The 243793-nt window shown below is 54.4% G+C and overlaps 2 protein-coding genes across 4 annotated transcripts; one reads left to right on the top strand and one right to left on the bottom strand.

Moving 5' to 3' along the window:
* Window positions 1–2534: 2534 nt before the first annotated feature.
* Window positions 2535–141125, bottom strand: PLXNA2 (plexin A2). 3 transcript variants are annotated; one of them, XM_059867517.1, is made up of 32 exons: window positions 141006–141125; window positions 122095–123349; window positions 121498–121680; window positions 92755–92889; window positions 69542–69642; window positions 65852–65975; window positions 64831–64984; window positions 63365–63461; window positions 61358–61472; window positions 52598–52798; window positions 50852–50948; window positions 49555–49748; window positions 42200–42351; window positions 39024–39141; window positions 37795–37931; window positions 34644–34811; window positions 34063–34156; window positions 31694–31933; window positions 31380–31523; window positions 29834–30068; window positions 28515–28657; window positions 26062–26330; window positions 22294–22360; window positions 21608–21754; window positions 20594–20753; window positions 20030–20133; window positions 15814–15913; window positions 13561–13751; window positions 12276–12445; window positions 10484–10696; window positions 10042–10192; window positions 2535–9079 (listed from the first exon to the last, which is right to left on the bottom strand). In XM_059867517.1, the coding sequence occupies exons 2-32, from the start codon at window positions 123280–123282 to the stop codon at window positions 8984–8986; spliced, it is 5688 nt and encodes a 1895-aa protein (XP_059723500.1). In that variant the 5' UTR covers window positions 123283–123349; window positions 141006–141125; the 3' UTR covers window positions 2535–8983. The 3 variants fall into 3 exon arrangements, with proteins under 3 accessions (XP_059723500.1, XP_059723499.1, XP_059723498.1); XM_059867516.1 differs by lacking the exon at window positions 141006–141125 and adding an exon at window positions 140837–140974; XM_059867515.1 differs by lacking the exon at window positions 141006–141125 and adding an exon at window positions 140439–140563.
* Window positions 140100–141194, top strand: LOC132338440 (basic salivary proline-rich protein 2-like). Its single transcript, XM_059867930.1, has one exon. It carries the CDS (start codon window positions 140100–140102, stop codon window positions 141192–141194), a length of 1095 nt encoding a protein of 364 aa, XP_059723913.1.
* Window positions 141195–243793: the final 102599 nt, after the last annotated feature.

Here is a 243793-nt window from a genome sequence, read left to right as displayed (position 1 = left end):
CCACATCCACATGTTTCTTCTTTAATGCTTCCTTAAGGGTCTCCATTTTTCTGTCACTTATCATCATCCAGAGTAATTTGGGGCTGTTAGAGAAAGTTCATTGCTGTAATTGCGACCATATTGGTCATTAAAGTTGACAGACAGCTGCTGGAGAAGTCACTTGCTGATTCTGCTGCTCAGCAGATGCCTCTCAGCATTTGCTGAGATCTTGGCTTGAATTGATGAAATGGAAGCAAAAGTGTTTCACCTCAAGGGCTGAGCGTTTCAGGGAGGGAAAACACAAAGAACTCACCCAGGTCTTTTGTTTACAAACAGGGTTTGCTGCTCCTGCTCCAGCTGGAGTGCAAATAAATGGAATTCCATGCTGATCCTGCCTGCAAGTGTTGGGGACCCCCATGCCAGCTGCACCCCAGTTCCAGCACTCCGAGGTTATTTCCAGATTTCCCATCCCTGGGAGTGCCCAAGGCCAGGCTGGACAGGGCTGGAGCAGCCTGGGGTGGTGGGAGGTGTCCCTGCCCGTGCCAGGGGCTTAGGGCCCCTTCCAGCCCAAACCAGTCTGGGATTCCCACTGGGTTAAATGGCACTGGATGGGCTTAGGGCCCCTTCCAACCCAAACCAGTCTGGGATTCCCACTGGGTTAAATGGCACTGGATGGGCTCTAAGGCCCCTTCCAACCCAAACCAGTCTGGGATTTCCACTGGGTTAAATGGCACTGGATGGGCTTAGGGCCCCTTCCAGCCCAAACCAGTCTGGGATTCCCACTGGGTTAAATGGCACTGGATGGGCTTAGGGCCCCTTCCAACCCAAACCAGTCTGGGATTCCCACTGGGTTAAATGGCACTGGATGGGCTCTAAGGCCCCTTCCAGCCCAAACCAGTCTGAGATTTCCCCTGGATTAAATGGCACTGGATGGGCTGAGGGTCCCTTCCAGCCCAAACCAGTCTGGGATTCCCACTGGGTTAAATGGCACTGGATGGGCTTAGGGCCCCTTCCAACCCAAACCAGTCTGGGATTCCCACTGGATTAAATGGCACTGGATGGGCTCTGAGGTCCCTTCCAACCCAAACCAGTCTGGGATTCCCACTGGATTAAATGGCACTGGATGGGCTCTGAGGTCCTTTCCAACCCAAACCAGTCTGGGATTCCCACTGGGTTAAATGGCACTGGATGGGTTTAGGGTCCCTTCCAACCCAAACCAGTCTGGGATTCCCACTGGATTAAATGGCACTGGATGGGCTCTGAGGTCCTTTCCAACCCAAACCAGTCTGAGATTCCCACTGGGTTAAATGGCACTGGATGGGCTCTGAGGTCCTTTCCAACCCAAACCAGTCTGGGATTCCCACTGGGTTAAATGGCACTGGATGGGTTTAGGGTCCCTTCCAACCCAAACCAGTCTGGGATTCCCACTGGATTAAATGGCACTGGATGGGCTCTGAGGTCCTTTCCAACCCAAACCAGTCTGGGATTTCCCCTGGATTAAATGGCACTGGATGGGCTCTAAGGCCCCTTCCAACCCAAACCAGTCTGGGATTTCCCCTGGATTAAATGGCACTGGATGGGCTCTAAGGCCCCTTCCAACCCAAACCAGTCTGGGATTCCCACTGGGTTAAATGGCACTGGATGGGCTGAGGGCCCCTTCCAGCCCAAACCAGTCTGGGATTTCCACTGGATTGAATGGCACTGGATGGGCTGAGGGTCCCTTCCAACCCAAACCAGTCTGGGATTCCCACTGGGTTAAATGGCACTGGATGGGCTCTGAGGTCCTTTCCAACCCAAACCAGTCTGGGATTCCCACTGGGTTAAATGGCACTGGATGGGTTTAGGGTCCCTTCCAACCCAAACCAGTCTGGGATTCCCACTGGATTAAATGGCACTGGATGGGCTCTGAGGTCCTTTCCAACCCAAACCAGTCTGGGATTTCCCCTGGATTAAATGGCACTGGATGGGCTCTAAGGCCCCTTCCAACCCAAACCAGTCTGGGATTTCCCCTGGATTAAATGGCACTGGATGGGCTCTAAGGTCCCTTCCAACCCAAACCAGTCTGGGATTCCCACTGGGTTAAATGGCACTGGATGGGCTGAGGGCCCCTTCCAGCCCAAACCAGTCTGGGATTTCCACTGGATTGAATGGCACTGGATGGGCTGAGGGTCCCTTCCAACCCAAACCAGTCTGGGATTCCCACTCACCCATTTCCTGCTGCTGGGATTCAGTAAATAAATATTCCTCACACAATAAATGCCACACAGCACATACTGGAAAATAAGGAGCTACTCAGGAGGGGTTTTTTAACCAGTAAACTTTATTTATATATAACAACAGTACAAAGTGAGTCCTTGGCTTGCAAAATAGGAGTGTTTCATATTTACAATAGGTACACAATAATATATTAGAATAATAACAAAACCCCCTTTTATTTCCTTGGAACATTTTTAAATACTTAAACTTTCTTACTTTTTTTTTTCCACAACACTTGTAAAAACAACAAAAAACAGACAATCATCTTAAAAAAAAATATAATACAGAACTCCAGTGTGTCAAGTATAACGGGGAGGGGGGGAGCCAGAGAAGGACACGGTGGAATGGGCACAGATACAAATCAATTCCTTGTTCCTGCCAACACACAAATCCCCTAAAACTGCTGGGGGTTGGTCTGTAAGGAGAAGGGGAAGAAGAAAGATGAGAATCTGTTCCATGGCTGATACCTCTACATTCTGTGACGTTTTTGGGGGGACTCCAGAAGTTTTAGTACCTGTACATTCCCTTCCCCTTGCTGCTTCTCCCAGCGGCCCCCAAGGCGCCGTCAGCACCAAAACTCAGCAGTGAGAAGGACTTTTCTACTGCATCTTCAGAAGCCATGAAATAATGTGGCCAAATCAGCTTTTCTCCCTCCCCACAGCTCCTCGTGCACCTTTGTGTGCCCAGTCCTTGGGAGGGGAGCGCCGGCCGGAGAAGCTGCTGCACAAACTTCCAAGCTTATTCGAAAGAGAGGTATTAAAAATCCCAAAGGAAAGGCCATCCAGGAGATCTGGTGTTCCATTTGGCAGCCCTGGGAGGCCCTGGGAGGTTGGGATATTTGGGATATTGTCCGTGCAACTGGATGGACCCTGCGGGCCCTTGGGGCGTGTTCCTCCACGCTGCAGAAAGGGAATTTTTTCAGGATTATATTCCACGGTTACAAAGGAAGGAGAGGGATGGGAAACACAGGGACAAAGGGGGATCTGAAAGAACAAGCACAGAGACACTGCCATGCTCACAGCACGGCCATGACACCGCTGGTGCCACCTCAGCCAGGCGGGCACAGACACCCTGGAGGGACAGAGGGGCTTCTCCAGCACGGAGCAGTGGGGCTCTGCCAGCCCACACTGCCCCAGCCTTCCACCTCCCCTTCTCTGACCCCAGCACGGTCCCAGCACCCCAAAGAGCACCCTGGGGTGCAGGGCACACACCACAGAGCCTCAGTTTTCTTCCAGGAGCCAGGAAGGCACCAGGCACCACCCGCAGCTGGGGCTCTGGCCGCTGTTCCATTGCCTGCCCAGAAACAGGGCCAGCACCCAAATCTGGGGGTTTTCAGGGTGCCAGGGCTTTAACAAAGCCTTCCAGACAGCCTAAACTGGTCCAAAGGCTCCCATCCTCTTCCCCTGCAGAACTAACCTGACCAAAGTGCACTGAAGCTGCCCCCTTGGGGCTGCCCAGCTCAGCAGTTCCCCAGCAGCCCCTCGCAGTGCACACACCTCTCACTCTGATTGTTTCTCCACTGAATGTCTCATCAGTAAAACCAAACCACCCTGCCCTTGCAGGTGGCCTCAGAGCTGGCCCCAGTGCTTTGCCCTCAGCCTCTGACCCGCTGGTCTCTGGCTGTGGGTCCAGGCTGGGTGTTTGCACCGAGGACAGGGCTGTGCTCCGAGCTCTTCCTCACACACATCCCTGCACAATGCCACAGCTCCCTGCACGATTGCCTTGCAATTCCTGGTACAAATGTGGATCTGGAATAGGATGGCTGAAGCTCTGTGGCATTTCAATGCATCTTTGATGTCAGTTATTTACCCTCCTCGGAACATTTTTTCTTCTCTCCAGGGCACAGTCACTCGTGAGCTCTCCCTGATGGCCCAGCTTATTCAAGTCAGTCTCTTTTACTTTCATTTAGTTTGGGGAGCTGAGTCCCTGTGACAGGTGAGCTCTGACAGCACAGGAAACTGGATGGAGACCAGCCAGTGACAGGAGAACGTGGCTGGGCTGCTGCCAGGGAAGGGGCTCAAGGCTCTGGAGCAGCACGGGGGCCGTGCTGGGAGCTGCTCTGCCCTGTGCCAACCTGGCCTTCCTCATCCCTGCTGGCTCCTGGGGACCTCTGGGACTGAGACCCTGTTTGGAGGCTGTGCCCACTGCAGGAGGGGATGCTCTGACCCTTTCCCCACGCAGATTTAAACACCAAGACCCCCACAAGGAGCTCGGAGCCAGCAGTGTGCAGAATGCAACCCCAGAGCCTTAAACCCTCTCGCCTTTGCCCTCCACGAGCCCTCCCAAACTGTTTCCTACGTTGGGACATTTTTTGTGGAGTCCAGTGGAAGGTAGGAGGGAACACTGATGAGGGATGGGCCACCAGGAGTTTAAGACAGAGTGTGGAAGGCACTGCTGTGATGAAGGTCTCTGTTGGCACTGCACTCACCGTCCCCAGCGTGTCACAGCCCCAGTCCTGGGGAGGCACCTCTGTCCCCACGGCCATCCTTCAGGGAAAAACCTGAAATTCCACACCTAGGATCTTGCTGGCATGCAGCCAGGCCATGGCAGCAGTTTTGTTCCTCAGTGCTGGGTCCTCAGTGCTGCAGACAGGACATCCAGGGTTTCCAGGGATATCCATGCTGGATTTCACAGGGTGGGTCCTCACTGCTGCAGACAGGACATCCAGGGTTTCCAGGGATATCCATGCTGGATTTCACAGGGTGGGTCCTCACTGCTGCAGACAGGACATCCAGGGTTTCCAGGGATATCCATGCTGGATTTCACAAGGTGGGTCCTCACTGCTGCAGACAGGATATCCAGGGTTTCCAGGGATATCCATGCTGGATTTCACAGGGTGGGTCTTCACTGCTGCAGACAGGATATCCAGGGTTTCCAGGGATATCCATGCTGGATTTCACAGGGTGGGTCCTCACTGCTGCAGACAGGATATCCAGAGTTTCCAGGGATATCCATGCTGGATTTCACAAGGTGGGTCCTCACTGCTGCAGACAGGATATCCAGGGTTTCCAGGGATATCCATGCTGGATTTCACAGGGTTTCCAGCCGTGCTGATCCCTCCTGCCTCCCTTCAAATCCATCCTTCCTGGCAGGGCGTGGAGCCCTCGCTGCCCACACCCTCTGAGCTCTGGTGGCTGCGGGGCTCCGGCGGGGCCAGCCCTGCCTGCCAGCTCCCCTCTCCTGTGTGGGGCTTTCATAAAGGCTTTCAAGGTGGAGAAGCGTTTGATTAGCACCTCGCTCCCCCTCGGAGTGGGTGCTTTGATAGCTCGTGAGCAGGAGATTAAAGGGAATTATTCAAGCGGCGACACCAGGCAGAGAGATCCCGGCGAGTGACGTCTCCCACTTTGATGTTGGAATACCTGAAACGGAGCGAGCTGGAGACTCCAAACTCTGGGCAGCCTTGCAGGAGGAGGGGGGCAATGAGGGGGACATGAAATCGTTTCATCTAAGGCAAGTGCCCCCTCCTGACCAACCCTCGAGTCCAGTTTGCTGCCAGGGCGAAGAAAATGCCATTTTGAGATCTGAAGCTTCCTCCTCCCGAAGGAGGAATGGAAATGTTGGATGCAAACAGGGCAAGAGACTCCCAGCGCTCTGCCCCAGGGGGATATGTTGCTTCAATCCATATAATTGCCTGTAAAGATCCATAATTAATGTCAACCACCATGAGAAGACTCTTGGCAATGGATTTCTAGGCCACCCTCCAGCCAGGACTGTGCTGTTCTCTCTGCCATGCTCCCAAAGCTTTTCCAGGTGATGGAAGAGGAGTTTTTGCTGTTTCCCTCAGGATTCAGTCAGAAGTGTAAGAGCTTGCTGGTTTGCAAAGTGCTCCTGCTGCTTCCCCTTTTTTCTCCTCTCTGCTCAAATCGTCCCACAGCACAGAAGATGAACTCAGTTGTCCCCTTGTCTCCTGAATGTTCTCCCAGAGAATCCAGGGGGTGCGTGGGGACCTCCACTTCTGCTGAGAAAATACAGGGGAGGGGGAGTGACAAAGCCTTGGCTTGGGGGGTGCTCCTGGCCAGAGGGGAGGGAGCAGGAGAGGAAAGCAGGATGAAAAGCTACACAAGAGCCTCTCAAAGAGATGCAGAGAGGAGCACCATGAGGGCTGTGGGGCAGGGACACTGTCACCAGGCCCAGGTGATGCACAGCCAGGCCTTTGCTTTGGCTGTACTCATGTTTTGTGAGTCCTGCAGAGACAACTCCCCAGACTGGTATTTGGAAGCGTTTGGAAGTCCTTCAGGAACTTTTTGGAGTGCTCTCTTTGGGTTTCAGAGTACCTTGAGAACTTGGTGAACCCAAACCAACAACCACAGCTAGGACAGAGCTGGCAGTCCCTCCCTAAGCTGTGTGATGGATCACTGGGAACAGCAGGAACAGAACCAGCAGAAAACCTGCAGGATTTCAAAGCCTGACCCTCTGCCATGCCCTGGGGTACCTGCAGCAGAGAGCAGGCCAGGCTGGGCACTGCTCCAGGGACGCTCCTGCCACTGGGCTCTCCTGACTTTTAGTAGGACTTCTGCACATTTTTTGCCTCAGAAATGAGATTCACTGTGCAGGAGCAGGATCCCTGGGAAGGGAACTCTTGGATAACAGGCAGTACAAACACTGCTCTGCCTTTCAGTCTCTGTTTCTGCCACTCTCCCCTGTCTCAGTAAATCCAGTGCTCAGGCTGCTGTAAATGTCAAGAACTTATTGCACAAGGTTGATTATTATCATCATATTTTCTGCTTTTCAGAGAGACTCACAGAAGTGGATTACCAAAAGAAAGTGGACTTGGCATGGCTTTTACTGAATGGTAATTAAACCAAGTTTCCTGAGTATTTTCTCTACGTGCTTCTCCCCTCTCCTGGTGCTGGACTGCAGGACATGGAAAGCCAGCATCTCTCTGGGAGCCCTGCTGGGCTCCTCCAGGCAGGAATGGTGGAGGAGGGGGATGGAGATGGAGATGGATTTTCCTTCAACACACACTGGCTGCAAACGAAGGTCCCAGTCTGGTGACACTGCCTGGGCACACATGAGGAATTATTTTGCTGCCATTGCCAAGCTCCTGCAGCCAACACTTTTATTTCCATTAGGCCTCCTCTCCCTGCCCTCCCCACTGCAGCCTGCACACACATCAATATTTACTACAGAGAGAAATATTTACAGCACTCCTTCCCCTCCTGGCACTCTACAAAGGGACACACATAAGCTTTGGTGTCTTTGAAAGAAATAACACTCACAGACATTTGCCTGTCCCTGGCCACAGGAACGTGTGCCTTGGGGGCCAGCAAGGAACTGAGGAGAACAACGAGACACCGACAGAGACACAACAGCAGAGCTGGCTGGCCTGGGGCTGCTGGTTAAGGTTTGCTCTTGCCTGGAGCAGAGATTTCTCTCCCTTTCCCAGTGGAAATGCAAGTCCTGGCACTGGGTGAGGCAGCAAACGCTGGGGGAGACACCCAAAGGGAGCCTGTGCCCCAGGACTGCACGTCCAGCAGAAAAGCAACAAAGATGGGCTCTCCCAACATCCAGGCTCTTCAAGTATTGTCACCGTAAACATCAGGGTTTGGGGGCTTCTGCTGTGAGAAATCAGAGCTGGCTGCTGGAGACCCCCAAAACCCACCCTGGAGGTGTCAGCCCAGCTCTGCCTTGGCTCACGTGGCACCTGCAGGAACCAGCAGTGGACACTGAATGCTGGTCACTGTTGGATCCCGGTGGTCATGCTGGACACTGCTGGACACTGCTGCATCACCATGGCCAAGCTGGACACTGCTGGACACTGCTGGATCACCATGGCCACACTGGACACTGCTGGACACTGCTGGACACTGCTGGATCACTGTGGCCAAACTGGACACTTCTGGATCACCATGGCCACACTGGACACTGCTGGATCACTGTGGTCATGCTGGACACTGCTGGACACTGCTGGATCAGCCAGTGAGGTGGGATGGAGGTGGAAAAGGGAAAAGCAATGAAATTCAGATCTTCCCTCATTCGACAGAAAATGGGATTTAAAAAAAAATATATATATTGACACTATATAAATACATGGATAAAGCTGGATTCCAAGACAGGTCGGATGATCTGGTGGTTTTGCAATTCAGGTAAAGTTCCTGCTAGTGCCTCTAAGTTACTCAGCCACTGGACTATTTTTGGGCAAAACTGCTATTTAGCTTGTGTGAAAAGGTGTGGTGCAAACTTGTGCTCCTGTGTGTTGTAAGAATCCAAAACGAAGACATTTTGGTTTTCCAGACGTTCCAATTGGCGTCAGAGTCCGTTTGCAGAATGCCTGAGCCGTGTCCTCGGAAGGCTCTCAGGGACAGGATTCAGAGCTGATCCTTCTTGCCAGGATTATCTCTGTGGCCTCTGTGGTTTTTGCTCTATTTTTTTTTCCTTTTTCTCCCTTTTTTTTTTTTTCCTAAAAAACCCTTTAAATAAAGTTTTATTTTCCAATATACATTAAACAATTTTCATGCAAAGCAGCAGTCGTGGAGACATCCAGACTTTCCAGGTTCCTTCTTTCCGCGTACACTCGAAAAAATGATCCACCTTGTTTGGACTTTGATGGAGATGTTTCATCTTCTTCCCTTCCTGCCCTTTCAAACTGGATCCTGTATGATTTTTGAGTACAGCCAGTCCTTGAGCCAGGCTCTGCTCTCTCCAGAAGAGCCTTGGGGGGTGTGTCCAGTGCCTTCCTTGCTTGTTCTCCCTCCAAATTCCCGAGAATCCGTGCGATGCTCTGCCCTTTGCTGCCCCTGACCTTTCTTCAGCTCTCGAAGGACATGGCCCCAATGAGTTGCTCTACTTTGTAAGCCAAGCGCTGCCTGCGAGCCTGCTCATCCTGCTCCAGAGCTCCAATCAGCTGGGGGGGAGAACAGAAAAAGGGGGAAAAAATGAATCAGAGAGAGAAATCAGCGTGAGAGAGGAGGTGGGAGAGGTGGGTGGGCAGCGAGATGTGAGCAACTCCATGTGAGGAGCTGTGAAATCCCAATAAATAGCAAAGCAACTTGGCTGTCGTTGGTTTGTTGGACCCCTCCATACCCACCCAACAAAAACCACTCTGGTGCCTTGGAGTCCACATTTCTTGTCTCGTTTAGCAGGAAAGTGATGAGATTTTTCAAGCCTAATGGGAAAATAGCCGTGGCGTTGTATCACAAATGGCTACATGCAGTTCAATGACAAAACCCTTCCGTTTCACGGACATAATTACAAAATCAGTTCTTCTTGCAGCGAAATGAAGGGGTGGAACAGATGGCGAGAACTTGGTTTCAAGTGATGCATTCATTAGAGGAGCTCAGGCTGCCAGGAAGCCTTTGCAAACAGGAGCCTGAGCCACTGCAACGGGGATTTGGACCGTGCTGCTCCCAAAGGACACCGAGGCTTCTGGGGAGCTTTGGTCATGAATATTATCCACTGCACTGGGTGCATGCCGGAGCTGAGGTATCCAGGTGCTCCCACAATATTTTAGCTCTCAATCCTCCTGGGGAGGATGCTACAAGCGTGGCCAATCCCAAACCCCTCAGTGCGTGCAGAGAACAGCGGGGCAGGAGCGGCGCCAGCTACGGCCGGGCTGCATCCAGGGAAGGGAGGGCAAGGAGCTCTGGAGGCAGCAGAGGGATCCCTACACAGCCCAGCATGGCATCTGCTCTCCCACACACCTGCCATGGGGCCCTATCACCCCGGGGACACCATGGCCCGGGGGGACACTGCTGCCTAGAGCGCACCATCGCTCCAGGGGACACCCAGGGAACGCTGCTGCCCAGGGGATACCACCACCCCAGGGGACACCACCACGGCCCAGGGGACACTGCTGCCCACGCCCACCTCCTCGCTGTACTTGCTGACGTAGGAGTAGATCTCGTTGAGCGCGCTCAGCATGTTGAACTCCACGGCGTGCAGGCGCGACTGCTCGGCGAGGTAGGCGTTCATGTCCTGGTCGCTGATGGCCGGCAGCTTGGCGATGTCGGCGTAGTACCTGCAGGAACGAGGGGAAAAATGAGAAACAGAACGTCCCAAATGTCCCTGTTCCCCCTGGGATTTAAGCTAAGCTCTGCAGGGATAAGAACATCTTTTTGTTTTGTGTTTGCATCCAGCCACACGGGATTCTGGGCTGTAATGAGCTGAAAACAGGAGCAGCGGTGCTTGGCGGGGCTGAGAACCACCCCGCAGCATCACTGCTGGTCCTTGTGCTTCCCTCCCACTGGGGACGTTCTGTCCTGAGATCCATGGGGTTTCAGAGCACCCTGCACCCACGTGCTGCCCTCACCTCTCCACCCAGCTCTTGTAGCTGGGGATGTCCTTGGCGTACAGCAGCTTGTTGGAGGGGGAGTCCTTGCCCAGGCGGTGCTCGGAGGTGGAGCAGGAGTCCATGAAGGTCTGAGCCACCACGGACAGGCAGGCGTCCGTGATGCTGCCCTTGTGGATGTCGAACACGAACTGAGGGTTTTTGATCACGTTCACCCAGAAGCGGAGGGGGAGGCTGGGAGGCAAAGAGAGAATTGGAATGAAATGGAAGACAAAGGCAAGGAAAGGGCTCGTGCTGTGGATGGTGCTCCCAGGCAGAACACGAGTGGTGGGGAGAATAAGAGAGGAATTTAAACAGGAGCGGGGCCAAGGCCATCAAGCACCACCAGCCCAGTGCTGCTGGTGGATCCTGCCATGCCCAGGAGCTGCTCCAGGCTCAGATCCCACCCGGAGCAGTGGAGGGGATGAGGGGCAGGGCAGAGCTGGGCAGTTTGGGGGTACTGGGGGAGCATCTGCAGGAGGAGCCCATCAGGAGGAGCTCAGCAGAGCAGGGTCAGTGTGGGGTGAGCAGGGGCAGCCCTGGCACTAATCAGCTCTGCCCAGCACCCGCCAGCAGGCAGCAGGAACCACAGGCTTTGTCCCCAAATCCCAGGGCCTTTGCAATCAAAGGGGAATTATTATTCCTTTTTTTCTCTGGCTGTATAGCAGGATCAAAAAAGCAGCTGCTGCTTTCTATTACCTTTCAAGTCGCAGCTCTCTCTGTCTCTCCAGCTCGCTGAAGGCTGCAGCCTTAACTCTTGCAGTGCTGCAGGAGAGCAGCTCAGCCCCAGCTCCAGCCCCAGCCACCCCAGCTCCCTCTTGCCAACTTCCATTTGCTTCAGCCTGCTCCAGGGGCAGCCTTCTCCCACATGCCCACAAAAATTCCCTTTCTAGAAATGCTGCAGCTCAGCTGAGATGGGGAGAAGGAAGGTCCAGGCCAGTTGGCTCTGGCAGACCAAACTCTGGTGGTCATTGCTTTCTTTTTTTCTTGTAATTTCTTGTGATTCTACAGTTTTTACCCCAGTAACTCCTTCCAAGGCTTTAAATTAATCGTTTTGAGCTTCCCACTGCCTTAGCAGGGAAGCAGTTTTTGCAGCCATGATGATTAGAGGCCTTTTAAACCATGTGGGACTCAGGGGAAAATACAAGGTCTTCAGGGAACAACCATTTGTTGTGCTTTTTTATTCCTTTCTTGCAGAGGTAAATTTCCAACCCACGGAGGTTTTAATCCTAAAATAGCAGCAGAGGCAGAGATGTGGGAGCTCCCACTGTTTGGAGAGGCTGGACCTGGCTGCAGCCCATGCCTGAGGCATGCAGGGCTGGCTCCTCTCCTTGTGCCACCTCCTGCTGATGCCCAAATGCTCCAGGTGCTTCCCAAAGTGATGGGAAAGGTGCAGCCACTGGCTGAGCTCCCCCTCCCAGCCAGTGCTGGCATTTGTGGCACAGCAGGGCTGTGCAGGCAGCACGGGGCAGGCACTGGAACCTTGTTTCCCCTCTTTCCAAGGTCCAGATGTGCAGATTTACAGCCTGAGGGCAGTGTCCATCTCCCACCCTGGGCAGAGAGACAGCCAGGCTATCTCCCTTCCCTTCCAAATCAGGATATTTCAGGATTTGAGCATCCAGTGAACACTGGCAGCCCGCCAAAGCTCCCACCCCATGAGCAGCACAGCTTTGTGTCCCTCACTGGGGCTTGGCCCTTCCCAGCCCATCCCAAAACCATCCCCCACACCATTTTTTGCCCAGAACACGCAGGTCTGCCTCCCTGGCCCTGTTACCAGTTGCTCTTCCAGGTGTGCCGGACGTCGGTGTCGTGGATGCCGTGCTTGTCCGCCTGCTCGTCCAGGAAGTCAAACATGTACTTGATGGCCAGGGGCAGGGCGCTGCCGCGGTGCACCGTGCTGAACAGCGTCTCAAACAGGTCATCCACGAACTTCTGCAGCGTGCCCTGATGGCAGGAGGGCAAACAGACAGCGTCTAGCTTCTGTTTTTGATGTCATTTTATTCAGGGGTTTGTTCGCCCCTGCGCAGTTGGGGGATTGAGGTTTTCTCTTGGAAAGGCTCTGTTTCACTGAGGGTTTCAGAATTTCTGGCTTATGGGCTTCAGTCAACAAAAAGGAGATTCCCAGAGCCAGAAGATACAGAGGGGATAAATGAGCATTGGCAAACATCACCCCCGGTGTGATCACAGACACCTGGCCTGGGAAATGATTGATAAGAGAACCGGAGCATGAGGACCAAATTAGCACTGAAAGGATCAATAACCAATAGGAGATCAAGTACTGAGAAATGTGTAATTTAGAAGTGAATGTGAAGGTGTAATTATGAATGGGAATTTCTTTGGAGGTTTTATGTACAAATATGTGAAAAATGGGGTAAAACCCCTCATGTGATGGAATGATTTTCACTGCACAACCCAGGTGTGTGTGGATGAAATAATTTCTATTGCACATCCTGGCCAGAATAAAGTAATACCTAATTCTCTAATATTGAAAAGATGTGGTTGGAGAATTTCTGTTTTTCCTGCAGTTTTGGTGACAGAAGCAGCAATCCAGGGGGTGAGGGGAGGGACAGGCACTCCCCTGGCCAAGCAGTGGTGGCAGGAAGGGACACCAGATGTTACCAGCCCCAAAAAGTGGCACCACAGATCCATGGGAATAACCAAGGCCAGGGTCTTTCAAAAAGCTCCAGCCTGCAGCTACTCACTTATTTACTCTTTATTTCTAACCTGAAATAAATTTTTTTTTGCTTTCCAGAGCCCAGCTGTGTTATCCACACTGATGAGCACATGGGGAAAGGCAGGAAATTCACATCTGGTTGAGGAAATGGGTAAATATTTCCAGGCACTGCTTCATTCACCAATTTGTGAATTGGTGAACAGTTTTAACACCGTGCAAAAAAATGGAGAATTGCAGCAATTGCCTCGAGTGTGAGAAAATCTGGGCTGTGCTTCTGTTGCTGCTCCAGGACTTTCCCAATCCCAGGAAAACCGAGGCAGGCTGGGAGCTGAGCCTCACCAGGACCCCTCGCCGTGCGATCCCCAGGTGAATCCAGCCCAGTTACCTTTGTAGCCAGCAGCCTGGTCAGGTAGATCTCAGACACCATCTTGCTGCCCCTGTCCCCTTCCTTCTGGTCGCCGTGGTCGTGGTTCTTGACCAGGTGCCAGACCTTGACGCCGCTCTCCAGGTCGGGGGTGATCATGGGCGCGCGCGAGCGGAGGCTGTCGGGGCTGCCCGTGTAGCGGAACGTGGAGTCTGAGCCAGAGAGAGGCTGGTCATGCTCACAGCAAAACCCTTCTGCACCTCCTCAGTGCCCTCACCGGGGATGATGATGCCCAAATTGTTGGCACTGGGTTTTTTGGTTTTGGGTTTTTTGGTTTTTTTTTGGTGGGGAAATGAAATGGGAAACCACCGTGGTTTTATTTCGCACGCATTTTCGTTCTGCACCGTCAAAATTTGCCAAAAATCTCTGGTGGTCTCCATTCAACAAAAAACTCAGAATTGAGCTTTTTTGTTCCTGCTGTATATGGCCTTTCCTGCCCTGTTCACATCCTTTCCTGATGTGAACTCCTCATGCAGATCCACACTAAAATCCTCCCTGAGACACAGCTCACACATGACCCTGGGCACCGACTCCTGCAGAAGCAGAGCTCCAATTTCAGGATTTTGTAAATAATGAGGAGCTGCCCAGCACAGCCAGCACGAAGGGCAGGAGAAGCTGCTGAGCTTGTCCTTGAGGCTTTCAGGAGAGCAGTGAGGACTCAAGCTGAGCATCAGCAGCAGAGCCTGAGGCCAGTCCTGCACCCTGGGCCATCCCTGGGCTGAGCAGGCCCAGCCTGATGCTGTCCCTGCAGGGAAAAGGGAGCTCAAAGGGCACCAGAAAACTTTCCCTGAATTACTCAGAAACCATGGGGGCACGTGGCACATGTTTTTATATCATTAACTTCCCAAAGAACATCCCTCCCTGGATCCCCAGCATCTCCAGGACAAGACACGAGGCTGAGGAGCCCAGATGTGCCTTGCTGGATTTTTCCTCCTGCTCCATTTCTTTGTTCTCTGGGAATCTCGTGCATTTCCTCAAGTTTAGCCTTCAATTCACTGCTCACCCTCCTCAGCAGGAGTGTGGGGATCGATGGTAAATCAGCTGAGGGAAATACTCAAGTCATTACCAAAGTAGCTGGATTTTCATCCCTGATTAAGGCTTAGATAAATGAGTGCTCCAACTGATATAATTAAGGAGACAGACAGGGGGACAGCTCAGGAAGCATGCAGTAATTCTATTTTTAAACATATCTCTGTACTGATATATGACAGGGGAAGTAAATAAGTATCTAATTTAAATTCTGCCGGCACAATTAGAAATATTAATCTTAACATGAGCAATGATTGCTCGTATTGGTGCTTTGCAAAAGCTTTTCCAGCTGACAGAGATCAATGAGCACTGAGGGCTCAGGCTGTGAGACCCAGCCTTGGTTTTTCCTTCAGCTGCACTATGGGATGTGTGGGCCCACACCTGGCAGGCAGAAATGCTTTTTCTCCTGGTTTTTACCTCAAGACTCCCCTGGTTTTGGCTCCTCAGAACACTCACTCGAGCTAAAAACCAACATTATTTTGGGAGCTATAAACAAGAGGAGGAGATGGGTTTGTCAGGAGAATTTTTGCTGGTAAAACACTCTGTGAAATGAACGATAATGAAAGATCAGCACTCGAGAGACTTTGCCACTGCTGCCTTTTATGGAAGTCTATTATTACAATTATTGTGGATTTAGTGCTCCAAGCGAGCACCTGGCACCTTGCAGGCTCATTTTCTCAGGCTGCAGCATCTTCAGGGACCCTCTGGAATGTGCTGAGCCCTTCTATTATGCAAATCAGGAATTCCCAGGTGTGCACATCCCTGCACTCTGTGCTAAGATTGCCCTTCCCCATTTGTGACCCATTAGCTCAGAGCTCAGGATCCTGCCCTGGGGAGGAACAGGGGGAGGATCAGATAAATCAGGCTTATCTGTGGTGCTGCTCAGGGCCAAGGGGCTCCAAGATCCTCTCCTGCATCATCCATCCCCTCTGAGCCCTTCCCCAAACCCCATTTCCCAAAGGCTGCTCCTGTGCTTGGCAGTTCCTTTTCCCTCCCCTCACCTTTCCTGGTCCTTTTGCTGCTCTCACAGCTGGAAAAGCCTTTGCAAGCCAAACCAGCAGCCGAGGATGTTTTCCTGCCTGGATTTACATTTGTTTTGGGTGGTTTCTTTGGGGGGAGCTGCTGCTGTCTCCCCAGCTCCACCCCAGTGTGTGTCCATGCCATCCCTTCCCATGCCCTTCTCACCATATCTGCTGATGGATGTCCGGGAGATGCTGGCAGAGGCAGGAATGTTGTAGGAGGAGGTTTGCTTGGGAACCAGAGCCACCACCGAGCGGTCTGACACCTGGGGAGGCAAAGCAGCACCAGTCAGGGGCATTCCCTGCCCAGCCTGGGATCCCTGGCTGCTGATCCAGCAAATCCTGGGAGGGGCAGCCCAGGAGCTGCTCCCTGAGCCCTGTGCTGGGTCAGGATCCAGCAGGAGCCTGAAGGAAATGAGGGATAAATCAAAAGATGTGGTGAAGATGCTTTTGGTCGTTCTGATTTAAGATTATGCCTTACCCAATAAAAATGAGAATCTCAAGAATTGTTGTGATCCAATTAAAGTAACAATGCAGAGGGAATAAAAGGGCTGTAATAACGTTATGGGCCATAAAACATTCCTATTAAACCATTTTTTATTTTGGCAATTTTTACGAACTTTAAAAGTTTGATTTACAGCAGAGCAAGTCATGAAGCCATCTTTCAGGGTATTTAATTGTTATCCCTTTACTGCTCCGGAGAAGGAATTAAACACTGGGAAGTCAAACTATAAATGAACATTAGCACTAACAAGGTTTTGTTACAGCAGATTTTAGTAGCCATGTTTAATTTTATCCTCCCTATAAATCTGGTAGTCACTGGAAGTTTTCTAACTTATTCCCCTTAATTAAGGAGCTGCAGGTTTCCAGGGAATGGGCCTGAGGAGCTTTTAATTTTGAACTTGTGACCTGTGGTGCAGCACAGTGAGGGAGCACAGAGTCACCACGTCTTGCCAGGGCCCAGCAGATACTTTTTAGAGGCTCAGCACAAAAGAAATGCCTCTTCCTGCTGCGGGAATTGCTTTTTGGGGCAAAACCCTGCACTATCTGCCAGGAATGTGGTGATGGACTCAGCACTGACCCCATGAATGGAGGTTCTTGCTCCCCCAGCAGCTCCAGGGGTCTCTACCCTCTCTGCAGCACCAAGGTGAGCTGCACACAATGACCTGTGCTGCCTCCAAGGCTTTGGGCTCCACCCAGATAAAAGATTTCATGGAAATCTGAGTTATTATTATTGCTGGTGATAGTGGAAATAATAGTTACTTGTGTTTCACGGCACAAAAGTGAGATTTTTCTAAGCAAAACACTCCAAACACCTCCATAATTTCCTTTGCTGCTCCTGCCTCACTTCATCCAATTTGTGGAGTCAGTGGAAGGGGTGATCAGTGCTGATATCATTTTCTCAGGCTGTTATTAGCTGCCACTTCAGCTCCATCTCAGCAGGGAGAAACCCGAGCCCGGGGTGCTCCCGTGCCGGATCCATTTCCACCAGGGCTGTGCTGAACTGGGAGAGAGGCACTAAAAATTCCACACACACACAAAAGAGCCCTCTCACTCAGTAAATTTTGGGTGGAATGGCTGCTGTCAGCTCAGCCCCAGCAGCTGCAGAGCAGCCTCAGGTGGAGCAGGGCTCGCTCCCACAGCACCCCCGGGACGCGCTCCGAGCTGCCTGGCTGCTTTACAACTTTATAAATATTCTGATTATTCTGCAAGCTGGAAACAGGGGGCACAAAGCACCTTAAAGGCAGGGAAAAGAAAACCTGGGGAGGGGGAGGAGGGAGCCCAGGCCATGGAGCTGTGTCTGTCTGGGGCACGAGGGCGATTCCGGCTCCGCATCCGCTCCACCCTTGCCTCCTAAGCCTCCTTTTCCACCCAAACCTTCCCTTTCTCCTCCTAATTTTTCATTTAAAGCAGCTTCCTGGTCTCCTGGCCTCTCCAGACTCGAAGGGGCTGACAGGTATTCATGCTCTGCTGCCTCTGAGTTAACCCCGCGTGAGCCACTGTAAATCATTCCATGTGAAATTCAGGGTTTCATTTTTCCTGAGTGAAACCACACGGGGCAGGGCTCTCCCATGGAGCTTAATGGCCACGAAAGCAAAAGGATATGACACAAATGTAACACAACTCCCTGCCATGTGTAACAGCTCCAGAGAATTTAACAAAGAATTACACTTATTTAAGCTACACATCTATTTTTATAAATGAAGAAATAAGCAGGAGGTGCACAGTTCTCTCTGTAATTTCATAAAGTGGTTCAAAACTATTAGAAAGGTGAACATTTCTCTTTAATTCCAATTTGGGTTTTGAATGTGAAGGCTTCCCATGAAAAATGCATTTGATCAGTTATTGTAGTTTTGTGATTCTAATGTGGAAAACAAAAGCAACAAAATCCAGGTGTGGAGCTGGGAAACCCTTGGGATGAAATAACAGCGAGGAGGAGGAGGAGGAGGAGGAAGAGGAGGAGGAGGAGGGTGCTTTGGAGCCCTGGAGCTGCAGGAATGGGGCTGTGGGGAACGGATCCTGGGAATCAGGAGCAGGAATTGAGCACCAGGAGGGTCCTGCAGCCTCCCAGGTGCAGCACCTGTCCAAGGGACACACCTGGAGCCTGGGCTGAGCAGCCCCCAGCACCACCTGCAAACCCAGGGGTCTCCCTGCCTTCAGAGCAGGAGAAAGACAAAACAGCTCAATAAAAAATGGGCAGGGCTTTGCAAATCAGCTTTCACTTCTTTCCTAGAAATCTAGATGTCATCTTTAGTGCTCCTCTGGAAATCCAGGTTTATTTTAATGGTCTGAACCACACCTGGCTCGTGTGTCACACTGCTGTTAAACGGTGAGAGCACGTGGAACTCCAGTGGTTTTACACCCTCCTAAAGCTGGGCCTTTACCCAGGCAGCTGTTTTACTGTGCAGTCCTGGAACATCTGTATTTTTGATACCTAATAATAACTTCTACTCCAACAGAAAAAACCCCAAACTGGAAAGAGAAAAAAAAAAAAAAAAGTATATATATCTGTTAGTTTCTGGCAAGAGCCTCGCCTTGACAGGATTTCTGCTGCAGTGAAAAGAATTTGGCTTCTCTTTAAAGCCTGAGACAGCTCTGTTGGGCTGAGCAGAGCTGGGGCTCGTGTCCCTACCTGGCTGCAGGTTTGGCTGCCAACTCCTCCTTTCTTCCAGAGCAAACCTGACATTCAAATGGCAGCAAGAGCTGCAGCATCTCGAGTGCTGCGAGGATTTTTGTTGATTTTAAGGGGAAGCTTTTGGCTCAGGTTTTCCCACAGGCTCTGGAACAAAAGTGCTCCCTCCCCCAGCATCCAGCACACATCAGACAAGCACAGCTTTCACTTGTGACTTCCCCACGATGACTTTTAAAGATCAAGGCATAATAAAGTCTCGCTGCTTCCCTGCGTGTTGGTTAATCCCTTGCAACTGTCAGGTAAAACAGATTTTTAGGAACAATGGAATTAATCTAGCAACTCCTCTGACATTTTACGGTAATCTGTGTTTAAATCCTGGGGGCTGCTTGGAAGAGCTGACCCTGGAGGTGCTTTTTAACATGCACTGTGCATATTGATGGCCCTCTCCTGCCTGGCTCCCTGATTGCAGGGCTCCTGTCAATACTGGCTCCCATTCAAGTCCCCCAGCGTGAGTCAGGCTGATGGACTGGAGATGCTGGATAAACAGGGAGAGATGCCAGATTAAACACTAAACACTTCTGGGGAGGTGGTGATGGACAGGAGTAGGTTACAGTCCCAATTAATGCACTTATCCTGTGCTGCAGACAGGCTGGGAGGGAAAGCCTTTGATTCCCTGCAGCCAAACCTTCCTCAGCCCCCTCCTTGCCTCTCTTCCCATCTTTTTCTCTGGTTCCCTCTAACCAAACCTTCCCCAGCTCCCTCTCTTCCATCTTTCACACTGTGAGGAGCCCTTTCCAACACTCTGCCCTGTCCAGAAGATAAAGATGGCAGGAATTTCTTAGGCCTTCTCACCCCCCTGTCTGAGCATTTCACTGTTTCCACTTCCCCATGGCTTTGTGCCTCCCCTGCTGCACTCCAGGCTGTCCCAGACCCCAGGCAGAGCCCTGAGCCCCCCATGCTGCCCTCCCCAGGCCCCTCATCCCCAGCAGTGCCAGCTCAGCCCCTGCACTGCTCCCTCCCATGGCTGGCAGGTTTAATTTAGCCAATTTTCAACTCTGCTGCTTCCTTTGAGCTCCGTGTCAAGGTTGCTTTCCCCCCTAATGCTGAAGCACATGGAACCCTTCTGGTTTGTCACACAGACCTGCCCTCCCTGTCTGCCTGGGCACGCCAGGCTCTGGGAATTGGGCTCCTGCTGCTCTTTTCCCTGCTGGCAGCTGGCTGGGAGCTGTCAGGGGGGCTGCTCCCTCACCTGGTAGTGCACCAGGGTGTTCAGGCGCTTCCAGTCCCCCTCGATCTTGGTGGTGATGTCCTCATCCTGCAGCACCACGCGGGCAATGCGGCCCTGCCGCCACTCTGGGACAGGGAGAGCCACGGTCAGAGCTCTGCCAGCCCCAGCAGGAGTCACCCCCAGCCCCAGAGGAGTCACCCCCAACCCCTCTGGTCACCCCCAGCCCCAGCAGGAGTCACCCCCAGCCCCAGCAGGAGTCACCCCCAGCCCCTCTGGTCACCCCCAGCCCCAGCAGGAGTCACCCCCAGCCCCTCTGATCACCCCCAGCCCCTCTGATCACCCCCAGCCCCTCTGATCACCCCCAGCCCCTCTGGTCACCCCCAGCCCCAGTAGGAGTCACCCCCAGCCCCAGCAGGAGTCACCCCCAGCCCCTCTGATCACACCCAGCCCCTCTGGTCACCCCCAGCCCCTCTGGTCACCCCCAGCCCCTCTGATCACCCCCAGCCCCTCTGGTCACCCCCAGCCCCTCTGATCACCCCCAGCCCCTCTGGTCACCCCCCTCCCTCCAGGCAGGGCAGCTCCTACCCAAATCCATGTCCACAGCTCTCGGTCTCTGGGAGTAGGGGACGTTTTTGTACACAGCATCCAGGATCTTCTCCTTGACCTGGGTGATGGTGTCGCAGTTCAGCACCTTCACGGGGATCTCCGGGCTGTTCTCATTGTCTGGGTTCACACAGTTCAGGATCTGCAAGAGGAGAAGCAGCCCGTGCTCTGAGGGAGAGGTGTAGCCACGTGTCACGGCAGCCTCTTCCCATCAAACAGCCCACTGCAGCCCGGAATGCATCCCTGCTATTGCATCTGTGATAGTTACACAGGTACTGCTGAGAGAGGGGCCCTGGATGCCCAGATTCACTGGCTGCAGGAGCTGCCCAGAGCACAGGGAGATAAAGCACTCCCCTCACACCTGAGAGGAATGGCAGATCTGTCTTTCCAGACCAGCTGTGGGGCTGCTGGTAGGTAAAACCAGCACTGGGAGATAAAAGGAACAATGGGAAGGGTTCCACTGATTGACAAATGGAAAGAGATTTGCTCTTACAAATAAACTTTAGGTCTGCTGAGAAATGAAATTGGATATTGAAAGATGAAAGGAACAATGGGGGGGAAAGACCCCAAAATTCCATAAGAATTCAAAATGAAAAGGGAGGGTTGTACATTAGAGGGAAATCTCTGGGATCAGGTGTTCTGGGAAGTCTGAACCTCTCAAGTACCTCAGCAATGGGGAAAGAGAGAAGGGAAATGTGCAAAATTGGGATAAAAAGGAGGCTGTGTCCTCCAAACATGTGAGAGACCCCAGGGGATGCCCCATGGCCTCTCCCTTGATTGGAATAAAGCCAGAAAGGGCTCCTCTGTCTCCTCTTTGGACATAACCCTCTGGGGTTTGTGGGTTAATCTTCCTAACACACCTGTGACCTGGGGCCACACCTGGCTGGGACAGGCGTCCTCATTGCCCAGCCACACTCAGAGCCCAGGCAGGGCCCTGATGCCCCCAGGGCCAGCAGGGTGTGGCACTCACCAGGGCCAGCAGGGTGTGGCACTCACCAGGGTCTTGTACTCGATCTGCTGCCGGATGAGCTTGTCCTCGCTCAGGGAGTACCGTGCCTCCCCCGTGATGGCATCGATGGGGCCCTTCTCCATCTGCTGCTTGATGGCACAGTACAGCATGAACAGGGGCTCTCCAGCACATTCCTGCACCACAGGAGGACACAGAGCTCAGCAGGGTGAAGGTGCCTCTCCTCCTGGGCCAGCCCAGCTTGGATTCCCCCAGCACAGGCTCGGCCCCACTGGCTCAGTCCTGGGCACATGTGCAGCCCAGCAGCTCCTGGAGAGCTCAGCCACAGCTCTGAGCCCCACTGCTCCATGGCTGTGTTGTCTTTGGCAGGGGAAATCCCTCCTGAGCCCATGTGGCTGTAAAAAATGGAATTCGAGATCCCCATCTCACTGCTCACTCCCCTGGAGCAAACTCAGCGGGGCTTCCAAAGCCACAAATGAAGTTAAAACTATGGAAGCTGAGGCAGGAAGATGTGAGAATTTCCCTCAAGTACCAGAGAGGTGTAAGAACCTCCTTTAGTGGGAGTTACTCCGGGAGACCTGAGGCTTGGCAAGGCTGTGAGCATGGAGCAAATTTCCACCTCTCCTTCCTTGCTACTCCATCTCTTGGAGCTTCACCCCGGGGGTGGCTGGAGGGTGAGAGAGCAGAGCAGGGTCCCTGCTCCACCTCCCCTTACCTTGAGGAACCTGTGGAGCAGGAAGGCAAACCAGTTGGTCAGCATCTTCTCGGCCACAGACTCGGTCCTGGGGAGGCAGGAGGGCACACATCACACAGGGAGCCCCCAAAGCTGCACCCAGGGCAGCAGCACGGGGCCAGCGCTGTCCCTGTCCCTGTCCCTGTCCCTGTCCCTGTCCCTGTCCCTGCCCCTGTCCCTGTCCCTGCATGCTGCCAGCCCATCCCAGCCTGCTGGGGCTGGTGACAGCCAGCCTGGTGACACTCAGCTCCCCGCACGTGGTGCAAATTACAGCCTGGCTCAGTAAATCACTGGGATTTACAGCAGCTCCTGGCAATCAGGGACAGCCGAGTGACAATGGCAGGGAAATTGCAGCTTTCTCCCCAGTCCCACCCAGTGTCCTCTCCCCGCATTGTGCCCGAGATTATCTCTAATTTAAATACAATGGCTCCTAATGGCAGCTTTCAGCGCTGCTCTGCAGGGCCCGGAGGCTTTGCTTAAAGCTCCACAGCCCCTCTCCCTGGGATGGGATGGGATGGGATGGGGTGGGATGGGATGGGATGGGATGGGGGTGTTTCAAATTGGAGCCCCAGCCCCGTGCAGGGGAGAGCTGCTGTCACCAGGACCCTTGGCCAGCTGTGCCCATGACCCTGGCCAGCTGTGCCCATGGCTTGGCCTGGCTCAGCCTTCCCCTCATGGACACCAGGATCTGGTCCAAATTCCAGCAAGCAAAGAGGGATGAATGCAATTCCCTTCCCTCTGGGGACTGATCCCTCTGCCCTCGCCATGAACCAGGTCACCTCCTCCCTCACCTGGAGAGGGTCACATCTCACTCCAGCCCCATTTTCTCCATTATTCCCTTTAAATGAGGGACTGCCTCTCACTCTGACTCCCCACAGCATTCCAAGTGCTTGGAATCACAAGCACACACCAAGGAAGCACAGGGCTTGATTCCAAAGCCAGGCAGATCAAAAATAAACAGGAGGCAGAGATTTCAACAAACAAAAAGTGACACCAGTCGGCCAGCAGACCTGGGGTAACGTCATCCATCATCTCCTAGGATGGCAATATCTGTCAGGAATTCGTGAAAATGTCTGCAGATCCCCAAAGAATTTAAGGCTGAATTGATTAACTGCCTAAAAATTCATCCTACAAATTGACACTCACATCGTTCTCCTGTTTGAAATATTTCAGGCACCCAATTAAAGAGAAGAAGCACCAGCACCCTGCCAAACAGCCCTAGAAAATGGAGAGGCACTGACACAAGCCACAGAAGAGGTGAAAAACTCAGAAAATAATGCATTCAGGGCTTCAGGGGGAATATTAATTTAATAAACTACTTTGTTAATGGAATATTAAATGAAGAACTAGCAAGTCTCCCAGTTAGCCCTCCCTGGGAAGCTGCTGTGTCCTGTCCCTGTGGGCTGCTCAGGGCCTGACCCCAGCTCTGCAAGAAGCACTGAAATGTGGAGGGACAGAGAGGGTGGGGAATTGTGGAGGGGAGGATGGGATGGGATGGGATGGGATTTTGGGATTTTGGGATGGGATTTTGGGATGAGATGGGATGGGATGGGATGGGATGGGATGGGATTTTGGGATGGGATGGGATGGGGTGGGATGGGGTGGGATGGGGTGGGATGGGATTTTGGGATGGGATGGGATGGGATTTTGGGATGGGATGGGATGGGATGGGATGGGATGACCATGAGATTCTGCAGTGCCTCAGTCCTGAGGACAGCCAGCAATGGAGTCAGTGCTGGGTTCATCCTCACTGCCCTGTGCTGGTGGAGAGGGGCAGCTCTCACCCTCCCAGGTGCTGGGAATTCCTGCATGGAGCATCCCTGCCCTCCTCTGCCTTGAAAATGGGAAACTGCCTCACAGCCCAGGGCCTGGCCTTTCTCCTACACACAAAGGGCTCTGCTGAGCCCAAATCTGCTGAGCCCCAAATCTGCTGAGCCCCAAATCTGCTGAGCCCCAAGTCTGCTGAGCCCCAAATTTTCTGAGCCCAAATCTGCTGAGCCCAAATCTGCTGAGCCCCAAATTTTCTGAGCCCCAAATCTGCTGAGCCCCAAATCTGCTGTCAGGTTTTGAGCTGCCCCTACCAGCACTGCTCTGTGCCATCGCCAGCCTCTGAATGCTGTTAAAAATCTGCTCCAAAAATAAAAAATAAACTCCTGGAGATTGCCAGGGCAGAGGAGAATCCCTAGACTTGGAGCAAACCCTCCTCATGCTGACCACAGAAGGATCCAGAGATGATTTTCCAAAGGAGCCTGACAAGAGCGCCCAGCCTTGGCTGCTCCAGCAAGAAAACAAACCTAAACAAAACGAGCTGGGAGAACCTAAAAAATAAATATGTATTTTATTAATTCTCCCTGCTCTATGTAGGTCTCCAAACTGCTGTTGCCAGCAACCAGAGCAGCTGTTTGATTTAACGTCAACTTTCTTGCTGCCTCCCGCGAGGGGCAGTCGTGGAAGAAAAGAGAGAGGGGAAAGCCAGGAAGAAAGAGGGAAAGAACTGAGTGTCAGTTATCAACTGCTGCCACCAGAGAGCTCAAAACATTTTAAAAAACAGTGTTTCACTTCATGGCTGATCACTCCTTATTAAGTCAGAGCAAGGAGCTTCAGGCTGGGCACAGGGCTGGGACAGGTCCCCAGGCCAAGGCTTAACAAGACCTGGAGCATCAGGACGAGGAATAAAGCTTTTAAACTAATAGGGAGTAGATTCAGCCTCGATATAAAGCAGGAATTTTTATAGGGGTGGTGAAGCACTGGCCCAGATTGCCCAGACTGGTGGTAGATGCCCAATCCTGTGATTCCCTGTGCAATGGGTAAATCCTGGTGCAGGACAGACAGCCCAAAGGACAGACAGCCCAAAGGACAGACAGCCCCTGGCCCTGACTCCTTGCTGGCTGTGCAGGGAGGAGGGGGCACAGCTCTTATCACCATCCCTGGGTTTTTGGAGCGCCAGGAAAAGTCATTATTGATGGCTGAGGCAGAAGACGCCTTCCCAGTGACTCGTCAAACCACGGGGGAAATTAAGGCGGCTTCCTTTGCCAAGATGAGTTATTGCCTCCGCAAACACAGCCAGATTTAAAGCAATTTCCTGTCAAGTATATTCATTGTGGCTGCAGGGACCCCTGAAATTTTCCTGGAGCTGTGAAATCCTCGCCTCTCTCCAGTGTGATGGCAGCAGAGCCCCAGCACAGCCGAGGGGCAGCACTGGCCAAAGCCAGGCTCTGCAGGACCCCCAAGGACGTGGAGAACAGGGGGAGCCTTTTCCTTGTGCCCGCTGTTTTGCCCCACATTCATGCACATTTTTCCCTATTTTCTTGCTGGCTCTTCCCAGCTCTGCCTTGGGTGAGTTGCTCAATCCTTCCTGAGCTCCGGGCCCAGGTTTGGCACACAAATGCTGCTCCCAGCCAGGCAGAGCCAGAGGATGTGGTTTGAGACCCTGTGAACTCCCAGAGCAGGCCTAAGCCCCCAGCCTGGAGACAGGTGAGGAAATGGATGGAGAGCAGCAACTCCCTTCCAACACCAGCCCCTGCAGAGCCCTCAGATCGCAGAATCCTGGAATTATTCAGCTCAGAAAAGACCCCTGAGATCATCAAATCCAACCCCGTGTCCAATCCCCACCTTGACAACAAGACCAGCCCCTCCAGAGAGTGCACCACCTCCCTGGGCAGCCCCTCCCAGCCCTTTCCATGAAGGAACCCCCCCTGAACGCCCCCCCAGCCACCCGCAGGACCCACCCCTGCCCCTCCCCGGCCTCACCTGCGCAGGAGCAGCTTGGGGTGGTTCTTGTTCTCCAGGTTCTTCTCGATGAGGTCGGAGAGCAGCTGCTTGAGGACGTCGGTGGCGTACTCCAGCTTGCCCTGCAGCCCCGTCATGATCAGCGAGGCCACGTTGCCGCGGTCGCGCATGGAGAAGCTGCGCTGCAGCTCCAGCGTGCGGATGAAGGTCAGCAGGAACACCTTGTTGTTGATCAGCTGGGCAAAGAGCTTCAGGGCCTTCTCCACGCTCTGCTGCCCGTTGCCCTGCACCTGCAGGAGGGGATGGTGGCCCTCAGGGGATGGGGGGGACAAGGGACAGCGGGGCAGCGCTGTCAGCACCGGGGGAATCTCAGGAGCAGGGAATGGTTTGGGTGGGAAGGGACATCAAAAATCTTCTCATCCCACCCCTACCATGGCAGGGACACCTTCCACTGTCCCAGGTGCTCCAACCTGGCCTCGGACACTCCCAGGGATCCAGGGGCAGCCACAGGTTCTCTGTGCCAGGACCTTCCCACCCTCCCAGGGAATAATTTCTTCCCAAGATCCCATCTAACCCTGCCCTCTGGCAGTCTGAATCCATCCTCCCTGGTCCTGTCCCTGCAGTTCCTGATGAACAGTCCCAACTGTAGCTCTCTTGTCACCCCTTCAGACCCTGGAATGTCCCACACAACTTTCTCTTCTCCAGACTGAACATTTCCAACTCTCCCAGCCTGTCCCCTGAGCAACTTCCTGGCCTCCTCTGGACTTGCTCCAGCAGTTCCACGCCCTTCTCACGTTGGGGCCATCAGGATGGTTTAACCCTGGCTGCACCCTCAGGATCTCAGCATCCCTGGATGTGGTTTCTGGTCCATCTTGAGCAGACCTCCCTCTCTACAGCTGCCCTGGGCCCTGGCTGGGAGCTGCACTCTGTGCACGCCACAAAGCAGCAGCCTGGTGCCCAATGGCCCCAGAAATGACACCCAGTTCTGCTTATTCTGCACAAAAAGTGACACTCTTGTAAGTAAGTAAATTAAATACTAATTTAGACTATTGCTTTATTATGGGCCAAGTGTAAAAAATTAATTGAGGCTTTCAGCCAGTTGCGGATTCAAGTAATTCATTACGAGTGAAAATGATGAACTGCACAAAGCAACTCTTCACCAAACATCTTGGAGAGTTATGTATTGGTTTTACTAACGTTACATAATTAAGCAACTGTGTAATTGGCAACACATTTATCACTTCTGCAATTCTGTTTTTCATGAGTAAAAAAAAAAAAAGCATTCATATTTGTTTGCTGGAGTGTCAGCTTCTTTGGCAAATCCAACAGCAAACATAATGCATGGAGGTGGAGAACTCGGAGCAGGAATGGGCTGGGAGAGGCTGCTCCTCTTTTAGCAACACCACAGCAACTGCTGGGTGCTGGTGGCTGAGGAAAGGAACCCAAATTAATGCTTTAATGGTGGGGAGTGCCTGCCTGGAAAAGGAATCCAGCCCTAGAGCAACCAGGACTCCTCCCTCCTACATCCATCCCTGGTCCGTGAGGAGGAAACAGGATTTCAGGATTGACTGGGGCAATCCCAGGCCCTGAAAAGCTGAGCTGAGCCTCTGCACATCCCACAGGGAGGATGGCAGCTCTGCCCCAGGGTGGGCATCACAGCCCCATCCCAAGGGAAAGACAGCAGCCCCATCCCAGGGGAGAGGTGATGTTTCTGAACCCCATCCTTGTTTTGGCCCCCTCCCAGGTGAGCAGGGCCCGTCTGCCAGGTGCACTGATGGACCCCTGTGCATTCCCGATTTCCCCGTATTCCCAGTGAAAGCTTTTTGTACATTTTTACACATCCTGGTGGGAAAACCAGGGAGATGGAAGCGCTTGCTCGGAGGCTGGAATGCCTGGGCATTCTCCTTGCCCTCCTGTGGACACGCGAGGGAACAGCAGCAGGATGCTCCGGGCAGGATGCTCCGGGCTCTCACACATCCCCTGCCCCACGAGGTGACTTTGGAGGACTTTAAACACATCACAACTGCTCTGCCCTGCTCTGCCGCTGCCCTAGAGCGCTACAAACCCCCATGAAATAAAAATAAACCAACTCCAGGGAGGAGAAGCCAAAAGGAATCCAGAGATGTGGGAGGAGATAAAACTCCAGGCTGGGAGTTAAAATGAACCTGGGGCTCAGCCTGAGGACCCCAGGGCATCCAATAAGTGGTTCAGAGGATGGGCTGCATCTTTTGTCAGGGGCATTTTTCAGATTGTAATAAATTTTTTTTACACTCTTAGCCATGTTTCCCTGTCTGGTTAAGTGTATGCAGGAGCCCATAGCGGGGTAAGAAGGAAAAGGGCAGTTGTAGCATCCCCTGAATCCCATGAAACTGGTTCACACCTGTCTGGTGTGGAGCCCTCAGGGTGCTGCAGGGCTTCCTGCTGCCTTCCCCGAGGGCTGGGGGAGCCTGGGGAGCTGGGCAGGGCGGGGTTACCTCCAGCTCCCGCAGCACCGGGTGGTCCTCGATGCCCGGGAAGAGCACGCGCATGGCGTAGGTGCGGTAGTCCAGGTAGGGGATGCCCGAGCGGTCCAGGTCGCTGGTCAGCTCGTTGATGTCCGTCTGCAGCTCTGCAAAGGCTGTTCAGGAGAGAGGAAGGGGCAGAGCTCAGCTCCAGGGGGTTTGGGCAGGGCTGGCTGGCTGCTCTCGCCGTGGGCAGGGCAGGAGGGGCAGCTCAGGGAGGGGCTCCAGGGAGCTGAGCAGCCCCGGAGGCTCCGTCTCAGCAGCCCAGGGTGGGAGAGCAGGCTCTGCTCAGAGCAGACTGAGAACAAAGCTGTGGTTAATTTGTATGCAGTTCACACCTGTGCACACACACCTAAAACACCTTTAAAGGCTGCGCAGAGAAACAAGGATCTGTTTTCATAACTTGGTGCCTCCCCTGTTTCCCTTTCTTCTTGTTTTCCTCCTCTATCAACAGTTGGCAAGATAATAAAATCTGATGCAGATCAAATCTGAGCTGCTGCAGGGGTCGGGAAGGGATTTATTCTTCCTCTCCTAACACCGTGTTGTACAGCTGGATGTGTCTCCTCCTGTTCCCTCTCCAAAGTGTGACGTGCTGGCTCAGGAAGCCTCTGTACCCCAGCTGGGCTGTGCCAAGCTGAATCTGTGGCTTCTCCTGAATACATCTCAATTTTTGCCCTGTGCTTTCAAGGCTACCCTTGCAATCAGCTGAACAAATCCAATGCAATTCTCTCTCTCCACTATGAAATGGGCAGTTATTTATTTTGTTTTGATTAAGCCCCTTCCCAGGTGGGAGGAGCAGGAAACAACAGCAGCACCCCCCAAAAATCCACCTTCACCTGTGGGGTGAGGAGGGCTCAGCTGCCTCCTTGCAGGGGACAGGACTCGTTCATGTGCAAACTCTCAAGCAGCAGCTCTGGATACTCCAAATAACCCCCAAAATTTGGGCAGGCTGCCTAAGCAGCATCAAGCTCTAATCCCATTCTCTGCACATCAGAGCCGTGTCTGCTGCTCGCACACTGCAGGCTGCCACCCTCCCGCGGTGGGGCAGGCCTGGGAACCCCCAGAAATCCCACAAAAAAACCACAAAAAACCCACAGAAAACCCACAAAAAACCACAAACCCTAAGGAGCACCCACAAACCTCAAGGAGCACCTGCAAACCCCAAGGAGCACCCACAAACCCCAAGGAGCTCCCACCCAGCTCCCCGCTGCACGCCCCGGGGCACTGGGAGACCCGGGACCCCAGCCATGGAGCTGCAGCCCCCAGGGACACCCAGCCCCAGCAGCACTGACCCTCCTTGCACTCCAGGGCCACCCGGGACTCCAGGTTGTCCATCTGCATCTGCAGCCTCTTGAGGGTGAGGTCGTTCTCGCGGGACTTGCGCTTGTAGGCGATGAGGACGATGATGACGATGATGAGGAGCAGCGAGCCGCCGGCCGCGATGCTGACGATGGCGGGCAGGGTCAGCAGGCTGTCAGAGACGATGCTCACCGAGCCAGGGGAGAAGGCCACCCCCCCAACACGCACCTGCAGGGCACACAGCACGGCTGAGCGGGGCGTGCCCCTGGGCCAAAGCCCGTCCTGCCCACCCCGGGGCCCTGCAGTTCCCTGGGGAAGCACCGAGCCACCTCTGCTCAGGAACAGAAAACCCCAATTGCCTTCAAACACAGAGGGGGCTGCTTGTGTGAGCGCAGGGAGGCTTCAAGAGATGATAAATGTGCCAGCCCTTCACTATCTGGGCTTTGTTCTTATTATCTGATGGCTCCATTTGACTTTCATTTTATAAGCTTTCAAGTCCTTTTCGTAAACCACGGACGTTAACAAGCCCCTGATCATTCCACTGACAAGAAACCAGAGTGAGTGCAAGGGCAGAGCAGAGAAGGCAGCAGAAAGCCCCACGTGAGAGCTGTGGAGCAAACAGGCTGGAGTTTACACCAGGACAGGCTTTTCTTGGATGTGCCCTGGCCGCAGATGTGAGCAGCTCTCAGCCAGGTTGAGCTGCTGGGAGTCACACTGTGATAATCTGAATATGTTTTGGATGCTGAGCTTCAAGGGAAATAAATCACAATTACAATCTCATTTGGGCTCTGCTCAGGCAGTTCAGCAGCTGGGGCTTGGTCTGCAGGAGGAGCAGAGGAAGCAGCGATGCCCAAACCCCGAGCAGAGGGAGGCACTGGGGGCTCTCCTGGATGAGGGTGTTGATCCAGCCACTCCAGGGTTCAGATGTTCCTGGCTCCTGCCTCGGGAAACGGCAAAACCTTTCCATGCACTTGGCAGCTCAGGTCTGTCTCTGTGGGCTCATTAAAGCCTCCAGGAGGGAGAACACTGGGAATGCTCTCAACTTCATCCAGAGCAGGGATGGCACCCAGTGCCAAAGGCACTGCCAGAGAGATCTGTTCCTTCTGGAAGGCTCTGAGGGGCATTTTTCCTTCTAGAAGGGAGTGACTCTGAGGGAAGGACAAAGTCTCTCCATGCTAATCCACATCAATATTTTAAACTTCCAATCAGACACCGATAAAATGGAAAATCTGACTGGGGATTGCGTATCCAAGTGAGTCAGGGAGCTAAAGAAGGGGGATGAAGGGAGGGGAGGAGAAGGGAAGGGGATGCTGGAGAAGGAAGATGAAGGGTGGGGAGGGGAAGGGGATGCTGGAGAAGGAGGATGAAGGGTGGGGAGGGGAAGGGGATGCTGGAGAAGGAGGATGAAGGGTGGGGAGGGGTAGGGGATGCTGGAGAAGGAGGATGAAGGGTGGGGAGTGGAGGGGAAGGGGATGCTGGAGACGGAGGATGAAGGGTGGGGAGGGGAAGGGGATGCTGACAGGACATGCAGCCCCTCACCATCACTTTGTGTTGCCCGGTGAGGGTGGGGGGCTCGCACAGCAGCTGCGTCTCGGACACGGTGACGGCGCAGGGCGTCTCCCCGATCAGCACCGAGTAGTTGAGCTTGGCTCCTCCCGGGGCGGGCGGGCACAGGTTCCTGCCCTGGGGACACGGGGACACAACAGCGACGAAGATGCAGCACATTCCTCCAGCTCCCACCTCGTGCAAACAGCGGGGCTCTTTAAGGCACCCCAAACCCCACAGCAGGGAGAACCCCCCTCCCTCCCGGGGGTTTCGGGGGCTCCCCACGGGCCGAGCCAGGCTCTCCTTACCTTCAGGATGATGGGAGAGCCCGGCTTCTGCTCCAGCACCCCGGTGGAGCTCAGCATCTCAAAGGTGGGGTCGGGGTAGTAGATGAACTTGGTGTCGTTGTAGAGCAGCAGGGACTGGACGTTGTTGAAGATGAAGCCGAACTCGTCCGGGCGCTCCACGGCGTCCAGCCCCGGGCGGTACTCGGCGCTCAGCGGCGGCGCCAGGCACGCCAGGACCGTGGAGTTCAGCACCTTGCACACCTGGGGAGGGGGACACAGCAGGGAACACTGCCCTGAGCACCACCCTGCACACCTGGGGATGGGGACACAGCATGGAACACTGCCCTGAGCACCACCCTGCACACCTGGGGATGGGGACACAGCAGGGAACACTGCCCTGAGCACCACCCTGCACACCTGGGGATGGGGACACAGCAGGGAACACTGCCCTGAGCACCACCCTGCACACCTGGGGATGGGGACACAGCAGGGAACACTGCCCTGAGCACCACCCTGCACACCTGGGGATGGGGGAACAGCAGGGAACACTGCCCTGAGCACCACCCTGCACACCTGGGGATGGGGACACAGCAGGGAACACTGCCCTGAGCACCTGGGGAAAGGGGTTTCAGCAGGGAACACTCTGCCCTGAGCTGGGGCTGTGGTGTTCACCACCCTGCACATCTGGGGAGGGGGGAACAGCAGGGAACACTGCCCTGAGCACCACCCTGCACACCTGGGGAAGGGGACACAGCAGGGAACACTGCCCTGAGCACCACCCTGCACACCTGGGGATGGGGACACTGCAGGGAACACTGCCCTGCACCTGGGGACGGGGGAACAGCAGGGAACACTGCCCTGAGCACCACCCTGCACACCTGGGGATGGGGACACAGCAGGGAACACTGCCCTGAGCACCACCCTGCACACCTGGGGATGGGGACACAGCAGGGAACACTGCCCTGAGCACCACCCTGCACACCTGGGGACGGGGACACAGCAGGGAACACTGCCCTGAGCACCACCCTGCACACCTGGGGAGGGGGGACACAGCAGGGAACACTGCCCTGAGCACCACCCTGCACACCTGGGGAGGGGGAGTTTTAGCAGGGAACACTGCCCTGAGCTGGGGCTGTGGTGTTCAGCACCTTGCACACCTGGGGAAGGGGAGTTTTAGCAGGGAACACTCTGCCCTGAGCTGGACCCTGAGGCTCTGGTGGATGGGAAGCCCAGTGGGTTCATGCTTAGCTGGGAATGTTTAATCCAGGCTTGATGCTCCGTGGTCTCAGAGCTCTTTTCCAACCTTGCTGATTCCATGAGGCATTACTGCCATAATTTGGGTAATTTGCTTCTCCTCCAGCCAGCTTGAAGGCACTGGGGTAGATGGAGGGTGAGCCCAAAATGAGCCATGTTTCAGTGCAGCTAAAGGCTCACACGGCAGCTCTTACTTATTTTTCTTTATTTTTTTCCATTTCTTTCCACTTTCCTCCTCTCTAGCTCTGAAGCAGACCCATAGGGAATACCAGTTCCCTGCTGCAAATGGGTGATTAGAGACCATTCCCAAATGCCAGCCAGGGAAGGGAACAGATCATGTGACACTGGTGGGCAGGAGGGAACATGAAGGTCATCTCCTGCTGGGCTGAGGACACCCACAGCTCCTGCAGCCCTCAAAGCAGGGAAATCACTGATTTATGGGGCTCTTGCCTTGTAAAGCAGCAAGAGCCCAACCACTTGGCCTCCCTCCATAACTGAAAGATTTAATTTCACTCAATTTTGTGTCTTCAGAATTATTTTTGTAGCACTATAACTGCAAGTGCTAGCAACAAAATTAGATGTCTTTTTAAAAAGAGCTCAGATGAAAAAGGTCTTGAGGGGGAGAAAAGGAATTGGAAAAGACCTCTCAGTGATTTGCCCTTTCCAAGAGAGTACAGACTCAGTCACAAAGATCGCTGCATAGAAACAACATATTTCAGCTTTACTTGGCCAGAATAATTTCTGAAGTCCTGGAGGTTCAATTCTGACTTGTAGCACACACAAGAACCTCCCTTAGTCCCCATTCAGCTGGGGGTTCATCTCAGCTTCTCACTCATGGACTGAAAGAACACAGGCAGGGGGAGGAGATAATCTCACATTTTGTGTGTCAAATTCCCTCTTCCCAGTGCCCCCAGTTTGGGGGAGTGCAGGAAATACCCCCAGAGCAGCTTTGGCCGTGTCAGACCTGCCCAGGCAGGCAGCCCTGGCAGCAGTGCCCAGGCAGAGGTGCAGGAGGCAGCAGCAGTGCCAGGCAGGGTGCAGGAGGCAGCAGCAGTGCCCATGCAGGGGTGCAGGGTGCAGGAGGCAGCAGCAGTGCCCATGCAGGGGTGCAGGTGCTGCTCCCAGCCCCTACTCACGTTGATGAACTCCTTGCCGTTGTGCTTGACGCGGATCCGCGGCTCCTGGATCACGTCCAGGTTGGAGCCAGTGACAGTCAGGGGCGTGTGGCCGCTGTGGGAAGCCAGGAGAGGCTGATCAGGGCTGGGCTGGGCCCCAGGGACAAGGTGCCAGTAGGGTTTGGTTTAGGAGGATGAGTACAGCCCGGGGCTTTCAGCAGTGTCCCACCCTGTCCCTCACACTCCCTTTGGATCACCATCAGCTTTTTCCTTTCTAGGTGGCTGCTGGCTGCTGTGGTGCTCCAGGACCACAAGAAGGAGCCTTTAAGGAGCAGCTGTGCCCTTCTGCAGCAGAGGGGGTGTTCTGGGCTTTGGCTGAGCCCCCAGACTCCTGGTGCAGGGTCTGCTGTGGCTGCCTGGCCGAACACAACCTCCCTGGAACCCCAGGCCTGAGCTGTGCTAAATGCAAACCCCAGAAATGCCCAGCCCTGACCCGTTCAGGATGCTGGGTGGGATGTGCATTCCCAAACAGCTCCTTTTGTGGCCTGGGGGTGTGCTGAGGAGCCCCAGAGCAGGGGAGGGCCAAGCAGGTGCTGCTTTACCTGGCGATGCTCCACTCAGGCTCGATGTGCTGCACCTTGGGGTCATCGATGTACTCAAAGAGCAAAGTTCTCTCCAGCTGAGCCCTGTCCACGCTGACAGAGACCTGAACAGCCCCCAGGCCGTGGGCTGAGGGCGCTGACACACAAACAATCTCGTCCATGGATCGCCTGCACAGGAGGGAAGCGGGCAGTGTTAATGGGGTGGAGGGCAGGGACCAGCCTTGGTCCTGTCCTGGGGCAGCCCAGAAAGGGCTGAGCCTACAGCCAGCCCCACACTGGTACGGGGAAGCTGCAGAGGTGGGCAGGAGGGTGTGGCATGGAAGGAAAGGTGGGGGGCTGTGCCCCGAGCTCTGCCCGTGGTGAGAGCAGCGCAGCCCCCCTGAAATCCCTCTCTGTGCCAAGCTGCAGCTCCACATCCCCCGAACCCGCTGCCGTCTGCTGGGCGTGCGAGAGCAGATGGCTGCCTTTTCAACGGGATGCATGAGCTCAGGGGAAAGCCAAATTCCTCCCCTCCCCAGCCCAGTGCACACACGAGGCTCTTGTGAGCGGCACAATGAGCAGCCCCTGCCTGGGAAGGGCCGTGGCACCGGCGGCGCTGCCTCGGCTTTGTGTCCCCTCAGAGCGGGGTGACCCCGGCTCCGTGCTGCCTGGCTGGACACAACAGACCATCTGCTGCCACCAGAGCCCCGGAGCAGGGGGAGGCAGTGACACAGTGAGGCACTGCCACAGCACAAAGGCACCGGTGGGAGGAGGGATGGAGAAGGGGAATGAGATCTGAGCATCCAGAACAGAGCTGGGAGGAACCACCCGGCTCCGTGGACACTGATCCTACAACAAGTGCTGGAGGCACATTCCTGGCAGGCCAGTGCTCCTGCAGGGCCACCTGTGGCTGTCCTTGCTGCCCAAACCCACCCCAGCTCCCTGCAAAGTCAGTGCTCTTTCTGTGGCTCCTTTGGTTTTGGGTTCCCCCAGGGGAGAGGGCAGGAAGGTCTGCAGCACCTCACTGCCAGTCTGGTACTTCAAACCTGAATGGGCAACCTTCACCTCCCTCACCATCCTCAGGGGCTGTGGAGGTGCCTGGGTGGCTGAGGCTCAGGTACAGCCGTGTCCCTGCTCTGCTTCCAGCAAAGCTCTGGCCTGTGCCTGCCAGGGGCACAAGGTGTGCTCCCCTCTCGGGGTCCTTACACACCCCCTGCCCTCTCTCACGGGCATGCAGGAGGGCATGGAACAGCAGGCACCACAATGTTCCCAGCTCACACCTCAGCCCTTCCACCCCCCACATGCGAGGGGACAGAAACAGCCCCCTGAAACACCTCAAACAGAAACAGCCCCCTGCAACACCTCAAACAGAAACAGCCCCCTGAAACACCTGAAACCAGAAACAACCCCCTGAAACACCTCAAACAGAAACAGCCCCTGAAACACCTCACACAGAAACAGCCCCCTGAAACACCTCACACAGAAACAGCCCCCTACAACACCTCAAACCAGCTGCATTGACCAGTGCTGCTGATGCAATAACACATCCACCCCTGCCTGCCCTCCTCCTGCTCCTTTTCCTATCCTCACTTGGTTTTATCACATCCACCTTGGCTTAATTTAGCCACAAAGGCTTCCTCGTGTGAGGAGTGGGATTCTCCAGGCTCTGAGCTGCGTCTCAGAGTGACTCTGTGCAGCCTGATGGGTTCCTGCCCTGCTGCTGCCCACCCCGTGCCTGCCCAGCTCTGGCACGGGCTGGGAGTGATGCAGGGCTGCTGGCAGAGCAGCTCCCAGCTCCCTGGGATCAGCTAATTAGCTCTCTGTGCTATTATTGTGTCGTCATGGTGAATCTACCCATTCCTCCGATCAGAGAGGGGAGAACGGGGGAAGCTGTAATTAGAGGGAATCTCATTAGGAGCTGCTTCATCTCATCAGGCTCCCCCACGCCCTGGAGTACAATTGGAGTTCATTGCCTCAGAAGAGTGCATCCAGCCCCGGAGCACAGCGAGGATGGGGCACTCAGCCCCTGCTGCCTGGCCCAAGTTCCTGTCCTGCTGCCACCAGAACATCCAGGGAACCCAAACTCCCCCGGGTTTGCAGGTCAGTAGCTGCAGGTTGTCTGAGCAGGATCAGGTGTTTATTTAAGGGATGATATTCCAGGGCCCCACACCTCTGCTGTTCCCTGTCTCCAGCTGAGGCAGCAATTTGGCATCTTTGTTTGGGATGTGGGAGGAAATATTGATGGATTAGTTACACTGCTTAACACCTGCAGGGCTGAGCTGCACTGGAAGGTTCTGGAATGCCCTGGGCACCATCCCGGGATGGATCCAGAGCAAGCCCTGCTGATAACCCAATGTGCTTCCACACCCAAGAACCTCTCAGGCTTTTGGATGAGAAATTCACCTCCAGGGATCTTTGCTTTCCCAGAAACTTCCTCAGCTCCTCCTGGGCAGCCTGAGTGAGGATCTGGGAGGCAGAATCCCTTTGGATACCAGGCTGCCACCCAGGCTGTGCCCACTGCCAGCAGGGTGGGCAGGGCTGTGTACTGATACACACAGATGTAAACCACACACCTCTTTTTTAAGTAAGCCCCAGGAAAGCCCATTAAACCCTGCAAATGTCAACTGTGTGTTTACACTGCTGGGGAAAAAGCAAATTTGCCATGGAAATCCCAGCAGAGATTGATGGCTGTGCAAGTTCCTCAGCAGGAGGGGTGAGGAACCCTTGCCTTGCTCGGCCCTGAGGATCCCAGACCCTTTTTAGGAGGCTGAGGCACCTGCAGCAGTGGCTACAATAAAAGCAGTGCAGGTCTATGAAAAGAGAAAGGAGATATTTCATAGGAATGTTCCATTTTCTTCAGAGCAGCCAGGCTGGGGGCAGGTACTGGTGACCAATATAAGCATATTTCCATCCCAGAGGTGTTTCCCTGTGATTTTCAGAGCAGTTACCAATGGAACTGCATTAAAATGAAATAATGAACAGCACTGACACGATGAATCCCTCCCTTGCCATGCCAGCCTCCATCACAATAAAAGAGAAGATGGTTTCATGCAATAAAGGAGGGAATGGGAGCCTCAGGGGCTTCCCAGATGGATTTTTGCACGTTCAGCTCCAGCAGATCCGTGCTGGGCTGGGAGCAGGAGGTGCTGCAGGAGCCTGTGCTGTCTCTTACTCGAGGAATTCGCAGGTCTGGTTCCCCAGGAGCACGGAGACGTGGCTGCCAGCCCCCAGGTGGTGGCCAGAGATGGTCACCATGGTCCCTCCCGACTCCGGGCCACGGCTGGGGCTCAGGAAACTCACAGCTGGAGTCTGCAGGGAGGAAAGGACAGCTCAGTGCCCCTGCTGCAGCCAGGGAGCTGCTGCGGGGGCCTGTGACAGGGCAGGACATCCCTGAAGTGTCCAAGCCAGGCTGGACAGGGCTTGGAGCAGCCTGGGCTGGTGGAAGGTGTCCTGCCCATGGAAGGGGTGTCCTGCCCATGGTAGGGGTGTCCTGCCCATGCAGGGGTGTCCTGCCCATGGTAGGGGTGTCCTGCCCATGGCAGGGGTGTCCTGCCCATGGAAGGGGTGTCCTGCCCATGGCAGGGTTGTCCTGCCCATGGAAGGGGTGTCCTGCCCAAGGAAGTGGTGTCCTGCCCATGGTAGGGGTGTCCTGCCCATGGCAGGGTTGTCCTGCCCATGGAAGGGGTGTCCTGCCCATGGAAGGGGTGTCCTGCCCATGGAAGGGGTGTCCTGCCCATGGCAGGGGTGTCCTGCCCATGGAAGGGGTGTCCTGCCCAAGGAAGTGGTGTCCTGCCCATGGCAGGGTTGTCCTGCCCATGGAAGGGGTGTCCTGCCCATGGCAGGGGTGTCCTGCCCATGGAAAGGGTGTCCTGCCCATGGCAGGGGTGTCCTGCCCATGGAAAGGGTGTCCTGCCCGTGGCAGGGTTATCCTGCCCATGGAAGGGGTGTCCTGCCCATGCAGGGGTGTCCTGCCCATGGAAGGGGTGTCCTGCCCATGGTAGGGGTGTCCTGCCCATGGAAGGGGTGTCCTGCCCATGGAAGGGGTGTCCTGCCCATGCAGGGGTGTCCTGCCCATGGCAGGGGTGTCCTGCCCATGCAGGGGTGGCACAGGGTCTTTGAGGATCCCTTCCAACCCAACCCAATCTGTGATTCCATGATCACTGCTCTGGGGGTGCAAAGCTGGATCCAAGCACTGTGGGAGCCCTGGTTGATCCAGAGGGGGCTCTCAATCCTCCTGCAAGCTGTGCTTGCTGAGTGAGCCACCAAAAACCGAGCAACACCGGGGGAAAGCCCCAGGAAAAAACCCAGCAATTCCAGGACTGCCCTCCGGAGCTGAAGCCCCTCCGTGTGCCAGGCTCAGCTCCGGGGGGACACACGTGCTGTCCCCAGCAGGACACTCACCACGAACACGTAGTGCTGCGCCGACTTGGCCGTGAACTCGGGCTTGCACTCTCCGATGCACAGGAGCACTGGGCCGGAGCTGATCCCTGGAAGCGCCTGCCCCATTTCACAGACGATCCTGGAAGCACAAATGCCTCAGAGGAGCTTTGGCAGGAGGTGCCAGCAGTGCCCTGCACAGCTCCACGCTGCCTTTATTTCTCCTTTCTCCCCCCGCTCCTCTTTAACTTTGATATCTGCCTCTTTGGAAGGAGTTAATTACTGAGTCTATTTTTACCCCGTGTAGTAATTTAAAGGAAAAAAAATCAAAATTAGACATAATTATTACAAGCTGTAAACTCCAGAGCAAAGCAGAGCACTAATGGCAATATATTAGCCAGTAGCAAAGTGAGTGCGAAGTCCTCAGAGTAACAGATGAGTTCATTAAGGGAACAGCTCACACTGCAGACTCCCAGTTAATCACAACGGCAGAAACCTGCTGGGGGATGATAGAGACAGCCCTGGAGAGCAGCTTCTGCTGGGGGACAGGGCTGGCTGCCACTCACACACTCGTGGTGGTGGCAGGGGCTCCTGGCGTGCTCCAGCTCAGCCCCGTGGGCACATCCTGAGGCTGGGGAAGCTGCAGGGCCAGGGAGAGCAGCTGGGGTGAACCACAGCTGATGGATGAGTAACCCCAAAAGCGCAGGGCAAAGCTGCAGGGCCAGGGAGAGCTGCTGGGGCTGTCCATGGCTGCTCACTGAGGATGAATAACCCCCAAATCCCAGGGCACGGGGGATGTGTGACACCAGCTGGGCATGGGATCAAGCGGATGCCAGGCATGCCAGCAGGTTTGGGGGAGGTTTTCAGAGGGGCATCAGCTGGCAGGGCTCTCCAGATGGACCTGGATGCTGCTTGCTCCCACAGCAATGCTGGGAAGATAAATTCAAGAGCATCCCTGCAGGCTCTGGAAGCTGAGGGTGGGAGGAACCTGCCCCAGACTGGAAATCTGGGAGGGGAATTGGAGATGGGTGATTGGCCTCAGGGAGGAAGAGCTGAAGGCAGGAGTGACCTGCCTGAGGCAGGAGGTGCAGGTGAGGGGATCTGACCCTGGGAGTGGGGCCAGAGAAGAGCCAGAGCAGCCTCTGCCTGCTGAGGCTGAAGGAGAAGGAAGCTCTCACTCCTCTGCCCATCACACACTAAGACATAAAAGGCCACAGTTAGGGGAGGCAGTGTTTGAGCTGCCTTCAGCAGCTTTAAATTCACTGCAAATAAAAAATAAAATAAAATAAAATAAACCAGGAAGACTGAAGGAAAAAAGGAGCTGCTGTGCACAGGTGATGCCAGGAGGCCTGACGAAATACACACATGCTGGTAAAGAGCTGGAACGTGCACGTCCTCGCTGCTGCACTTCAAAAGGGGCTGCCTGGAGAGATGCTGCCTTTGGAGAGCAGGGATTGAAGCCTCTCAGCTCCCAGCCTTCCTCTGCCACGTGCTCCTCGCTCTGCCTTTCAACCAGACATCGCCCCTGCACCTCTCTGCCTGTTATTCCTTCACCTCCTCCTCCTCCTCCTCCTGCAGACTGGCAGCAGGGAGGGGAGGCTGAGCTTGGGGCCAAGCAAACAAAGCCTGCAGGGTGATTCCCGGCACCCCAAGGGCAGGAGAGGAGAGGGGAGGTTCTCTCTGCCCGAGGAAACACCAAGCACTCAACTCTGCCGGCAGAGCAGCAGCTGCAGCCCAGCCCGGGCAGGGCCGGGGGTGGGACAGGGCACGAGTGACCCTGGGCACACCTGGTCCGGTCCTGCTCAGAGCCAAATCCCCAGCAGGTACCTTGTTACAAAATGATGCATTCGGCAGAGCTGTAGGGTGCTGATTGCCGGGCTAAGTGGCCCTTTCACCAACATTAACCTAATTGCTGGCTGATAGATTGCGGGGCTGGAGCATATGGCAGAGTCATTACAGTCCTGGAATTCAGTCTGCCCACAGAACCCTTAAGAGGGTCCTTTTATCTGTATTCATCTTTAAAAGGCAGCTCTCATGCTAACGCTTGCTGTTATCTGCCCAGGGTAAATGTTTTAATGATGTTAACAAACTTTGAAAGCTCAAGAGCCATAATTAGAGTCATGATTATAAAATCAGGGTTTCATACCATCAAAGGGGGATAATTTCATAATCTTCCATCCTTTTTTTGAAAAATAAAGTATAACAACGTGCTGCTCAGCAGAACAGCCCCAACTGCTCACAGTGATGGGGCATTGGTGCCATTCCTGCAGCAGCCCCAAGCACCCTTCACCCTGTGATCCCAAATCCCCTGGCATCTGCACTGCCCCTCGCTGCTCCAGAGGGGTCAGCAACGCCCCTGCTGCCTCACAGATGGGCAAAGAAACACCAAGAAAGGACAAAACCCAACCACCATCACCACGTGCTGCTGGTGACACGTCCTGGGCCTGCTGGGGTCCGAGTGGGAGCCACCAAATGAAGTTCCCAGCAGAGGACAACTCCTCCCAGCTGCTCCCCCAGCTGGGGCAGATCTGTGCTGCTGGGAGCACCCACGGGACCTTGGCCAGCTCCACACTGCCCAGGACACCGTCCTGGTCCCCAGCAGGAGGTGACACACCCAAGAGCAGACATCACCTACTTCTCCTGTCCCACAGATGTCCCCAAACACGCCCGGAGCACCTCGGCTCCCCCAGCCCAGCCCCGAGGGGCAGCACAGGAGCGGGTGCCACGCCGTGGGGCGCGTTTGCCCGTCCCCTGTCACAGGCCTGCTCTGTAATTTTGGGCTGACGTTTTTCTTAGTGAAACAAATGGAGTGACTGCAGGGGAGCCCACTCGGAGCGCGGGGCTGTCACCGCCTCGCCCGCCTAACAAATGGCTGCTGCAGCCGGCGGCGCCGGCGGAATTCCAAGTGGGATGGGGAGGCAGCAGCAGCAAGGTGCTCATCAGCAGAGGTGCTTAGGCAAGCAGGAACGGCGGTGCAAGGAAACAGAACATTTAATGCAAGCTTAAAGGGCCGCTGAAGCCCTGCAGAGAGAGGCCAGCTGTGGGAAGTGAAGGAATGTGCGGGAATCCCCTCCCATGCCCACCTCCACAGCACGGGCCCGGCTCTGGGTGAGTTTTTGGCCTCCTGAGCGTTGGCCGGAGGTCAGGGAGGAGTGCCCAGCCCCGGGGACAGGTGAGGGGACAGGTGAGGGGACACTCACTGCTCGGCCACGACGTAGTGCTCGGGCAGGGGCGTGCACTGCACCCCGGCCACCTGCACGCCCTGCGCGATCTCCGAGAAGTCCAGGCCCAGGTTCACCCCACGGATGGTCACCCTGGTCCCTCCTTCTGGGGGCCCCGACACCGTCAGGATCTGCAGGGAGACAGGACAAGGTGAGGTGACGTGTGGTGGTGTTTGGATGAGATGAGAATCTTGACTCCATGTTTCAGAAGGCTGATTTATTATTTTATGATATTATATGAAAAGAAAATGATATATTGAAACTATACTGAAAGAAATAGAGGGAAAGGATTTCATCAGAAGGCTAGGAAGGAATGAATAATGAAATCTTGTGACTGACCAGAGAGTCTGACACAGCTGCACTGGGATTGGTCATTAATTAAAAACAATCTGCATGAGACCAATCAAAGATGCACCTGTTGGTTAACCATCTCCAGACCACATTCACAGCAATCAGATAATTATTGTTTACATTTCTTTTCTGAGACTTCTCAGCTTCTCAGGAGAAAAATCCTGGAGAAGGAATTTTCATAAAACATGTCAGTGACGGTGACATCCCCACCAGGCCCCTTCTTCAGCCCCATCCCCGGTTTGGAACCTCTCCTGCTGCCAGACCAGCCAGGGCTGCCCCTCATGGCTCTTCTGGATGTCCTGGAGGAGCCCAAGGATGCTGAACTCCATCCCTGCCCTGCTCCAAGAGAGGACTCCAAGCTCCCTGAGCTGGCCAAGAAGGGGGGGCAGTGCCATTCCCAGAAATCCTTGTCGGACACACCTGGCTCCTATCTCCATCCAGAACAGGGGAAGTCACCTTCCAGAAGCAGCCTGGTGCTTGGAGAACTTCACCTTCTGCCTTGGCTGTTCTCTGAATGTTAATGTCACATTTTATTAGTGACTTGGCACCTCAAATGACTTAAAAATGTTAAAGGGTGAGGTGTGTGCTTTCAGGCTGCCTGTTTATAGCCTGCCTCAGCCATAATCAGCCCTGCTTCCCTGGACCTGCATTAAGGACAATCTCCTCTTCAATTAGGAGTATAAATTTCAATAATGCATGGTCACAAAATTTGGACCCAGGACTCTCAGACAGTTATCCTGAATCTGCCACTGCTCTGTTGTTGCTCTTGGGTGAGTTTCTAATCTTCCCTGTGCTGCAGTTATTAATAAATAAACACAATCCATAATAATGCAATTTAATTAATTTAATGGATAAATCTTGTTTATGCTTCTTTGTTCCACCCTTGTCTTTGGCAAAAAACTTGAGCTCTTCAGAACCTTTTCCTTGCTGTTTCCAGATGGATGGGTGGTTTTTCCACCTCCTCAGGAGCGAGGAAGGTGGCCAAGCACCAGTGCCACCATCCCAGTGACCTGCCCCACAGCAGCCCTCGTGGGACACCCCTGTCCCCATCACTTCTGTGCTTCCCAGTTCCCCAGAGCCTCTCCAAAAAGACACCCAAGATCTTCAAGAAGGAATCCCACCATCCCCACTAAACCAAGGGCCACATCCCCTTGGTTTTGGAGCACTGCCAGGGTGACTCCAGCACTTCCCTGGGCATTCTGCCCCATTTCTGGCCACACGTGCTGAGGTTATTCCAGCTCCATGCACCCACCAGAGCCACCGAGCCACCCCTCCTTCCTCCAGATCCTTTAATTCCCACCTCCCTCTCCCCTCCACCGCCTGCTGGAGGTTTTTTATTTATTCACCATGCACTGCCTGTTGTGCTGCTGCTCCCTGTAACTCACACCACGGCCTGTCTTGTACCATTTCGCTCTGGGAAGCTCGACGTGCTCGTAAACCCACTACAAAACCAAGCTGGGTTGTGTTACACCGAGTCCTGGAGGCCTGGTGGTGTTTACATCGCTGCTGGGGAATCACCTGAACTTGGCTGACAGTTACAACTGTCCTTTGCAGCTCTGGATGATGTTAAAATGCATTTGCTGGGGCACTTACTGCGCCGTCTCGTTGTCTCATCACTGCTCAAAAAAAAAAGAAGTCACTGCTTGCCATTTCCTGAGCTGAGCAGAAGCAGCAGGGCTGAGAGGCCTCCCCGAACAAAGCCCAGCTGATGCTGTATTTTAAAAATGTCCTGACCTGGAAAATCCCCAATATGGAGCTCCACTCGACCTAGATTTTAGTGGCCACTAATTGAACAGTTTTGAAGTAACTGTGCCATAAAGCAGCCCCAGGGTTAGAACAGATGCATTCAATTAATTACAGCTGGAGAGATTCAGTCAAAATCACAGAGAGAAGATAAGTCTTAAAGGTCCCAGTGCACCCAGAGCTGGGCACCCTCCGAGCAGCATCCTGGGCTTCTGGTTGGGGTGAGGGTGAGGCACCTCCAGCACAGCCAGCCCTGCTCTGCCTGGATCCCAGTGGGAGCTGCAGGGCTGCCAGTCCCGATTTCTCATCTGAGACAGACAGGATTAGCAAGAAATGTTCGCCAATTTCAAGAAAATCACTTCACTAGACTGGCTTTTCACTTGGAGCTCTGTGGAGGATGAAAAGGACCTGCACAGGGCAGCTGAGAGAGAGCTAGGCCATTCCAGGAACTGGACCTTTGCTGTTTAGGAATCTGCACCTCTGCTGGAAGCTTTTTCAGGTTGTTTGCTAAACTGAAGCAGCTTGAAAGTCACTGAGATCTGAGCAGGGAGTGTGAGGCAGAATTATTCTGAGCAGGTCACCTCTCCCCACTGCAGAGACAAATCCCAGCCCAGCCCCTGCAGTAATGCTGGACAGGATCAGGTGTGCAGCCCTGCACTGGTCCTGAAACGGGCTGGTTGCAGGGATGAGGGGGTGCCAGGAGCTCAGCCACCCTCACACCCTGCCCTCGGCCAGGGAAGGGCTGCAGGTGCTCCAGAGCACTTCTCTTATTGCTGCTTTTTACCTGAAACCAAGGTAGGGACACCCAGGGCTGGAACCCAAAGGACTCCGAGGTTGGGATCCAAGGGACCCCCAGGTGGGATCCAAGGGACCCCCAAGGCTGGAACCCAAGGGACCCCCAGGTGGGATCCAAGGATCCCAGGGATCCAGGAGCCCCAGCCCAGTGCCAGAACCCTTCCCCTCGCAGCCTGCAGGAGACAGCTCCAGCAATGAGGATAAATGTTCTCAGTGTCATGTCTTGCTGCTCGAATCTTTCAGTGTTTCTGACATGAAGCAACATTTTGCCTGCAGAAGAAGTCAGTGAGGAGCTGGGGAGAGCTGGAGCTGGGGCTGCTGGGGCTTTCCCTGGAGCTGCAGGGAAGACACAGCCCTGCACAGCAAGCTCTTGGCATCTGCTCGGGGGCAGAGAGGGACCCCAATCAACGGCACAGCCCCTGCCCCCTCCCCAAACCCCATCACCTCCATCCTCTTTGTGCTTTTTTGCTGCTGCTCTGAGCCCTGGATCCCAGCTGATGAGCCCAGCGGGGAGGCAGCACATGAGCATTGTCATCCCGGCATGATCCCTCCTTGTCTCTGCCTCAGCTGATGGCACATTCAGAGCCTAATTGTTATCTCAGCAGAGCAACTCCATTATTCAGCCTGACACTGCCCCCCCTTCAGCTGTTTGTTGCGCTGATGTTATATTAATGAGGCCTGCAAATAAATGAATAGGAGATCAGAGTGCCGCTTGTTCGCCAGAAAACTGATTTTTATTTATTTATGGCTAAGGCCACGGGCTGGGTGGAAGTTTTAAGCTGCTGAGGGGACATTGCTGGGGAGGGCTGGACCTCTCACTCAGTGAGAGGACTGCAAATACCCCACTGCTCATTTACTTTTAGAACTATTAAGACACAATCTCTTTATTTATGCATCCCCCGAAGGCACTGGCGCCTGGGAGGCAGGCCCTTGACCTCAGCCTTGTCACAAAGAGTGAACCTGGCCAGATGAAGCAAAGGGAGTGGAAAGCAGCCCATATTAAAGGCTCTTTTACTCTGGGTAATCCAGGCTGCAATGTGAGCTCCAGTATGAGAGCAAACCCTGCTCCCCAGCCCTGTCACTGCTGGTGCCCAGGGGATGGGGGACGTGGCACCAGTGCCAGCTCTGGACCTGCCAGGGCCAGGTCAGTCCCAGCAGGGCAGGGTGTCCTCCCAGCTGCACAGCTCTGCAGCACGGGGCACTGCAAAATGGTACCCAAAATCCTGAGAAAACTCAGATATTGGGAAAGGACCCAGCAGCAACGAACGCTGGGAAGGTCTCATGGTGTCCTCCACAGTCTGACTCTGAGGGCTTAGACACAGACCTGGGGATGGAGTCAAGAAATCTGCAACAGCAGAGCTCTGCTCTTTTCTGCTTGGACAGAGCCCAAAAGTATTGCTTTCCAGTTGGACAGTGATAAAACACTTGGTGGCAGTGCCCTGCCTGCAGCCAGCTGCCAGAGCCAGCCTGGCACTGCTCACACACGAGTCACTTGGTGGCTGGAGCACAGAGCTTTTCCCCTTCTCTGCCCAGCTCAAGGAGGGGCAGATAAATGAGTCCAAGATTTCTTTGACTTGACAACTTTCTGCATGGTTTACGGGGAAGCAAAGCTCAGCAGAGGCTGTTTTGGTTCTTGTAGCACAACCTTGTGCAGCAGAACAGCACTTGGGCAAGAGAAATTTGGGTTCTGCCCAGTGGCAGAGCAAGGGGAAGATCCAAGGGAGCCTTTAAGGATCATTTTATCTCTTGGTAGCACAGCTGGGATTTGGAAATCAAAGAGACCAACCAAGCAGGGAAAGGACAGGCTTCCAGCCCCTTTTAGGGCTTTCCCATCCCTGCACAAGCAGCCCCAGCACTTCCCACCAGCTCCACTCTGCCCTGTACAAAACACTGCACAAGAGAAACACCTGCACAAGAGAAACACCTGCCCAGCAAAGGTGTACCACTGCTGGCAGAAGGCCGAAGGCAGAAATACCAAAATACCAAAACCAAATCTGATAACGTCCCTGAGGATGGATGGACCCTCCTCAGCAACATCGTTCTCCTGCCAGCCCCACCCAGCCCACACACAGCAGCAGCCTCTGTGCTTCCTCCTCTCCTCCATAAAAGGAGGTTGATGCCTCCCTCCCAGGGGATCTGAGCCAGTTTAGTTAAACCAGTGCAAAAACTAATTTAATTTAAGAGGAGACTGCCACGCTCACTTGGGCTCTGATGCAGATGGCAGATTTTGGGTGCTGAGCAGCGCTGCCAGCAGCATTGGTGTAACAGATTACTCTGATCCTGCTGTGTTACACCTTTTGCAGTGTGGATACACACCCAGGGCAAGGGAGGCTTTTTGGGGGGGGTTTAATTAACTGAGAAACCCAAACCTTCCTTCGTTCCCACCTGACAGGCGTGTCACTCCTCATAGCAGCGTTAACAGAGCGAGTGCAGTTTCACTGCTGAAAATGCTCCTGGGACACATTTTGCATCCCTCAGTGGGCTGAACAGAAATATCAGAACCACCAACTCCAGACTAATTAGCTCCCTGGTTTAATTAGCATTCCCGCCGCAGTCCGTGGCGGTCACCCCGGCCCGGGTGGGGCAGAGGCTGCACACCAAAACCATCCCAGAAAGTTCTGGAGTGTTTTACCCACATTTCTCAGGTCTGGGCAGATTTTGGGACAACACAGGGGGAGTGTGGCAATCACACATCCTCTGAACACAGAGAGACACAGCCTTCCCCAGGATTTTCCTGGGGAGGGCTGTGAGAAAGCTCAGAGAGAGAATTAAACCAACCCTCACCTTCATTTGCTGCGCCTGTTGTCGTGCACACATGGAATGTGTCATGGAGATTGTTTACCAGAGGGTGATTTCTTAATTGGACTCGGGTGGTGGTGTTTGGATTCACTGCCCAGTTGGATCCACCTGTGTGTTGGACTGGCTGGCAGGGGCTTTTCTTGGTAGTAGTAGTATAATAGTGTATAATAGTAGTAGTAGTAGAATAGTGTATAATAGTAGTAGTAAAATAGTGTATAGGACAGTAGTAAAATAGTGTATAGGACAGTAGTATAATAGTGTATAGGACAGTAGTAAAATAGTGTATAGGACAGTAGTATAATAGTGTATAGTACAGTAGTAAAATACTGTATAGGACAGTAGTAAAATAGTGTATAGGACAGTAGTCTCAAGCTACGTCAGGGAAGGCACAGGTTGGATATTAGGAAGAAATTTTTACCGAAAGAATAATAAAGTACTGGAATGCTCTTCCCAGGGAAGTGGTGGAATCACCATCTCTGGATGTGTTTAAAAAAAACTGGACATGGCACTGGGTGCTATAGTCTGGTTGAGGTGTTAGGGCACAGGTTGGACTCGATGATCTTAGAGGTTTCTTCCAACCTCATCATTCTGTGATTCTGTGTAGTATAAACCAGTGTAGAGCAGTGGTATAATCCAGTATCATATGATAGAAAAAAGCATTTGATCAGCCTTCTGCAATCATGGAGTCAATGCCAATCATTCCTCATTCAGGGGCTCGCTGCCACACCAGGGGAGGAGCGGGCTGGGGCAGGTGTTGTGTTGTGATTTCAGGGTTTACCTCAGAACCTCCCCCTGATGGTTCCCTCCCAGGTGTGTCAATCACTTCTCTTTTCTCTCCCTGACCCCTGCCAAGCACTGTCTGTCAATCTTGGAATTCCAGAAGGGCGTGGAGTGATTGGCAGATTCAAGGGATGCCCTCCACCCCTGGGGGGACATTGGGCCATCCAGGTGTCTCTTGTCCCTTGAGACCTCCTTCTATGTACCTGGTTGGTGGGATTCCTACCCTTTCCCTGCCCCTCTCCCCGGGGTTAAAAGGAGCAGCACCCACATGGGTCAGGAGTTCTGGTGGAGCTGGGGCTGGGTTCAGAGGCTGTGGGCCAAAACAAAGCTCTGATCCAAACCCTCCATCAGAACCGACTCCTTTCCTTCACCATCACATTAAACCTTCTCCACCAGAGGTAAACCTGAGGCCTACCAGAGCTCCTGCATGCCTGGACTTGCTTCTACATGCCCAGCTCCACCACACAACTAGTCTAAAGTGTCTCTGGGGTGAAACACCACAGTGCCACTGTTTGGTTCAGCAGCAAGGGCCAGACCAGCCCAGGCATGTCCTGTTGGGCTATATTGGTAATTATTCCAGTGGGCAGGGCTATAACTGGTAATTATGCCAGTGGGCAGGGCTATATTGGCAATTATTCCAATGGGCAGGGCTATATTGGTAATTATTCCAGTGGGCAGGGCTATGTTGGTAATTATTCCAGTGGGCAGGGCTATGTTGGTAATTATTCCAGCGGGCAGGGCTATAACTGGTAATTATTCCAGTGGGCAGGGCTATACTGGTAATTATGCCAGTGGGCAGGGCTATACTGGTAATTATTCCAGTGGGCAGGGCTATATTGGTAATTATTCCAGCGGGCAGGGCTCACCTCGGTGATGCGCGGGTTGGAGCACTTGACGTTGTGGCCGGACCAGTGGAGCCAGGGCAGGGCTGCAGGGGAGCTGCAGTGGGGCCGCAGGGTGCAGCGCGCCTCGCCGCTGCACCAGCCGCAGGCGAACTTGGGCTCGGCCTTGAGGCACAGCCCGCAGCTCTCGCGCTGCGCCGCGCACTTGTACAGGTGCACTGCGGGACAGGGAGGGCGGTCAGCCGGGGAGGGGAGGGGCTCCTGGGGGGCACCTGGGACTGGGGAGTGACTCGGGGTGCACCTGGGACTGGGGATTCACTGGGGGGCACCTGGGTCTGGGGGAATCACTCAGGGTGCACCCGGGACTGGGGAGTCACTCGGGGTGCACCCGGGACTGGGGAGTGACTCGGGGTGCACCTGGGACTGGGGGTGCAGCTGGGTCTGGGGAGCCACTTTAGGTGCAGCTGGGACTGGGGAGTCACTTGGGGTGCACCTGGGACTGGGGATTCACTGGGGGTGCAGCTGGGACTGGGGGAATCACTCGGGGTGCACCTGGGACTGGGGAGTCACTTGGGGTGCAGCTGGGACTGGGGGAATCACTCAGGGTGCACCTGGGACTGGGGAGTCACTTGGGGTGCACCTGGGACTGGGGGTGCACCTGGAACTGGGGATTCCCTTAGGGTGCAGCTGGGACTGGGGGTGCAGCTGGGACTGGGGATTCCCTTGGGGTGCAGCTGGGATTGGGGATTCCCTTGGGGTGCAGCTGGGACTGGGGGTGCAGCTGGGACTGGGGATTCCCTTGGGGTGCAGCTGGGACTGGGGGATTGCCTTGGGGTACACCTGGGACTGGGGGATTCCCTTGGGGTGCAGCTGGGACTGGGGGTGCAGCTGGGACTGGGGATTCCCTTGGGGTGCAGCTGGGATTGGAGATTCCCTTGGGGTACACCTGGGACTGGGGGGTGCCCTTGGGGTACAGATGGGATTGAGAGATTCCCTCAAGATACAGCTGGGATTGGGGGATTCCCTCAGGACACAGCTGGGATATACCCTTGGGGTATAGCTGGGATTGAGGGATTTCCATGGGACACAGTTGGGATGCACAGATTCAATTGGGATTGAGGGATTCCCTCGGGGTGCAGCTGGGATTGAAGGGATTCACTCAGGGTATAGGTGGGATTGGGGGGTTCCCTCAGGATACAGCTGGGATTGGGGGATTCCCTCGGGATACAACTGGGGTATACCCTTGGGGTTATAGCTGGGATTGAGGGATTTCCAAGGGACACAACTGGGATGGCCTGAAGCCAATTCAAGCAGATTTTACCTTTCAGGTTCTCTGGGTTGTCAATGACGAAGTTTCCGTTCCAAACCACGGCAAAGTCCACGGCCAGGTTGCTGATGTCCATCCCATCATAGAGGTACTGCAGGGTAAGATCCAGAGTGAAACGCCTGGGGAGACAGCACTCCCAGACAAAGAGGGTTTTTTGAGAGAAACCATCTTTATTCTCTGCTTAGAAACATCTGCTGGTGCCTCAGACACCACATTTTTACACTTCATCTCCAGGGTTCTGCTTTGAGTCCCTTCTCCTCATCAGGAGGAGATAATTAAATTGGATCTAGTCCTTGTGAGAGGTGACACATTAATTATTCCACTTGCAGTGGCTGCTCTCATCACTCAGTCTCTGGCTTACCAACACAGCCCCTCCAGTTAACCAGACTGGGACTGCTGCCCTCAGGCTGCTTCTTGCCCAGTTTGTGACTGGGAGCTCCAAAACCCCACTGCAGAGCTTTGCAGGTGGAACAGAAACAGCTGAGCAAAAACAGACGGTGCAGAGCCCCAGCCACTGCCTCAGCCTGATCCAGGATAGCACTGGCCTGAATTATTCCCCTTTTTGTGACATCCTGGGGGCTGTGGCTGAGTGAGTCTGGATGCTGCAGCTGAATTCCCAGTGAATGCTGAAATTCCCATTATCACAGCCAGCACTGGCCAGGCCCCACTCTGGAGCTCTCTTTAGGTCAACCAAGAGCTGCTAAAAAGACTTCAAAAGGTGAGTGAGCATTGCCATCCTCTCTGGGAGGAGGGAGTGGTGATTAAAGCAGGGCAGAGTGCTCTGCCTGTCCCTGGGCAGGAGCTGAGCAGTTTTAACTCATATTTGACTGTACTGGTTCACCCTCCCTGGGTTTTACTAAGCTGGTGTGGAACAAGAAGCTGTGAGTCCAGAATGGCCCTCACATCCTCCCCCTACCACCTTCTATCAGCCCAGCAGCAATAGAAGTGCTTCTCTAATGCTTATAAATCACTCTGGATGGGAAAAGTACTATGTACTATTAATACATTTATTATCCACCAAGCTGCAAGGCCCAAAGACGGCCAGCGATGTATAAATATCCAGTAAAACTTTTAAAAATTCAAAACTTCATTAACAATTTAAGACCATCTGCACTGAATATTCAAGTGGACCCTGTTGTGCTGCCTAAAACAAACTGACTGTGCCCTTTTTGCCCAGGGCCCTTTCTGAGCTCATGGTGAGCAGAGGAAGGGCCACGCTTGTCCCTGCTCGTGAAGGGACACAGCAGACCCAGATCTGGGCTGTGGATCAGGGTGGCAGTGCCTGCCTGTGCCATTTGTGTTTTGGCATGCCAGGGTACCCGGCAGGGTGATTTTGGGGTGCTCTGGTGAGGCTGAGCCCTGTCCTGTGGAGGGGATAACCCTGCCCTGCTCCTGGCAGCATCACCCGGTGATTCCCTGGCTCTCTCTCTCAGCAGTTTCCCTCTCCCCCTCCTTCCCTGCTCTCCAGCACCGCTCTATTCATCCAGCCACCGTGACCTGGGATGTGACAGCTCCCTGATAAGGGCTCGGTGATTCTCCTTATCTCCCCGTGTGTGAATTAGCCTGCCTCAACACCTCCTGCATTCCCTCCTCCTCCTCCCCTTCCCGGGGCTGACCCCCCAGCGGCAGCCAGGGCACTCCAGATCCAGCATCTCCTCCCCGCGGGCATTCTCCCAGCTGGGGCTCAGCATCAGGGAGATCTCCCACCCTGCCGGGCTCCCGGGGGCTGCTCTCACCCACCGAGCTGTTCTGGCACTGCACGCTGGAGCTGTTGAAGCGCAGGGCGGGCACCCTGTGCACGATGCCCTGGATGCTGAGCACGCACTCGTAGCCCCTCTGGCCCGACTGGGGCTGCGGCAGGTTCCTGGCCTTCAGCGTGATGGGCTTCACCTCTCCCACCGGGATCAGGATCTCCTCCGTGGGGAACAGCTGGGGGCAGTCCTGGGAGGGAAAGGGAGAAGGTGCGAGGTCACAGGGGGCTCTGCTGGCCGTGCGTTTTAGCTTTTATATTTATTATATATACAATATATATCTCTAATATATATTTATATTTCATATATTTTATATATTTTTATTTTTTATATTTTTTATATTTTTATATATTTTTATATAATTGCAATCCTGCAAATCCTGCAAAATTTGGAATGTATGACTCCAAACTCCATACTTATCTTTCTAATATTTTTCTTATCTATTTTTAAAAATATAATTGTAACCCTGCAAAATTTGGAGTGTATAACTCCAAACTTATATTTTTTACATTTTTCTTATCTATTTTTTAAAATATAATTGTAACCCTGCAAAATTTGGAGTGTATAACTCCAAACTCCGTACTTATATTTTTTACATTTTTCTTATCTATTTTTTTAAATATAATTGTAACCCTGCAAAATTTGGAGTGTATAACTCCAAACTCCATACTTATAATTTTTACATTTTTCTTATCTATTTTTTAAAATATAATTGTAACCCTGCAAAATTTGGAGTGTATAACTCCAAACTCCATACTTATATTTTTTACATTTTTCTTATCTATTTTTTAAAATATAATTGTAACCCTGCAAAATTTGGAGTGTATAACTCCAAACTCCATACTTATAATTTTTACATTTTTCTTATCTATTTTTTAAAATATAATTGTAACCCTGCAAAATTTGGAGTGTATAACTCCAAACTCCATACTTATATTTTTTATATTTTTCTTATCTATTTTTTAAAATATAATTGTAACCCTGCAAAATTTGGAGTGTATAACTCCAAACTCCATACTTATAATTTTTACATTTTTCTTATCTATTTTTTAAAATATAATTGTAACCCTGCAAAATTTGGAGTGTATAACTCCATACTTATATTTTTTACATTTTTCTTATCTATTTTTTAAAATATAATTGTAACCCTGCAAAATTTGGAGTGTATAACTCCAAACTCCATACTTATATTTTTTACATTTTTCTTATCTATTTTTAAAAATATAATTGTAACCCTGCAAAATTTGGAGTGTATAATTCCAAAGGCCATACTTATATTTTTAATATTTTTTAATATATATTTTTTAATATAATTGTAATCCTGCAATCCTGCAAAATTTGGAGTGTATAACTCCCAACTCCCTACACAGTGTGAGTTTGGAGTCATTTATATTATATATATATAGTTCTATATATATGATGCTGCTTTCCCATTATATATTATATCTATATAGTTACATCTATAATGCTGCTCTCCCATTTTGGTCAGACACCTCAATTCCTCTCCAGGCCTGGCAATCAAGGACACCTCAGTGTCTCAGGCCCCCAGAGATGTGAACAAAACCGTGACACCTTCCCATCCAAAGCACCTGTGACTCTGTGAACCACCATTGCACAGACATCCAGTTCACCCAAGCACAAACAGAATGTCTAAATGAAACCCTGAGATGGACCACAAAAAATGACTTATCAGCTCCTGGTGACTGTGTGACATCCCTCCCGTGAGATCTCAACATCCCAAACATTATCTCTGCACAGCACACTGGGAAATACAATTTTTCTCCAATTTCTACACCAGGAACTGCAACACCTCTGGCCACCAGCTGTATTTACATTCTGCTCAGCTCTGATTTGCTTTGATCTAAGGGAACAAGGTGCCTGAGTACCTGTAAGCACCTGACACCAAATGATTAATCCCCAGCCAAAGCAGGAGTTCAGAACAAACACGTCTGTCTCCATCCCTCCTGTCAAATCCCAGGCTGGCATCCCAAGCCCCTCCAGCCTGGGGATGGAAGGAAATGGTGCTGATGGCAATGCCATCCTGCCAGGATCCTGCGTGCCAGGGGGAAATCCCCCTCCCCAAGGCAGGCTCCCCCCTGCAGCTCCCAGCCAGGGCCACGGGAAGTGTTCCACCATGGCTCAAGCCAGCTGTAAATGAGAAACAGATGCTGTGCTCTGGAGCAGCCACTGACTTAAACTGCAGCCTCATAAACCTTTTTAGTGGCACTTTTCCATATATATATTTTATTTTATTTCTAACAGGGACTTTCACGGATTAACAGCCAAGAGTGATTTCAAACTCCATCAGCTGCGCTGGGGAAGGAAGGGAGGCCCTGTCCTGCAGAGGAGTGGGTTCACAGGCTGGAAGGGAATGGCATTCCCTGCTTCCCACTGGCCCTGGCACCGTGGATCCAGCCCCAGCTCACTGCCAGCAAACTCCCTGGATTGGTGGCATTTGCCATCCAGCTCTCCCAGGCTGACTCGGCACATTCCTTCCTCTCCTAAGCACCACTCACCTGTGCCACCTTCCACTCAACACCTGCCTGCATGCAAGGGTTGGGTTTCACCTCCAAGTCCCATCGAGCTCCAGCAGAGAGGGGCCCAGCCCCGTGGAACACCCGAGGGCTGGAAGGAAAAGCAACCCAGAGCTGCAGAATCCTTTACCCCATTACAACTGAAACCAAAAATCTCCACTTGCATCACCAGTGGGAGAACTTCAGTGCACAGTCCTGAAAATAATGAATATGTTCTGGACCATTATCCCTCCTGGCCAGCTCAGTCTGTGAGGAGACTGCTAAGGAAAGGCTCCTGCCTTCCCAGGCACGGGAGGGGACTCCATCCCCACATCTGCTCCCTGCTGCTGCAAATGCTGGCAGCAAAAACTGTTCTGCCATCATTAGAGACCAGTGGGGCAAAACAGATTTTTTCCCCCATTCCTTTGGTTGCAGTGGAAGGAAAATGTCACATTGGGGTTGTGGGGAAAGCGAGGCAGGCGCAGCCTGAGCAGGAGCCAGGCAGCCCCTCCGTGCTGGCTGACAGCTGCAGTGATCACACTAACAAGGGATCCACGTTTGGGGCTGCAGAGATCTGGAGGAGGATGCCAGACTCCAGCAAAGCCAGGATGCTCGTGGGCAGCCACACTGCTGCAGGCAGTGGCTGCTGAATTTCTCAGCTGAGCGAGAGGAGCTGCCAGGGCTGGGGAGGGATGGGGTCAGCTCAGACCCTGCAGGTCCTGTGCAGCCCCTGTGAGCATTTCCAGCCTCAGGGAAAGCTCAGCTTTCAGGGCTTTTCTTTTTCCAATTTTTTAAATTGCTGCCTCAGGGATGTGCACCCACAGCCCTGCAGAGCCACATCCCTGCACCCCAAATCCTGCACAGCCACATCCCTGCACCCCAAATCCTGCCCAGCCATGTCCCTGCACCCCAAATCCTGCACAGCCACATCCTGCACCCCAAATCCTACACAGACACATCCCTGCACCCCAAATCCTGCCCAGCCACATCCCTGCACCCCAAATCCTGCACAGCCACATCCCTGCACCCCAAATCCCTGCAGAGCCACATCCCTGCACCCCAAATCCTACACAGACACATCCCTGCACCCCAAATCCTGCCCAGCCACATCCCTGCACCCCAAATCCTGCACAGCCACATCCCTGCACCCCAAATCCCTGCACAGCCACATCCCTGCACCCCAAATCCTGCACAGCCACATCCCTGCACCCCAAATCCTGCACAGCCACATCCCTGCACCCAAATCCCTGAAAACCCAATTCCCTGCACCCAAATCCCTGCACAGCCACATCCCTGCACCCCAAATCCTGCAGAGCCACATCCCTGCACCCCAAATCCCTGCACAGCCACATCCCTGCACCCCAAATCCTGCAGAGCCACATCCCTGCACCCCAAACCCTGCAGAGCCACATCTCTGCACCCCAAATCCCTGCACAGCCACATCCCTGTACCCCAAATCCCTGAAAACCCAATTCCCTGCACCCAAATCCCTGCCCAGCCACATCCTGCACTCCCACATCCCTGCACACACAGCCCTTCCCACAGAGCCTGTGTGGTTTGTCCCTCCACCACCTGTCCCAGCTGCTCCCAGGTGGAACAGCCAGTGCTCAGGTAAATGATTTTGTCAGGGGTTTATCGTGGGTTGAGCAGGGCCTCTGTCCATGCAGATTCCCTCGGCAGGAATTTCCCAGGCCCTGGGAAGGGGCTGGCAGCACCAGCCCTGCTGCTGGGCTGGGCTGTGTGGCTGTGGCCAAGGTCCCTCCTCGTGTCCCTGCCGTGTCAGGCTCAGCCTGGCTGCCCCATCCTGGCTCCCTCCCCAGGAAGAGCCAGAACCACCCAGAAAACACCGGAAAAAGACTTGTTCCATCATCAGTTTACTTTGTTTTTTAATTCATGAGAGGTAAATCCTGCAGCGAGTTAGAAAGGCCATTACTGCCTCCTCTCTCTAAACAAACAGGCAGAATCCTCTCATTATCCTCCTTGACTTCCCTGTGCCAGAATAAACACGGATCAGATCTGCTGGAGGAAGACAAGGCTGGGGTGCCTGAGTGGCACAGACTCTCGGGGAATATTCTGCCTGTGAAGTATCAGCACACACAATTTACAAAGACATTTTATGCTTCTCCAACACTTTTTAGCCTCAAAGACTCCAGGGTCTATAAATACCTTAAAGACCCACGTTCTGCAGCTGTCTCTGGAGCAGAACAGAGCACCCATGGTTATTATTTGTGTTTAACCGAGCAGTTTTAGTAGGTCAAACCTCCTTGCTCTTATTTGGAAAAAAAAAAAAAAAATTGCCTAGAAATGGCAGGCAATTCTTCTGACGACAGGATTTAGCCCAAATGGCAGAAAATAGACTGTTTCTGTACTTTTCATCTTCAAAAAACCCCCACAAACTCTCCACAAATGTTAACTCGCCGCACGCTATTTTAAAGTTATAAACATAACCCAATCTGGCACGTGAATGTAAACCCCTGGTTCACAGTTGTGTTCCCAATGATATAAATTACAGTCCCTGTCACTCATGGAAACACATTATCCTTCATTTATGCCACGGGAAGGGAGAGCAGCCCCTGTTCCTTGGAAACCAGACATGAAAGGAAGGCAGCTGGAGCCCAGCCTGGTGAATTCCTTCCCCTCACCATCAGCCCTGAGCTGCACGTGCTGTAACCTGGGTCTCCTCCATCACTTGGGGAGGCAGGGGGATGTTTAGAACCTTTCCCTGCTGTGAACAACCCTTGGTGTGCCAGAGCTGAGCCAGGAGCAGCTCCCTGGCCCGGGGACAGGTCACAGGCAGGAACATCTCCCTCTGCTCCTCCTGCCTCCCTCCCTCTGAGCACCAAACACCCACAGCCTGGATGATAAAAGCACTGCCACGGCTCGGAGCTCAGGGAATTTTGCTGAAGCCAGGCTTTTTGCTCCTATTTCAGGCAAAGGCATCTCCCCAAAGTCAGGTGTGACCCTGCAAAGTCATTGGCTGCCTTTGGTGGCCTGAGCTGTGGCTCTGAGTCACCTCCAGCACATCTCAGCTCGGCTGGGGTGGGGATTGGCAGGACAGGCTCGAGGAGCACGGGCTGGTTTTGTTTTGTTTTGTTTCCCTCAAGGCACATCAAGCAGCACTCGGCACCCAAGGGCACAGCCAGGGGCAAGGGCGCTGCCATAAAATCAGTGGGAATTCAAAGGAGCCCCAAGGGCACTGAAATCCCCAAATCTGGAACTTTCTGTCCCCAGATCAGCGTCCCCCTGTGGAAATGGCATTATCAGCACACACTGGACATCAAAGAGGGACGGGCTCTCACATTCTGGGGAGCTAAGAGGATTTATTTGGCTCTAGCTCTCCTCTGGGATGGGGTGTAAGGATGTTTGTGAAGCCACATTCCTCATTTAGAGAGGGACATCATAAAGCCTCACACACACACAAGCCAAACCACATCAGGAACATTAAATTGCCATCCTTGGCTTGATCTGGGGTTTTGTAAAGTGGGACAATCAGTGCTCCACACCCACGAGAATCTCTGGGAGAAATCCTGATTTAGAGGGAGCAAGGTCTGAGCAGGCACCTTCTGCTGACAGTGAAGACTCTGACCAGGAAAAGGATGGGAAAATAATTATTCCCATGCTTCTCTAATAATTAACTCCTAAAGAACTGGCTACCTGGAAAAGGAGACCTCAGAGGAGTCGGGTTCTCCCATCTCAGAAATTCCCAGGAGAGGGAGAACATCAGGAGCAGCCAGCTCTGTCCTGCAGGATCCCTCTGCTGCAAAGGCTGTGAAATACCTGTATTCACTGACCAGGGACCCCAACCCACAGCTCCACTTTTCCTGAAGCACCCACCCACCTCTGGGGCTCCCTCTGCAGCCCCACATCTGTCCCTGAGCTCTGCCCTGGGATCTGAGCACACAGTTCCTGTTGGCAGGGCTGAGCAAAGCTCCTGGGCTGCATTTCAGGGCAGGCAGGGCAGAAGGGCAGCACTCAGCTGGGCAGTGGGGCAGAGGCTTGCAAGGAGCAAGAGCACAGCTCACAGAGAGGGAATTTCTCTCCCCCATCTCCTGGTGAAGTGGCTGAGGCTTTGGGCCCTTGTTCCTCCTCCAGACAGACAACTCCTGGGAGCATCAAAGGGAGCTCGTTCCACATCCAGTCCCACTGGGACTCCAGTTCTGATGGGCCAGGAGAAAAAGGGAATATTCACAATATTTTCCCTTAAATTAAAGACAGAGAAGCCAGCAGTGTGCAGGCCCGTGTGAACACGTGTGTAAACCTTACATAAGGAGAGGCTCAGGGGACTGAAAGTAGGGCACAGGCACGGAGATCACCACTCCAAACACCACTGGCTCTGCTGGGGAGGCAGCCAGGGGAAGCACAAACAATTTCCTAATACATCAGGCCGTGACACAATGAGAACATTGTGATCTGAATTGGTTCAGGAGAGGAAACTCTCCATGAGGCACTGACTTATTTGTGTGCTGGTGAAGAGCCCACAGCAAAGGCATCATCACCAGGCTGTGGGTGAAGGGGAAACTCATTGCTCTTAAATGAGCAAACACATTTATTTGGGGTGGTTTGGCCTGTGCTCAGAGCTCTGGAGGAGAAATGATGGAGAGCACTCGTACCATTATCATCAGCCCTTATCAAAGCTAATCACCAGGAAGGTGTGAGGTGTCCCAAAACAACCCTGGTGAGACACAACCCCTGCAAGATGAGGATGACAGAGGAAGTTCTTTGGAGACAGCCCTGTGACCCCAGCAGGAACTTCCAGGGATGCCAACTGCTCCTCTCTCCCTCTGTGTGACCCCAGGCAAGCCCTGGGTGCTCCCAGGAGGAAAACGGAGAGGATGGGGTTGTCCTGCTTTAGCAGGGGCTTGTCAGACACTCTGAGATCCCAGAGAAGGGGAGCTCCACCTGTGCAGCCTGGGAGAACAGGGATGCTTGGAGTGTGGAGGAGAACCCACCCCACCACTCCAGAGGAGGAGAGCCAAAGGGTTTTGCTTCCTCTTGACATGGTGAAAGGAAGTTTCTTGATTTGCACTGGATGGAGAAAGCTCTTGGTGTGTTCCTGGGGTGGAAGCTTCTCCCTGGGCACCCATTCCCATGCCAGGCACGCTGCCCATCCTTGGGTTGGCAGCTGCCCACCAGGTCCTTACACACACAGCTCAGAAACCACTCTGCCCTTTACCCCTGGAGCTCCTGGCAGCCCTGCAGCCAGGGAGACACAAGAGTGGAGTTTACTCCTAGTTTAGCATCAACCTGGCTAAACCTTCAGTCACTCCTTTTGACAGCTCCGTGTTTACACCCCTGACTGATCTCTCCTGCTTTTCTCCATCTCCATCACTCACTGACAAGGATTTCTCTGGATACTGGCTCACCTTCCTCTCCTTTCCCTTTCTCCCATTTGTAGATGTCCTCACTGCTGCCTTTCCCACTTTCCAGGACCCTCAGGATTTCCAGAGCATCTTTTGAACCATTTTTCCCTTGCAGCTTTAGGACCTGCACTCATTTCAGGTGCTTCAAAGCTGTTTGTAGGAACAGTGAGGGCAAAGAGCAGGACCCTGCCAGCACCAGGACCCCGTGGAGATGAAGCAGGCAGGGGATCAGGCAGGACAAGGAGTGCAGAAACCCCAGACCAAGGGCTCCTGGCCATGATCAATTTGTGCTAACAAACCCCTTTCCTCCATGGATCCCTCTGCCCTGGGACACACAGGAGAGCTGGCAGAGCCATTCACAGCCTGTGCCTTTCCAAGTGTTAAAAGCATTTTTGGATTGGAGCCCCACACCTTTTATGAGCTGCTAAGAGGGATGGCTCGGGGTCCACTGCTGGAACCCAGACCAGTTCCCTTTTCCAAATCTGGGGCTGTGCTCCTTGGTAATTCCCTCCTTCACCAGCCACAGTCAGGCCCTGCCATAAATCCCAACACGAGGCACTGCCCAGCCCAGCCAGAGCTGCTGCTCAGACCAAGCAAAGCAGAGCTGCTGAAAGTGCTGGAGACTCTGGGACCCCTGGGGGAAAGCACGGCAGCAATTACTGTAATTAATGAACCTGGGCATTCCCACACAGCAGGGGAAGCTCAGCTCTGGTGCTCAGGTCAAGAGCAGCACTTCAGTGACACCAGCACTGCCCTGCTTTAAAGCTGCTCCTGCACTGCTAGGCACCAGAGAGCCCCACAAACCTCACACCAACACGGAGATGCTGTTGTGGCATGGGAAAGCAGAGGGCAGAGGGAGGGATCCCAGGGTGGTACCTCGGAGACGTTGATCCTCCCCTCCTGGAAGGAGCAGGTGGTGGGGTCGTGGGTGCACAGGTTCCTGTACTTGCACCAGTGGCAGCGGAAGGCACTGTTCACACAGGACAGGCACCTGGGGGGAAAGCAGGGCTCAGCACAGGCCTCAGCACCCTGGCAGGGCTGCAGCCTTCTCCAGGCCTTGCCAGAAATCCAGCCTTCCTGTTGGTGGGGTGGTTTTGATAGAGCACAAAACAAGAAATGGGTCTGGGGAAACACACACGCTCCAAAGACAGACTTGGGGCAGGCTCAGCTTATCCCAGAGTAAAATGCAAGCTGGGATTTACTGCACATGGTGGGATTGGTGTGAAATAGAGCAGGGCACTGCACAGGCACCAGGCTTGGGCTGTAGCTTCTAGAAAAGAAGGCAAGCCTGGCAAAAATGGGATCAGTTGTTCTGCAAGTCAGGAATGCTTCAAGTCAACAGCAACACTTCTGCCTGGCCTTGGAGTGCAGGGGGAGCAGCAAGTGCTTTTGATTCATGTCAGGGTAAAAAAAATAACTGCTTATGAAATGTTTTTGAAAGAACACAGACCCTTTTCAGCCCCCGGGGACCCAGCTGCCAGCAGAGTGGCTGGGTGGGTTTTGCTCCCCTCTCGCAGAGAGGCAGGAGCTGTGACAGCTGCTAATCCTGGCAGTTGCCACCTCCTCCATCTCTGAGGCCACCCCTGGTGCCACGTGGCAGCTCTTGGTGGCACAGGGATCAGCTGTGCCCATGGATTCAGTCCCATGCCATGCCTGTGGCTCCAGGCACTGGAGCTGCCTGGAGAGGGAAGTGCCCAGGACGTGCTGGAGCAAGGCCAGCCCAGGCAGACAAATGTCACCAGGGAAGTGGCAGCGTGGCCTGAGGCAGCACGGAGCTCTGGAAGAGGAGCAGAGCAGCTCTGCAGGCAGGGCTCTCCCAGCTGGGCACAGGGAGCAGGGCAGTGTGCGAGCTGCTGCCACCAGAACAGCTCTGATGGCTCAGTCGTGCTCCTTCTGAGCTCCTGCTGACCTCCACAGCCAGGGGAGCTCATTCTGATCATCACAGGCAAATCTGGGGGAGGGCTGTGAGCTTCTTTCATTACTCATTTGTCTGACCCGTTTCTGTCCCTCTCTGGGTCTGTAGCACCTCCCCTCACCTGGTCTGGCCTCCAGCATTCCCAGCAGGGGCTCCCACAGCTAGCATCCCACCTCCCCCTGCCCACCTTCCCCTCCTGCGTCCCACCTTTCCCTGCCCACATCCCACCTCCTCCATCCCACCTCCCCAGCCCTTCTGTTCTCCCTTCCCTCTCCCTTCCCTCTCCCTTCCCTCTCCCTTCCCTTCCCTTCCCTTCCCTTCCCTTCCCTTCCCTTCCCTTCCCTTCCCTTCCCTTCCCTTCCCTTCCCTTCCCTTCCCTTCCCTTCCCTTCCCTTCCCTTCCCTTCCCTTCCCTTCCCTTCCCTTCCCTTCCCTTCCCTTCCCTTCCCTTCCCTTCCCTTCCCTTCCCCCCACTCCCCACTCCCCACTCCCCACTCCCCACTCCCCACTCCCCACTCCCCACTCCCCACTCCCCACTCCCCACTCCCCACTCCCCACTCCCCACTCCCCATTCCCCACTCCCCACTCCCCACTCCCCACTCCCCATTCCCCACTCCCCACTCCCCACTCCCCACTCCCCACTCCCCACTCCCCATTCCCCACTCCCCACTCCCCACTCCCCACTCCCCATTCCCCATTCCCCATTCCCCACTCCCCACTCCCCGTTCCCCACTCCCCACTCCCATCCCTCCCGGCTCCATCCTCGCTCTCAGTTGCGGGATCGCGCAGCTTGGGGGCACCAGCAGGTTGAGGTTGTTCCTGGCTCTGCCTCCTCCGCGGCTCCCGGAGCCCCCCGAGCCCGGCCAGGGCTGTCCCTGTGACCCGGGCACCGTGCCAGCCCCAACGCCCACTCCCCAAATCCTCGGGGCTGGTTTTTGGCTCTGCTGGGGGTAGGGAAGGGGCACTCACAGCTGGTGGGCGCTGCAGTTGTAGAACTTGAACTCGGTGCTGACGAAGGTCCTGCCCGTCTCCCGGGACTTCAGCTGGAGCACGACACCGAACCAGTCTGGGGACAGAGCAGAGCCTGTCACTGCTGTCACTGCTGCGGGGGGCGAGGGGAGCAGCAGCACAGCCGGGGGATCTGCTGCCCACCGCCCGCTGCTGAGCCCCCTGCTGCTGCTGGGGCAGCTCGGGTTTCACCTCCCAGCACCAGGACCCCACCCCACCCTGCCCTGGAGCCCCCCGTGCCCAACAGGACCCCACCCCACCCTGCCCTGGAGCCCCCCGTGCCCAACAGGACCCCGCCCCACCCTGCCCTGGAGCCCCCCGTGCCCAGCAGGGTCCCACCCCACCCTGCCCTGGAGCCCCCCGTGCCCAGCAATGCCCCCAAACACCAGCCCTGGTGGCAAAGGGCACCAGAGACAAGGGGTAAAGGTGCCTTGGGATAGTTTTGGAGCCTCGCCCTGTTCCCTGAGTCACTCTGCAGTGTAAACGTGAGACTGCTTTGAGAGCCAGCCCAGGAACAGAACTGTGGAATCACGGAAGGGTTTGGGTTGGAAGGGATCCTCAAAGAGCCAGTGCTGGCCCCTGCCATGGGCTGGGACACCTTCCACCATCCCAGGCTCCCCCAAACCCATCCAAGCCCATTCCTGAACACTTCCAGGGACTGGGCTCCACAGCTTCACCTCCCAGAGCAATCTCCTGGGGCAGGAGGCACTGCTGGAAACAAGAGGGGCAGCAGGGGAGCTCCTTGGGAGCCTGAGCTCTGGGTTAACTGAGAGCAGGTTGTTCTTCTGGGCTGCTGGGGAAGCCTGTCCTGGCCCTGCTCCCAGGGGCTCTGGGCCCTGCAGTGTTCCCCAAGGCTCAGGCTCCAGAAAATGCCTCAGAACCACAAAGACATCGCCAGGGAGGCACCCTGGACACCTGGAAGGATGCCAAGGGGAAAATGAGCTCCAAGCCAGGGGTGCTTCAGTTAGAGGAAGAGAAAATGTGACAGTGGTGACATTAATGAGGAGCCAGCCCAAAGAGCAGCACCGAAATGGAGCAACTGCAGCCACCTCCTCGTGGGTGCTGAGCCAGGCCCAGGGGACATTCCTGCTTCCCAGATTCAGCCAGCCTGGCATTGCTGAGAGCTCCTGGCCACCCGAGAGCCACCCTGGAGGGGACAGACGGCTCCTGTCCTGCCCTGGGAGCTGTCTGGCAGCTCAGGGAGGGAGTGAGGACAGGGCAGGCACTGCCTGCTGCCTGCTGCCAGCCCGTCCTGCCCTGTGTGGGATGCATTTCCTGGGGATGAAGCTCCCTGGGTTCAATAGGCTTTGACAGCAGCATGAATCTCTCTGGCAGCAGCCCCAAAGGCTCAGCCCTGCTCAGCTGATACTCCCAAAGCTGCCCTGAGCTGTCTGCCACCGTGTCACTGCCCAGGAGCCATCACTTACCCTGATCCACGGGGATGGCAGGGACATCTTTGGCTGCTGGTGACACACAGAGCACCTGGCTGCCCGACACCTGCCCCTCCACCTCGCTGAGGTTCCCGAAGAGGCAGCTGACCCCCGCACTCAGGTCTGGAGCGTCGCTCACCTGCAGCCTGAGCTGCAGCACGGACAGCAGGGAGCAAAGCAGAGCTGTGAGCAGGCAGAGCAGCCCCAATCTCCCTCACACCCCCAGCCCTGCCTGTTTTCCCGTTCGAAACAACCCCCTTAAATCCCCCACCTGCCACAGCTGGTGGCCAGCTGCCCTGTCATGGGGAAGGGAGGAGGAGAAAGGAAGGCAAGATGTTCTTTGTGGGTACAAGCCCTCCAAGCTGAGCCTTGGGGTGCTGCAGGTCAGCACTGGTGGCAGCAGCAGATTTTTGTCCCCTGGTCACTCTACAGAAGCTTTGCCACCCTCAGTGCCTGTGCCAGGCCCCGAGAGCAGCAGTGACCGTCCCCAAAGCCCTGAGCTCAGACCACCTCCCTCCCCACTGCACAAACAGGGGAGACCACCCTGCCCTGGCTGGGAGGAGAGTCCCCAGTGTCCCCAGCATGGCTGGGGAGTGTCCCCAGGGCAAACCAGTGCCTGGAGGGCTGAGTCCTCTGTCCCCACACCATTTTTACACAGGGGGCTGGGGGCAGCAGGACCAGCTGCCACAGGGGCTTGGGGCAGCAACAGCTGGGAAGCTTCAGAGAGCCAGGCCTGAGCCCAGCTCACAGAGGAGCTTTTTGGGAAACAAAGCCTTTCCTTTCACCAGCTTCAGAGAGCAGGGAAATGTGAGCTGGGGCACAGGGGAAGGGGAATTTGTTTCTGTCCCCCATTCCACCCTCTCCTGGCTCGGTTGGCCCCTTGGCTCCCCCATCCCTCTGTGAGTGTGACTTCATGAGAAAACATTTGTGCCAGAGGGAAGGAGGAAGGCCGGGGCGTGGAGTGCTCCCTGCTGGAGGTGGCTGTCCTGCAGGCCCCCTGTCCCCTGCCCCTGCTCACCGGGAGGCTGTGCTCTGACACCGAGATGCTGCTGGGCTGCACGGCCACGCTCAGGCACTGCCCGATGCTCCCTGCGAAGCGGAACGGCTCCTCTGCCCGCTCACAGCGGTCCCTCGGGGAGCACCTGCCACACAGGGGCACTCAGAGCACTGAAAACACACCCAGAGCACCAAACACACCCCCCAGGGCTGCGAAAACACCCCCCCGGGCACTGAAAACACCCCCCCCCGGGCACTGAAAACACCCCCCCATGGCACTGAAAACACCCCCCCAGGGCACTGAAAACATCCCCAGAGGACCAAAAACACCCCCCAGGGCACCAAAAACATCCCCGGAGCACTGAAAACATTCCCAGAGCACCAAAAACACCCCCCAGGGCACCGAAAACATCCCCAGAGCACCAAAAACACCCCCCAGGGCACCAAAAACATCCCCAGAGCACCAAAAACACCCCCCAGGGCACCAAAAACATCCCCAGAGCACTGAAATCATCCCCAGAGCACTGAAAACATCCCCAGAGCACTGAAAACATCCCCCAGGGCACCAAAAACATCCCCAGAGGACCAAAAACACCCCCCAGGGCACCAAAAACACCCCCCAGGGCACCGAAAACATCCCCAGAGCACCAAAAACATCCCCAGAGCACCAAAAACATCCTCCAGGGCATTGAAAACACCCCCCAGAGCACCAAAAACATCCCCAAGAGCACTGAAATCATCCCCAGACCACTGAAAACACCCCCCAGAGCAGCCAAAACACCCCAAACCCCTGGGAGATGTTCCACAGCAGGACCTGGTGATGCCCTGCACAGGGAGCAGGTGTTGGGCACCAGGTTAGGACCAGAGGGTGCTGGAAAATATTCTGTGATCAGCAAAAGCACAAAGCCTGAGTATCCCACGAGTAATTCCTGCGCTGGGACACAATCCAGAGCTGCCAATCCCCTGTGCTGGGGGTGTGGGGTGAGCCATGGACTCATCTGCACACCAGCTAAACCAGAAAGCAGTAACAGGCAGGGACAGGATGATGCCTCTGTCCTAATTAAAACCACACAGGCCACTAATCATCTCCTGCTGGAGCTGGGGGTGAGCCCCAGCCAGGAATGGGAGCTGCAGCTGCTGCCAGCAGGGCTTGGCTGCTGCCATCCTGGAGCTCCCAGCTCCTGCCCATGCCCAGCAGCAGGAACCCAGCATGCCAGGGGGCCTGGGAGTGCTCTGAGCATTCCACGTGCTCCAGCACAGCTCCTCGTCCCTGCTTTTGCTGCAGGTGTCCTTGGAGCAGGGAGAAATCCAGCAGGGCACCCACTGGGAACCAAGGGAGGACTGTCAGTGTTCCAGCCCTCCAGGATTTCCTGCTTTTTGTCATTTGGGGAAAATCCTTCCCTTCCAACCCCCCTTCCATGGGTGCAGAAGGTAAATTTGCCTTTAAGGTCCCTTTGAACCCGAGCATTGTGGGATTCTGTGGAGCAGTGGGAGGTTGCTTTAGATGAAGGTAAGTGAAGTTTCCACTTTCCCTTTCCAAACCACCCCCCTGATCCCCAACAAACGCTGAGGCTGCTCTCCTCACCCTCTCCCTTCTGTACCTTTTCCTTTGGAGCATAAAGGAGCTAAATATGAATGGTGCCAAAGGAAGAAATATCGAGGTTTAAGTGAATCTCTAAGATAGCCCTAAAGTGAGCTCTTGACTGGAGCCTTTATCTCACTGACTCGCTGGAATGGCTCTTTTTTATCATCCTATTTATGGCAACAGCCCCAACAGAGATAAATAGGCCTGGAGACAATAACACACTTGCAGAGAGCAGCACGGGGAAGTCTTGCAGGCTTCCCATCCCACTGGGCTGGAGAGATCCTGTAACAATCTCCTGGAGGCCTCTGACACTCCCAAAGAGCAAAGGATCCCTCTGCCCATGCAGAGGATGAACAAATCACCTCCTGCTCCACCCCTCGGCCTTTCAGCCACCCCCAAACACGGTGGGAGCATCACCCCTGACCCAGCACCTTCCACGGAGCAGCTGGAAGCAGGAACATGTGAGAATGAAAGGGGAGAGGTGACAAATTAAATACAAACACTCCAGCACTTGGGGCCTCCCAACAAAGATGACAGAGGCTTTGAGGAACAGCAAGATAAACTCAATTATTTACAGCTTAAAAAAATAAAGCTAAGAAATGATTCCCTGCTCCAAAGTGCAGATGCTTGAAGGGAGAGTTGAGAAATCCCATCAGGGGAAGAGCCCTTGTTGGGAATAGGTTGATGCTGAAATGTCATGGCCAAAAGGGCAGAGGAAATGACACTTTTCTCTCCTCTTGTCATCAAGGGTTTTGTCTCTGCAAAATGAAGATAACAACCTTTACCTGCCTCCCAGGTGGCTTGTGAAGATTCAGCTCATTAGCATGAGGGAAGTGCTCGCTGATCCTTGCAGAGGAGCTGCTGCAGGAGCAGCACAGAGCCCCCAGCCCTGCTCCTGCTGCAGGAGCCCCTGCCCACCCTGCTGCCCAGCCCGGGGGGCACAGGGGGCTGGCAGAGCCCAAGGGTGTGAACAATTCCCTTCTGACACAGGAGCTGGGACAGTGAAGCCTTTGGGACATGGCTGCACCAAGGTGGCTCAGCTCTAGGGCTGGACAGGCTCACTTGGAAAGGAAAAAAGCTAAAAACCCCCAAAGCACGCCCAGAGTGCCCAGGGCTGCCGCTGTGGGCTGCTCAGAGCTCTGCTGGTACCCCCAGCCCCTCCCTGAGAGGAGCCTGTGGGATGCTCAGGGGCTGAGCTGCCTCTCCTGCCCCTCCCCAGCAGCCAGACCCGCTGTTAGGTGGGGAGCTGCTGTGCCCCCCAGCCCCGGATCCAGGCCGGATTTGCGGAGGAGCCTGCAGCTCCCCAGCACCTGCTCCTCAGGCAAGGGGCCAAGAGCTGCTGTGTGGGTCCCTGAGCCCTGCCTCCCCCTGCCCAGGCACTCAGGGCTGCCCAGCAGCTGGCACGGGGCCGGGGGGATTTCTCTCCCCTCCTCCCCGAGCTCCTCTGCCCCGTGGGCTCCCTTCCGCCTTAGGAAGTGCTGGTTTTTATGGCAGGCCAGAGAAAGGAAGGGCACAGACACCTCCTGAATGCAGAGAGGGTTTCCTGGAGCTCCCCTGGAGAAAAGCACCCTCAGCCCTTTGTGCCAGCTCCCAGCCCCTCTGCTGGGTCCCCCTGGAGCAGCTGGAGCTGAGACCCCCTGACCTCCCCTGCAGGATGGAAATCTCCCTTTTGGGGCTTTTAAAGGGGCTCTGTGCTCTGCTCTGCTGCTGAAACCTCGCTGGGAGCAAAGCCCCACTCACAGGATCACATCTGCTGTTCCCTTAAAAGCTCCACATTATTGGGATTTGCAGCCTGGGCAAAGAGCAGGAGGGTGCAAACCAGCAGGAGGGGCGTGCAAACCAGCAGAAACTCCATTCCCACCAGTTCAAATTCTGGTTTTCCATCATTTTTCCATCTGGTTTTCCATCCCCATCGCCCTGCCCTGCCCCTGAAGCAGGAGTTGATTTCCCTTCACCTCTCCTGGGAGCTCAGGGATCTCCAACGGCATCCGAGCTGCAATGCAGGGAATGTCCAAAGGAGAGAAAAATGGACTTGAGGAACTTCAGCCCGATTTGTTTTGTGTGGGAGGCTCTGGGAAGCTCTGAGAGCTGCTCTTGTCACCAGGGAACGGCCAAGGCTGGACTTACATGTGGTGCAGGGAGCACCAGCCGCAGTGGGGGTCCCCCGAGCTCAGGCACTCCTGGCAGGTCGTGTACTGCTCACAGGACTCCACGGGCACCCGGGACACCTGCAAGGAACACACAAACACTCAGGGCTGCTGTGCCCAGCACAGCCAGGGCAGCCCCAGGGCCTGCTGAGCCCCTCGGGGCCACAGCAGCAAAGCCCAAAATGAAATGGATTCGTTCCGACATCCAAGAATAGTGAGGTCACCCATCCCCTGGGTGAGTCCTGGGCACAGACAGCCCCAGCTGGGCTCCCACAGTGGTGCCAGCTCCTCCGACCCCCCTGGCCAGAGCCTCCCCTGGGCTGGAGCTGAGCCCTCTCCTCCCTGATTTACGCTTTGCTGCCTCACCCTTCCCCAGGGCAGGAATCACTGGGATTGTGGCAGCTTGCTGCTCTGGATGGGGGGGGGGTTTCACTGCTCTGCTGGCTCTGGGGGGGGGTTTCACTGCTCAGTTGGTCTGGGGGGGTTTCACTGCTCTGCTGGCTCTGGGTGGGGGTTTCACTGCTCTGCTGATCTGGGTGGGGGTTTCACTGCTCTGCTGGCTCTGGGTGGGGGTTTCACTGCTCTGCTGGTCTGGGTGGGGGTTTCACTGCTCTGCTGGCTTCGGGGGGGGGGTTCACTGCTTGGGCCACTCAAGTCCTTCCAGCAGCAGCCCCCAGGCCTGACCCACCAGCGGTCCCTGTCCCTTCCATGCCACAGAGGGGAGTGCAGGTGGGAACAGCCCCAAAGGCTGCTGTAGACCCCTCTCCCACTCACAGCACACGGGGAATGATGGTGATGGTGAGGTGCAGCATGGTCCTGACCTATTTACCAGCACTGAAACCCCCAGAGGCTTCAAAACGACACCAGGCTTTAACCACAGGTCGCTGCTTGGCTCCAGAGAAGACATTTGTAACCTTTTTAACCACTTTAACCTTTCCAACACATCCTTTGCCACCTCCAGCATTTTTAACCACTTTAACCTTTCCAACCCATTCCTTGCCACCTCCAGCAGCAGGGTGGGTGTGCACATCGAGCTCCTGTAGTGTTCCCTGTGCAAAATATGGGAGAAATCCCTTCCTGTAAGGTTGGGGGGCACTGGAACAGGTTGCTCAAGAAGAAATCCCTTCGTGTAAGGTTGGGGGGCACTGGAACAGGTTGCTCAAGAAGAAATTCCTTCGTGTAAGGTTGGGGGGCACTGGAAAAGGTTGCTCAAGAGACTGTGGACTCCCTGCCCCTGGAGGTGTTCAAATCCAGGCTGGACAGACCTTGGCATGACCTGGGATAGCGGGAGGTGCCCAGATGATTTCTGAGCTCCCTTCCAGCCCAGGCAATTCCGTGATTCTGCAATTCGACTCCCATTTCCCCCACCAAACCCACAGATAATCCTCTCCCAGCCTCCCTGCAGCTCCTGGGCCCCAGGAGCGATGCCTGCAACTGGCTGGGAATTCAAACAAGTGCTGGATGGCTCTGGCTCTGTCCGTCACAACAGCACCCGGCTCCCAGCAGCCGCGCTGAAAGGAGCAGTGTCTCCCCACACAACGGCCACTGTCACGCCAAGTGCTGTTGACACAGTGAGAACCCAGTTCCTCTCTGAGTTGGACACCAATAGGGCTGCTATTCTTCTTGTTTCCTCAGCCCCACTCAACAGCTTTTCCCGAAACAGAGATGGCCCGGGGTTGGAGTTTTCTGGCTGAGGTGGAGCCCGTGGGGAGGGTGGAGGGCTCGGTTTGGGACCCTGGGAATCAGGGGTGGGAGGGGCAGGGCTGGGAGTGCCTGCAGCCCCTGCTGGATGGGAAGAGCTTCAGGAATGGAGAGGAGAAATTCCGAGGTGGAAGTGAGGGGCTGGGTTTGGGTGCTGGCTGCAGAGGGGTCTGCCCTCGCAGGGTCTGCACTCGGGTGGCTGCAGGGGATGGGCTTCTTGCTGCTCTGCTTCTCCCTTGTAAGGAGCAAAAAGTGCTTTACAGTGGGGTGGGAGCAAGCCCAGGGGCCTGGTGACACGAACAGCCCCCCAGGACGGCCCATCCAGGACCTGTTCCTGCAGACACTGCCCACCCCCAGTGCCCACCCAGCACCTCCCAGTGCAGACCAGTGCTGCAGCCATCGTGCTGCCCCTGGGTGGAGAACCAGCAGCAAACCCAGGTTTTCAAATAAAAAAACTCCCTGTGGGAGACCCCAGCTGGCACAGGATGCACCCAGAGAGGTCCCTGGGCTGCCCCTAAAATCAGCCCAGCACTCTGAGCCCTGAGCCAGCCTGGGGGTCAGGACAGCCCCAGAATCCCCCAGCACAGCAGATCCCCCGCTCACACCCACCCAGGGAGGCTTGGCAGGATCTGTCCCTGTGATTTAAATGCAGCTCAGGCCTTGTTTCATGTTTGTGAGGAGCTGGATGCTCTCGCTGCGCTCTATAAATAACGGAGAGTTGGAATTATGTGAATAAGAGTTCATTAGAGATGATTTGATGTTGAGCGTTTCGTTTCTTTTTCTGCTCAGAAGCTGCGGCTTCTGCACATGATAATTCTTTAAAAACCACACTGAGGGTTTGAACAATGTCTCTGGAGGAGCATCTGTGTGAAGGACAGCAGCCAAGAATCCAGCACTGCTGGGGGATCTCCTCGCTCCTGAGGGCACAGCCCTGCTCCCCCCAGCCCAACTGTGACCTCTGCTCCTGCTCTCCCTGCCAAAATGGACCTGCTGCTCAACAATTAAATGATAAAGCCTCATTATTACTGTCCCTGACTGCCTGACCCATAGCACCAGCAAAATAAAATTACAAAAAAAAAAAAAATCAAAAAAAAAAAAATCAATAGACTCTCCAAAACACACAAATCCCAACTCTGCCAGCCCCTGGAGCAAATAAGTACAAGAAACCAGTTCCAAACAAATAAATAAATAAATTAAAAAAAAAAATAAACAGCCAAAGCAAAGTTTCCACAGCTTTTGCGTGCTACCAGCCCAGTCCTGTGACCTGCCCTGGCTGGAGACAGCCCCTGGAGCATCTCACAGCCACAGCAGGCTGCCCACAGACCCCTCGGGGGGCTGGAGTTCAAACAGAAAATCTATTTTTAATGACTTTGGGGAGTGGAGTAGAGATGCCAACTAGTTCAGTGTAATTAAAGCCATCTATCACTCACTGAGCAGGAGCCCAAAGTTGATGAACTTTCCAATGAGATTTGATTCTTTCCTTTATTCATGAGAAAACTCTGCTTTGTGCTGGGGCAGGAGACGTGAAAAAGTGTGGGAAGGAGCAAGGAGGACGCCTCAGCTGCAGCCATTAATGTGTCAGGGTGACAGGGAAAATAAAGTCAGGCTTTCCCAGAGGCTGTAAAAAGTCTGGCAGACTCTTCCCACTGCTCCTCCTCCTGTGCCTCCAAGCAGGGCTCCAGGTGGAATATCCTGCTGGGCACCTTTGCCAGAAAAATTCCCAGCGTGGAGGGGTGGGAATGCTGTGGCTCTGCTGAGCAGGACACGTGGGTGCCATCTGCCTCGGGATGTGGAAATGCCTCCCTGGAAACTGCTGCTCCTGCCTCCTGGAGACCTGAGACACAGCCAGGGAGTGTGGGAGGAGCAGGAGTGAGTGGGGTGAGGGACATGCACCCATGGGGCAGAGCCAGGACCCAGAGGAGAGGGGAAAGGGGAGTTTTAACCACAAATAACTGAGGAGCATCCCCAGGGCGCCGTGGAGCTCCCAAGGGTGGGAACGGCTCCAGCATCCATCCCTGTGCCACAGGAGGGCCCCGAGCAGGTGAGGGGCAGTGCTCTGCCAGGTGCAGGTGACCTGCAGGAGCCTCTCTGCTGTCCCACGCCCCAGCACAGAGGGAGGGCTCTCAGAGCCCCCCCGGGCTGTCAGAACCAAATCAACGCCGGGAAGTTCTGGCAGAGAAGCAGCGAGTGGGAGAGGACAGGGAGACAACGTTGCCATGGCTACGAGGGGATTATTTAATTACAGCACTGCAGATGCACGGAGAGAGCCCCTTCAACTCTGATCCAGGCAACCTTTGCAGCGGGCTTGGCTTTGCTGCTCTAAGAACCTCATTAACATCTGAGGGGGACAAGCTGTGCTGGAGCACAGGGACTGGATCACTCTGGAGTGAGGGATCAGATCTTCTGCAAACATTCCCATCTCCTTGGCTCCTCCAGACCCTCCGTGCAGCCTGCCAGGCTCCTGAGGGAGGTGATGAAAGCAAGGACAGCCTCCTCTGGGAAGCAAGGAAGACTGAAAAAACAGCAAATATCCCGAAGTGAGGCTTGCTCGAGCAGGAAAATTGTCCTCAAGCCAGAGTTTCCTGCATCCATCCGGCCCAGCATCCCGGCAGGGCTCGGAGCAGCCTCATGTTCTGGCACACAGGCTCCTGCAGACAAACACTTTCCTGTGGTTTACCACGGCTCGAGTTAATCATCACATCAATATGGAACATCTGAGCGGGGTTTGTTGGAATAACAAAGTGCCAGGCAGAGATCCCAGCCCGCTCCCAGCTCCCAGGAGCAGCACAGCCTCGTCCAGGAGGGGAAACGAGTTTTCATCTCCAGCACGTGACTGTGCATGGGCTGCTGGCTCTGGCAGCTCCTCCTCTGCCCCCAGCAGGTGACAGTGACACTACGGGGCTCAGGGTGGGCACTGGGGCAGGGTGTCCCATCTCTGACCCTCCCTGGGCTCCCAGCTGTGGGTGGAGGCTCAGCCCAGCTTTTGGGATGCTGCTCTGGCACCCACCCCCTGCTCAGACTGGCACAGCAGTGCCAGCTCTGTGTGACAGCCACAGTGTGCCTTGGCAGCCCCAGCTCTGCCTCCTGCCTCGCACAGACCACCTGCACCTGGGACTTGGGGGGCCACCCTGTGCCCACCTCCCTGTGCCCACTGCCTCCAGAGCTTGTGCCCACACAGAGTCAGGAGGAAATTCTCTCATCTGCAGTGCTGAAGTGAGATCTGGAGTGCAGACCTGGCTGAGGTACTCACAGGAGCTTCTGGAATGGCAAATGCAGCGAAATTCATGGATTAAATAATGAGGTGCAGTCACACATTCATTCCTGCCTGGCTCCTCTCAGCTGCTCCTGCCCCCGGGGTGCTGGTGACAGCTCGGTGTCCCCACTCAGGGATGGCAGCTGGGGAGGACAGGACCCTCAGCAGATCCTTCTCTTTTGGGACTCTAAACCACTCAGCTTCTTGCAGAACTGACCCACAGAACCTCTCCCTGACAAGAATGGGGTGATGAGGGTGCCAAAAATGAGGAATGGGATGCTGGAGGTCTCCCCCACAAGGACAGGGCTCTGCTGTGATGGATCCACATCCCTGCATGCCTGGAAAGCCACCACACCTCAGGGGAGTGGCAACTTCATTCTTGACTGCACAAAAAGGTTCAAATGATCTCCTGGAAGCCAGGGTGGTGATCCAGGCAGGAGCTCCCCTGCTCCTCACCTGCCAGGGTGACACAGCCTCCCTGCTGCTGCAGGAGCTCCCTCTGGATTCCAGGATGATGCTCCTGGAGCAGCCAGGGGCCCCTCCCTGTGCTCCTGCCAGGGGACATCACTGCTGCCATCACAAGTGGCTCCCTGACGTGTTGGCACCGTCCTCTGATGCCACCCACCCTGCCACGGCCACCAGCTGATGAGCATTGCCCTTTGATTAGCCCAGGCCTCGGGGGAACTAATTAATCAGGATAAAAGGGGGCAGCCTTCCAAAATCTCTGGGCTCAGGTGGGGATCAGTCCAACACAGGAAACTTTCATCTCTCATCAGTTCACGGCCTCTGCTTTGCCTGGCTGCCATGGAACTCCTGGTGTGCTCCCTGCAGTCATTTAAAAGTTTTAACAGAAGCTCAGAAAATTAATTAAGGTGAATAATTATAAAGTGTTTCTCTCTGTTTGGTGAGAAAACAGCAGAAATGGAATTCGGAATAATTCTGGAGCGGTAACCAAAGTAATTAGGTGTTCAACAAGCACTCACAACTGGGCTGTGCTCAGAAAAATTACTGTTTTAGTCAGAGCACTGTGCCAGAGAGTGGTTAACAGCACAATGCTCCCCTTCCCCGCGACTCTAATTAGGCTTGGACGCCTCCAGCTCGGGGCTGCCCAGCCCTGGTGCCTGCCCAGCCCTGCAGGTGATGCTCCCTGGGCTCCTCCCAGCTCCAGGGGGAGGGCAGGGGCAGGGACAGGGACAGAGCCCCTGGCAGTGGGAGGAGATTCCGTTCTGGGAGGGTGGGCAGGTCCTGGCACAGGGGCCCAGAGCAGCTGTGGCTGCCCCTGGATCCCTGGCAGTGCCCAAGGCCAGGCTGGACAGGGCTGGGAGCACACTGGGATAGGGGAAGGTGTCCTTTGAGGTCCCTTCCAAGCCAAACCATTCAGGGATTCTGTGATACCCTGAAGGTGGGGGTGCCTTAGAGGGGAACACACCTTGTGAGGAGCCAGAGCACCCAGCTGGAAGCACCCTGAGCATTCATCAACCCCATCCCTGCTCCGAGCAGCCTCCTGGGCTGGCGTGGACACGCTGGAGCCTGCAGAGCTGGAGTCTCTGCAGGGATGGCCGTGCTGGGAGCTCAGACACCCAGCCCTGCTGTGGAACCCTGCATCTCCAGGCTGTGCATGCAGGCAGGCTCAGAGCCTGCTGCCTGTGAGTGCTGCAGTCTGTTTCTCCTGGCTCCCCAGGAAAAGCACACGCCAGACAGCAGAGCCCCTTCCCCCAGGCTGCCAGCCTGCAACTCACGGATTCACTTCAGTTGTTAAACAGGATTGTGGCAGGCTAAGATAAAACAGAAGAGTTTAAAATGACAAACAGACTCCTAAATGGGACTAGAGTCTTAATGAAAACAGTAATGAATGAATGAGGCAAGCAAATATTCCCCATTAATATTAGACAGATAGATTAGATCCCTGGGCGCTGCATTTAAAACCGACATGAAATTACTTCAATTACTCTGCATTGATAAATAACAAGGCCGTATTTACTGTTAAAACACATTTCCTCCACCCTCCCCCATGCTTGCTCTGGCTTCTTCTGCTTCTCAGGAAGGAGAGGAGATCAGTGAGGATGGAAATGCTCTGGGCTGGGAGCTTCCCTCCTGCCCCCGGGAGAGTTGGGCTGCTCAGCACCCAGCCAAGGTGTTCCAGGGCAGCTGCCCCAGGAGCAGCCCCATCAGCACCATCAGCCCCATCAGCTCTGCCATTCCAGCCCTGGCAGGGCTGTGCAAGAGGCAGAGCAATCACTGACAGCCACTTCAAACCTGGTGCTCACAGCATCCTCCCCTCTCAGAAATTCACTGCGCTTCCCTTGCTGGTGGGTACAGCTGCTCAGCATCCTCCTTTCCATGCTGGGAAAGTGAGATTAACCTGATCAGAGGCCTCTTCTGATGAAGAGATCATAGATGGATAATTCCTGGGTGTTTGCTGGCATTTACATGCTAATGATGAAAGGCACTCTGGTAAAGGTAATGTCAACACGAGTCCCTTGTCCTTGCATCTCAGCCTCCAGCCCAGCCATCTGTTCTCAGGGTTCAGAAAAGCTCTGGAGAACAGGTTGCTGCTGGAAAAGCTGCAAAAGCTCCTTCCCAGCTCTGCTGCCTCAGCCTGTGAAGCTCCATGCCTGGCTGGAGTGTCCTCGGTGCTGGGGGATGCTCAGAGCTGTGGGATAAGCAGAGCACTAAAGCACACCCGGGCTGTGCTGGCAAACCCCTGATGTCTTGCTGCTAGAGGATCTTAAATATCTCCAGAAAACCCTCACTCAGCCTTATCACATGTCAGTAAACAAGAAAGACACAAAATGTCTCCTTTCAGGGGTACAGGAGCAGTGAAGCATCCAGAGATCCTGAGCCCAGAGCCTGGGTCCCCGCTGCAGATCCAACATCCCAAATTTCCTGAGGGAGAGGAGGGGAAAAACTCCTGCTTCCCAAAGCTGGGATGCAACGCCCTGGGGAAAGGCCACCCAGCAGCTCCAGGGTGCTGCTGCTGGAGGATCCACTGAGGGTGGGAATGGGGCAGGAGGGCTGAGGGGGCTCTGGGTACCAGGCAGGATAAATTCACTTCCCAGAAGGCAAAAAACCCAGGCCTGGTGCTTTCCCAGCTGAAACCAGGGGTAAAACAGCCAAGTGGAGAGGGAGGAATGCTCAGAGCTCTTCCCACAGCTCAAGGGATGGATGACCTTTCCAACACTATACCTGTATAAATCTTACTTAATGAAATAATAAAAAAAAAAACCCGATGAAGGTTAAACCATTCCCTGCAGCAGATTTGCACTGAAAACAAGGCCTGCTCAGGCAGCGGTGGGTTTACACAACAGCCCTTTAACATTCCTTTCCTAACGACTGGGGTGACTCCTGACCAGCCCTAACCACAGGATGAGTGATCCCAGCCAAGGGCAGCGTGCCAAGACAGAGGCAAAGGAAACAGCTCCAGCCTGGGCTTTGCTAAACACACAATTAGGGTTTCGCTGGGTCACGAGTCACAACACGGCGGTTTTCCCCCATCAAACCCTCCCCACAACATCCCCATCCCTCGGGACATGACTTCATTTGCGGTGCCACCACAAGTGAGCTCTTTAAACACCCCCTGGCCCTCCCTCCCTCCCCCCAGAGCAAACACGGCTGCCTGCGGCTTGGAAGCGCCCCTGGGAAAGTGGGAGCACCAACCAAGGGCCTCCAGTTGTGGGAAATGAAAGCTGGGATGGTTTTTGTAGCCAGAGAAGGTCGGGTAAAGGGTTTAGCTTTGATCTTTACCTGCTTTTCCTTGGGCTGCTGTTTTGCTGCATGGGAGATGTGGAATCAAAGAGCAGCTCTGGGGCTGTGGCGCTGCTCTGACGGGAGGCAGGGCTGATACAAGCTCAGAGCCTCCAACAAACCCCAGAATTGCTGCATTAGTGCTCCCAGGGAGGCAGGGCTGATACAAGCTCCACACAAACCCCAGAACTGCTGCATTAAAGCTCCCAGGGCTGCCACACCGAGGCACTTGTCCCCGACAGCCACCTCAGCTCCTGCTGAAGGCAGCTGCTTTGACATCAGCCTCTCAGTGTCCAGATCCAGCACTCAGAACGGTGGCATTTTGGGCAAATAATGCCATGAAACTATTTCTGCTCCATCGGAGCCTGAGGAGCTTCTGCATGTATTTCCATAAATATCCCTGGCGTCAGTGCAGCAGCAGACCCAACAGACTGCGAGGGGGATCCTGCAGCCTGTGCTGAGCCTACCTACAGAGCAGCTCCAGGAAAAGCTCTGGGCTTGCAAGGGACTGGAGAGGACAAGATTAACCAGCTTCTGTGGGGACTGGGGGCCCTCAGCTCCCAGGGAGGCTGGGAACAAGGGGGAATCATTGCCCCAGAATGGGGCATTGAGCAGGCTTGCAGGGATCAGCACATTAAGGACAACGTGGGAATGCCAAAAACCATGAGAAGAGCTGGTGGATCCATGAGCTGCTCCGTCTTCTGCCTCTGGCAGGGAGCAGGGCACAGGGACCCACGAGGGTGGCTCTTTCTGCCACGTGACAGACATGAAACCACCACTTCTGGACCAAACTTGGTCCCTGGCATGGTGTGTGTCAGCTGCAAACCTCCCAGCGGGGGCCAATGCCCCTGGCAGGGGCTCTGCCCTGCCTCAGCTGCCTTCCTGCTGGGAGCCAGCGCTGCAGCAGCTGCTCCAAGGGCATTTCTCTGCAGGGTGGCTGGCAAGGGACAGGGTTAATAGTCCCACTCCACGTGTGACCTCTCTTCCCCCTCTCCAGAGCTCCTAATTACCCAGCTGAAGGAAGAGGAGCAGCCCTGGGGCTCTGCCAGCCCCCGGTGCTCAGGCTGTGCTGATGGCATCGATCTCTGCACCCCGGGAGAGAGCCCAGGGAAGGCAGCTCCTCCCATTCCACCCAGATAATCAGGGCCAAACTCTGATAAAAACCCGAGCAGCAGCAGGTCCCCTCCTCAAAAAGGAGAGCAGCTTGTGGGGGATGAATAAAGAACGCTGCTAATGAAAAGGTGCCCGCCCTGGCTCGGTCTCTGCTGCCCCGGCAGCCTGACAATTGGCAGATGAACCTCGGTGGTTTGTGTGCTCCCCCTCTTTATTCTCTGCTCATAAAACTGGCAGGAGCAGGGGTAGGATGGAGCTGCTGGCAGCAGCTGTGTTCAGGATGAAAAATGAGCAGCACATGGATGGAGGCAGCTGGAGCACAGCGAGGGACCCCAGGGTCCCTGGGGTTATTTCCCTCTCTCCAGAGGGGCCCTGAGCTTAACCCTTTCCTGAGCTGGAGCAAAGCAGCCACAGCCACAGGCCTGGGTCACCCTGGCTGTCCCCAGTGCAGGGTGTGTGTCCTGGTGTGCCTGGAGTGACAGGGGAGCTGCAGCCCTGCTGGAACAGTCACCATGTGCTCACACAGCACAGCAGGGCCCCGCTGCTGCCAGCAAGGGAGCATCACCCGAGCTCATGGCGAGGCAGGGCGCTGCAGTGGGGCACAGCACGGGTGGCAGTGCCCTGTCCATCCCCAGAGCCTGCTGGGATGAAGCTCCCTGCCTGGCATTTTCAGAGGGCACACAGGTGAGGTGTGCCCCAAATCTCTGGCAGCACTCTGCGTCCAACCCAGTGTCCCAAAGCCACCCATCCCCTGCCACCTCGGAGCTGCCTTTGCCTTGTGCCTGGCAGGGAGCAGGAATGTTCTGCTGTCCCTGCAGAGCCCCCTCAGTGCCACCCCTGGCACACAGGGGATGTGGAGGCCACGTTTTATTTGCCCTCCTTGCTGAGGAGCCGGCCCAGGCCGTGTCCTGCCACCCACCGTGTCCGAGCGGCCGTGGGCACAGGGTGGGCACAGGGTGGGCACAGCCCCACATCTGCCCGCTCCCAGCAGCCTCCCAGGCTGTGCTGTGCCTCAATGCCACCTTTGTTGCCGGCTCTGGCACGTCCCAGGGTGTCAGTGACACTGAAAAGCTTTGACTGGCCCTTTCTGTTTGTTTGCTTGGCACACGCAGGCATCGCTCCAACGGCCCAGCCTCGCTCGGCCCCGCACCTCGCGTGTGCCTGGCAGGATCACTGGGCTGCAGCTCTGCCCAGAGAAGGGGCTGGGCACCAAATGATGCCATCCACCCCTCTGGCTCCTTCAGCGCCCATTTCCCTCTGCTTTTCCAGCACAGCATCCCACATCCCAGAGTGGGTGAGCAGTGCTGGCACTGCCCAGGCTCCCCCGGGAATGGGCACAGCCCTGAGGCTGCCAGAGCTCCAGGAGAGTTTGGAAATGCCCCCAGGGATGCCCAGGGTGGGATTCTGGGGTGCCTGTGCAGGATTTGGAGTGGATGATCCTTGTGGGTGCCTTCCATGCCCTAGGATTCCATGAATCCTGGCTGGCAGAGCTGCAGGGTTCATCCCTCAGAGCCCACATCCCATGGGATGCTGCCTTGCCAAGTGAGCTCTGTGGCAATGCCAGGGACATTCAGCACAGACCCTGCTCAAACCCTCTCCACAGCCACAAAGGCCTGCTGCACACAGGGCAGGAACACAAACAACCCTCAATTCTCCATTTCTGAACCATTCAGGGCTCTTCAAACTGTTCAAACACTGCAGAAACCTGGGAGGAACATCCCAGGCACGGCAGGTTTGTGTAATTTTACAGAGCCTTGAAAATCCAAAGCATTTGAGTGCCCTAAGTAGCTTTAAAGGTCACAGAGTGGTATCATTGCTGCTTCCACAGCCTGGCGAGGGCCCTGCTTGGTGTCTGCTCCAGGAGCACTCCGCAGTCTCCACGGCTTTTTAGCAGGATTGCTCTCCAGCTCCATCACGCTGTCCTTGCCAGTCAATTTTCTGCTACTCCATCACTTTCCCATTTGTATATCATTACACACGGCTGTCAAAAATAATTTAGGAACCTGACGGGCAGTGTGAGGAACGAGCTGTCCTAAGCATATCCCAAACTCCTGAGTTCTGGAGGAAAATGAGCTCTAAGCCCTTTTCCCCACAGAAGGAGCCTGGCGTGGCTGGGTGTAGGACACGGGTCTGTTCCCACCCATGGACACGTCAGTGAGGACCAAGGAAACATCTCAGGAGACCAAGGAAACATCTCAGGAGACAACACAGCTGAGCTTCAGGGCCACAACAAACCCAGGGAACACTGAGAGCTGTCAGCACACAAGGTTTGATCACTCTGAGGTGATCCTCCCTCCCCTCCATGCATACCAAATCATTTTGGGCTGAATTTTGTTCACATTGGAGACTGGAAAATTCATTGGATTCTCCCAGTTTTCTATTCTTTCAAGACATTCTGCTTTTCCCATAGGGAAGGCAGAGCTGGGCTGGCCCTGCCCACAGTAACCTTGGCACCTCACCCTGTGATAAGGTGCCAGACTTGTCTCAAGGCTAAAGAGGAGCCCTGGAGGGATTGTTTAGACTCCAAGAGCAGATTGAGACCAACAGGGGTCAGCAGGACCTGCTGCTCTCTGGATTCCAGGCTGTGGAACTCCACTGGGCCCTGCAGGCAGGGCAGGGGGAGCCTCACTTTGTACAGGCAGGAAAGGATCAGAGAATCCTGGAACAGCCTGAGCTGAAGGGACCCACAAGGATCAATTTCAACCCTGCCCTGCACAGACACCCCAAAATCCCACCCTGGGCATCCCATTGTCCAAACACTCCTGGGGCTCTGGCAGCCTCGGGGCTGTGCCCATTCCCTGGGCAGTGCCAGCACCCTCTGGGGGAAGAACCTTTCCCTAAAATCCAACCTAAACCTGCCCTGACAGCTCCAGATCAAACCCCTGAGTCCCACGAGGTGGGAGCAGGCAGCTCCTCCCTTGGCCAGCAGTAATTTGGGGTTTATGATGGGTTCACTGGGAGGCTTTTCCTCCTGCACAGGAGGTGTCAGCAAAGCCCCCACTGAGCACCACAGACAGATCCACTGCAGCTCCCATTCCTTGGAGACTTTCCTTCCTCCCAGAGATCCCCTGGTGCTGCAGGAGGCTGCAGGATGAGCCAGGCTGGTTCTGCCCATCCACACCGAGCACAAAGCTGCTGCTGCTGCAATGCTTTAACTCATTTTCATACATTTATGCTGAGACTAAATTTGTCCCTGCATATTTTCCTCCCCAGCCTAGTAATCAGTAGTGGAAATAATTTGCTGTTGTCTGCTCTGATGTTGCCATCTCTTGCACACATCCAAGTGACAAAGACATCAGGCCCTCAAAGTCCGATTGAAGAATAATTGGAAATCCAAAGTGGCACTAAATGTTATTTTCTAAATAAAATGCATTAAATTACAGAACATGAGGCTGTCAAGCATTAAAAAAGATTAGTTAGAGGCGGAAAAGAAATATTGTTCAACCCTTCAGAGACTTCATTACACACAGAGGATACCCCTGTGTTCTTTGGGACAGGCAGGGGGAAAGGGAATGCAAAGCTATGGAAATATTTCCAGCAGCCTGTGCAGTCCCAGATGGGCCTGGATGCCTCTGCACTGCTGGATTTGCATCTCAGTTGCTGGATAAATATATAGAGAGATAGATATATGGATATGTGGATAAATATAGGTGAGAAAGGCAAGAAAAAAGCAGATAAATCAAGAAAAAGCAGAGAGCAGAGCAATCCCTGCCTCGGTGCCTGCAGGAGGAGGGTGCCCAGCACAAGGACAGGAGGGATCATGGATCTCTGCAGGGATGGGGATGGCAGCCAGCCACGGGTGCCCAAATCCCCCCAAACCTTTAGAAAAGGGACAAATCCAGGCACAGATCCAGCAGCTGAGGCCCAGGGCTGTGTGTCTGCCTTGACTGGGTGTTAATAATCCCAAATATTGCAGCAGCTGCGCTCAGAACCTCAGCAAAGCCCAGCCTGGCCAGGAGCACAGAGACAATCGTATTTCACCCGGTAGGAGCTGCTAAATTCACACTTGGAGCAATAAAGGCACAGTCAAACAAACATGACCCCAGAGGGAGCCTGGCTGGGGCAGGCACATCCAGCTACACAGACAGCAGAGCTGAGGTGCATTTATCCCAGACCCCTCCTCTCTCCAGCTCTCCCCAACAGCTCTGGCCCCTGGCATTAATACCCAGAGCCCAGAGGGCTGCAGGGGAGGCAGAATTATTTACATGGCTGCTCTCCCTTCCTGCACAAGGATTAAAGGCCAGGTGAGGCTTTTTGTGGCAGTTTTTATTTTGGTTTTTGCTTTTTTTTTTTTAAGAGCAGATAATTATCACCTGACATTATGGAGGTGCTGATGCACCAAGTGCTGCTGCCCCTGTGCTGGGGGAGAGGACAGAGCAGCCCACACACAACTGGAGATGGATTTATTCCAGCTGAGGGCTGGGGAGCCACATCCCTCTCTCCCAGGGTTTCATTAGCTGGGAATGGCTTTCTAACGAGATTTACACAGCCCAGCCTGGAGCCTGCCCTGCACCCAAAGACAATAACCACGGGGAGCTCAGGGGAGCCTCCCCTGCCTCTGTCCCCATCCTCCAGTGCTGTGACACTGCTGCCATCGGGGTGACCTCAGAAACTCACACAGACCCCACAGAAACCCCACACAAAACCCCCACAGAAACCCCACAGAAACCCCACAAAAAAACCCCACAAAAAAACCCCACAAAAAACCCCCACACAAAACCCCACAGAAACCCCACACAAAACCCCACACAAACCCCCCACACACAAAACCCCACACACAAAACCCCACACACAACCCCACACAAAACCCCACACAAAACCCCACACAAAACCCCACACAAAACCCCACAAAAAAACCCCACACAAAACCCTACACACACAAACCCCACACAAAACCCCCACACAAAACCCCCACACAAAACCCCCACACAAAACCCCACACACAAAACCCCACACACAAAACCCCACACACAAAACCCCACACAAAACCCACACACAAAACCCCACACACAAAACCCCACACACAAAACCCCACACACAAAACCCCACACACAAAACCCCACACACAAAACCCCACACAAAACCCCACACACAAAACCCCACACAAAACCCCCACACAAAACCCCACATTCTGGTGCTACAGCTTCAGAATCCTGCTCATGGCTTCAAATTCCCCTAAAATAACCAAAACTCAGCGTTTGGACACTGCTCTCAGGCACGGGTGGGGTTTGGGGTGTCCTGAGCAGGGCCAGGGCTCAGTGATCCCTGCGGGTTCCTCCCAGCTCGGGGAGTTCTGTGATTCTGTCATCCCCTCCCTCCCTTTGAGGGCTCGGGTCCTTTTTGGGTGGGATCTGGCTGTTCTGGAGGGCTGCATCCCCCAAACAAAGCCTAAACGCAGCTCCCAGCCCCTGGTGCTGCCTCTCAGGGAGATTTCTCCTACAAATCCAACACTTCCTCCAGCCTCCTGCTTGGACGGGGTGCCAGGGACGAGCTGGAGCCCAGGCCACCAGCCTGGGCCACGCAGAGGCCTAACATGGAAAAACCCAGCTTGTTTTTGACTGCCTGGAGCCTGCCCTCTCCTCTCTGCAGGCACGGGAATGCTGTTTCTGGCACAGCTTCTCCAAATAAAAGTGTGGTCAGCTCTTTTTTGGATGGATTTTGAGCGAATTGTTTTTGTGGGCAGAGCTGTCTGCTCCAAGGCCCAGCCACACAGGGAGTAGTTACTGTTAAACTCTGGCCTTCCCCTGCTCCCTCCATGAAGAAAATGAAAATAAAAATACTTCGATGCAGTTCTTAGCGAGGTGTTAATAGCACCCAAGGCACTGACAGTTGTGAGTCACTTAAATGGATGGGGAAAAGCTCAAAACAAAGGTAGGAGGCAAAGGATGAGTCCCTGATCCCAGTGCTGTCCTCAGCTCCAGAGACTGCCCAACCAGGCAGGCAGCACCCCTGAACAAATCCTGCCCTCAGTCTCCAGGGATTTTGGCCAGTTTGGTTTTGATGTGGACAGGTCACACAGCACCTCTATGCTTCAGTCCTGATCTAAAAGCTGATATTGCTGCCCCATCTCCCCAGTCTGGGAGTGGAGAGCCCAACGTTCACAGCCTGCTGGGGGCTGCTGCAGAGAAACCAGTGGGAAAGGCAGAGGGAAAAGAAATGGGGAAAAAACAATCCCCCTGTGTGAGCAGCACGTTCCGAGCTTGATTACAATAAAAATAATTTCTTTAACACCCACACAGAAAGCTCCAGGCCGGGATTGCTGCTCCCCCTCTCCGTCTGGCCCCCAGCACTCTTGGCAGGGCCCTGGGCAGGGCTGGGGCAGGGGGAGCAGGCAGTGTTTAGTCTGCCAGGCACATTCCTGCTCTCTGCTCAAATAAATACAGGATTATTGATGGAGCTCCCTCCCCTCCCCAGCACCAGGCAGAAATGCCACAGTTATCAAGTGGCTCCTCAGAACGGCATGGGGATGGGGCTGGAGGGACCTTGGGGATGGAGGGACAGTGGAGCTGGAGGGACCTTGGGGATGGAGGGACCCGGGGCCAGAGGGGTTCTCGTTTAGAAAGGCAGGGTCTGCCCCAGGGCTGGTGCTCAGGATTTCCATTTGGGATGCTGAATGTGCTCTCCAGGAACATCCCTGAGAAATCTGTCTACCTCCCTCCAGAAAATATCAACATTTTTTGCCACAGCAAAGTTATAACAGGATATGTTTTTCTAGAGGAGGAGGGAGAGCAAGAGCAAACCTCACAAAAAGTTGGGTTTTTTCTGCTTTACAACCAGTCTTAACTTTTATATTTAGTCCCAGCTTGCAAGACCATTCCAGCCACTTTATCTGGGCACATCCATAATTTTCAACCTATCTGGAGCCTGCAGGAGCTTGAGCCAAGTTCCACCTCATCTGGGGGCATTTTTCAGAACCTTCAGGGGAAAAGGAGAAAAAGGCAAAGTCTTTAAGAGTCAGGGTGGGTTTGAACTCCCTTAAATCCTCCTGCCCCTTTGAGCCTCAGATTGAGTCCAAGCAGGAGCTGGAAGCCTGGAGAGGGCAATGCTGGGGGGACTCTCAGCTGCTCCCCCAGCCCACACCAGAAAAGTGCCACATTGTCCCAGGCTTTGGAAGAGAGCAGGCCAAGCCTGATCCAAGAGAAGCACTGCAGGACAGAACTAGAACCTGGCAGAGTCAGACCTGGAAGGGTTTGGGCTAAAAAGGATCTTAAACCCCTCCAGTGCCACCCCTGCCATGGGGTCACCTTCCAGTGCCACCATGCCACCTTCCACTGTCCCAGGGTGCTCCAAACCCTGTCCAGCCTGCCTGGGACACTGCCAGGGGTGAGGGAAGCACTTCCAGGGGTGAGGCAGTGCTCCCAGGGACTGGATCCAGCAGGAGCAGCTCCTGCACACTGAGTGCACAAACCCCACCACGATAAAGCCATCCTCCACACCACAGCCCTTTTTCCATTTCACCCTTCGCTGGATCATTTTATGCATCTATTCCCACTGCTAATTCAAACTAATTAAAGTATAAAATAGAATAATTTGTGCAATTTCAGAGCTCCCCTCAGCATATTGTGAGTTATGTTTCCTTTCTGCTGGTGCCTGATGTGAGCAATTCCCGACCTCGCTGGCTCAGTACCCCCAAACTCCTCTGCTGGGGACACAAACTATTCCAGGAGCACGGGGATGGGGGACGAGGGCAACTTTAAAGGGGAAAAGGAATCCAAATTTGCTTTTAAATTTCATAGCTGAGCACTGAGTGTGACATTTGAGATCTCTCCTTCAAGGCCTTTTCCCTCCTGGGAACACGGCTCTCTCATTTTACTGCTGGTAAGGAGGACCTGGGTCTGTCTGTCCATCCAGACAGGAAATCCTGCAGCATTCCAAACATCAGCATCACCCACAGAGCTGGATGAGGCTCTGGACAGCCTGGGACACTGGGAGGTATCCCTGTGGATGAGCTTTAAGGTCCTTTCCAACCCAAAAAATTCTGGGAGTCCATGAGTTCAGCTTCTCTCAGGAGCAGGGGTGGTGGCACCAAATCTGGAGGGACATCAGAGCTCTCCCCAGCTCCTGGGGGTGTCCCAGGTCCCTTTGCAGACCCCACAGCCCTGGGGAGCTGAGGCTCTGTGCACTTCAGGGAAATTCTAGAAATACCTCAGGACCGTGGTGGCTGGCCTGGAAATGAAACAATGGCTCTGTGGAAGAGGGGGAATTGGAAAGGGAAGCAAATGCCGAAGCAAACACGTGGGAACCCTGTGGCTGTGACTGGCAGGGGAAGAAACAGCCCTAATACAAAGAAAAACCAAAGCAAAACAAACAAACTGCAGGCAAAGGCAGGCAGCACTTGAAAGGAACAACCACAGGAGCAATGTCTGTGACATAACTCATCCAGGAAAAACAAACCCACTGACCCCCGCTCACACCGCCGCCTCTGCCAGCCCTTCTCCCCCCAGAGTTTATCCTCCAAGGATTCCTCACCTCACAGGCTTCTGCCCTGAGCTGCCCACATTGATTTTGGGTCTGGACAGACACCCTGGGGGCTGGGGGAGGCACTGGGGCCAGCGTGGCCAGCAGCAGGTGAGCCCCAGCAGGGCTGACAAATGTGCTGGCAGCAGGAGCCCAGCAGGCTGTCCCACCTGCCTGGGCTGGCTTTTTGGGTAATTAACACATCCTCCCTGGCAGCCAGGTATTGTTAATGAGACAAGTTTTCAGCAGAATTTCTTAATTATTCCTAATTGAGCTCCTTGAGTAGGGAATTTTGGGAGGGTGGAGGAGGAGCTGTGCACACAGCCCAGGGGCACAGCCCTTCCTCTCCAGGGGCTCCTGTGCCTATCCCAGCTCCCTCTCTGTCCCAGCCCATGGGCAGGTGGAGGGGTCCAGGGGAGAGGGGATTTTGGGCACCTCTGGTGGGATCCAGCCCATCTCCCTGTGCCAGTGTTCAAAGTTTGCTGAGATTATGTCCAGCTAACTGGCTGTTCAACTAGCAGATAATGTAGTTAAAAATTTAATCAGTTCATTTTTTTCCCTCTTGATGACTCCAGACCCTTTTATCCCCGTCTCGTGCATTTTTTATCATGTTTTCTCAGTTCTCTTCAGGACACCATCGGTATTTACAGCCCTGCTGCTCCAGGACTGATGGGCTCCCCTGTTTTTCTCAGCCCTCACTCCAATCCAACCTCTCCTAAATCATCTGGGCAGCTCCTGTCTGCCTCCCCCTCCCTCAGCATCCAGAAAGTTCAGCCCAAAGCAAAGCAGTTTGCACAGGACTGAAACCTCTGGGGGTTACAGGGCAGGGGAATGCACAACAAATTATCCCTGGAGAGCTGCAGCTCCTGGCACCGGGGCACTTGCAAAGCAAATATTTCACTGCTGCCAGAGCAGGCTAAAAGACAATTTCTTTACCTAAAGCCACAGTGATGGATGTGGAGGGGGAGGGGGGAGCTCAGTTGCTGGAAAAGCAACAGGTCTGGGAATAAAGGAGGAGGAGCTGTGGCTGCCCCATCCCTGCAGAGCTCAAAGCCAGCGTGGATGGGGCTTGGAGCAGCCTGGGGTGGAATGAGATGAGATCCAAAGTCCCTCCCAGCCCAAACCGTTCTGTGGTTCTCTGATCCCATCAAAGAACACAAACCTGTGCCCTCCAAAGCCACAGAGGGCACATCCAGCCCTGCCTGGAGCAGCAGGGGCTCCCTCAGGGCTCTGCTGTTCCTTGGCATTCACGGGGTGGTTCTGGGCTCTTCTCTCTGCCTGGGGAGTGCTGAGGCTGCCAGCCAGGGCAGGAGCCTGCTCTGTTCCACTCCTCAGAGAAGCAGAGGGAAATCCTCCCCCGTGGCTGCAGCAACCATGGCTGGGCTGGGAGCAGCTCCTGAGCCCATGGAGGCTGCAGGAATGGTCAGGATGGTTCTGCAAGGTGAATTCTGCTCTTACAGCACCCTGGGCAGTGCCTGCTGAGGAAGGTGCTGCTCTTCCTCCCCAGCACCTCACCTGGGGGTTCACCTGAGGAGCACCAACAACTGAGGGATCATGAGCTGGGAAAAAAGGAAGGGAAAATTCGGGTTGGCACAGTTGTTTTCAGGCAGGGAAGAGGCAGTGAGGGCAGAGGGAGAGCCTGCTCAGCTCCTCTGCCCCTGCAGCTCCCACCTGCCAGGAGCCCTGGTGCACAGGCTGGGGTGGAAAGGGCCCTCCTGGGCTGTTTTCCTCACCCCTAACTCGAGGATCTTCCTTCCACCCAGCATTTCCTGTGAGCATTTCGATCCTGCTGATTTAAATTCCATGTCTGCAGCCCTTGATTAGGTGCTGAAATCTTTTGGAGCCAGCAATCCCTGCCCTGGGTTTGACTGAGCTCCTCTCACTCCTGCCTTAAAAATAACCAAATTCCTTCTTCTGTCGAGAGCTGTGAAAATCTCTGGCCCCGGTTTTGCTGATGCTTACATAATGCCCACAGCCCTGCCGGGGTGGGCTGGGCTGCCTGGGGAGCAGAGGGGGCTCCTGCAGCCCTGGGGCCATCAGAGCCCCCTCATCCCACAGGATTGATCGAGCTGGAGCTTTCAGGCACTGAGAAAACCCAACTGCCTCGCTGACAGCCAGACAATTGATGCTGCTGGGCTGAATTACAGAGCCACTTCTCCTCAGCACCAGCAGCACTTCTGGGAGCCTCAGCCCTTCCCTCCAGAAGGGGGAAAGCAGAGAAGATCTTCTGCACATGCAGGGGTTGTTGGTGTGGGCTCTGTGACAAAATGGGAGTTTTTAAATCAGGGAGCATTGGTGGCCCCACGTTTGTCATACATTGCCATTAACCCCTCACCTGCTGTTTGATCAGCCCTGGGTGCTCCTCACATCTCACCAGTGAAGCAGCAACGTGACCAATTCCACTTCAATTTTTTTTTTTGTGTGTGGTATTTTTCCCTGATAGAAACCTTTAATTGAATTTGTCTGTGAAAAATGAGACAGCTCACGCTGGGCAGTGGCTGAGAAGAGCCATGGTCCCCTCACTGTGGCCATGCTGGTCCCCCCACCACAGAACCCATGCTGAATTTGGGAACAGGACCCAAAAACTGGGATTTTGGGGAGAGTAACTCTGCCAGACCCAGTGCTATTCCCACCCTGGAACCCCACAAAGCTCCTGCAATGCCACCCATCTCCATCTCCATCTCCATCTCCATCTCCATCTCCATCTCCATCTCCATCTCCATCTCCATCTCCATCTCCATCATCTCCATCTCCATCATCTCCATCTCCATCTCCATCTCCATCTCCATCTCCATCTCCATCTCCATCCAGCTCTCCCCGAGCCTTGCTCAGCCTGTGTGCAGAAATGGGCTTAGTTTGCTCCACCAACACTGAGAAATGAATTCCTGCTTTAAATAGTGCCAGAACCACTTCTCCTTTCCCCTCTGAGTGTTTGAAACCAGGTGCTGTGAGAAGGGAACCTGAAAGAGCTCCTAATAACCACCCTTACCCCGAGAGGTTCAAGAGCCCCGAGTGCCTGGAAGCAAAGTTTCTTTATTCCTCTCTCCCCCAGATTGGGCTGTGCAACTGTTGCTTCTGTGCTTTGTGGGAGTGAAATCAAATGTCAAATATTCTGCTTTGGAAGGAGTTGGCAGCAAGACATGAAAGGCTCAGGGAGAGCTCAAAAAAAGAGGGAGGAAAAAACTGGAGCAAAGCACAGACAGGGCTGGGACAGGAGCCAGGGGATGGGGAAGGGCTGTGCCTGCAGCCACAGCTCCAGATCTGAGCAGGGAAAGGCTCTTTTCCCTGCAGTTCTGCACAAAGCTGGTCCTGGATGCTGCCTGCACAGAAGGGAGTTGGGCTCCGTGCCGAGGAGCTCCCTCCATCCTTTGTGGGAAGCATCCCCAGAGCCCCACAGCCCCACAGCTCCATCCCCACAGCCCCATCCCCACAGCTCCACCCTCACAGCCCCATCCCCACAGCCCCAGCCTGGGGCTGCCCCCAGAGCCCATCCCAGGGCTGTCCCCACGCCCAGAGGGGCTCAGGAGGTGCCAGCAGCTGTTGGGGAGCACCTTCCCCAGGTGAATTCACAATCCCTAGCACCTTCCCCAGGTGAATTCACAACCCCCAGCACCTTCCCCAGGTAATTCCACAGCCCCAGCCATTCTCAAGGGCTGTGTGTGGACACAGGCCCTGGCCTGGCTCTGTCTCAGATATCAAACCCCAGCTCTGGGCAATCCTCCCCCCAGTTATCTGCAGCACAGCCCTGCCAGGAGCAGCTGCTCCCTGTGGCATTCTGCTGTGGCAAATTTCAGTTTGTTCTCCATTTCCAGCCTTCAGAGGCCATTTTTTGCTGTATATTCTCAGTCCTTCTGAGAGCACCTCCCACCATTTTCAGCCTCACCCTGTGGAGCTGCTGGACCTCCCTCCTCCTCTTGGTGCTGACCCCTTTTCAATCATCAGCCTCCTTTATAGAGAACCAGGGAAAAATATCTCCTTGGCTGCACTTTGCTGACCTATCACATTGCAGGATGGGGGCACTGGGGTCACAGGAGCTGACAGGATCCATATGCATGGGCTGCTGGATTTTGGGACCCAGAGCACGCATTGCTGCAAGGGCAACAGGCAAATCCTGTGGCAAACCCTGCAAGGAATGAAAGGCAACGGCCCCCAGCTCCTGGAGCCTCCCCAAGGCAGAGCCGTGGCTGGAAATGGAATTAATGTTCCAGGAATATTCTATTATTTGCTAATTCTCTTCACATCTTTTTGTTTCACAATTAAGCAAATTAGTGCTTTGATGAATATTAAGACGCTCTTGCCTCATAAAAGATGAGTTAGAGGCATTCCCCCTGGACTTTGCTCCTAATGAAAACAGTTCCTCAACTGTTTGAGATCCACACTGGGTCCTTTCCTCCCTGCTGGGAGCATGGGCAGCACGTGGCTCCTGCACAGTGACCAAACATTAACATTTGAATAAAATAATTCAATTGCAAAGTTTGCACAGATCCTCATTATTGCCATCTAATCCGAGCTGGATGGGATCGGAAATTGTGGCTGCTCATGCAAGTGTCTGTCCCTGAGGGTCTCCAACAAGCACAAAATGCCTTCCTCAGCCTCGGGGATTCTCTCACTCCAGGCTTTCAGCAGGGAGAAGACTTTGCCCTCTTCTCAGACATTTCTTCCCTGCTTTCAAATGACTTTATAACCAAGGAACTCCTGTGGCTCAGAGCTCCAAACCAGCTCAGTTCCCATCACTTCCAGCCAGGAACAAGCAGGTTCAGCTCTCCCCCAAGCACTGAGGCCAATCTCTGCTCAGGGACAGAAAAACCTGAGCTCCTCCTGGCCCTCCAAGCCCTTGTCCCCACGCAGCACCTCGGGGCTGATCTCCAGAGCACAGTGCTGAGGGAGGGAGCTGGAATGGCCCGGGCAGGGCAGCAGGCACTCACCTGGCGCTCTGACATGACGTACAGGTACTTGTGGTCGGTGGAGAAGGCCATGTCCCGCAGCACCGGGCTGCCGTCCTTGAACACCGGCACCACCTCGTACTGGATCCCGCCCTGGGGCGGCCCATCCGCCCGGATCTGCAGGACAAAACACACTCAGGTCAGGGGGCACCTCACAGCTGCCGAATTCTGCCTTTGTTTTGGGGTGAGAGGAGGAGGAGGACAAGATAGGAGAAGGAATGAATCCAAAAATCTCAGCTCCGACCTGCAGACAGAGCAGGGGCAGCGTGTGGGAGCGGGAGCTGGAGCAAAGGTTCCGTCTCCACTGCAGCCAGTGTGATTTCTCCAATCCAGGAGAAATAATGAGAGAGTTTTGTGGTTGCAAGGCGAGCACAGAGACCTCCAGTGAGCCATGATTGACCATCCAGGGGGAAGGAAAACTATAAACTTTTAAGATTCTCTCTAAAATAAACCTGAAAGGAGACCACAAAACTCTACAGCCAACAGCAAAGCCAAGATACTGCAGAGGTATTTTTTAACTCTCTAGACACCTGTAGAATGACATGTGGATAATCTCCACCACCTCTTCCTGCCACGGAATCCTCCTGGAGCATCATCCCCGCTTAAAACCTGGAGATGCTGCTGCCACTTTCCTGTCTGCTGGATTCAGCAAGGCAAGGCCAGCCCAGCCCGCTGTGCCGAGCGAGGAGAGCTCTGGCACAGCACCACATGCTCCGAGCATCCCTCCATCCCTCCAAAACACCTTCCTGCTCCCGCAGGAAAACCTGCCCGGGCTGTGACAAGCGCCCTCCCTGCCAGCAGCCGCTGCTGCGGAGGAAACGCCTTCTCTTCCCCAGTTAATAATTGATGGCCTCGGGGGCTGTGCGCGGGGAGGGGAGCGGGATAAACAAACTCTTTACATTGTCTGTCCCACCAGGATCTCACGTTTGGAGAGCCGCGGGATGGGAACGCGGCGTGTGCGGGGCTGGGGGAGCCACGGGATGAGCCGGGGATGTACCGGGAATGTGCCGGGAATTGCCGGGAATGTGTCGGGAATGAGCCGGGGATGTACCGGGAATTGTCGGGCATTGTCGGGAATTGCCGGGATGCGCCTGCTGCCCATCCAGGAGAGGGAACAGAGCTTTAGGAAAACCCCTTATCCCAGAGATGCCATCGGCTCCCGCCGGGCTGTGCTGCCCCGGTGTTCCCTGCCTGGCTGCATAAGGCAGCAAAAGGCAGGAAAGCCCGAAGGCCTAACCTTGGGAAGAGGCAGGACTGGCACAGAAAGGGCTGGCTCTTTTTTCTGGTGCACGTCCCCGGGAGCCAAGAGAGCAGGTTGTTAAAAATCTTATGGTTTAGCTGAGAAATGAGCCGCCCCAGCTGGAAATAGCAGGAGAGAAGAGCTGCTCCCCTGCACCCTCTCCAAATAAATCCTCCCCTTGGAAGGAGCCTCGGTGCCTCCTGCCATGTACAGACACGTTGGCTGCACACAAACACATTCATTTTCTGATTTTCTCTCTTTTTCCCTTTACCTCCCGAGTGTTCAGTGCAATAGAAGAACATCAGGTGGGAATGTGAGTGGTCTGTGGAACACCCACAGTCAGGCACAGGAGCCCCTGGCAGGATTAAGCTGCCAGCCCAAGCCTGCCTCGAAAGCTCTGAATTTTCAGAAAGCAAAATCCCCCAAAAGGCAGAAGGTCAAAGAAAGCAAAATCCCCCAAGAGGCAGAAGGTCAAATCCTGCTTTAATTCCACCTGTGAGCATTAGGATCGTCACAGCCCCCCTGAAATACCAAGAATCAGAGGCACATCCACACCAGTATGAGCCCAGTGCCTTACTGGCTGTGGTCACCTGAGTCAGCCACGCTGCACAGAGGGACAGAGGGACAGAAATCACCTGAAGAATAAAGAGCAGGAGCGCGGGGCTGTCAGGGCTCCACAGCCACCACCATGCAAAGGCCTGATTAATGGCCAGACAGGAATGGAAGCCCGGACATGAAGGATCAGCAGCCTTTGTGAAAAACAACTGTTTTCCAGAGTTCCCTCAGGGCACCAGCAGCTCGTTAAATTGAGCTTCTTTCTAGTAATGAGGTCAGACAGGGCTAATAAAGAGAGATACCACTGGCCAAGGCTGGTGCAGACCAATTCCAACTGGGAATTGCAGCTCTGGGCTGGAGTGCCCGACGACGGCGCCTCCAGCCCGGCTGAGGCTTGGAGCTGTGCCTGGAAGGGGAGTCTGGAATGGGCTTGGTGCCTGCAATGGAGTTCTGGGGCACAGCACGGGGTGCTGGGCACTGCCTGCACCCTCCTGCCCCCACAAGGGCCAGGGAGCAGCCCTGGGGCTCTCGGGGCCTCTGTCACCATGAGGTGACCCAGCGCACAGGACACGGGGACAGCAGAGCCTGCTGCTCCCCTCCCTGGGTGGGTGTTGAACCCCCAGAGCCCCCAGAGCCCCCTGCCCACAGCCCAGGCCGAGGGGCACCCACTGACACCAGGATGCTCCACTGCATCTCTTGCTCAGGGCTCGGTTTCCATGGCAACAAATGATGATGTCAGAGAGAAGAGCGATGATTCCTGTGGCCGAGGAAGAAGAAAGGGATCATCTCACACAGCAGGAAGCTTCTTGTTGACGTTTGGAGAGGGAAATAATTCTTCTGCCTCACGTATGGGTGCCCTCCCTCCCGGGGCCTGACAGCTCCTGAGCCATCCCTGGAGCAGGGGGTGGGACCAGCCCTGCACCTGTGGGCTCATCCCAAATCCAGGGCTCATCTGGCAGGGCCCTGGGGAGAGGGGAGCACAGGGACAGGCTGGGCTCCCCCGGTCCTGTTTGCTCCTGTCCCCTCCCTCTCCCTGCCTGTCTCCTCTCCTGGCAGGGTGGTGGGCGTGGGAAGGGCTCAGGAGAGGGGCACAGAGGGAAGCAGGGTGGGGATGGGTGGAGCACAGGGGTGGGGAGAGGCACCTCGGCGAGCTGGAACTCGGGCTCAGAGGGACGGCAGAGCCCAAGAGGACACACCACGGGCTGCCACACTCGGACAGGGACCCGAGGAGCTGCCTGGGCCACATCCAGCCCTTCCCTCCTGCTGGATGTTTACAAATCTCTCCTGGAAGTGCCTAATGACATAATCTGCAAATCCAAACTCATCCCTGCTCGCAGGGCCGTGGGCAGCCCTGGTGGAGGAGCGGGATGTGCTGGGTGCAGGGAGCTGCAGCCCTGCAGAGCTGGGCTCACACTGAGCTCTCTAATACCCCCACAATGCAGCTGCAGGCTAAGCTGGGCTTTATCACCAGAGATTAGCAAAATACCCCATTGTGGCACCGTGTAGGAGCCACTCAAGGATCTAATCTGACATGAAGCTCCAGCACACCTCGTGTAGGAAAGTTCCCCTCAGGTGCTGTGCCCAGGGAGTACCAGTGCTGGGATATCTCTGCATTCCCTCCCAGCAGGCTCCCATTAGAAGACATCGAATCTCTTTGCAGGAACTTTCCGTGATTAAATTACCTGTCTGTTTTCATTAGGGGTGTTTCCACCAGGCTGACTCAGGATGGAATTCCTGGTGCCAGAAAAAACAGCTGAATAAGTCCAAGCATGAGGGGCTGATTGCCCGGCCTGGGTCCTGCAGCAGGGCCACCATTAACTCCTCCCCACCTCTGCAGGTGCCTGATGGGTCTCAAAGCACTTTGGGCTTCCATGTGGAAAGAGCCAGGGAGGCAATGGAGGGGCTCCTGAGAGGATTCCCAGGGCCAGGAGCAGCAGGCACTGCCTGAACTTGCTGATTTTTGTAATGGCAGTGAAGTGAAATCTGCATGATTCTCCTGGTCCTGCATCCTCTGACCCCCACAGCAACCTCCAGGAGGGGAGAATCCAGAACTGGAATTGCAAATTATTTCCCAAAACGTTTTGAAGAGCCCTTCAGGCTCTCTCTGAAATTCTGAGAGTAAAATTCCCCCAGACTCCCTGCTGACATCTGGCTGGACCCATTTCCAGGTCATTACTGAAGCCAGAGGAGTGTGGGGGTTTCTGAGGATCCTTCAGCCAGCCCACCCCACATGTGGGATCTGAATTTCAAATTCAGGTGTGCCAGGGCCCCAGGCCCCAGCAGGATCCCTCAGCATGTCCCCATCCAGGGGAGAAGCCCAGCCTGCCTGCAGGCAGGAACAGCAGGATGGGCTCCACGTGGGAAGCCTCCCCTCAGAATTCCAGTGCAACAGGAATCCCATTGGGCATCTTTCCTTTAAATCATAGATGTGTCCCTGAGAAAGCTAATGACAAACCTTACATGCACATTCCATTCCAATCAGCATATCCAATTAACTTCATTACCTGCAGGCTCCCTCACCTCCCAGGCTCTCTCTCTCCTGTCACATTTTCTTTATGCATTTCTCCCAGATTAGGAGGGAATGGTTCTGTCACCATGGGCATCACCTTTGTCTTGGCCCCAAAGCCTCCATGGATGGTTCCCTGCAGGAGCCCATGGTCCTGTCAGGCTGGGAGCAAAGCAGCTCCTGAGAGCAGCTCTGCTGCCTGAGGGAGGAGAAAATCCATCCTTTCCCAGCTCACACTGTCCAACTGAACATTAAATACTCTCACTAATCACTGCTGGAGCTGCCCTTGCAAAACCCTGGGGAGAAAGTCTGCACAAAGTCTGCATTTCAGGCCCTGCTGGATCATCCCAGCACTCCCCCAGCTCCCCCTGCCGCCCAGGAGGGCCACACAGGTCCCCTCTCACCTGGAGCCCACCTTACCCAATGGATTAAATTGGGAATTTAAAATTGCTCTTGGCTCAGACAATTTCTGCTTGCAGGATTTCTGACTCCTGGCTGTGCAGCTGGGCCTGGGTTTATTCCTTGGCAAAGGGGTGGGCAGAGGGGAGCAGCATGGGCAGGTAAGGTGGGCAGCACCTGAGCAGCCTCCCTGCCCCCCACTATCGGTGTGGGGGCACCCACAATGTTGGATCTGCCAGGAGAAGAGATTCCACAAACATTTCTTCCATCAACACAGCTCTTCCCACTCCCACGAGGAAAGATATGGGGAGAAGGATCTCTTGCTGCCTTTCTGCAGGTGCTGGAGGGAAAGGAGCCAATTGCTGGGGTGAAGCAGAGCTCAGATATCCTGACAGGACAAACTCTTATGAGAAATTGCCACTGGAGAGGCTCTTTCCTCCTCCAGGCTCTCCCACCCTTCTGCTTCCCCACGCTGGTGCAGGATGAGGCAGGGAGGGTGGCACAGAGGCACCATGCAGAGCCTAATCAGCAGCCCCGTGTCTTTAATTTATGACTGCATGAGAGGCTCGTTCAGAACAAAGCTGCCAGTTCAGGAGATCATCCCTTGAAAAGACTTTTTATTTGAAAAGCTGTCAGCTCACACCTTGTCACAGCCCTACTTGCAGCAGCACAACTTTAATAACATGCCACCTCATGCAAATGAGCTGCTAATTAATTAAGTAGTATTCTTCCGGGGATGGATTCATTAGAATGAAATTCGGGCTGGCGAGGCTGGATTGCTTTGGATGGTGCTTTAAATCAGCAGCATTGTCTTCTCCTGGAGGCCCAGCTCTCCCTCCCATCCAGAGGGAAGCTCCTTCCCATTCTGTGCTCCCAGGAGGGTTCTGCACACCCTGGTGCTGGAACCACCTCTGCAAGGCACAGACCAGCCCTTGATCAGCCAACACCAGCAGTGAGGTGTGGAAAAGGATGTATGTGGTGCCCAAAAGGTTTTCTTCTGTAGTTCTGAGGAAATCCAGTGCACGAGAGGGCTCAGTACAAGAGCAGGAGGTAAAGGCTGTTAATCTGGGGGGCTCCAGGGAGCAGGGAATGCTGAGCAGGGGCAGAGCTGCTTCCTTTGGAGCACTTGTTGCAGAGAGACAATTGCTGGGGGTCCAGGGCCAGCAGCCCTGCACCTTCAGCATCCAACACAACCCTCAAAGTGGAACACAGGGTCCTGGGGGCATCCAGCCCAGGAGGAGGAGAGCCCAGGGCACAAACCCTGTCCTCTCCAATCTGTGCCAGGGAGCAGGGACATCCCTTCCCTCTGTTCAGCAGTAATCCCCTTCCCCTTTCCCCTCCTGTTGGATTTTTGGGGCGGTGTCTCAGTGCTCCTCTGGGCCCTGGGGAGCATTGTTACCAGCCCTGCTCTGCCCAGGTGAAGGAGAACAGGGCTGAGTGCTGAGCCTCAGCTCTGTGAGGGACAGAAAACACGAGAGCAAGCCCACAGCTGGTGTTGTTCTGGTGTTATTTAGGGCGAGGGAGGCACCAGGTATCTGCTTGTCACAAACCATTTGCAGCTCTTGCCCAAAGCCCCCAAAATAGCCCTGCATCTGTGTTATCTGTCCACACCTCACCTGTGCCCTTCCAGCTGAATAATCCTGCACAGCTCCGTGTCAGGCTCTCTCTCCCCAGGAACATCTTCCTCCAGCTCTGCATTTCACAGCTGAAGGGATTGGTCCTGCTTAGTTTGCTTTGTTGACCTTGAGTGGCCGTGTAAAATGGCATCAAAAGCCACTTAGACAAGACTGTCTAATGTGAAGTTTGCTCTAAACGAGCTTCAGTGAGTCGTGATTCTCCCCAAGGAGGAAAAAACTAAATGACTGTCAAAAATTGCCACACAAAAACCCTGTTTCTCCAAAGCCACAGCTTCCAGCTGATCAGGTGGGAGCCACAAAGTTCCTCAGGAAATATTATTCTCTTTCCTCTTTGAAAACATCATGTAAGTAATATGTTTGAAATGGCTTCGATTTCCTGCCCAGCACCTCCCGGGGATGCTGGAACATGAGCCAAGCTTGGAGCTGCCAAGGGCCAAAACCCAGAAGGAAATAAGAGAATCCAAATGTTATTGTCTTTGGGGTTTCTGAAGCTGTGGATAAATCCTGCCTGCTGGTTCTGTGCTGCTCTGGGTCAGGCAGGAGCGAGCAGGTGAACAAGGAGGCCGTGCATATTTTTGGTTTCACTTGTGCATGCAGAGCCAGTCATGTGTTACTGATCAGATCTAACCTTGCTGGGGCAGAGGATGTGAGAAAATTACCGAGTGCTCAGCTCAGCTCAGATCCCGGGAAATGAGGGAGAGGAGGGAAATGAGTCTCTGCCACCCCCCAGGCACTCCTGCCCAGCAGGAGCAGAGCTGCAGGTGGCAGTGGGCATTTTTTGGTTGTGAATTGGGGCAGAGCCTCACAAAGGGCTGGGTCTCTGGAGGTCGTGTGAGGACAGAGAGCCCTGGGCAGGCTGGCAGTGCCCCAGGGCTCCCTGCAGCCCTCTCCTGCCCCTGCTGCCTGCCTGGGCTGTGGCAAACCCCCAGCAGGGACTGGCTCCGTGTTTGGGGCTGCTTCAGCATCCCTGGGCATGCAGGAGCTGCAGGAATGTGTCACCTGCAGGGAGGCACCAGGCAGGGCCAGCAGGGCTGGCTGGGCCCAGGGACATTGGCTGGTACATTCCCTGTCCTGGAAGCACTGAGGAATCCTGAGGGGAGGCTCTGCAACAAATCCCTGGGGCTGAATCTCCCCCTGTCTGCTCATTCATGCCCCAGTCTCCATCAGACAGAGGTTTGAGGTAGCTCAGGTCCCTGGTGTGTGAGGAAAGCTCCTGCTGCCCCTCGGAGCTGCTTCCCCAGTGCTATTCTGGGGCAGATCAAGGATAAAAATAAAAATAAAAAGCAAAATCTCTTCCATCTCCGCACTGAAACTCCCTAAGCCTTCGGCACATGCCCTTTGCAGCATCTCAGAATCAATCAGCAGATAAGCAGATGAGCTGGCTCTGAATAATCTGTGTGTGCAACACATGGAACGCTGCTCAGGCCTGGGGTGCAGGGGGATTTGCTGGGCTGGGCTCAGGGCACACGTCTGTCCCTGTCCCTCTGTCCCTGTCCATCCCTGCCCTGGGGGTTGGAGCTGGGCCAGCACACACTGCCCTGCCCTGCCCTGCCTTGCCTGGGTGGCAGGATCAGCTTGCAGGTCCTCAAACACCCAAATTCAGAGTTGAATTCAAGTTCAGCAGGGGAGGAGAGGCACCTGCAGGAGCTGGTGCTCTGTGTCAGCTCTGAGCCAGCACTCAGGGCTGCCTTTGGCACTTGGAGCACTGTGGAATTCCCTGCAGGGCAGCACAGCCCTGGCCTGTCCTGTGCCCTGGCAGAGCCACCAGGGAACACAGAGCTTCCCTCTGCACCCCCTTCCCAGGGAAAACACCTCAAAGAGCTGAAAGGATGTGCCCAAGGCCTTGCTGCTGGCCTTGGTGGCAATCACAGGGTCACTTCCCTGGTGCCACAGCTCTCTGTTGGTGGCCACGGGTGCCACTGGCACAGGGACACGAGGGCAGGTGGAGCAGCAACACAGGCAAAGCTCAGAGTGATGTCAGACACCCCCAGACTGGGAGGAGGGAGGGAAAAGGGGCAAAGGGGCTGTGGCTGCAGGGCTGGAGCTGAAAATGGGTTTGGAGCACACGAGCAGCACAATGTGAATGCCCTGGTCCAGCAGGGCACAGCAGCCTGAGCTGGCTCCGTGCTGAAAGGTTTTGCCTGTGGTTCCTGAGCAGAGGAGAGGTGGAACAGAGGTGGAACAGAAGAGAGGTGGAACAGAGGAGGAACAGAGGTGGAACAGAGGTGGAACAGAGGTGGAACAGAGGAGGAATAGAGGAGAGGTTGAACAGAGGTGGAACAGAGGAGAGGTGGAACAGAGGTGGAACAGAGGAGGAATAGAGGAGAGGTGGAACAGAGGAGGAACAGAGGTGGAACAGAGGTGGAACAGAGGTGGAACAGAGGTGGAACAGAGGTGGAACAAAGGAGAGGTGGAACAGAGGTGGAACAGAGGTGCCCCAGAGCTGTGAAAGCCCACAGAGCAGGACAGAGGCAGCTCTGCCCCAGGCCCTGCTCTGCTTCCCCACAGCCAATCCCTCCTGGTGCCCATGGCCCAGCAGCAGGAGCTGGGCCCAGGCTGGCTGCAGGGGTGGCACAGACCAAGCCCCAGCACATTCCTGCCCCGCTCGTAATTGACCTGTAGATAAACACACGGCTTCCGCCCTAATCCCCTGCAGCCTCGTGAACATCAGCCGCGCTAAATTTTTCATGTAATTAAGAGAAAAACCCTAATCCAGTGTAATTAGCTCCCTGATTGCCAACGTCAGGCAGCAGAGCAGTGTTTGAACAGCAGTTCAGGTCTGGCTGGTTAGGCAAACACCGCGTGTGTGGCTCGGTAATTCAACACTGGAACCACTCCCCCTGTGCTGGCCTTTGGGCTGCTTCCCTGCAGCTCCCAGAGCTTCCCCTGTGCCAGGGGCCTCATCTCCCCAAAGTGCTGCTCCAGTTACAGCCCCCAGGGGCTGGGCATGGAGCCAGGCCAGCAGCTCACCCAAAGCCCCCTCTCTGCTGATGTTGGAGTGGAACCCCCATCTCACCGAGATTTTGGGAAGCACCACCCCTGCCTGCCCAAATTCAGCACCTGAGAGTCACAACTGAGGTGGAGAAACAATCTCCTCGTGGGGATGCTCAGCACCAGCACCACGACCAGGCAGGGCTGGAGGCCACCACCCCTCCGAGGGGTTTTGTGGTGCAGATCAGAACTCATCCCAGGCACCCAGCCCTCGTGGCTTGCAGTGATATTTTCCTCTTTCATTCATATACATGAAGGCAGAATTTTAAGAGTGAAATGTTCGAATTTTGGGAAGGGGAAGCAGATGGGAGAGGAACAGAGAATGTGGATGTGTGTGCCAACAGGGAGGCAGAGAAACCAAGAAAGCACAGAGAGAAGACACCTTCACTTAACCATTTCATCCATCCCCAGCAACAAGGAGCTGAGCTGCTGAAGGCACTGACAAATATTTCTGTTTTCTTTCTAAAATTCACCTATGACAAACTACAGACACTCCAGCTCTCAGCAGTCACACCTTCATCACACCAGACTCCTGAAACTCAGGTTTGAAAGTGATATCATTGTAGGAGTATTTGTTGGAGTGTCTCAAGGAGGATTTTGTTCCTCATCTGAGGCAGTGTCACAAAGGGTTTTTCTGCTTTTGGAGAAAGGTCTTGGTCTCTGTTTGGGCAGTTTTGGTTGCTGCTGCTGCTGTAGAGGCTGAGTTTTTGTGCCTGGGACACCGCAGAGCCCAGAACCAGCCCCTCTGTGTGAGGAGCAGGCTCAGAACCATCACACAGCCCCAGCCTGGCAGCCTGCCTCCCTGCAGAGCCCTGCATCCCTGCTGGGAGTCAGAGCCAGCCCTGGGGGTGTGTGCAGCCAGGCCCAGAACATCAGGAGCCCTGGCACTCACCTGAATGAGCAGCCAGACAGGGAGAGGTGGCAGGGGTGCTGAAAGGGGCAGGGGGAGGTGGTGGGAGGAAAGGGAGCTGCTCAGTCACCTCCAGACAGCTCTGAGGTGACCTGAGGGACACCACGGGGCTCTTTGCCATCCCCTGCCCCCAGAAGCTGCAGTTCCAACAAGGGGGGGTTCTTTGAATTGCTCTCACTAAAAAGAGACCAGGTATCAAATGTTCCTAAAGCTTTTAAAACAAGGGCTACAAACTGAGCCAAGGCTCAGAGCTGATATGGAAAGTTCCCTCCCAGGGCAGATTTTCCCAGTGAGGCAGTGCTGGCAGCCACAGCAGCCTCTGTGCACGAGGCCACTGCTCAATGTCACAGGAGCTGAGCTCCTTCTTGCCTTCCTCTTCCCACTGCTCAGGAGCAGCACAGACCCCCTGCACACCCACACCTCTGCAGAGAGAAATCTGCTAATGATTGCTGCCTCGAGCTTCGTCACTGCCATGATTTATTGGTTGTGTCACGGCTTGCACTCAGCTGTGAAGGAATCTTGCCGTGACCTAAAGCCAAGAGACCCCAATTTTCCTGGTGCTGGAGGAAAATGGCCTGGCCAGCCCAGCCCAGCAGGTATTTCCCTGTCTCCTCCTGCAGTCTGTGCTGCCAGAGCCTGGCTGGGAGCCGGGTCCTGCTCTGAGCATCTGGAGTGCTGTGGTTCGTGCCTTCACCTGCTCCCCAGGGGCTCAGTGCCTTGAAAATTCATTCTAAAGCAGCTTCAAACCCTCCAGTTTTCATTATTAATATGACTCCTTTCATCAGAGTCCACTCATCTTTTTGCTTTCTACTTCTGCCTCTTCCCTTTCATTGTTTCCCTGGTGCTTCCATGGGAATGGCACCGAGACCCTGACCCGGCAGCAGGAATTCATTCCATCAAAGCTTCCTCCTGCAGTCGAGGGTTTGTTGTGGGGTTTTCTTCCCCCCTCATTTTAATTCCATCTGTATTTAATCCCAGACAAACACAAACAACAATCTCAGCTCCCTAAGGCCGTCGCTTTCTAAATCAGTTACAGCCAACTCCAATTAGCAGGCAGGCAACATGAGCAGCTCCTGGATCTTTGGGAACGAGCCAGCCCAGAAGGTCCTTTTCCCCAGACTGTCCCTTTTTTCCTTCTGAAGGACTCGCACCATCATTAGAGGCACAGGCTCTGCAAGATGAAACCCCCTCCCCTTTGCTTCTGCCGTCGTGGGGATGATGTTCCACGGCCTCATTAATGCTGTTTGTGCTTCTGTGCTCCAGCACCTGAGTCTACCTGCAGGCTTTGATTTATAAGAGCATCCCAAAGGCTCTACAAGTGCTGAAGAGAGACTTTATTGGTCACTTTAGCTTCCCTCTCAGCCTGCACTTGAAACTGCTTCTTCACAGCCTCTCTAAGCCGGGCTGAGGAGAGGCAGCAATGCCAGCTCCTGCCAGGCACAAACCTGACCCTCCTCAGGGAGTGAGAGGATCTCTCAGAGGTGCCCTGGGGAAGCCTCTCCCTTCTCAGGCCATGACAGCAACTCCTGGAATTACTCTGGGGAAGAACCCCCCAGCCCTCAGAGGAGCTCACCACATTCAACGTGGGATTATTTGGTTGAACCTGACTGAGAGTTTGCCGTCCTCAGATTGTTTGGGTGGGAATTGTCTGATCCTGCAGGCTGGTGGGATTTTCCTGGAATTATCCTGACAGGCACTTGTTCTTTAGGGCTCAGGGCTGGTGGTGTGCACTGCTCTGCTGGCTGCTCCCCCTCTCTGGGTGTCTGGAGGGTGCTGGGGGCACTGGTGGAGCTCAGTCCTTGGTGAAGGGACGTGCCCAGGCAGGACACACTCTCACTGTCCCCCCAGAGCCTCCCTCCCTCCATTAGGGAGCTGTTTCAGGCAATGATTTCAGATGAAAATCTGTATTTTATTAATTGTGGGTGTGCTTTGCTGCTGGACTCTTTAATGTGCTTGCAGCTGTATCAATGTGAGCCACCGAGGGAACCACTGAACCCAACTGCCTGGAGCTGTCACCAGGGCCAGCCCAGGGCTGGGGGCCATGGCCAAAGCTGCTGTTCCCCCTCTCCTGTGGAGCACAGAATCCTTCAGGCTGGGAAGGACCTCCAAGATCATCAAGCCCAACCTTCAACCAGTGCCACCGTGCCCAGCAAACCACGTCCCAGTGCCACCTGTGCTCCTTTTGTGAGCACTTCCAGGGTTGGTGACTCCACCCCTGCCCTGGGGAGCTGCTCCAGTGTCTGACCACTCTTTTCCCAATATCCAGCCTGTCCAGGGCCCCTGTGGCAGTGGATGGGGCCGTGCCCAGCCCAGTGAAGGATGGCCAGGCAGGTCCATCTGGAGACGCCGCCGGGTTTCTCTGTCCTTCCTGCTGGCTGGCAGGGAATGCACAGAGCCAGATCCAGCACTGCTGGGCTCCAGCTCAGCGTGCTGCCAGCAGCTGTCAAAGGGACAGACGAGGCTGGGAGACAAAACCACTCGCATTGCTGCAAACCCCTTCCCCAGCTCGCGCTGCGCTGACAATCCGGCGATTTCTGCGCTCGCCTCCCGCTGCGTGCACACACCTCCCCAGCAGCCAGGAAAAGGATTTCCCCCATTCATGCCTTTTCCTCCCATGCAGGGCTATCAGAAAGAGCAGCGTGTGCAGGCAGACAGATTTATCCACCTGCCCTACCTGGCAAAACTGATTGGGTTTGACAGACGTGCCGGATGTGCCGGCGCGTTAACGACCACTTTAGCATGGAAACGAGCAGAGCAGTGCTCCTCACAGATGTTAGGAGGAGAAGTTTATCTAAAGCATATTTTATGGCTGTGCAGAATGTATTAGATCAGCAGCCTCAAGAAAAAATCACTACAGGCTCCTTCCCCAACAAACACACACACATTTTTTAAATCAAATAAAACAAAACCTCCCCCGAACAAAGCGTGACACGTTTTACAAAACAAATTCTTTGCTGCTGAGGTGACTTCAGCTCGTGAGTGAGGACTAAAAGAGATCACCAGGAGGGAGAAAGGGGTGAGAAGCACCCAGTCCAGCCCCACATAACCCATGCCTGCGGATCAATCATTCCCAGGACCTGCCTTCCCCCTCCAAGCGAGTGATTTAAGTCCTGTTATTTTAGAGAGATCTCGAGGCAGAGCAGCATTAATGGGCTCCACTGTCTGCAAAGTGCTCGTGCTTAGATACCCGCAAAGCTGAGCAAGAGAGGCACCAGGCTAAAAAATGTTCCCTCTCAAGCAAAACAGACTCGCACTTGGATTGCACAGAAATTAAAGCAACAAAAGGTCTCTGAAGCCAATTGCCATCTTACTGAGAAACAGGCTCGTCACTTTGTACACCCATCTGGCAAGGACATACTTTCCATTTCAGCAAGTGCGAGGATGGGTGGACGGCGAGGGGAATGTGAGAACAGCAAAGAAAGGAGAAGAATGCAAACCTGCGGGACAACACTGCTGCCCTGTCATGAGTACTGTACTCTATTCATATGAAAATCCATACGGCTGCTACTGTTGCATGCACTCTTCTTACACAGCATGAAATTAAAATTCCTCCTCAGTCTCACATTGCCAGCACTACAGAGCAGCTCCAGAGCAGGCGAGCAGACAATTTATCCTTTGGCTTCCTCCGACGGGCTTGCGCTGGGATTGGAAGCCACTGGGGTGAGGGAGATGAGTCCATTGCCCACGGTGACAAATTCTGCTTCCCAAACAAATCCCAGAGAAATATTGCTGGCCTCCAGTCTGCCTGTTGGTGCTCCTTCCCCAGTGCAGTTTCACGTGTGTAATTCCCCCCAGGCCCCCCTGCCACTTCCCTTCTTATCTTCCCAGAACAAACTCCACGTGCAGGCTAATTTCAAGGAGTGTTTCAACCAGAGTCCAGCCAAATGTCAGTGGATCTGCTGGAAATGCAAATTGAGACAATCATGCAAAAGAGGAGGGCTTATGGATTGTGCGGGAGGGCAACAGAAGGCAAATAAAAGCTGACAGGGAGAGGGAGCGGGGAACAAATCTCCCGTCTCAAGCTGTTGAGCATTTGCACAAACGCGCGTCGAGCAGCAAAGACAGACTCCCCAAAATGCCCAAATCCCACTGATTATCCTGCTGAATTGCCTGCGTGCCTCCAAACCCCACCTATCGCCCAGCTCCTGAACCAGCATCTCACTCCCACCACTCCCACCCACTCCACGGGGTGTAAATGACAGGGAGGAGATGGAGAAGGGATCTGGAGCAGAACTGAGCAGCCTGGGAGGGTTTGGTGGGTTTTTTTTGTGGTTTCCCAAATTCCAAAGAGCCATTGAGTTGTCAAAAGCAATTGCAGCTCTCACAGAAAGTGTTTTATTTTGTGCTTTTGAGAAAGTCGGGATAACTGCGAGATCATCTGGGGACAAAGTGAGGGGAAGATGCGGGAGACGAGAACTTGATTAGCTCAAACCCAGCCACGAGAATTTTTCAGATACAAGCAGGTTTGTTCATTACAGCAAGCAGGAGGACAGGATCCATACTATGTGTTGTAACATGATACAGAATGAATCCCCTCAGGTTACAAAATTCCTTATAAATTGTAAGGGGGATGGTGTCTGCTGTGTTATATTTTATCACACTTTCTGTCAAAATATCCCTGGCAGGGAGCCTTTTTGGAGATGCAATCAGCACCAGAGCCTTGTTTGGGGAGGGAGATTTGGACTAAACAGCAGCAAACTCCAAAATGTTCTTTGGGGGAGCTTAAGAGAGAAATCCCTTAGAGAGGGGTTAGTGGGGTCTGGCCTTCTTAAATCACCTCATCTTATGACTTTGCCCAGCCCCATACGGAGCAGAGATGCTCTCAAGGTCTGTTAACAGCAGTGCTAATCCAGGCTGGCTGCTTCCACCTGCCTGAGCCCCCAGGGAGCACAAAACACTTCCCAGAGCATCCCAGAGAAGGGAGCACAAAACACTTCTCAGAGCATCCCAGAGAAGGGAGCACAAAACACTTCTCAGAGCATCCCAGAGAAGGGAGCACAAAACACTTCTCAGAGCATCCCAGAGACGTTTGTCACCTCCCAGGTGACGCGGGGCAGCGCTCACACTTCACACAAACCTCGGATCGTCACCAGCCCCTGGAGCAGAGCAGAGTGAGCAGGGCTGGTGGCACTGGGGTGGGGACAGCAGACTCATCAGCCCCTGGAGCAGAGCAGAGTGAGCAGGCTGAGCTGGGCGGTGGCACTGGGGTGGGGACAGCGGCTCCTCCCGTGCTGCCCTCTCTGAGTGCTCACGCTCGGCTGCACCCCGCCCTTTTGTGAGGCACTCCGGTGTTTTTGGCAGGCACTGAACTGGAAGGAAAAGGGTCTGATTATCTCCTCCAGCACCTCAGTGCTGACCCGGAGCACTGACCCCTTTCCTGTCACTCTACATTTGCTCTGGATGTTTTACACAGCGAGGGGGCACAGCCTTCCCCATTGATCCAGGCTGCATCCAAAGGCTCTGCCTGGTTCCAGCTCCATCTCTCAGCAGCTCGGGGCTCCTGAGCTGCCTGTCCTCCTCAGAGGAGAGATCTGGGGGCCACGCTGGGGTCAGGAGCTCCAGCACAGCCTGGGCAGCTCTCATTCACACAAAAGCTTCTCCATGTCCAGTGTCTGCTTGGAAGCCAGATAATGCAGCCTGCATTTCATGCCAAAGTTGTCTTTGGCACGCCTCACAGAACCCCAGAGTGGTTTGGGTTGGAAGGGACCCTGAAGATCACCTCATTCCCAGCCCCCTGCCATGGTGGAGGACCACCCCACTCCCCCAGGCTCCCCAGAGCCCCATCCAGCCTGGCCCTGAGCACCTGCAGGGACGGGGAGCCCTGGTGAGGACACTGCCCCCCCATTCCAGCACCCCCTGCTCAGATCAGCCCCCCCTGATGGAGCACCATCAATCGAGGGCCCCTGGGTGACAGAGCCCCTTGTCCCACCCTGTCCCCCTCTGCTCCCCTCCCGGGAGCAGCTCTGTGCACAGCCACGTCCTTGCCAGGAGAGGTGCAATTTGGAGCAATTTCCCTGCCAGTCTCGCTGCAATCTCGTGTAATCTCCCCCCAAAGGGGATCAGAGATCCCACGGTGCTGTGAGGAATGTAAATCACATCCCCCACGGCTCTGAATAATGCAGGGGAGAGAGAGCAGCCGGCAGAACCCGGCAAGGTGGGGTGGGCTGGGGTCTGCCTGCTCCTCCTGGGGGGTTCTCCACCTTAGCTCAGGCACACAAAGAGCTTCAGCAGTGGCTGGGCAAGGGAAATCATTGTCTGGACCATTCCAGCACTCAGCAGCACCACCAGGAGAGGCAAGAAATGGAAAATCCAAATGCAGGAAGGCCCAGAAATAAGGAGGGAGGGAGCAGTGAAATATTTTCACTTTCTTCTCCTAACGGGATGTGAGTTGGGAGAAAGTTCCCAGGGGGCACATGAAACTTCTGCCAGCTCCATTTTCCTGTCAGAAACCCCAGGCAGGCTGACAGAGCCCTCCAGGTTAGGCAGGGATTTGCTCATTCTGGGATTTTGCTGTAATCCAAACCACAATTCCCTGATAAGCCATTCCCACACTTGTGAACCAACGTGTCCCAGATGCTCGGGCTGCCAGGAGAGCCCACAAAGCAATTCCTGCTGGGAGTGGTGGCCAGTTCCCAGCACTGCCAGCTCCCTTTCTGCAGCAGAGCAGCAGCAGCAGCACAGCCAGGTGAGAACATCTCAGCCCTGGGGGTCTGGCAGGTCCCAGGGCACTTCTGCAATATTTCCCTGCCTGGCACGTGGGCCACGTGTGCTGGGCACACCAGGAGCACACACAGCTGGGGGAGGCTGATGTGGGAGAGCAAGCCTCCAAAAAACACAGGGGCTGCAAAGATAGCAACCCTGCTTTTCTAAAAATTACCTCTTATGGATGGATTAAAACTCCTTTAAAGTTTTGGCATTTGATTCCCTTTAAAAACCTCCTTGGCCATAGCTGCACTCGCATAAAAAGCCACTTTTTTTGGGGGAAATGCATTCCCAAAAGGCATTTCCAGTGCTGCCAGGGCTCAGGAGAGCAGAGAGGGGCAGACCCTGAGCCTTGACCCTGCACAGGCACGGAGCAGAGGAACCAGGAGCACAGGAGGAGCCCCTGGGCACTGCCCCTCAGATCCAGCTGCAGGGAATGGAGGTGGGTTAATGGACTAACACTGAGCCCAGCTGTGTAGAAATCACTGGGAGGAATTGTTTTCCAGCACTGATTGCTGTTTAGGCAGGAGCAAGGGAAAACAGATCCCTCTCCTCTGCCCAGGGTGCTGCAGGGGTTTGGAGCTCCCCTGAGCCTGCCCAGGGTCACCACCCCCGCTGTCCCAGCCCAGCAGAAAATTGTCCCCAGCATCTCAGGGCTGCCACATCAGCCTCTCCTCCCTCCCCACCCTCCTCTCCCTGCAGTCCTTGCTCAGCACCTCTTTCCTTTCCCTTCCAATGAGCCTCAGGAAAACACAGAGCTCACTTTCAAACAAAGGCTGACATGTCTTGAAACAATTATTGCCCATCCTGGGGGAGGAGAGGGCTGGTAAAAGATTATTTTGGGAGATTATGTCTAGAGTGACTGACAAACCGATCTGCAACAGCGTTTGTTTTTAATCTGAAACAGGTTTGGGGTAGAACTGAGGGAGAAAAGCTGCAGCCACCCACAGCCAGGAGCTGCTGGAAGCCAGGGGAGCTGCAGCCAGCAATGCTCATGTGTGATCAGCTCCAGCCACCTCCCCTCCCGGGCACACCTCCCTGTCCCCTGTGCCCAGCACCAGCCTGGCCCTGTCCCCTGTGCCCATCCCGGGGGCTGCCCTCGGCTGAAGGTGCCTCACAGCTGACAGCAGCTGCAGATTTTTAATACAGATTGTTAGAAGTCTTATAAAAAATGTGCCCCAGATCCACCCCAAGGACCCCTGAGGGCAGTGCCAGGAGCCTCGGGATGGCCTGCACAGAGCAGCCAGGCCACCAGCAGGGCCAGCAGGGTCACCTGCAGGGGGGCAGGGACAGGCAGCGTCCCGGGGCCAGGTGCCACACGGCAGCAGGAGAGCAGGCTCGCAGTGTGAGGGATTTCTGAGCCTGCAATCCAATCCCCTCTGCTGAGCTGCTGCCAGGTGCCCTCCTGGCCACCCAGAGGCTGCTGCCAACAATCCTGTGGAAAAGTCTGGGAGGGGGGAAAGAGTGGAAAATAAGGAAAAAATCCCCCCTCTCCATCTCAAGATGAATATCTCCAGTTTAATTCATTTTGAGGAATAACAAGCAAAGGCAGAGAGCTCTGGCCCCCAGCCCGTCCTGGTGGTCCTGGCTGGGGTGGAAGGGGCACACACCTGGGGAGGGGGATCAGCACAGGGGCTGCTGCTGCTCCTCCCATTCCCAGCACACACAGGCGGCTGGAGCAGATTTCTCTGCTGGATAATGAAGGCAAAAGATTCTCCAAAGGGACGAGTTCCGAGCCAAATGGCCAGGCTGCTGCACTTGGAGCTGTAATCCCTCTCCAAAATGTCAGTGCTGGATGGGGAGAGGGAGGGTGGGGGCATCCTCCCCCAGCCAGGAGCTGCAGAGGTGCCTGGGAGGCACCAAGAGGAGATGGAGGCTGAAAGGCTGCAGGAGAGGATGGCAGGAGGGCAGGGGAGTGTTGCTGCATGCCTGGCAAGGAGGGACAGAGACCATCTGGGTCTGAGGGAAGGAGGGAGGGCAGGGTGCCAGGCCAGCCCGGGCAGGGGAAGGCAGGCCCTGCCTCCTCTTCCTCCTCAGAGGGGGAGACCACCAGGCTGAGCTCCCAGGGGGGCACAGACACACCAGTGCTGGCTGGAGGGTTTGTCCATCCAGCCAGAGAACGGCCTGAGGTGGAAGGGACCTCAAATCTCCTCTCATTCCATGCCCAGAGACCCCCTCCATGATCCCAGGGTGCTCCCAGCCCTGTCCAGCCTGGCCTTGGGCACTGCCAGGGATCCAGGGGCAGCCCCAGCTTCTAAAATCCAGCCTGAAATGATCATGGGAGCCCTCCAGCTCCCAGAGGCCCAAACCCTGTGACAGGCCGGGGTGGAGCAGGGCTGAGCACAAGAAGCAGCCCAGGAAGGCTGGAGAGGAGGGGATGTGGTGCAGGGTGGGGCTGGGGCTGGCCCAGCACTGCTCCCAGTGCTCAGGGGGAGGCAGAACTGGGCCAGAAGGGGCAGTGCCAGCCTTGGGAGTGCAGGGATTGCACATCATGAGCCAGCAAAGCTCCTCGCCTTCAAAGGAGGGAAGGGGAAAAAAAAAAAAGCTTTAAAAAAAAAGTAAAAATCAATCAGCCACAAATGATAAATAAAAGAGATGAAAGTTGAGAGCGAAACGAAACAAAGCCCCAGGTGGCCTCTGCCTGGGGCACTCCTGCTAATTTTAGTTCCTCAGCTCTTCCCTGACCTGTCTGGTTCCATGACTGCACAGTTTCAGAGCATTTCCTGCAACTCCTGAAAATGTTCCACCCTGGCATGGCCCAGCCTGGCTGGGGGTGGCAGAGGGGTCTGTGGGAGCCGTCCCTGCTGAGATGGGGGATGTGGGGTGGCCAGAGAGCTGGCCATGGCACTGTGAGCCCACCCAGCTCCTCCCCAGGCCACGGGGATTTGGGACCATCCCAGAGTGGATGTGCCCAGCCCTGCCAGCCCTGCAGCCCCCTCCTGCTCACCCCTCTGCTGGGGTTCCATAAACCCCCCCACTCTGAGCAGAGGCTGAGCAGGGCCCCCCCAGCCCCTTCCCCAGCCCATTCCTGCTGCCCCTGCCCAAACCACGCTGGCTCTGGGGCTGTGGGAGGGGGCCTGGCTGGGCAGAGCCTTCACAGCCCCCACCTCTATTCCACAGAGAGAAACAGCAGCAGCCTCCCTGACAGCAGCATCCTATGCAGCAGAATGGATTTAAATACCTGATGAAGGAATAAATCTGGGAGCTGGGGACATTTACTGTCCCCATTCACACAGAGCCTTTGTGGGACCGGAGCCAGCCCTGCTCAGTGCCCCATCCCCATCCCCATCCCCATTCCCCATCCCCATTCCCATTCCCATCCCATTCCCATCCCATTCCCATTCCCATTCCCCATCCCCATCCCCATCCCCATCCCCATCCCCATTCCCATCCCCACTCCCATCCCATTCCCATCCCCATACCCATTACCATTCCCATCTCCACTCCCATTCCCATTCCCATTCCCATTCCCATTCCCATCCCATTCCCATCCCATTCCCATCCCAATTCCCCCATCCCCATTCCCATCCCCATTCCCATTTCCCATTCCCCATTCCCATCCCCATTCCCACTCCCATCCCCATCCCCATTCCCATTCCCATTTCCCATTCCCCACTCCCATTCCCATTCCCCATTCCCATCCCCATTCCCATTCCCAGTCCCATTCCCCATTCCCATTCCCACTCCCACTCCCATCCCCATTCCCCATCTCCATTCCCCATTCCCACTCCCATCCCCATTCCCATTCCCCATTCCCCATTCCCCATCCCCATCCCCATTCCCATCCCATTCCCATTCCCATTCCCAGGGAAGGTGCATTTCTCCTCCCACGCAGGAATTGCAGCTGCAATTGGGAAATGTGCTGCGAGGGCAAAAAAAAAGTCAAAAAAAGCTGTTTTCATGTAAATGTCCCCAGTAATAAAAGTGAATGAAGAAAGCAACACATCCAAACAAGGAATCGTACATTTGTGCTAGAGAAGCAGAAATGACTCTAAAAAAGCGAGCTTTATCAACAATTTCCAGCAGGCAAGGGCTGCTCTTTAATGCTCCTGGAGGGATAGCAGAGCTCCTGCTGGACCTGGGCCGTGCTGCCTCTGATCACAGGCTCGCACAGCTCTCTCGAAAACACGAGACTTGTTTGTTTTCTCAAGCAAACACTGAGCTGCCTTTCTCTCCCCAGCCCTGTGCTTGGTGCTGTCTGTCCCATTCCTGCTGCGTGTCCCTGGGAATCCCCACTCAGGGGCTGCTGGAGTCAGCCCAGTCCCAGCCCCTGGCACGGCCAAACTCCCCTAACATCGAGGGCAAATCACAACAAATGTGCTTTGCTCCAAAATATACTAAATTTAAACATATCCATCAGTTGATTGCTGACACGAAGGCCAGTGTTTATCTTGCTTTCTTTGCACTTTGGATTACAAACCCTCAGCTGAACTCCCCGTGGATCAGAAGGTGCAGCTCTCCCTTTCCCTGCTGGGAGCAGAGGGGCAGAGAGCAGCCTGAGTGTCCTTGCAGCTCCCCACTCTCCCTTCCACTGCTCCTGCACCTTCCAGATATTCCAATTATTCATTTCTCAGTCACCACACCGAGCTGCTGGTGTGAAAGGCTCTGCACAAAGAAGAAAAGCAGAGAGGGTCACAGCCTGCTGCCCTTTGCCTTCAAAGCTCTGCAGAACGATTTAGCCCAAACATACTCCAGACCTGCAATACCGGGGGATGCTCCGTGATGGATCCGCCCCAGACCCCCGGGGTTTTACTGCCCAGCTCACTGCAAGAGGCACCCACCGGGTGTTTACAGCCACAACGAGCTGTAAAATCCATCAGGGGATGGAGGGAGTGTTAAAGGCAGCATCATCAGGCACGCAGGGAAAGCCTCCAGCCATTCCCACCTCGAACCGCAGCCCCTGAGTGTCCCCAAATCCCACCTCAGCCCCCGACTGTCCCTAAATCCCACCTCACCCCCGACTGTCCCTAAATCCCACCTCACCCTCTGACTGTCCCCAAATCCCACCTCACCCCCTGACTGTCCCTAAATCCCACCTCAACCCCTGACTGTCCCTAAATCCCACCTCAGCCCCTGACTGTCCCCAAATCCCACCTCAGCCCCTGACTGTCCCTAAATCCCACCTCACCCTCTGACTGTCCCTAAATCCCACCTCACCCTCTGACTGTCCCTAAATCCCACCTCAGCCCCCGACTGTCCCTAAATCCCACCTCAGCCCCTGACTGTCCCTAAATCCCACCTCACCCCCTGACTGTCCCTAAATCCCACCTCACCCCCTGACTGTCCCTAAATCCCACCTCACCCCCTGACTGTCCCCAAATCCCACCTCACCCTCTGACTGTCCCCAAATCCCACCTCACCCCCTGACTGTCCCTAAATCCCACCTCAGCCCCCGACTGTCCCTAAATCCCACCTCAGCCCCCGACTGTCCCTAAATCCCACCTCACCCTCTGACTGTCCCCAAATCCCACCTCATCCTCTGACTTTCCCTAAATCCCACCTCACCCTCTGACTGTCCCTAAATCCCACCTCACCCTCTGACTGTCCCTAAATCCCACCTCAGCCCCCGACTGTCCCTAAATCCACCTCACCCTCTGACTGTCCCTAAATCCCACCTCAGCCCCTGACTGTCCCTAAATCCTACCTCACTCTCTGACTGTCCCTAAATCCACCTCACCCTCTGACTGTCCCCAAATCCCACCCCAGGCAGCCACAGCAGCAGCTCTGGGGCTGTGGCAGTGCCCGGGACTCTCCCTGCACATTTCCCCCTCTCTCCAGGCACATTTGTGGTTTCCACATTTGTTTTTACTGCCTCGAGGAGGCATTTAGAGAAGCAACACAGCCCGGGCTTCTCACAGTATTTCTTGCCACCCAGGGATTTAAGATCTTACAAATGGACCAAAACCTGTGTTATTTTGACCTCTGAGGATTTTAAAAGCCTGCAGGAAAATATGTTTATAGCAAAGAAAGCATGAACTTCTTGACTCGTGGGTGGAAAGGCAGGAGTCTGACACTGCCCTACCCCCAAAGCCAGCAACACCCAGAACAGCAACTCCTCCAGCTCCACACTCCAAGGAAAGCAGGGACAGGAAAACCAACAGGAGTTCACCAAAGAGTTTGGAATTTCGTGATATTTTTCACCAAGATCATTTCAAGTAGAAACTCATTATTGAACCTGATGAAAACGTGGTGAAACGGAGGAGGAATAACTTCTGCCTCACTTGGTGCTCATGAGGGAGATAATGCCTCTGGGAGAAGGTGTGGGGATGAATTATCTGTGAAATTCAAGATGAAAACCTTGTTTGGAGGGGGTGCTGAGCAGCCTGCTCTGGCTGAAGGTGCCCCTGCTCATTGCAGAGCCTTTGGAGGTCCCTTCCAACCAAGCCATGCCCTGATTCCATGGTTCCAGAGGCAGGGTGGATTCCAGGCAGGATGGATTCTATGGGTAGGGCTGCTCAGCACTCACAGCCTCACCAACCCCACTTGATTTAGGGCTGAGCCAGACGCAGTCGCTGCCCTCCAAAATTTCCAGCTGACTTTTCAAGGTGCCTGAGCCTGCATAAAAACCCAGAGTCATCCCCATCTCCTGAGCCAAGAAATGAGATTAAAGCAGCCCCCGAGCTCACCTGGCTCCGTTTCACATCCCCAGCACTTCCTGAACACCTGTCCCTTCCCTCTCCAGCAGCTATAAAAGTCTCTGCCAACTCCTGGCTTTTTTCTGACGTGGCTTGCTCTGGCAGGAGCCAGATCCCCGGCCCAGGGAAGGGATGCTGGGACAAGAGAGGCCAGTTTCGTGCCATTAAGAGGTGGCAGGGACACTCCTGAGGGCTCAGAGCCACAGTCTGGAGGAGCTTGGCAGCTCTGCCCCATCTCCAGCCCCAAACACACCCCAGAGCTCTCCTCTGGCTTCCAGCACTTTTCCCATTCCCTTGCACAAATTCCAATTAATAAGATTCCAACTTCTGGCTATGAAAAATAATAAATGTGAGGGACCATGGGGCATTTTGGGGACCCTTTTCAGCACAGATGAAGCAAAGGGGAATTACTCTCTGAGGCTGGAAAATCCTTGTTTAGGGAGAAAATAAATCCCAGCTCCTCTGACCACAGCAGCAAGTACAGTACTGAACAAACACCACCTTATTTCACACCACTGGGCAAAAATTTTTTTCTCAGACCTTTCAATTAAACAACTTCTTCAGCCAAACAAGAACCATCTGCCCTCTCCCACCTCTGCTGGGACGTGGGGAATCTGCACTCTGAGGGTGATGGATTGACCAGGGAGCCAGCAGAGCCCCTGACCTCCCACCCTACAGCTAAAACCAGACAAATCCTTCGGAAGGCGCCTGCAAATGGATGATTTTCATCTGCTCAATAACAGCCTGGTGTCCTCTTGGCTTCTCCACAGGCTGATGCAACCGAGTTTTCCTGGAGTGTGGCGGGCGCGGGGGCGATAACGAAGGATAAATCACCGGGATGAGATAACCACCCGTAAAATGAAGTCATCTAAGGACAGGTTGGGACATATATATTTCATTGTGAAAGACCTCCTTTATTCCCACTAATGGAACAAATTAAATCAGCCAAGCTGAATAAAACTCTCACGTCCCAAGACGTAACAAGGCACTTAAAACTTCCGCGTTCCCCTGGCGGCGCAAGCCGATCGCTCGTGGCTGTCCCTTGGCAGAGTGCAGGACAAGGACAGAGTTCAGGAATTCTGCAGGTGGCAGGAGTGTGTTCCCATCGTGAACAGAGTGCCAGCACCGTGCATTTCTCTGTGGCACTCCTGCAGGCAGACCCTGAGCAGCTCTCTGGAGTGGCCCCGGGATGGATTCGAGCCACGTCCAGTGCAGCTGCCCTGGGACGGTGTCACAGGTGGCCAGAACAACAGTGACACCCTTTTCCAGGAGAACTGGGGGTGATTTCATTCACACACTTTATCCTTCACCTCAGGGCACCTGAAATAACCACACCTGGGCCCTTGCCTGCAGCACTGCAACACCTCCACACCTCCAAGCACACAAATTAAAGCCTTATCACCACTGAGCAACTCAGCGCTGGGTGAAACCCAGGCACAACGTCACTGCTCCAGCTTTTCCCTCTCCTCTACCACCCAGGAGCATTCCCAGCCCGTGGGAAGGCAGGCAAGGCTGCAGGAACTGCATTTTTCCTACAGCCAGCATAAACAGCGTGATGGAAAAATAATACCTAGATGGCGACTGGCAGACAGAGCAGAGACATTTATTTATTCTTGATCACAAACAATGTCCTGCATTGACAAGCTGAATGAAGGGCACTTCACTGATTTATTAGACCTAATAAGAAACAGACCTCTCGGGATGAAATACAAGATTGATTTTTAGTGCTGAGCCCTGCTGCCATCCCAGGCTGAGCTCAGGCTGATGAGATGGAACCAGGCGTGCGCAGGGACACGGGGCTGACACAGCTCTGCTGGGGCACGGGGACAAACAGAGGATTGCCACAGGGAGGGGGAGATGAATGGAAACACAGCAGCCACAGCCCTGCACGCTGCTCTGTCCTCCCTGCAATCCCCCTCTCTCCCACTGAGGCTGTGCACCCCAAGAGCAGCAAACCACTGGGAAGTTTAAGGGTGGAATTCCTGGGAAACCTCTGAGCCAGGCCCTCCCCACGAGCCTGCCTCTCTCAGCAGAGCCAGTGCAATTTCCACATCAGGCTCAGCACCTCCTGGGCACACCACATGAGCTGAGTTCCGTGGATGCCGTTTTCCATCAGGAAAAAGCCAACTAGCACAGCAGTGCTTAGCTTGAGGCCCTATTAATAGCAGTTCTAATTATATGGCTGCAAACTTAATTCATGGCAATGATTAGTGTCAAAATCAAAGGCATCACACATCAATATTGATAGAATTGTATGAAGCCCATAAACAGAACAAGCAAGCTGACACATCTCCCCCCAGCACTTAGTTGCTGTTAACTGTTGCATTAATGTCCCTTCTCATTTTGCTTGGTGGAAATGGTTTTATGGGAGGAATCCCTGATTCTGAATAGCTGTGTCTCCAACATGGGCCCCTTTCCCCTTCCTCCCACAGCCAGGAGGCTGAGGTGCTTTGGAAGGGGAACAGGAGGGAGAATTTCATCCCACGTACCTGTGCTTGAGCCACAGCATCAGCAGCATTTGCTTTTCACCCTCTCTGAGACAATTCCTGGGGAGCAGAAGCAGCAGGAGCTGGGAATGTGGCAGGAGCAGTGAGGTGAGGAGCTAAAGGCAGGAGGACATGAAGGGATATCCCAGTGTTTCCAGTGAGGAGCCCTCACTGGGGGAGCACAGGCAAATTTGAAAGATTTCGGAGCCACCTCCCTGACTTTCCTCCAGCTACACAAAAATGCCTTCCCTGGAAGCCCAGACGGAGCCAGCAGCTTGTTTCCAAAGGAAATCAGCAGCTGTGGGCGAGGGAATAGGTGTGACAAAGCTTCCAGACATTAATTGTGTGGGTAGATCTGAGATGGAGGAGGACACGGAGGAGATCAGGTGGAAAGGTGTCTGCACCAATCCCTGGCACTTACAGAGGTGCTGAACGTTTCCACCATCATCTCACAGATGGGGAAGGAGAGATAAGGGGAGTCCTGAGCATCCTGAGCACTCCCTGGCTTCAGACACGTCTGGTTATCTTGGAACAGGCACAAAATCCAGAGACAACCTGTTAACTTCCCTCCTCTGCAGCCAGAGCCCCCCAGCTCGGTGCAGAGCTGCTTCCTCCGCCTCACCTGGGCTCCCTCAGGCCATGGAAAAGACAATTCCACGTGTGAAAGGAGGGAAAATCTGCTGAAGCTGTAGACAGAGCTGGGAGAGAGAGAGCAGCATCCTCAGCCCCACACAGGGGAGGACGGGACCAGGATTGTTCCAGTTAATTACAGGGGGATGGATCCCACAGGCTGCAGGCAGCTCTGCTGTTAAATAAGGGCAGATGCCATGAAAACCTGACTGTAGTGAATGTCTGGGATGAGTTTGCTTCAGAGATGGGCCAATTTTCACCCAACAGATGAAGGATTGCAGGTGAAGGATTCCACAGCCTCCCTCTGGACAGAGGAGCATGAACAGATTAACTTTGCACCAGGAAGCGTTCAGTGCAGACCTGCACCAGGAATTAAACCCTGCTGGAGAGGCTGCTGCTTCTGCAATCCTCCATAACTCATGGAACAAGCCCGTAAATACCTCGTGTGCAGGCACAGGCTCTTGGCTGCTGCTGCCTCTGAAAGAGGAGCCTCCCCTGTCCCCAAACCCTGCCCACAGCGAGCACAGGGCTGTGTCCCCTCCTGCACCTCCAGCTGCACCCTCTGCTGCATCCCCTGCTGCATCCCCTGCTGCACCCCCTGCTGCATCCCCTGCTGCATCCCCTGCTGCATCCCCTGCTGCACCCCCAGCTCTGGGCTTGGCACAAGCATTTGGGAAGTGCTGAGGGCTCCTCTTCTTCCATTTATCTAAAACCCCTGGCTCTCCCCTGTGCCACGGCACGGGAAGCAGGCAAGTGCAGGGCTCTGCTTTACAAGCTCCCTCTCCCCCACGTTCAAAATTGCCCCACTGACACTCGAGAGGCACCAGGGAGGCACCTAATTTACTACTACTCAGCACTTGTAAAGTGCTGAATGAATATTAATGAACTGATGTAATTAAAATGATGCAGACATTCAAGTGTAGTATCTGCCTGTCCTTGTATCTTCCTGGATAGATGAGGAAGAAATTCCCTGCTGCTTAAGGACTCCAAAAATTAACAGCCTGCTGTTGATTACATTTGTTAACTCTTTCCCTGGCATGAAGGAGCAGGGGCTGCATTTAACAGGTTCACCTAATGCTGTCATTTAGAGCTGAGGTTAATTGGAAGGGTCTCAGCTTGCCAGAGCAGCAGCTCCAGGGCTGCTTTTGCTGGAGCTGGATCAGACCCACTGCTGTGCTGGCTTCCAGCTGCAGCTCCAGCTCCAAAGGCCAATAAGGCTTACACCCCAAGGCCACTTCCAAACTTATTTGAAATGCAGAACTCCTCTGAGAGTTCCCTTCCAACTCAGAATATTCTGGGATTTTGTGACTCAGAAGTGGCGAAATCCCAGCTGGACTTCAAAGGCCTAAAAGTCATTCAAGGTCAGGCTGGACAGGGCTTGAAGCAACCTGGGCTAGTGGAAGGTGTCCTTGCCCACGTCCCTTCCAGCCCAGAAACATTCTGTGACTCTCACCTGAGCCCCACCAGCCCCCTCTCAGTGCTTGTGGTGCAGAGGACAAGGAATGTTCCAGGGCTGATCAATCATCCAGCAGGAGGGAAGAGGCACAGGGAAGCAGCAGGACTCAGCCCTGAGGCTTGGTTCCAAAAGCAGCCACATTAACCCATTCCTGTCTCTGCATGGCCAAAGTCCTGCCAGCACCAGCAGCTCCAAAGGCTTTGTAACTCACAGTCGTCTACAGCAGCTGCAGAAGGATTGCTGGGAAACAAAACCATTGCAAGATTTCCATCTGACCTCCTTTGGTTCCTCTCCAAGGACCATCCTGCAGCAGCTCCAACTTCACCTTTCCCAAACATGGCACTCCAAAACCACACCAACAACACCGAGAGCTGAACTCTGCCTCTCCAACACCAGGCTGTGACCCAAACCCTGCCATTCCCACTCCTGCTTCACTCCCAGTTTCCCACTGGGAAACACCCGTCAGGAGCAGCAGCAGCGAGGCGCACCAGAGTATCCCGAGAGAGACCAGCCCTGGCCAGCATCCTGAGAGAGACACAGCCAGCTCCTGGCCCTCCACAGCCACGGACAGGGCTCACCTTCTTCAGCCTGCCCGTCTTGGTGCCCACGAAGACCACGCTGTAGCCGTTGTAGACGTAGGAGGCCACGGAGGTCATGCGGTCGCGGCTGGAGGTGAAGAGCGTCACCCCCTCCACGGGCACCGAGCCCCCCAGGGGCTGGTTGATGTCCAGCCCACAGAAGTTGTCATCGATGGGGACTGGCTGGAAAGACAAGATTTGGGGCAGCTGTGAGTGACAGCCCAGCGAGGCCCCACACACTCAGGGTAGTGTGGAGGGTGCTGGCGGTGCTGGCAGCAGGGTTGGGGCCACCAATGTGCCACCCCCTGCCAGCTCCAGCCACCTTCCCCAGGGCTCCTGCAGCTTCCAGAGCCCCGGGTTGGGAGTGACAAAGACTCCCAGGAAGCTGCACACTTTATTCTGCCTTAAAACCATCCCTTCCCTCATTGTCATCCCACTGCAGGATGAGAGCATGGATTAAAGGGGAAGAGTGCTCTGAATTTAGGGAAACTGAGGCACAGACGGACTCATCCTACTCTACAAACTTGTGTTCCATTGGGGCAGGGATTGAACCCGGCCCTCGAGGGCTCCCGCAGCCCACGCCCAGCGCATCCTTACCGCTTTGGTGCACTGCACATCCTTGCCCAGCAGCCAGTTGAGCTCCAGGTTGCCCTCGCCCTGGTAGCAGGACTGCAGGCGCTCCTTGATGTGGGCGTTGACGGTGCGGATGGGGAAGGCGCAGAGCGCCGAGTCGTCGGGCGGGTGGTGGTACTGCTTCTGCCCCTTGGAGAAGATGGCAAAGAGCACGTCCTCCTGCGCCGTGATGTTGAGGGCCCTGGCCAGCACCTCCCCTGGCTTGGACAGGTAGGCGGCCTGCAGCAGGCGGTACTCCGTGTCGCCCCTGACGCAGCCGAAGGGCAGGGACACGTACGAGTGGAACTTGGGGTCGTCCTTGCACAGGCGGACGATGCGCGAGGTGTAGAAGAGGTCGCTGGCGGAGTTGATGGAGACGCCCTCGGGGGTCTCCGGCTGCACCGTCAGAAAATACACGAAGTTCCCGCTGGCGAAGCCGTAGATGTAGAAGATGTCGAAGTGCGAAACCAGGGCCAGCGTGTCCGAGGGGATTTTGATGAGGGACGAAACAAAGTCGCTGTGGAGCTCGTAATCCAACATCGCCGACGACTCCGGGTCCCGGGGCAGCTTGCGGCTGGACAGGGTGGGGAAATAATCCTGCTTGCCGTCCACCGCCGTGCCGATGAAGAGCTTCCCGTCCTCGCCCTCGGAGCGCACGATCACCCCGTACATGGTGCCCGTCTTGTTGACGCTGGACAGGTAATGCTCCTTCTTGTGCGAGGGCTCCACCAGGATGAAGAGGTCGTCGAGGCGCAGCAGCTTGCAGACGCCCTGGTAGAGGCTGCCACAGGCCAGCAGCCGGTTCTCCGAGTAGTCGATGATGAGCAGCTTGTTGACGTTGTTGGTGAGCGTGAGGACCTCGCTGCACGGCTGCACGATGAGGGGAGGGTAGCAGGATTTGTTGTCCTCCTCGGGACCGGTTTTGTGAGCCACCAGGATGGTCAGGTTCCCCGAAAGCTTGTAGACCCTGTTGATGGCCCCCACGTAGACGGCGCCGGTGCCCCGGTGCACCGTCAGGTGGTTGAACGTCCAGTCCCGGTTCTCCGAGTGGAAAGTGTTGAAGGAGGCATTGCTGGACACGTTCCGGGAGAGCGATGCCAGGAGGAGGCAGAGCAGAGCCACTGAGCAGCCTTCAGGGTCCAGGAGCCGAGGCCAGGTCCTCCTCTGATCCATCCTGGGAAAGGCGAGCTCCGTGTCCCCCGCGCGTGTCCTGAGCCCCGGCAGTGTCCCTCACATGGTTCTGTGGAGACAAGAACCACCCAGAGCCAAGGATTAGATCCCGTGTGCCCTGCAGATAAAATTCAAAGGAGGCTTTCTAATTACACAGTCCTTGAGATAAAGTGAGGATGTCTCTGAGCACAGCGAGAATTAAGCGAGTCCATAACTTAGTGGAGAACAGTTCAGGCTTGATGCTTTGCCACTTGTTTCAGCCCTTGCATCTTAATTTGTGGTGGGGTTTGGCTGTTTAGAACATGCTCTGCTCAGACAGGGAGGGGAGAATCAGCTCCAGCCCAAGACAAAGCCTGCAGCTCACAGCCCCAGCCACCCATCTGCAATCTTGGCTGAAAGGATGTCTCCTGCAGGGTGTGTTGCTGGAAGCAGCAGAGGAAATAAGAGCTGTTCTTTACCTTTAAACCCTCTCTGATTTAATTTGGGAACCTGAGGAAGAAGCCTCGTGCAGGCAAGCTCATTGAGCACACACTGAAGGCGCTGACATCTCCCCTCAAACCCTCCCCAGAGCCAGAAGTGCCTCTCAAGCAGGTGCTTTTTAGGCAGGAGCTCCTTCACAAGGTACTTTCCTGCCAAAAAGCAGCTGCCACCAAGGTGGGAGCACATGGTTAGATCAGCCACCAAACCCTGCCAGCAGGGGAGACACCACCAGTCTGGAGCAGCTTGCTTGACCTGACCACGGAGGTGTCTGAGTGGGGAAAACCACCACAAAGTTCTCCCTTTTCCCAAACTATGCATTCCTGACGTGCCCCGGGCTGGGCAGGCAAAGGCACCACTTCAGAGACTCCTCCCTCACCTCGGGGTCACCCCAGCCCTGGGGAGAGGCTGAGGATGAGGAGGCACCACTCTGCACCCATCACATCCCACTCGCCCCACGGGAACCCTGCCCTCTGCAGCTCTGGGCCCCCGCTGCTGCTCCCGGTTGGGTTTATTTGAATTCCCAGCAATTCCCAGCCCTGCAGGGGCGCTCCGAGCTGCGGTGTCAGCAGCGGCCGCTCTCTCTTTAGCCTTGTTCCCGCCGGGAGCGGGGACGGCTGTTCCTGAGAGGTGACAAAGGAGCTCTGTCCCTGCGCTGCCACTGACAGGAGACACGACAGGAGAGGCAGCCCTAATGGCTTTCTCATTCTGCTCAGGGACACATTTCCCCAGCTGCCTCCCTCTCGCTGCCAGGCTCGGCATTCCCACCTTGGCTGTGGCAGTTTGTCTGTCCTGGGGAGGACACGGGCCCTGCCACCCTCTGGGTGTGCTCCTGCTGCCCTCCCACAGCCCCGGCAGCACCAGGCTCTTCCCTCTACATCCCTGAGTGAGCACCCCAGCACCATTCCCTGATCTTTCCAGGATCTTTCCAAATGGCACAGACCAAAAGGGCTCCCGGGATCTGGGGGTGTCCCCTCTGTGCTGGTGACACCTGTGGGCACTGACACCTGAGCACGGGGGACAGAGACCCCACAGCGAGCAGAGCCCTGCTGGAGAGCCCTGCACACACAATTCTCCTGCTGCCAGGTCTTAGAAAGTTCTTCCATTGCAAAGTGAGACAAGGAGAGTGCAGGCTGGAAATGAATGCCTTGAAGTATGGAACTTTACAGAGGTCTGGGTGTGTGGGCCCACAGCAGTTTTAGGTCTTTTTCAGCCACGTTTCCATCCCAAACCCTGCAGAGCTGTCAGCTGTAAACCTCTGGCGCTGCCTCACAGGGAAGGTTTGGCAGGGCACTCGTGAGCAGCCAGTGCCAAGGACAGAGAGATCATCCAGGAAGGAGAATCTGCCTCTCAGCCATGATCTGAGCATGGCAGACTGGCCATGAGCTGCCATCCTCCCCATCCTCCCTGCATCTGTGTCACCCGGGGCAGGTCCTGTCCCCAGGGCTGGGGGACAAGGGGAGGGTGCAGGGCTGAGGGACCCGCTCCCTGTGGGGCTTAGCTGGGATGTTGGGGAGGAATTCTTGGCTCAAAGAGCAGGGAGAGGCTGGCAGAGGTTACCAGCTGTGGCTGCCACATCCCTGAAGTGCCCAGGGCCAGGCTGGACGGGGTTTGGAGCACCCTGGGATGGTGGGAGGTGTCCCTGCCATGGCAGGGGGTGGCCCTGGATGACTTCAAGGTCCCTTCCAACCCAAACCATCCCTTGGAGGAGGCCAAACACCTGGGGAGTTAAACACCAGCAGAATGGGTGATTTTAACTCTCACCCTTAATACCATTTGATCATTAATTTTCCCTCTCTCTCTTTCTTTCTTTCTTTTTTTTTTTTTCCTGAAGAGAGTTTTAAAATACAGCCTCAGAAGCAATCTGCAGCTATTAGTAACGCAAGGTGAAAGCGAGAGTAAATTCAGGGACACAATATAAACCCAAGCAGCTGAAAGGCCTCAATTAGGCTGAAAGGAGTTATCTGGTATTTAAATAATTATTAGATTGAAGGAATAATCACAGGTCTGAGCCGATTTTTCCCCCACTGTCATCCTAATGGAGACTATAATATTATTATTCAAATGCCCATGATTCTCATTGAGGGGGGAAGAAAAAAGGGCTCATTTAATCTCCATGTGACAGGGCTTCAGGAGGCACCATTAGTCATTTCTCTCATTTCAGCTGTCACTCACTCACGGGCACCACAGTTTGTCATTAGTGGCGTTTTGTGCAGACCCCCCCCCAAAAAAAAAAAAAAAAAAAAAAAAGAAAATTAAAGCCAAAACAACAAGAGAATCTCCTGTGGCAAATGAGGGCTCAAAGGCACAATTCTGATGTCACCAGTGTGGCAGCTGTGTGTGCCTGCTGCTGAGGGGGGTTTTCTTTGGGGGTGGGGTTGCTCTGGTGAGCAGTGATTTACACTCAGCACGGCTGGGCCCTCACCCATCACCCCTGCTCCTGTTTCCTGGGGTATTTCTCCCCTCTGGGTGAGCCCCAGCACCCCCAGGACACAGCAAACACCCCCAGTGCCCCACTGACCCCAGAACCTGCACTGAGCCCCCATCCTCACCCCCACCCTCCCAGCCCCACGAGCTTTTCCCTGCCTGTCCTTTTTCTGTCCCCGTGCCTCCCCCTGCCCAGAGGCCACCAGGGTCCCCAGGCACTCACAGGGGGAGCAGATTGGGCCATAAATCCCACCCTGGCTTTGTGGGGGCTGTGATCCTGAACAGACCCTCCTGAGGAATGACAGAGCTGGCCAGCAGGGCAGAGGGGCTGGGACTGCTCTGGAAGCTGGGGGTGCTTCTGCCCTTTTTGCTGTTTACAGCCCCTTAAGATTCATGGCTGGGAGTGGGGACAGTGGCACTGCTGTCACCAGGCTGTCACACCCCCACCACTGCCCTCCCTGGGGGTCACCAGGGCTGTGACACCCCCCTAGCACTGCCCAGGGGTCACCAGGGCTGTGACACTCCCAGCACTGCCCTCCCTGGGGGTCACCAGGGCTGTGACACCCCCCTAGCACTGCCCAGGGGTCACCAGGGCTGTGACACCCCCTGCACTGCCCAGGGGTCACCAGGGCTGTGACACCCCCTTCAGTGCCATCCCTGGAGGTCACCAGGGCTGTCACACACCCCCTGCACTGCCCAGGGGTCAGCAGGAGGGCAGGCTGCCCGTGACAAACCCTCAGGCAGGACAAACCCTCTGGCACACCCTGAGCCTTCCCCCTCCCTTGGCTCCATTTGGGATCTGGAGTGAGGGCAAAGCCCCGAGTCTGGCCGTGTCCCTGCAGCAGGAGGGAACACGGGTGCTGGGCCCTCTTCCCTCCTGCAGCACCTTGGGAATTCTCTGTGAAGCCTCTCCAGGTGCTGAGGCTGCTGCAGTGATTGATCCCCTCCGAGGAGGGACACTCAGCACGCATCTGTCAGCTGTGGAGGAAGACCTTGCCATAATTAATAGGGTTTGGGTTTAATCAGGCAGAAAGTCCCAGCCAAAGTGTCTGATGGAAGCTTCTCCAAGCCCTGGGATGTTTCCAGCGTGGATCAGAGGTCTGGGTGCTCAGTGCTGCCTCTTTGGCCAGGCCACCACAGCCACCACAGCACCAAGAGCCTGACCCCAAGGGCAGTTCCTGGCACCTTGGTGTGAATAACTGGAATTCTGTAGCAGGGAGCCATGAGGAGGCCTCCCACCACCTCTCCTTGGCCTTTTTTATTTACCACTTTGATCCAACAAGAACAAGAACAAGCTGTAAATCACCAGAGAGGAGCCTGGGGTCGGCTCCCAGGTCTCTCCAGAGGTCTCCCCACAGGGATGACAAATAACAAGCTTTTCCTAAAACACAGCCTGAACCCTTTGGACCCAAGTCCAGCCTGCTGGCTGGCCCTGTCCCTGCTCTGTGCTGGCAGCCAGGGCAGGACCCGTGCCAGGAGCTGTGTCCCCCCTTCCCGGGGCTGCTCCTTCCCAGGGCTGGCATTCCAGAGCCTTCTGAGAAAGAGTTAAGAGGGCAAAGCACAGCATTGTGATTATTGCTTCCTCCAGGCCTGGGACAAGGAAGAGGAGGGGAAGAACAGAGCCCAGCCACGAAAAGGCATTTCCCTGATAACAAACAACATCACAGGAATTATGCACAAAATTTGTCCGGAGCCCAGAGATTTGTTTATACAGCACACTCTGTGCAAAGCTCTCCCCCCACCTCCCTCCTGTGCACACACATCTCAACGGGTCCAGAGGAACAGAGAACCCAGGGGGCCCTGCCCTGAGCCCCAGATTTGGATCTGCAGTTTGCAGCACAAGGACACAGCACACCCAGTGCCACCCCTGGCGCTGTCCCGGGCTCTCTGGACAGGCCTGGCCAAGCTCTGCTCCTCAGTGCCCATCCCCAGGGGGATCCAGAGCAGCCCCAGAGCTGTGGCTGTCAGCCAGCTGTGCCTCACAGCTGGAGCCAGGTAACCCAGCATGCCCACAGGGCCTCCAGGGAAAGGCAGAGCCACCTTCTCCTGTCCCCACACCTGGCACCTGCTCTCTGGGAAGCCACAGCTGGCAGCCTCTGAGCCTGAGTGCTCTGCCTGGAGAGCCCAAAAATCCCTCTTGGGTTGGAGACACAGGTGCCTGCTAAGGCAGGCAGGAGCCTCCCCAAAATGGAGAAAATGAACACCCCCAACTCCAAATTGCTATAAAATTTAAATTAAGGGACTCTCAGCCTCAACAAAAATTATGGGAGCAGGAAATAACAGTTCTTTAAAAAGGAAGAAAATAAAAGGATAAAATAAACACTGCAGAGAACCAAACCAACCCTGCCAGAGCCAGAGCACACCTGACAGCCTGTGGGTCAGGGGGCTGGCAGCAGTCCCACTGGAATTGTGGCTCAGCCCTCCTGCAGGGCCAGGGGTTCTGCTGGAGCAGGGATCCTGGAGAAAGGTGCAGTCTGCCTCTGGAGATCCAGGGGAAGAGGCAGCTGCTGTTCCTCTGGGAATGCAGTGGAGAGCTGCCCAAGGAGGGCTTCACTCCCCTGGGCAGGCTCCAGGCTGTGACAGCCTGACCCGCTCAGCACGGAGCTGGACAGAGCTCGACCTGGCTGCCTTGAAGTCTGACACCAAGGGGAAATTTAACACTTGTGAGGATTCCTGGCTGCTTCAGTCAGCTTTTGGGGAGGCTGGGGCTCAGCCAGACCTGTGTAAACAGGTCACTGGTGCTGGATGATGGTGACAGAGCAGAGTTGGACAGAGAGCTGTGAGTGTGTCAGAGCCTCCTGCTGCAGGCCCAGCTGTTAGAGCCATCACTGCAGGGGTGTTCTCTAAAGAGTCCTCGAGGACCCCCAGAAACAGCATCCACAGCCCCTCCAGGCAATCCAGGGCAGTTTTACGTGCCTCAGAAAGTGCTTTTTCTGGTTTCCTACCTGAGTCCTGATGGACTGAGCTCTATCCACCTCTCCACCGGTGCACCTGAGCGTCGTTTGATTATTCATGGGCTTCATTCCAACAAAATGGAATTTAATGGCTGCTGACCTTAGGTGCAAGCAGATTAAACGACGAAATGATTTGCCCAAGGCTAAGCAAAGGTCCCAGTGGCAAGGCAGGGAGTTTTATCTGCCGAGCCCCAGCCCAGCCCCGTGTCCCCAGGTGACACCCAGCTGCAGTTTATGAGCAGAGAACATTACAGAGCAGCACGAGGGAGGATCACACCGAGCTGCAGCAGGAAAACAAGCAGCAGCTTCTGCTGGCCTCGCTCCAAGCACACCACAGGCAAGTGAAGAGCCCCAGCTCCAAATCAAATGGGTCCCCAGGCACTCCTCTGAGCAGAGAGGGTGAGCAGAGCTCCTCGGGCCGTGCCAGCCCTGCTGCACTCACACTGCAGCAAGGCAGCACCTGTGCATGGGCACTGCTGCTGCTGGGGGGCTGAGTGCCCCCGTGCAGGGCTGGGGCTCTCTCAGCCACAGGGGCCGGGGGTGTGGGGGCCTCTGGGCACGGCTGGTGCAGCTCCCTGACCCCCAGAATGGGTTTATCTCCTGGGATCAGCACCAAATCAGGTTTATCTCCCAGGATCAGCACCCAACCAGGTTTATCTCCTGGGATCAGCACCAAGCCAGGTTTATCTCCTGAGATCAGCATCAAACCAGGTTTATCTCCTGGGATCAGCACCAAGCTGGTTTATCTCCCAGGATCAGCACCAAGCTGGGTTTATCTCCTGTGATCAGCACCAAGCCAGGTTTATCTCCTGAGATCAGCACCCAACCAGGTTTATCTCCCAGGATCAGCACCAAGCTGATCTGGGGTCTGGGGACTCCCAGGCAGGCAGGTGTCCCCAGCCTCATGGCCTGAGGTCCAGGCAAGGACCCCAAAGGCTGGAGCCACCTCCCCTCCGTGCCATCAGCAGCTGAGCATCATCTCCTCTCCCAGGGTGTTGGGACATCAATGTCTGCTTGAGAAAGTGGCTCCTTCACACTCGTGTGCTCCCTGCTCCTCTGCCCTGCTTTTCAATTTCAGAGCTCTGGCAGATCTCTGATTAATTCAAGCCTGTTTAATAACCCTTCTGTTTAGATGAAACGAGCTGTCTTGTTTTCTTTATTTTTAACACTAACTCTCGTTCCTTTGCTAAGGATCTCTGTCATTTACAAACTTCTCTCTCTCCAGCCAGGCTGAGACTGAGATGGAGAAAGCAGCTGCTGACGTCCACGTCTGGCATCAGCCACAAGGTCTGAGGCTAAAGAGGGGCTGGACACTTTGATGGATGAGAGATCCCAAAAGCCTGAGCAAAATCAGGAACTCCACAGGTCCTGTGCAGCTCAGAGCAGGGCACAAAGAGCGGCACTGTGGGGACAGTGGGGGTGGCAGGAGAGGGGATTTGGGAGCTGCAGCACCCACCCAGGAAGGGTCACCGTGTTTCTGCCTGTGGGGGTGGAAAATATCCCATAAAAGCCCCTGGAAGCTGCTGGGGCTGTGTCCCACACTGTGCCCCAGGCGTGGCAATCGATTTGCCATGGGCTGCTCCAGCTGCTCCCAGCCCTGCACAGCATCCACAGCCTCTCCCTGCTCCGGGGGTCCCACCTTCCCTTGTCACCTGCTCTGCAGTGACATCCCCACCCCACGGGCCCCGTGGTCACTGCCCAGCCCGGCCTCTTCCCTGCCCATCCCACCCAGAGCCCCAGGAGCAGCAGCAGCCCCGGGAATTCCCTCAGGACTCCCTCTGCTGCCTCCTGCCTCGCTGCAGCTCAAAGCTGCACTTGTCTGCAGAGCAACTGAGTCACTTCCTCCCAGCTCCTGCCTGCGGGACAGGCTCCAGCCCCGCCGGAAAACAATAAATCCTTCAGGACGTGTGAGGCCACATTTCACAGGGATGCAGCCAGCCTGCCTGCCCCGGGAGCCCCCAGCACCCAGCTCTGCCCCTGGGAGGTGGCCCAGCCCCATCCCAGCTGTCCCCAGGTCCCCAGGGCACTGTTTGGATGGAGCAGCACGGGGATCAGAGCCACCCTGTCACCCCTGAGGGGACACAGCACCAAGGTGGGTCAGGAACTGACCAGAAAATTCCCTAAAATGCACAGAGGATCCCACGGGGAGGGAAGGTGTGGCTGAGTTTGTGGCAGGGCTCCTTTGGCAAACCCAGGGACACATCACAAAAGGAGTTTCCTCCAAAGACACAACAGAACATCTCGTGAGGGCCAGTGGCCCACTCTCAGCTGGTTCAGTTTTATAAAAGCACAGACTGCTCCTCCAGATCCCCAGAGCATTCCCACAGAGCTCGAGGACTGGGGGGGCAAAGCCAAACCTCAACAACTGGAGCTGTCTCTGGCCCAAAACCAGTGGAACTTCCACCAAAACCACCCAGCCGAGGTGCTTGGCCAAAAAGAGCCTCCTAGATCTGAGGAAAATCTGAGAGTTTGGAAAAGCCAGGAGCACTGAGTGCTGCTCCCTTTGTCTTCTGCAAAGCCAGAAGCAAAGACCAGCTGAGTTACACGAAGGATCACAAGACTCTGAACCAAATGATCCCACACAGATGAGAACAAATGCAATGACAAGGAAATTAATGTGACATTCCCCTCAGTAACACGATGGCTAAAGCAGATCATCTGCCCAAGTGTCGTGTTTGTAATGGGAGTTTGCAGAGAATGAAGCAGGAATTTGCAGGGATGAACAAATGAGCCAATATTCTGCTTCTTCTCATGTTAAAATTCTGCAGTTTGGGATAAAAATAATGGGGTTTTTAATAAATCTTAGGAGGAGAAGGAAATTAGGCCAAAATTGTTTGGTTTCCAACAGATCCTTGCAGCTCAGAGGGTGTGAGAGGTTCTGCTGGGCAGGTGAGCTGCCCAGAGCCCCGTGCCAGCAGGACTCACCCCCAGGGAGACCAATCCTTTAGAAAAGTCAATTCAATCTCATTTCAATGACAGGACTGACACAGAGCTCACTGGTGCAATGTTAAAATCCAACACATCCAGGATTCACACAGAAGTGAAATCCCCCTCTGCAAGGTCCCTGCAATTCCACCCAGCCTGTCCCTCCTGAGGCCAAACCTCCCCGTGACCCAGCACCCTGGGCTGGGCTCATTTATCTTTTTTTATTTTGTTTTTAACCAAGTTACACAACCCCCTTGGAAGTCCTCACAAGAGCCTGTGCTGTTGTTTCTCCCTGGGAGTTTGTCCTGGCACTGCTGAGCCCAGCACAAGCCGGGGCCACCTCGGCCCCCGGGAATTCATCTGGGGGAAGCGACGGGGCCGACTTGTCCCTGTCACACAGAGCTTGTCCCTGTCACACAGCACTTGTCCCTGTCACACAATTCCTGCCCTGAAAAGCAGAGTTACACAAGCCCTTGTAGCAGCACCTCATTCTGGCCCAGGGGACAAGGCAGGGCTGCTGCCTCTCTCTCCCCGAGAGCCCGGCGAGTTTGGCCCGAGCTCCTCGGTTGCTGTGAGATTTTTAAAGGCAGTCTGGACCTGTCACCACTGAGCAGCCTTTGAACACAATTCCTGCTCCAGGAGGCTCCTCGGCTGCCAGTGGAGCCAAGCACTCCAGGAGAGGGCTGGTCCTCCCTGCTGCTGGGATTAACTCCTTGAGAGCTGCAAGGGAACTTCCCAGCAGGGACCGAGAGGAGCTGCAGTGCCCCTTGCTCTGCCCCAGCACCTCCCAGCCCAGCACACTGCTGGCATGGTTTTCCATCTGGCCCACAAGGGATGCTGCTTCTGATGTTCAATTCACTTGGAAATCCAGAGGGGCAGACAGCAAAAGTCAGGGCTTTTGGAAGGTTTAAGGCAAACACAAGATTCCTCATCCCGAGGTGGATTTGAAAAGCTCTCACTGGCAGTTTGCTTACTCTGGGTTTATCGTGGAATTGCAGAATGGTTTGGGTTGGAAGGGATCTGAAATATCCTGCTCCAAGCCCTGCCATGGGCAGGGACACCTTCCACTGTGCCAGGTTACACCAAGCCCCATCCAGCCTGGCCTTGGACACTCCAGGGAAGGGACCCTTGAGGTCCTTTCCAACCCAGACCATTCCACAGTTCTGTGTTTTGACTTCAGAGCAGATTTCAAACCTGTGAAATGGCATATTTGAAGCACAAGAATAACCGAGGCAGTTAGGAAAGCTCCAGGCACGCTCCCTTTTCCTCCCCACCTCTTCACACTTCCATTAAAAATCAAAAGGAAATTCGCAGGCTAGTTTGTTTTTTATTTTTGTTCAAATAACATTCCAGGCTGTGACATAAGCCAGCAAAGACAGGAAATATGATCATGAGGGCAGAGCTCCATCCTCTGCTCCTGTCACTGCCACTTTTTGGGGACTTGGCAAATGAGTGAGCAGAGGAGACAGCCGGCGTGTTTTATGGAGTTGAACTGTAACATCCCTGTTCCGCAGCCAGCTCCCCGTTCCTCTGCTCTGACACCAATAAATCTGCCCAGCCACGGGGAACAAAGCTCTTCACACCAGCTGGCCACACCTGAACCCCTCATACTGGGCTACCTGGGCAAGCACCCAGCCCCTGGGCTCGGCTGTGTGCAAATGTTCCCCCAAAAATGGGAAAATGCCAATTTCAGAGCCATCACCTGGGGGTTGAACCCCGCCACCAACACCCTCACAGGCACCACAGCTTTCCCAGCTGCCAATTCCCAGAATCTCAGCCTCCCATCCTGAGGGGAAATGGCCACTTTGGGCTGGAAGGGAACCCTGCCAAGGCAAACCCCGAGAGAGAGCCCAGAAATCCACACCACACAAATCCAAACAACTCCGAGCCTCCTTTAAGTGCTGTCCAGGCATTAACCTCAAAAGCTCAGAGCACAGACTCACTTTTCGGAAGCTCATTCCCAGGTGAACAAACCAAAGCAGGGAGACTCAGGAACACCTGGAAAGCACCTCCAGATTTCTGCCCTTCCCTGGCTGGCGCGGTGCCCTCCAGCAGGGCTGGCACAGAGGGGTCGCCGCGGGCTCGGCCGATGGCAGAGCCACCACGGAGGAAGAGCTGCCCATAAATCTCCCTGCAGGAATCTGTTCCCAGGCTGGCCCAGGCTGGAAATGACAGGAGGAACTTCTTCCACGCTGAGTCAGGGAGTGACGGGGCCGCGGTGGCCGCGCTTCCTCCGGCAGAGCCAGCGCTGCCCCACGGCCTTCCTGTTCTCCTGAGCCTCCCCAGGCAGGGAAACGGGCCTCCAGAGCCTGGCACGGCGGGGGTTAAACTGCTGGTGTGCAAATGCTGTGGGAGCCACGAGGAAAATGAGCAGTTTGCTCCAGCCTGAGCCATACCAGCAGAACTGCCCTGCCAAGGACGGTCGCTCTCCCTTCGGCCCCTTCAGCAGGAAAATGGGATTGGATTTGTCACACACACCCCCAGCATTCCCACTGCTGCTCCCCACGCATGAGTGGAGCCCAGGGCAGGTGGGAGCTGCTGGTCCAGCCCTGCCAGCCCTGCCAGGTCACACAGAGGGGCAGAGGCTGGACCCACACTCGGCTCTCCCTGCCTGGGCCCCCTCTCTGAGCTCTCTCCTGCTCACAGGGATTGTTCCTGGTGTGGGCTCCCACAGAGGCTCCCCCCAGGGCTGTGACACAGGGACAGTGCTGGTGGCTGTCACACTCACGGGCAGAGCTCACGGTGCTCCCCACGCTGACCCTGCAGCCACTGACCACACCTGGGGCAGCCAGGCTGGACCCTGCCCGTCCTGTCCAGCTCCAGCCGTGAGACACCAGGCTTGTGTTCCAGCCCTGAGCCCCCCAGAGCCCCCCAGAGCCCCTTGCTCCCAGCACAGCCCTGGGACAGCACAGGGGAGCCCTGGGGAGGCAGCAGCAGCAGCGGGAGCAGGAGAGGTGAGAGGCCAGGGCAATATTTACTCAGACGTCACCTTTCACTTTTATGAAGTGGGGAAACAGGGCTGGAGCAGGAAAAGGGCTGTGAGGGACGTTCCCTCCTGGGAAGCTGCTGTCACAGCAAACACAGCACAGAGAGCCAGGGCCTGGCTGGGACAGGACCCTCCAACCCCACACGGGGCTGGGCATGGCTCCAGGCTCCCTCTGGGAATGGCCGGACAGGCAGGAGCTCTGCAGAGCCTCTCCTGGGCTGCAGGAGCTGCCCAGGCACTCAGGAGCCCGTGGCACAGCGGGGTCATCGCTGGGCACTGAGGGGTTAGGAACTGGCAGGGGCATGGAGCACGGTGCAGAGCGAGCACGGGATCAGCTGGATGACAGAATTTCCACAGGGAAAGCTCTTGGAAGAACCTTCCCGTTCAGCCCGGGGGAGATGGAGCTGAGTGTGCCCCCAGCAGGGAGCTGGGCAGGGGCAGGGCAGTGCCAGGCAAGGAGGGGCACAGCAGAGCCCCGGCAGGGCTCTCAGGCTCACCCTCCCCGTGCCTTCGGGGATCATCTGGACTTTTTTATAACGTGGCTCTGATGCCTTTTATCTCCAGCTCTGAATGCAATTTTAGCCCAGGCAAAGCAGGATTAAATTTTCATAGTAGGATACATTTATCTCGCTTTTCACTCCCCCCTCGCAGGTCGATTTCAGCCAAACAGAAGCTGCGATTACCGGGAGAAACACGAGATGGGCTCTCTCTGATAAGGAGGGGAGGGCTCCTGTTTCCCAGCCCCCATCCCTGGCAGCATCCCGGTACCGGCTCGGCATTTCCAGCCCAGCAGGGAGCACCGGCTCCATGGCTCGCACGTGTTGCACTCGTGTGCTCGGGGAAGTTCTTCCTCGGGAATGCTGCTGGAGCAGCCTCGCCCCACCCAGGCACAGCAGCCACGGACACGGAGTGAGGACACACGGCCACAGCCAGCCTGGATCCCCGGGAATGCCCGAAAAGCACCAAAACCCCCCCGTGCCCCCTCCAGTGCTGCAGAGCTCCGGCTCAGGTTCGCAGCCCTGCGCCCATCGGCACCAGGCAGCGGCTGCAGCTCGGCGCTGCCTCGCTCCTTGCTGGGCTCGTGCTCGGTTTTTAGCTGGATCCAGAGGATCCCCTCTAGTGGGATGAGGAGGAATTTCAAGCCCACATCCCACCCCAATCCCAGCCCGTGCCGGCCGTGGCTGCTGGGCTGCCGGGGGGAGCAGCCTCCGGAGCTCCTCTGCCCCTTCTGCCATTTCCCCGCTGGAGACGCGGCCAAAACCGGGCTGGAATGTGGATGCCAGGTGGGGAGAACCGGAGAAAAGAGAAACGCTGCACAGACATGAGGAGAAATCCCCCCACAGCCGCAAGAGGAGAGGATTTCCACCAGCAAAACACCTCTGGCAACAAGGGCCCGCGTGTGTCGCCGGCCCTCAGTGCTGCGGGAGGTGGCAGGGCCACCCTGTGACACAGCCACACGCGGGGACACAGCCGCGGCTGCCCAGCCCGGGTCCCTGCCGGCACCACCCGGCAGTAAATCCTTTTATTTTCGCGGCAGACAGCGGCTCCAGCGCGGACAGCGCTGCCCTGGATTCCCTTTGGTTCCCGCTGCGCTTTTCAGCCGCGGCTCCCCGGGAGCACCGAGGGCTCCCGGGCCCGCCGTGCCCTCGCCCTGCCCGGCACGGAGGTGGCACCCGGCTGAGGAGGTGCCAGGGATGCTCCGGGTGGCACCGACACCGGCTCAGCCCGGAGGGGTCGGGAGCACCTCGGTCCCCCCGCCCTCCCCTTCGCTGTTGTGGCGGCGGCCTCCCAGCCAAGCTGGTTAAGAGATTAACACTCTAAAAACCACATTTACTCTAATTAGCCATGAAATCTTTGTAACTAAGTGAAAAAATGTTTCCCTTGAGGGATTTTTGTCCATTCATCACTGTTTGAATTGCCAGGGAGGGGGGGTGGGGAAGAGAAAAGAGGGGGGACGAGAGAAAAAACCCCTCAGATCTAATGAATTAATAGCAGAATGCCCTGAGGGAGCAGCGGCTCCTCCACAACACGGGCACCTCAAAGGGGGCTTTTCACAGCTCGCCGAAGGGACGCTGCTGAATTATTTCGAGTTAACAGACTGTAACAGCTCTGCTCCCGTTTGAGCCGGGCAGCTCGGCCCGCGCTCCGCTCCTCCCTTCCCTTCCCTTCCCTCGCCCGGGGACGGACAGACGGACGGTGTGCCAGCTGGGTGCCCCTGCCCTGCAGACAGCGGGGGGGCACAGGGCTCTGCTGGCAGCCCCACCAGTGCTCCCAGTTCCTGTTGTACCGGGAAAAACATCTCGGAGTTGGGTGGGAGGGGAGGCAGAGAATCTTGCCACAACTTAGGCCCATAAATATTTCATATCGCTGGAAGAAGAACGATTATATTCCTGCCAGCACTTTTCTTGTGTATTTTAAATGTGTCACCGCCTTCTACTTTCTCCCCCGTTTGTGTTTCTTGTAACAGGCCCATGAAATAAAGATTAGCTGAATAATCAAGAGTGTTTAGAAATGTGAAGGGGCCTGTCTCAGGAGCACTGCATGCTCAGGTTCATCTTTTTCCAGGTTTTTTTCCGCCTCTTTTTAAGGATGCCGGAGGCAGGTGGGGGAGCGCGTTTTCGCAGGGCGGAGGCGAGGGGAGCGAGCCCGAGCGGCGAGCACGCCCTGCCCCGTCAGAAATGACAGGCTCAGCGCCGAGAGGAGCAGCGGGGCACTCTCCCCCATTACATATTTATCGTTCAGGCTGCAGAGGGGCCAATTAAAGCAGCTTGATCACCGCCGTGTTCGAGCAGCCGCGGATGTGCTGCGAGAGGCGGGATGAGAGGGGCAGGTGAGCACGCTGCTGTTGGGATGTGGGGCAGCCCCTCCTCCGAGAGCCACAAACCAGCAAAGGTGCCCCTGCTCCCCCAGGGCATCCCTCAGAGAGCAAAGGTGCCCCTGCATCCCCAGGATCACCCCTCGGTGGGCAAAGGTGCCCCTGCTCCATCAGCAGAGCATCCTTTTGTGAGCAAAGGTGTCTCTGCACCCCCAGGGTCACCCATCGGTGACAAAGGTGCCCCTGCACCCCCAGGGTCACCCATCGGTGACAAAGGTGCCCCTGCACCCCCAGGGTCACCCATCGGTGACAAAGGTGCCCCTGCACCCCCAGGGTCACCCATCGGTGACAAAGGTGCCCCTGCACCCCCAGGGGCACCCATCGGTGACAAAGGTGCCTCTGCACCCCCAGGGTCACCCATCGGTGACAAAGGTGCCCCTTTCCCCCCGGCAGAGCGTCACGCTGGCACCAGCAGCCAGCCCAGCTTCCCACCTTCAGCTCCTCACCACTCACGCAGTTTCTAAATATCGGCTTTGCTTTCTCTCCCAGTTCAGCTCCTCATCTCAGCTGCCCACGGCATGAGACACAGTCTGCACCTACATCTGCCCTAGCTTTTGGGCAACCTTTCCCAGGCATGCTCGAGACTCCCACATTTAGCTGCAACAGGAGTTCCCTAAGTAAGTTCTGGAAAGCCTCGTGGCGGTGCCTAAATGGGAGCTGTCGGGAAGAGCCTGCAGATCACACATTTCCCCGAGACTCCGCCGGGTCTGCCCGGCAAAGCGCTCCAAATGTCATCTCCGTTTAGCTGCCTGGCGGGCCGATTTGTCACATCCTAATGCAATTTGCAGAGGGGAGTTAAAGAGCACAGGGCAGGAGCAGGCAGCCCTGCCTTCCCCGGGTCCCGCAGCCGGGCTGAGCTCCCTCCTGCCGGGAGCAGGCTCGGGTCAGCCAGGGAACGAGGCAGGGCTGCTCCCGTCCTGGTGGAGGGTTATGTGCAGACCGTACACAGCATCCACCTGCTTGCACCAACTCCTGAGCCGGGGGGAACTCCACGATTGATTACATCAAACAGCACCGTAAAGACAATGAGGAGTAAATTGGGTTACTTTATCTTCTGGCAACAAGCGCCGGGGATGCGGCTGGGAGAGTTGGGAGGGATGGCTGCCTTGGCTGATAAGGCATTTCACAAGTGACACCGCTGGGTCACGTCCCTCTGCTCGCGCCGAGCTGCTCGAATCAAAGCTGCTTTATCTGCTCCCCTGCACCACCCCAAAGTACCACATTTGAGCTCCGAGGGTCCTCAAAGTGACGACAAATGGCAGAAGGACAGCAATAAAGACCAAAAAAAGCCCCATGGAGTTCTAAAGGATCTAACACCTCTGTGTTAAAGGTAAAAAGCCAAACATCTGTTCCGAGGATGGCACAGATTCTTGCGAGGCATCTGTCCCTCAGCTGTAAGTAGGTCATCTCATCTCACTTTAGTCACCGTTATCAATGAAGCCATCCGGAGCAGGAGGGACAGGACCTCGTCCCCAGCTCAGCCCAGGTCTGTCAAGCACACTGGAACCACCAGTGAAGCATCAAGTGCCCAGCAAAGAGCAGGAGCAGCCTTTGAGCCGTGCTTTCACACCATGGCACTCGGAGAACTCCACGTTCCCTCACCTCCGAGCCTCAGCTGCTGCTCACAGACGCACAGGGGATTTTTTCCCGCTGCCACTTACTATTCACCTCGCTTAAAATTAACCTATTGACTTTCTGATACCCCTTAGAACACAGATTAATTGAACATCACTCACTTCACCTCCAGGAACGTGCGAGTATTGGCCGTGGCGTGAATGGAGACAAAGCCGGGAATGCCTGACCGTGCCAGGTTAAACGGAGGTCACAGCCGGCGAGGACAGCTCACCCAGAGCGCCCCGGCTGTCACCGACACCCACCCGGCAGCTCCGGGGCTGCGCAAACCGCGAGCATCTCCCGGGAGTTGGGATTTCCCCCAGGGGAGCACAAGTGCGTTCGGTACCTCTCCCCTCGTCACCGTCCAAAAAGGGTCTCGCGCGGGTTTCGGAAAGTTTTAGTGGGGATTTTAGGTCTTTTCCCCTAAGATTCAGGGCTGCTTTCCAGAAAGTGCTTCCTTGCTAACAGGAACTTTTTATGGAGATGAGTTTCTCCCGCTGCATCGGCTCCAGACCGTGACGGAGCGGTACCAAGCGGCCGCAGAATTAACGAGGAAGCAGCGATGTCTAACGGGAACGCGGAGCAGCCCGGGGAAGGAGCGGGCGCTGGATTCCCGGGCAATCCGAGGGTTCCTCCATCCCTTCCCCAGGCACCCCCGGCATCTCCGCGCAGCTCCGCGGGCACGGCCGGAGCCGCCGGGCACCACCCCGCGCTCTGCAGCCCCCGGTGCCACCCGCAGCCCCCGGTGCCGCCCGGCTCGGGCAGCTGCGGGCGGCACGGCGACGGCGATGCCGAGCCTCCTCCCCGCATCCTCCGGCGGGAGATGCCCGGCGGAGCCCCCACCCCGGGGACCCCCCGCACCCCGGCGGGCAGCACCCCCTCGCCATCCGCCGCCACTCACCGGCCCTCGGCGCTCCGCTGCCGCCCGCCTCCCGGCTCAGGGCGGGGGGATGCCGGCGGCCCCCGGCACCACGGAAATCCGGGGCCGGGCGGCCGCCGCTGCCCGCAGCCCCTCCGCCTCCCCCGGCGCGGCGCGGCTCGGCTCGGCTCAGCCCCGCCGGCCTCTCATCGCCTCCGCGGCCGCTGCCCGAGTGCGGCGAGCGCGGCTCGGCTGCGCTGCGCCCGCCCCGGCATCCGCCCGCCGCCAGCCCGGGCGCGCTCCCCGCTCCGCGCCGGCCCCGCGCCCGGGCGCGCTCCCCGCGCCGCTCCCCGCCCGCCCCCGCGCCGCCCCCGCTCCCGCGTTAACCCTTCCCGGCCTGGGCGCCGCCAGCGGGGCTCGGCACCCCCTCCCCTCCTCACCTGCGCCCCCCTGTCCCGCAGAGCGCGGCCGAGCCGGTGCCGGGAGCGGCTCCGCGCTGGAACAAAGCCCCGCAGCGGCCGGGGCAGCCTCGCCGCGCCGCGCTGCGCCTCCGGCCCCGGCACAGCTGTGCCCCAGAGAGCCCCGCAGCTGCCCCCGCAGCTGTCCCACCTCGGGGGGGTGCAGGGAGCGGAACGGGGCTGTCGGGTCTGCCCCCGGCTCTGGCCTCCTGCGCACCCCTCGGCTCCAGTTCTGCCCGCAGGAGCGACACCTGAGCTCTGCATTCCTCAGTTTCCCCATCTCTGGAAGGGCTGGCAGCCTGGTTCTCTGCCAAGGCCGGGTCACTTCCAGCACAGCTAGAGCTGGGCATGTGCTGCGAGGCCCCTGAAGCCACCGAGCCCCGCAGCTCCTGCCAAAAGCTGCCGGAATCCAACCACAGAGGCCATGGCTGTGAGCACCCACTGCTGGGAACCAGAGAACCCCTCCTTGGGCTTGAGTGCTTCAGCCACAGAGCCACGACCTGGCCTCTCCTGCTGCCTTAGAAACATCTGGAAGCTGCAGGGCACCCAAAGGGAGGAGCATCTTCCAACACCTCACACCCCACTGGTCACCTGCAGCAGCCCACAGGGGCTTGGGAACACCTGGAGCCAGGGAGGAGAAGGCAGTCCCAGTGCCACAGCAGGACCTTGTGCTCCTGAGAGGCAGGAGCCCCTCGGTGCAGCTGGCCCTGACCCAGCCAGGGGCATGGGAGTGATTCCGAGCAGTGCAACTGGTGGAGGGGATCAATACTGTGATGGATTGCTGCTTGCCAGGTCTTGTCATCGGGAATTTTTAAACCATTTTTCTATTACACATTGGGACAGTTGCCTGAGAAAAACCAGAGCCATCATCCTGGGCCTCCTCCACAACAAACCCGAGTGACTAACCCGACCCAATGTCCTCTTGCAGCTCCCCTCCAGCCCAGCCTGTGTCACCCTCACTGCTGTCACCATGGCCACAGCAGTGTCCTTGCTGCATCCTCCCTGCCTGGTGCACGTCAGCAGGACCCTGCAAGAGCAGTTTTGGCTGGAAAGGGACCCCGTTGTGGTTGGTTTTGCTGTTTGTCCCCTGCAGAGGATGCAGGAACCCCAAAGGGAAGTCCAGCAGGGAATGCCTTGCATCCCAGTGTGCAGATGGAGGTGGCACCCTTCCCCCTGCCCTGACTGCCCCTCCCCAGGGGGAAAGCCACAGGTAGGTAGGTAGGTTGGTTGGTTGGTTGGTCGGTCAGAGCTCTCCCCATCCCAGCAGGGTCTCCATCCTCTCAGCAGCCCCCACAGAGCCCTCAGGGAGCTCGGGCAGAGCTCCTGCACAGCACAGCCCACCCCCACAGAAAGGGTCCCCCCACCTCGCTGCAGCTCCAGAGCTGAGGACTTTGGCAGCCTGGAGAGGTCCCCAAGCTGCAGCTGCTGAGCCCGGGAGAGGCAGCAGAAGGCACTCAGAGGATGGCAGCACTGGCTCCTGAGCAAGCTTTTCTCTCTCCCACTCTGTTCCCAGCGCAGCTCCCGTGCTGCACGTCCCCAGGAACGGAACCAAACCCCTCTGCAAAACCCCACAAACCCCACTGCAAACCCCTCCTGGGCAAATGCACATCGCAGCAATGCAGCTCCTGGTGCAGAGCCTTCCAGGGCAGGGCAGGGTGTCTCCAGAGCCCTTCCTCTGCTCTCCTCTCCTCTCCTGTCTGCAGGCCGTGTCTGCACCCTGCCTCCCGTCCATTGTTCATGGATGGTCAGCGTGCTCCCGCATGCCGAGGCTGCTTCCAGCTAATTATTGCAGCGCTGCTGGGCTGGGGAGCGCCGGGAAGAGCCCAGGCTCTGCTTGGAGCCCCTGGATCACAATTTCTTTGTCTGTATCTCTGATAACCGCCTTTGCCTCGGAGCGCGGGGTCACGAACCTGAGCATCGGGAGCGGGATAACGGGATAACGGGATAACGGGATAACGGGATAACGGGATAACGGGATAACGGGATAACGGCTCCGGACACCGCCGCGGGCTCTCCCTCCCTGCCAGGACCCAAACCAGCCTCTGCTCCACCTTCGCCATTCCCAGGGCAATCAAACAGAGCCATCGCTCCCCGGCAGGGAAGCAGCGCGGGGAAAGGAGCCTTTTTCTCCCCAAAAAGAGCCTTTTCCCCCCGTTCCCGGGGGGTTTGGGACACGGGAGCGCGGTTTCGGCGAGGAGCGGCTGTGCGAGGCCAAGAGCACCATCTATAGGCACCGTCTATAGGCGCCGGCAGCTCCCGCTGCCACCCAGCCCCGCCGAAACCCGGCGCAGCTAATAATTATTCAGCACTAATCACTACAATAGAAGAATCATAGGCAGTTATTTAGAAATGATTGTTTCCCCTCGGTTATTACTTATGACAGTGAAAGGAAGTATCAAGTAGTCAAACCCACGTGTATATGGGAAGCTGAGTGAAGGATCAATGGGAATTTAACCAGCACTTTGCACTATTCTTCCTCTTTAGAAGAGCCTTGTCAAGTGATTTTTTTCTCTCTCTCCTGTTCATCACGTCTTCTTGGGAAATAAAAAGGATTTTTCTTTTCCTAGTGCTCCTTATCCCTTCCTCTCCCCGGATTTTCCCAGAACTCTGAGCTCCAGCTCCTGCCTCTGGATCCCCTGGTTTCAGCTGAGCTGAAATTAACTCTGGCTTTTTCTTGCTAAAACAAACTCTGGTTTCATTAAGTGCAAGGGCAGGAGAACAGAAAGTCTCTGGATCCGAGTTCCAGAGTGCCTTGTTCCTGTCAGAAACACAATTGCCTGTGCCGGGGCTGAGGCAGGAATTCCAGGTGCAGACAATGTGCCATTTTTAATCATCTTCCCACAGCTAAGAGCTGAAAGAAAGGGGATCATACAGAGGAGAGCACAGAAATAACCCTGGAAAGAACCCAGTAATCTTTAGTGATGTTAAAAAATCAAATACAACATGGAGACCTCGGCCGGGCTGGCCCACACCAGGAGTGACAGGGTCACCTTCTCCTCTCCTTCCTTTGGCTCCTCAGCGTGACCCAAGCTCTGCACAGCCCTCCCACCTCTTTTTAAATAAATATTCTGCTGCCTCCTCGTGTTTCCCCCTCCAGGGCTGCACATGTCCCTGCCAGGAGCAGGGGGGGTTCCCACCTCGCTCACAAGCCAGGAGAGGTCACCTGAGGAGGCTGTGAGCCCCCTGTGGCCTCTGGGGCCACTCTGGAGCACAGCTGTGTTCCACAGTGTCCCCAGAGTGTCCCGAGAGCCCAGGGCCACCCAGCAGAGCAGGGCACAGGGGCTGAGGGCAGGAGCTGAGCAGGGAGCTGAGCCTCCCCCACACCAGCCATGGGACCTGAGCAGCAGCGATCCCCATCCCAGCTGCTGACCTGATCCAGCTGTGCTGACCCCATCCAGCTGTGCTGCCCGGGCCCCTCCAGCTGCTGGGGAGTGCCTGAGGCAGGACAGGCTTTGCTGGAGCCTGCCAGGGGTGCTCAGGGCCAGGCTGCCCCTCCAGCCCGGGCTGGGCTCTAAGGGGGGGAGGAGTCCCAGCCCTGGAGTTAATTACTGGCCCCTAACGAAGGAGTGTCCTCACTTGCACCAAGATCCCCAGTGCAGCAGGGCCGTGGTGACACAGCTGTCCCCTCTGGAGGGTGCACATCCCAAGGGGGCTTCACCAGGGCTCCAACTGGGGCTCCCCAAAATCTCTGCACCTGAATTTCCCCAGGGCTGGCTCAATCCCACCCCAGCTCGCTGAAGGGGTGCCCTGGGGGAGAAGCATCTCCACCACAGAGTTCAGGTGCTTGCTGTGATTAAGGAGCTGCTTTAGCAATAAATCTCCTGGGCCTGCTCCCTGCTCTGTGCTCATTGGAAATCTTTAGTTCCTTCATCATAAAGAAATGAGTATTTCAAGCTCCCTGTCCTAATGAAGGTAAAATACAGAGCACATTGTCAAACACGCTGTGGCTCTGCCTTCCATTCCACAATAATCTTTCTAATTCTTCTGTCGGCGCCGTGTATCACTGACAGTGCCAGGCGGAATGAAATGCAAACCAAAATGATTTTAAACCCTAATTCCATCTCTTTTTTTTCCCTCTTGTCTGAGGAGATGGAGATTTTTTTCTCCCCCTGCATAATAGGTGGGAGCGGGGTGGAAGTGGAAATCCTTTGATTTGTGGCTCTGGCAGTGCTAATCTGCTGCTGCAGGTTCTGCAAAGCCTTCTGCAAGGCATGGAGGAATGCAGAGCCTGCTCGCTGCTCCAGACTCTTTCCAGGGTTCTTAGGAGCTTCATCAGGAAAGGGAGGGGGATGTTCCCAGCCAAATACAACCCCAGAAGTTTATAAAACTCCTTGTCCCCAGGTGGCTCAGCCAGCACCAGAGACTGGCAGAACAGACCCTGCTGTACTGCACTACAAGCTCATTCTAAGCACTGCTACCACTTTTGTTGCAATCACAAAGAACAGAGGCTGGTAAAGGGTAAAAACAACAAAAGAAGAAAACTTTGAGAGCACCAACCCTTGAATTTCCCCCGAATTTCCATCTCACCTGCTTCTGCAGCAGCTCCTCGCAGCTCCCTCAGTGCCCAGGGCATGGAGTGGGGAAGGCTCAGGTGCAGCCCTGCAGGGAGCTCAGGCTCTGTCTGGGGCTCCCCTCTCCTGCCTGCCCCATCCCCGAGGCTGCCCCGGGCCAGGGAAATGGGATCATACAGAGAGACTCATGTCATGTGTGCCAGTGCTGATTGCAGCAAGGCCCTGGCTTCACTGGATGCCCTGGATCATGTGTGGGGAGTGTATCCAGGGAGTTTTCACCTCACAGATGTACAGAGAGGGACCTCCTCTGGCTCCTTTCTTTGCCTCAATACCCAGCAAGGGGCCCAGGAATATTGGGGGATTAATGTCACAACAGAGGGAAAAAGTCTGCCATTCAATCTATTTAAACATTTGATTTCACCAGTGCACCAATTAGACATTCCCTGTCTAAAGAGACCACGGATTAAAGCAACAGCAATGCTGAAAAAAATCATAATCTCTTTGGAGATCTGTCTGTGGACGGATCTTTTCTCTCAAATGATCAAGGCAAATATATGAAATTGAAAAAAAAAAAGAAAAAAAAAAAAGAAAAAAAGACCTCTTAGAAGTAAACTTTAGGGCTATGTGAATAATTTCCCCGTTCTTGTCTGAGCTCCCTTTCATGAGCTGCTTTTCCTTTCCCTGGCACCCTCTCCCTCGAGCCCATTTGCATTCCCCTAATTAAGGAGCTGCCAGCCCTGCAGATGCCACCCAGTGCCCTCTGTGGGGTCTGCAGGAGCCTTTCAGAGGCTGAGCCCAAGTGCCCAGGTCTGGGATGAACCCACCCAGAGTGGAGTCCCAGCTGCTGCTGGGCACAAACCTTGACCCCAAACCCCAATCCCAAACCCCAACCCCAAACCCTGACCCAAACCCCAACCCTAAACCCTGATCCCAAACCCTGATCCCAAACCCTGATCCCAAACCCTGATCCCAAACCCCAACCCCAAATCCTGACCCCAAACCCCGACCCCAAACCCTGATCCCAAACCCCAACCCCAAACCCTGACCCAAACCCCGATCCCAAACCCTGACCCCAAACCCTGACCCAAACCCTGACCCCAAACCCTGACCCAAACCCTGATCCCAAACCCTGATCCAAACCCTGATCCCAAACCCTGATCCCAAACCCCGACCCCAAACCCCGACCCCAAACCCTGATCCCAAACCCTGACCCCAAACCCTGATCCAAACCCTGATCCCAAACCCTGATCCCAAACCCTGATCCCAAACCCCGACCCCAAACCCCGACCCCAAACCCTGATCCCAAACCCTGACCCCAAACCCTGATCCCAAACCCTGATCCCAAACCCTGACCCCAAACCCTGATCCAAACCCTGACCCCAAACCCTGATCCCAAACCCTGACCCAAACCCTGACCCCAAATCCTGATCCCAAACCCTGACCTCAAACCCCAACCCCAAACCCCAAACCCTGATCCCAAACCCTGACCCAAACCCTGACCCAAACCCCAACCCCAAACCCCAACCCCAAACCCCAACCCCAAACCCCAACCCCAAACCCTGACCCAAACCCTGACCCAAACCCCAACCCCAAACCCTGATCCCAAACCCTGACCCAAACCCTGACCCAAACCCTGACCCCAAACCCTGACCCCAAACCCTGACCCCAAACCCCAACCCCAAACCAAGGAGCTCCCCTGCAGCTCCCACCAAACCCAGGGAGAGCTGGGTTTCCCTCAGTGACCCCAGAGGTGTCACTGTCCCCGGGGTCTCCACTGGGCTGCTGGCACTTGGCAGACTGCTCTGCTTCTGACCAGTTCCCTTCTGCCAAAAGAAGGCCCCAAATTTCCATTTTCCCTCCCCAAAGCCACTCAGGGGGTGGTGATGGCACCTCCCTGGTGCCAGCCTGGTGCCAGCCTGGTGCCCCTGGGCACTGGGATCTGGGATGAACCCTATTTATTAATGAATCCTATTTATTTATGAATCCTATTTATTAATGAATCCTATTTATTTAACCCCATAATATCCTATGGGGTATTAAGAAAGACAACAGCACATCCTGATTAATTAAAAAAGCCCAAAACTCCTGTCCAAGCCCCCCCTGTGTCACTCCCAGGCTGTGGCTGGCAGCAGAGCCACCCCCACGTGCTGTGCCCCAGGAAAAGCAGGAGGGGCTCAAACTGACAGGGAAGGAGTGGATCACAAAATCCAGGAGAGCAAGTGGATCAAACCAGGATCACAGAGCCAGGAGAGCAAGTGGATTATTCTGCCAGCTCCAGTCCCTCCGTGGCTCTGCCAGGAGCTGCTTCCAGCTCCTCTCTCCTTATTTAGATCCCTGGAAGGTTTAAATGGGGAAGTTTTCCTTGGCAAATGTGCTCTGGCAGCTGAACTGGACCGGTTCAGTACACCCAGCCCAGACAAGAGGAGCAGGCTGTTTCCCATCAGGAGCACGGGTGTTTTCTCTTTTAGGATTTCTTGGGTGAGGGGTTTGGCTCAGGGAGAGGGCAGAGGGGGCAGGGGAACCCAAAGGTGCACACCTGGCAGATCTGATCACATCAGACCTCCTCGGTGCTGCAGCATCCTCAGGCTCAGCTCCTGTGCCCTGCAGGGCTTCTGTCATCCCCAGGCATCGTGGCCAGTCCAAAGCCAAGCCCCAGAGCCCATTTCTCTGCCAGCTGGGGCAGGGCCAGGCCAGCAGAGCCCTGGCTGGCTTTGGCTGCTCCTCACAGCCCTGCAGGAGGCACCAGGGGGTTCTCCAGGAGGATGTCACCCTTCCTCCCTTCCCTCTGCAGAACTGCCCAGCCTGGAAGCGATCCAAACCACATTTAAACAAGAAGGGACTTGGGCAGGCTGTCCCTAAATCTGAGGGTCTCATGTGAAGATGATTTAATCCTTTATTTCCTCTGTGGTGCTGGGCAGCCAAGGTGAGAGCTGCCGGTGCCCTGGGCTGCTCCAGAGGGAGGGAATCTCCTCTCTGCTGAGGAGGCTTTGCAGGGATTCCCCAGGGTGGGGAGGATCCCAGCTGGGATCCCTCCTGCGGGACGGGGTTCCACCTGCAGGTACAGGAACCTGGCAGACAAAGGAGCACAAGTCATTAATAAACCCAAAGCCAAATAACAGAGCAGAGCCAGAAGAGCTGAACGTGCTCAGCACTGGAGAACAAAAGGAAGGGGAACCGTTTTTCACCTCATAAAGGAACTGCAAAAGAAAGTCTTTGGCGGCGAGGGAGGACGATTTGCTCTCATGGGCCAGTGCACAGCCAAATATCTACAAGCTGTTCGTGGCAGACTGATTGCAGCAGGGCCAGAATGCCATTGTACGTGCTGTAAAAAAAACAGGAGGAGAAAAACCACCACCACAGAGAGGTACTTCAGAAATAAATCACGGCCTATTCATTAAACCCGATTATTTTAGTGAAATCTATTCCCCCCCTCTCTTTATTGCTTTGTTTTCTTTTATGTTAATTCTGCGTCTGCCTAAAGTTGAATTCCTTGATCTGCAACATCTTTAGCTTTAATTTTTATTTTTTTTTTCCCCTCTCTCTTCTCCTCTTAGGAGCGAAATGAATTCAAATAATTTGCATTTATTGCAGGGAAGATCCAGGCTCATCTGTAGCCCTTGGTGGGAGTGAATTGCTTTTCTGCTTCAGGGGGCACAGAGAGGCTGCAGAGCCCCTCACCAGCCCAGAACCACCCCGGCCCTCCCACGGTGCTGCAATATTTATCATATTGATCCCCCAGAAAATAAATAAGCAAAATGATATTATTGGAAGCAATGATCTGATGAACCCAGGGACTGAATCAATCACTTGGCAGGGACTTCAGAACCAGCAGAGCTCGCTCTCAACTGTTCCCAGAGCCAATTTTCCTTACAAATGGGTTTCTCATCAACCTAAGCACCTCACAGAGGGAATGTGTCCTTCCACTGGATCTCCTTGGAAAACAGGAGTGTTACAAATGTGTGCTATACCAAATCTAACTTCTTTATAGCCACACTCTTCCATTTCTTAATTAACTTAAAATCTTCTTTAAAAAAATGATTCATTTCACAGACGTAGCTTGGAGAGACCCGAAATCCTCTCCAAGGCACAAACCCAGGGCTGGCTTCACCCTGCTGCTGTTTGTTGGAAGAGATTTGTGGAAATCACAGACACAAACACAGGCAATTTGCACAGCTTGCTTCCCACGATGGTCTCCTGTGCCACAGGAGCAGTGCTGTCCCTGCATGGCCCAGGGCTGGCTGCAGGGGCTGGGCAGGCAGGCTGGAGCCCCAGCTTGGGGCAGGGCAGAGGAGAGCTGGGCAAAGCCACCCCAAACACGCAGCTGGTCCCGGGGGCTCCAGTTCTGCACCACAGCCCCTCCTGGGAAACTGGTTCTGAACAGATGGGAAGGGCTGGGAGGGATCTCAGGGGGAAAGGGAGCCCTGGAAACCCTGGGGAAAACACTCCTGGACCGAGGAGAGGAGAGGGAGAGGGAGAGGGAGAGGGAGAGGGAGAGGGAGAGGGAGAGGGAGAGGGAGAGGGAGAGGGAGAGGGAGAGGGAGAGGGAGAGGGAGAGGGAGAGGGAGAGGGAGAGGGAGAGGGAGAGGAGGAGTCACCAGGACCCAAACCCTCTCCCTGGTGCCCAAACCCTCTCCCTGGTGCCACCAGGACCCAAACCCTCTCCCTGGTGTCACCAGGACCCAAACCCTCTCCCTGGTGCCCAAACCCTCTCCTTTGGTGTCACCAGGACCCAAACCCTCTCCCTGGTGTCACTGTGACCCAAACCCTTCCCTGGTGCCACCAGGACCCAAACCCTCTCCCTGGTGTCACCAGGACCCAAACCCTCTCCCTGGTCTCACTGTGACCCAAACCCTTCCCTGGTGCCACCAGGACCCAAACCCTTCCCTGGTGCCACCAGGACCCAAACCCTTCCCTGGTGTCACCAGGACCCAAACCCTCTCCCTGGTCTCACTGTGACCCAAACCCTTCCCTGGTGTCACCAGGACCCAAACCCTCTCCTTTGGTGTCACCAGGACCCAAACCCTTCCCTGGTGTCCAGCTCCCACCTGTGACCTCTCATTTCACACAGCCAAGGAGAAGAATTCCATGAAAAATCAGCCTGACTGGGGACAAGACTCAAACTTATTGATCCCTGATCAGAAGAACACGGTGCCTGTAATTAAACACGTGTAGGCTGGGAGCTGCTTGGCTGCCCTTGGCTTAATTCCTCACTGAGCTGCACACAGACAGACAGACAGACAGACAGACAGACTGCTCCCTCCCTGTGACTGCAGGCCTGGGCAGGAGGAATAAATTAATCAAGCTTACCTCTCCTTGCAGGAAAGCCAATCAAGCTGGCTTTTCAAAGGATAACTGCTACAAACCCTGCATAAAAAGGGGAAAAAATACAGCTGGGACCTCCACATTGGCTTTTTAACAGCTGTTTGTAAATATGTCTAATAACTCATCCTGTCAACGTGCTGGCTTGGCCATTACAAGGAAATATTCATAAATGCTATTCCCAGGGCTGATGGCTCCATTTCCTTAATGAAATCCACAGAGTTTACTTTGCAAAGTTTAATTGCTGGAAGAATGGGTGTCGGGTTTCTGCAGCCGACCTGCTGCCCTGAAATCCTTCCAGCTCCCTTGTACAACAAGGAAAGAACTTAATGGAGCTCTTGCAGCAGTGGCTTAGCAGCTAAGCCACCTTTAAGCAATAATCCCAGCAAACAGAGGTGGAGATGCTGGAATCTCCAGCCTTCCAGGAGAATAGATTTTAAGTAATATGAAATTCAGTCCTGCTAATTGCCTGAGCAGGGGATTTCTGAGGGGAATGCCTCCAGCATGGAAATGCAGGCATTGATTGCATCTCCTGGATGTGAGTGTCTGCAGCAGGATGGAGCTGGAAGAAGCAGCTGGATGAGGAGTGAGCAGGGCCAGGCAGGGCTGGGTGGGAGCACTGTAACCCTTGTGTGGGTCACACGCCCCCCAGGTCCTGGGCATTGCCACCTTCCACCTCCACCCCCTGCATCTGTCACTAACAGGAGACTGAAATGGTTGGAATTCCCGTGGAATCTCTGGTTTCTCTGATTTAACTCCTGCAGCTCCCACCATCCCAATCCCCTCAGGGACCTGAACCCACCCCCAGAGGGCTGAGGGTGAGTTTGACACCCCAATCCCCAGGGCCAGGACCTGCCAGTCCCACCTGCTCCATTCCTGACCCCCAGTGATCTCATCTGACCCCAAACACCTGGGGGAGGTTCAAACCTGAGCTGAGCCAAAGTGCTGAGCCCACAGCACTGCTGTGCTTTTTGGCTACATCCAAACACAGAGCAAACTCATTCCAGCACTCACTCTCTGCTCCTCTGAGGTGGAAAACAGCCTGGGAAGCAGCGGGGGCTGCTGCCAGCGGGAAGGGGAGCTGGGTGCCAGCCCCTAGCCAAGATCAATCACCTCCAGGAGCAGCCTGGGCACAGCTCCACAGCTCAGGGCCCCAGCAGCTCTGCGCTGCTCAGCTTCCTCCAGTTGGGCAAAACTAGAGAAAAACTTCCAGCTGACTTTGGGAGGTGTGCAGGACAAACAATCCCTCATTGATAGCAGCTAATTCTTCGTTAAATCCAGCCCAGGCCACAGCAGTTCCCAGGCTGGTCTGTGCCCCACACAGGTCACACTGAGATTTTGCCCCATGGAGCTCCAGCTGCAGAGAGAAGAAAATGGGATTTTTCTTTTAATCCTGAATTTTTGTCAAATATCATTATTATTTCATCATTATTTCTCTTAGAAAAAGTGAACCCTCCAAGCCAGCACAGACCTGAGGTGAGGCCACGCCGTGCCCCTGCTCAGCACAATCCCCACAGGAGGGGGGGGGTTCAAAGGGCCCCCTTTGGGCAGCCCCTGGCATCAGCTGGGCACTCCCTGGGCACAGGGAAGGGCAGGGCAGCCTGGAGCTCGGGGCAGTGACCAGCAGCTGGGAGCTGAGCTCTGCCTTCACTGCTGCCTGACTCCAGCCCAGCACAGGCTGATCAGATGTGGGAGGCAGGATTTGAACAAGATCTCAGGCAAGAAAAAGGGCAGGGCAGAGGAGCCTGCAGGAGGGAGGATGGTGCAGTTGGATGCCCAGGTGGGGCTTTCTGTGCTGCTCAGGTGCTGGGGTCACAGGAGGACAGAGAGCTGAGTCCCTTCAGAGCTCAGAGGGTGAGTGCCTCTGGTGCAGCCCTCTGTGACAGACACACCCCATTCCCCACAGCCCTGCAGGGGCACACAGCAGAGAAAAGGCTCCTTTGAAAAGTCACCCTGCAAAGGCTGTGCCTGCCCAGGCTGCAGTCCAGGGCTGTGGGGGTCCCCAGGGCTGCCAGCCCAGCTCAGCCCAGGAGAGAACAAGGTGCTGTCCCCAGTCCTACAGCCCAGCTCAGCCCAGTCCAGCCCAGCCCAGCCCAGCTCAGCTCAGCCCAGCCCAGCTCAGCCCAGCCCAGCCCAGCCCAGCCCAGCCCAGCCCAGCCCAGCCCAGAAGAAAACAAGGTGCTTTTATTTATATATATATATATATATATATATATATATATATATATATATATATATATATATATATATATATATATATATAAAATATATATAAAATATATATAATATAATATAAATAATATAAATAATATAATATAATATAATATAATATAATATAATATAATATAATATAATATAATATAATGTAATATAATGTAATGTAATATAATATAATATAATATAATATAATATAATATAATATAATATAATATAATATAATCAGAAGAAAACAAGGTGCTGCTCCCAGCCCAGCCCAGCCCAGCCCAGCCCAGCCCAGCCCAGCCCAGCCCAGCTCCTCAGCCCAGCCCCTCTCTGCCCCTGGAGCACAGTCCCACTCGGGGACAGGGAAAACCAGAATTCCAGGCTCATTCTGAGGCAAAAGCCAAGTCTGGACCAGCAGCCACTGATGGTTTCAGCTTCCCTGGCACCTGAAGGAGCACCCAGGGAGCTGGCAGAGCCCTCCAAGCTCTGAATCACTTGTGTCAGTCTGTCCCCAGAGCCCAGCCTCTGCTGAAGGCAAATGCTGCAATTTCCCAGGGAACCTTTTCATCCATTTTTTATGCAGCTCACTTTCTTCAAAGGCAGATTGGGGCTGGATGTGAGGAAGGAAACCAATATTTCACTTTCCTCCTGCTGCATTTTAATCCTGGGGTTTGGCACTGGGCTGAGCCCTGCCCCAGTTTGCCAGGGAAGACATCAGGAGCCAGCGGGTACCTGAGCTCAGAGTCCTCAGTGCACAAGAGGACAGAACCTGGTGAATTATTTTAAAGGCTCTGCCTTCATCATTTCATTTTTTTCTGCTTTATTTTAAAAATCAAGCTCGCTGCTCTGGCCTTCCCCTGCCTCCCTCCTCCCATCCCCTTCCTCCTCTCTCCCACTTCTCCTCTTCATCACTCCTCCTTTCTGATCATTTATTTTAAACTGCTTTAGTTTTAATTAAACCCGTAAACAGGTACAAACAAACATGAAGCAAGCAAAGATTAAAGTCTCTTATCTACTAATTATAGTCCCGATGAGATGTTTCAGATAAATGATCAGAGCACGGGGTATTTATGGAGCTCATCAGGCTGTAATTAATCAGCAGCAGGGTCACACCGTGTGGGCTTTTCTCCGTGGCACACACTGTGACCCTCACCAGCAGCCTCAGCTGGGGCCACAACAAATCTCCCTTGGCCCGGAGGCTGGTGGCACCTTCGGGGAGGATTTGCTGCTGCTGCCTCAGTGCTCAGCCCTGCTCCAAACCGAACTCCAGCCTCCAGCGCTGCCACCTGGGCTGGCCCTGGAACCAGCCCGGACCAACAAAGGCCCCCGAGCCAGCTGGGCATCCCCAGGCAGCAGCCAGAGGGGTCTGCGGGCTCTCATCCAGTCAGGAGCAGCCCCAGAGCCACCATTCCTTCACCTCTGGAACTCTCTGTCCCTTCCCCGATCCACCCCCTCACAGTTTTACAGCGTGAACAGTCACCAAAATACCCCAGGGCTGGCGTATTATATCATATATCCTATATAAAAAACACATAAGAGATTACAATATAATATATATTATATTACATATATAATATAAATCATGTAATGCAATATAATGTAATGTATGCAATATAATGTAGTGTAGTATAGTGTAATGTTATGTAATATAATGTAATATGATAGAATACAATGTAATATAATATGATAGATAATATAATTTATATAATATAATATAATATAATATAATATAATATAATATAATATAATATAATATAATATAGTATAATATAATGTTATGTAATATAATATAATATAATATAATATAATATAGTATAATATAATATAATGTAATATAATGTAATGTAAAGTAATGTAATATAGTATAGTATAATAGAATAGAATAGAATAGAATAGAATAGAATAATATAATGTAGTATAATATAAAATAAATATAAATATAAATATAAATATAAATATAAATATAAATATAAATATAAATATAAATATAAATATAATATAATATAACGTCATATAATATAATATAATGTAATATAATATGGTATAATATAATATAATGTAATATAATATAATGTAATGTAATGTAATATAATATAATATAATATAATATAATATAATATAATATAATATAATATAATATAATATAATATAATGTAATGTAATATAATATAATATAATGTAATATAATGTAATGCAATGTAATGTAATATAGTATAGTATAATAGAATAGAATAGAATAGAATAGAATAGAATAGAATAATATAATGTAGTATAATATAAAATAAATATAAATATAAATATAAATATAAATATAAATATAAATATAAATATAATATAATATAATATAATGTAATGTAATATAATATGGTATAATATAATATACTATGGTATAATATAATATAATGTAATATAATGTAATGTAATGTAATATAATGTAATGTAATGTAATATAATATAATACAATATAATATAATATAATATAATATACAAAGTCTGCTCCAAGCCCACTAATACTATACATATTTTAGGGTGCTCCAAGCCCCTCCAGCCCAGCCCTGGGTGGGGAGATCAGCCCCCAGTGCCCGAGCCCTGCTGAGCAGGAAGGGAGATGAGCAGAGCTGCATTTCACCCTGCTGCAGGTCCAGGTCTCGCCACCAGCACAGGCACCAAACTCTCCTGGGTTCAGCCAGCACGTCACCTTGGCAGCTCCTCTGGTTACAGAACCCAGGTACAGAGATTTCTTCCAGGCCCTGAGCAGCACATGTGCTCTTTCATAATGAATAGATTGCACAGTTTATAATCAATCATGGTTGAATTTACAATGCAAACTTTTAGCATCACAAAAAGCCCACGCCTGATTATCCAAAAATATTTATTCAAGATTAAAAAACATGTAGCATATGAATATTTTAATAAATATTAAATATTTATTTCTCCTTTTCAAAGCTTTCATAACTGAGCTTTTAATTAATCCATCATTAAAAATTTATAGGGCCAGGTAGACTTTTAAATATAATTATTAAATGATAACCCTATTTCTTTTATTAACCCTATTTATGAACCCCATTTCTTTTTTTACCCCCATTTACTTTATTAACCCAATTTCTTTTATTAACCCTATTTATGAACCCCATTTCTTTTTTTACCCCCATTTATTTTATTACCCCCATTTCTTTTATTAACCCTATTTATGAACCCCATTTCTTTTTTACCCCCATTTCTTTTTTTACCCCTATTTCTTTTTTTACCCCATTTCTTTTTTTACCCCCATTTCTTTTTTTACCCCCATTTCTTTTTTTAACCCCTATTTCTTTTTTTCCCCCTTTTTTTTTACCCCCATTTCTTTTATTAACCCCATTTCTTTTATTAACCCTATTTTTATTAACCCCATTTCTTTTTTTACCCCCATTTCTTTTTTTACCCTATTTCTTTTTTTACCCCCATTTATTCTATTAACCCCATTTCTTTTATTAACCCTATTTATTAACCCCCATTTCTTTTATTACCCCCATTAATTTTATTACCCCCATTTCTTTTTTTACCCCCATTTCTTTTATTACCCCCATTTATTTTATTAACCCAATTTCTTTTATTAACCCTATTTATTAACCCCATTTCTTTTTTTACCCCCATTTCTTTTTTTACCCCCATTTCTTTTTTTACCCCCATTTCTTTGTTTATCCCTATTTCTTTTTTTACCCTCATTTCTTTTATTACCCCCATTCCTTTTTTTACCCCCATTTATTTTATTAACCCCATTTCTTTATTAACCCTATTTATGAACCCCATTTCTTTATTACCCCCATTTCTTTTTTTACCCCCATTTCTTTTTTGACCCCCATTTCTTTTTTGACCCCCATTTCTTTTATTAACGCTATTTATTTTATTACCCCCATTTCTTTTGTTCTGTTGTTCAGTCTGCTGCCCCACTGCCTGCCCAGACCCCCTGGCAGGGTTCACCCACCTCGTGCTCCCCTCAGTGCTGGGCACCTTCCTGGGCACAGGCAAGCTGCTGCTCCCAGTCCTTCTGCAGGGAGGGTGGCACAGCGAGCTCTGCACGGGCAGAGCACGGGGAGAGAATATTAAACTAAATAATAGCAATTAATTAGGCTTGTGTAAAGCTATTAACCTTCAAATCCCAGTAGAAATAACAAGTAATGCTCAAACCCTCCGGGATGCACGTGCTGTTCCCCATTCCTGGGAAGAGGCAGGCTCCAGAGCAGGGGAATGAGTTCTGAGTTCTGAGTTCTAATTCCTCATTTCTGAGTTCTGAGTTCTGAATTCTGAGTTCTGAGTTCTGAGTTCTCATTTCTGAGTTCTGAGTTCTGATTTCTGAGTTCTGAGTTCTCAGTTCTCAGTTCTGAGTTCTGAGTTCTGATTTCTGAGTTCTGAGTTCTGATTTCTGAGTTCTGAGTTCTGAGTTCTCAGTTCTCATTTCTGATTTCTGAGTTCTCAGTTCTCAGTTCTGAGTTCTGAATTCTGAGTTCTCATTTCTGATTTCTGATTTCTGAGTTCTGAATTCTGATTTCTGATTTCTGAGTTCTCAGTTCTGAGTTCTGAGTTCTCATTTCTGATTTCTGAGTTCTGAATTCTGAGTTCTGATTTCTGAATTCTGAGTTCTGATTTCTCATTTCTAATTTCTCATTTCTGATTTCTGATTTCTCATTTCTCATTCCTCGTTTCTCATTTCTGAGTTCTGATTTCTCATTTCTCGTTTCTTATTTCTGAGTTCTGATTTCTCATTTCTCATTTCTGAGTTCTGATTTCTCATTTCTTGTTTCTCGTTTCTCATTTCTGATTTCTGAGTTGTGATTTCTCATTTCTCATTAATTTCTCATTTCTGCCCAGGGCAGAGCTGCAGCACTGGGATCATTCCCATCCCAGGGAGCTGCTGCTGCTCCAGAGGAGGGGGGATCCTGGGGGTACCCCCAGGCACAGGAACCCCATTTCCAGCTGCAAACTGTGCTTGGGGAGCACCTCAGGAACAGGATTTTCTGGGCAGCTGCTCCCAGCTCTGCACCCCTGCAATCCCCAAGGCTGACCCCTCTCCTCTCCTCCTCCTCCCCGTGGTTGCACCAGGGAAGAGGGGTCCCCATCCCCTCCCCAGCACTCCTCCCAGGGCCTTCCTCCCCTTCCCCGGGGGGCCAGCCGTGCCCAGAGCCCTGCAGAGGCCGGGGCTGTCCCCAGGGAGGCTCCCGGGGGAGGCAGAGCTCGGGATGCAGCTCAGGGCACGGGGAGGGCTCAGCCCTGGCAGTCCTGGCTCCTCAGGGGTGCAGGGTACCCTGGCCTGCTGGAATGGAAGGGCTCTCCTCCAGCAATCTGCCTTTAATGGGGTTACTATTGCAGAGGGAAAGCTTTTTATATGGAACCAGGTTTACATTATCCTGCTATTGGGAGATCTAGCTTGCAATGCTGTTCAAATCCTTTAATCCATAAATAGGATTCCAGCCAGAGCTGGGCTGCCTTCCAAAACTGTAATCTCCAGTATATGAATTATTACAAAAAGATTAGGGTGTTTCAAGTAATAACATTTCAAATAAATCAGCTTTCATGAAGGAACAACAAACTAATATCAGAAATAACAATATAAAGACATTTATAGAGCCACTTGCTGGAATAACTGCTCTAACCAGGGGGATTCTTTGCTCATTTGGATTTGATTTTGTTTCATTTTTAATTGGAGGAGCAGACCTTTGTCCCCTCTGTCCTGGGCAGAGCAGTGAAGGTGTTGCTGGCTCAGATGGTCCCTTGGAGGCACAGCTCTGTTCTTGGGCACAGAGGATGTGCTGCTGCTGTCTGTCACAGACAGATTTCCTGAAAAATTCTTTTGTTAGGATTTTTTTTCCTTGAGAGGCTGGGAAGCTTCAGCTTCTTTATGTTCTGCTGCTTTGGAATGAGATTTGGAGAACTGTTTGCTCAGTAGGTGAAATTAATTACAGGTCTAGCTGTGTCAAGACTCTGGTCAGTCACAAGATCTTATTACTCATTTTTTTTCTTTTCTTTGCTAACTTTCTGATTTTTTTTTTCCTTTCTTTAGTGTAGTTTTGATGTATTATTTTATTTTAATGTGATATATATTGTATAATAATCAGTCAGCTTGCTGAGTCAAGGTTCTCATCTCTCCCCTGGTCCTGGGGACCCTCAAACACCACCACAGCTGTCCCCAGTGGTCACATAATCCTGGAAGCCACCAACCCCCCCAGCTCATTTTGATGATGATGAGGCAGGAGTTTAATTAGGATTCCCGGTGTAATTGCACAAGCCCCTCCCTTCCACGCCCCCCACGGGTTTAATTCTCCCCCCCTGGTTATCTCCAGCCTCTTTGGCCGTGGCTCTGTGATAAACCCTCTGTGCTTTGCTCCCTACAAACCTGCAGATCTTCTGGGGCTTTTTACAGAAAACTTATCCCAAACCTGTGCATCCTAAAACCAAGCCAGGCCTGGGGCCAGTAGGAGCCCCTGGTTTGGATTCAGGCCTTGGAAGGGCATTAAAATGGGGAAAAGCTCCTGCCCGGGGCTGCTGCCTGCTGGGCTCTGCCCTGGGCACCCACAGCAGCCCCAGCAGTGCTCCTGGCCATCCCCAAATGTTCTGGTCCTTGGCAAGGAACCACCCCCAAAGGCCCTGAGATCAGATCTTCAATAAAAGATACCCTGGCTGTTGTCAGAAACAGCTCAGTTGGATATTTTAGATTTCTAAAAAAGGGGTTTGATGGCCTCCATAATCTGTGGTGGGCTGCCTCAGCCACCAGCTGTGATTTACACAGGACATTCTGCCCTTTGGGGCATAAATTCCACCAGGACACACAGCAGAGTGAAGAGCAAGTGAATCAGACTTCCAAAGGTCTCCTGACCAGGAAAATCAGAGACAGAACCGAGTTTTATTTGAATGCAGAGGATGCAGGGCAAGGCTGAACCCACCCAGGTGATTTCCAGAGGTCACAGCCCCATCATTAAATCCACAACCCCCACAAGCCACTCCAGCCTGAAATATCCTCAGTTCAAGGCTGAAAAACCAAACAAAGCCCACCCTGCCTGCTCTCCTTCCCACTTCTCATGGCCAGTACCACCAACAAGCCATAATCACAGCAAACCCTGCTCTTCTTGCCAGCCTGTAATTGATATTTTTTTCTGGAGTGTGTGAAGGTGGAGAGCAGCACCTTGGCTAGGGCAGTCAGCACACACACACAGTGTTGTTTCTGCCCTGGAATTCATCTTTCAGGCATTTCAGATCGAGCTGAAGCTTTGACATGCAGGCTGTCAATTCAGGAGGAGTGATTATGACTCTGAGAAAATGGAATAAATCAGGTCAGGCTTTGCCCCCAGCTCTGCCACCCAGCGTGCAGAGAGCTCCCAGCTCCTGCCCTGCTCCTGACACAAAGCCCAGAAACCTGCCCAGGGGAGAGCTGGGCACACCCCAGGCACAGGAACTCAGGGAAAAACCCCAAATGCCTGGCCCAAAGGCCAGAGATAAGGAAGGGGAAGCATGAGGGGTGCAAGGGCTGCAGCAGAGCAGCACAAGCCCAGTTCACCCCTTTTCCAGCCCCCTCAGGGTTTGCTCCTGGCCCAGCTGCAGGCTCAGCCCTTCCCTCAGAGCCTATTTATTTCATGATAATAAATCAGGAAACCCAAAGGCCAAACCCCTTGATTTGAGCAGCTCTGAGCCTTTCCAGCCTCAGCCAGGAGTGCAGCCCTGCTCACCCTCCCTGAGCTCCCCCACTCCCTCAGCCAGGACCTCACAACATCTGAAGCTCCTGCTGCCACCTCTGTGCCTTTTCTCAGTAACTTTTTCATTAGTCAGTCCTTTTTAATGGAGTCCCTCGCCTTTGATCCTCCCAATTTTCCCTCCCAGTGCCTCTGATAATTTTTTTAAGGCTTCACAGGAGCTTTGAAACCTTCCCCACGTCCTGGCTGAGGTTCCCCCCAAACCTTTAGGAGTGGTAAATGTGTGGTAAATGTGACCTTGCTGAGGAAATGCAGCAAGTGCCAGCCCTGCTCACACACAGGGCAGGCAGAGGCTGGAATTTATCAGGCTGAGTACAAAGGGCTGTGTTTCTCTCAGCTAATTAACTGGGAGAAGAGGATAACTAATTAACTGCAGAGACACCCAAGGAAATGTGAGGCTGCAGCAAAGCCCCGTGCCCGTGGATGCTCCTTTTCATCTCCTGGGTGGGTTGCAGGGGCTGGGCTGTGCCAGGGCCACCAAACCTTCCTGGGGGCCACCAAACCCTCCTGGGGGCCACCGAACTCTGCCAGGGCCACCAAACCCTCCTGGGGGCCACCAAACCCTCCTGGGGGCCACCAAACCTTCCTGGGGGCCACCAAACTCTTCCAGGGCCACCAAACCCTCCTGGGAGCCACCAAACCCTGCCAGGGCCACCAAACTCTGCCAGGGCCACCAAACCCTCCTGGGAGCCATCAAACTCTGCCAGGGCCACCAAACCCTCCTCTATACTGGGAGCACCAGGGGGGTTGGGAGAAGCATTGAGGGAACTGGACCAAACTGGTCTAAACTGGTCCCAAACTGGTCCAAACTGGGATTTCAGGGATTTGGGGTCCCAGGGAGGATTTTTGGGGTAAATTTTGGGGTCCCAGGGAGGACTTTGGGGTGGATTTCAGGGATTTGTGAGCTGCATCCCCCCTGGATCCTCCTCCCAAGAGGGAGAGCAGGAGGTTTCAGCTCCCTGGAGTGGCAGGAGCTCGGGGCAGGGCTGCCTTGTTCTGCTTTTTGACCTGGATTTGTAATTATCGCTCCTGCAGAGAAAGACGTGTTGTTTAAATATCCTCTGATTTGCTTTCAGAGATCATAAACCCTCTTTATTATCTGCTGCCATGTACTACAGACAGATAATGACTGACTTTTGCCTTCCCACTCGGAAAAGTGCATTTAATTTGGTGAAATAATGGAGGCATTTGTTCATCCTGAATTGCATTTTCTGTGCTTCTGTTCCCTTCCACCTCTTGGAGGAGCCTCCTTGGGAATCCTCTCCTGCTGCAGCTCCTGGGCACAGGGATGGGGAGATCCATCAGAAATCCCATTAGAAAATCTGGTGAAAATAATGGAGTGATAATTTGGTGAAATGATGGAGGCATTTGTTCATCTTAAATATCATTTTCTGTGCTCCTTTCCCCTTTCACCTCCTTGGGAATCCTCTCCTGCTGCAGCTCCTGGGCACAGGGATGAGGAGATCCATCAGAAATCCCATGAGGAATCTGGTGAAAATAATTTGGTGAAATGATGGAGGCATTTGTTCATCTTAAATATCACTTTCTGTGCTTCTGTTCCTTTGCACCTCCTTGGGAGTCCTCTCCTGTGGTTGTTCCTGCTGCAGCTCCTGGGCACAGGGATGGGGAGATCCATCAGAAATCCCATGAGGAATCTGGTGAAAATATTTGGTGAAATTATGGAGGCATTTGTTCATCTTGAATGCCATTTTCTGTGCTTTGTTCCCCTTCACCTCCTTGGGAATCCTCTCCTGCTGCAGCTCCTGGGCACAGGGATGGGGAGATCCATCAGAAATCCCATGAGGAATCTGGTGAAAATAATTTGGTGAAATGATGGAGGCATTTGTTCATCTTGAATGCCATTTTCTGTGCTCCTTTCCCTTTCACCTCCTTGGGAATCCTCTCCTCTCCTGTGGTTGTTCCTCCCTGGGCACAGGGATGGGAGATCCACCAAAACTCCCATGAGGAATCTGCTGCCAGGACGTGCCAGGGAGGGCTCTGGTGCCATGATGGGGTCTCTGGTGTCGAGGTGACCCCCAGGTGTTGGGAAATCTCTTTTTTCCCAGCCCTGAGGTCTAAGAAGAAGACAGGATTCCTTGGCTCTGGCTCTCAAGGTTGTTTATTTGCTGTTATCCATCACATTGTCTGTCTGTCCTGCTGAGGTCTGTCCAGCAGCTCGGGTTGGGGCACACTGACACCCTCAGGGCAGCATTAACTTTTTGTACCAAAAACTGCCTGTACTTTATTTACAATAATTTCCCAATACCCATCACCTGTGTCAGACACTCTGTCTCTGCTCCAAACCAATCCACAAGTGCCACCATCCCAGCAGAAGGTGGAGGACAAGGGGAAGGAGGACAGGACCCACCCAGATTGCTCCAGCTTGCCTCCTGAACCCCCATTCCAAATCCCCAAAATTCCACTTTTTCACCCTGTGCCAAATTCACTGCCATTCTACCCAAACCCTTGTGGTCTGTAACTCCTCACACGGAGCTGGGAATTGTTTCCAATCAAAGGCTCAGGTGTTTTTAACTCTGTGCCAAGGTCTCTGAGCCCCTGGCAGGGTCTGGAGTCCTCCAGGGCAGCCAGAGGGATGTGCTGGGTTCTGACACCCCAGGGAAGGGTCTGGCCCCAGCTCTGGTCTGTTCCATTTCATGCATGCACAGCACCAACACCTCCCCCACATTCCTGCTCATCCAGGGCTTTGTCAGGGCAGGCTGAGGGTGACATGAGCCCACCTCAGCAGGAGGGGCTCAGCTCTCTCCAGCCCTCTGGGACTCAGGGAAAACCTTTCCCCAGCCCCGGGGATCACTCAGCTTTCCCACATCTGCTGCCCCTGTGGGTTTGCTGCACTGGGATATTCCCAGGGAACAGGGCTGCACTCCATCATTCTGGGCAGCTCTCAGCCCTGGCTTTGTGCAGGCACAGCACTTTTTTCCTGGATATTTGCAAAGCTTTTAAAAATATGAAATAGTTCCTGCTCGTGCTTTGGCGAACGTATCAATTATTTTTAATTTCTCCAAACTGCTACTCTAGCATACAAATAAAGCAGAAATGAGAGGGGCTTTTTTTCCCTCAAGAGGAGGCTTTGAGCATCCCCAGACAAATCCAGAGGGGGAGGAGAGCTGTAACAGTGCCTTGTTCCCTGCATGTTTCCAGCAGCTTTTAAGGCAGTTGTTGTTTGTGTATTCTATTATCTGGCTAATTGTTCCTTCTCTCCAGGCACCGAGGTTTGCACTGGCTGTTTGATTGCTGTTTGCCTTGCAGGGTGTTTGTTTAAGAACTCTGCACACACCCAGCAAGAGGCAGGGCTGTCATCTTCAGAGACTCCTGGGATGGTTTGGGTTGGGAGGGACCCCAAATCCCCCCCTGGCATGGCAGGGACACCTTCCCCTGTCCCAGCTGCTCCCAGCCCTGCCCAGCCTGGCCTGGGACACTGCAGGGATGCAGGGGCAGACCTGAGCATGGCATTTCCCACAAGGGCCCAGAAATGTGGGACACCTCCCCTCGTTTTGTGTCTGTAATTGCTCCGAGGCCAGGAGCTCTGGCAGATGGAATTTTGCAGCCCGTGGCACACCAAACCCTCCCTGCCCTCCACTCCAGTGCTCCACATTCTGCCAGTCCAGGAGTTGGGGCAGGTGCCCATTATTGCCAAGGAAAGGGATCTGCCAGCCCAGGGCAGAAATCAGGGGTTAAACCCAGCCATGAAGGTGAGGGGGAGCAAGAAAGGGGAAAATAATCAGGGAAGAGCAGCCAGAATTCCAGAATTCCAGAATTCCAGAGTTCCAGAGTTCCAGAGTTCCAGTCCCAGCCCTGCTCGGGCAGGGGAAGCTCAGGAACACTTTTAACCCACAAAGCAATCACTGCCAGAGGATGAGAGACATCAATAACGAGGGGCTGTGGGGCTGGCAGAGGAGTGGGCAGAGGTCTGAGCAGGGATCAGCCCGAGCCCCCTGTGCCCAGCCTGGCACCCTCTGAGTTCTGCACGGAAAACTGACTCAGCAGAACGGGCTTTTCTGCCCCAAAGCAGCCAGAGGGCCCTGCAGGAGGGGTTCTGCTGTGCTCTCCCCAGGAATCCTGTCAGATTTGTGTTTCAAACCCACCCAGCCCAAACTGGAGATAAATCCCAGCATGGCTCAGCTGGCCTGGTCCCTCCCCGGGGGGAAACAGCACAGATGAAGCTTTTTCCTACATGAAATTCTTCTCTAAAAAAAAAAAAAAGAAATTATAATTATGCTGGGAGAACATTCATTTGCTTGTTAAGTGAAATTTGAAGGGGAAACTTTAATGATGGTAGGAAGAAAATCAGATCTCCTTGTTAAGGAGGGTTCCGAGAGGACTCGTGCTGGACAGCACATTAAGCATCAAAGGCTCATCAGTGATTCACAGAAGAGATTTTTCCTCAGTGACATGAATTATTTTCATGGGAAAAGATATGAAGATGTCTTAGATGAAGAAGAGGAGCGAAGACTTTTTATTTCTGTGCTTTGGGAGAGAAATGGTGGATAAATAAACCTTCGACTTAAAGGCCATTTGAAAAACAACCCGCAAACTCATATTTATTTTTCGTTCTGTTAGCACAGAAAAATAGGTTCTAATCCCTCAAGTTCAGCTTGGAATTGCAAATGGGTTGCTGTGTTTGCTGTGGGGAAATGGATGCAGAGTGCAGGTTGGTTTGTGCTTTTCCTCCTGGCTCAGAGGCTGGAGCACATTTCTGCCGGCTTGGTGGGATCTGCTCCCACCTCCCAGGCTGGTCCTGCTGCCCCGGGGTGCTGCTAATCCCTCCTTGGTTTGTGGGTGCTTATCACCTATTGATAAGGGTTCAGCAAACATCAACAGCGCTGCAATCATGATATTATTGTTGCTAATAATGCCCTTTCTGAGGCAGGGTCTCTAATTAGGCATGACATAAATAAATTAAATTTACTGGAGGCTCTCTCACAAAGAGGGACACTGAGGCACAAGAGTTAATCTGCTTCCATTTGCACACTCCTGGCTGGGGAATCATCCCCTGCAGCCCCGAGGCAGGGCTGATTGCCCTGACCCCACTGGGAGGGCAGCAGTGGGGTAAAAATTGCATTTCCAGGGCAGGAGTGGGGTAAAAATTGCATTTCCAGGGCAGGAGTGGGGTAAAATTGCATTTCCAGGGCAGCAGTGGGGTAAAAATTGCATTTCCAGGGCAGGGCCCGGGGTAAAAATTGCATTTCCAGGGGGATTGGGAGGGCAGGAGGTGGGTAAAATTGCAGGTGTGAGCTCCTGAGCAGGCAGAACCCCTCAGTCCCTGCTCCCCTCCTGCTCTGGGCAGCGCTGGGAATTCCTGGCCAGGCCATTCCTCCCTTCCAGCTCCTCTCCCCTGGCCCCCCAGCTCTCCTCCCACCCAGCATGGCTCAGCCAGTGCCACCTCCGGGGATGTCCCTCTGCCAGTGCCACCTCCAGGGATGTCCTTCTGCTCAGTTCCTGCTGAGCTGACATTGCTCAGCCATTGCCACCTCCAGGGATGTCCCTGTGCCCAGTTCCTGCTGAGGTGACATCACCCAGGCAGTGCCACCTCCAGGGATGTCCCTCTGCCAGTGCCACCTCCAGGGATGTCCCTCTGTCTGATTCCTGCCAAGGTGACCCTGCTCAGCCAGTGCTACCTCCAGGGATGTCCCTCTGCTCAGTTCCTGCTAAGGTGACATCACCCAGGCAGTGCCACCTCCAGGGATGTCCCTCTGTCTGATTCCTGCCAAGGTGACCCTGCTCAGCCAGTGCTACCTCCAGGGATGTCCCTCTGCTCAGTTCCTGCTGAGGTGACATCACCCAGGCAGTGCCACCTCCAGGGATGTCCCTCTGCCAGTGCCACCTCCAGGGATGTCCCTCTGCTCAGTTCCTGCTGAAGTGACATTGCTCAGCCAGTGCCACCTCCAGGGATGTCCCTGTGCCCAGTTCCAGGGATGTCCCTGTGCCCAGTTCCTGCCGAGGTGACACCGCTCAGCCAGGGCCACAGTGAGGGCTTGAGCTGGGAATAATGCAATACAATAACAGAATCACCCAAATGCCCGGTCCCATCAGAGGGCAGGGCACTGAGGAGTTAACTGGGCACAAGGGAGGTCACCAAGGAACCCAGAATTCTGTGGCTGAGCCCTTGGAATTTGGCCTCCATCTCCCATAGATGCATGGGTCCCTTTCCTCCACCACAAACTAAAAGCTAATCCATCCTGTAGAGACAGGAGGAAAATCTGTACAGCAGATTATAAACAGATTTAGATGATCAGAGGACAGTTCTGTGCTTTTATATGGTTATTTTTTAAGGTTTAAAATCAAAAGAGAGATAACTTTTCCAAGGAGAGCTCGCAGGCAGACGTTCCTTTATCTTGCCATCCTACACACTCCCAACCCAGAGCTTTGCTGGAAATCTTTGCTGAGTATTTTGGGTAGCAAATGCCTGCTGAGGAGACATTCTGAGCATGTCAAGAGGAGGAATTTTTCTCACATGCCTTAAAAAAAAAAATAGCATTCCTCTCATGTTTTGAGAATTTCACATCTGTGAGGGTTTTATTTTTTGAGGGTTTTATTTTTTGAGGGTTTTATTTTTCGAGTTGCAGAATGAAACACAGGCTGCTGTCTGAGGATGTGGGGTTTGATCCTGGGATTGCCTCATCTCGGGGCCTTGGCAGTGTCCCTGCCTGACACTTGTCATTACCATTCCCCTCCATCCCCCTTCCCCTCCCTGGCAGCTCCTCCAGTCGTGTCAATACTCATTTTTCTTTGCCACAGTAAGTTGGTTAATCAGACCTTTGAAAGCAAACTTTCAGCTGGGTATTTGCATGCAGCCCCTCGACAGAAATGCAGATTTGAGGAGGCAGCCATATGCAGGCGTGAAGGGAGCAGCTGTTCTACAATCAGGGGTAATTTAAAATCGGGGGAAGGTGAGAGAAGGACGACACGAATCCAAAGTCAAGGGGTTTTTGTTGTCGCTGCAAACACAAAAATGATGTTTTACTTCTCACCTCCCGGTCCCACGGAGAAAACACCACTTGTCTTCTGGGTCACTGCCACCAAATGCCACCTCTCTGCTCCCAGGTGTCATTTCAGAGCTGTGCCGTGGCTTCCTGCACTGCTCAGAGCTCATCCCACACGTTTTCATCAAAGAGAATTCCCTGAAGTTCATCCAGGTCCGGCCCCTGTCTCCTCTGGGTGCCCAGAAGGGCAGAGCTCCCTGGGAGCTGCTGGCTCTGCTTTCCTGGCCAGGAGAAGGCAGCAGGAGCAGGATGAATTCCTGTGGAGCCTCTGGACCAGTGGGTCAGGATGAGGTGAGGGCAGAGCTTTGGGCTGGCTGCACATCCAGCGTCCAGGACTTCACCTCCCCGCTCCTTTCAGAGCTGCCAGCCCTCACATCCACAGAGATCCACCTCTGCCTTCACTCATTTCACAGGATCAAGAAAGGAAAATAAAAGTCATTTTTTTTAATTTTTTTTTTTTGCAATTCAGGGCAATCCTAATCAATTGTGACAAGACCTGGAGAATATTTTCGCGGTGCCAATTACTTAAAGGGCAGAGATGCCACGGTGCCATTAAAGGAACAGCTCCTGCAGCTCTCGGGGACGCGGCAGAACGAGGTGCTAAATGTTGTTCCACTCGTTCCATGAAATAAAGGATTGGGTCATTAACCTTACCAATGTCAATGTGTTGTCACTATCAAATTCAGCTAAATGAGTGTCCAAGGTAATGGTGAGGAGCTCGCTTCCCACTGAGCGATGCATTAATACATTAGTGCATGCTAAAAACCAGCTCAGGAGCTGGGAGCCGAGCCAGCACCGGGGCTGGAAGGGACAGGGACAGCCTGGGTGGGACAGGCAGAAACCCGGGAGGGTGGCTCAGTGGGACAGGCAGGAATCCAGGAGGGAAAGGCTGAAATCCATGGGGACAGCCAGGGTGGGACAGGCACAGACCCGGGAGGGTGGCTCAGTGGGACAGGCAGGAATCCAGGAGGGAAAGGCTGAAATCCATGGGGACAGCCAGGGTGGGACAGGCACAGACCCGGGAGGGTGGCTCAGTGGGACAGGCAGAAAGACAAAAGGGACAGGCAAAAACCCATGGGGACAGCCTGGGTGGGACAGGCAAAAACCTGGAGGCATGAGGATGCTCAGATGGAGTAAAATGCATTTTACCCCGGGGGGTGGTTGGGTGCGACAGGCAGAAATCCAGGAAGGAAAGGCAGAAATCCATGGGGACAGCCTGGGTGGGACAGGCAGAAATCCAGGAGGGACAGGCAGAAATCCATGGGGACAGCCTGGGTGGGACAGGCAGAAATCCAGGAGGGAAAAGCTGAAATCCATGGGGACAGCCTGGGTGGGACAGGCAGAAACTGAGGAGGATGGCTCAGTGGGACAGGCACAAACTCAGGGGCATAAGGATGCTCAGATGGGGTAAAATTGCATTTTATCCCAGAGGGATGGCATGGTGAGACAGGCAGGAATCCAGGAGGGAAAGGCAGAAACTCAGGGGGATGGCCTGGGTGGGACAGGCACCAACCCGGGGGGTGGCCTGGGTGGGACAGGCACAGACCCGGGGGGATGGCCTGGGTGGGACAGGCACAGACCCGGGGGGTGGCCTGGGTGGGACAGGCACAGACCCGGGGGATGGCCTGGGTGGGACAGGCACAAACCCGGGGGTGGCCTGGGTGGGACAGGCACAGACCCGGGGGTGGCCTGGGTGGGACAGGCACAAACCCGGGGGTGGCCTGGGTGGGACAGGCACAGACCCGGGGGGTGGCCTGGGTGGGACAGGCACCAGCCCAGGGGAGCAGCAGCAGATTGATGCACTCCCCCTTTCCCTCCACAGCCCATGAAATGGCTAACTGGGAAATTGATGGCAGCAACCCCCAGAGCTGTAAACATGCATTACAGGAGCAAATGTTTGCAAACTTCCCTTGCAGCAGGGCTTCAGCTCGGGATATAAATATCCCTGAGGAGCTGCCTGTGCATCCTCCCCGCGAGAGTCACCTCTGCTCCGCTCTCCCCAGCCAGGAATCTGCAGGGCTGAGGGGGATCTGCTCTGCTGGGATCCCCCAGGGAATGGAGGGTGCCCCAGGGAGGGGGATGCTCTGGGATCTGCTGCGTGCCAGAGCCAAGGAATCGATTCAGGGATGGCACTGGGGTGTGTGGGGAGGGTGTCGCTATGGAACACGAAAGAACCAGACACACACTGCTGCTCCAAGGTGAAGGACAAAAGAGGAAGTTTATTTTCCGACTCCAACACTTATAGTTTTCCAAAAGTGACAGTGCCACCTCTCCAATGCCACTGGGCAAACCAACAGTCCATCAAGTCTCTCCTCCTCCATCAAGGAATGCAAAACAATGAGTTATCTCCAGGCAGTGTGTGAGAAAGTTCTCCACAAACATCAAAAGGCTTAGAAAATCCTAGAAAATCAGGGCAACAGGGAGGGGAAGAGCATTTCTAAGGGAAATGGACACTGCTCCAAAGAGAAGAACATTGGCACTGAGAAAAACAAAAAATATCGAAATACTTGGCCACTGTAGGATTTCAGTGTTTTCAGGTAAAAGGCAATGTTCATGGGAGCAGGGGTAACTCAGCACAGAATCATTGGATGTTTTGGGCTGAAAAGGACCTCGGAGCTCACCCAGTGCCAGCCCTGCCATGGCAGGGACACCTCCCACTGTCCCAGGCTGCTCCAGCCCCATCCAGCCTGGCTCTGAACAATTCCAGAGCTTCCCACAGCAGATGTCCTTCAGTCCTTGCAATCCTATTCCGATTTTCCAGTGAAATGAAAGGCAGAAAATACACAGATTTAAGATGTGCAGAGGTGGAAAAAACCCACCAGGATACCGGGCAGCACTGCCATCCTTCCTGGCCGGCTTCTGTTTCATAATTAATAACTTAAATGGGGTAATTTAAAATTGTTAATTCTTTTCACAGAGCCTGCACGAGCGCAGGTGATGTCAGACACGCTGTCACCAGGAAGGTTAAATACTCCTGGTAGTTGCTAATTACCTAATCACCATTGCCATCTCGTATTAATTGTGCCTGAGGCACCGAGCCCGTTCTGCCTGAGCGGGGGTGGGGGCTCAGGGGCTGCAGAGAAACCCCCCTGGGCTGCGGAGGAGGGGGAAAAACTCAGAGGAGAGGGAAAAATCCCTGCTGAGGGTGAGCCTGAGGAGCAGCAAGGGGTCCAGGACACAGGGGGCGGCGCAGAGGGCAGGGGGAGGTGGGATGCTGGGGAGGGATTGTTCCCTGTGGGGGTGGGACGGGGCACTGGGAGCCTGTTCCAGTGTTTGACAACGCTTCCTGCCGGGAAATTGTTCCCAATATCCAATCTAAGCTCCCCTGGAGCAGCAGTGGTGGGATTTGCTGGAATCCCCGCGGCTCTGCTCCCTCCTGGGCACGTCCCTGTCACCTGGCCATGGAAGGGGACATTGCTCTCCAAGCAGAGCTGCTCCTGCACCACCCACCCCTCTGGCCCCCGGCAGGGATGGGGCAGTGCTGGGTGTGCGTCCCCCTGCAGGGACCCCCGTCCCCTGGGAGGGGTGGCAGGTGTCCCACAGCTCCAGATCTCCGTGAGCAGGGAGCTGCCAGGGCACTTCCAAGGCAGGGAGAGTTTATGGCTGGTTTTAGTGCTGTGCTATTAATCTGTACATCTGATTCCAACCGTGCATTAGGGGATGGCAGCTACGGAGCTGCAACCTTTTGAAATGCTAATTGTCAGCCCAAAGTTTAGAGAGACTCTTTCAAAGCAGAGTTGCCACTATTTGGAGGATGTGCTCTAAATGCAGGAGCTCAATTATCTGGAGTGTCAAACTTCTGACACCTTTGCTGATCCATAAAAACAAGGGAGATTAAAGAGTTTTCTGGAGGAGAATCTCGTTTTTTTGCTCAAGGTTATTTACTGAGTTTGGCATGGTGGCCAATCCCAAAGCCAGCTCGATGATCAGGTGTGTAAATATTTATTTGTGGTCACCCAGAGCACCCCAGCAAGGGGACAGCACCAAGTTTGCAGGAACATTCTCAGTGTTGTGCTGGGTTTTTCCAAGCCGAGGTTCTGTTTTGAAGACTTTGAGAAGAGCAGCACTGGTGACCCTTTTCTGGTGTCTTCTTAGAGACAACAAAGCTTTTCCTTTATCCTTGCCTTGATTTTCTCTGCTGTTAGTGCATGGAAGAGCCCGGGAGTTTCTTAGGGGACAGAAGCTGAGAGTCATGTAAAAGATGAAAGCTGCAGTGTGGAAATGCACTTTTGGTGGGGATTTGCATTTGCACTTCGAGGTTCTGAGGAGCTGTGTCTCCTGAGAGCAGAGGAGGATGTGGGGATGAGTCCTGCTGGTTCTGCACCACAAACTGCACTGCCTGTGCCCACCCAGGAACCTCCAGCCAAGTCCTCCCCTCCCAGAGCAGCAGAGCCCCCAGAGCCTGAGGAGAAGCCTCAGAGAGGGGGGAAAGGTCTCAAAACCTCCTGCCCAGGGTCTGAGTGCAGCTCAAACCCCACTGGTGTCGAGGTGTGATGGCAAACTGAGAGCAGCTCCAGCCCAAAGGGAGCCCGAGCTGGAGCTGGGCTGCCCCAGCCCCCCTGAGCTCCAGGGCTCACTCAGAGCTGGGGATGTTCCTGCTCTCCTCACTCAGAGCTGGGGATGTTCCTGCTCTCCTCACTCAGAGTTGGAGATATTCCTGCTCTCCTCACTCAGAGCTGGGGATGTTCCTGCTCTCCTCACTCAGAGCTGGGGATGTTCCTGCTCTCCTCACTCAGAGCTGGGATATTCCTGCTCTCCTCACTCAGAGCTGGGGATGTTCCTGCTCTCCTCACTCAGAGCTGGGGATGTTCCTGCTCTCCTCACTCAGAGCTGGGATATTCCTGCTCTCCTCACTCAGAGCTGGGGATGTTCCTGCTCTCCTCACTCAGAGCTGGGGATGTTCCTGCTCTCCTCACTCAGAGCTGGGATGTTCCTGCTCTCCTCACTCAGAGCTGGGGATGTTCCTGCTCTCCTCACTCAGAGCTGGGGATGTTCCTGCTCTCCTCACTCAGAGTTGGGGATGTTCCTGCTCTCCTCACTCAGAGCTGGGGATGTTCCTGCTCTCCTCACTCAGAGCTGGGATATTCCTGCTCTCCTCACTCAGAGTTGGGATGTTCCTGCTCTCCTCACTCAGAGCTGGGATGTTCCTGCTCTCCTCACTCAGAGCTGGGGATGTTCCTGCTCTCCTCACTCAGAGCTGGGGATGTTCCTGCTCTCCTCACTCAGAGCTGGGGATGTTCCTGCTCTCCTCACTCAGAGCTGGGGATGTTCCTGCTCTCCTCACTCAGAGTTGGGATGTTCCTGCTCTCCTCACTCAGAGCTGGGGATGTTCCTGCTCTCCTCACTCAGAGTTGGGATGTTCCTGCTCTCCTCACTCAGAGTTGGGATGTTCCTGCTCTCCTCACTCAGAGCTGGGATGTTCCTGCTCTCCTCACTCAGAGCTGGGGATGTTCCTGCTCTCCTCACTCAGAGCTGGGGATGTTCCTGCTCTCCTCACTCAGAGCTGGGGATGTTCCTGCTCTCCTCACTCAGAGCTGGGGATATTCCTGCTCTCCTCACTCAGAGTTGGGATGTTCCTGCTCTCCTCACTCAGAGCTGGGGATGTTCCTGCTCTCCTCACTCAGAGCTGGGGATATTCCTGCTCTCCTCACTCAGAGTTGGGATGTTCCTGCTCTCCTCACTCAGAGCTGGGGATGTTCCTGCTCTCCTCACTCAGAGCTGGGGATGTTCCTGCTCTCCTCACTCAGAGCTGGGGATGTTCCTGCTCTCCTCACTCAGAGCTGGGGATGTTCCTGCTCTCCTCCTGCTCTCAGCCCAGGACTGCAGGGAGGAGCAGCCAGCTGAACTCCAGCTGCATGACAAGGTTTGGCTCAACCTGACTGCTCTGGTTTCCAGAGCTCAGTGTGTTGTCCTGGAGCACAGGGATCTGGCAGGAAACAGCTGGAGCCTTTGCAAGAGGAAATTCTCCTTTTCTGTTCATCCAGGGGATCGTGTTACCCTCCAGAGCACCTAAAATTGCAAAAGCAGTGAGAGGTCAGGAGCCCCATCAATGATGGCATTGTTCATCTGCAGTTGGTACATTGTGTTATTCCCCAGTGCTGCACAGATCACTTTTCTGGATCCTTCCTTTTTTGCTGTCCCTCCTGTGATGAGAGGGTTCCACCACGACCCCTCCTGAGCTCAGGGCTCTCTGCTGCTCCCCTTGCAGGGCTTTCATCTGCCTGGCAGAGACCTTCTCCTACCCCCTGGGAGGACCTCAGGAGTCCCTGCAGCAGGGGGATGCTGAGGCAGCCTTTGCCTCCTGAGAGGGTTTGGAGGAGCTGGAGTCTGTGTGACCACAGTGAGCCCTGGGGCAGCCAGGAAACACAACCTGAAGGGAATCCACTGAGTAAAACTGACTTCAAAACAATGAACTGACTTTAGAGGTGTTGCTGAAGGAGGTGACACCCCAAAAGTGCATCAGCCACCCAGCACTGCCCAGGCCCCAGCTCCAGTGAGGGCCCTGCTGCTCCATCACTGTCAGCAGGAGCTAAATGGGGGCCAGCAGCAGAGTTAAGCATCAGGATTATTAATTAAGGGTTAATGTGCCTGGCTGAACTTTTGTCTCTGTTGTTAAGTGGGTTGGAAGTGATTCTGACTCCAGCAGTGATTATGACTCCCTGGACGTGCTGGGGTGCTCAGAGCACCCCTCCCCACAGGATTTACCCCTTTCCCCGGGCAGGGCTGTGGGGCTGGGCCCTCCATCCCCACCCCACACACACCCAGCCCTTCCCCATGGAACAGAGCAGCTCAGACAGCCCCAGCTCCCTCAGCTCTCCTGGCTCAGGGGTCCTGAGCCAAGCAAAGACTCAGCCACGGATTATTGGCCTTTAGCATCAGCAGCTCCTTCCCTGATGTGTCCTCAGGGTGTTTTTATCCTGCTTGGGAAAGGACTGCAGGTGTCCTGTCCTTCCTCCCTGCCCTTTCCAGTCCCTCCTCTGAAGCTCCCAGACAAGGCCAAACGTCAGTGGCAGCTCCCAGCTCTGGCTGGCTCTGAGCCTGTTCAGGGCTTCCCCTGCTCCTGACACTGCCCTGGAGAGCCCTGAGAGGAGCCAGGACTGATTCCATCCTCCATCCAGGGCTGATTCCATCCCTCCATCCAGGCTGATTCCACCCTCCATCCATGCTGATTCCATCCCTCCATCCAGGGCTGATTCCATCCTCCATCCAGGCTGATCCCATCCCTCCATCCAGGTGATTCCATCCCTCCATCCAGGGCTGATTCCATCCCTCCATCCATGGCTGATCCCATCCCTCCATCCATTCTGATTCCATCCCTCCATCCAGGGCTGATTCCATCCCTCCATCCAGGGCTGATTCCATCCCTCCATCCAGGTGATTCCATCCTCCATCCAGGGCTGATTCCATCCCTCCATCCAGGGCTGATCCCATCCTCCATCCAGGGCTGATTCCATCCCTCCATCCAGGGCTGATCCCATCCCTCCATCCAGGCTGATCCCATCCTCCATCCAGGGCTGATTCCATCCCTCCATCCAGGGCTGATCCCATCCCTCCATCCAGGCTGATTCCATCCCTCCATCCAGGGCTGATTCCATCCCTCCATCCAGGGCTGATCCCATCCCTCCATCCAGGATGATTCCACCCCTCCATCCAGGTGATTCCATCCCTCCATCCATTCTGATTCCATCCCTCCATCCAGGTGATTCCATCCCTCCATCCAGGGCTGATCCCATCCCTCCATCCAGGCTGATTCCATCCCTCCACCCAGGCTGATCCCATCCCTCCATCCAGGGCTGATTCCATCCCTCCATCCAGGGTTGATTCCATCCTCCATCCAGGCTGATTCCATCCTCCATCCAGGCTGATTCCATCCCTCCATCCATGCTGATTCCATCCCTCCATCCAGAGCTGATCCCACCCCTCCATCCAGGTGATTCCATCCTCCATCCAGGGCTGATCCCACCCCTCCATCCAGGCTGATCCCACCCCTCCATCCAGGTGATCCCATCCCTCTGGGAGGAGGAGCTGCACCCCCCAGCTCCCAGCCCTGCCCAAGTCACCTCTGCAGCAGGCAGGAGGGGGCAGAGCCAGCTGCAGCTGGGATTTGAAGCTCCTGAGGTTTCTGAGGGAATGCTCACAGTTTCCTGGGGAGCTCGGGGCGGAACACGGAGCTGCTGCTTCCAGGGGAAGCTGGAAGTTTTCAGCAGGCTGCACAGAGATTAGCAAAGGGCCTCCCTCCCTGTTTTAAAATGCACAAACGGGGCTGAGAGGCAGCACTGAGCAGCTCCGAGACTGCCAAGGAGGGCCATCAATCAGCTCTGCACGAGTGAAGGACTCGAGCCCTTGGCACAGATAATTTCTTATAAAGAATCCTCTGCTGCTGTTCAGGGCCAGGGCAGCAGAAGGACACGGGATGGGGGTGGGCACAGGGCCTGAGAGCCAGGCTGGGCACATGCAGGGGGTCCCAGAGCCACTGTGGGCTCGGGATGGGGGTGGGCACATCCCAGAGGGTCCCAGAGCCACTGTGGGCTCAGGATGGGGGTGGGCACAGGGCCTGAGAGCCAGGCTGGGCACATCCAGAGGGTCCCAGAGCCACTGTGGGCCCGGGATAGGGGTGGGCACAGGGCTGGAGAGCCAGGCTGGGCACATCCAGAGGGTCCCAGAGCCACTGTGGGTTTGGGATGGGGGTGGGCACAGGGCCTGAGAGCCAGGCTGGGCACATCCAGAGGGTCCCAGAGCCACTGTGGGCTTGGGATGGGGGTGAGCACAGGGCTGGAGAGCCAGGCTGGGCACATCCAGAGGGTCCCAGAGCCACTGTGGGCTCGGGATGGGGGTGGGCACAGGGCCTGAGAGCCAGGCTGGGCACATCCAGAGGGTCCCAGAGCCACTGTGGGCTCGGGATGGGGGTGGGCACAGGGCCTGTGAGCCAGGCTGGGCACATCCCAGAGGGTCCCAGAGCCACTGTGGGCTCGGGGTGCCCCTCTGGAGCCCTGGGAATCCCCTGGTGCAGGGACACAGGAACAAAACATTGTGAAATGAAGCTCATGGCAGAAAGGAGCCCAAGGAGCTGTTGTGATGTTTTAAGATCTAATCCATCACCTTTTTTTCTTGCTTGCCTTTTAAATTTTTTCTTTCTTTCAATTTTTTTTTTTTCTCTTTTTTTCGCAGGGCAATTTCATAAAAATAGATTTGGCTCTCGGACGTTGGTGCCGTGGGGAAAAGCAGATAAAAGGCAAAAATACAAGAAATGGAAACAAACTTTACAGCATTAACAGGTCAGGAGCACGGGAGGAACCCCCAGCTGCTAGGGAAATGATGTCAGCTTCTTATTTTCCACCTTTTTTCCCCCTCTGGCGTATCAATGCATAGAACTCAGATGTGAGGACACAGGTTTCCAGGGGACAGGTGAGAAAGACAAAATGAGTCATTTCAGAGCAGCAAGGTGACAGCAAAGCCTTGTGCTGCTTAATTCTGCTGCTAATCCAGCTCCAGCTGTGGCTGCAGCTCAGGCTGGGCTCTGAGCTCTGGGGGTTGGTGCCTCCCCGGGCAGTGCAGAGCGCCCGGGGCTGAGCAGCACCATCAGCTCCTGCAGTGAGGATTGAACACCAGGCAGGAATGTCCCTCCCTGGGGATCCACTGGGGTCATTTCCAGGTCTGTATGGGGCATCTTTATCGACCTCCGAGGGGATGTTGTGTCTCTGCAGGCCAGCCCAGCCCAGGGGGCAGGCAGGTTAATCTGGGAGGGAAGAGAGAAGCCCTGGGGGTTCAGGCACCTGGGCTCGCTCCATGAGGCAGAGTTGTGTTCCCTGTCCCTTTCCCAGAGCCCAGCCATCCTTCCCCTGCCGGTGGTGACAAACACACCCTGGGACAGAGACATCCAAAAACCAGAGCAGGCTGTAAGCAGCTCCTCAAAGCCAGGAGAGAAACGTTCTGTGCCTCTCAGGGGAGTTCCTGCAGAGGGGATGGGGAGTGAGTTCCTGCAGAGGGGATGGTGAGGTCCTGCAGAAGGGATGGTGAATTCCTGCACAGGGGATGGGGAATTCCTCAGAGGGGATGGTGGGTTCCTCCTGCAGAGGGGATGGATGGTGAGTGCCTGCACAGGGGATGGTGAGCTCCTACACAGGGGATGGTGAGGTCCTGCAGAGGGGATGGTGAGTGAGTTCCTCAGAGGGGAAGGATGGTGAGTGCCTGCAGAGGGGATGGTGGGTTCCTCAGAGGGGATGGTGAGCTCCTACACAGGGGATGATGAGTTCCTACACAGGGGATGGTGGGCTCCTCAGAGGGGATGGTGCCTTGGCAAGAGCACAGCACAGAATCCCTTTCCAGGAGAGCAGCCCCAGCACCCCCAGCCCTCCCCAGTGATGAAGTCTGTCCTTCCTCCCCGTCCCCCCCTGCCCTGTGGTCCCCTGGCTGCAGCTGCAGTCATTAGCTATTGAATTAGTGCTGGCTGCAGTCTGCAGCAATGCTCATTTGGGCCTGCAGGCAATTCCCTCACCTTTCAAATGCTGCTGGGGGGTGCTTGGAATCCTTTTTCTTTTTTTTTTAATAAACCCAATTTCAGTTAATTTAATTATAGCTGGGATTTAATGTTTAAAAGCCATCAGCTTAATAAGTGCCAGGGATGTGTATCATTGTTATCAGCATCTTTGAAAACTGCTGAACAATGTCTGTGCCATTTAGGGATGTGGAGATGGAGCTGGGAGATTGCTCCATGCAGTCCCAGAGGCTCCTCCAGGCTCTCCAGCCCATGTTCCTGCATCCCCCAGCCTGGCTCCACATCCCAGGGCAGCTGTGCCCTGTGCAGAGCAGGGATTTCCCCCCTGTTCCTCTGAGCCTGCTCAGGGCTCAGATCCTCCTCACTCCTCTAAAGGTCAGCCCATCCCATCCCATCCCATCCCATCCCATCCCATCCCATCCCATCCCATCCCATCCCATCCCATCCCATCCCATCCCATCCCATCCCATCCCATCCCATCCCATCCCATCCCATCCCATCCCATCCCATCCCATCCCATCCCATCCCATCCATCCCATCCCATCCCATCCCATCCCATCCCATCCCATCCCATCCCATCCCATCCCATCCCATCCCATCCCATCCCATCCCATCCCAGCCAGAGGAGTTTGGAACCCCTCAGAGCCCTCCCTGGGATGGGCTGGAGCTGTGCCTGGACCCAATTCTCTGCTGAGGACACCCAAATCCCTCCCTGCCAGCTCAGAGGGCTCCTGCTGCTCTGCCCAGGATGGAAATCTCTGCCCAGGAGGGAAATCTCTGCCCAGGCACAAAGCTCTGCCCAAGCACAAATCCCTGCCCAGGTACAAATCTCTGCCCAGGATGGAAATCCCTGCCCAAGCACAAATCCCTGCCCAGGTACAAATCCCTGCCCAGGCACAAATCCCTGCCCAAGCACAAAGCTCTGCCTGAGGTACAAAGCTCTGCCCAGGATGGAAATCCCTGCCCAGGTACAAATCCCTGCCCAGGTACAAAGCCCGGCCCAGGTGCAAGGCAGAGCTCAGCTCTGAGTCCAGGCAGGGCCTGGGTGCACAAATGGCTCTGCTGAGAATAACAAATTATCATCTTATCTCCACTGATGCTGCATTTTATTGCTTCTTAATATTTTTCCTGGGCTGCCCGTGGCCTTTTATCATCTCTCCTGCACTTGATCACAGCTTTATGGCCCTGCTGTTCCCTCCCCATTTTTTTCCCCTCTGTCTTATTGGTCTCTATTTCTCCCTTGCAAACAAAGGCTTTTTGCAGGCACCTCATCCCAGCCTGGCTGCTGATATTCCTCAAGGTTCAGTTGCTTTCTGCATTGTTATTTGCAATTTATCTGATTCCAAAACCTGACATTATTCTTGGCTGTGATACACACTTGCCTGGCTCTCGCTAACCATGTGCAAGCACATTATTCTGCATTGACAAATTTTATTTATTTATTTTGCCTCCCTGCCCGGTTCAGAGCAGCATTCACTGAATTACGGATTTTGATGTCTGCAAATCATCAGCCCATCACACAGATGAGACAGAATTCATTACTGCAGGCCCTGCCATCTCATGGAGGAATTTAGGTCAGCCTGCTTTGTCCTTGGACAGCATCCCTGGGTTTCAAGCCCTGCATCCTCCTCCTGTCCAAGCTCTGTCCCAGGCGCTCCCAGCCCCGTCCAGCCTGGCCTTGGAACCTTCCAGGGGCAGCCCCAGCTGCTCTGGGCACCTGTGCCAGGGCCTGCCACCCTCCCAGGGAAGGATTTCTCCCCAGATTCCCACCTGCAGCTCCTTTCTGCCAAAGAGCCACGCAGTGGTGCCAAGGTCACCCCCCAGCTTTGTCCCCCTGCTGGCCTGGAGGACACCCCCAGCCCCTGGGCTGCTCACTCGTGGCTTGGTGACAGCTCTGTCCCCCTCCCTGTGTGCCACCCAGGCAGGGAACCCCCCCGAGAGCCCTGCCCTGCAGGCACAGGGCAGCTCCCTGCAGGGGTGGGTAAAACCCTTTTTAGTTAGAATTCAGCCAACGACACAAATTCAGATTATCACCAGAGCCATCGAGCACGAAGCCAGGAGAATAAATCACAAAGCAGCTGCTTGGGGAAGGACGTGGGGAGGGTTTGGTGGTGCTGCTGCAGCTTCCTTGGGCTACATCCCGAGTTTGGCTCATTAGGAGCTTCCCAGCCTGGCAGACACTGCAATATTTCCAACTATTACACTGGAGCCAAAGGAAAGGTGCAGAATTCCTTTTGAAAGCCCATTCTGGGTTTGTTTTTCTGAGTGATTTTGTGGAGCCCAGAACCAGAGCTCACCCACTGTCCTGGCCAGACTGGAAACTACACTTGGAGTAATTGCTACCCAATAAAGAAAATAATTAAAAATAACAGCAGGTCCTTCTTTCCAAGCCTCTACATTCCTCCATGAACGAATCTTTCCCCTGTGGTGCTGCACAGAACAATTTGATATTTTATTGCTTTAGGGTTAGAAACTCGCTCACTTTATTATGGACTCGAGGAAAAAAATATTGGAAGGAAAGATTTGTGTCTTCTTTGGACAGCAAAGCCAGCAAACCTCTTCCAGCTTGGTTAGAAAATACAATTAAGTGGGCTGAAGTGGACTCTCTGGCAAGAAAATTGTCTGGATTGAGATGTGAGCAGCCTAAAAGCCAAAGGTGTAAAAATCAATCCTTGCCAGTCCCTTGGGATGTGAGTGCTTGGGAAAAGTTTGCTCTGATTTTCCTGTGCCCTGGGTGAGTGAATAATCCTTCAGAAATCAATAGGAATCCCTGAGATGAGAGAGTGGAGCTCTGACAGGTGAGCAGGGACGGCTCAGGGTTTGGGGCTGCTGTCAGATCTCACCCTCAGGACCCCAGACAGACAGACAGACAGACAGACAAGGGACAGATTCCTCCTGGGCAGAGCCAGCCCTCAGCGGGGCTCTCTCGGAGGGATGGCCCGTGCCAGGCTCCCTGCAGGGCACAGCCAGGGCTCCCCAGCCCAGCCTGGGCCCCTCCTGCTCCGGGGCTGTGCTGCTCCAGCCAGACCCATCTCTTGGAGCCCCCCTTCAACCTGTGTGCAAATCAATGACATCCCCTCAGAGGGCCCTGCCTCTTCACCCACGCCATCCTTCGTCTTCCTAATGGCCCAGGAGATCTGGAAAGAATTCAAAATCACTCTGCAGGGGCCAACTTTTCCTTTTTCTTTTTCTTTTTCTTTCTCTTTTTCTTTTCCTTTTCCTTTTTCTTTTTTTCTCTTTTCCTTTCTCTTTTCCTTTCTCTTTTCCTTTCTCTCTTTTCCTCTTCCTCTTCCATTTCCATTTCCTTTTCCTTTCCCTTTTCCTTTTCCTTCTCTTTTTCTTTTTCTTTTTTTCTCTTTTCCTTTCTCTTTTCCTTTCTCTCTTTTCCTCTTCCTCTTCCTCTTCCATTTCCTATTCCTTTTCCTTTTCCTTTTCCTTTTTCCCTTTTCCTTTTCCCCTTTTCCATTTCCTTTTCCTTTTCCTTTTTCTTCTCTTTTTCTTTTTTTCTCTTTACCTTTCTCTTTTCCTTTCTCTCTTTTCCTCTTCCATTTCCTCTTCCATTTCCTCTTCCTCTTCCTCTTCCTCTTCCTTTTCCTTTTCCTTTTCCTTTTCCTTTTCCTTTTCCTTTTCCTTTTCCTTTTCCTTTTCCTTTTCCTTTTCCTTTTCCTTTTCCTTTCCCTTTCCCTTTCCCTTTCCCTTTCCCTCTTTTCCTTTTTCCTTTTCCCTTTTTTGTCTGGGCCTTTTCCTCTGCAGAAGAGGGGTCTCACCTTGCAGGCAGATGTGGTCCCTGGGCTGGGCAGCAGGGGTTTAATGAGGGGAAGCAGAGTGCCCTGGAAGTGCCCCTTTAATGCCAGGGTGTGGGATCCAGCAGAGTGAGCTGGCAGTGCCCACAGGGGTGCCAGGATCAGAACCTCTTGGGGAGGAGAAGAATTAAATGTGAGAGCTGCAGCTCTTCCCACCCCAGGGGATTTCACAGGCTGCGGAATATCCCCAGAGGTTTTATCTTCCCAGGCAGAAATGGGATTTATTAGAAGGATTCTCCTTCCTGAGGATATCCCTGGCAGGATTTCTGGGTGGGCTTGGGGAGCAGGCAGGGAGTTCATGGTCTGCAGCAAACCTGGCCTGGGTGAAGCAGCAGAGCTTTGTGCATTTTAATGCACACCTCCATCCCTCTAGGGGTGAAACAGCTGCTTGATTTCCAGGGCAGCTAAAAATCCAGGTGATTTCAGCTCCATACATTTATTTTCTCCAGCAAGAGAAGGAAAGATGAGCAGACCTGGGAAAACAGTGGCTTGAAATCCTGCAGTGTCACTTTTACCTTGGATTGAAACCCCTCTTGCTGTCTCTAGACTTGCAGAAATAAAACTGTGCTGAAATGGCAGCAGAGCCATCCCTGATGTCTCCTAACAAAGCACAGAGTAAGTGGATTTCCATCTCTAGAAACCCTGCACTTGCTGGACAAGCTGTGCTACAGAAAAAGGGGAAATCAATGCATATCAGATTAGCTGCATTTCAATTTGGCCTCAGCCCTTCAGCCTTGGCTGGTCTGAGGCAGATTAAAGCCCCAGGGCTGGATCCCTCCTGAGCTGGAGGGTGGTGGGGCTGAGCCATGGACAGGCCATGGATCAGGGCTGGAGCTGGTGGTGGTTCCAGGGAGGAGCTGGAGTGCAGCTCAGTTCAGAGCCCAGGCTGCTCTGCTGCTGCTGCAAGCTGCAGCTCCCTGCTCCTGAGCAGGAGGAGGGCTCCCCTTCGAGCAGGGACCACGCTGAGCCCCTTCAGGACTCCCAGGAACTGCTTGGGTTGTCCTGCTAATTTCTGGTGTGGTTCTCCCCCTGTGGCTGGGGGCACAAGCTGCTGGTGGGAATAATTCTTCTGTTATTTACATGAATTTTCCTTGAAAGTCTCTCGGTGCAGCTTTGGAAAAGGAGTGCCAATGGCTGAGGCAGAACCTCTGAACTCCATCTCAGCCCCGGTGATTTTTCATTCATTTGCAGATTTTTGTGGCCAGAATCACTTGGAATTCTTGCACCTGTACAAGAATTTGGAATTCTTGCATCCCTCCTGTGCAGGAGTGGCTGCTGGCGTTCCATCCTCTCCCACCCTTCCCGTGGAGCCAAGGAAAAGCAGACAAAGGTGAGACCAGAACTCCAGCAGATTCCCTGGGGATTTTGGGCAGGGATTCCCTCCATGAGCACCTTCACTGAGTCACTCCTGCTGCCCACCTGGAGCCTGCTCCTGCCTGTCCCTGCAGGATGCCCTGGCACCTCTCAGTGACAGCCAGGGAGCTCTGCTGCTGCTCCAGCCTCCCCTGGGCTCCCAGCCCTGCTCCTGAGCTCTCCCCGTGCCCTGGCAGCAGCACGAAGCCAGGCCAGGGTTCATTCTGAGTGGGCAGGCTGTAATTAATGAGCAAAAGTTCGTTCTGCAGTGGGCAGGCTGTAATTAATGAGCAAAGGTTCGTTCTGCAGTGGGCAGGCTGTAATTAATGAGCAAAGTGCCATCCTGGTGTTGCTGTGCCAGACTGGCCGGGCAGGGGCTGTGCCCGTCTGTCACTGCCAGCAGGGCCCTTCCCTCCACAGCTCTGCACACCCAGCAGGGCTTGGGATGAGAAAAACAGCCCCAAAATTCCCCCAGACCCCCCCCTGGAATCCCTCTCCTATAAAGCAAGGGAAAGGTGAGGAGGAGAGGCAGCCTGGCCTCCCCAGCCCGTTCTGGAAATGAAGTTTTACCCTGGTTTTTCCCTTGGTGGCATTTGCAGAGGAAGGAGATTGGTTCAGGCCTGGCCTCCCCCTGCAGAGGCACTGAAATAAAGTGAAATCCATGAACTGGAATCCACCCAGAGCCGTGCACAGGGGTGAAGTCCATCAGCTGTGAGCAGCTGCTTTGTAGTCTTGATTAGAAATTGTTTTCATGAGGCAGAGAAGGTGCTTAGGAGAGTAAAAAAGGATCATTCAGTGAGTTAGAAAATTACTCCAACTTCCAGACCATGTCAAACTAAATAAAACCCAAACAAACTCTGGCAAAGGAATGAATAATTTACAGCAGCAGCTTCTGTGCCTCAGCAGAGAGAGCAGCCCTGGGGCTCTGCTCACAGTCTCTGTCCAGGGCTGCTGCTGGAGCCCCTCTCCCCCCTCAGAGCCTCCTGCAGCCACAGCAGCTCCCAAAATCCAGGTTCCCCAGGGTTTTAGCCCTGCTGGGAAGCAGCAGCTCCAAGGGAGGAGCAGCAGGGGCAGGAAGCACACCTGGCTCTGACCCTGAGCACACAGACCTGACCTGACCTTCCCACACTCCATGGCACTTGATCCTCATTGCAGGGCCACAGTCAGTCCCCAGAGAGCTGCTGCTGCCCAGCCCCAGCCCTGCCAGGCCCTCACAGCCTGTGGAATTCCACATTCCCCTCTCAGAACCTGAACCAGCCCCTGTGTGTCTCTGTGGGCTCTGGAGCCCCCCTCCAGCCCCCCAGACCCTGGATTTGGGCACCCTGTGCTCCTCACTGGGCTGGCTTACCTGGGAAAGGCTGCACACCTCAGCCCTTGCCAGCCCTCTCCCCCTGCTCTGGGGGATGCTGAGGAGGAGGAACAGCTGAGATAAGGGGCTGGAAACCATCATCAGGAAAAACAGCAAAGAGATGGGGAAACACGGGGAAGGGTAATTCCTGTTTCCTTACACAAAGGAACATGAAAAACAACCAGGACCAGGATCCATCTGAGGGAAACAAGCCAAATCTGAAGCTTGTTGAGCTCAACAGAGGGATCCTTCCTTGCCTGAGCAGCTTCGAGCCAGACACGGAGATAAAGGAAAGAAACCAGAACCTGAGCTGGGATAAAAACAGGCACCAGATGCCAGATTTCTTCTGGTGGCTGCCAGGGTGATGGGTCAGTGGTGATGGATTGCAGAGGAGGAGCCAAGAGTGATGACAGAGGGCTCCTGGCCCGGGGCCAGGGGCTCTCAAGGATTTGGCTGTGCTCGAGCTCCCACCATCCGTGCAGGGCTGGGGTAACTCGTCTCTGCCAGGCTGTTTATCAGGACAAAAATCCCTGAATGGAAAAACACAATCTCTATTACGTGCCTGTGTGTAGCATTAATAATCTGTCAGAGCAGATGACAACAGTCCTGATTAGAGAAATGGAAGGGAGGAAGGTCTGGGGGGGTTTATTCAGCTCTGCTGGCCCAGAGTTCCCATGGACTGCTCAGCACTCCACCAGCACCTGGACAGGTTCCCGGGGAGGTGAAGTAAAGGGGGAGCTGCTGGAGGTTCCTGTGCTCACGGGTTAGAGACTGGAACCAACAGGAATGCACAGAATTATTGGTCAGAGGCAGATGGAACTCGGCGTGGAGGCTCCTCCCGAACTGAGCAGGAGCTGATCCCTGGCAGGCAGCAGGAGGGGAGGGGGCTGGGGTCCCCAGCAAGGTGTGGGGCGGGCAGGGGGATGCAGAAAGGTGCCAGGAACTGCCCAGAGCTGGGGATGATGTGTGCAGTGGAGACAAGCATAAAGCCCCAAGCAAACAGGCAGCTAAAATTCAGTGTACACCTCTAAGGAGCTGCCCATTAGCACAGAGCCATCAGAACATCAGTTTGTGCCACCAGAGCATCAAAACAAACATCTCTGTTCCTTTGTTTACATTCTGCAGGAACAGAAAGTGTCTCAACAGCTTTTAACTTCTCCAGTGAAACAGCCACCCATATAATTACTACAACAACAACAACAACAACAACAACAAATAATAATAATAATAATAATAATAATAATAATAAAACTTTCTGAATCAAATGGGCCATCTCCCGTGAAATTCTGAATTTTGGTGCATGAGCCTTCCAGAAAGGTCTCCACACGAGCCTGCTCTGAATTCCTGCAGTTGGATGCTCCTTTCAAACATCACTATTTTAAATAGTATTTCCTTTTAAATAATATTTCCTTCTAATGTTTTTCTTGCCCTTGATCAAAATTCTGCAGGGTCTGAACCTCTCTTTTAACCTCAATGAAGGAGCTGCCATCAAATGTCCCCCACACAGGTCTGAGTTCCCACAAAACCCTTCTGGACGTGCCTGCCTTGGGAGCTGGAGCCATCCACACAGATCATGCAGGAGATATTTTCCCCTCTCCCTTTCATTTATTTAGCTGCTCCACATTTCAGCCTTCAAGTTGATTAACATCACCTGCTGAAGTTAATTAAAGTATATGGGATGTAATAAGACTAATATGTTTGAGTTCTATCAATCACAGGATCTGGTGAGTCAATATTTGAAATTAATATATCACAGAGGGGAAAATCCTCGGCACGGAGCTGCAGTGAAAGGAGGAGGAGGAGGGAGGGCAGAGCAAGGGGGAGAACGTTCTGGAGATAAAACAGGAGCAGAGCTGCACAGGTCCTGTCCCACACCCAGGCTCGCCCCAAATCCTCCTGCTGGGCTTTTGGGGTGTCAGGGACTGGTCAGAGCTGCAGCCAAACCTGTGACTCGGAGCCAGGGCTGTCTGGTGGGGTTAAACCTTTGCAATGCCCAGCCAGGTGATAATTCCCAGCAAACATTCCCTTAGGGAATGCCCTCAGGGCTGCCCCTGCCCTGCCCACAGCAGAGAGGGGAAAGGGAAAATCCCTGCCTGGTGATGGCAAAGCCTGCAAGGAAAATCTGCCTCCCACAGAGGCCAGCTGCAGATCCAGAGTGAGCTGGGGAGAGCCTGGGGCAGGGATGGGGAGTGGGAACCCAGGAAAGGGGAGAGGGAAGCCAGGAAAGGGGAGCTCAGGGATGGGGAAAGGGGAGTGGGAGCCCAGGGAAGGGGAGTGGGAACCCAGGAGAGGGGAGAGGGAGACCAGGGAGAGGGGAGAGGGAGCCCAGGGAAAGGGGAGAGGGAGCTCAGAGATGGGGAAAGGGGAGTGGGAGCCCAGGGAAGAGGAGTGGGAGCCCAGGGAAGAGGAGTGGGAGCCCAAGGATGGGGAGAGGGAGCCCCGGAGAGGGGAGAGGGAGCCCAGGGAAAGGGGAGAGGGAGCTCAGAGATGGGGAAAGGGGAGTGGGAGCCCAGGGATGGGGAGAGGGAGCCCAGGGAAAGGGGAGTGGGGGCCCAGGAGAGGGGAGAGGGAGCCCAGGGAAAGGGGAGAGGGAGCTCAGATATGGGGAAAGGGGAGTGGGAGCCCAGGGATGGGGAGTGGGAGCCTAGGGAAGAGGAGTGGGAACCCAGGAGAGGGGAGAGGGAGCCCAGGGAAAGGGGAGAGGGAGCTCAGATATGGGGAAAGGGGAGTGGGAGCCCAGGGATGGGGAGTGGGAGCCTAGGGAAGAGGAGTGGGAACCCAGGAGAGGGGAGAGGGAGCCCAGGGAAAGGGGAGAGGGAGCTCAGGGATGGGGAAAGGGGAGTGGGAGCCCAGGGATGGGGAGTGGGAACCCAGGAGAGGGGAGTGGGAACCCAGGAGAGGGGAGAGGGAGCCCAGGGAAAGGGGAGAGGGGAGAGGGGAGTGGGAGCCCAGGGAAAGGGGAGTGGGAGCCCAGGGAAATGGGAGAGGGGAGAGGGGAGTGGGAGCCCAGGAAAGGGGAGTGGGGAGTGGGAGCTCAGGGATGGGGAAAGGGGAGTGGGAGCCCAGGGAAGGGGAGTGGGAGCCCAGGAGAGGGGAGAGGGGAGTGGGAGCTCAGGGATGGGGAAAGGGGAGTGGAGGTTTTTTGGGAGCAGCCTGCCTGCAATGCAGCTCCTGCAGGGGCCAACCACGCTGTGGCCACCACGAGGATGCTGGATGGGCACTGAAATGTGGCATCTGTGGTTTCCATGGCAATTCCCTCAGAGGTTAAGGGGAAATTAGAGACACTTTCATTCTCCCCTCAACATCTCTTTATTGGGCTTTAAATGAGAGTGCTATTAAGAGAGAGAAAGGTTTCAGGATGTGTATGTTCACAGGGGAGCTAAGCTTTAAACAGAAAAAAAGTGTTAATAAAGCAATTTTAGAATTTAATCTGAGAGTTTATTTTCTCCTTTGCTGCCTTTCCTCCCCTGGGGATAGATTTCCTTCCTGCCCTGCTAAGGATTTAGGATGAAACCTTTTAAATGTTTGGAAGCAGTGTGAGACAGTCAGGAGTGAGAGGAGCTGGGTGATTCAGGGTCAGGGAATGGGGCTGCTGAGCCCTCAGTGTGAGCAGAGCCTCAGCCAGACCATGAGCACACCAGGGTCAGGAGAGAGAGGATTTGGGTGATTCAGGGTCAGGGAATGGGGCTCTGAGCCCTCAGTGTGAGCAGAGCCTCAGCCAGACCATGAACAGCTCAGGAGTGAGGATTTGGGTGATTCAGGGTCAGGGAATGGGGCTCTGAGCCCTTGGAGTGAGCAGAGCCTCAGCCAGACCATGAACAGCTCAGGAGTGAGAGGAGCTGGGCAGTTCAGGGTCAGGGAATGGGGCTGCTGAGCCCTTGGAGTGAGCAGTGCCAACATCTGGATCTTGGGAGAGGCTTCTGGAAGGTGGGAAAGGCTCAGTGTGGAGCCAGCAGCTGCTGGGGGTGCCAGGGGCTGCAGGGGAACAGAGCAGGCTTGGCCTTGGAAGGGAAACCAGGAATGGACGTGAGGGGATGTGAAATTAAATGGGGTCATTGCTGTTGAGCTCCACTTGCAGAATGCCAGATCCAATTAACAATCCTTAATGAGGCTCAGGGAAGGCAGGGGAGCCCTTCCCAAGGAGCAGGTGAGCTCTGGGAGCTGTGGATGTGCACAGAGCACAATAAAATGCAGGAATGGCAAGGGAAGGAGAGCAGGAATTCAGCAAAGCCTCGTGGAAAAACCGCTGCTGAAAGCTGCTCCAGAGCCAAGCTGCCTGGGAGACCTTGGAAATTCATTTGTGAAGATCAGGTGAGCCCTGAGTGTGTTCCAAGGCTTTCAAATGACTCTCATTAACTCCTTAAACGAGGAAGAGTTCCTGCAGCTTCAATATCGTGCCCAGAGGAGCAGTAAGAAGTGAGATTTAAGGAAACCTGAATCAAATCTGACTTTCATTTCCACTTGCATATGATCAGGGAGGCAGCAGTGCTCTGTGCCTGGGGATGAGGAGGGCAAGGAAACCCAGAGCACCCAGAAATGCCCATTAACACCTCTGTCCTAGGGAGGATGAAGCCCATCTGTCTGCACTGAGGGCTGGATTGGCCAGTGTCCCACCGAGGTGCCAGAAAATCCTGGTGCTGACCACAAAAACCACGCAGGGTGCCAGGATCAGCCTGGATCGGGGCACCTGCGCCCCAGGGAAGGATCTGGAAGGTGGGCTCAGGGCCCAGCGATGAGGTTTGGGCTGCTGAACAGCCCAGCACAATCAGAGTGCTGGGATTTAAGGCTGGAAAAGCCCTCTGGGGTCATCCCAGCCCAGCAGCACCACGGAGGCTCCCTCTAGACCACGTCCAGGGGGTTCCTGGGGGGCAGAGAGGGGCTGGTGGGGCTCAGGGAGCTTTGCAGGTCCAGGGGTGAGGAGCAGGCTGGGCAGGGGTTCCTGGAAGAGTTTTACTCCAAATCCTCCCACCAAGCCAGGGCAGCATTTCCTGCTCTGGAATACCCCTGCAGCTCCAGGTGCAGCTCCAGGTGCAGCTCCAGGGGCAGCTCCAGGGGCAGCTCCAGGTGCAGCTCCAGGTGAAGCTCCAGGTGAAGCTCCAGGTGCAGCTCCAGGTGAAGCTCCAGGGGCAGCTCCAGGGGCAGCTCCAGGGGCAGCTCCAGGGGCAGCTCCAGAAAACAAACCCTGCAGCCGTGCTGGCCAGGGAGTGTTGGTGGATCCTAATGACCCTTTCGAGGTGGAAATCCGAGAGCAGGTAACTCCCAGCCCATTGTCCCTGGGGAGGGGAGAGGGCCATGAAATCCCCTCTGCTTTCCGCGGCTCTGAGCGCTTGTGCTGCAGGGAAACCCCCGGGGATCACATCCAGAGCCTGGAACGGTGCTCCGGGAAAAGGAGAGCTCTGCTCCCTCCACCAGCCTGCTGGGTTTGGTTCTTTCAGTCACAACACCGACCTTCTCTTCCTGCAGCGGGAAGGAAAAGCCATATCCCTCCAGCTGTTGAGTTAAGCAGAGTCTTATTCAAATTATGTAGGGGGAAAAAAATGTTATAACATAATGAGAATCAAATGTTGGCTCCGGGCGCCTTCATATTCCAGGGCTTTAAAAACAACAATAGCAACAAAACACTTCAATCTTTTATCTGCCAGTGGAAAACGGCCATTTAAATAAACATTAACTAAGCCGGGGAACTTTGATGTTGGGTAGCAATTGGTTTCTGACAGAGAGGATAGTTAAAGTCTTATTCTTTTTAATGGGCAGCGTTTTCAGAGGCAGATTAGCTGAATTACAGCCCAGACTGCTCCTTTCCAGCGCTGGCTCCCCTGGGAGTGGAGCTGGGGCCAGGGAGGGCAGGGAAGGGCTTTGGGCTGGCAGGGATGGACACACGGAGCCAGAGCACCCGAGTCTGCATGCCCGGGGCTGGGGTGCAGGAATCCAGCCCGGGGCTGCTGGCTCTGGGAGGTGCAGGGTAAGAAATCCCTCCCCACCCAAGGGGGTCCTTAGGGCCTCCAACCCGAGCCACTCCGGGCCTCTGCGATGCCATGGAATGCTCTGGAAGCTGTCACACAAACCCCACCCAGCTCCTGTGCCTCTGGGCTCAGCCCAGCAGGGCTCAGCTCAGAGGGGTCCCAGGTGGGCACAGCCCAGGTGGGCTCAGCTCAGAGGGGTCCCAGGTGGGCTCAGCCCAGAGGGGTCCCAGCAAGGCTCAGCCCAGGGGGTCCCAGCAGGGCTCAGCTCAGAGGGTCCCAGCAAGGCTCAGCCCAGCAAGGCTCAGCCCAGAGGGGTCCGGGCAGGGCTCAGCCCAGGGGGTCCCAGCAAGGCTCAGCCCAGCAAGGCTCAGCCCAGAGGGGTCCTGGCAGGGGCAGGGCTCAGCCCAGAGGGGTCCAGGCAGGGCTCAGCTCAGAGGGGTCCCAGGTGGGCTCAGCCCAGAGGGTCCCAGCTGGGCTCAGCCCAGCAAGGCTCAGCCCAGAGGGTCCCAGCTGGGCTCAGCTCTCCTCCAGGAGCTCTGAACTCCCAGCACCCCTCCCTGGGCTCAGGCACCTGTGGCAGGTGATTTCAGCTCTCTGTAAGTGGTGCCCTGAGAGGGGCCTGGTGCCAGAGCTGAAAATCAGCGTGAAACAGCCCAGACAGCCCGCTCAGAAATGAATTTTTCCATAATTAGGCCACAAAGTGGGAAAGTCCTCTTAACACTGCATTACTGAGCACCTGAAAGGAGAGAATGAAAAGTTTCTCAAGGGGCCACCAGGCCTGCAAAAGCAAATCACTGAGGCCAAGGAAAATGAGATTAAATGGAGCCTCTGAAATGCAGTGTCTATTGACCTCCCTCATACCAAGTGCTTTCTTCATGTTCCTGTTCTGAGAAAAGGGGGAAATCTCTCCAGGAGGATGCAGGCTGCTCAGCAGATAGCTGGAGGCTGAGTTGGATTTGAATTTTGATCAAAGTTTCTCTCATTTGCCATGCTTTCCTGTGCCTGCACTCCCAATCTGCCTCTTTTTGCTTAAAATAATGCTTCCCATGCAGGCAGCAGGAGCTGCCATACATAGCAAGGAAACCTGGGCTGCTGGAAGTGCCTTTTGTGCAGTCTGGGGCTTCTTCTGCAGGATCCAGGCTGGAAAAGGAGCACCAGGAGTGCCCTGGCTGCCCCTGCCCACGGGGCTGCTCAGGGTGGGCACCTTGGCACTGCCCCCACCCCGCCCCTCTGCCCCTCTGCACCCCCAGCCTCTCCACCAGCAGGAAAAATGTTCATTTCCAGCAAACTGCACCATTCCCTCGCTCCTTGAGCTGGGATGGCATCACCTGCAGTCCTTCCCCTGGTTTTGTGGCACAGAAGGTGCCAAGGGGGAGTGTGGCAGAGGCAGCACCTGGCAGGGCTGTCCCCAGTGCCCATCCTCAGGGACTGGCACTCCTGCCTTGGCAAAGCTGCAGATCCTTGGTTTGCCACGAGGATGGTCCAACGTGGGCCAGGCTGGGATGGGATTGGTTTATAAAGCACCAACTTGAGCCTCCTGCACCCTCCTCACACCTGGGACAGCAGGGGGTGACTTTGCTGGGCCAGCCAATTTGGGCAATATTCAAATTGGGATTGGTTTATAAAGCACCAACTTGAGCCTCCTGCACCCTCCTCACACCTGGGACAGCAGGGGGTGACTTTGCTGGGCAATATTCAATATTAAATAATAAATATTGAAGGAAGAAAACATCCAGGGGGAGGAATGAGGGGAGGATTGCCCAGCCTGGTGCTTTTTGGGGCTGTTTATCCTGCCTTGCCCAGGGCAGTGTCCCACTGAGGTGCCAGGGAGTCCTGGTATTGACTGAAAAGCCATGCCAGGGTGCCAGGATCAGTCTGGATCAGGGCACCTGCACCCCATGGTGGGATCTGGTGGAGATTTGCACACTCAGCTGAGTGAGGTGGTGGCTCCCCAGCCTGGGGCTGCTCACGTCTCATGGCAGGGCAGAGCTGTGGGGCCCAAAGCACAGAAAACACAGAATATCTCTTCCTCCAAACCCTGCAAACCACTGCAGTATTTTTAAATATGGATTATCTCCAACTCCTGCTCCTCTTGATGGTTCCAGCTCATTTGTCTTGCTCCTCTAATTCCCTGCAATGTGTGTTTTCTGTTTTCCTTGCAGGCTGCTCCCTGCAGACCTTCAGCTGGGGTTTGTGCCCTCTGCTCGCTGGGAATCCAGAGCCAGGGGAGGGGGAGCTTGGATGGGAACTGCATCCTTCCCTTGTGGGCAGGGGCACACAGGGCACTGGGGCAGGGCTGGCTGTGGCAAAGGCTCCTGGGCTGGCTGAGGGATGGAAGTGCAGCTGGAGCAGGCTGTGATTGCCCCTGCCTCTCCCCCAGCACCGTGGGCACGGTGGGCTCACGGCTGAGCTGGAGATCTCCCAGGTCATTGCCAGCCTGAGCTGTTCCACCCTCCCAGGGCTTTGCTGGGGCCACTTCTGGCCACATTCTCTTTTCCCAAAGAGTCACCAGGCTGACCCTGCTGTGCCACCCCACAGGAGAGCTGTGCTGGGCACCACGGGCTGCCTGGGCACGTGTGTTCATATTTCCCCATTTTTTATCATTATCTTTGAGCTGTGACATCCCTAAAGTAACTTTCATCTCAGAAACACTCCGGAGCATTGCTGCAGAGTTTGGCTGTGCAGCAGCACTGCTCTCCTTGGCTGAGCTGGCAGATGTTTCTTCGGAACAACTTCTTCCTCCGTGGATTTGTTCCCAGGGGAAGGTCAGGGTACTCCACTGCTCTCTGCATTGTCTCCTCCCCGAGTCCTGTCCCTGCAGCAATCCCACCTTCAGCGCTTCCCTGCCCGGCCCTGGCCCTCCCAAACCCAGCAGAGACTTTAATTAATGAGATAAAAAAAGGGAAAACACCCTAAGAGTGAACCCCGGAGTTGAAGACTTTATCTCCTCTTTACAGCTGCATCTTTTTCCTCCTTTTTTTCTTTTTTTTTTCTGTGTTTGGGAGCTGCTTTCCCGACCCATCAATAGTGTTTCTCATTAAATTAAATCGTTTATTGACCGGAGAGCGCCGGCGCCGGGACCTTCCCCTGCCAGCAGCCACAGGTCAGCGCTCAGGCAATCAGCTGCTAATGGAGCTGGGCTCAGGGATCGCTCTGTGTACCCTCTTTATTTGTTTTTAATTTGTTGCAGCGCTAATTCTGTCGCTCCCAATCCCCGTGACGGCCGCGGGGCAGTTGTTCCCAGTTCCCAGTTGTTCCCAGTTGTTCCCAGTTGTTCCCAGTTGTTCCCAGTTGTTCCCAGTTCCCAGCTCCCACTTCCCAGTTCCCAGCTCCAGTTCCCAGTTGTTCCCAGCTCCCAGTTCCCAGTTGTTCCCAGTTGTTCCCAGTTGTTCCCAGCTGTTCCCAGTTGTTCCCAGCTGTTCCCAGTTGTTCCCAGTCATTCCCAGCTCCCAGCTGTTCCCAGTTGTTCCCAGTTGTTCCCAGCTCCCAGCTCCAGTTCCCAGTTGTTCCCAGTTGTTCCCAGTTGTTCCCAGTTGTTCCCAGTTGTTCCCAGCTCCCAGCTCCCAGTTCCCAGTTGTTCCTTGTTCCCAGTTGTTCCCAGTTGTTCCCACTTGTTCCCAGTTGTTCCCAGTTGTTCCCAGTTGTTCCCAGTTCCCAGTTGTTCCCAGTTGTTCCCAGCTCCCAGTTCCCAGTTGTTCCTTGTTCCCAGTTGTTCCCAGTTGTTCCCAGCTCCCAGCTCCCAGTTGTTCCTTGTTCCCAGTTGTTCCCAGTTGTTCCCAGCTGTTCCCAGCTGTCCCCAGTTGCTCCCAGCCCCTGCTCTGTGTGTGTTTCCCTGGCTGCACCAAGGGGCCGTGCAGAGCACGTCTGCTTGCGGAGTCACACGCACACGTTTCTCCTCCACAATGTTTTGGGAAGCTCCACAGACGTGTTAGCAAAGCTGTCACTTGCACAAACTTCCCTGCAACCGGGGTGTGATGTTTTTTTCAGAGCTATTAATGGAGGGCTAGAGTGGAACCAGCTTGGCAAAGAGGAACACAAACAAACACCCGTGGGCTCCAGAGAGGAGCTGAAGGAGGACCTGAGGGGGTCCCTGAGCAGCTGAAGGTGCTCCCACCAGGTGTTCCCCTGCTCCACACAGGGGTTCACCCTGCCCAGGCCGGCTGGGGCTGTGTCCAGAGGTTTGGGCACCAAGCAGCTGCCATCACTCCCAGCCCTTCCTGCTCCCTGCAGCCCCAGGGAGGACCGTGGCACCACCAGGGTGGAATTTTCTGTCTCGGGCAAGGGAGGAAGGTGCTGAAGGGCAGGGGGAGCTGGGGTGGCACTGGGCAATTTCCTTGGGCATGACTCTGTGCTGAGCTGGCAAGGAACACGACAGGAGGAGATTTCAGCTGCTAACGAGGGTCTGGAGCATGCCAGGAGCACTCCTGCCTACAGCTCAGGGTTCTCCAGGGATTCTGGATCAGCACAGGCTGAGGCTGGGCCGTTTAAATCCTCAAACACCTCTCAGCCCAGGGTTCCCCCAGAAGAGAGAAACCTTTGCTACTCCCTGTTCTCGCTCTGCTTTGCCTGCACCGAGAGCTCCTTCACTGTCAGTGCTTGTGGATTGTGAGGTCTTTAACACCACTCAGCAGCCAATTCCAGCTTTCTACTGACTCGGGAAGAAAAGCTGCCTGCTGGACAGAGCCAGGGTGCAGCTTGAGCAGCAGGAGAGGAGCAGGCTCTGGCTGAGCTCAGGGCTGCCCTGGGCTGCTCCTTCTCCTCCCTGCCCTGCCCTCCCCTCCCCTGGCAGAGAACAAGGCCCAGCTGGGGAGTGACTGATGGAATATCCACGATAAACCATCCCCAGCTCTGCCAAACTGTCCCGAGGAGGAAGTGCCTGAATAAAAGCCGTGATCTGCACACCACCAGGAAAAGGCTGAATCCTTCAAACAAATGGCTCCCAACAAATAATTTGAGCGCTCTCATGAGCAGCTTAGGCCCTCGAGCATGAAGATTATCAGCCCCATGTAATTTTCTCCTGGCTGATGTAGCTGCAAAGACCATTCATATTCATATAAATGTCTAATGTCTAATCCTCTAATCTAATCCTTTTTTTTTTTTTTTTTTTTTTTTTTCCCTGCTCATGCTAACGCTTCCCAGCCCGGGCTCCAAAGCCCTCTGAGCAATGGAATTATTGATAAATTACTGCAGAGAGGAGGAGCACAGCACAGGCACCAAACCCACCCAGCTCTGCCTCCTCTGCAAGAGTTGGAATTTCTCTGCTGGGTGAGTTTGAAGGACAATTGCAGGTGTTTTCCCTCCCTGGCACTTTCCACAGCCTGGCCCAGTGCTGGAGGGAGGTGTTGGGCTTGCAGAGAGCTTGAGGAAAGGTCTCACTCTGTCACAAGTCAATTAAGCTCAGTTTGTGCAAATTAAAAATATAAACCAAAAGTGAAAAATACAAAACAAAAATAGAAATATGGAAACACAACAAATATGAATATATACGAAACAAAATATAAACATAAACAAATACAAACGTCAAAAACTCCTCCAGAAAGTCACAGGGTGGTTTGGGTTGGGAGGGCCCTCGAAGCTCACCCAGTCCCACCTGTGCCACACCTTCCACTGTCCCAGCTGGCTCCAGCCTGGCCTGGACCCTCACAGGGACAGGAGCAGGTTCAGAGGCAGCCAAAGCCCCATTCCTGCCTCTGCCCTGCCCCATGAGCAGCCCCACATTTATTTATGGCCCCAGCCCCATTCCTGCCTCTGTCCTGCCCCATGAGCAGCCCCACATTTATTTATGGCCCCAGCCCCATTCCTGCCTCTGCCCTGCCCCATGAGCAGCCCCACATTTATTTATGGCCCCAGCCCCATTCCTGCCTCTCTCCTGCCCCATGAGCAGCCCCACATTTATTTATGGCCCCAGCCCCATTCCTGCCTCTCTCCTGCCCCATGAGCAGCCCCACATTTATTTATGGCCCCAGCCCCATTCCTGCCTCTGCCCTGCCCCATGAGCAGCCCCACATTTATTTATGGCCCCAGCCCCATTCCTGCCTCTGCCCTGCCCCATGAGCAGCCCCACATTTATTTATGGCCCCAGCCCCATTCCTGCCTCTGCCCTGCCCCATGAGCAGCCCCACATTTATTTATGGCCCCAGCCCCATTCCTGCCTCTGCCCTGCCCCATGAGCAGCCCCACATTTATTTATGGCCCCAGCCCCATTCCTGCCTCTGTCCTGCCCCATGAGCAGCCCCACATTTATTTATGGCCCCAGCCCCATTCCTGCCTCTCTCCTGCCCCATGAGCAGCCCCACATTTATTTATGGATGTTCCTTCTGCTCTCCCTCAGGGGGAAGGTTTGTACCACGGGCAGGGATTGTAAATCCAGGCATAGTCTGTGGTCTCTGAGCATTTCTGTAACAGAATTATCATCCTGGAGCTGGTTTTCATTTGGAATTAGGCTGAGGCTCATCAATGCATTATCTGACTTAGACCAACAAATAAGCATCAGGCAGGAGCCCCTTTCAAATCAGGCGGGCTTGGGCCGCTGCAGAAATCCTGCCCTGGAGCAGCAGACTCACATCCCATTTCTTGCTCCCCCAAGGCCAGCCAGTTCTCCATTAACTTTTACCTCCAACTAATAGCACATTCATGAGCAATTCTGTGGGTGACTCTGGGACTTTAGGCTGCTCTGGGGTTTTTTCCCCTTATAAATTATCTTTTTGCTTGATGATATGGAATTATTTAGATGACAACTCCCATTAAAAGAACCCGTGCTCTTACAGGCAAAGCCATTTCTTCCCAGACAACAACACTGCTATAAAATTGTTCCAAACCTACCGAATGCACGGAACAGAGTTTTGCCACGATTAAAAAGGCAGGGAGACTTTTCCATTTGAATATTTCCCTTTTTGATAGCTCCAACACACATTTCCAAGTCAATAAGTTTTCAGATGAAGCTGGTTTGTATTATAATTCTCCCCGTTGCTTTTCACAGATACTGAACGTTTTGTAAATAGAATTTATTTGTAAAATGTCGCTTTCTGTCCCTGATGTTGGACAGGGGGGTGTTCTGACTGTCCTTCCCTCCCCCAGCTGCAGGGACAGGGGCAGGGCCAGGACATGGCCCCTGGTGGCTCGTGTCCCCCAGCCCAAGGCACAGAGCCCCTGGAGGGGATGGAGCCTCCAGCAGCTCCTCCCTGCAGGTCCCTGGCATCGTCCCTGTGGCACAGAGGGATGGACAGAGGGATGATCTGTCTGTCCTTCCCTTCCCCAGCTGCAGGGACAGCACTCAGGGCCAGGACATGGCCCCTGGTGGCTCCAGCCCAAGGCACAGAGCCCCTGGAGGGGATGGAGCCTCCAGCAGCTCCTCCCTGCTCAGAGCCCCTGGGGTCCTCCCTGTGGCACAGAGGGATGGACAGGGGGGTGTTCTGTCTGTCCTTCCCTCTCCCAGCTGCAGGGACAGGGGCAGGGCCAGGACATGGCCCCTGGTGGCTCGTGTCCCCCAGCCCAAGGCACAGAGCCCCTGGAGGGGATGCAGCCTCCAGCAGCTCCTCCCTGCAGGTCCCTGGCATCGTCCCTGTGGCACAGAGGGATGGACAGAGGGATGTTCTGTCTGTCCTTCCCTTCCCCAGCTGCAGGGACAGGGGCAGGGCCAGGACATGGCCCCTGGTGGCTCCAGCCCAAGGCACAGAGCCCCTGGAGAGGATGCAGCCTCCAGCAGCTCCTCCCTGCAGGCCCCTGGGGTCCTCCCTGTGGCACAGAGGGATGGACAGAGGGATGTTCTGTCTGTCCTTCCCTCCCTCAGCTGCAGGGACAGGGGCAGGGCCAGGACATGGCCCCTGGTGGCTCCAGCCCAAGGCACAGAGCCCCTGGAGAGGATGCAGCCTCCAGCAGCTCCTCCTTGCTCAGAGCCCCTGGGGTCCCTGCCCTGCAGGCACCTGGGCCAGCAGGGAGGGTGGATTTATGGATGGACATCCCAGAAGCTCTTCAGACCTCTCACAAATCTCTCTGGAGCTTTCTCAGGCCCTTTTAAACATCTTCCCAACCGTGTTCCAAGCCCTGACCTTTGGCTGTGCACAGAAATAAATAGGCACACGCAGAACAACAGCCTGTATGGAAACTAGAAATGTTGACATTAATAAATCATTAAAGGATTTTGATGCCCAACAGCAAGCACAGACCTTTCATCCCTTATTTCTAGCTCTGCATCTGGCCACTAACCTTGTGAAAACAAGGAGAAATTATTGATATTATTTGAGTGTTCTGTAGATCAAGTGCTGCTGTGAGGACTGAGCTAATATTTTGAGAGGTGAGGCTGGGGTTGGTGTGGTTTGCTCCCTGCTCTGAATCTTTGGCTGGTGGGGTATCAAAGGCCAGGCTGAAGCCCAGAGAAGGAAGGAGTCTGAAACGTGGGCAGCAGAAGGAAATAATGGAGCAGAGCTGTGCCCAGTTTGGCTTTGCAGAGGGAGAGTTATGGTGCAGTTCTGGTGCTGTTTGTGTGAGCTTGGCTTTCAGTGCAGATCCTGGAATCCATCTCAGCAGCATTTGTTTGCTGGTTTCCCTCTCCCTGCGTGTGAGGGGACATGGATGGAGTTGAACTGCACAAATCCATCCATCCCCTCTGCACCTCCTGCTCCTCCATCCACCCTCTGCACTCCTTTGTTCAGCCACAGCCTAGCAAGGAACATCATAAAAAAGCCATATCCAGCCACTTGTGTTTTAAAGAAACAGCAAAAACTGGAGCTACAAACCTTAACCTGATTTACATCCTGGCAGAGCAGCACTCCCTGTTCCAGCCACCTGCAAAGCAAGCTTCTAAAGGCACTGCCAGACCTGCCCCTGCAGCTGAGAGGGCCACGAGGGCTCCTAGAAACAATATTTTATTGATCAGAGTGGGCAGAAACTCCTGTTATTCACACCAGACTTTGCAGAGCGTTTATCGATGTTCCTGAGGCTCAGGGGAGATGGAGAGAGAGACCTGGGGACTGGAACCCCCCCAGCTGGGCAAGCAGCCCTGGGGGAGCAGCCCTGCAGGCCCCACAGACCCTTCTCTGGGCAGCTCTGCTCCCATCCCACCCCTCCCTTTCAGCTCCCAACAATTCCCTCTCTGCCCACGGTTCCACCTGCCCCTTGATCAGCACCAAACTCTCCTCCTGCAGCACCTGGCCCTGGCTGCACCCCGCTCCCCTGGAGCTCTGAGCACAGCCAGGAGCACAGGAGCAGGTGGAGGAGGGCACTGGTGGCACTGGTGGCACTGGGGTGGCCCTTGGTCCCCTTGTTTTTATTGCCACCCCTTTCCCTGTGGCTCTGATCTCCTGCCCAGCAGCCCTGGGAAGGCTCCAAAGGATCCAGGTGTGGGCAGAGCACAGAGGGGCTCTGCCAGCCTTGGCTGCTCTGCTGGGGCTTAGCTGAGCCTGGCCCAGGCTCTGAGCTGGGCTCCAGGGCCCTGGGAGCTGGCTCAGAGCTGGCAGTTCCTCCAGCCTGAGGCACCCCTTGGCCTTGCACCTCCTCTGGGGCTGAGAGGGAAGAGGAGGAGGAGGAGGATTCCTTCAGGGCCCAGAAATGTGGAAAATAACCAAAGGGCTGCATGCATTGATCCTGAGCCCTGCAGCAGCAGGAACATTGCAGTTCCCTCCTGCTGCAGGAATTTTGCTGTTTGTTAGATCCTGCTGCAGGAATTTTGCTGTTCCCTCCTGCTGAAGGAATTTTGCCGTTTTTAGGTCCTGCTGCAAGAATTTTGCTGTTTTTTAGATCCTGCTGCAGGAATTTTGCTGGTTTTTAGGTCCTGCTGCAGGAATTTTGCTTTTTTTTAGGTCCTGCTGCAGGAATTTTGCTGGTTTTTAGGTCCTGCTGCAGGAATTTTGCTTTTTTTTTAGGTCCTGCTGCAGGAATTTTGCCGTTTTTAGATCCTGCTGCAGGAATTTTGCTGTTTTTTAGATCCTGCTGCAGGAATTTTGCTGGTTTTTAGGTTCTGCTGCAGGAATTTTGCTGTTTGTTCTCTCCTGCTGCAGGAATTTTGCTGTTCCCTCCTGCTGCAGGAATTTTGCTGGTTTTTAGATCCTGCTGCAGGAATTTTGCTGTTTGTTAGATCCTGCTGCAGGAATTTTGCTGTTTGTTCTCTCCTGCTGCAGGAATTTTGCTGGTTTTTAGGTCCTGCTGCAGGAATTTTGCTGTTTTTTAGGTCCTGCTGCAGGAATTTTGCTGTTTCCACGGCCACCAAAAAGCTCCTCTTTAGCCAAACCCGAAATGTGACATGCCATGAAGGCACTGTTAAAACCACCCAGTCAGATTTGATGCTTTTTGACCCAATCTTTTATCACTGACAAGGTGGGCAAGGGTTTTCCTGCCACAGGGGAAGGATTTGATTTTTGTGACCCTGCTGCAGTGCTGCTCCTCCTGCTGCACAGAGGTGCAGAACAGCCCTGGGGAGGGGCCTGGGGGTCTCTGCCTGCCCAGGACTCCATCCCAGCCCCCTCTGAGCCCAGAGCCCTGCTCAGGTGATGCTTGGAGCTGTCACAGGGAGCAGCAGTTAATGCTCAGACAGGGAGGCTGATTTTTCTTCTCTCTGCAGCCTGTAAGAAAATTAAATTCATGCCCAATGGGCCTAAACATTCTTGGTAGCATTGAAGTGCAAAATTGAGCTAATACCTTTCTGATGTTTAAACAAGTGCTCATGATATTTTTATGCCCATCAAGGAGCAGCTCTGGAGCTTTTGGAGCTGCTGTCTCAAACCAAAAGGGAGGCCAGAAATAAAGGAAGGGGAAAATCCATTTATGGGTCGTGGGGAGTTCTGTGGATAGCAGAGACAGGATGAAATGCCAGAGTGCTTCTCAGAGCTTCCCCCTCTGCTGCAGGATCCCCTCGTGGGGCACACGGGGTGGGAGCTGCTGGGGCTTCTCCTGTCCCCACTGAAGCAAAAAATGCCTTTGTGAAATCACAGCTCTGACCCAACATTCCTCTCCTCCATCTCCAAATTCCTCTTCTCACTGTCCAAACTCTCCATCTCCAGGGGGAGTCTCTCTGGAGGGAACCCTGGCTTGGCAGAGGAGCTGTGCCTGCCCTGGATCCCTGGGGCAGTCCCAGGCCAGGCTGAACTCACCAAGAAACAAACAATGGCCATAAAAACGGGCCCAGCCAGGCAGGAAGGAAGGCTGGGCAGGTTTCAGCCCCATCCCAGCCTGCTGGAGCACATATGGGCAGTGTTGCCCTCCCTGAGGTGTGCAGGGAGGGAATCAGGAGCAGATGGGAGCCGGGCTCTCCAGCAGATAAAAGACAATTGCAGGCAGAAAATGGAGCTGCTGATCACAGGCAGCTCCACTTGGGATGCTCAGCTCAGCTACTGGGATAAAGAACATGTGAAAGAGGAGGGCTGGGAGCTGCTCTCCTGGCAGGAGCACCCTGTGCTGCCAGCCTGCTGATTCAGGCATGGTGCAGCTCCTTGCAGACGTGGGGAGAAATGTTTGAAGGCTCAATTTGAGCCCTTTGTTTCTCGTTTTTGAGCTCTCATTAAAATAATCTGTCCTGATTGTCTGTGGGAGCTATTTTTTGTTCCTCTAAACGGTTGCAGAAGACAGCAGAGATTAGCAGAAGAGAGTGAACCCTGCTGAGGCTGTGACTCATCAAATCCAGGCTCCTGCTCCGTGCTGGCTGCCAGGGCAGCAGCAGCCCCTGGAAGAGGCAGGGACAGGGGGAAACTCAGTCCTGCCCTGTCTGGACACCAGGTTTGAGGAATTTCACCTTCATTGGTGTGGGATGGGACCATCCTGGGCCCTGCCTGCACGGGGATTCTCCCTGGAAGGGTTTTCTCCCCTCTCCAGGGCCACAGCACTGATCTGGCTGAAAAGGCTCTGCCTCCCCATGCCACGATCTCATTCCTGCACTCAGAGCCCCAGGCTGGAGGTGCCCGCTGCTGCCAGCACCCCCACCCCAAGGAAAAGGTGTTTGGAAGGGATTTTTAGGACACTAAACATCTATTTCTATTCCAGCCACGTGCAGCCTCAAACCCACCAGGAATGATGAGGAAGTGTAAATTCCTTCCCCCATTCCTCCCCTGTGACTGCCCCATCTCCACCATCTCCGGGTGTCCTGGTGCTCCTACAAGAGGAATTTCAGCTCCTCTGGAGCTCCTGAGGCAGCCCCAGCCCGAGCCTGAGCCTTGCTGAGCATCCCCCAGGGGCTGCAGGAGAAGCTCAGGGACTCCTCAGGGCACACCTGGGACAGAGCCTGACCCCACCTGGGGGTGCTGAGCCCTCCCCTGGCAATTCCTGCAGGAAGAGCCCAGGAGGGCCTGGGATGTCCCAGGGGTTCCCAGATCACCCCGAGCTGGGGCACTGGAGTGACAAAGTGCCCAACAGCCTCTGCCATTAATTAAAGCTCCGGGGCCAGCACCTTTCAGTCCCAGCACAAAGGATTTCCAACTCCCACTCCATTTCTCCTCCTCCTGCCTCCACACACCCCCGAAAACGCCTTTTGTTTCAGTGCCAGCTACAGAGGGGCTGTTTGTTCTCTGGCCATTTAAATGTCCCTATCAGTGACATTTTTAAAGCGACGAGAAAGGATTTTAATTGGCTGAAATGCTGATTGCCATAACAACTGGCTAATGAACCATCTGTTAGCATATGTAATATTTATTTATACATTTCAGAGGCGCAGCTCCAGCCCTGGACAGGCTCTGCTGGGAGGGCAGGGCAGCCCTGGCCCCGTGCAGATGGGCAGGGGGCACAGGGGGGCCCCAGGGACCCCCGAGCTCAGCCCTGCAGGGGCTGAGGAGCCTCCCCAGCAGCGCAGGGGACAGGCAGGGCTGGGAAATCCGGGCAAGGATGGATTTGGGACCGGCCCGGTGGGGCTGGGAAGGGGCTCCGGGGTCACGGAGCTCTGGCCAAACCCCGAACACACCCAGCCGTGGCCGTGCTGCTTCCTGCTCCCCCTGGCGAGGGCAGGGACCCCAGACCCCCCAAATCCTCTGCAGAGGGAATCTGGGATTGCCCCTGGAGCAGCTCCAGCTCCCAGTGCCAGCCAGCCCCGGCCCCCGCTGGGCTCCGGGGACCCCAAAAACGCCCCGGTCCCCCCAGAGGGGCGGGGGAGCCCCGGGAGCCCCGGCACGGCGGGAGGAGGAGGAGGAGGAGGAGGATGAAGAGGAGGAGGATGAAGATGAGGAGGAGGAGGAGGAAGAGGAAGAGGAGGAGGATGAAAATGAGGAGGATAAGGAGGATGAGGATTAGGAGGAGGATGAAGATGAGGATGAGGAGGAGGATGAGGATTAGGAGGAGGAGGCTGAGAATGAGGAGGACGATGAAGATGAGGACGAGGTGGAGGAGGAGAAAGAGAAGGATGAGGATGAAGATGAGGATGAAGATGAAGATGAAGATGAAGTTGAGGATGCTCGGGGGGACCGGAGATGCGGGTTTGGGTGTATTTTCAGCCTGTTGATGAAGAGCCGGGAGGAAGGCAGCGGAGAAAGCCCGGCTCGCAGAAGTCACATGCATATGCAAAAGGCTCCTAATTGCCCCTCTTTAGAAAGGAATCTTTGGGGATTTCACAAGGCGCATTATGGAACCTGACATGCTTATTTTTCCTTTTATTATGTTTGTAAGCAGTGATCCTATTGAAAAGAAAATCAAACCCTATTTTTGCCAGTCACAACCATCTCCCTTTCTCTTTCTGCCGGCTTTATTTTATTTTATTTTCCTTTCTTTCCATCAGTTGAATAGAGCAGCATTTTCATGTGTATTAATTGCCCTGTAAAATGCCCTCGAAGTCATTAGAATTCCCCATTCAAAACTATTATCTGTGCCATTATGTCTTTGCATTATATTTATTTAAATGCGGCTCTTCTGAATTAGCTTATTTTTAACAGCTAGCCATGCCTGAAATATCGTTCCAGGCCAAGCTGTTCTCAAATCTTGATTTTTTTTTTTAAATGATAACTTCATAGAAACTCTTAACGCTTTATCCTGAGTGGAATCGCAGTTTTAGGCGTTTAACCTTTTTCTCTATTTTCAGAGGGATTGGAAGTTGCCTTGCAGGATTTTTCCGATGGAGCCCCAAGACTTTCTCCTCCCAGAGCCGGCAGCAGCGGCTCACCCGCAGTCCAGCCTGGCGATTGCAGAGCTGGGTAGGAGGAAAAAGCACCAGAACTCCCTGAAATCAAGGCCAGGTTTTTTTGTTCTGTTTGCTCAAACACGCACGCACGGATTTCCCACCGTCCCGACGGGATTTTGGCATCGCTGGCAAGATGAGGGAGCGGCGGATTTTCGGGAGTGCTGCTGGAGCAGGAGGGCAGGCAGCGCTCCCTCGCCCAGGAGATGCTTTGTGGAAGCGTTTCCAGTTTTGTGGAAGCGTTTCCAGTTTTGTGGAAGCGTTTCCAGTTTTGTGGAAGCGTTTCCAGTTTTGTGGAAGCGTTTCCAGTTCTGTGGAAGCGTTTCCAGTTTTGTGGAAGCGTTTCCAGTTTTGTGGAAGCGTTTCCAGTTCTGTGGAAGCGTTTCCAGTTCTGTGGAAGCGTTTCCAGCCGGGAAGGGCAGGGCTGGAGCGGGGATTCGCTTCCCTGCCCCATTCCCAGCTTTTCCATCCCCGGGCTGAGCCCCGAGCCCGGGCCCAGGGGAGGGCTGAGAGGAGGAGCCGGACCCCAAAGCAGCCCCTGCCCCCTCCCTGCCCGGCAGAGCCATCCCTGAGCCAGCTCCGAGCCCTCCCCTGCCCTCGCATCATTTCCATATTTAATGAGAGCAGCCGCTCCGCGTCCGCCCTCATTAACCGCAGCCGCAATTAGCGGCTCGCCCCGGGCCGGGCCCTTTGTGCTGCCGCTTCCAGGGGCAGCAGGAGCCGGAGCCGGGCCCCGGCCGGTGCCCCGGGCACGCACCGGCTGTGCCAGGCCGTGCCAGGCCGTGCCACCACCGGGGACCGTCCCCGCCTGCCCCGGGACAGCGCAGCTCCCGCGGATCGCAGGGATGCTCCGGGAATGTTCATCCCTGCCCCTCATCCCAGGGGTGCTCCAGGAATGTTCATCCCGGCCCCTCATCCCAGGGATGCTCTGGGAATGTTCATCCCAGCCCCTCATCCCAGGGATGCTCCAGGAATGTTCATCCCGGCCCCTCATCCCAGGGATGCTCCGGGAATGTTCATCCCAGCCCCTCATCTCAGGGATGCTCTGGGAATGTTCATCCCTGCCTCTCATCCCAGGGATGCTCTGGGAATGTTCATCCCCGTCCCTCATCCCAGGGATGCTCTGGGAATGTTCATCCCTGCCCCTCATCCCAGGGATGCTCTGGGAATGTTCATCCCGGCCCCTCATCCCAGGGATGCTCCGGGAATGTTCATCCCTGCCCCTCATCCCAGGGATACTCCGGGAATGTTCATCCCGGCCCCTCATCCCAGGGATGCTCTGGGAATGTTCATCCCAGCCCCTCATCCCAGGGGTGCTCCGGGAATGTTCATCCCAGCCCCTCATCCCAGGGATGCTCCGGGAATGTTCATCCCTGCCCCTCATCCCAGGGGTGCTCCGGGAATGTTCATCCCAGCCCCTCATCCCAGGGATGCTCTGGGAATGTTCATCCCAGCCCCTCATCCCAGGGGTGCTCCGGGAATGTTCATCCCTGCCCCTCATCCCAGGGGTGCTCCGGGAATGTTCATCCCAGCCCCTCATCCCAGGGATGCTCCAGGAATTTTCATCCCCGCCGTCCCTGCCCACTCTCCCGGCCGGGGCTCTGTGCTTTGGGGTCACGGCTTTAACCCCATCGGGTCCTTGGCACAGTGAGGGCACAGCCGGGGCTGTTCGGGACGGTTTGGGAGCGTTCGGGGCAGTTTGGGAGGGTTCGGGGCAGTTTGGGAGGGTTCGGGATGGTTTGGGAGCGTTCGGGGCAGTTTGGGAGGGTTCGGGGCAGTTTGGGAGGGTTCGGGGCAGTTTGGGAGGGTTCGGGGCAGTTTGGGAGGGTTCGGGATGGTTTGGGAGGGTTCGGGACGGTTTGGGAGGGTTCGGGATGGTTCGGGAGGGTTCGGGACGGTTTGGGAGGGTTCGGGACGGTTTGGGAGGGTTCAGGATGGTTTGGGAGGGTTCGGGACGGTTTGGGAGGGTTCGGGACGGTTTGGGAGGGTTCGGGATGGTTTGGGAGGGTTCGGGATGGTTTGGGAGCGTTCGGGACGGTTTGGGAGGGTTCGGGACGGTTTGGGAGGGTTCAGGATGGTTTGGGAGGGTTCGGGACGGTTTGGGAGGGTTCGGGGCAGTTTGGGAGGGTTCGGGACGGTTTGGGAGGGTTCGGGAGGGTTTGGGAGGGTTCGGGACGGTTTGGGAGGGTTCGGGATGGTTTGGGAGCGTTCGGGATGATTTGGGAGCGCTCCTCCCTCCCTACAGGAGAGCCTCGGGCTGTGCGGGCAGGGAAACACCTGCTAGAAACCTCTAAAAACCACTAAACCCAGCTCGGCCAAAAGCCAGGCTCAGCCCAATCCCCACGGTCCTTGGCTGGGAGCTGGGATAGGGTTGGGATAGGGCACTCCCCCGGGCCGGCCCTGAATCCCCCCGGGCTGGAGAATCCCGCCCAGCCGGAGCCCGGCACTGCCCCTTCTCCTGCGGGGACAGCAGCGCCGGCCCGGCAGGACCCCTTCCTGCACTGTCACTGCCAGAGTTTGGAAAAGCCCTTGGCCAGGACTTTTCTCCTGAGAAGCCTCAGAAATGAAATGCAACCAATAATGATCAGAGGGCTTGGAGGTGGCTCACCCACAGGGGCATCCTGGACTGGTTCCGTGGGGATTGTTTGTATTTAATGGCCAATCCCAGGCCAGCTCTGTCGGACGCTGGTCAGTCACAGGATTTTATTATTCATTCTTTTCTAGCTTTCTGACACCTCCTTTCTCTTTCTTTAGCGTAGTTTTAGTGTATCATTTTCATATAATGAATATAATAGAATGGAATGGAATGGAATGGAATGGAATAGAATAGAATAGAATAGAATAGAATAGAATAGAATAGAATAGAATAGAATAGAATAGAATAGAATAATCAGCCTTTTGAAACATAGAGTCAAGATTCTCATGTGTCCCCTCATCCTGGAGACCCTCGAACACCAGCCCCCCTCCCCTGCAGCCCCCTCTGCCCCCCAGCTCAGCCCGTTGCTGGTTTTGCAGCCACCTTTGCACAGAGCAGCAGGGAAATCTCCCCATTTGAATCCCCTCCGTTCTCACCGACTCCTTTTGAATATTTACCAGCTCAGATCCTATCTGCTCTTATATCCTGCTTCATTTCCTCTCCCGGGCTGGAGAGCACTGACCCTCACGGGCCAGCCCAGCCTGTGAAAGATGGACAGATACTCCTGAGGCTGCCAGGAGCTCCTGCTTTGCCATCCAGCCACAATTCCCTGCAATTTCCCCCCTTTATTACACCAGGGCTGCTTTTTTACACCAGAAGTGCCTCCACGGCAGGGGCAGAGCACAGCCCGAGGGGTTTAACCCTTGGGAGCACAGCTCCTACCTGGGGTGCACCCAGGAGTGACCCAGGCCCGGCTTCCAGCTGCCATGGAAGAACCTCAGCCCATCTCCGGGGCAGATCAGCTGCCCCCCGCCCCTGCTGGGCTCCCAGCATCACGGAATGCCGATTTGTTTGCCACTAGATGGAGTTTGGATGGAGTTTGGGCAGCCTGGAGCTGGCTGCCCCACTGCCAGCCTGGACTGCAGCAGGTTTGGGGTCTGTGCTGTGGGACAGGGGCAGGGGGGCTGGCAGCCCCCTGGAGCTCAGGGTCTGGTGTCTGAAATGGCAGAAGTGCCACCCCCAGTGGGGCTGGGCCCTTCTCCAGGGGCCACAGGGGGATCCTTGGCACCTTCAGGGACACAGGTCTGGCCCTGAGCCTGGAGCAGGGACAGCCCCAGGGGTGTCCCCAGCCTCCCCTGCCCCAGCCTGCTCTGCTGGGCCACCAGCTGCCTCAGGAGTTCTATAAAATAATAAATATCAATCACATCGGGCAGGATATTGATCTGCAGATTTCACTGACATTTACAAATAAATGATGTATTGCAGTTTTCATTTTGCTGGCTGGGCTGACCCTAATGGCCTTTACATAATTTACTTTTGATTAAAGAAGTGCTTTGACGCAGAGAACCAAAAAAAAGAGATCGATACAATTATGAGATCAGCTTTAAAACAATGTGCTGTGGCAGGGGGGAAGAGGCAGAGCCTTGGAGAGGCTCCCGTGGAGCTGGGATGTCTGAAGACATTTCAGAGATCCGTGGATTTCCTCCTGGCTGGGAGCTGGGGCTGGGCTGAGCAGCTCCAGGAGTGCAGATGGATTCAATTCCAGGGGCAGGAGTGGTGGGAATGGCCCCCCCAGGGAGAATGCAAAGGAGGAGCAGCTCCTCTGCCCCTGCCCTGAGCACCTCCGGGCTCAGCAGGGCTGTGATGCACACAGTGCCCACTGCAGCTCCTGGGAAAGCAACCCTGTCAGCAAACCAGGGCTGGCACAGCTACTGCTGCCATATGCTCATTAAAGCACCACAACGTGCAAAGTGTTGGTGACAGTAGGTTAAAGTCAGATTCTGGTGAACAATATCCAAAAATACGATTTTTTGGCAACCGAGCTGCGAGCATTATCCATAATTAATGAGTGTTCTTGCACTTCCTATGCCCTTGCACACAGGGAATAACCACAACCTGTTTGCGTTTGTGAGGCATGAAAAACCCCCACATCCACTCCTTCCACCCCTCCCCTGCTCAGCAGTGCCTCACCACTCCCACTTCTCCTGCCTTCGAGGAAAAGCGGGGAGGAAAACGTGGGATTTGGGAGCTGTGAGTTCCTGAGAGGGAGCCAGGCTGGTCAGGGATGTTTGGGAATGCATCTGGGAATTCTGGGAATGCATCTGGGAATTCTGGGGTGCTGCCTGGCCTGCCACCCCCCCTGTGCCCTGAGAGCTGAGCAGAGCTGCAGGGGAAGGGGAAAGGGACAAAAAGTGAAAGTGCAGGTGACACTGAGAGCTGCAGGGGAAGGGAAAAGGGACAAAAAAATGGAACTGCAGGTGGCACTGAGAGCTGCAGGGGAAGGGAAAAGGGACAAAAAGTGAAAGTGCAGGTGACAGCTGGCTGTGGCACCCTGATGGAAGAGGCAGTGCTGCTCCTGCTCTCTCTGCCTTCTTTAGGGATTCCAGGGGAATTCCAGAGAGGGAAAAGCCCTCGGGGTGGGAACCCGGGGGGACAGAGCCAAAGTCCTCTGGGAATTGCTTTTGCCACGGTGGGCCCTGCAGGGAGCCCTGGGAGGTGGAGTGGGGGGAGATGGAGGGAGCTGCCAGCCCTGGGGTGCCCAGCCCTGGCACTGCCCCTCCCCACAGCCCCACAGCCCTGCTCCCCACTGCAGGGAATCCCTGGGAGTTCCAGGAGACAGAGGATCAGCCCTGGTGTCACTCTGCAGCTCCTGCTGCCCTCCCTGCTGCTCTCCCAGGGCTCAGCACCCTGCAAATCCTGCAGGGGTGGGCAGGAAAGGGAAACCTGTCTGTGCTCCCAGAGCCACGGGCAGGAAAGGGGAAAGGGAAACCTGTCTGTGCTCCCACAGCCTTGGGGAGGAAAGGGGAACCTGTCTGTGCTCCCACAGCCTTGGGCAGGAAAGGGGAAAGGGGGACCTGTCTGTGCTCCCAGAGCCATGGGGAGGAAAGGGAAACCTGTCTGTGCTTCCATTTCCCTCACCACAAGTCATGGCTGTAGGGAAAAAAAAAAAAACAAACAAAAGAAAACCACAAACAAAAAACCCAAGACAAAACAAAAGCCCCAGATCTACATCCATAAAATCAAATAAATACAAATGCAATGACTGATCTGAAGGAAAACAATCAGCTGCGAGCCAGTTTATTCAATCTGCCTAATGTGAGGAGGTTGCAAACATCCCACTGTTTACCCTGACTTCTTTTTTTTTCCCTTTTGGCAGCAATAAAAACAAATAAAGCAGAACCACTTGCTATTCAATCTGAGGTCTGACTGCACCCGAGACTCAAAGCCAGCAGCAGAGGGATGGAAGATATTTGGCCCAAACCCTTTTTTTTCTTTTGCAAGGAATCCTGCAAAGTTTCCTCTTTGTAAAGTGCATTTAGGAGGATTTTTTCCTCGCTGTGATTCCCCCCAAGCTGCTGCAGAACCCGGTCCCTGCTGGCTGCCCCCTCCTGTCAGGGACTTTGGGAAGCAGGAGGTGTCCCTCACACGGATCCTCCAGGATGGATTTGTGCTCCCAAACCCCTCCCTGGCATCGTTCAGCTCAGAACTCCTGGCTCAGGGTCCCGGAGGAGGTGGAGCAGCCACTTGTGAGCAGAGAAGAGCAGTGCCAGGAGGATGAACACTCCCCCAGTGCCTCCCAAACCCAACGTGTGCCACGCAGCCCTGGCCCCACGCAATCCCAGAGCCCCCTGGCCCTGAGCTGCAGCAGATGGAATTCTCTCTCCTCGGAGGTGAGGAGAGCAGATCCCGCAGGGGAGGAGCAGCCAGGGCTGCTGAGCTGGCAGGGCTGGTGCCAGCAGCTGGATCCTGATGGAGCAGGGGCTCTGGGAGTGGAGCTGCCCCGGGAGGGACCAGAGGTTTGCTGCTGGTGAAAATGCCAAGCACCTGTTTTTAATGGTTTGATAGTAATGAGATGGTTATAAAAATAGCAATACACTTAGAGTAATAATGATTTGGACAATTTGCATGAGGACAATATGAGACAATAGAAAGAAAGAGTTAGGGACAGTCCAGGTACCTTTTCTGGGCAGCACAAGCCCAAAAAGGGCCCACGTGCACAGAGGATTAACCCTTAAAGCAACAGCCTGTTGCACATTCCCACACCTCATCCATGGTGCATCAGTTCCACTCACACACAGGATTCTGTCTGGGCAGGGCCAGCTCCTTCCTCTGGATCCTGACAGCATCTCCAGGGCTGAGGGGGCAGGAAGAAGTTCATTTCTTCTGATAATGGGGCAATAAATTCTCTTTCTCTGAAGGATTCAGGTGTCCTGTGGCTGCTATTTTGCTGAGTCCTTTCTTTAGAAAAAGTATCCTACACAGCAGAGTTTCTACTTTAGCATTTTGTTATAACCTCAAACTACATTTACCACACTCCTTAAGAGAATTAACACAGCATCACTTTCCAACACAACCCATGGAATATTCATTGGAATATTTGCCAAAAGCCAATCATAAACCAGGCATTTTTCACACTGCTCCTTTATGATCGTGGCCTCCTCGGGACCTGCCTGTGCTGCAGCTCCCACCTCCCTGCTGAGCTCCTGGGGCAGCCCCAGCACAGGAGGGAGGAGAAGGTGCAGCCTTCACCAGCACACAGGGAGAGGGGAAACTGCTGACAGCACAGCTCTGCTCCTCAACAAGGGTGCTCTAGAAGGTCCCAAAGCTCTGCTTGAATATTAAAATCAATCTGTGCTCACACAACCTTTGCTTGAAATAAACACTTCATTTAAACCTCGTTTGACAGGGGTGAGGCAGAAAAGAGGTTGGGTGAGGCTTGGAGCAAGGTGGGATGTGCAAGGTGTCCCTGCCCATGGCTGGGGTGGGACGAGTTGGGGTTTAAGGTCCTTCCCAAGCCAAATTCCCATTCCAGAGTTCTGGGAGTGATGTGCATCGCTGAACTTTCCCTGCCTGTGAGCCCACAATGGTCACAGTCCCGTCAGCACAAGGCTCTGGGCCAGCACAGGGAAACCTTGGAACAGCCCCAGGCACAGCAAACAAGAATTCAGCAAGAATTCCCACTGCCAGCTGAAGAGCAGGAAAACTCAGAGGAACTCTGAGTCCCCAAACTCAACCCCTGGCTGTGGCCCCCAGCTCCCTCCCAGTGCAGGTACTGACCCAGAGCAGAACATTCCAGCATCTCCAGGGTTCCTGGAGGGGCAGAGGCTCTGCCAGCCCTCCCGAGGAGCTGCTGGCAGTCGGGAATGTCAGGGGCTCTGCCCTCCATTCTTTTTCCAATCACAACACAACAAAGCCGTGGCGTTGGGGAAATGTCACCGTGCCTGCTGCAGACAAGGTAATTATCCCTGGCTGTCACCCTGCCCCTCAGCCCGGCTCAAATGAACTGCTCGCACCAGTCTGTCAGGAAGGGCTCTGAATCTCACTGCTGAGGGGAACAGGGCAGCTCTGGGACACCTGGGGACACCTGGGGACACCTGGGGACACCTGGGGACACCTGGGGAGGGCTCAGTGGGCCACCTCGCCCCTCCCCAGTCCCTGCTGATCCAATACCAACCCCGAGTTCATCAGGCTGCTGGAAGAGCCCCATTTGCAAGGGGGAGCTCCTTCCTGGCCTGGGATCAGTTCTGCAGCGTGCTGATGTGTTTACAGTTTTACACCCACCCACCAGTGCCCCCGAGCAGGGGATATTGCACTGTCGGAACTCAGGACATTCCTTTGGGAGTCCGGAGTTTCCTGGGACCCTTGCCAGGGGGCTCGGAGACCCTGGCACACAGCCCAGAACACCAGTGGGTTCGATTATGAACCACGGAATAACTTGTCACCTTTATAGAAAGAGATAAAAGCCACAATAGTGTAAATAGTGTAAGAATAAATAATTACAGAGTCTAAATGTAGGTTTTAGGATTTTTGGTATAGGGGTTTCTGGTGACAAGATGGAGGGATTTGGGCGTGTCTAGCCTTTCTTCTTCTTCTCTACCTCCATCTTGTCTGGTGATGTTGGCACTTTTAGATTGGTCTAAAGTAGAAACTCACTGTCTAATATAGATGATAGGTATTGGAAAATAACTGTAAATATTGTACACGTAGTTTGTAGTATATAAAGATAACACCGCCCTGGAGGAGGGGGGAGTGCCTCTGGCTGTCCTGCCAAACGGATCTCGGCTGGACAGGGAGAAAGAACTTTATAGATAAGATGCAATAAACAATCTTGAGACCGAAAAAATGAAGAGCCCTGACTTCTTCTTCAAGCACCGGGCTGGGAAAAGAAACTTTCGAACTTTAGTCGGGGTCACTCTGACCAGCTAGAAAGACAGCCCCCGGCATTGCCCCTCTCGATTGCTGTCACTGCTTTATTGCTCCTGGGACCGTGAATTAGCAGCTTCCCCAGCAGTGCAGGGCACAGCAATTGCTGCACTGCACTGCACACCCAGAGCCCATTAGGGCACGGCCATCCCATAAAAGTCTTCACAGGTTTGGAGTGAACACCTCTAAGTGTTCCAATTAAAGAACTACATGCTCGCCTGGTAATTGCCCTCCCATTTGTGATCGGGCTCCGCGGCAGAAAGAGGAAGAAGCAAGACTAAAAGGTGGAAAATTGGAATATAAAACACTGAATATGAAGCTGCCATAAAAAGAAAACCACAGGTTTAAATTATGCTTATTAGAGTCGTTTGCATGGTTTGACTCTCGGTGCCAGGAATGAGGAGAGGAGAGGAGAGGAGAGGAGAGGAGAGGAGAGGAGAGGAGAGGAGAGGAGAGGAGAGGAGAGGAGAGGAGAGGAGAGGAGAGGAGAGGAGAGGAGAGGAGAGGAGAGGAGAGGAGAGGAGAGGAGAGGGAGAGGGAGAGGGAGAGGGAGAGGGAGAGGGAGAGGGAGAGGGAGAGGGAGAGGGAGAGGGAGAGGGAGAGGGAGAGGGAGAGGGAGAGGGAGAGGGAGAGGGAGAGGGAGAGGGAGAGGGAGAGGGAGAGGGAGAGGGACAGGGAGAGGGAGAGGGACAGGGACAGGGAGAGGGAGAGGACAGGACAGGAGAGTTTCTCCTCTCTCCCATGCCGAGTTTCCCGAGCTCGGCAGGAGTCAGTCGCCCGGAGAGGATGGTTTGATGTCCCGGGATGGCCCGGGATGAGCAGAGGCAGCAGAGCCCAGCCCGGAGCGCAGGCGGGCAGACCTGTCGGAAGGATGACATCTTGTGGCAGGACGGCTCCGAGGAGCAGGGACTAATTAAACCTGCAAATGAAGCTGCAGCAGCCTCCTGCAAGGAGCTGGGGGTCCTGGCAGCCCCCAGAGCTGCAGAGGAAACCTCCAGGCAGCTCTGCTTTGGACCTGGAGGCTTCCAAGTGCGGGGAAGGGCTTCCTCAGGTGTGCTTTGGGAACTGCCTCACCTGGCAGGTGAGCCCAGGTGAGCTCTGCTGCCTTTTTGGGGTCATAACCTCCAAACTGAGCCTGGCAAATGGCTGGAGCTGCCCCTTGGGTTTCATTCCAGCCAGATCTGGGCGTTTGTGGGTTTTCAACCCCACCCTGTGACCCAGCATCTCTAGGGAGTGCACAAAGCTGAACTTGGAAGGTTCTGGAGAATTAATAAGGAAATTCATCAGAGAATCACCCTTGACAATGGTCTCAGCTCCTCAGCAAAGCTCATTTTACTGCCAGGTCTGGAAGAAAATAGTCTTATTTTGATACAAGTGGGGCATCAGAACCAAAATGTGGCTTTTTTGCAGCCTGTGGAGATTGCCAGGCCCAGTGGCTGCTCCTGCAGCATTCCCAAGTGTGACTCCTGGGGATCAGGCTGGAAGGGAGGCTGGGCACCCCTTGGGGAGCAGCAGGCATTAATCAGTGCTCCACTGCCATGGGATTTGGCTGGAATGATGCCTGGAGGCCACAGGAGCAGGAGAGGGAGCCTGATCATGGGGGATGCCATTCCAGTGGGGTCAAGGCAGCAGGGAGGATTTGCCTCTCTGGGGGATGGAGGGCAATCCACTGGAATTGTGCACTCCTGGAACTCCCATGGAGGAGAGCTGGCAGGACTGCAGGACCCCTCCTCTTCCAGGGCTGCAAACCCAGCTCAGGAACGACACCAAGGTGGGAGTGAGAGGCATTTTCAAACCAAACATTCTGGTTTATCCTCCTTTTTAAGGCTGCAAGATGGTTGGATCTAACAGGACAGGTTCTGGCACCCTTTTGGGCTGACCCTGGAGAAGCAAACCAGCTCCTGGTGGCCTTTCCTCCTCCCCATCAGACATTTGTGCCCCATCCTCCTCCCTGGCAATCCTCCTCACCTACAGCTGTTGGGACCTTCTCCAGGGGGGGTTCAGGTGCCCATTCAGCCCAATTTCCCTGCAGCTGGCAGCTCTGGCTGGCTCTGGCTCTCTCTGGAGGCACCCTGGGAGCAGCCTGTGGAGGCAGAGCAGGGATGCTGCCCCTGAGGAATCATTTATCCTCTGGAATGAAAGCTCTTCCCTTCGGAAAGAACAGCTCCACCAGATCCTTGCTGATATTCCTTCAACAGAAAAAATGCTTTTTTCAGAGTTTACTATTTGTCTGGATGGTTGAAAGCATTCCAGAGCAAAGCCCATCCACCAGTGTTGCAGAGGGAGAGGATTTGCAGGGAGTTGTGCAGGGTTTACCCTCCTCTGTCCCACCTGGTGCTGGGGTTCAGGCACTCCTTGGGAACAGAAGCCCACAGGCTGCTCTAAGCTCTCCCTGCTTTGCCCAGTGTGGGACAGCAGAACTTGCAGGAGCCTGCTGGAGCCTTATCCTTCATCACCACACAGCCCCTTTTGAAATAATAAACAAAACATACATGGGATTTATTTTCCTTTAAATATCTATAAATCAGCATTCATTGAGGCACTCTAAGTTGTAATTCTCCAAAGGAAATAGTGTCTAACATTTGCAGCTGACTCCATTCCAGTCCCACACAGCTGCTCCAGGGCTGCTTTGTCATTGAAATAAAAACTCAGAGGTTTCCATTAGCTCTAGGTCTATGAAAAGAAATACACTTATGTATCTTTTAGAAGATTCTAAATAGTTATTATTTATTTATGCAGCCCTGGAAGCTTGCTAGGCATTTCACAGGCACGCACGGAGAGCTCAGACTAAACCACAAACAAATAAATCCAGCAGAGAAGAGAAGGAGGAACAGAATTCCTGCTCTCAGTGCTGTCAGTCAGTGACACCGTGCCCTGCCTCTGCCACTTCTCCAAGTTTTATTTGCAGCTGCTGTGTCTTTTCCAGCAGCAAAGCAGGGCCAGCTCAGGGAGGACGGGGATTTCTGCAGGGAGAGCAGAGTGGAGGTCAGGGGAGGTCAGTAATCAGAAAATCAGACTGGTGTGGGCTGGGAGGGAACTAAAGCCCATCCAGTGCCAGGGCAGGGACACCTCCCCTGTCCCAGCCTGGCCTGGGACCTGCCCTTGGTGTTTCAGACCCTCAGACCACAGTGCAGATGAGGAATCCTTGCTTTTCAGGATTTTCACCCCCTTCCCCCATTTATCAGCTCCAGGTCTCCTCCCTGCTGTCCTGCCAAACAAAACTGGACAAAACTCTCCTTTTCCTGTGAAGGAGCTAACGAGAGCCAGGGTGACATTTATGGATAATTAAAGGCAACTCTGATGAGCTCAATAGCTGCAATTTCTCCTTTTGGTAGAAGAAGCCTTTTTAATCCAGGTCATCTTTGGTCACCAGCTCTAAAGCTGCATCAGTTTCCCCAGGATCACTGTCAGGGCTGTAAACTTTAATGACCTTCTCCTTCCAGGGCCTTGTTCTTCCCCAGCTGTAATTAAGCAGGGGCGTGTGTATCTGTGCATTTAAAGGATAAAAAGGATTCATATGACAACAGAAATCATCTCTGTGCTCACCAGCCCAAACTCCAGCCTCAGCTGTGGCCAGCAATCCAGGAGGAGTCATTACTGTAACTAAATTAGAGCGTTTGTTTTCCTTCCCTCCAATCCAATTGTGGAGGAGCTGCTTTATTGCAAAACAGACATTAAAATTCCAGCTAGACCTCCGAGAGAAAGTAATTTCTATTTTATCAGCACTGTAAAGCTGTCTTTATGTTCTGAAGCAGGAAATATTGCAGGGATATTTATAGCTCCAGCACCAAAGCCAGTTTGAATAGAAATGTTACTGCGGTCGGCAGAGCTGTCACATTGCTCAGTGGAGCAGGGAATTTTAGTGAATTTGTGAATTACCCTTTCAGTCTTGACAAGTCTTTCAGCGAGCCTGGTGTGTGTCTGGAGCTGCTTTGTGCTTCCAGGATCGTGATTAAAGGCTGGGATGGCTCCAGGAGGAGCCCTGGGGGATGAGCTGCTCCCCAGCTCTGCTGTGCTCCAGCAGCTCAGCCTGGGCTCCCCTGCTGCTCCAGGCATGCAGGTTCCACACTGCTGGCCCGGTTTTCCAAGGGTTAACAAGTTTTTCTTTCCTCACCTGTGTGGTGCAGCAGGAACTCTGCTCCATCCATCTCCGTCCTGCATCGCCCAGCTGGACAAACTGGGACAAACTGGGACAAACTGGGACAAACTGGGACAAACTGGGACAAACTGGGCCTGGGGGGAACAGAAGCATTTGTCTTTGCAAACTTCCTGCCTGTGTGGCAGAGGCTGGGGAGTGCCCTGGATTTCCCACCTGTCCCTGACCCCCCTGGCCTCTGTAACTGGCCAGGGCTGCAGCTGGGGGAGAATCTGAAGGAAATCCTTTGTGTCCTGACTGAGGCCATCCACCCCCCCTGCAAACACTGCAGAGTCAGCCCCACAAACGTTCCCTTGCTGCTGGGGACAAAATAATCTTTACTGTGCTGCTGAAAGGCAGAGCCAGAGCCCCGAGCAGCCAGGCTGAGCCTCCCAGGCTGGCCCAGGTGAGGATTTACCTGGGCAGCTCCTGGCAGCTGCAGGAAGCCCTGGCAGGCCTGGGAGCTGCTGCTGCCTGTCCTGCTCAGCCTGGCTGGCAGAGCCCAGCAGACCAGGCTGTGTCTCCAGCCCCACAGCTGGCTGTGCTGAGAGAGGAAAAACCCCTCAGGACTGGAGGGAAGTGAGTTTGGAGTGTCTGTAAGAGAAACAGACCCTGACTGCTCACAGGGCAGCAGCTCCAGCAGTAAATGTTATTCCTGATGGGTTCCCACTTTACTCTGAGCTTGATCTTTTGCCTGATTTGATTTTTGTTTCAACTTGCCATTTCCCTCCTTTCACCTTTTATTCTCCTGCTTCTTTTTCACCATCACTCTCTTCCATAAATCTGTTTCTCCCACCTCTCTTCCCTGTCAGCTTCACTTCAACCCTAAAATTCACTTTCCAAATCCCACTGAATCTTAGTCCCACCAAAGTCACCTGTGGCCCACCCTCCCTGTCCCCTTCTGCCAAGAGTTTGGGCTGGTTTGGGTTTTCCTCCCTCACCATCCTTTTTCTGTTATCCATGTATGCTGATTGAATTGCTGATTACCATCCCAGAGCCTCCAGCTCTCCCTGGAGCCTCTGAGCACCCCCAGGGCCGTTTCCAGGTGCTGGCCAAGGAGCAGGTTTGTACCTGGGCTGAGGCTGGCACCAGGCCTGGAGCCCTGCATGGGAAATGCAATCACCCTGCTGGCAATGCAGGCAGGAGCCTCCAGCCCCCCTGGGTGTGCTTCCCAAGGACCTGATCAGCATCAGCTGGTTGAAAGGAATTAGCTGCCTTTTCATTCTCTGCTCTTTCTGTCTCCTCTCTGTGAATTTTCCCTTGTGTTTAGCAGAGCCATTTATAAAACCCAGATTCCTATTGACTCCCGAGGAGAATGAACATTAATGCACTCCCGTGTCCATCCCTGCTCTCCCCACGAGGCAAGGAGGGACTGGAGTGATTTTCTGGGTGTGCTGCTGCCCTGCAATCGAGCCCACAATCAGGTCACACTAAATTAAACACAGATCTCTTTCTTCTCCTGGCCTGCTGCAGGATGCTGAGCCAGGCTGCCCTGGGGAGGGCACATCCCTCCCCTGGCTCAGGAAAAGACAAATTCACTGGGACCAGGAGGGAGGTGGCACCCAGGGAACACCTGAGCAGCTGGAGACCTTTCCCAGGGAGAGCCCTGTGCTCCAGGGGCTTGAGATGGGACCTGCTGTGCCTGGGAACCTCCAGGCATGCACAGACACAGAAACCAGGGAGCAGAGGAGGGCTGGGACTGAGAGGGGCCTCAAAGCTCACCTGGCTCCAGCCCAAAAGTCAAAGGCACACATATCTGTGTGTGATGGGAGGCAGAAACACATCTGGGGGTGCCCCAGGCCAGGCTGGAGCAGCCTGGCACAGTGGAGGTGTCCCTGCCCATGGCAGGGGTGGGGTGGGATGGGATGGGATGGGGTGGGATGGGGTGGAAGGTCCTTCCCACCCAGACCCTCGTGGGATTCCCTGAGGACATCCAAACTCCTTCACCCCAGTCCCACTTCCCTTCATCCTTGGGGGAACTCTTCCTCATGAGCAGAGACCAGGAGCTCCCAGCAGGTCCCACCAGCCCTGGCACAGGAAAAGCTTTGGAAACAAGGAGAGGAACATGCCCCAGAACCTCCCCAGATCACTTGCTGCAATTGTTCCTTGAATAATCCCCCAGCCATCCTTCAGGCCCTGCCTGTTCCCTCTTCTGAGGCCAGCCAGAGGCTCTCCAGCTGATTGTGGACACAAGATTTAGGGTTGCACCCTTAGGAAACTCATCTGGAGATGGTGCTGAAGACAAATACAAAGGACATTGAGATGAAAGGAGCTTATCTGCTGCTCATTACTGCTGCTTCCATTTCCTGGGGAGCTGTGACAGGGCCAGCCTGGTGGCACACAGCTCCCTGTCCCCTTGTCCAGGTGACATTTACAAACTGCCAGGCACCAGGAGGGATGGAGCAGGGAGCAGAGCCTCATGCTGCTGGCATTAATCCAGGCTCAGCCCCTGCACTGCCAGGGGAAGGGAGAACAGAAGGGACAGGAGGGTTCACAGGCTCACAAATAAGTGACAAGCAGCCTTGTCTTGCTGCCTTGAGCAGCCCGTGGCAGTGCACTTGGTGTGTCACAGACTCCCAGCCCCAGCTCGCTCCTTTTCATCAGCCCTCCTCGCTCTGCTGACAATAAAAATCACCAGCAAAAGGCAAAAACAGGAGTGCTTGCTGCAGCACGAATACGAATTCTGAACATCTGGGGTGGGGTGTAAGGTGTGCAGATATTTGGTAATGGAGACAGGTTACACGGAAAATCCAACCCTCTGTGCTGCCCTGATGGAAAGTGACATCTGCTATCTGAGTCTGGAGGTGAGCTCGCTGCTCTCCTGCCATCCAGGCTGGGACAAGGCTCCACCTGCTCTGCTAGCACAGCTGGACAGCCCCTGGCCCTCTGGACAGCCCCTGGCCCTCGAGCCTGCCTCCACATCTGGAGCTGGCATCGCTGCTCCAGACAATGCTGGCCTTAGAGATGGGCCTGATGGAAATATCTCCTACAGCACGTGAGAAACTGCTGAAAAATGTCAGCTCAGGCTGCCCCAGCCAAGCTGGAAAACATCTCATCCCCACACAGCTTCCTGCTCAGACGCTGAGCATCATTTGGGGTTTATTTCCAGAGGAGTTAGTTAGCAGCAGACAGTTGGAGGCTGTGTTCACGAGTCCAGGAATAAAATTCTGCTCCAACCTGTTAAGCTGTCATGGGCATGGGGGCCCAAAGGAGGGATTCACTCACATGGAGCCCTTCCCGAGGATTTCTGACATTTCCAGAGTGGGTTTGTGGTGCTCAGCTGAAAGTTGGGCCGGCAACAGCAGTGAGAAGGAAATTAGAAATAATCAGATTTGACTAAATTCACTAAAAATGAGAATTGAAGGAGCTGAGGCAGGGACATCCTGAGTCAGCCAGCTCAGCTCCAAGGTCAGGAATTCCTGGCACCTCCCCAGTTCAGAACTGGTGCAGAATCCTCCAAACACATGGAAGGAGCTCACCATGGGCTCCTCCTTCAGGCCTTGGCTTCCCTCTGAAATCCCTCCCTAGCTTAGAGAACTTGTGTAAGTGTGTTCAGAGGACAATCCCGTTGGAATCTGCCCATGAGCACTGCCTTAGAGGGGAGCAGGGCAGCACAGCTCTGAGAATTCCCTTTGGTTTTGGTTTTTGGAACCCCCCCAAAGCCACTCAAACCCTGGGCACCATCTAAAACATCCCCGTGGGTTTTTCTCCTCATTTGCCTTTAAAAGTTGTCCTCTGATTGAACCCCCAGGGATGCTGAGGGCAGGGAAATGTGCTCTGCATGCTGAGATCCCTGCGTGAGGCTGTGGGGAGGAAGGAGCAGCCCCACTCCCACGGGAGGAACTGGGTCACATGTCAAACATTTCCAAACACCAAGGGGAAAAAAATCAGCTCAAGGCAACTCCTGGAAAAAAAAAAAAAAAAAACCTTTGGGGACTCAATGAAAAATTGCCACCAAATGAAAGCATTACAAGAAAACAGATGGAGAGTGAGAGAGGAACATCAAAAAAAATCAAATGACATGTTTAAAAGGGCAAAACATCAATACTCCCCAGAGAACTGATAAAATGTGTCATTTGAAAGGATGCTGTAAAGCAAAGAAATAATGAAATGCATCATGACTATGAAAGGGAATAAGAGAAAAAAAATAACCCAGCACCTGCATTTACCTTTAGAGATGGTTTGAGCAGGCAGGAAATGAGATTTCTCTGGGGGCTGGGTGTGTGTCTGTGGAAATGCACAAAGGCAGAGGCACTGCTCACAAGGCTGCAGTCATCAGAGGGTGGCAGGATGTGACACAGGAGCAGGGCAAGGTCCCTTCAGTTACCTGGTGGAAGTTCCAGGAGTGGCTGTGGGTGCTGAGAAATCCCCAAATCTGCATTTCCTGGGTCTGTTTCCTCCTGAGCTGGGGGGGCAGGAGGAGGACACTCAGCCGTGCACCCACAGGCAAATGGAACAGGAAAACCAATTAATTAAAGCACTCTGATGATGAAATCCAGTGCTGGTGTTTACCCACAGCGTCTGTGGGAGATGCTCTGACCACATGATCCAGAGTTCAGGAAATGAGACCTGAGACGTTTCAGATATGTGCAAATTCACCTTTTTTGCCCCTGCTAGAGGGATTAATCCTTTCATTTCTTCTGTGTGCAACACTCTCAAACTGAATCCTCCACAGGAAGAAACCAGGAATGCAGCCTGGCCTGTGATGCCCAGTGCAGCTCTGTGCTCATCACCCTCATTGTCACCACCAGGACCTGCAGCCACTTCCTTCCTCAGCTGCAACAGGTGCTGAGCAGTGGAAAGAGCTCTAAACCCTGTCGAGAGGGGGCTGCTCCCCACTCCAGGTGCCAGGAGCTGCTCGGAGCAGCAGGGCTGGGCTCCAGCAGATCCCTCCCCTCGCAGGTGCTGCAGGGAGGGGCAGCCTGGGAGGAGCTGGCACAGAGAAGTGCTTGGCCTGAGGCTGCCCCCATCCCTGGGAGTGTCCAAAGCCAGGGGGGCAGCCTGGGGCAGGGGAAGGAGCCCCTGGCAAGGGGGATGAGCTTTAAGGTCCCTTCCAGCCCCAGCCCCCCCGGCTCCAGGGCAGAGACTCTGAAAGCTGCACAGACAGAGCTGCCTGGAGCTGCTCTGCACAGACCAGGCAGGGAAGAGCAGAGTGGGGCCAGATTTCTTGTTGTTTCCCCTCTGATCCCAGGGAGGCAGAGTTTGCAGGGCATCAGCTGCTCTCCCTGCACAGAGCAGGGGTCAGGACAGGCTCAGCCCTGCTGCAGCTCACAGGACTCTGCCCAAACCCCCCTGGGATGCTCAGCTGGTGCCTGGGTGAAGGGGCTGGGACACCTGGCAGACAGGAGGGTTTAGGTGGATTGCACACCACTCAGAAGTGATGAGTCCTCCTGGAAAATCGGCTGGGTGTGCTGAAAATGCAAACAAAGGACTTGGAGTTCACATCCCAGGCAGAGAGAATGGCACTGGGAAGGACTGGAGCCTGCATCCTCCTGGAAAAACCAAATAATGATCAGGAGCTGGGGAGTCTGAGGCCAAGCACTCGGGGTGCACCTCCACATTCCAGAGTGGATGAGATGTAAAACTCATTTCAAACCCAGCTGCCAGCAGGGAAGGGTTTCACTGCAGCTCTGTGGGGAGGCTGCTCCTCACCCCTCTCAGAGCAGGGCTGAAATCCCAGCCTCACCCCAAGGATGCTGCAGAGGGGGATCTGCACCCCTGGAGCCCAGGTGCAGCTTCAACGTGCCCTCATCCATCATTGATTGGCTCAGAGAAGCAATCCCTGCCCAGCTGCTGCTGCTCTGCTGCCTGCAGCCCCTCTGCCTCTGAATTATTGAAATGCAGGAAGCTCTGGATGGACTGACAAACCTGACAGGCTGCAGGCCTCCACCTGTGGCTCTGCAGCTGCTACCCAGCCAAGACCCCTTGCCAAGGCAGTGGCAGCAGTGGAGAAGAGAGAATGAGGCAGGGATGGTGCCCCCAGTCCGAGCTGGAAAACCAGAAAACAGGAATTCAGGAATTCAGAAAATCAGGAATTCAGAAAATCAGAAACCAGGAATTCAGGAATTCAGAAAATCAGAAACCAGGAATCAGAACCAGAGATTCAGAGAATCAGAAACCAGGAATCAGAACCAGGGATTCAGAGAATCAGAAACCAGGAATTCAGGAATTCAGAAACCTGGAATCAGAACCAGGAATTCAGAGAATCAGAAACCAGGAATTCAGGGAATCAAAAACCAGGGATTCAGGGAATCAGAGAATCAGAAACCAGGGATTCAGGGAATCAGAGAATCAGAAACCAGGGATTCAGGGAATCAGAGAATCAAAAACCAGGGGTTCAGAGAATCAGAAACCAGGGATCAGAACCAGGGATTCTAGCAGAGATCTGTTGCACTAGAACTGATGTGCTTGCAATAAAAGCCCTGATTTTTACCAGTAAATATTCCCTGGGAAAACAAACTCCCCTCCAAATTCTGACTCGATCCACATGGTTTTTTTCAGGGCCAAACTTCCCTTTATTCACCAGGGCTGCTCCTCTGGCACTCCAGCATGAGCTGCAGAGGCACCTGGGTCCCCCAGCCCTGCTCCTGTGGGCCTGACTGATCTCCTGGGTTGGAGAGCCAGGAATTAATTTCAGCAGCACAATTCCAGCCCATAAACGGAGCTGCTTGTTTTCAGATGCCATCATTTAGAGAATGTTCAGGGGAATTGTAGAACAGGATTCCCTTTGTGGTGCGGGTGCAGGCGGCGCTGCATCCCAAATGAGCTGGGAGCCACACGCTAAAGTGTGTCAGCAACACCTCAGTGAGCAGAAAGATGAGCTCCTCTCTGTCTCAGAGACACCTCTCCTCGAGTGATCCATGGAGTGGCATCCTTATCAGCCCAGACAGAGCGGAGATTTGATGACAAATCTGTCACTTGAGCGGGGCTTGAGGCGCGTTTCCAGCTGGGAGCAGCCAGCAGGTGGAACAGGCTGTGGGCTCAGAGCAGCACTGCTCAGGCCTGGAGCTGAGAGAAGGCACTGAACCCACCTGGGGCTGCCCTCCCTGCAGAGGTGGAACCCACCTGAAAGCCCAGCTCAGCCTGGGAGCCAAGGTTCTGGAAGATAAACCCACCTGAAAGTCCAGCTCAGCCTGGGAGCCAAGGTTCTGAACATTAAACCCACCTGAAAGTCCAGCTCAGCCTGGGAGCCAAGGTTCTGCAGGTTAAACCCACCTGAAAGTCCAGCTCAGCCTGGGAGCCAAGGTTCTGAACATTAAACCCACCTGAAAGCCCAGCTCAGCCTGGGATCCAAGGTTCTGCAGGTTAAACCCACCTGAAAGCCCAGCTCAGCCTGGGAGCCAAGGTTCTGGAAGATAAACCCACCTGAAAGCCCAGCTCAGCCTGGGAGCCAAGGTTCTGCAGGTTAAACCCACCTGAAAGCCCAGCTCAGCCTGGGAGCCAAGATTCTGAACATTAAACCCACCTGAAAGCCCAGCTCAGCCTGGGATCCAAGGTTCTGGAGGTTAAACCCACCTGAAAGCCCAGCTCAGCCTGGGATCCAAGGTTCTGGAGGTGTTGGTGATGAGAAAGAAGCAATGAAATAACCTGAAATAAGCCAATAAATAACCTTGGGTGGCCCCACCCTGCCCTTCCAGGGCTGAAATCCCCCAGGCCTGGCTCTGGGACCCTGGGCTCAGTGACCCTGGGACATGGGAGCCCCTGAACTCAGCCTGCCCTGCCCACCCTGCCAGCTCCAGACCCCACAAACCCTCCCTGGCCCCAAAGGGATTCATCCCTGACCCACAAACCCTCCCTAGCCCCAAAGGGATTCATCCCTGAGCCCACAAACCCTCCCTGGTCCCAAAGGGATTCATCCCTGAGCCCACAAACCCCAAAGGGATTCATCCCTGAGCCCACAGCCCTGCAGGACCAGCTGGGCTGCCTCACCCAGGGCTCTGCTGGCCCTTTTGGACTCAGTTTTTGCCACTCTTGGGTGCCCACAGCCCCCTGCACCCTCCCTGTTATCCTCAGGAACAACATTTCCATCAGGGCTCTGCAAACCCCAGACAGGGAGACTGTGAACATTTCAAACTTGTCATGTTCAAAAGCTTTATTTATGTCAAAAAGAAAATCTAATTTAGTGCAGGGTTTGGTGACAAGCTCTGGTGACAAGGCCCAGTCCTTGCCAGGAAAACACTGATGAGAAAAATCCCAACCTGTGGGAGCTGAGGGGCTGCAGCTCCTGCTGGAGGAGCAGCAGTGCCAGGGAGAGCAGAGCTGTTCTGTCACAGGGGTTTGATCTTGAGTCTGCCTCCAACACAAGCAATGATGAAACAAAACTTAACCTTCCCCTCTGCAAAAGGCAAGTGGGTGCTGCTGCTCCTGCCTCTTCCTTGCTCCTTTTTCTCTAAAATTCAGTGAAGCCGGGACAATGGGGACCCAATCCTGAACTCTGTCACCTCCCCTGGGGATTCAATCCAAGCTTTGGCAAGGCAGCACTGGAAAAGGTCACCAGCACCTCCAAAATGCCCATTTGACCCCAGTGCCAGCCCTGCCCCAGCTCCCCCTGCCCTCCACCACCCCAGGGCCACCCCCAAAGCCTGGCAGGACCCCCTGCCCTCCCTGTGTGCTCCTAAACGGTGCCACTAACGAGCACACACAGAGCCAATTAACAACCCTCGTTAGCTTAATTAGGGGACACATGTTTTTAATCACAGCTAAGAATGGGGAGGGACTGAGGAGCTGGTTCAGAGCTGTGCAAAGCCCGGAGTCAGGGCAGGGAATAGAATTTAAGGGGAAGAGCAGAGCTCTGCCCTGGTTTGGCTGCTGGGCTCAGGAGGGGCTGGAGGGAACATCCACAGGGACAGAAGGGCACACAGCCCAGGGACAGCCTGGCCTGGACAGTCCCTGCAGCACAGGGACAGAAGTGCACAGAGCCCAGGGACAGCCTGGCCTGGGTTTGCAGCACTGGGAAATACAAACCCAGCACCATGGTTTGCTTCTCAGGCTGGCATCAGTCACTCTGCAAACGTGTCCTGCCCAAGGTGCCCCTCAGCAGAGCTGCTGGGAAGGACCAGAGCAGCAGCCCCTGCACCAGAGCCCTGCCAGAGGAGCTGCAGCTGCCCTGGCTGTGCCATCAGGGCATGTCCTGAGCCACAGCAGGAGAAGGGGGCAAGCACAGACCCTCCCAGAGGCTCCGTCACAAACACTCGAGCTGGGGAGGTTGTGCCTCAAAGCCAGGAAATCCTGACAGCTCCATCCCCTGGGTCTGTCACTCCCCCATCACTGGAGCCCAGATTTCCCTGAGCAGTGGCTGAGCACCTCCTTGGTTCTGCTGGGCTGACCTTGCCTGGGGGAGCTGGAGCAGCACGTTCTGCAGCCTGTGCACAGTGCAGGGCTGATGACATTCAGCAGCAATCACAGCCCAGGACTGAGAGCCCCGGGGTCTCTGCAGCAGGAGCTGCAGTTATGCAAGTGCTGAAATGAGAGGTTTCAGCACCACAAACAACCAAACAGAACAACTGGCAGCGGGGGCCGTGCAGAGAGGGGTGTGCTGTGCTGGAGCTGGGCCAGCAGCTCCGAGCCTGCCCCTCGCTGCCTCCAGAGCCAAACCCCTCCTGACCCCCACCCAGCCCTCAGCCCCACAGGCCCCACACTGCCTCTTCACTGAGCACGCTGAGCAGCTTCCCCTGGCTCCAACCTGCTGGCATCTTCCCACTGCCATAGCCACAGAGTGAGACCAGTGCTGGAAAACAAACCAGCTCCACAGACCCCACACTGCCTCTTCACTGAGCACACTGAGCAACTTCCCCAGGCATCTTCCCACTGCCATAGCCATGGAATAAAACCAAAGCTGGAAAACAAACCAGCACCAGGCCACACTCTGCCTCTTCTCTGAGCACACTGAACAGCTTCCCCAGGCTCGAACCTGCTGGCATCTTCCCACTGCCCAAACCATGGAATGAGACCAGTGCTGGAAAACAACCCAGCTCCACAGACCCCACGCTGCCTCTTCACTGAGCACGCTGAGCAGCTTCCCCAGGCATCTTCCCACTGCCATAGCCAGGGAATGAGACCAGTGCTGGAAAACAAACCAGCTCCAGGCTTCACTGCTGCCTCTTCTCTGAGCACACTGAGCAGCTTCCCCAGGCTCAGACCTGCTGGCATCTTCCCACTGCCACAGCCAGGGAATGAGACCAGTGCTGGAAAACAAACCAGCACCAGGCCTCACTGCTGCCTCTTTACTGAGCACACTGAGCAGCTTCCCCAGGCATCTTCCCACTGCCCAAACCACGGAGTGAAACCAGTGCTGGAAAACAAACCAGCTCCAGGCTTCACTGCTGCCTCTTCTCTGAGCACACTTCCCCAGGCATCTTCCCACTGCCATAGCCACAGAGTGAGACCAGTGCTGGAAAACAACCCAGCTCCACAGGCCCCACGCTGCCTCTTCACTGAGCACACTGAGCAGCTTCCCCAGGCTCAGACCTGCTGGCATCTTCCCACTGCCATAGCCACAGAGTGAGACCAGTGCTGGAAAACAACCCAGCTCCACAGGCCACACTCTGCCTCTTCACTGAGCACACTGAGCAGCTTCCCCAGGCATCTTCCCACTGGCACAGCCAGGGAATGAGACCAGTGCTGGAAAACAGCCCAGCTCCAGGCCACACTCTGCCTCTTCTCTGAGCACACTGAGCAGCTTCCCCAGGCTCAGACCTGCTGGCATCTTCCCACTGCCATAGCCACAGAGTGAGACCAGTGCTGGAAAACAACCCAGCTCCACAGGCCCCACGCTGCCTCTTCACTGAGCACACTGAGCAGCTTCCCCAGGCATCTTCCCACTGCCATAGCCATGGAATAAAACCAAAGCTGGAAAACAAACCAGCACCAGGCTTCACTGCTGCCTCTTCACTGAGCACACTGAGCAGCTTCCCCAGGCTCAGACTTGCTGGCATCTTCCCACTGCCCAAACCATGGAATGAGACCAGTGCTGGAAAACAACCCAGCTCCACAGACCCCACGCTGCCTCTTCACTGAGCACGCTGAGCAGCTTCCCCAGGCATCTTCCCACTGCCATAGCCAGGGAATGAGACCAGTGCTGGAAAACAAACCAGCTCCAGGCTTCACTGCTGCCTCTTCTCTGAGCACACTTCCCCAGGCATCTTCCCACTGCCATAGCCACAGAGTGAGACCAGTGCTGGAAAACAACCCAGCTCCACAGGCCCCACGCTGCCTCTTCACTGAGCACACTGAGCAGCTTCCCCAGGCATCTTCCCACTGCCATAGCCATGGAATAAAACCAAAGCTGGAAAACAAACCAGCACCAGGCTTCACTGCTGCCTCTTCACTGAGCACGCTGAGCAGCTTCCCCAGGCTCAGACTTGCTGGCATCTTCCCACTGCCCAAACCATGGAATGAGACCAGTGCTGGAAAACAACCCAGCTCCACAGACCCCACGCTGCCTCTTCACTGAGCACACTGAGCAGCTTCCCCAGGCATCTTCCCACTGCCATAGCCATGGAATAAAACCAAAGCTGGAAAACAAACCAGCACCAGGCTTCACTGCTGCCTCTTCACTGAGCACGCTGAACAGCTTCCCCAGGCTCAGACCTGCTGGCATCTTCCCACTGCCACAGCCAGGGAATGAGACCAGTGCTGGAAAACAGCTCAGCTCCAGGCCCCACTGCTGCCTCTTCACTGAGCACACTGAGCAGCTTCCCCAGGCTCAGACCTGCTGGCATCTTCCCACTGCCACAGCCAGGGAATGAGACCAGTGCTGGAAAACAAACCAGCACCAGGCCACACTCTGCCTCTTCACTGAGCACGCTGAGCAGCTTCCCCAGGCATCTTCCCACTGCCCAAACCACGGAGTGAAACCAGTGCTGGAAAACAACCCAGCTCCACAGACCCCACACTGCCTCTTCACTGAGCACACTGAGCAGCTTCCCCAGGCATCTTCCCACTGGCACAGCCAGGGAATGAGACCAAAGCTGGAAAACAAACCAGCTCCAGGCCCGTTCCTCAGCAGCCCTGTCCTGTGTGATTTGTAGCGAGCCCCCAGCCAGCCACACTCCTCCTCCCACCCAAACACCGTGTGGGGAGCTGGGGCAGCAGCAGATGGATTCTCTGAGCTGCTGAAGTGCAATAGCCACGGGAGGAGATCAGCAGAAGCCCAGCCAGCTCTGATGGCTTTCGTCTGTTCCGTTCGCCTCCTCTCACTGATCCACTGCCCGTGTTTTTGTAAGAGAGGAGCTCAACATAACTTCTTTTTTCCTTCCCAGATTTATGAGTAATAGGCAGCAAATTGGGCAAATCACTCATGCAAACAGTAGCTCTCCAATTCTCAGCCACATTCATCTCCAATAAAAATGGCATGTGGAATTTTTTAGAGACGTCTCAGCCCAGCTATTGATTCCACCTTTAGAGGAACAATTAGAAGATACATTTGTGATGTCAGTGCTGCTCTTAATGAAACATCTCTTTCCCTACTCAATATTCTGCTTCTTTTCTCGGATACAGAACCTGAAGGAAGTTAAAAATCGTGCTGCAGGACGAGCTGGTGAGGGTTTACAGAACACAAAAAAGTAAAAATTGTTCAGTTCTGACCACTGGGCCAGGAAGTCAAGGGCCAAACGAGTCCAGAAAAGCAGGAGAAGAACAAACACTGCACTGGGGGAAACCAGAGGAAATTATTCCTAATTTTGAGGCCTGAATGGCAGCTGAGTCTTCTGGGTGGTGAGCAGGACACCAGGCTGAGGGGCTTGGAAAGGAGCTGGAGCTCACTGGGAAAAGGACAAAGTGAAATAGAATAATTCTTATGAAGAATTAAAATAGTTTAAACATTTATAGAATATGAAATAGTTGCTGAAAAGATTAAGAAAAAGAGGGAAATTGTTAAACAAAGAAAATGTCTACAAACAAACACGTTTCTCGATGAAATAAAAGGATTATGGCAAAGCCTGCCTGTGGAAATTGATAAAAACCTTATTCCCAATTTTCCCTCCATCCGTTACGAGCCAGCCATGTGGAGAAAGTATTAGTGGCTGTAATATCTCAACCTGTGTTTTTAATCAGTCATTCAAATTAATGCAAAGCAGATGGAATGGACCATATTTTCCTAAATCACACACATTAAAACATGCAGCTGAAGTTCTGGAGCTTGGAACCTAAAACGTGCTGCAGCCACAGTGCCATGCTCAACACCCACGTGTCCCAAATCAGGGGCGGGTGCAGCAGGGTCAGAGAAACACAAAATGCTGGAGTGGTTTGGGTGGGAATGACTGAGAGGTCAGGGATGAGCTCACGGATGGTGCTGTAAAAACCCCTCAGCTGCAGCAGGGCCACCAGCAGCACTCCCAGTGAGCTGGGAGCCCTCTCAGGGAGCCAGGGAGTATCCTGAGTGGGGAAGCACCCACAGGATTGCCCATCCCACTCCTGTCCCTGCCCAGACACCCCAAAATCCCACCCTGAGCATCCCTGGGAGCGCTGTCCAAATGCTCCTGGAGCTCTGGCAGCCTCAGGGCTGTGCCCATCCCCTGGGGAGCCTGGGCAGTGCCCACCCCACCCTTTTCCAGACTCAAAGGGGTCAGGCAAAGCTGGGGCACCTTCCCCTGGTTGGTGGGGCCGATGTGGAAAGCCAGACCTGAGGGATGGTCACTGTCACCCGGCGTGGGGGAAGCACCCAAGCTCACCCAGACCCCTTCACCCGAGGCATTCATTTGGGAGCTTTGGACTAAAGGAGAGCGAGGTTATTTTTTCCTGCATTTCCGAGCTATTTAATGATCAGAAACTCAACATTTCCACTCGAAATGTTAATGGCTGTGCTTTCTGATTTGCAGAAATTGCCGTGTTGATACGCTAAATGGTGAGCACTGAGTGATCAGAGATGAAGATGTGTGCTGTGAAAAAATGAACTGAGATGGGGAGGCTGTGCTTAAAAAAATGAGCTTGAAGGAAAAAATTAAGTCTCCAGTGAAAAAACAAAATTAGACATGCCACAATATTTCCTGCTATTTCTATCAGAAAAGCCAGATAGACTCAAAAATGGTTCAAAATTCTGTTTGCAAAGAAAGCCTCTCAGTGAGGACCAGTGTGCTTTTCAGCAGTGTTGCTCTTTAAATTAATACTTCACAGCTGATATAACCAAATCCAGAGTATGTTATGATCTAAAGTGTCCCTGGTGCTTACTGCAGTGTCCTTTTCAGAGCAGTCACCACTCTTCACCCCAAACACAGATTTCCCTCCCTGCTGGGCTGGGTTTGGGTTTGTTGGTTTTGGCTCTGTTTGCATGAACTCCTGCAAACCAAACCAAAGCTTTTTCCCCCTTTCCAGTCCATTTTGATCTTTCCAGAGCTGCCAACCCCGCAGAGCAGCAGCGCTGCTGCCCCGGGTCGGGCTCCTCCAGAGCCGCCTTCCCTCCGTTTGCAGCCCTCATTTCCAAACGTTTTTCTCTGGCCAAAAATGGATTTTTTGCAGGTGAGTCCGGGTGGGCAGGCCGGGCCAGGCGTGCAGGGGGCGATGAGAGCGGTTTGGTGCTGGGATCAAGCCCCGGGTTAATCCTGCAGCCGCAGATCCCGCAGATGCAGCCAGCACGGCCCCGGCGCCGGGATAAACCCACGGGCAGGCAGCCAGAGGAGCTGCGACAGCGAACACTGCCTGAGAATCCGCTCTGCTGTTTCCAAATAAATGAGAAAAGGCACCGACAGAAGGTTGGCTGCGTGCGGGCGGGGAGGGAGCCGGGAGCAGATCAAGCGGGAGGGGAGCGCGAGGTCTGCAGGGGTTTGTGATGGATTACGTCGCGTGTTTGAACATAATGCACATTAAGGCTGCAGACACCGATGCTTTGAGTGGTGTGAAATTCCATCTAATGTGGGTTGTTTGCCTGACACAAACATGTTTAACACGAGCTGGAACAAAGGCGAGAAAATCGCAGCAGAGTTTCTGAGTGATGCTCGGGAAATTGTTCGCTCTTCCTCGCAGCGCCCAGTTTGAAAACGCTGCCTCTGGCCCAGCCCAGCCTCTCCTGCTCGGAGGGGCTGAGCAAATAACTCAGAGCAAAACCAGCACCAGAGCTCGGAGCAGGGAAAATGATGGATCCATCCAGGGCCCAGCGCCACTGGCACTTACAGAGACAGATGGGAGAGGGGAGAGGGGAGAGGGGAGAGGGGAGAGGGGAGAGGGGAGAGGGGAGATGGAGATGGGAGATGGAGATGGGAGAGGGGAGAGGGGAGATGGGAGAGGGGAGAGGGGAGAGGGGAGATGGAGATGGGAGAGGGGAGAGGGGAGATGGAGATGGGAGAGGGGAGATGGAGATGGGAGATGGAGATGGAGAGGGGAGATGGAGAGGGGAGATGGAGAGGGGAGATGGAGATGAGATGGAGATGGAGAGGGGAGAGGGGAGATGGGAGAGGGGAGAGGGGAGATGGGAGATGGGAGATGGGAGAGGGGAGAGGGGAGAGAGGAGATAAATGCCCCGCTCAGTTATTGCACAGGAGGAAGTGCCAAGTGCTGTTATTGTTCTGTCCCTTCCAACACGAGCAGATTTATTTGGAAAGCACACACACAGTGGAAGTTGCAAGGTAGAGGTAAGACATTAATTATGTCTCAGCACGAGAGCTCTGACAGATTATGGGCAAACTAATTAAAGTCTTTAATTAAAATACATGGTCTCTGCAAAGCCCAGGCCAGATATGGACGAGCTGGCTTGGGGAAGGTTGGAAATCACCTTAGTGAAGGTGTCCAGGAGCAAAGAAAGCTCAGGGTCTTCACTTGGATCTGCATCGGGAGACTGCTGGGATCCTGAGGGTCTGCTGGGCTGGCAGAGGCTGGTCCCAGAGCCCAGAGGGGACCCCGGAGCCCAGAGGGGACCCCAGAGGGGACCCCGGAGCCCAGAGGGGACCCTCAGAGCCCAGAGGGGACCCCAGAGGGAACCCCAGAGCTCCAAGGGGACTCCAGAAGGGACCCCAGAGCCCCAAGGGACCCCAGAGCCCCAAGGGAACCCCAGAGCTCCAAGGGGACCCCAGAGCCCCAAGGGGACTCCAGAAGGGACCCCAGAGCCTGAAGGGAACCCCAGAGCCCCAAAGGGAACCCCAGAGCCCAGAGGGGCTGTGAGAAGCCTGCAGAGGCACTTCCCACAGGGGCATGGACGGGCGGGAGAAGGGGAATGGCTCAGACTGGAAGAGGGCAGCTGTACTGGATATTGGGATAACCCTTCCCTGGAGGGTGGCAGGCCCTGGCACAGGTGCCCAGAGCAGCTGGGGCTGCCCCTGGAGCCCTGCAGTGCCCAAGGCCAGGCTGGACAGGGCTGGGAGCACCTGGGGCAGGGGAGGTGTCCCTGTGTCCCCAGGGCTGTGTCCCTGCCCAGGACAGGGATGCTGCAGTGTTTTTCCTGCAGAGATGCCATTGGAAAAGCTCTGTTCCCAATCCTGGAAAAGGGCCCCACTGCAGATCCTGAGCTCCAAACTGGGAAATGTTTCACTTTTTAATTAAAGTGAAGCTTCTGCTTTTCCCCTCTTTGTTCTGTACCAGAAAGCACAACATTTGGGTTGTAAAGACTAAGTCTCAATTTATGTTTTATCATGAGAACCTTGGCTTTCAGACTCCTTCTATACATTCAACTGAATCTTTTCAACTGAGTTATGGTTTCTATTTACATAAATTACCATATGAAACTTGTTAATATTTCCTGAATATCCCTTTTCATAGCACTATTAGACAAGGTTCTGTGCTTTTGTTTGGGACTCAGTGTCAGCAAATCAGAATTCATGACTGTGATCAGTTAGGAGCAGAACAAAATAATTTATTCCCTAACACACAGTCTGGGTGTCAAATAATCCGTGCTGAGAAACTCCATCTGAAATCAGCAGAATCTTCCCATGCACATGACAGGCAGTGTCAGAGCTGGAGCAGGGGGAGCTCCTGATCTGCTGCCATTTGCACTTTTAATGAGCTCGGGCTCCCTCTGCAAGGAGCCTGGAGCTGGCCTGGGCTGGGCTTCTCATACCCACCAGTGGCAGGAGAGGGCAGGGGGAGTTTCACCTGCTCTGAGGGGTTTGCTGTGGGATTGCACCTGCTCTGAGGGGTTTGTGGTGGGATTTCACCTTTAAAAGGGAATTTCACCTGCTCTGAGGGGGTTGTGGTGGGATTGCATCTGTTCTGAGGGGTTTGTGGTGGGATTTCACCTGTTCTGAGGGGTTTGTGGTGGGATTGCACCTCTAAAGGGGAGTATCACCTGCTCTGAGGGGTTTGTGGTGGGATTGCATCTCTAAAGGGGAGTTTCACCTGTTCTGAGGGGTTTGTGGTGGGATTTCATCTCTAAAGGGGAGTTTCACCTGCTCTGAGGGGTTTGTGGTGGGATTTCACCTGCTCTGAGGGGTTTGTGGTGGGATTTCACCTGCTCTGAGGGGTTTGTGGTGGGATTTCACCTTTAAAAGGGAATTTCACCTGCTCTGAGGGGGTTGTGGTGGGATTGCATCTGTTCTGAGGGGTTTGTGATGGGATTTCACCTGCTCTGAGAGGTTTGCTGTGGGATTTCACCTGCTCTGAGGGGTTTGTGATGGGATTTCACCTCTAAAGGGGAGTATCACCTGTTCTGAGGGGTTGTGGTGGGATTTCACCTGCTCTGAGGGGTTTGTGGTGGGATTGCATCTCTAAAGGGGAGTTTCACCTGCTCTGAGGGGTTTGCTCTGGGATTTCACCTGCTCTGAGGGGTTTGTGGTAGGATTTCACCTGCTCTGAGGGGTTTGTGGTGGGATTGCACCTGCTCTGAGGGGTTTGTGGTGGGATTTCACCTTTAAAAGGGAATTTCACCTGCTCTGAGGGGTTTGTGGTGGGATTTCACCTGTTCTGAGGGGTTTGTGATGGGATTTCACCTGCTCTGAGAGGTTTGCTGTGGGATTTCACCTCTAAAGGGGAGTATCACCTGTTCTGAGGGGTTGTGGTGGGATTGCATCTCTAAAGGGGAGTTTCACCTGTTCTGAGGGGTTTGCTGTGGGATTTCACCTGTTCTGAGGGGTTTGTGTGGGATTTCACCTGCTCTGAGGGGTTTGCTGTGGGATTTCACCTGCTCTGAGGAGTTTGCTGTGGGATTTCATCTCTAAAGGAGAATTTCACCTGCTCTGAGGGGTTTGTAGTGGGATTTCATCTGATTCCCTGCTGGGGAAGTTCTTTGTCTCCTCCCCCAGAGGTTCCCCAGCAATAATTCCAGCAATAATTCTCTGTGCTGGCAGTGCTGCCCCACCGAGGTCCCCAGGCCACTGTCCCCCCCCAGCAGAGGCAATTCCTGTGCCAGGGCTCCATTAATTACTGAGCCCCCAGGATTTCCAGACATTTCTCTGCTGCTCTGGGGGCTGCCAGCTCTAGGGAATCCTTTCCTTTTGCAGGGGTCCAGGTGCACACCCACCCTGCAGGAGGGGTTTCTTGCCCCATGGGATTACAATAAAGATCTCTTGAGCAGCTCGAGACAGATGAGCCCTGATTTTCCTGGGATTCTTTCCCTCTCCTGCTCCTTAAAGAACCATTCCTGCAGCTCTGGGGGAGCAGCTCGTGGGAGGGAGAAGCTCTGAATCATCACGTGCACCGCAAACTCCTGGTGCCAGCAGCCACAACCTCATCAAAGCTCTTTGGAGAAGTGCTAATAGGAATTGGGGCTTCAAATTGATGACTCAGTCAGGATTATTCAAAGCGATGCACTGAAATTTGTTTTCCTCAGATGTTGAAGCCTCTCTGAGGGCGGCGGAGGCCCAGAACAAACACTGCAGATGAGAGAAGTGGAAATTCTGCCTGGCTTTGCTCCTTCACCTCTGCAAAGATTGTTTTTATCTACACACAGATGAGCAGGACTTTCATTCCTGGGACCTTGGTGTGCTTGCTCTCAGAGCTTCTCCTGGGTTGTTTGTGATGCCATTCAGAGCTGGGTCTGTGCAGTTTTATTTTCTGTGCTTCCATTAGCGCTGCCCTTGGCGCCGAGCGAGCAGGGGTGAAGTGAGCACTGGGGCTGGAGCACACTGAACAACAGGGAATTCTCCTGAGTGCAAATCTCCTTCCTTCATGAATCCCTGCCATCTGGGCACTGCATTAATCCAGCCACCGTCCCTCTGGGATTTATGTTCAGGCATGATCTCAGCCATGGGAAAGGAGAAGTGGTTTATTTTCAAAGGAAAGCGAGCCATTCATAAAACATTACATTTTGACATTTTCTGGAGAATATGAAGGGGCTCATTGCTCTGATTCAGGCCCTATTTGCATAACTTTTCCTTCCCTCACTGCAGGTAAATCATGGTTAAATACTGGAGCATTTATCACCTGTGTGTTTCCAACCCAAACCTTCCATGAGCACAGGAGAGGGTGAGACTTTGTCAAGCCCGGGCACCAAACTGCAGAAATGTTTTGTCCCTCCAGTTCTGCAGCAAGAAATGAAGATCCTGGCCAGCTCTGGGAGGAGAACTCCCTTGGGATTGTTTGCCCAGGGGAGGTCCCAAAGCAGAGCTCACAGGGCTGGGATTCTGCATGGGTTCTGCTCTTTATTTCTGATGGAAGTAAAGATCATGAAAAGGAATGTTTGGGTGCTCAGTCACCCCCAGGCAGCCCCTGCCCTGTCTGCTGACCTGCTGTTAGCCACCTTTTCTGCTCTGTAGTGCTGAGATGTTTAATTTGGCTGGGAATTATGGGCTGCATCCTCAGCTAATGGGAGCTGGGGTGGCCCTGCAGCAGCTCTGACACGGGATCACACCTCGTTGTTCAAGTTCCTGTTCAGCAGCTCTGCAGCATGTAAATGGTGGTTAATTAAAAATACATATTTTACACAAGAGAAGCTCCCAGCCTTCCACAAGTGAAAACATGACAGAATAAAGAGTGTCTGCTCCTCTGTCCACTTCCATTTCCTCCCCAAACCGTGGCTGGGGGCCAAATGAATAAGTGAAAAGGAGCAACGCTGCTGTTTGTCACATAACATCAAACACTTCCCTTTGTCTCATCCTCCCTTCTCCCTTCTGTTGTCCTAATAAATAAAAGAACACTGTGGGGATTTGGATTTGCAAACAAACCATGCCTGCAGTTGGCTGTGTCTCCTGGAGCAGGCAGGGAGGAAGGTTCTGCTCCTCCATAACCCACAGAAAATGCATTCAAATGATTGCAGCTGTCGCTAGCACGGCTGAGGAGCAAATGCAGATGGCATGAAATAATATTCACAAACAGCTAATAGAATTTTAATGGCTGCAGGAAGAAAATAAAATGGAAGGCACTGTGTTTGCTTGGGACGTGAGGGGAGCTCGGAGTGTGCCAGCACAAGGAATGAGGCACTCTGGACCTTGCATTTCCCCACATGCACAAGTGGCCAAGGCCCCCTGGGGTTTGTTTATGGGGAGCCTAACGAGCAATCAGAATCTCTGAAATGTTCCAGGGTGCATCTGCATAAAGTATGATGTTGGCATTATGCAAATGTCATGTATGATGAATGAAATGCATCAAATGGCTTGAGGACACCCAGATGTTAAAGCTACCAGGACGCCAGGAAACATGGAAGGAGGTGAAGAACATGATTTCTTCTTGAGTTAATTGGTTCTCATGTTCCAGCAGCACCTTCTAAACACTTCCAATCAAGCAGCAAGCTCCAGTCACAGCTCTCTTGTTGTGGTTGTCTTTCTCAATCATCACTGCCAGCCCCCAAACCCAGCCCAGCCCAAGAACCACCTCAGCCCTCCAGGCACAAATGAGAGCCTTCCCTCACACCCAGCCCCGTGTGGGAGCTCTCTGCCCCCCAGCTACACCTTCAGCTCTGCTTTCCTCACACCCAGCCCGGGGTGGGAGCTCTCTGCCCCACTCACACCCAGCCCGGGGTGGGATCTCTCTTCTTTCCTCACACCCACCCCAATGTGGGAGCTCTCTGCCCCACAGCCACACCTGGAGATCTGCTTTCCTCCCACCCAGCTCAGTGTGGGAGCTCTCTGCCCCACAGCCACACCTGCAGCTCTGCCCCACTCACACCCACCCTGGTGTGGGAGCTCTCTGCCCCACTCACACCCAGCCCAGGGTGGGAGCTCTCTGCCCCACTCACACCCACCCTGGTGTGGGAGCTCTCTGCCCCACTCACACCCACCCTGGTGTGGGAGCTCTCTGCCCCACTCACACCCACCCCAATGTGGGAGCTCTCTGCCCCACAGCCACACCTGGAGATCTGCTTTCCTCCCACCCAGCTCAGTGTGGGAGCTCTCTGCCCCACTCACACCCAGCCCAGTGTGGGAGCTCTCTGCCCCACTCACACCCAGCCCGGTGTGGGAGCTCTCTGCCCCCCAGCCACGCCTGCAGCTCTGCCTTCCTCACATCTCTGTTCTGTGGCCAAGGAGAAGGGCAGCAGGGCCCTGCTCCAGCTCCCTGCAGGGTGGGTGGGAGCTGGGATGGAGGAATTCCAGCCCTGGCACACGGAGCAGCCCCAGCAGCACTGGGCAGATGGGGCTTTGCAGGGTGGCTCCTCCTTGTGGGTTCGGAAGTAGAGATCATAAAGATCCATATGTGCTGAGCAGGGAAATTTATGGCAGAGTAAAAGCCTGTCCTACTAAAAGGATCAGAAGCTGTGCCTTCCACTTAATTTGGGTGTTATTTCATGCACTGCACCGAGCACATCCAGTCACCTTGAACCCTGTTCTGTTTTGCTGTATTTTCAGCACACAGACCAAATAAAAATGCCCTCAGCCTTTTCTCCTGCGGAGCTGAGGGCCTGACCCTGGTGTCCCAGAGCTGGAGGGAATTCCCTCCTGGCCAGCACCAAATCCTGCAGCTCGTGAACTCCCAGGTAAAAATGGTTCAGGTGAACTCCCAGGTAAAAATGGTTCAGGTGAACTCCCAGGTAAATATGGTTCAGGTGAACTCCCAGATGAAATGGTTCAGGTGAACTCCCAGGTAAAATGGTTCAGGTGAACTCCCAGATGAAATGGTTCAGGTGAACTCCCAGATGAAATGGTTTCAGGGAACTGCCAGATCAGAGTATTTCACCTCTTGTGGCCCACAGGAGGCCAAGCAGCAGCACCAGGGGCTCAGGGAAGGGCCAGGGCTCCCCTGGCTTTGCAGAGGGTGGAGCAGCAGCTGCTGAGCATCACACACTGAGAGGGTGGGTTTCTGCTGCCCGGCCTTTGGGGCAGAGGGACAACATCCCCACCTCTCCCTGCTGAGGAGGAGGAGATTTCTGGCCCTGAGCAGGGCCTGTCAGTGCAGTTTCCAGATGGCACAGGAGGAGGAGGCTGCAGCAGGTGGCTCCCAGAGCAGATGTTGAGGATCCTCACGCAGCCAGGACCTGGCTCAGGCCACTCTGCCAAAATCCTGAGTGCCAGCAGTGGGAGCAATCCCTCTTTGACCCAGAGGGGAAAGGTTTGGGATAAAATGCCTGAAAGCATTTCAGGAACTGACAAAGCAAACGTGGGATTTGTTCTTTTCTGGGCCCAGCAGCAGCTCCTGTATGGAGGGGCTGAATTCCCGTGCCCAGGGTGGGATCCATGCAGGAGCAGAGCATCCCTGCATGGCCAGGCTGGGAGGGACCCCAGGGTCAGCCAGGGCCACCTGGGCACGTGCTGCCCACAGGGACTCCCTTGTCAGCTGAGGCCTCAGGGAGAAGTGAGCGAGCTCCTGGTGAGGTTGGGAATGTAAATCTCACTGAGCTTCAGTGCTGCTGATCTCACTGATGTGGCAAATCAGCAACTGCCCGGCAATGACAGGTTAAAACTGATAAAAATAATGTTATTATTGAGCACATCACTTGATGGTGTAAAAATGGGATTGTGAGAGCCAGTTGCAGTGATGGCTATTGAACCTGCTCTGGGTGATGGATAGCTTTTAAATGCACCAAACTTGTCCACCAGCTGAGATTCATAATAATTCTTGGAAATGCCCCGATGAAGGGAGCACTCACACATAAACACACATTTTTGTCTGACAGAGAGGTGTTCTGCTTCGAGCACCAAGGCACCTGCTCATCCCTGCTCCTCAGGGGGCTCTGGGGCTGTTCCTGTCCCTCGGAGCTCTCAGGGCTCACCCCCAGCTGCTGAGACCCCTGCCAGGACCCTGCAGTCCACGTGCAAGAGAAAGGCAGCAATATCATTTTTCTTGCCGCAGCCACTCTCAGAGCAAGTGATAAAATCTCCATCAGTCACTTGGTGCAGCAGGGCCCTGCCTGGGGGATCAGTGGCTGCTGCTGTGCAGCCACCCCCAGAGCCCAGCGTGCAGCAGTTCTGGCAGTGAGGGGCTCTTAGACAGAGCTCCATTCCACTGGCAGAGCTCTCAAACCTCATGGGTTCCCAGGCAGTCCTGGAAATTCAGGTTGGAGCTGTCACTGGAAGCCCTGGGAGTGGTGGCTGTGGGTTCAGGGAGCTGCACACCCCCTTCCTCCTCTGCAGAGCACCAGCCCAGGCTGCAGGAGCAGCCAGAGGGGCAGGGGCACCTGCACAGGGGGCAGGGGGCTGGCTGCCCCCACACCAGCCTGCCTCAGTTTCCCCAGCAGCAGGGAGGGAGAATCCTCCCACTGGGTTTGGGGTGAATCCCAGACTGGTTTGGGTTGGAACAGACCCCAGATCTGCCCCCAGCCCCTCCCTGAGCTCCCGTGGGCTCGGATGGAGCTGACCTCTCCTCGTGGGACAGGGACACAGCCAAAGGACCCTCCCTGGCCAGAACCCTCCTCCCCAACACCCCTGCCTTAATTCCAGCCCAGGTTTCCCCCCTCCCGTTCAGCACTGACATTTGACCTGCCATTAATGACACCAAGGAGGAAACACAGAGGCAATGAGAGACGAGCAGATGGAATTGTTCCTCCTCTGCTCGGGACTCCTGGCTCCCAGCTGGTTTGTGGTGCAGCTCCCTCCATGGATCCCAGGGCTGTGGGGCTGCATTGGTGTGCACTGGGGCTGCCTCCCCTTCCCTCTCCTCCTCCCAGGGCAAGAATCCTCCCCGTCCCCGTGCCCCAGGCACTGAACACATTGTCCTGCCCTGAATCCCAGGGAACTCCAATTTCTGCAGGGCCCTGCTCCTGAGTGAGGGAGCTGAGCAGGGACCTGCAGCCAGGAGAGCAGAAGGGAAAGGGAGGCAGAGAGAGGCCCGAGCACTAAGGAGAGCCCATTCCCACCCCGTGAGGGGTTTTAGGCCAGAGATGATGAATTGGAGCTTCAGTGGTGCAGATTCCAGCATCTGCTCCCTCCCAGGTGTGGCAGCAGTGCTGGGAGCTGCCAGATGGACGGGGCAGTGAATAAAGGGTGAATCCCACTGGCAGTGCCAGGGGCTCCTGAACTTTCCCTTTGCTTTCCCCCACTTGATTTCACATCTCCACACTCTGCAGCAGCTCTCAGCAGCAGTTAGCAGGAAGCTCCTTCTCTTTAATCCTTTCTCTTATCTCCCTGGGGAGGATGAAAGCTAAATGATGTTAATCTGCTAAATATTTCTGATCACTGAGAGTGCAACAGAAATTACCACCCCCACTGGGAATTAATTGCAAAATCAAATGGGCTTGGAGAGGGATGTCAGCACCTGAACATCCTTTCTTCTCTCTCAGTGAAGGACAGCTCTGGAATTCAGGGTAAAACCTCCACAAAAAACCAAGCACCAGAGGCTTGGGGCACCACAGATTTCATTTCTGGAAAGCTTGGCTGCTCACAGAAGTGCAGTTGTACAAGAATAAAGAAACCCTGGTTCTTCTGCAGAACTTCACAGTGGAAGGAAAGATCCAGAGCCACCAGAGCCAGTGGGGAGAATCCCATTCCCTGCTGGTGCTCCCACTCCGGGCTGAGAAAACCAGCAGGAGGCCAATCCTCTTTTATTTTATTCCACTCTTATTCATTCAAAACTCCTGCCAACATCAGCTGGAGCTGGGGGGGAGCAAGGGCAGGGCCAGTGTGGATGAGCTGATCTAAAACCTCTTTATTTAAAGCCTCCCATCCACTGAGAGGCCCCAGAGCAGGAAGAATCCCCTGAGGGACAACAGGACCATCCCCAGGGTTTGCTCACAGCCCCACTGGGAGCTCTGTTGCTTCCTGACAGAACAAATTTTTCCAGGTTCTGTAACTCCCCCTGTGATTCCAGGGCACAGGCTGCTCCATGTCCCAGGGCTGGCGTTTCTGGGCAGGGCTGCTGGCACCAGGAGCTGCTCAGAGCTCTCTGGGGGGCAGTGCCCCACAGCCCTCAGCCCCCCAGGCTGGGGAGCAGCTTCCCAGGGGGCCAACCCCTCCAAAGGCACAGCTTCCATCAGAGACTCTGTCATATTTGGCTTAAAAATATTAATTTGGGGAGCGGGGAGGGGGTTAATGAATTTCACACCCAGGAAGTGCTATCAGATTTTGGTGCCATCTGCTGCTGCTCAAGACACTTTCCAAGGGGGTTTTGGTGCCCGGAGCCTCTGCAGGGAGAGCCAGGGGCCAGGGAGAGGAGGAGCCCTGGTGCCTGCCCTCCCAGGGCAGCCCGGAGCACCTCCCAGTCTGACACTGAATATTTCTGCAGCCAATTTACAAACAGCAGCAGCTTTGGACTGCTCTGCTGAGGGAGAGGGGGAATGAGCAGGGGGAGAGGGTGGTGCATCATGTGGCAGAGCAGATTCCCACTCTCACAGAGATTATTTTGCACTTTCTCCGAGCTGTGTTCATTTTCTCTCTTCTAATCCTAAAACATAACAAATGGATGGAGGAATTGCTTCACCCAGCAAGGCGACAGAAGCAGCAAAATCCTCCCACCAGCAGAAGGCAGGAAGGAGGAGGCATAAGGAGAGCTACTGCACATTTTGGGAGGGAGGGAGGGAGGGAGGAGAACAGAGCTGCTCTTGTTTGAGCCTCCTCAGGCCAGCAGGAGAGGCTGTGAGGCACTGCAGGGACAAAGCTGAGGGGGTTTGGTGGTTTGGGGGTTTAATGATGATTTGGGGGTCTGGTGGTTTGGGGTTTTGGAGATTTGGTGGTTTGGTTTGGTGATTTAAGGATGATTTGGTGGTCTGGTGATGATTTGGTGGTTTGGTGATGATTTGGTGGTTTGGTTTGGTGATTTAAGGATGATTTGGTGGTTTGGTGATGATTTGGTGGTTTGGTTTGGTGATTTAAGGATGATTTGGTGGTCTGGTGATGATTTGGTGGTTTGGTTTGGTGATTTAAGGATGATTTGTCTGCATCAAAGGGCAGAGCCCTTTTTGGGCAGATAAAGCCCCAGCCCTGGGCAGGTTTTCTGAAGGGCAGC

Source organism: Haemorhous mexicanus, chromosome 25, assembly GCF_027477595.1.
Source record: "Haemorhous mexicanus isolate bHaeMex1 chromosome 25, bHaeMex1.pri, whole genome shotgun sequence".
Classification (NCBI taxonomy): domain Eukaryota; kingdom Metazoa; phylum Chordata; class Aves; order Passeriformes; family Fringillidae; genus Haemorhous; species Haemorhous mexicanus.
Note: the sequence above shows the minus strand (reverse complement) of the source record. Positions and strands in the feature narration are given on the sequence as shown.

Bases quoted from the DNA above. Each gene is read 5' to 3' on its own strand.
- LOC132338440 (XM_059867930.1), top strand. From the start codon at position 140,100: ATGTCTAACGGGAACGCGGAGCAGCCCGGGGAAGGAGCGGGCGCTGGA.
- PLXNA2 (XM_059867517.1), bottom strand. From the start codon at position 123,282: ATGGATCAGAGGAGGACCTGGCCTCGGCTCCTGGACCCTGAAGGCTGC. The intron at 63,462-64,830 runs GTAAGTGATGGC...CTCTGTCCCCAG, and splicing joins TGCCATCCCCGTGGATCAGG to ACTGGTTCGGTGTCGTGCTC. The intron at 20,134-20,593 runs GTAGGAGCTGCC...TCCCTGTCCCAG, and splicing joins AGCTGTGGACATGGATTTGG to AGTGGCGGCAGGGCCGCATT.